The sequence below is a fragment of the Dama dama genome, chromosome 6 (genome assembly GCF_033118175.1).
Source record: "Dama dama isolate Ldn47 chromosome 6, ASM3311817v1, whole genome shotgun sequence".
NCBI lineage: Eukaryota > Metazoa > Chordata > Mammalia > Artiodactyla > Cervidae > Dama > Dama dama.
The window spans coordinates 26,988,468-27,276,825 of NC_083686.1; the positions used below are offsets into that span (position 1 = coordinate 26,988,468).

Consider the following 288,358-nt stretch of genomic DNA (forward strand, 5'->3'; position numbering starts at 1 on the left):
GATCAAGCATGGAAATTTAAAAAAATGAAGCTTAAAAGTATCATGGAAAATAAACCATAAACTAAAAGATGGATGTATTCAATTATGGAAAATATTATAGGCATCAAGAAACACCGTAAATAATTCAAAAGACAACAAATACTTGCAAAACATTTCTGAAGAAAAGAGTATCCTTTTCTTTATATAAATGATGCAAATTTCTAACTAACAGTATGGACACTTGGGTTGATAAAGAAATGGAAATATTAACATTTTAAATACAGGACAGAGATGTATCTATGAACCAGCAACCCACATAAAGGAAACAGCAGTCATATTTTTAAGAACTTACCCTTATAGATATGTTTTCAAATCTGTATCTTGATGTATATGTAAAAGGATATTCTTGACAACCCGTTAGTTGTAGTATGAGACTGGAAGCAATGTAAATATCTGCCAAGTAAAGACCAGTTAATTAATATGGTGCATGAAGCAAGGCAAAACTGTGCACTCTTGAAATAAATGACAGAATTTGGATGCACTTGCATGAAATACTTACAAAGATATTAGGTAAAAAACAAACAACAACAAAAAATTGCATATATAGTATGGTAAAGTTTTGGAGCAAACAAGCTTATAAATGATTATACTAGTTTATGTGTAGAATATCTCTGAAGTGGTACAAAATGATCATTAACTCTGAAAACTATAAGTGTTGGTGATTGAGAAGCAATAATGGAAAAAAAGAATTATTAGTCTCTGAATTTTCTTTTTTAAAATTCTCTATCATGTTTATGTTAAAAGTTGTTTTTTTCAAAAGCTTAATCTGGAAATATAGACAATACAATTTTGAAAAACTGGCTTAATAATGAGGTTCTAACTTTACCTGATTTTTAAGCATATTATGTAGCTATACAGTTATTAAATATATGTGTTGTACTGGTGCTATAAGAATAAAAGAGAGCCACAGAACTGCAGCTTGGAAATATAAATAAATAGTCATTAAATATATGACAATAAATAGAAAAATGACTAAACACTCATCCCAAATTAGAAAAAACAATGAAGATTTTCAGCATTCTGTACAAAGAATCTCTAAAATAAAAAGTTACATTCTTGTGTGAAAACTTACTTTCTTGTCTTTCATTTCTTTCTCAAATGAAAACAACTTTAGTGTAGAAAAGATCTTTGTGAAAATTCCACTTTTTAAGTTCTGTATTTCAAAGAGAAATATAGACAAAATAAAAATGGAAAACGACTTAGAATAAACATTTGCAACACAAATGACAAATGGTTAGTATTTGAAGTGTTTTACATTTTCTATACGTCAATAAGAAACTGAAACAGCCTAATTTTTTTTTAATGGGTTATGAAGGCGAATAGGAATTTCATAAAAGTATATTTACAAATGATCAGTATACATATAAAAATATTCAGTCTTACTTGTAATGAAAAAAATCTAACTGTGTTCCAGCTTAAGATGGCAATTTCGCTTCTTTTTTCCAGTTTGTAGTATTGCAAAACAGATATGAAGAAATCTTTCTCATAAATGTTTCAACTTTATGACCAATGTTTTTCATGGTAAATTAGCTACTTCTCCTGCCCCGTGCGTGCCTTGATATGAATCACTGCCTCTGAATCCAGTTCCTCTTGCTACTGGCAACTCAGGCTCAGGGTTACTCTTGAGATATGAATTTATGTCACATTGATAAGGGACAGTTTAGCATGGGCAGAGAAAGGAACCTGGACACATTTGTGGTCACATAATCTGAGGAGGAAATTACTCAGATGCATCAAGGTTTGCCTGCCCCAGTCCAGTTCCTGGCTTGGGATCATTTATCTCTTTCTAGATCTTGATTCTGGTAATCCAGCATATCACGTATGTAGCCCAGTGTACCTCAAATTTAACCTTTTACACAACCTCAGACTGTAATGTCTTTCACAACTTTTTAACCACTTGAGTAGATTCTCAAGATTCTCTTGAGTAGAGATTCTTGTTGCAAAACCATGTCGCCAGTTTTTCTGGGATTCTGTTCTTCCTGTATGTTTTCTTTTATTACTTGTGAACTTTATCTGTCTATTAGGGAAACTGGCTGCTGACTTTAATGCATTCTTTACATTTACAGTAAAGTTCTCCTGTTATGGAGATTGAAATACTTTGAGTTTGAAAAATAAGTGTCTGAAAGAACTGTGGTATTAATATAAAGAGATTAAGTACCCTGCCTAAGGTTACACAGCTGGTTAGCTAAGAAATCCAGTCTGCCAGGGGTCCACGCTCTTACCCACAAAGCCATATACTTTGTTTCATCCTCAGCTTTTGCTGGTTTTCATTGCTAATTTTTCATTCATTGCTTTTTAATCAGAGAAAAGTGAAAGTGTCAGTCACTCAGTTGTGTCTGACTCTCTGAGACACCATGTTTCCTCCTTCCATGGAATTCTCCAGGCAAGAATACTGGAGTGGACAGCTGTTCCCTTCTCTGGGGGATCTTCCAGACCCAGGGATCCAACCCTGGTCTCCTGCATTGCAGGCAGATTCTTTACCGTCTGAGATGCCAGGGAAGCCCCTTAATCAGAGAACATTTGTATAATTTCCATTTTTAAGATTCTCATTGAGTGATGATCTTGTTGTGGTGGACTCATAAGCGTTCCTCATGTGCTTGAAAAGCATGTCTGGACCTTCTTTAAGGGACAGTGTGTGTATCAGACTGAATTTGTTAATAGTGCTATTCAAATCTTATATTAAGTTTTTGTTTGCTTATTCAATCAGCTCTTGAGAGACATTTTAAATTCTCTGCCTATGATCATATATTTGTCCAATTCTCCAGGTAATTCTGCCAATTTTGTTTTGAAGATTCCAGGTGGTTAAGTAGATACCAGTTCAGAGTTATTATAGTTTTAAATGCATCATTATTTGTATCTGTGGGCTTCCCCGATGGCTCAATGGTAAAGAATCCGCCTGCCATGTAGGAAATGTAGGAGACACAGGTTCGATCCCTGGGTCAGTAAGATCCCCTGGAGAAGGAAATGGTAACAAACTCCAGTATTTTTGCCTGGAAAATCCCATGGACAGAGGAGCCTGGCAGCTACAGTCCATGGGGTCTCAAAGAGTCAGACTTGACTGAGTGGCTATGAACACTTGCATGTATTTGCATCTATATCTCAATTCAAGGTTTTTTTCCTCAAACTCTATTCCAGTTAATATTTTACACCAACTCTCTTTCCATGATAATTTTATGTCTAGGTTTTATACTATCTTTTGTAAATGACTGAGTGCCTGTGTTTAATTTTTTTATCCCAGTTTGGAAATCTCCAACTCTTTACAATTATTATAATTTATAATATATTCCAACTTATCATTACTATTTCATTTGTTTTCTATTTAATATGAGTTTTCTCATCTTTTACTTTTCCCTTTCTGCCTTTTATTGGTGAAAGTTTTCTCTGGTATATTTATATTTATTCTCCTATTTTAAGAGTAATATATAGTATTCATCCTTAAGGCATAAATGTTTAATATTATTAATGGTTTACCATATTCTTTTTCATTCATTCTTAATTTTTATAATTTTATGCCATAGTCACTTTTTAGTCAATATTTCTCTCCTTGTTTATACAGATGAGAGGGCCTCCGAGGTAGCACTAGTAGTCAAGAACCCTCTTGTCAATGCAGGAGATGTGAAAGAAGGGGTTTCATCCCTGGGTTGGGAAGATCCCCTGGAGGAGGGCACAGCAGCCCACTCCAGATTCTTGCCTGGAGAATCCCCATGACAGAGGAGCCTGGCCGGCTAAGTCCATGGCATCACAAAGAGTTGAACACGACTGAAGTGATTTAGCACAGACAGGGACCTTACTACAATTTAACTTCTTTCTAAATTCCTTTTCTCATATTCTTGTTATGATCTAGTGTTTAAGTTTTACATCATTTTCTAAATGTTTCCCCGGGTTAATTTTAACCAGAACTCAACATTTATCTCTGTTTACCAAAATGTATCTCTGATTTCCTTGCTCGTCATTGCTACTTGCATGACATTTTTTCCTCTCGTGATCTTTTTTCGTCTTGTTAAAATATATTCATTGGCAGTTCTTTCAGTGATGATTTAGCGATAGGAAACTAAGTCTTTTTCAGAAATAGAAAATTCTAAGCTCAATATCTTTAATTTAGACTTTCCTAAAAAGAATAGTCAGAGGCGGACAGCCTTTACTGAGTTTAATAAGAAATCTTGAGAATGAGAAGATAGTTACCATGGTCCTTGGAGAGCTAGAGTTCAGATTAAATCATAGGTCATAGCAGGTTGGGCTTCCCCAGTGGCTCAGAGGGTAAAGCGTCTGCCTGCCACGCGGGAGACCTGGGTTCCATCCCTGGGTCGGGAAGATCCCCTGGAGAAGGAAATGGCAACTCACTCCAGTATTCTTGCCTGGAGAATCCCATGGACGGAGAAGTCTGGTAGGCCACAGCCCATGGGGTCGTAAAGAGTTGGACACGACTGAGCGACTTTGCTTTCATAGCAGGTTAGCAAATATTAGCTGTTGAGTTAATTTTTTTGTATTTTTTATCTTATTGTAAAGTTGCATATCTCTTTAAGTCTGTTTGCTAAAAATAAAGAAACATATAAATTTGCTTGATTTGTAAAGAAAATGAAAGTCGCTTGGTCGTGTCTGACTCTTTGCGACCCCATGGACATAGTCCATGGAATTCTCCAGGCCAGAATACTGGAGTGGGCAGCCATTCCCTTCTCCAGGGGATCTTCCCAACCCAGGGATCTAACCCAGGTCTCTCTCATTTTAGGTGGATTCTTTACCAGCTGAGCCACCAGGAAAGTCCAAGAGTCCTGGAGTGAGTAGCCTGTCTCTTCTCCAGTGGATCTTCCCAACCCAGGAATCAAACCGGGGTCTCCTGCATTGCAGGTGGATTCTTTATCATCTGAGCTATGAGGGAAGCCCTAAACTAGAGACTAAAAATGTTTGTTTTCAAAAAGCTATATTTCTTAAAATATTTATTTCATCCAACTGTTCACCTGAAGCTGTAAACTATGTCATAGGAAAGAAAAATGTGAGATGAAACCATTATATATGATTTAACTGAATTTTTATAATCTCAATTATATATCAGTGATTTGAGCACTTTTGAGCACTTTTGTTGGAAAGAATCTTTTTTGGCTGAACGTCTTAATTTTGTTCTTACTATTAAAATGGGGGTAGAATTCTATAGTAACATTGGTTTTACCTAAATATTTTGAAAATCATTCCCTTGTATAATAATAATCTGTTTTTGCTGAGGAAGAATATGCCTTTATTATCAATGACTTATTAAGACAATATATCTTTTTTTCTGACAAATTTTAAGTGTTTTTAGTCCTTCATGTCCTTCAGTATCATTGTGATATGTTTAGGTATAGATTTGTTTTCACTCATCTTTCTCAAGCCTAGGTATATGTCTTCAATTTGATGGTTCATGTCTTACTTCATTTCTGAAAGTTCTTGACCATTATTTGTTAAACATTTCCTCTAAACTATTCTTTACTTCTGGAAATCATCTTGATTTATTTTGGAAGATTCTATACCTTTCTTCTCTCTTTATTTCTCTGAGCTACTAGTCTAGATGATTTCCTCACAACTTTCTTTCATTTCTTATTCTATCTTGTGCCTAAGTTACTAGATTTTATTTTAGTTTATCTAGATTTATTTTACTCTAAAGACTGCATTTAGGATCATCACTTGTCTTTTTCCAGTTCCCTGCTCTTACTTTATGATTTTTTACTCATCTCCCTGAACAGTTTAAGCTACAAATTTTAAAAGATGTTTTAGACTGTAATTCCTTTACTTAGGTGTCAGGTCTATATTTCTTGGATCTGTGGACTCTCTTTTCTGAAATTCTTTTAATGTTTTTTTTAATAATTTTTGCCTTGTGACAAAAACAAAACAAACAAAAAAAGGCAAAATGGTTGTCTGAGGAGGCCTTACAAATAGCTGTGAATAGAAGAGAAGCGAAAGAAAGGAAGAAAAGGAAAGATATTCCCATTCGAATGAAGAGTTCCAAAGAATAGCAAGAAGAGTTAAGAATGCCTTCCTCAGTGATCAATACAAAGAAATAGAGGAAAACAACAGAATGGGAAAGTCTAGAGATCTCTTCTAGAAAATTTGAGATACCAAGGGAATATTTCATGCAAAGATGAGCACAATAAAGGACAGAAATGGCATGAACCTAACAGAAGCAGAAGATATTAAGAAGAGGTGGCAAGAATACACAGAGGAACTGTACAAAAAAGATCTTCATGACCCAAATAACCACGATGATGTGATCATTCACCTAGAGCCAGACATCCTGGAATGTGAAGTCAAGTGGGCCTTAGGGAGCATCACTGTGAACAAAGCTAGTGGAGGTGATGGAATTCCAGTTGAGCTATTTCAAATCCTCAAAGATGATGCTGTGCAAGTGCTGCACTCAGTATGCCAGCAAATTTGGAAAACTCAGCAGTGGCCACAGGACTGGAAAAGGTCAGTTTTCATTCCAATCCCAAAGAAAGGCAAAGCCAAAGAATGCTCAAACTACCACACAATTGCACCCATCTCACACACTAGTAAAATAATGCTTGAAATTCTCCAACAGTACGTGAACTGAGGCGTCAACAGTACATGAACCGAGAACTTCCAGATGTTCCAGCTGGATTTAGAAAAGGCAGAGGAACCAGAGAAATTGCCAACATCTGCTGGATCATCAAAAAAACAAGAGAATTACAGAAAAACATCTACTTCTGCTTTATTAATTATGCCAAAGCCTTTGACTATGTGGATCACAATAAATTGTGGAAAATTGTTCAAGAGATGGGAACAGACCACCTGACCTGCCTTCTGAGAAATCTATGTGCAGGTCAAGAAGCAACAGTTAGAATTGGACATAGAACAACAGACTGGCTCCAAATTAGGAAAGGAGTATGTCAAGACTGTATATTGTCACCCTGCTTATTTAACTTATATGCAGAGTACATTATGAGAAATGCTGGGCTGGATGAAGCACAAGCTGGAATCAAGATTGCTGGGAGAAACATCAATAACCTCGGATATGACACCACCCTTATGGCAGAAAGTGAAGAAGAACTACAGAGCCTCTTGATGAAAGTGAAGGAGGAGAGTGAAAAAGTTGGCTTAAAAGTCAACATTCAGAAAACTAAGATCACTGCATCTGGTCCCATCACCTCATGGGAAATAGATGGGGAAACAATGGAAACAGTGACAGACTTTATTTCTTTGGGCTTCAAAATCACTGCGATGGTGACTGCAGCCATGAAGTTAAAAGACGCTTGCTTCTTGGAAGAAAAGTTATGACCAACCTAGAGAGCATATTAAAAAACAGAGACATTACTTTGCAAACAAAGGTCCATCTAGTCAAAGCTATGGTTTTCCCAGTAGTCATGTATGGATATGAGAGCTGGACTATAAAGAAAGCTGAGCACTGAAGAATTGATGCTTTTGAACTGTGGTGTTGGAGAAGACTCTTGAGAGTCCCTTGGCCTGCAAGGTGATCCAACTAGTCCATCCTGAAGGAAATCAGTCCTGAATATTCATTGGAAGGACTGATGCTGAAGCTTAAACTCCAGTACTTTGGCCACCTGATGCGAAGAGCTGACTCATTTGAAAAGACCCTGATGCTGGGAAAGATTGAAGGCAGGAGGAGAAGGGGATGACAGAGGATGAGATGGTTAGATGGCATCACCGACTCAATGACATGAGTTTGGGTAAACTCCAGGAGTTGGTGATGGACAGGGAGGCCTGGCGTGCTCCAGTCCATGGGATCACAAAGAGTTGGACACGAATGAGCGATGGAACTGAACTGAACTGATAACATGAACTCAATTCACATGCTAGCAAGATTATGTTCAGAATCCTTCAAGCTAGGCATAAGCAGTACTTGAGCAAAGACATTCCAGATGTACGAGCTGGGTTTCAAAGAGGCAGAGAGAAAGAGAGATAAATTGCCATAATTCATTAGATCATGGAGAAATTAAAGGAGTTCCTGAAAAACATCTACTTCTGCTTCATTGACTATGCTAAAGCCTTTGACTGTATGGATCACAAAAATCTTTGGAAAATTCTTAAAATGATGAGAATACCAGACCACCTTACCTTCTTCCTGAGAAACCTGTATGGAGGTCAAGAAGCAACAGTTAGAACTGGACATGGAACATGGACTGGTTCAAAATTGGGAAAGGAGTGCATCAAAGCTGTATATTTTCACCCTGCTTATTTAACTTAATGCACTGTGCATGCTCCTGCTAAGTCGCTTCAGTTGTATCTGACTCTTTGCGACCTATGGAGTGTAGCCCTCTGTCCATGGGTTCTCCAGACTAGAATACTGGAGTAGGTTGCCATACCCTCCTCCAGGGGATCCTCCTGACCCAAGGATCGAACCTGTGTCTCTTATGTTTCCTTCACTGACAGGTGGGTTCTTTACCACTAGCACCACCTAAGAAGCCCAATATGCAGTGCTCATCATGAGAAATGCCAGGCTGGATGAATCACAACTAGAATCAAGATTGCTGCCAGAAATATCAACAACGTCAAATATGCATATCATCACTCTAATGGCAGAAAGTGAAGAGGAACTAAACCTCTTGATGAAGGTCAAAGAAGAGAGTGAAAAAGCAGGCTTGGGGTCTTCTTCCTTCATTCTATTAAGGTGACGTATCACACTGATTAATTTTTGTCTGTTGACCCATTCTCAAATTCCAGGAATAAATCCCACTTGGTCATAGTGTATAAACCTTTTAATGTACTGCTTTGGTTTGCTTGTATTTTGTTCCAGATTTCTATGTCAATATTCATAAAGGATATTTGTAATTTTCTTGTAGTGTCTTTGCCTGTCTTTGGTATCAGTGTAAAAGTTTTCAAATATATGCTGAATGCAAAAAAAAAAAAATGAAATTCAACATTAAATAATTAAGATCATGGCATCTGGTCCCATTGTGCATCTTCATGCTTACTCAGTCATATCTGACTCTTTGCCAACCCCATGGACTGTAGCCCTCTAGGCTCCTCTGTGCATGGAATTTTCCAGGAAGGAATACTGGAGTGGGTATCCATTTCCTGCTGCAAGGGATCTTCCTGACCCAGGGATCAAACCACATCTTCCTTTCTGGCATTGGCAGGCAAATTCTCTACCACTATGGCACCCAGGAAGCCATTTGCATCAATTCATGGCAAATAGAAGGGGAAAAGATTGAAGCACCTTTATTTTCTTGGACTCCAAAATCACTGTGGACAGTGATTGCAGCCATGAAATTAAAAGACACTTGCTCTTTGGAAGAAAAGGTATGACAAACCTAGTATATTGAAAAGAGGCATCACTTGCAACAGAGGTCCATGTAGTCAGAGCTATGGTTTTTCCAGTAGTCATTTACAGATGTAAGAGTTGGACCATAAAGAAGGTTGAGTGCCCAAGAATTGATGCTTTTGAATTGTGGTGCTGGAGAAGACTCTTGAGAGTCCCTTGGACTGCAAGGAGATCAAACCAGTCAATCCTCAAGGAAATCAACCCTGAATATTCATTGGAAGGACTGATGCTGAAGCTGCAGTACTTTGGCCACCTGATGCAGAGAGCCAGCTCATTGTAGAAGGCACTGATGCTGGGGAAGATTGAAGGCAAAAGGATAAAGCGGTGGCAGAGATGGTTAGATAGCATCACTGACTCAGTGGACACAAATTTAAGAAACTCCAGGCGATAGGACAAAGGAGTCTGGCATGCTGCAGTCCATGGGGGTCACAAAGAGCTGGACGTGACTTAGTGACTGAACAGCTGCATCTCAGTATCTACAATAGGGTGATGGAATGCTTTGGTTGCCCTTGGGGATAGAGGTGAGGTGTGTACATCTAACCACGTACAATGAAGGTGAATGAGGATGATATTCCAAAGCAAAATTGGGGTTCTATTTTCGAAAAAGACATGGATGCTGGCCAAATCAGTTCAGTTGCTCAGTTGTGTCTGACTCTTTGCGACCCCATGGACTGTAGCACACCAGGTTTCCCTATCCTTTATTATCTCCCAGAGTTGCTCAAACATCCAACCATGTCATTCTCTGTCGTCCACTTCTCCTCCTGCCTTCAATCTTTCCCAGCATCAGAGTCTTTTCAAATGAGTCAGTTCTTTCCATCAGGTCGCCAAAGTATTGGAGTTTCAGCTTCAGCATCAGTCCTTCCAATGAAGATTCAGGACTGATTTCCTTTAGGATGGACTGGTTGGATCTCCTTTCACTCTCAAGAGTCTTCTCCAACACCACAGTTCAAAAGCATCAATTCTTGACTCTCAGCTTTCTCTATAGTCCAACTAACACATCCATAATGACTATTGGAAAAACCATAGCTTTGACTAGATGGACCTTTGCTGGCAAAGTAATGTCTCTGCTTTTTAATATGCTATCTAGGTTGGTTCATATCTTTTCTTCCAAGGAGTGAGTGTCCTTTAATTTCATGACTGCAGTCACCATCTGCAGTGATTTTGGAGCCCAGGAAAATAAAGTCTGTCATTGTTTCCATTGTTTCTCCATCTATTTCCCATGGAATGATGGGACCAGATGCCATGATCTTAGTTTTTTGAATATTGAGATTTAAGCCAACTTTTTCACTGTCCTCTTTCACTTTCATCAAGAGGCTCTTTAGTTCCTCTTCACTTTCTGCCATAAGGGTGGTGTCATCTGCATATCTGAGGTTATTGGTATTTCTCCCAGCAATCTTGATTCAAGCTTGTGCTTCAACCAGCATTTCTCATAATGTACTCTGCATATAAGTTAAATAAGCAGGGTGACAATATGCAACCTTGACATACTCCTTTCCCAATATGGAACCATTCTGTTCCTTGTCCAGTTCTAACTGTTGCTTCTTGACCTGCATACAGATTTCTCAGAAGGCAGGTCAGGTGCTCTGGTATTCTCATCTCTTAAAGAATTTTCCACAGTTTATTGTGATCTACACAGTCAAAGCCTTTGGCGTAGTCAATAAAACAGAAGTGAATGTTTTTCTGGAATTCTCTTGTTTTTTTTCTATGATCCAATGGATGTTGGCAATTTCATCTCTGGTTCCTCTGCCCTTTCCAAATCCAGCTTGAATATCTGGAAGTTCTCAGTTCATGTACTGTTGAAGCCTTGCTTGGAGAATTTTGAGCATTACTTTACTAGCGTGTGAGATGAGTGCAATTGTGTGGTAGTTTGAACATTCTTTGTCATTGCCCTTCTTCAGAATTGGAATAAAAACTGACCTTTTCTAGTCCTGTGGCCACTGCTGAGTTTTCCAAATTTGCTGGTATATTGAGTGCAGCACTTTCACAACATCATCTTTTAGAATTTGAAATAGCTCAACTGGAATTCCATCACCTCCACTAGCTTTGTTCACAGTGATGCTCCCTAAGGCCCACTTGACTTCACATTCCAGGATGTCTGGCTCTAGGTGAGTGATCACACCATCGTGGTTACCTGGGTCATGAATATCTTTTTTGTATATTTCTTCTTGCTTGCTGGCAAGGGAAGCAAATTAATTGTTACTGCATTTTACTACATGCTATATACTTCCCTAGGCATGCAAACAAAAATCACTGGAACATAAATTAATTTTGATCAGGTATGAGGTGTACCTCAAGGTGTGCTCAGAGAAGGCTCCTAAGTCCCTCAAGCAAATGGACTTCAGTCTGCTCAAGACAGCTGTCTATAGACACACATTTTTGCCTAGCCCACCTAGACAGGCCTGAACCCTGATGGTAACGTGTTAGGCTCAAGCTGGGGACCCTAGTATATACCAAGTTTGACTCTTCTTTTTACTTCCTTTTGCTTAGTGTCCACTTTTTTCTACTAAATGCTTTGATAATTCTTAAGTGAATTCTTGCTGCTTGAAGAAGTTCTGCAGTTTGGCAAAATTTATTGCCTGGTATACGGTACTGAAGGGAGTCAAACTTGACGCTCGGAAAGAAAAGAAAAAAATACAGGAGGGGAATAAGTCACTATGAAAGGAGGAAGAATTAGGATTTTTCACATTAATACTTTAAGTCAATAACATTTGGAAGAAAACCATCTTAGAGTGATTATGAATTTTGGAAGGAAAATATAGTCATGAAGTTTTCTGTCTATTTATAGTGTGATTAAAAAAGAACAAACATAATGATAATGAGTCTGTCTGAGAGAATTCAAAAGCACAGTATCATGGGTCCTTGGAAGTATGTGTTGGCATTCCTGTTAAAATTTATATGGAGAAATGAAGGTTATCATAACCCCCAGTCCTTAAGGTCCTGATATAAATATAATCAGAATATTTCAAGCATCTAAAAATTATAATTAAGTTTTAGGTTGAGATATAAGAGCTAAGATCATTTCAGGATACAGTTTTATTTGAATGCTTGTTTTGAAAGTGAGCATTGCTTCTGACATAAAGGAACAGTTTCAGCATAATAGGAATCTTGTGTTTGTTTACACATAATTTCACCTGAGAGAAGCACTAGATGAATGCACAAAGCTGTTGAGCTGAGATGAGTAGACCACACCAAGCGCATATTTGCCCAAATCACAAATATATGATAGCTACCTTGGTTCAGGTTTGTGTTAGAAATGTTTGCTGTTACAACTTTCTACCCAGTTTCCATAATCCTTCCTCTGTCACTTCCACAAGCACACTTCAGGTGTTTTGTGAAGTAAAGTACAGTATACAGTCAACTATTTATGTATTTTTTATTATTTATTTATATATCTTTAATCATTTAGAATGTATAAGACTATGCTGATTTTATTACTCTTTTTATTGAAGTATATTGACTTACAATATTATATTGACTTCAGGTATATAATACAGTGATTTGTTATTTTTATACATTATGAAATTATCCCTGTGACAAGTCTAGCTACCATTTGTCACCATAAAATATAATTGCAATATCATTAACTAGATTCCCTTTGCTGTACATACATCCCCATGGCTTATTTATTTTGTAACTGGAGGTCTGTACCTTTTATTCCCCTTCTCCCATATGTCCACTGCCCACCCCTCCCTTTTGGGAATCACTCGTTTGTTCTTTGTATCTATGAGTCTGTTTCTGTTGTTATGTTTGTTGGTTTGTTTTAAAGATTCTACATATAAGTGAAATCATATAGTATTTGCCTTTCTCTGTTTCACTTTATCATAATATCCTCTAGGTCTATTCATGTTGTCAAAACTGGCAAAATTTAATTCTTTTTTATGGCTGATTAATATTCCATTGTGGGGCTTCCTTGGTGGCTCAGTGTAAAGAACCCACCTGCCAAACAGAGACACAGGTTCGACCTCTGGGTTGGGAAGATCTCCTGGAGAAGGAAATAGCAACCCACTCCAGTATTCTTGTCTGGGAAATCCCACTGACAGAGGAGCCTGTAGGCTACAGTCCATGGGGCTGTAAAACAGTTGGACATGACTTAGGGACTAAACAACAACAACATTCCACTGTATACATACCACATCTCCTTTATCCGTGAGTATTTAGGTTACTTCCATATCTTGGCTCTTGTATTTACATAATACTGCGGTGAACACTGGAGTTGATGTTTGATTTCCAGTTAGAGTTTTCATTTTCTTTGGGTAAATACCCAGAAATGGAATTGCTGGATCATATGGTAGTTCCACTTTAAAATTTTGAGGAATCTCTATGCTGTTTTCAATAGTGGCTACACCAGTTTACCTTCCCATTAACTGTGTACAAGGGTACCATTTTCTCTGTTTCTTCACTAACACTTGTTATTTTCTTTTTGATAATAGCTATTCTGATGGGTGTTAGGTGATATCTCATTGTGGCTTTGATTTGCTTTTCCCCGAAGATTAATGATGCTGAACATCTTTTCATCTGCCTATGTGGTCATCTGTGTGTCTTCTTTGGAAAAATGCCTGTTTAGGTCTTTTGTTCATTTTTTTTTTTTTTTTTTTTTATTAGTTGGAGGCTAATTACTTCGCAACATTTCAGTGGGTTTAATCTAATTTTTTCCTATTGAGATATGTGTGTTCTTTATATATATTAGATATCAACCCCTTAGCAGGCATATCATTTGCAAATATCTTCTTCCATTCAACAGATTGCCTTTTCACTTTATTGATGGTTTCCTTCTCTGTGCAAAAGTCTTTTAGTTTGATGTAGTCCCATTTGTTTACTTTTTCTTTTGTTGCCTTGCCTGAAGAGACAGATCCCAATAAATAAATGCACGAATAAGTAAATACTGTCAAGATTGATGTCAAAGAGTATGCTGCCTCCATTTTCTCCTAGGAAGTTTATGGTTTGGGGGCCTTGCATTTAAGCCTTTAATTCATTTTTATTTTATTTTGCTTATGGTGTAAGAAAAATAGTTTTGTTCTTTACCAGGTAATGGTCTAGTTTTCCCAACACTGTTTATTGAAGAGACTGTCTTTCCCCTATCATGTATCCTTGCCTCCTTTATCATAGATTAACTGACCATATAAATGTGAGTTTATTTCTGGGTGTTCTATTCTCTTCCATTGATCTATATGTCTGTTTTTGTGCCAGCGATATCTATTTTGATTACTATAGCTTTACAGTATAGTCTGAAACCAGAGAATGTGATATGTCCAGTCTTGTTCTTCTTTTTCAAGAACAATTTGGCTATTTGGGGTCTTTTGTAGTTTGTACAAATTTTAGGATTATTTGTTCTAGTTCTGTGAAAAATTCCATGAATATTCTCATAAGGAATGCATTGAATTTGTGAATTGCTTTGGGTAGTATGGACATTTTAACAATAATTTTTCAGTCAATGAGCAAAGGATATCTTTCTATTTGTTTGTATCTTACTCAATCTTTTCCTTATAGTTTTCAGAGTACAAGTCTTTCATCTTCTGGGTATTTTGTTCTTTTTGAAGTAATTGTAAATTGGATTATTTTCCTAACTTCTTCCCATAGTTTGTTGTTAATGTATAGAAATTAAACAAATGTCTTCAGATTAATTCTGTATCTTTTTGTAAATTTTGTAAAGTTGTAAATTTTGCAATTTTAATGAATTCATTTATTAGTCAAAAGTGTTTATTAGTGGAGTTTTTTAGGTTATTCTATATAATATCACACCATCTGCAAAGAGTCACAGTGTTACTTCTTTGCTTCCATTTTAGATGCCTTTATTTCTTTTTCTTCTCTGATTGCTATGGTTAGGGCTTCTAGTATCATGTGAATAAAGGCGGTGAGAGTGGGCATACTTCACTTGCTCCTGATCTCAGAGGAAAAGCTTTCAGCATTTTACCACTGAGTATGAGTTAGCTGGGGGCTTGTCATATGCAGTTTTTATTATGATTAGGTTTGTACCCTCCATACCCACTTTGTTGAGAGTTTTTATCATATATAGATGTTGACTTTCATCAGATGCTTTTTCTGCATCTGAAAATGATCATTTAAATAAAATGTGCTTTAACTTTCACTTTTGTTAATGTGATGTTTTACAATAATTAATATGTAGGTATTGCATCATCCTTGCATCCCTGGAATAAATTCCACTTGATCATGGTATATGATCCTTTTTATATATTGCTAAATTTGGTTTGCAAATATTCTGTTGAGAATTTTTGTATCTATGTTCATCAGGGCTATTGGCCTGTAATTTTCTTTCTTTTTCTTTTTATAGTGTCTTTGTCTGGTTTTCTTATTGGGATAATGCTGGTCTCATAGATGCTTCCTCTAGTGTTTTGGAATAGTTGTAGAAGGATAAGCATTAACTCTTCTTTAAATACACATTGGAAAGTTCATGTGAATCTACATGGTCCTAGACTTTTGTTTGTTGAGAGATTTTGATTACTTATTCAATTTCATTACTAGAATTGGTCTGCTCATATTTTCTCTTTCTTCTTGACTTAGTCTTTGAAAATTGTATGTTTCTAGGAATCTAATTATTTCTTCTAGGGTGTCCAGTTTGTAGTTGTATAATTGTTTGTAGTAGTCTCTTGTGACTGTTTTTCTTTGGTATATGTTGTAACTTCTCTTTCATTTTTCATTTTATTTGTTTGGGATCTTTTTTTTTCTTGATGAATCTGGCTAAAAGTTTATCAATTTTGTTTACTTTTCAAAAAATAGCCCTTATTTACATTGATCTTTTCTATTGGTTTTTTGGTCTCTATTTCTGTTATTTTTCACTTTAATCTTTATTATTCCATTCCTTTTGCTAACTTTAGGCTTTGCTTTTTCTTCTTTGTCTTGTTCCTTTGGATGTAAAGTTACATTGCTTGCTTGAGATTTTTCTTGTTTCCTGAGTTAACCTGTATTGCTTCGATATTGCCTCATAATTGATTTTGCTGCATCCTATAGATTCTGGAAAGTTGTGTTTCCATTTTCATTTGTCTCAGGGTAGTTTTTAAATTTCTTATTTGGTTTTTTTATTGACTGATTGACTTTTTAGTAGCATGTAGTTTAATCTCCATGTGTCTGTGTTTTTCTAGTTTCTTTTTGTAACTGATTTCTAGTTTCATACTGTTTTGATTGGGAAAAAACTTGACATAATATTAATCTTAAATTTATTTAGATTTGTGTCGTGGACTAATATGTTACCTATCCTGGAGAATGTTCCATGTACACTTGAAAAAGTGTCTTCTTCAGTTTGAGGATGTAATGTTTTATATATATTGGTTGATCTATCCATTGATTTAAGTGGAGGTGTTAAAGTCCTTCCTATCATTGCATTACTTTTGATTTTCCCTTTATATCTGTTAATATTGGCTTTATATATTTAGATGCTTATATGTTGGATGTATACTTACTTACAAATTTTATATCTTCTTCTTAAATTGATCCTTTTATGATTATGTAATGCCCTTTTTTGTCTTTTGTTGCAGTTTTTTTAAACTTTATTTTATCACATATAAGATTGTTACTCTCAGCTTTGTTTTAATTTGCATGGAATATCTTTTTCCATACCTTAACTAACAGTCTGTGTGTGTTTATAGATCTGGAGTGAGTCTCTTACAGGGAGCATATAGATAGATCTTGTCTTTTTATATATTCAGGTACTTTAAGTTTTTTGACTGGAGAATTTAGTACATTTACATTTAAAGTGATCATTAATAGGTATGCTCTAATAAGAGCATTTTGTTACCTAATAATACCTAATAAGAGCATTTTGTTAATTGCTTTTGTATGTTGTATAGTTTTTCCCTATTCTTTTCTTCTTCTCTTTGTCTCTTCCCTTATGGTTTGATGATTTTCTTTAGTGTTTCTTTTTTTTTAATGTCACACAGTTTTCGAGTATTATACCCCTAGCTTTAGTTTTCATATATAACCTGTGGTTTTTATTGCTTAATTCTGCAATGTGATAACTTTTTTAGGAAGGCATACATAGGAGTTTCAAATGTTTAATAATTATAAGTAAAATTTATTGAGTGAGTACTGTGTTCTAAATATTTTACATAGTTAGCTATCTAAGTTAACGTAATCCTAAAATGACCTTCTGGGTTAGGTGTAATTATTATTACCCCCATTTTATAATGGATGCAATTGAGATTTAGAGGGGTTAAATAAGTTACTCCCTATCACAGAGCTAGTAAACAGTTGGGACTCAGAACCCAGCTCTCTGAGATTTCTGATCACAACTGGAACTTAGCCAAAAACAAAAATCATTATAATACAAGGCAGAATGTAAACACTGTTTGAGAGGTTAAACAAAATAATAATCAGGGAACTCAAAGGATGGGAAAGATGATATATGTAAATAATGTAACTCTTCAAAGAGATGGCAGGATTTGAAGGAAAAAAAATTGCATGAAATCTTAACCAACAGAGATGAAGAAGGATAATACATGTGGAGGGAATAGCTGACAACCTAACATACAGATAGAAATTGTGAGATCTCTTCAGAGAGCAAAGGGCAACTGGTGGCTGCTGCTGATGGTCTGAGTTGGAGCCCCTGGGAGGATAGGTAAGAAAGAGACCACCAGAGCCTCCCTTTGGAGGGCCTCACACTACTGGGAGGGGAGCCTTTGTTAAACACGGTGCACAATGGGGAGTCAGTTTAGTTTTTGATCAGGAAGTTAACATAAACAGGGCTGAACAATGAGAAAACAAATCTGACAAAGATTGTAGCAGAGAGTGACTGAGGGTGTGGGCAGGGCAGGGAATCTGAGTCATTGGATGCTTCCAGGTTCTTTCATGGCTGGAGTGTTTTGCAGTACAACAAGGCCCTCTACAGGTTACCCAGATGACTAGATTCAGAGGAATTTAGATGAGGCAGGATCTTAAAATTAATCCAGTCAAACCATCGTGGCACACTTTAAGATCCATAGGAACCCTGAATGAGAAGCATAGTGACAGAAACTGGCTGGGTGTCCAGGGCACACTCCTGATCAAAGCTATGTTAAGAATATAGGGTCAGAGCTGTGTATCTCCTATTATGTATCCTGTCTCTGTGAGATCTCCTTTAACTCCTATTATATATCCTGTATCTCCTTTTTTTCTAGAAGCTAGATTTCTATAGTAAAATATCTTGATTTCTAAATGTGGGCTGGACTTAAAACAGACACCTTGGAAGACAAAGGAAATATACCTGTGGACTGGATCTGCCTTATACGCTGCACATTTTCAACATATAACTTTCAATCAAGAAGGGAATGTGAAGGTCATCTCTAAACAATAACTTCTTCACTTAACAGACAAAAATAGCCAGTGCAAATGGCCCCAGCAAAGTTAGAGAATCACACAGCCAGACTAGATCATAATAGGAATTTTATGGTCCTTTAACTATCCATTCATTTTTAATGTTGCTTCCAATTTTTGCCCCAAGCTGGACCACTACCATTGACTGTTTTTCTCTGAAGAATATATGGCACTAGGGTAGGATTGGGAGTGTTGTGGTTGGAAGGAGGTTGTTGAGATTTTCCTAGAGATGTGAAAACCACTTGCTCCTCATCTCACCACCAAACTGAACCACGATGTCCCTGTTAGGACAATGTTAGTGCCAAAGAACCCTTGTCCACAGGTTGGGATCAAGTGTTCCCAAGTGACCAACTCATTCCCTACATCCTGTGGATAAATCAGGGTTCATTTATAGTCTAAAGTCTCTTCCCAGACTGTACATTCAGTAGGCACTTGAAGCTTGTTCTGGCCCCACCCTAAGGATGGTATTCATATTTTAATAATCTGCAGATGACACCAGGAAATTTTTGTGGTCAATTCATGACAAGGTTATTATTTTATATATTTTAAAGAAAATAACTGTTTTCATTTGCTTGCAAATCTCTTGGGTATACATTCAAGCTCATAAGAAAAAAAGAAAGAAAATCAACCCCCAACACTAATGTTTTTCATAAAATGTTGGCAACTATTTTCATATAGGTTTAAATAAGGGACTTTGGCATTAGATCTATCTAGTTCTGTCTAGATCTATCTAGGCTCTGCCGCTGAAAGACTATGTGACCTTGAAAAAACTGATTTGCCTTCTGTAAGCCTTAATTGCATATAGGTGTGGGTTAATTAAAATAAAGCTAATAATGCTTTTCAAACATTTTAAATGCTCATAAATGGTAGCTACACTACACTATTACTTCAGTTTCATTTGAGAAGAGACTCAATATTGAATCAATAGTTTCGTATAGTTTAAAAAATCTAGATATGCCACTGTTTTTCCAGAAAGATGTGAAGCCTAACTAACATTCTGTTAAAGAAAACTGCTAGTTTGATACCTGCTAGACTGTGGTATTAGCAGAATTTTAATCTAAGTTACTTATGCTCCAATATTATCTGAGACATAGAAATTACAAGGAAAGCCCAGAAAGCATAGGCATAAGAGCTGATTAAACAATTCAATTCTTCTTGTTACTGTCTAATCACATTCTTAATCTTTATGAGATACTTCTCTGGAAGCTGTGGGTATTGCCCACAGTCTATAACAGCTCTCATGTTTCATTTTGGCGGAGGAGTAAAATGTAGTGATGGATCACATTTTTTCACATGGTTATTCTCAAGGAGTCTATACTTTGAATTCTCAAGAAATTAGCTACTTAGGCCTTGTATTCTGAGTTGTGCATTCATTGAACATTTAACAGAAATTTGGGGCTGAATCTGGAAGATATGCTTCTGAATGTGCTACTGAATAGGGCTGTGCCAAAAGTTTGGACAGAAATGTGGACTCACCCAGATTAGCAGTCTCAAGCTCACAAATTAAATTTCAACACTTCCAGTTCATCTTGGCAAATGCTAGTATCCTGATGTCAGACAGTAATGATGTAAGCCAGAAAGAGTGGTGTTTTGCAATAGAGAGATTCTGGTAACCCTTCCCATGAGTGTGGGTTGTAGGATATCAATATTTACATCATATCACAGAGTGTGTTACAGTTTGCAAGGCAGAGAAATTAGATGGTTTTCTTATGGTCTTCGGTGGAGAAGTGTCCTTCTGTTCAACATCAAAAGCTTAAATTGTTCATGTTTGCACTGTTATTTCCTTAAGACATTCTTTTTTCAATTGCATATAATAAACGGACATTTTCTTAACGTCAGCAAAATGGGACGTTTCAAAATTAAAGGGTTGTATTGTGCCAGGAAACATTAAAAGACAAACTATTATAATTTCATCTACTTCCAATATAATTATACAAAAAAATAACTCGGGGAAAGCAGTTATAATTCCTTTTCTGTAAATTTACTCGCTCAAGCATGACTGAAATTATAGTGTTTGCTCCTACTGCCATCATTCTCCAAAGGGCTAATTAATGAAGCACTCATGAATACTGATGACTTAAGAATGTGTTCTCAAGAACTGAAGGGCAGACACAGGAAGGAGACAAAATGGGAAATGAAAGAAGTTGATGAACCCCGTTGGCTGGTTTGATTTAGTCAAAGAAGCCAGAAATATGTTCTCATTTCTTTCTTAAATGACCCACCACACCTAATAGCTGAAAATGTAGTTCTGATACCAGATCTTCACTGGTAGGCTTCTTTTCAGGGAAGGTCTTATTTCATATAGGCAAAAGCAGAAAATGAAAGATTTGCAGAACATCTTATACCTGTTCCTACTGAAGACCTGCTTACAAATGTAAATATTGCCATAAGAATACCAGGGATTCCTTCCTGGAAAATGAACTCTAGGAGTTATATGAGCACAAGATTCCTTTGCATGACAGATCATAAACAGATGGCTTCTCCGGAGCCACTCTCTAAATTTCCATATTTTCTCACTGGGTGGATTTTATAATGTTAATGCATACTCTTCCAGAGGTGAAAAAAAGTGAACCTCTGTTGGTTTTCTGCTTTGATCTACTTTTTGGTTTGGCATCTTGGGAATTTTAATTTCTTGTTCAATATCAATCCAGTTATGTATACATTTTAGAAATACTTATAGACAGCAAATATTTGTAACTTTTTAGTTTATCACCTCTCCAGAGACTTTAGTCTTACTTCCTCTCTCTTTTCATCAGGAGGCAGTCCTTAATTAAGCTTTATTGTTGCTTCCTGGACTCTCCCCAGCTTTTTAACACCTCTTTGAAATGCTCAGGAAGAGTAGTCATTGGGAGGAACCTTTACCTCCCTCCTCCTTGGGGTGACGTAACCTCTGCATACTTTGTGAGATCATGCAGAAAGTGCTGCCCTGCAATCCATCTGCATTAAATTCCTTCTGAAGGAAAAACAAACTGAGCAAGTGAAATGCCTTCCACTCAAAGGAAAGCAGATGGTAGTTTTATTTAGAAGTGAATGAAAAGTCACAACTTGATGTAAGAGAAGCCATTACTACTAGGCTTCCATTGTAAGAAAATTCACCTTTGACCCCCTTTTTAACCCATGCCATGATCAAAATATTTTGCTTATCTATTCCACAATGGAAAAAAAAAAAATGTCCATAGTCTTAGGTCGAATCTAAAAGAAACACGGTAGATAGTATTCTTTAATTTCATGCTTCACTTCCTTTAAGAACAAATTCTTAAATTATTATTTTAACAACCAAACACTAAAATATACACCAAAGATGATAGCCAGTGGTGTATTTCAGGGTGAGGGGTGAGACTAGGGGCAGAGATGGAGTTGAGAATAATCACACTTGCAACACACATGTGGAAAATTTTCTCCCTTCTCTCAGTATCAAATTTTAGTGCTAGAAAGGCCTTGTGGAAAATAACATGAAAGCCCAAAGAAATTAAGGGGCCTAGGATTATTTGAATTAGGTGGAAGAATAATGATTAAACAGGTAGGACCGTAATTCTCAAATTGTTATTTCTACCAATGTTCCATTTTCTCCACGTATAAATCTTCTATCAGGTATCCAGAAATGGTAAAGAAAGTTTCCACATGCTCTTGGTTGGTGAAAATGTCTGGTTCTTCAGTTTCTATTTCAGAGTCAATTGTAGAATTGTATTCATTAGTAGAATTTTAGAATTTCAGTCCAAATAGTCACCAGGTAATTCCACTAACAATAGGAGAAAGTGATGAACATAAGCATTTGAGGACTAGTGAGTCGAGCACAAAATTTTATAATCCATGCAGGAACAAAAATGTCTTGCCTATTCAAGACTCAATATCCAGGTAAGTTTTCAGTCATCAGAAACTCTTTAGCTTATTCCATATTTCACAGTGTTGTCACAAGCTTGGGATGATTTATGTTTGCCTTGGACATTCCATTTTCTTTTCTCTAGCTTAGACTTCAGTCACATGTTTGGGTCACCGGAGGTGCCATAACACTAATCTCATCCGAGTAGTTGACATCACATTCTTTTAGACACCATGAAAGCAGCATGTTTCAGATTTGGTCCATAGAGCTGTGGTCCAGAATCCTGGTAGCAAGCATAGTGAAGAACCCAAGCGTGGCCTTGCTTAGGCTGACTGCACGGTTGATAATTACTGTCCTGAGAATTCACATCTGACATAGTCAGAAGTGTAAAACTCAACATCCCACAGGGAGAGCAAAAACCACACAGAAGCAGCAAACCCAGAGTAGGACTGTGAACTCGACTTCTCTCACTGTAGCTTGTTCCCTTGGCTCACATGGCACTTTAACGATGACAGAGTCTTAAGGACCAACGTTGAAATTTATTCTCTCATTTCACCACGATCCCAACTTTCTAGTCAGCTTGGGAAGTTTTGTTGTTTCGCCTGAAGATTTCCGTTTGGGGCCCACTGATTTACACCAATGCCTCATGAGAACTTCTTACAAAGGCTTCACAGGGGTCTTCCTTCGGAACAGATATTGTAAGGTGATTTCAATTTTAGATACCTAAAACAGAGCATTGGTTTGCATGTGAATTTGACTGCCGTTTGTGTGGCTTATTGAGAATTATGTAAATGCTCTGGTATAACAGTTGCACCTGGTGTCCCACCTGTACCCCCTTTACCATCCCCATCCCCCCCAGCAGCTGTGGGTATTAATAAGGCTCATGTGCTGTGCTTCATCGCTCACTTGTGTCCCATCTCTGTGACCTTATGGACTGTAGCCCGCCAGGGTCCTCTGTCCATGGGGATTCTCCAGGCAAGAATACTAGAGTGGGTTGCCATGCCCTCCTCCAGGAGATCTTCCCAACCCAGGGATCGAACCCAGGTCTCCTGAATTGCAGGAGTATTCTTTACTTTCTGAGCCACCAGGGAAGCCCAAGAATTATGGAGTGGGTAGCCTATCCCTTCTCCAGGGGATCTTCCCGACCCAGGAATTGAACCAGGGTCTTCTGCATTGCAGATGGATTCTTTACCAGCTGAGGCTTCCAAGGAAGCCCATAATAAGGTTCACAGCACCATCCTTCTTTAGAGGACTGTCCTCAGCCGAGAGAGGATTTTGCCTGAAGATTTCTGGGAGATTCCAAGGCCCTGTCCCTTACCCCACCAGGAGCATTCTGACATCCAAACCTGATGACAGTGGGTGCTAAAACCGAGCTCCCTCACCTCCTTGGGTTGGGTCAGAGATACCATTCATGTTCTAGGTCTCCCTGTGGAATCAGGCTGAGGACAGATTTCAGCTAAAGCTGCATCTTTGCTTCCCTTCCCCTCTGCTCTAGCTTTCCTACTTCATTACGAGTTTAAGCTTTGAGCAGTCCCTTGACCAACCACTCACTCAAGAATCTGTTTCATAGTTCTTCTAGGGAACTTGACCTCGGGCAGCTGTCTCATTTACAGTAAAAGGTCTTACTTCCTTTTCTTTGTTTTTTCTTTCTTGATCTCTTATGCAGCTGATTTAACAGATTTTGTATCAATCGATCCACAATTGATCTAACAAATTTCACTCTAAGGTGCGATTATTAAGAAAACATTTTTTTATGTTGTATAATAATTTTTGGTCATTTTAAATATGACAACTTAGTTAACAGAGTACAGAAAAAGAAATGTATTTTTACTTTTCTTTAATGTATGTCATCTCTATTTTTTGGCTTTTCCTTATATGTGGCTTTTAGGTAAAATTACCAGTGTGGAAAGGCCAGAAATAATAATTAATACATGAGTAATTTATACTTAGTGGATCAAACTTGTCTTCTTTAGCTTTTAGCAGTAGGCAGTATCTCCTGAATGTACTCTCAGTTGATGTCTGAGAAGAAAATGGCCCAAGTTTGTTACACACTTTCATTAATTTAATACTTACATTTCGATGTGTCCATTCAACAGATATTTACTGAGCACATATGGTATGCCAAACATGGTACTCAGCACTTCATATAGTTGTGCACAGGACACATTTAATCTTCACCCTTGTGGACTGACTGTCCTACTCATTTATTACTTGATGTAGGCAGACAGAGATGAGGATGAAGGGAAATTGTAAATTAGAGCTATCCTACTGCAACTGCAGGTAAATCTTTACCTCTTGTCTGGGTTTATGAGATGAGGCATCAAAACAAATATGCAGGAACTTGCCAGATTTACAGTCATATTTTCACTAGACAATTATATATGTCAATGCTTGGTACATTGTAGGGGCTCAGTAAATGTTTGTTAAATGAATGAGTATCTAGTAACTTCATAATTTGTTTTTTTTTTCTTACCTCTTTCTTATGTAGCAGTAAAAAATAACAAGAAAACCACTTAATAGTAATCCAACGCCAATCCCAATTGCGATGTATTTTTCATAAGAATCCACAGCATATGAAGTTAAGGTCAAATGCTCACACCTTTCTCCAGTATAACCAGTAAAACACCTTTTAAAAAAAGAAAAAAATGTATAATGTTAAAATTCATGATGATAGAAACCCATATGACTGATTTCAAAGAATGAAAACAATTAAATAAAAATGATTTAAATTAAAGAGGCAAATACCAAATGAAAGTTGATCTATTAAAGAAGAAGCCATGCATTTTGCACTAATTATTTGATTAAAACCCTGTATTAATATAGCTTCCCTCATTGGTAGAAGAGAAAGGTAGGACACCTCCATGAGTTGACCTAGAAAATTGTTAACCTACTTTTTCATAAGAGGATGCTGAGTAAATCAATGGTCATAAACAGTATCTCAGTTGATCTAGAACTTTATATTCCTGAAGTATTTTTGCTATAGTTTCATTTTATCCTATAATCAACTCATAGAAACTTAGAAACGTCTTTGCATGTTGTTGAAAGCTGGTTTGGGATTCCCTGGTGTCTCAGATGGTAAAGAATCTGCCTGTAATGTAGGAGACCCAGGTTCAATCCCTGGGCCAGGAAGATTCCCTGGAGAAGGAAATGGCAACCCACTCCAGTGTTCTAGCCCAGAGAATCTCATGGACAGAGGAGCCTGGTGGGCTATACTCTATGGGGTTGCAAAGAGTTGGACATGACTGAGCAACTAACATTTTCACTTTTCAAAAGTTGTTTTGGAGTCAGTAGTTTTGAGGTGTGGCATGAGCTTCTGCATTTCTAACAAGCTCCCAGGTTACACAGATGCTTCTAATCTAGGAACCATACTTTTAAGTAGTGAGAATTAGGTAGGTTAGAAAAAGACTCCTTCGATATTCAAATACAAAGAGAATTGGTGAATCATGTTCAGATCATGTACCTTTTTTACTGGGTAAGATAGAGGTGTATAGAAGTGTACCATATGAAACACCATGTGAAAGGAGGCATACATTCTCCTTCTCCCATCTCTAGGACTTGGGAAGTTCTTTGCAATTACCTGCAGATGGCTTTCTCCAACTCATGGTGGAATGCACAGACACCATTGATGCAGTAACTATGGTGGTCTTCCAGGCAGGGATGTGAGAACTTCAAGGCTATGGGTACTTCTGTGTAGTCAGCTAGAAAAAGGAGATACTATATTAACAGATGAAGTAGGTCACGCTTTCATAGTAGATTCGTAACACATATACAAAAAGGCCTTTCATTTTAAGAATATTCTTTGAGTGCTCTGCCATTTGAACTATCAATTCATTCCTTTGGCAGGTTATATATACAAAGGTTAGGTTAATATCATCTAGACATATTAATAAGCTAGGTGGTGGAGGTGGACTGATTATCATGCTGTTCTTTAGAAATTTCATTATAAGATATAGATACAAGTCTGCCAAAAGGTGGCAGCATTGATTCTAGTCAGTTTGGTATCTTAAACAAGGCTTCCCAAATGTATCCTGGATGCTAATAAATATAGAAGCTTTCATATACCTGAGAAGTAAGCACTTAGGGAGATGTGGATATATACTTGTGAGATAATGAATTTGATTTCTCTTCACTCCCTAGAGGAGTGAGATGAGAATCTGCTCTTGCTCTTCTGGGGACGTTAAGTAGCTAATGGAAAGGGAATTGTTTCCATAACTGATCTCAGAAGAGGTATTGTTATGACCTGTATATGAAGCCAGAAATAATTTATGACTCAGGCTTAACATAGCTAAGACAATGCCTTTGGATGTTAATTAAAAATTTTACTCAATTAAGAGGCATTATGAGAGTGTAGGAAAAGCCATAGAGTTGGAATTAGAAAACCTGGGTTTTGATTTCTAGCTCTTAGACTATTCAGATGACCACACTTGGTAAAACTTTTGCGGTCAAGTGTCCAGAAGCCTTTTTATGGGAAACTTCCCTTTGGGAAGCTGTACTGTGGCAAAACACATATATTTCAGAATGGTTGGTTATCTTTCATTCCTTGATGTATTAAAGACATACACCTATGCTGTTCTTGAAGTTTATGCAGTGGGAATGACATTTGGGTAAAATGGCATAATTTTAGTGTAGTTTAATATTTGATTCTTAAATTCTTCTCAAGCAGAATTAGTGGCATTTTATTTTTGTCATTGTTGTGAATAAACATCATATGTCCTCAACGTATAACTTCATTTTGGTTGAGAACACACAACAGTACCTTAAAATTCATATTCATTTTGTTAAATGTAGCATAGTAAATCTAATTTCTCACCTTGATCATTAACTCTAAGGCAGTAAGAACTTCCCATTATAAACTGTACTAGGTTTTTCCTACTTCAATATTAACTAAGTTCAATTAACCAAGCCTGAATCAGGACTTACTGGAAAATGTGAGAACTGAAAGAAGACATTTTTAAAGAGAGAGTAGACTAGAGACTTATATCTTTCCCCTAAGGACAAGAATATTCATTATAACTTCACAAAAATTTTCCTGAGGTACTGGATTCAGACTTTTTAGATTAAACAATAAGCAGGAAACTAGAATTCCCCCATCAAGAACGCAAAGGAAGACTACTGAAGTGATATATTCAATCCCTTTTCTTTCCATTATTATTGCCTGTAACTTGGAGACTATTGACTGACAGTTCACTATTAGGGAAGAAAAACAGTGGTGATGGGCAGACTGTTACGACACTGAGAGGAAACTGTACTTCTTTAATTTCAACAGTGTTATCTTCCAACAAGAATGCTTTCTCTTTGTTTAAAGTCTCAGAGGCATGAAGAATTTAGCTAAAAGTTATTCTAAAAGCCACACATTTTGTTTTTCAAATTAATATATGCTCAAAAATTCAAATGGGTAAAGTATTTTAAGGAAGTTTTTTAAAATTTAAAATTATTGGTGAAATGAAGAATACTTAAATATTACTATCTTTCATATTCACAAACAAAGTATCTGACTTCATCTTCTTTTATTTGCCGGGCTCTGAGAGCAAGATATGGTGTTTGTAAATCACAAAGTCCATCTTCCCATCAGGGGGTGATATATGATTTGCCTGAGAATCACAGCCATCTGATACACAGGTCTTGGCAGATAACAAGCTTCCTAAATTCACCTCTAAGAGTTCAAAGAGTTTGGAAACATGCTGATGCTCAACAATGGCCAGAAACTGTTTTAATAACAATAATAAAATATGTCATCACCATCAACAACAAAAATTGGGTCCAAGTGGTTGGGAAATACAGCGTACACTAAAACAACAAAAAACCCCAAAGACACACAAGAGAAAGACGTTTCCAAAGATTAGAGAAAGTGGATTAAGGCTTCATCTGCTTGCCAGAATTTTTTTGGCTGCAAAAGCTCATAATCACAGAGCAAACTATTGTTACTCATCGAGAGTGCCAAAATGGGGACAAATGGCCTTTAGACATGCCTGGGTTACTGGGAACTCGGCAGGAATCAGGTAGAAAGTGTGGCAGGTTTCACATCCAGGACTGTAACTGAAGACAACTTTCTCTCCTCTGCTCCGCTTCCTCCTTTTAAAAAGACGATTCTTTGCGACATATTTAACCTGTCACTTCCATTTCACAATGTCCCAATACAAGATTGTCTAATAATAAGATATATGTTTAAAAATTTCCAATGTTGCTTTTATCACAATCCAAATTTCGCTCAAACATTAAAAGAAAAAGTCACTTGAAATACAAAAGTGGGAAGAAAAATACCTTCTGTTTTGTTAACTGTCCAGTTACTCTGCGGGGTTGTGACTGGGGGGCTGACAGTCCTGGCTGCCTCTCCCATCAGCGCTGTCATTGCTGTGTGAAGGAGGGGAAAGGCATCTTTAGCAGGCGAGCCTCCTTCTACGTACAAGCAACAGATCAAAAGTTATTCTGTCTATTCCCACATCTGTTCTATTTTTAATTCATCTACATTTGAGATCTATAACCTACTAACGGCAGTTTTCTGAGTTTCTCATGCATATCAATTCCATTCACTACATTACAGCTAGAAAATAGAAACCCACTAATTGTTAAAAGAAAATGAACACATTTATAAACTCAATCACAAGGATACTATCATATGGTAGTTAAAGTGTCTCAACTGCTCTTCAGTTGTATAGAACAAACAATATAGAGATCTCAGAAAAAAGGTATCAAAATATATTAAGAGAGGAATGTGTCAAAACATTACATAAGAAACTAAATGAATCCACGGATTCCTTGCTTGGATCTTTGTCATAAAGAACAACTGCTAAAAGCCAACTTCTCACTCATACAGAGAAAGCAAATCCTGTTCACATTTTACAATGACACAACATTAACACAGTAAAAAGAAATGACCTACCATTGATCAAGAGATAGACTGATATTGGAACCCCGAAATCCATTTCCTGCACTTGGTATTAGTATCTTGCTCTTATCCTCCTAGACGGATGGGTGGAAGGTTTTTATTGAGCTCTCTCAGAGGCTTTCTTGCATTTATATTTCATGAAGCGTCATCTGGCAGTTCTTAGCAATCAAAAAAATATGTCCTTCTGGCAGCAGCATGAAGCCTTGGGGCGTTCATGCACTTGTTTAGGATACCTGTGTTATCTGGTAGTGTGATCAAGTTTTTCTTTTGAAACACTGGTTTCCTGTTACCTGTGGGCATAATCATGTTTGTAAATGTACTTAAAACAACAAAAAAGAACTGAATTCGGGTAAAGCTCCCTTGGTGTGAACAGAATTGTTCTAGTTCCTAAGCTGCTAGCAGTCCATGCCGGATTCCAAGAAAGGGGAGTTTTGATGTATCCAAACCAGGAAACAAAGCTCCAGTTATTTACACTACTTTTAAGACAGATTTGGTTGCACTGTAAATCAAGATATTTTGTTATTTAGTGGCAGGAGAGAACAATTAAATGTGCATAAAAGTAAATGTGCATAAAAATAAATGTGCATAATATTCCACTTTAGTTTTTGCTACTTAGTTTTAGTATTTCAAGTTCTGTAAAAATTATTATTTTTAAGAGTATAACATTTACCTTTGTGTCGTTTTTGCCATTTAATATTTTTCTGAGTAAATGGAATGGCTACCAAGTTCTAGGAACTACAGTTCTTAAAAATGTGCCCCAATGATTAGGCTAGAGAGAACTAGTAAAACACCAAAATACTACTAACAACAACAATAATAATATCATCTCCAATAAGATGAAATTAAAATATTTATATTTGGTACATCTAATGAATAGAAAGTTTTAAGTTTAATATAACATTCGCATTTTTTTGCTATTCATCTACTTATGATTATTAAAGTATCATTTTTAAGGCCAAAATATGTAATTATTGCTATTACTTTTTGGGACAATAGGAGCTTCCATAAATTCTCACTTGCCCAATTTACAATAATATAATTTATAAATATGTTTTGCTGAGGTGTTAAAGTTTTCTACCAAGAATTTCAATTGCTCATATTTTCTGTACCTTGAAAACTTGTATAAGTTGAGATAGGTTGTCATTTGCATCACGTCCACCCAGCAAATTCAGTTTACCAGAAAGGATCCCTTTCACTATTCAAATATAAACTTGGCTTTAGAAATCACACAAGAATGAGCTTGTTGAACTCATTATAACTTGGGCAATCGCTTACCACAAGAGTCATCCTTTTAAAGTTAAAGAATGTATAGGACTTGGCTTACTTTAATGTGCCTACACAGTTCATATTTCTACTTTTGTGAAGTTTTCTTTTTAACTGTTATTAAGACAATTTCTGGATATGATTTTTCCTAAGCAAATAATATTTGAATTATGTCATATAATCACCTTCTGTGCCATTGGTAAGAATTTAAGAAGAAATAATTTACAAAGGATTAAATAAACCACAACCAATTGCAGTTTCAGGAGGAAGATGCTAGGAATAATGTTAAATACCCTCATTCCAAAGACTGGGACATAGTACAACGTCTTCGTAGTAACTGTTAACTGGTGTTTAACAGTGCTTTGCATTTTGCAGAAGGTTTTCACACACATCTCAAATTTGTCTTCAGTAATCCTGGCCGGCCCCAACAAATCCAATGCCTAATATATAGTGTATACTCAATCTATCTTGAGTGAAGAAAGCAATAAACAACAGGTCTTGTTTTAATTCCCATATAACAAATAAAGAATGAAGACTCAAAAGAAATTAAATGACTTGCCAGCGGACACACCCTAGAGTTGGGACTTCAATCTGTGTTCAGATTCCAGGTCACGCGTCCTTTCCATTTCCCCAGCTGTGTCCTCTGGTAGGAGTCAGGATAGTGACCTTGGAAGAATCCACATTATCTCCTAAAATCAAGATTTAAGTAAATTGCCTTTGCCATAAGAATCTGAACATTAAATGAACTGTGGCTTCTGCACATGTTTGGACTGAAAGAAGTAGACCGCTGTCTCTCTAGATGTTTCTCCACTCTGGTGAACTAAGCCACATAATATATAAACTCATCTACCACCTGAGCCTATGAAGATAGCTCCAAGTTATCCTTTGTTTCTTTTCCTCTAGGACTCATCCTGATGGATTCCACTTACACTCTAAGTAGGAAATCTTCTATGTTCATGTCTTCAGTCCTCTCATCAGGGAGTCCTTCGGCGATTCTGAAGAATGGGGATGGTGGGTACTGTAAAGTGGCCATATGGATATTTGTATTCTTGATGCATGTTAGAATGAGAAAGAAAGCGAAGAGCTGCAGTGCCCATCTATCATTTTTTCCCTCTGACCAATTTTCCTGTCTTTTTAATTTATTCATCTCTCTCTAGTCATAAGCAACTCTGGAAGTGCCTTCTCTTCCTGCCCCTTCCTCTTAAGTTTATTTTTTCCTTTCCTCTCCCACTTACAGTTTCTTTTCCTTTCCTTTCCTCTCTTCATCTCTTCTCTCCTCTCCTATCCTTCCATTTTTTCTTTCTTTCTTGCTCTTTGACTAAGAGTCACAATTTGTTTTTGGACATTTGCAGGAAATGGTCATCAGCACATTGCTTATCTTTCTCTAAACTTAATCTGTAACTTTCATAAATTCAGCTGTCATCCATTCAATCATAAACTACTTTATGCCTCTAACATCCAACGTTTGTTAAGACAAGTAGACAAATCATACATGGACTCTGACCTCAAAGAACTACAGGGAGTCAAGGAAAGTACATACATAACTACAGGGATAGATGACGGCCGTGAATGTGTACATAAATGAGTATGAGAGTTCGGAGGTGGGACTTGGTTAAAGTCTCACAGCATTTTTCTTGGATGAGTTTCATTTGAAGTGAATCTTAAATAGCAAGTAGAATTTAGAAATATAATGACAAGAGAAAGGATTCTAGGTGGCAGGGAGGTGGGCACTGAGGGGATAGCGTGATAGAAAAGAGAGTGGGTTCTGGCTCATATCACCCAATAGACCTTTCTTTGAATTTCATTTCTACCTTTCCTACCCATTTGGCCTTGGCTGAGACTTTTTCATAACCTCATGGGTTGATTTCCTCATATATCAAATTCAAAATGTCAGTAACAACAACCTCAAAAATGTAAATAAAACATATAGCACATGCTCAATTAAGGATAACAGTTACTATTGAATAAGATTAGAAAGATGCGGGGTGTATACAGTGGTCAAAAAGGTTAGGAATTTAGTGGTTAACACACACACTACTGTGTCTCAAATTTTCACCACTAGCCATAAATTATTTTCAGAGTGATATTTTGTTAGGACTTTGACTTATGTATTATGTCATCACTGCAAACACAACATCTTAAACTGAACATATTATCTCTCCTCCAAAATCAGCTCCTCTTTACAACCTCCTCATGATAATCAGTGATAACATCCTCCAGGCTTCAACTTCCATGTTATATCACTAACTAAATATAGTTTAAATTCTGATTTATCCAGGCTTTTTCTAATCCATTTCTGCTATTATTCAGCTATATTTCAACCACTCTGCAACACACATTTTTCACTTCAGTCTGACTTGCCCTTGCTTTCATATATATTTGCTAAGCTCATTCTCACCTCCATGTCTTCATATTATTATTCAGTCCTCACTAATCCCTCAGGGTCCCTTTTACAGATACTTGTAGGAGAAGGGAACTTTTACAAATCTCCTTCACAAGACAATCATATATCTATCTTTTATAGACCCCAAATAATATCCATAAGTAAAGTTATGATACCAATGAACCAACTTCATGTGTTAACTTTATATGTTGACAAAGGCCTCCTTCTTGACCAAACTTTAGCTAGGCTCCTCTGAGTCCTTTTCTTAACTAGGCATCAACTTAGACTGTTGAGCACAGTTTTAGCAAAGAAATCTGTTAAGTTAGTTTATGGAGAATCCCCCTGCCCTGTTCCTTGTACTCTTGCCATATCTGATTAAGTTCCTCCTCTCCCACCCTTTACTTTAACAAGAATCCTGGTGAGGTAGTTTAACAAAAATCCTTCCAGCCTTGATATCTAATCAAGTTCTCTTAGTAATTTTCCACCTACTGATCCCCTCACTCTTTTCATTGCCTGTAAATCCACTGATGTCTCAGCTATATTTGGAGTTGATTTCAATCTCTTCTATCGTGATAGTCTTGACCCCACTGCAATAGTCACTGTTCGTTTTGGGAATTTGGGGCACTTAAATATTAATGAGGGCCTTTCTAACATGTTTGCTTGGGATCTTAGATTCTAAACTACCATCAAGGGGCTTCCCTGGTGGCTGAGTGGTAAAGAATCTACCTGCCAATGCAGGAGACACAGGTTCAATGCCTGGTCCAGGAAGATCTCACATACTGCGGAGCAACTAAGCCTGTGCACCACAACTACTGAACCCGTCCTGGGAGCTGGAACTACCGAAGCCTGCACGCCCCAGAACCCATGCTCCGCAACAAGAGAAGCCACTGCAATGAGAAGCCCCCGCACCGCAACAAAGAGGAGCTCCCACTTGCCACAACTAGAGAAAAGCCTGTGCAGCAACGAAGATCGAACACAGCCAAAAATAAACAAAAATTAAAAAAAAATAAAAAATAAACTACTATCAAGGTTATCAGACCAAGATTAGTGTGGAATGGGCTACAGAACATTTTCTTTCCTTTTTGAGACATTTGTACATTTCCCCAGTGTGCAGTGAAGAAATAGATAACGAGTATATGAACAAGGAAACCTACAGCTTAGGAAAAAAGAAGACACGTATTTCTTTCCAAACTGATTTTATTATACAGTTGAGATACTATTAATTATAAACATCTAGTCCATTTTCACACAAATGATTAAGAGTACATACTAATAAAGACATGCATTGGGTAAGAATCATTATTGGTACATTAACACACTGAGATTTGGGCATGACAGCAATACAGTTATATGCCCAGGGTAGTCTCAAATAGCCTTCAACTGACAATCACATGTATTTTCTAATTTAAACTGTGTTAAAAACATGGCATCTACTGTGAGAACCAAAGGCCATAAGAACTGTGGGCGACAAGGCAGTAGGCTTTGAGTCACATCCTAAGGATTAGCTGTGGCACATTGTGCCCTATTTTGCTATTAGATTTCTAGGTTTGTGGAACGTATTATCCAAATATGTTTGTAGGAGAACAAAGAAATTACATGTAAGCCTAACATATTCTTATTGCATTTTTACTATGTCAAGTAGTCATTCACAATTTGAAATAATCAATACCTTTCCAACTAGCATGCCATTTTTGGGGTTCCTTGCACATTTTTCTTTCCTCGAATGGAGCATAATTTTTCACTAGTATGCCTTGGGGAGTACATTTGGGAAGTATATGAGATCAAAATTTTATTCTTAATATTTTATCTTTCTTTTAGCAAGTACGTTCTTTTGCTCTTTCTCAGCATGCAATATGGGCTTCCCGCATAGCTCAGTCAGTAAAGCATCTGCCTTCAATGCAGGAGACCTGGGTTCAATTCCTGTGTTGGGAAAGTTCCCCTGGAGAAGGAAATGGCAGCCCACTTCAGTATTCTTGCCTGGAGAATCCCATGGACAGAGGAACATGGCAGGCTACAGTTCCTGGGATCACAAGAGTTGGACACAGCTTACTGCTATTGTTCTTTCAGCATACAATATAGAATATAAAATATATATAAAATTGAGTATGATTATGGCAAAATCTAAATTACATTTTACAAGGGAGCCCATTTGGCTGACAAAACATTTGTTGAAGACACACTGTGATATTTGTGTCAAAAATATATGCATTTGTTATGAGCCCTTTATTGTTTTAACATTATGAACAAATAATATTCACAAAACAAGCAATTGTTACCAAAGTGTCATTGCAGTTGTTTTCTTTTTTCCTAAAACTCAAAATCCATTCAAAATATTCCAGTAAGTATTAGCAGGAAATGCATAAGATTGTGTGAATCATCTGATCCACAATGATTCCACCCATGAAAAAATAAATACAATGTAGAAATAGTTTTGTAGTAAAATATAAAGATTTTTGCCTTTTGTAAAATAAATATATAGCATGACTTCAGTTTGCTTTATTCTTTCATGTGATCTAGTAAATGATTTTTTTAGCTGCCAAAAGGGTGTTCTTGAGAAGCATCGCCACCGTCACGGGTCCCACGCCTCCCGGAACTGGAGTGATAAAGCTAGCCTTCTTCTTAACAGCTGATGGAGGAAACAGAAAAATTTCTTATTTTTTCTCAGAATTTCATATCTTTAAACATATGGAACTGTTAAAACTGTAAAAACTGAAGCGTATATTTTAAAACTTAAGAGTTTATCTGTGCAAAAATGGAGTCAAATCCAGCAGCACCAAACCTGAAGGAGTTGGAAAGCTTTCAGCAACAGGAGCGACTTACAGAGAAAAGGTAGAAACAAAGCAAGAAAACCACTTATTAGTTACAGCGTTAATGCCCGGCTTTATAGCCTAGTTGGCTATTTGTGATAGGTTGTCCTTAGCTTTCCATGTTGTAACCTCAAGGCATTTCCAGACCTAGATTTTGATTTGCTTACGTAGACAGCTGGGGCATTAGAGCCACCTCAGTCCAAGGGTTTCTTTGTTTAATTAACAGAATACACTGAATTTTTCTATATTACATGTATAACTAGCATCCCCAAATAATTTTTACAGTGAAGCAGACTGTAACACACATACACACACTTCTGCATATGATACTGAATGTGTATAGAAAAAACACAAGGCCAGCACTGTAGGATAAAACTTCACACAGCTCAGTGTTACATAATGAAAATCTAACCTACTGTATAGCACAGGGAACTCTGCTCAAAGTTATGTGGCAGCCTGGATGGGACAGGAGTTTGGGGAATAATGGATACATGTAAATGTATGGCTGAGTCCCTTTGCTGTAACCCTGAAACTATCACAACATTGTTAGTTGGCTATTCTCCAATACAAAATAAAAAGTTTAATAAAAGAAAATCTGTAACCCCTGATTGACTCAGTTCAGTTCAGTCGCTCAGTTATGTCTGACTCTTTGAGACCCCATGGACTGCAGCACCCTGTCCATCACCAACTCTCGGAGCTTGCTCAAATTCATGTCTATTAAGTCAGTGATGCCATCTAACCATCTCATCCTTTGTCGTCCCCTTCTCCTTTTGCCTTCAGTCTTTCTCAGCATCAGGGTCTTTTCTATGAGTCACTTCTTTGCATCAGGTGGCCAAAGTATTGGAGCTTCAACTTCAGCATCAGTCCTTCCAATGAATATTCAGGACTGATTTCCTTTAGGATTGACTGGTTTGATTTCCTTGCAGTCCAAGGGACTCTCAAGAGTCTTCTCCAACACCACAGTTCAAAAACATCAATTCTTCGGTGCTCAGCATTCTTTATGGTCCAATTCTCACTTCATGGCAAATAGATGGGGAAACAATGGAAATAGTGAAAGACTTTATTTTGGGGGGCTCCAAAAATTACTGCAGATGGTGACTGTAGCCATGAAATTAAAAGACACTTGCTCCTCAGAAGGAAAGCTGTGACCAACCTAGACATCATATTAAAAAGCAGAGACATTACTTTGCCAAGAAAGGTCCGTCTACTTAAGGCTATGGTTTTTCCAGTAGTCATGTATGGATGTGAGAATTGAACTATAAAGAAAGCCAAGTGCTGAAGAATTGATGCTTTTGAACTGTGGTGTTCAAGACTCTTGAGAGTCCCTTGAACGGCAAGGAGATCAAACCAGTCAATCCTCAAGGAAATCAATCCTGAACATTCATTGGAAGGACTGATGCTGAAGCTGAAACTCTGATACTTTGGCCACCTGGTGGCCACCGACTAATTGGAAAAGACTCTGATGCTGGGAAAGATTGAAGGTGGGAGGAGAAAGGGATGACAGAGGAGAGATGGTTGAATGTTTGAGCAAGCTCTGGGAGATAGTAAAGGATAGAGAAGCCTGGTGTACTGCAGTCCATGGCGTCGCAAAGAGTCGGACACGACTGAATGACTGAACTGAACTGAGCTCACATCCATACATGACTACTGGAAAAACCATAGCTTTGACTAGACAGTGGACCTTTGTTAGTAATGTCTCTGCTTTAATACACTATCTAGGTTTGTCATAGCTTTTCTTCCAAGGAGCAAGCATCTTTTAATTTCATGGCTGCGGTCACCATCTGCAGTGATCTTGGAGCCCAAGAAAATAAGTCTGTCACTATTTCCATTGTTTCACCATCTATTTGTCATGAAGTGATGGGACTGGATGCCATAATCTTCATTTTTTGAATGTTGAGTTTTAAGCCAGCTTTTTCACTCTTCTCTTTCACTTTTCTCAAGAGTCTCTTTAGTTCTTCTTTGCTTTCTGCCATAAGGGTGGTGTCATCTGCATATCTGAAGTTATTGACATTTCTCCTAGCAATCTTTATTCCAGCTTGAGCTTCATTCAGTCCAGCATTTCACATGATATACTCTGCATATAAACTAAATAAACAGGGTGACAACATACAGCCTTGATGTACTCCTTTCCCAACTTGGAACCAGTCTATTGTTCCATGTCCAGTTCTAACGGTTGCTTCTTGACCTGTATACAGATTTCTCAGGAGGCAGGTAAGGTGGTCTGGTATTCCCATCTCTTGAAGGATTTCCCACAGTTTGTCGTGATCTACACAGTCAAAGCCTTTGGTGTAATCGATAAAGCAGAAATAAATGTTTTTCTGGAATTCTCTCGCTTTTTCTACGATCCAACAGATGTTGGCAATTTGATCTCTGGTTCCTCTGCCTTTTCTAAATCCAGTTTGAACATCTGGAAGTTCTTGGTTCATGTACTGTTGAAGCCTGACTTGGAGAATTTTGAGCATTACTTTGCTAGCATGTGAGATGAGTGCAATTGTGTGGTAGTTTGAACATTCTTTGGCATTGCCTTTCTTTGGGATTGGAATGAAAACTGATCTTTTCCAGTGATTGACTCAACTGTGTGTAATTCCAGTTAACTATTTCTAAAATACATGATATTAGTCTCTAAAGGGAAGACAGGATACAAACAGTTTAGCACCATCTGTTAAATTAAAACACTCTTGACAGGCTTCTCTGTCCATGGAATTCTCTAGGCAAGTATACTGTGGTGGTTAATCATTCTCTCCTCCAGGGGATCTTCCTGACTTAGGGATTGAACCCTGGTCTCCTGAATTACAGGCAGGTTCTTTACTGTCTGAGCCATCAGGAAAGCCTTCTTATAACAATAGCATCATGTATATGTGGATCATACATTCCAGTGCAAGTCTAATAAAAACATTAAAGATATTAAAATTAACTGAGCAAATACACATAGTCCTGTTCTAAGGTATGAATAAAGATTTCTTCTTCAGTGAATATACTCAAAGAAAATGACGGAGAATTTTCAGCAAGTTTTATTTAAGAATGTTCTCACACCCACAATATTACAGGTGAGTGGCTTCATGAATTGACCTGCTGGTTCAGTGTTTCACCGTGTGAATAAGAAAAATGAAGTCTTCCCAGGTAACTCTTTTAATACAAGGTTAGCATAGACAATACTTTAATACATACTCTGACCTCATTAATCACATGCTATTTAGATATATTGCCTTTTAGAAGTTTACTCTTAGATGCTTCTACATAAATGAAATCAGTAGATGTTTTCTAAATCTTAATTAAATCTTTTGTACAATTTACATTGCCTTTTTGAAATACGGCTTGTGAAATTTGCATTTACCTTAAGTGTATTAGTATATTGTAATTTTTTACTCATATGTGTGTGTGTGTGCGCTCAGGCATGCCTGACTCTGTGACCCCATGGACTGTAGCCCGTAAGGCCACTCTGTCCATGGGTTTTCCAGGCAAGAATACTGGAGTGTGTTGCTATTTCCTACGCCAGAGGATCTTTCCAACCCAGGGATCCGACTCACTTCTCTTAGGTCTCCTGCATTGGCATGCAGATCCTTTACCACTCGCTCCACCTGGGCCTTTTAATCATAGGAAAAGCAAAGGAATGACATTCTTTTACGTGAAGAAAAGTCCAGATAAGCTTGAAGACATCACACACCAAAAAAGCCAGCTAGTGTATATCATGAATCGTCTCATGATATATAACAAAGAAAGGATAAGAGTATTGTGATTTGGAAGATAATATTTTGTTTTTCCAAAATGTGCCTCTATACAGGAAGCATGTCCTTTCCTGGCCATAATTCAATCCAAAGTACTCTATTCTGCAGAAACACTAGGCTGTGTCAACAGTCGATTCACAAATCAATACGAATTCTCGGTCCTTACTTCCTTTGCTCTTGTTATTCCTTCCACCTGAAATATACTGCTACCTTATCCAAATAAACAATTCCTTATTATTCTTTTAAAGCCAATGAAATGTTACCTGTTCATAATTTTTCTCAAAAATTCTCCCCCCTCAACATTAAATTAAAAGTGCTACCATCTATGTTTCCAGTCACTTTTTACCAAACTCTGTTATGAAATTTAGCACAGTGTGCTATTCCTTTAATTAGACACTGGTCCTTGGAAGGCAGAAACTGTCTTTGGGCTGATTATTGTCATTTTTAATCTTAGAACTTCTCCATGCACAGGTGAGGCATTTAGTAAGTTATGAAAACATGAAGTAAACAGTCGTTGAAATTTAAAATCTAAAATCAATTTGCAGGAAAGTGTCCGTGTTTTTGACTGGATGTAGACAGCATCAAAATAATTTAGTTCTAGTTAATTTACTGAAATTCTCAAGCTACATAAGTTGCTGGAGGGTGACAAACTGCATTTTTCACTTTCCAATAAGCTAACTTGATGGTATGAACAGTGCCTTCCAGGACCTTTTCTATAGGATTAGATAAAAATGTCTTTAAAAATTGAATTAGATCTCTAGAAGAAATGTACTGTACTGCTATTATTTATACTGATAGCATGTAAAATCATATATTTGTAAAGCACTGACTTTGAAATATTAATAGATAAAAATAGAATACTATGGCATAATATGGTATATTAGTAAACTCCGGGAGTTGGTGATGGACAGGGAGGCCTGGCATGCTGCGATTCATGGGGTCACAAAGAGTCGGACACGACTGAGCTACTGAACTGAACTGAAGAATCAAGATCAAAGTAAATATTCAGTGGAAAACAAAATGGTTTATTTCATAGTTAAAAGATAGAAGCAGACAAAATTGGGAATCCATTCTGGGTATACAATCATTTTTTTATATAATTTGGTTTTCAACTTTGACAAGTGAAGTGGCTTGAAATGATCTTTATGTGGAAAAATAGTAATAACCATAGGCAGTATCCATTGAATACTTACTACTTGCCAAGAATTATATACACATCATTTTAATAATTTATATTTAATTATCATTTCAATAGCTGCAGAAAGTGTGGCTCACTGAACTTCAAATGACTTATCATTCTCCAATATGGTAGAGACGTTATTCACAGTCAGGGTTGAATCATTTTGTGGTTCCATAATTCCACCTCATCCCAATGCAACTGTATTACCATGACCTGAACAAGTGGAAAAGCTCCAAGAAAGGCTCATGTGCCCCAAATCAACTCAGTTTTCTCAAAGGGTTAAGAGGATATTAAGAAAAAAGAAACAAAAAGGGGGAAGTTCTAATATAGTAATTTACCTCCAATTTTACTATGAGTACTCAGAGTTCATCATCTTTGAATTATGTCAGCATTTAAATTTCAGCTGGCTTAGCAGTCTGAGTTGCTTTCTTTCTTGGGTGAAATTCAGATCAGATAAACCACTGGTCTGCTCAGGCATTATGACCCTCCTCTTTGAAATTGTTTTTCACAACATGCTTACTATTGCATTCTTTTGCTAAAAAAGTGAGGCTTGAGATGGAGGAATAGGGAATGAGAATAAGCTGTCACATGAAATAATACCTGTCTGAAATGCGTAGCTCTATGTCTGCTGTCCCGCACACTTTACTATGGTAACCAACATATATCTATCCTGTCCTATCACTTCATAGATTCAAGACTATGTGATGGGTCTTCACCTGTCCTGGGTGAGGACTTCTCTGGACTTCCATGAGCATTTAGTTGTATCAACAGAGCCTTGTAAATTATCACTAGGCAGAAGTTTATGATATCACTGTGAACACATGTGGTTTTATTCAAATACTTATTTCAGATATTTTTATCTTTGACATAACTAGGCAGGTATGAAAATGAAATTAGTACAGAGCCATGAGAGGCAGACTGTGTTGAATTTGATTTAAAAAATATAAGATTTCTATTGTTTTTGATTTGATCTTAATTAGGATATATATCTGAGAAAGAACTGCTAAGTTTTGATGCTGCTGGCTAATGTTAATTTATTCTTTTCTATTTACATAAGGACCAGGATATGGAAGTAAGTGATTTCTCAAGAAAGATGAGGAATTATCACTGGCAAATGCCAATGGGTACAGATGTCAATGCTTAAAAGAAATTCTCTTAGTCTAATTACTTTGCATAACTATTTCAAGGCTGTCCTAAGTGACATGTTTGTGAGAAAGAGTTAAGTTCAATACCTGTCTGATGCTCTGAAAAGCATTTTCCCCAATCATGTTTGAGAAAGAGTAAGTTAACAAGCATTACATCACCAGAATAACTTCTCATTGACTGGTCTTTCCCTGAGGGCAAATAGGGTTTGCACCTGTTCGCTGAAGATGATGCTATTTAAGATTAATCCTATTATGTGTGAGAAAAGGTATTCTATGTGCTCCATTGAAAAGAATTACAGAAGAATTTTAAGGCAATAATTTCATTCATAAATCTATTTACTGTGAGGGAGTATGTTTGTATTTAAGGAAGATACTAAAATTCTGTACATAAGGGAATCAGGAATTAGATCTTGATTGATATCGATGCTTTCATGAGAGACTTTTGAACAGATGTCACAAAACCATGATTAGATTAAATTTCATTAGGTCAACATGATTTTAGAGTTACTGAAACTGACAATGGAGGCAAGTAAAATAATCCTCAAATCCTGTTGTTACTTGTATGGAACTTACTTTAGGGAATGAGATTTAGATGGAAATGACTTGATGATTTTAAAGCAGTTTCCTAAAAATAAGAATATTATGAGGAAAGGTGACAATCATCATGATAATTTTATCTGAATGACTTCTTTCTAAACTGTTGACTGCAAAATATATTCTATAATTTCCTTTAAAATAATGCCTATCAGCAAAATTCAGACATTAAAGAGTGTGTTCAGTTGTTTAGAAATAAAAGAGCAAAGAGCTCACGGATTAAAATCAGTCATTCTGGACACAAGATTTGCCTTTGTACACACTATTCTCTTTGACATACCATTCCTGCACTTTTCCATCCAATGAATATTTATTCTTCCTTTTCAAATCTGGCTAAATGCTACTTCCTTTGTGGTGCTTGTTAACTCCCCAGCTACATTAACTATTCATTTATTGATCCATGAAATTTACTAGCATGATTTTCAATTTGTTATCACAGAGTATGTTGGAATCTCCTGAGAACTGTAGTCAAATTAGATATGCCTCCTTCCACCTCATGATTCTAGTACGCACCACTGAGAATCTTTGCTGAAATGAGAGAGGTTTCTAATGAGGGTAGGGAATATTATACATATAAACATAGGTGGAAGAGATTTAAATGTGGTTAAAATCCACTGCTTCAATGAAGGTTACTTCATGTGGTGGCCTCTGACTTTCCAGTCAAGTCCCAGTCACCCCCAGTGTAACACCTGAATGTCTCATTGGTCAAAGCAAGTCACATGGTCAAGCTCAAATTTAAAGGCTTAGACTAGGAAAAATTGCCAAGTCACATTGCCAAGAGGATGTGCCCATAAGGCAAGAAAATATATATAGTCATTTTTTATAATCTACTGTAATAAGTCTCTTGGATTTCAGTCTCTACCTTATTAGCTGTATAACCTGCTGCCAGATTTATTCTTTAAAACATAGATTAGATCATTTCAGCTTATAAACATTTGATGAATTTGACTGTCTTTAGCCACCTGGCTAGCTGAGTTGGTAGACTGCCTTTAGGATAAAATATAAATTCTTTGTCATGTCAGCTAGGATCTTTTATGATCCAGCCCTTCATCCCTGTCTTGCAGTATTTCCAAACCATTGCATGCTTTCTGAATTCCATTATTCACTGTTCCAACACATGCTAAAAACTCCCCAGAGAGATTTACCAAAGAAGTTTCTTGAGAAAGACAGCCATTGTCATTATCCCTTGGAACTTATAGTCTAGTTGGGAGATTTATATTATAAATATAACTACCTACATAATAATTGAGCTCAGGCTATGAAATGTTCTACAAACAAAATGCTTACTGCACTGTGACTGTATTGGGAGGACTTAACTGAGGTTGAGCATATGAGTATCTCTGCCAAGTCCAGAAATCAGAGGATGAACCAAACTTTTCTAGCTGAAATGGAGACGTAGGGAAAAAACAGTGTTCTTGATTGGGGAATGATGTTTATGATGAGGTAGAAATAAGATTTCCCCCAGGCAGAAAATGGCATGAATTCTTTGAAACACTGCAAGAATGTCAGTGGGGCGGACATGTAGAAGTGAAGGGAAGAGTTTCAGGAGGTGACATGGAGGAGTCTAGCTCATATAGAGCCTAGCAGATAATGATACAAATTTGGGGCATTAACCTAAGAGGACTGGTTAAGTATTTTATTTTTATTTATTGACATATAGTTGATTTACAATGTGTTAATCACTTCTGTACAGTGATACATTTATATATACTCTTTTTTATATAGTCTTTTCCATTATGGATTATCATAGGATATTGAATACAGTTCTCTGTGCTATATACCGTAGGACCTTGTTGTTTATAACGTATCTTTAAAACTTTGAAAAAACTATTCTGATGCAGGATAAGTCAAATGGGGAAAACTGCCTATTCTGTGTATATTTTTCTAATGGGATGAGTTTATCATCTGGGTCAGAGAAATGAGAACACCAAAGAAGCAACATAAAGGTAAACTTGCTAAGATGGGAATAAATTCTGGTTCTTGTGAGAGCACTTCAAAAAGGAACAGAAATCAAACTGGGGTCAGAGAATATTTGTAAAGTGACAGAAAGGTCTGAGGGAGTAAGAAAGAAGGAAAGAATGCAGTGCCAATGCCGGGAATAATAAAAGCAAAGGAACTTTGTACCTGACAATGAAGCTGATGCAATGGAGGAGTTCAAAAAAGTGCATTATGACTGAAGCACATGGTGCAAGCGGAGAGGAGACAGAGACGAGGCTAGGAAGGCCATGGGCTGCATGACCAAGAAGTGAAGGGTCAGGACACTTGGACTGGGTGATGACAGCTGTAGTTACTGTGTTCAAGATGAATAAGTTTTGAAAAAAATATCTTTTGTGAATAAGCCTCAGCATTTATGTATATAAGAATAACCAGCTTTTCAAAATGAGAAATTGGAGAGAAAAATGTATGGTGATTTAGTCACTAAGTCGTGTCTGACTCTTGTGACCCCATGGACGGTAGCCCGCCAGGCTCCTCTGTCCATGGGATTTTTCAGGCAAGAATACTAGAGTGGATTGCCATTTCCTTCTTCAGGGGATCTTCTCCATCCAGGGATCGAATCCCAGTCTCCTGCATTGCAGGCAGATTCTTTGTACTGCTAAATAATTTTCAGAACAAAATTAAAATAAAGGAGATATCCAAGTTTTATTTTCATAAAGTTTTAGGTTATGGAATGCTATTCAATTATTTTTCAAGAAATCCCTTTTCAGCATGAAATATTATCTAATCTGCTGTGCTTCCTTTTCTCCAATATGTAGACATCTACTCTTTATCATGTCATTGGTTTCAATTTTCTAAAGGGAAGAATTAACGCAAGTTTACCTGGCTTGACATAATTTCCATCATGTCTTACTTGATGGAAACCATCTTTCACTTTGAAGGTAAAAAGAATAAGTATGGAGCAGAAGTTATTCATATTTAAAATTTGAGGTAATGACAGGGATGATGAAAGAAACCAGGTGTTCAGATTAGGTGTGTGCCTTAAAAAAAATCCAGGGGTGACACATGGTCACAAGGTGTGGAAATATTGCTAATGAAGGACACTTATAGCGACATAAGGGACATTAAAATGCCTTTTAATAATTAAGGTAAGAATAAAGGAAGAAGCTTAAACATTCAGAAAACTAAGATCATGGCATCTGGTCCCATCACTTCATGGGAAATAGATGGGGAGACAGTGGAAACAGTGTCAGACTATATTTTGGGGGGCTCCAAAATCACTGCAGATGGTGACTGCAGCCATGAAATTAAAAGACGCTTACTCCTTGGAAGGAAAGTTATGACCAACCTAGATAGCATATTAAAAAGCAGAGACATTACTTTGCCAACAAAGGTCCGTCTGGTCAAGGCTTTTCCCAGTGGTTTTTCCAGTGGTCATGTATGGATGTGAGAGTTGGACGGTGAAGAAAGCTGAGCGCCGAAAAATTGATGCTTTTGAACTGTGGTGTTGGAGAAGACCCTTGAGAGTCCCTTGGACTGCAAGGAGATCCAACCAGTCCATCCTAAAGGAGATCAGTCCTGGGCATTCATTGGAAGGACTGATGCTGAAGCTGAAACTCTAATACTTTGGCCACCTCATGTGAAGAGTTGACTCATTGGAAAAGACCCTGATGCTGGGAGGGATTGGGGGCAGGAGGAGAAGGGGATGACAGAGGATGAGATGGCTGGATGGCATCACCGATTCAATGGACATGGGTTTGAGTAAACTCTGGGAGTTGGTGATGGACAGGAAGGCCTGACATGCTGCGATGTATCGGGTCGCAAAGAGTCGGACATGACTGAGCGACTGAACTGAACTGAAAGGAAGACGTGTGTGATCGTTAACCTTTTGGCACCAGCAACCCATGCTTCATGACAGGGTGTCTCTGGCTTGTGTGTTGTGTGTCATTATTTGCTCTGGAAACTTTACTTTCCCAGGTTTTCAGGACCTGGGTTTAATAATCCAGACTCTCATCTTAAATACTTTGTTAGGAAGACTCACTAATTATTAAGCAGATAGGGAATTTCTGTTTCTATATGATGTGTGTACTCATTCGCTCAGTTGTGTCCGACTCTTTGTGACTCTTTGCTCGCCAGGCTCCCCTGTCCATGGGACTTTCCAGGTAAGACTACTGGAGAGGGTTGCCATTTCCCACTCCAGGGCATCTTCCCAACTCAGGGATATTGAATCCACATCTCTTGTGTCTCCTGCGTTGGCAGGCAGATTCTTTATCACTGCGCCATCTAGGAAGCACCATAGTATGTGATATACTACTCCAAAGTTCCCGAATAATGGAATTTACATATATACCTAAATAGAATTAATTTTACTAATACAGTTTGGAAATTGTATATTCTAGTTAAGTCAAAGAATATATTTGTGCTTTATAAATCTATTCTTGGGTAGAAGAGAAAGAATTGATATGTTAAATTCCCACAGTACTATTTTATTTCCATCTGCATTTTGTCCATTTCTCTGTCTCTTGCAAAGAAGTACTCTATGGCCCATATCAGATTTCCAGCAATGTTACAACTAACTTTTCAAACCAACTCCCTTCCCTAAAAGGAAAAGGAATGATTCTTTACTTGTGGCAACCAGCAGCAGAAGGAAAATTCCTCGTTCCCTTCATGTGAGTTTCTGCCTCCTCCTATACATGCGTAATTGTCTAAATTAAATGCTTAGAGATTTTCCCTTGCAGACCATTTAGAAGCATGACCTCCCAAACATATCCGCTGTAATGAAGGGAAGACAAGCTTCAGGAAAATGAAGTAGGTAAATAGCAACCAGAAAAACCTGACTTGCATAAGACTGGAGAAATAGTATGACTCAGGAGATAATATGGAAAACACTCCACTTTCTCATATGGTTGATATAAAAAATGAGAGCATGATGAGCCAGAGAGTAAAGGGCTCCTTGACGAGCGAATGGCTCGTCACTGGATTCTTGTGAGGCAACAGGGAATCAGGTGCCCCAAAGACAATTTACCATGCTTTCTCTTGCATTTGTCTAGCTGCCTGACTCCTGGGGTTTCTACAAGTTATTTTTTTCAATATATATTAAGATATTATTATGGCACTCGGTGGAATATTAATGGAACAGACAGGATTAATACCCTACTAGGGACAAGAATATGAGACTTTGGTCATATTTTTATAAGTTTTTTCTTACAAAGACTTCCCTCAACTATTTAACTTAAACTGGGTAAGGTGGATAAGTCTTTTCTTTCTTCTTCTTCTTCTTTTTTTTTTTGCTTTATCTGCTTTTCTCATTATGTTAAATCAAATCTATACTCACACCAGTATTCTTGCCTGGAGAATTCCATGGACAAGGAGCCTGGTGGGCTATAGCCCATGGGATCACAAAGAGTCAAAAACAGCTGACTGACTAGAGAGATGCCAAGAGAAATACAGATGTGAATATCTAAAACTACCACTCACAACTCAGAAGGCCTTCAGTGGAGCCAAATAACAAATTAACCACCTGATCAAAATTTGAAATTGTTTTCAACAAACTCTGTGAACCACCAGAGGAACCTCCTCTCTGACCGTGAATAGTGTCAGCCATAATGCTAGTTTCCATTCTGGTGAGCAGGAGTAAGGATCTCCATTAGGATATTTCTAGTACTCTGTCAACATGACAAAAATATCTTCCTTTCATGACTTCCTTTATAAAAAAAAAAAATCATTTATCCTTGTCATTCTCCCCAATCCTTTTTCTCCGCCACACCCCTCCCCCCCAATCCTTTTTCCTCAAGCCTCTGAACATTTGTACAGCAGAGTGGCAAATCTGTAAACCTAGATAGGCTGTTTGGAGTATCCTCAAAAATCACTGGCACTCTCTTGATCCCAGTAGTCTACCATAAATAACCCGAGACACTAGGACATAAAATTTCCTTCCTATAGATATTTTTATTTTAAAAAGACCCTGAGAAACAACTTCAAAAAACCCTCACACTTAAGTATAAAAGAAGAAGGACTTCAGAGGCATCAAGCATTTCTGTTTTGGTAGAAAACCTTTTATGCTTCAACTTAACTCTTCTCCATATGTGTGTGTGCTCAGTCATGACTTTGTGACCCCATGGACTATAGCCCCACCAGGCTCCTCTGTCCATTAAATTTTCCAGGCAAGAATACTGGAGTGGGTTGCCATTTCTTACTCCAGGGGATCTTCCCTACCCAGAGATGGAACCCTAGTCTCTTGTGTTTCTTGCATTGGCAGGCTCATTATTTACCACTGTTGCCACCTGGAAAGTCCAACTCTTCTCCACATTAAAGCATTTAATGTCAAATATGTTCTACTAAAATGAATGTCTCTAAAGGCTGACCTGATTTCAAAGACCTAGACTTTAAGCATCTTGCCCCATGTTGTAAACAACAGGGTGGCAGTTGGCTCAATGGTAGCGATCTCATTGTGAACATCAGTGGTTCTACCTGTTTTCTGAAATGACAGGTTGGCACGATGACCACTGTGTTAGTAATAGTCTCTCTAACAGAGACTTTTGCCAGTTTCCATCAGCTCTTTCAAAATGACTGGAAGAGATCACCTCTGGCCTACAGTGTTCAGTTCAGTTCACTTCAGTTGCTCAGTCATGTCCAGCTCTTTGCAATCCCATGGACTGCAGCCAGGCCTCATGTCCATCACCAACTCCCGGAGTTGACCCAAACTCATGTCCATTGAGTCGGTGATGCCATCCAACCATTTCATCCTCTGGCATCCCCTTCTCCTCCTGCCTTCAATCTTTCCCAGCATCAGGGTCTTTTCAAATGAGTCAGTTCTTCACCTGAGGTGGCCAAAGAATTGGAGTTTCAGCTTCAGCATCAGTCCTTCCAATGAATATTCAGAACTGATTTCCTTTAGGATGGACTGGTTGGATCTCCTTGCAGTCCAAGGGACTCTCAAGAGTCTTCTCCAACACCACAGTTCAAAAGCATCAGTTCTTCAGTGCTCAGTGTTCTTTATAGTCCAACTCACATCCATACATGACTACTGGAAAAACCATAGCTTTGACTAGATGGACCGTTGTTGACAAAGTAATGTCTCTGCTTTTTAATATGCTGTCTAGGTTGGTCATAACTTTTCTTCCAAGGAGTAAGCATCTTTTAATTTCATGACTGCAGTCACCATCTGCAGTGATGTTGGAGCCCACCAAAATAAAGTCTGTCACTGTTTCCATTGTTTCCCCATCTATCTGCCATCTATCCTAAAAGTGTTAGATCTTCTTTTATACTAAAATTGGAGTTTTGAGCTAACACTATGAAAAGTTTATATTTTGAGTCAGACTGATCAACTGTATTGTTATTGACTGAATATTTGTGTTCCTTAAAATTCATATATTTAAATCCTACCCTCCAGTATGATGATATTAGGAGGTGGGACCTTTTCAGTTCAGTTCAGTTGCTCAGTCATGTCTGACTCTTTGTGACCCCACGGACTGCAGCACACAAGGCTTTCCTGTCCATCACCAACTCCTGAAGCTTACTCCAGCTCAAGTCCATTGAGTCGGTGATGCCATCCAACTATCTCATCCTCTGTTGTCTCCTTCTCCTCCTGTCTTCAATCATTCCCAGCATCAGGGTCATTTCAAATGAGTCAGTTCTTCACATCAGGTGGCCAAAGAACTGGAGTTTCAGCTTCAGCATCAGTCCCTCCAGAGAATATTCAGGACTGATTTCCTTTAGGATGGACTGATTGGATCTCCTTGCAGTCCAAGGGACTCTCAAGAGTCTTCTCCAAAACCACAGTTCAAAAGCATCAATTCTTTGGAGCTCAGCGTTCTTTATAGTCCAACTCTCACATCCATTCATGACAACTGGAAAAACCAAAGCTTTGATTAATGGACCTTTGTTGGCAAAGTAATGTCTCTGCTTTTTAATATGCTGTCTAGGTTGGTCATAACTTTTCTTCCAAGGAGCAAGTGTCTTTTAATCTCATGGCTGCAGTCACCATCTGCAGTGATTTTGGAGCCCCCCAAAATAAAGTCTGCCACTGTTCCCACTGTTTCCCCATCTATTGGCCATGAAGTGATGGGACCAAATGCCATGATCTTAATTTTCTGAATGTCGACTTTTAAACCAACTTTTTCACTCTCCTCTTTCACTTTCGTCACAAGTCTCTTTAGTTCTTCTTCAGTTTCTGCCATGCAGATGGTGTCATCTGCATATCTGAGGTTATTGATATTTCTCCTGGCAATCTTGATTCCAGCTCAATGCTTCATCCAGTCCAGCATTCCTCATTATGTACTCTGCATATAAGTTAAATAAATAGGGTGACAATAAACAGCCTTGATGTACTCCTTTCCCTATTTGAAACCAGTCTGCTGTTCCATGTCCAGTTCTAACTGTTGCTTCTTGACCTGCATCCAGATTTCTCAGGAGGCAGGTCAGGTTGTCTGGTATTCCCATCTCTTGAAGAACTTTCCAGTTAGTTGTGACCCACATAGTCAAAGGTTTTGGCATAGTCAATAAAGTCAAAGTAAATGTTTTTCTGGAACTCTCGCTTTTTTGATGATCCAACGTATGTTGGCAATTTGGTCTCTGGTTCCTCTGCCTTTTCTAAAGGCAGCTTGCACATCTGGAATTTCACGGTTCACGTACTGTTGAAGTCTCACTTGGAAAATTTTGAGCATTACCTTGCTCACCTGTGAGATGAGTGCAATTATGCAGTATACTTTGAACATTCTTTGGCATTGCCTTTCTTTGGGATTGGAATGAAGACTGACCTTTTCCAGTCCTGGGGCTACTGTTGAGTTTTCCAAATTTGCTGGCATATTGAGTGCAGCACTTTCACAGCATCATCTTTCAGGATTTGAAATAGCTCAACTGGAATTCCATCACCTCCACTAGCTTTGTTCATAGTGATCCTTCCTAAGGCCCACTTGACTTCGCATTCCAGGATGTCTGGCTCTAGGTGAGTGATCACACCATTGTAGTTATCTGTGTCATGAAGTTCTTTTTTGTATAGTTCTTCTGTGTATTCTTGCCACCTCTTCTTAATATCTTCTGCTTCTTTAGGTTCATACCATTTCTTTCCTTTATTGTGCCCATCTTTGCATGAAATGTTCTCTTGGTATCTCTAATTTTCTTGAAGAGATCTCTAGTCTTTCCCATTCTATTGTTTTCCTCTGTTTCTTTGCATTGATCACTGAGAAAGGCTTTCTTATCTCTCCTTGCTATTCTTTGGAACTCTGCATTCAAATGGGTATATCTTTCTTTTCCTCCTATGCTTTTTGCTTCTCTTCTTTTCACAGCTATTTGTAAGGCCTCTTCAGACAACCATTTTGCCTTTTTGCACTTATTTTTCTTGAAGATGGTCTTGATCACTGCCTTCTGTACAGTGTCATGAACTTCCATCCATAGTTCATCAGGCACTCTATCAGTTCTAATTCCTTGAATCTATTTGTCACTTCCACTGTATAATTGTAGGGATTTGATTTAGGTTATACCCTAATGGTCTAGTGGTTTTCCCTACTTTCTTCAATTTAAGTCTGAATTTAGCAATAAGGAGCTCAAGATCTGAGCCACCGTCAGCTCCTGGTCTTGTTTTTGCTGACTGTATAGAACTTCTTCATCTTTGGCTGCAAAGAATATAATCAATCTGATTTCAGCATTGACCACCTGGTATGTCCATGTGTAGAGTCTTCTTTTGTTTTGTTGGAAGAGGGTGTTTGCTATGACCAGTGCAATCTCTGCAAAATTCTCAGGACCTTTGAGGAAAAGATTAAGTCATGAGAGTTCCAACTTTCAGTACTCTTAAAAAAAAAAAATTCAGGGAGCTATCATGCTCTTTGTGATGTGTAAAGATACAGTGAAAAATTAGCTGTCTATAACTCAGAATGGGGTTCTCACCAGAACCTGAGTATGATGACACTCTGATCTTTGACTCCCAGTGTCCAGAACTGTAAGAAATACATATTTGTTCTTTATGCCACCTAGCCTTTGATAATTTGTCATAGCAGCCCAAACTGACTAAGACATACATCATCAAATTAAATGATTAACACAAAAAACTCAGATTAATTTTGGTTCTTTATAATATCACCACAGATTAATAGTTCTTCAAAGTGATTCATTCCAAAATAGTTTTATTTCCTTAGAAACTGGTAACATGCTCTTACTCTCCCAGCTTTAGAACATACATTTGAGAGTAAGTAGTACCAAAATCGGCTTCCCAGGTGGCACTAGTGGTAAAGTACCTGCTTGCCAATGCAGGAGACCCTAGAGACACAGGTTCAATCCCTGGAGCGGGACGATCCCCTGAAGGAGTGCATGGCAACCCACTCTAGTATTCTTGCCTGGAGAATCCCATGGACAGAGGAGCCTGGTGAGCTACAGTCCATGGGGTCACAAAGAGTGGGACATGACTGAAGCAACCTAGCACGCACACACAGTACCAAAGCCACTTCCAAAAAGTGGCTACTTTGACATATAGTCTAGAGAATATAGGGCTTCCCTGGTGGTTCAGATGGTAAAGAGTCTGCCTGCAATGCAGGAGACCCAGGTTCAATCCCTAGGTTGGGACGATACCCTGGAGAAGGGCATGGCCACCCACTCCAGTATTCTTACTGGAGAATTCCAGGGACAGAGGAGCCTGGTGGGCTACAGTCCATGAGGGTGCAAAGAGTAGGACATGACTGAGGCTAACACACACTAGAGAATATCTGTGAGAACAGGGACTTGGTCTATCTGTGTGTGCCAAATCCCTGGTACCTTGAAGGTGTGTTGAGTGAGAAGTATGCACTGAGAAAACCAATGTATGATTCAGTGGATGTATCACTACTGAATCTAGATTGCTGTAGATTAATAATGTGTCAGATGCCACCTTCAGTGGGAGCTTTTGTTCCCATTCAGGCAACTATAAGGAATTATTTCTGTAATGTAAGAGTAACACTAGAGATTTCTAAGTTATCCAGGATTATCATGCAAATGACCATTGATATGACTGAGAAGGTTGAGATCTGGTATGGAATGAAGATACAAAAGAAATGGAGGACAGGAAGCTTACATTACAGAGGCATACAATTTAGTAGGGAACAACTAAATAAAAGTGCAAGGCAGTACAGGATTAAGAACAAAAAGAGTCGGGCAGATTGAGATCTCCTATGGGAGTCTGGAGAAGATGGGGACTATTGGGTGACATCAGATCTGACTGGAAGAGAGCTGAGGTCAGAGAAGTAATGAGGAGCTGAGTGGTAATTGAAAGGTGAAATTACATATTTCCAGGTTAGTGTTGTAGTGGGAATGGAGAGAAAGGCTGAATAATGTGCACACTCACAAACACACACATACACTGTTTTCTGCCAGGTATTATGCTCAGGAAGTCTAACACATTAGCTCATGTGAGGTGATTATTTCATTTAATCTTTATAACAACTCTATAAGATAGGTATTATTATCTCAGTTTTTTGGATGATAAAATCAAGTCTCAGAGAGGTGAAGTGATTTGCCAAGATCCTAATTGTTTTAAGCAACAGAGCTTAATTCAAACCTAAATCAGTCTAACTCCAAATCATAGCCTTATATAAAATATTGTACATAATATAAAAACGGCATGGAGTAAAAGGTAACTCTCAGGTTTTGAATGTAGAGTACTGCATAAATAAGACATCTAGGAGCACCTATAGTAAAAGAAGAGAAAATATAGATGAAAAGCTGCTTTAAAAGGCACTTCAGGAGTTTTAATTCCTTTATAGTAGTTTCTTATAAGAACAGTACCTTCTGTGCAATTCTGGACCCTCTTCTGTCCTCATAGTTTGACTACTGTGCTCAAATTTTGAGGAATAATTCTGACCAGATGGAGTCCCAAATTATAGGGTTCTTTTTGCTCTAGTAGAGATTTGTCTAGTGGAGATTCTTTTGAAGAGTGCATGGTAAGGCTATAACTATTTGGACCAAATCACAATTATTTAGAATATCATACTTTCCTTATTCAACAAACAATGTTGGATCGCTTATTGACTACATAAGGCCTTTTGGAATCTTTCCTCCTTCCTTTTGATCTGCTGCTCCCTTCCCATGGAAAGAGCCCCATTTTTTTCTGCCCACTCTCTGCCCTATATATACATAAATAGATGAAATTCACTGATCATTTCAGACTCATCTCAAAAGAAAACCTTCCCTTCTGCCTATTTGAGAACTCTTAGAGTCATAAATAATTCTCCTCTTTCTTTTATATCTAATCACTTAGCCAATCATTCTAACTCTCCTTTTAAATTTTATCTACCATCTAACTACCTCTTAATACTTTCAACCATTACCACCTGGGTCCACACCCCATCTTGGATAATTTCTTACCTGGATAATTACAGTGGGTTCTTAACAGGTACCCTATTTATATCCTCACCTCTCTAAGGCTGATTTGTCATTCAAAAAACCAGGATGATCTTGTTAAATGCAAAAAGTGCATAAGTATCCTGCAATGGCTTTGGCGCAAATCCTCCAGTGGGTTTCCACTGCACTTAGAGTAAAGTTCAAGTTCCTTTCCACGGTCTGTAAGGCCATTCATGATGTGGTACCCCTGCTGCTTCCTCTTTATTTCCCAGCATCCTTCCCCTTTTTTATTTCTTCCCCAGTTACAGTGGCCTTCCTCAGCTCACCAAAACCAGCAAGCACACTGCACCTCAAGGTTTTCACACTGCTCATCCATGTGTCTGGACTGTTCCTGCCCCATATATCCACATGGCTCTCGACTTGACGTTGTTCAGATCAGCAGTTAGCCTGCTGTGACCACTCTTTCTCAACAACCTAAGGCCATACATCTCTAGCCCTGCCCCCATCTTGTTTGATTCTTGTAACATTAAATACTGCCTAATATAGTGTATTATATATTTGTCACCTGTCTTCTCCAACCAGAATGTAAGCTCTTTGTAGGGAAGGACTTTGCCTGTGTCAGTCACTGTGGCATCCCAAGTGCCTATAGCAATGCCTGACACTTAGCATCCCCACCCCGCTGCATCCCACCGCCAGCCCTTCTGTGGCCTCCAGGGATTCCAGAGAGGGCCCTGAGCACCTCTCCCCTTCCTACCATCTTCCTTGGCATTTTTTAGAAAGGGCTGTTGTGAGGAGCCAGAGAAGCACCTAGGCCTCTACTGTGCAGAGAATTATGGGCCAGAGAGAAATCGCTGACAGGGCCTGGACTTGACTGGTGTATCCCCTCCACCGCTGGAGGTGTCCTGTTCCTGGGGTAGGTTAAGAAAAGAGTGAGTTATAGACCTAGGAATGGACAGACAGACTGATCCAGCATCTGACATTCTCTTTCCTCTTACTGTCCCAGGTGGCTGGGCTAGATGCCCCCTTCTCCCTCTCTCTCTAGGACCACCCCACTCCTCACCTACAAATCCCTCCTCAAGTTCACGCACAGACTCCATCATGGAAACTGCTTTCCCTGGTACCTAATGGAGTTGGTGCTGGCCCTGTCTCCCTCTGTGACCTACAGGGCAAGCTAACTCAGCTCCAGAAGGGCACTTGGCCCCATTGCCCTCCGAGATTCTTCATTCATCTATTGAGGGACGCTTAGGTTATTTTCATATCTTGGCTCTTTTGAGTAAAACTACACTAAACAAGACATATCTTTTCTGTCTCCTATTTTTGTCTCCTTTGGATAAGAGAAATGGGATTGATGGATCATAAATCAGTAGTGTTGATTTAGTGTAGTTGATACTATATATAACAATGAAATCTGAAAATGAAATAATGAAAACTACCCTGTTCACTATAGCTTCATAAAACAATAAAATACTTAGGAATAAACTTAACCAAGGAAATGAAAGATCTATATAATGAAAACTGCAAGACTTTGATGAAAGAAATTGAAGAAGACACAAATAATAAATGGAAAGGTATTCCATGTTCATGGATTAGAAGAAATAATATTTTTTAAATGTCTATGAGCTTCTCTTGTGGCTGAGCTGGTAAAGAATCCGCCTGCAATGTGGAAGACCTGGGTTCGATTCCTGGGTTGGGAAGATCCCCTGGAGAAGGGAAAGGCTACCCACTATAGTATTCTGGCCTAGAGAATTCCATGGACTGTATAGTCCATGGGGTCGCAAAGAGTTGGACACGACTAAATGACTTTCACTTCACTTCACGTGCTACCCAAAGCCATCAATATATTTGATTCAATCTCTGTCAAAATTCCAATGGCATTTTTCACAGAAACAGAAAAAAAAAAAAAATCTTAAAATTTGTATGCAAACACAAAGACCCTAAACAGCTAAAGCAGTCCTGAGAACAAAGGTGAAGGACCCATTTCAAACAATATTTTGTGCTTGTGCTGTTGTGTCCAACTCTTTGCAACCCCATGGATTATAGCCCACCAGGCTTCTCTGTCTGTGGAATTTTCCAGGTAAGAATACTGGAGTGGGTTGCCATTTCTTCCTCCAGGGAATATTCTTGACCCAAGGACCGAACCTGTGTCTCTTTCATCTCCTATATTAGCAGGCAGATTCTTTACCACTGAGTCACCTGGGAAGCAAACAATATATAAAGCTATAATAATGAAAGCAGTAAAACAGACACATAGACCAGTGAAAGAGAATTGAGAACTCAGAAATAAATCCCCTACATAGGGTCAGCTAACATTTGACAAGGGTGTCAAGAACACTTCATTAGAAAAGGAAAATCTCTTTAAAAAATGATACTAGGGAAACTGGATAAACACACGAAGAAAAATGAAATTGGGGCTCTAGCTCACAGCACTCTTTTGTGAGTTAATTTTTGTATTAACTTAAAATGGATTAAAGTCTATTTAATACCTCATACCATAGAACTCCTAGAAGAAAACATAGGGAAGAAACTCTTAACACTGGTCTTAGCAGTAGGTTTTTGGCTATGACACCAAAGCACAAGCAACAAAAGTAAAAATCAACAAGTGGGACATCATCAAACTAAAAAGTACCAGCACAGAAAAAGTAACAACAAAATGAAAGGGCAACCTACAGAATGGGGGGAAATACTTGCAAACCACATACCGGATAAGACTTTAATAACCAAAATATATGAAAAACTCATACAACTCAATAGCAAAAAAACCCTCAAACAACCCAATTAGAAAATTGGCCAAGGAACTGAACGGACATGTTTTCCAAAGAAAATGTACAAGTGACCAACAGGTACATAAAATGTTGCTCAATCATCAGAGAAATGCAAATCAAAACCACAGTGAGATATCACCTCACATTTGTCAGAATGGCTACTGTCCAAAAGACAAGAAATAACAAGTGGTAGAGAAGATCTGGAGAAAAAGGGAACACTTTTGCACTGTAAGTGTGAATGTAAATTAGTACAAACACTGCTGAAAACACAGTGGAGTTCCTCAAAAAATTAAAAATAGATCCAGCAATCCCACTCCTGGGTATATATCCACAGGAAGGTTCTAACAGCAGGTAACTCATCTTTCCTGGCTGGACATACACACAAAAATCTTAGTCCTTGAACCAGGGGAAACATGTAGGCTTCTCTTTCTCAATAGTCAGAATAAGTGGTAAGAAAGCCTTCTTGGGTGAACAGTGCAAAGAAACAGAAGAAAACAAGAGAATGGGAAAGACTAGAGATCTCATCAAGAAAATTGGAGATAGCAAGGAACATTTCATGCAAAGATGGGCACAATGAAGGACAGAAACAACAAGGATCTAACAAAAGCAGAAGAGATTAAGAAGAGGTGGCAAGAATACACAGAATAATTATACAAAAAAGGTCTTAATGACCTGGATAACCATGACAGTGTGGTCACTCACCTAGAGCCAGATATCCTGGAGTGTGAAGTCAAGTGGGCCTTAGGAAGAATTACTAAGAACAAAGCTAGTGGAGGAGATGGAATTCCAGCTGAGCTATTTCAAATCCTAAAAGATGACGTTGCAAAAGTGCTGCACTCAATATGCCAGCCAGCAAATTTGGAAAACTCAGCAGTGGCCACAGGACTGGAAAAGGTCAGGTTTCATTCCAATCCCAAAGAAGGGCAATACCAAAGAATGTTCAAACTGCCATACAACTGCACTCACTTCATATGCTCAAAATCCTTCAAGCTATGCTTCAGCAGTACGTGAACCAAGAAATTCCAGATGTATAAGCTGGGTTTTAAAAAGGCAGAGTAACCAGAGGTCAGATTGCCAACATCCACTGATCACAGAAAAAACAGCAGAATTCCAGAAAAACATCTACTTCTGCTTCAGTGACTATGCTAAAACCACTGACTATGTGGATCACAACAAACTGGAAAATTCTTCAAGAGATGGGAATACCAGACCATCTTACCTATCTCCTAAGAAGTCTGTTTGCAGGATAAGAAGCAACAGTTAAAACTGGACAAGGAACAAGTTTTATTAAAGGCAAAATGAGGACTGTAGCCCAAGAGCTATTTCAGATAGCTCTGAGAAACTGCTCCACAGAGTTTGGGGAAAGGTCAGTGATTTTGGTGAAGGGGAAGTACATGTAATCAGGCACATATATTTTGCTGAAAGTTGATGCTAGTCTCCTAAAAATTACTGCTAGTCACGAGGAGCAGATGTCACCATGAAGGGTTTTAGTGCTTTTCTAGACACGAGGAGATGCAAGAATTGGGCTCATAAAATCTTCTGAAAATCTCTATCTGAAGACCTGTTCTGCCAGTTTTTCCCAGATCACACAGTGCCTCATTTCTATCTCCACCCTGAACTCCTTTCAGGGAATGTTGAAGGTCAGCAGCTGCAGCAGCTCATGATTTAATCTTTGTGGAGGCAGATGGCTAGTGCCAGTGTGTAGTTGGCATAACAATACCTACCTTATAGGGTTATCATAATAACTGAATCAAACTTAAACAATACATGCTTATAGGGTTATTCATATGTAAAAGAATGAGAACAATACCTAGTACCCAGTAAGCACTTCACAAACACTGACTATGAAAGCACAGAAATAAGAGCAGGAAAGCCTAGTGGATGAAGGAAGATGCAGTTTAGAGAAAAGTGTATCTAAACCCAAAGAAAAATCTGACCTCAAAGTCAAAAGGAAATATTCAGGGTGTTTTTATGTTCTCTTTTGTCAAGAACTATAGCAAGTGTGATGCAACCTTCATGTTGTATTTGACATAAAGTATCAGTCTTCTTAGAGAGAAGCCTTATTTAAAAATGAAGTCAAAACATCTAATAATGAAGCTGAATACATACAGACGTGTATTTTCTTAGAAAGAAAATAGATTAAATGGCACCTGGTTCTATAAATCATTGAATTTGTAAAATAATCTGCGATTATTTACAGTATTTTTACAGAATTTACATATTTATATTATGTTATATTATAACATATATTATGTTATATATATATAACATATATTATGTTATATTATATTAGTATATTTACAGAAATTTACATATTTCCAGTAATACCTAAAGAGGGTTGTGGATGAAATTATTCTTTAAAAATCATTCCTTAAAAAACTGGAAATAGAACTGCCATATGACCCAGCAATCCCACTTCTGGGCATACACACTGAGGAAACCAGATCTGAAAGAGACACGTGCACCCCAATGTTCATCGCAGCACTGTTTATAATAGCCAGGACATGGAAGCAACCTAGATGCCCATCAGCAGATGAATGGATAAGGAAGCTGTGGTACATATACACCATGGAATATTACTCAGCCATTAAAAAGAATTCATTTGAACCAGTCCTAATGAGATGGATGAAGCTGGAGCCCCTTATACAGAGTGAAGTAAGCCAGAAAGACAAAGAACATTACAGCATACTGACACATGTATATGGAATTTAGAAAGGTGATAACGATAACCCTATATGCAGAACAGAAAAAGAGACACAGAAATACAGAACAGACTTTTGAACTTTGTGGGAGAATGTGAGGGTGGGATATTTCAAAAGAACAGCATGTATACTATCTATGGTGAAACAGATCACCAGCCCAGGTGGGATGCACGAGACAAGTGCTCCGGCCTGGTGCACTGGGAAGACCCAGAGGAATCGGGTGGAGAGGGAGGTGGGAGGGGGGATCGGGATTGGGAATACATGTAAATCCATGGCTGATTCATATCAATGTATGACAAAACCCACTGGAAAAAAAAATAATAATAATAAAAAAAAAAAAAAATCATTCCCACTGAAGTAATCTACTTGAAGTAGGTCATCCTGTTTCCTTTATTAGTGAGCCAAGATTTCTGCAAGGACCATTTACTTCAGCTCTGCATTTTACCTGTATCTGGTTTATCTGTCTTGGCTATAGTTATAGTGAAACTTTCATCGATACTCACAAATCAGCCACAATTTCCCTGTGGCAATTTACAGCTGACTGCTACCTATAAGTTTTGCAGCAGAACCCACGTGAAAGTCCCTCCCTCTCAGCTGCGGGATCATCCCTCACCTCAGGTTAAGTCCTGATGAACAATCTGAAGAGCAGCATGTCAAAACCTATCACTTGCGTGCTCCTCTGGGTGACTGAGTCATGGCCTCACCGGTAAGGCCTTCTTTACCAGGTCCAGGTCTTAGGGCTCTGGCTCCATGAACCAGCAGGGCGACAAGAGCAATATTACAAATCACATAGGCGTGTTTTATGTTAGGATCAGAAAAACCTGACTTTCTGAAAGTTTCTGTGCTTTTACACAGTCTCATGGCAACACTCAGCTGAATGTCCAGGATGCACCAAGTGTTAGAGCTGGAAGGACTGCCATCATTGCTGCAACTGATAACAACATTGCCGGTCAGTTCAGTTCAGTTCAGTTGCTCAGTCGTGTCCGACTCTTTGCGACCCCATGAACTGCAGCACGCCAGGCCTCCCTGCCATCACCAACTCCCGGAGTTTACTCAAACTCATGTCCATTGAGTCGGTGATGCCATCCAGCCATCTCATCCTCTGTCATCCCCTTCTCCTCCTGCCCCCAATCCCTCCCAGCATCAGGGTCTTTTCAAATAAGTCAACTCTTGGCATGAGGTGGCCAAAGTATTGGAGTTTCAGCTTCAGCATCAGTCCTTCCAGTGAACACCCAGGACTGATCTCCTTTAGGATGGACTAGTTGGATCTCCTTGCAGTCCAACGGCCAGAGAGGTTGCTAAGTTAATGGGTTGCAATACTCGGTCTCAGAGCACCTCTTCAGTCTCTCAGCCCAGTGCTCTTCCTTATATCTTAGTCTCTCATGGTTATGTCCTTTTTTGTTTCATTATATAGTTAGATATGCATAACTGTAATTTAATAGATACTACCAAGAGATTGTATATCTATATGTGACAGTGTATGTACCCACCCCAAAATGCTCATTTTTTAAAAAACATTTTTCATAAAGTCTGAATTGAATGAAATATCATATAGGAGAAGGGTCTTATAAAACACTGCCAACTGCCAGCTAGGTAAGCTTGCCCCACAAGCACAGTCAAGGTTGTGAGCTGTGTTTAACACCCTGCTTTCTTGCGTTGATCTGGTTGTCACGTGCTGTCAATGCCATCTGGATGCATCATAAGTTTGTGGTGATTTTGCAATAAACACACAGTAACTATAATGTAACCCAGAAGCAGAATGACTGTAAAAAAAATAAATAAATAAGGTCAACTTTTAAAATGAAATCTATCCTTACTTGAAATTTCAAGTTGAGAAATTCAAATATATTATTGATATCTGACATTAGTGATTGAACATGAAAAATTAAATAAAGAAAAGAGGTCATTTCCTAAAGAGGTCAGTATGGACACACACATGCATACAGACACACATGTTCACTGGAGAGCCACCTTGGTAGGTTGGCAGGGCTCCATGAATGACAGCCTGTGAAGGCAGCAGATGATAAGGTTCATCTGTACTTTGCTCTCTTCATCATCCTGTCTCCAGAGTTTTTGTCTTCATGTTTCCCTTTTCTTTTTAGCACCCGGCTTAGCAACCCTACTTGGATCTGGTCCCTGATGCACCCTGGAATCTCACATTCAAGGGGCCAACACCTTACTCAGAAGGACACTTCTGAGTCTCTGCATAGTCATTTGTAATACATACCACAATAGGACTTGGGCAAACCATCAGCTAATGACCAAATTCCAACAGAACATGTGAAGTTTGAATTATTTTTAGAAAGAGCATGATTTTTCCTTTCAATTTGTCTGTAAAGACACACTTTTAACTTAAGGAAGTTCTTGCATGACCCTGCTTTTTTGGCCAGAATGACCAATCCAATATATCAGTTCAGTTCAGTTCAGTCGCTCAGTCGTGTCAGACTCCTTGTGACCCCATGAATTGCAGCACGCCAGGCCTCCTTGTCCATCACCAACTCCTGGAGTCTACCCAAACCCATGTCCATTGAGTCAGTGATGCCATCCAGCCATCTCATCCTGTCGTCCCCTTCTCCTCCTGCCCCCAATCCTTCTCAGCATTAGGGTCTTTTCCAATGAGTCAACTCTTCACCTGAGGTGGCCAAAGTATTGGAGTTTCAGCTTCAGCATCAGTACTTCCAATGAACACCCAGGTCTGATCTCCTTTAGGATGGACTGGTTGGATCTTCTTGCAGTCCAAGGGACTCTCAAGAGTCTTCTCCAACACCACAGTTCAAAAGCATCAATTCTTTCGTGCTCAGCTTTCTTCACAGTCCAACTCTCACATCCATACATGACTACTGGAAAAACCATAGCCTTGACTAGACGGACCTTTGTTGGCAAAGTAATGTCTCTGCTTTTAAATATGCTATCTAGGTTGGTCATAACTTTCCTTCCAAGGAGTAATCCAATATATAAAATATTTCCTTCCAAGGAGTAATCCAATATATAAAATATTTCTAATATGAAAATACCTCTATTTTATTATATGCATGTATTATTAGCTAAGATTCCTAGATTATACTGAAAAGGCCAGTGCAGGTAAGTATTTGACAAAGATACTGGAAGTAAAATTGGATTAGGGGTCAGGCATCTAAAAATATATCTATCTCAGGGTTAAGTTTCTTCATCTATACAGCAAAGGCATTGGGTTAGAATTTCTTTTGTTTCTACACATTCGCTGCTTTATCTCCTTCATTGGCCATACTAATGTTAACCTAACTCCTCTTTCTCATCCTCTTTATTTTTTTTTTTAACAAGTTCATCATTTAATAAGTCTGAATTAATTTTCACCACATGGTATTGTACATGGTCATCTGTTGAAACAGATTTCTTTTTAACAGATCTTAGTTTTAAAAAGTCATAGATACTGTGAGTTCTGTATAAACTGGTGGATAGTAAGTTAGTTCCTTTGTTTTGACTTATAAGCCTCAACTTCATCGCAGAATAAAGAATGTAGGCCAAAGAATGCATAATCGGTCACTCATATAGACTAGTATTGTTTCTATAATTTCAAGCGTTCTGAATGGATGGGTTCAGGCCTGATGTAACTATAAAAAGATTACTTAATGAATAGACTATATGGAAATCGTACAAAATGTAATTAACTTTAATCATTAATAGCTTAAACAGCACTATGTTACTAACTGCTATTCAAACTCAAAAACCTGTTTTTGAATCCTCATAAAGGTGACAGGAGTACACAACCATGCCACCTTGTACTTACTTAGGGGAGTGTCAATATATATTTCAACAGAAACTTTGGCTTCAGGAAAAGAGTCACAAACACTTAAAATAATGGCTTTAATCGTCATTTTAGGTATACTATAGGGAAAAGTGTGCTTTAATTAAATATACATACCAGTGATGCTGGCAAGGTTGAAAGTTACTCCTAATGTTGATAGCTATAAAAACTAGTTTGTACATAAGAAGACGAGAGGAAAAACAAAAAGCAATCCCTTTGAAACAAAAAAGTTCACAGTGGTTTGTATCCAACAGTATGCATTTTATGACAATAACATGTACAGATTGAGCACCCTAGGGCTCTCTTTATATCCTAAAGAAAATGAGCATTTACATTATTCATGGGCTGTACTGAATTAAAAAAAGATCAGTTGTACACTCACCCCTTAGACAGGGGACACTGTCCTGAGTGTACAGCTTTAAAACCATCATTAATGTTATTTGTAAAAGGAACAGGGAACTAAACAAAACATTTTTCCTTGGGAGTGGAGAATCTATCATTTGCTGTTATAACCAGCAAATACCATTCATTAAGTCAAAAATGGAAGGGGGAGCCCCACAAACACTATTTGAGCGAGCTGACCAATACACATTACAGTTTTAATAATGAAGGTTATGTACTATATGTTACAAGTCCCAACTAGGCAGTATCAAAATGACATCTATTTCTTTGCTTGCTTTGTGATCATACCCCTTGGAGGTGTGATGGGTCTCGTGGCATTCGGCTTCTTTTTCTCTGCAGGCTTTAAAATCTGAAAAGAACACATTAGTGTTTCGTCCACACTCATCATGGCACCTGCATTGTCAAACTCTCCACAATAATTGGGCGCAGAAAACAGAGTGACCAACTGCCTCTTTGCAAAAAATTCATATCCATCTTCAACCACCTGATGGGCTCTACATATAAGATCTAAATCATGCTTATGGAGAAATTTTGCAACCACTTCTGCACCAAATGTGAAGGACACTCCTCTGTCATTTTCACCCCAGCCTAAGACATCTTTATCGGGGTCAGACCACAAAAGATCACAAAGAAGACCTTGATCTGGTACATCAGTTGGTCGCATAATTCGCCGAATCTGCTCCATAGATTGAAGATCTGGCGATAAACCTCAACGACAGCAGAATATTTTCTCATCCACGATGGCTGCTATCGGTAAACAGTTAAAGCAGTCTGTGAAAGTTTTCCATAGTTTAATGTTATATCTTCTTTTACATTCATCATAAAATCCATAAATTCTATTGATGCTGGCACATTCGTGGTTTCCTCTGAGAAGAAAAAAATTCTCGGGATATTTGATTTTGTAAGCCAACAAGAGGCAGATAGTCTCCAGTGATTGTTTTCCCCTGTCCACATAGTCCCCAAGAAACAGGTAATTGCTTTCTGGCGGGAAACCACCTACTCAAAAAGTCGAAGCAAATCATAGTATTGCCCATGGATATCACCACATATCTTGAGTGGTGCTTCAAGTTCTAGCAGGATAGGCTGACTGAGAAAGATCTCTCGGGACTTTAAGCACAGTCCTCTGATTTCATTCTCCTGTAGCTGGACATTTTTACCAGGCTTGGACCCTCTCACTTCCAGCAGCCGTTGGATGATGCTGTCGATGTTGAGTTTATCTATATCCACCATCGCCTTCCCACCGCCGACATTCCCGCAGCAGCGCCGCTGCCGGCTCGCGCCCGGGATTCACACCTCCTTTCCCACGCCACAGCACAGAGATGGTGGCGGCGGCGGTGGCAGAAGCCGCGGTGGGTGCCCCCCAACCGCCCCGCTCCCTGCTTCCTCCTTCTCTCCCCACTGGAACCACGAGAAGAACAAAATGGCCGCCCTCTCATCCTCTTTAAAACACAAGTGAGGGATAACGACTTGAATTATCCAGGGAACTATTTAGATCTGAAATATAGTGAAGGCTAGCAAACATCCCAAGACGCCTTCTGGCTCTGAGAATGAATGGCTGAGTATGAAGCATGGATGATGAAGGACAGAGATACGCTCCCAACAGTCAAAACAATGCTCACTAAGAAAACTGCACTGCAAGGAATTTAATCTTAAAACTAAATATTAATGATGTTATTACATTTTTCTCCCAAGAAGGAAGAGGAGGAAAAGAAGGACAGAAGAAAAGAAAGAAGGAAGGTAGGAAGGAAAGGAGTCAGGCAGAAGGAAGGAAATATGTGAGTGTCATTAAACTCTTTTCCATCAGAGGAAAGATTAATGTAATGATTAATAATAATCTTCAGGGCTTCCCTGATGCTCTAGTGGTTAAGAATCTGCCTGCCAATGCAGGGGACACAGGTTCAAACCCTGGTCTAGGAAGATCCCACGTGCTGTGAAGCAGCTAGGCCCATGTGCCACAACTACTGAGCCAGGGCTCTACAGCCTGTGAGCTGCAACTGCTGAACCCATGAGCTGCAACTACTGAAGCCTGCAAGCCTAGAATCCCTGCTCCACAAGAGAAACCACTGCAATGAGAAGCCTGTGCAACACAATGAAGAGTAGCCCCTGCTCACTGCAACTAGAGAAAAGTCTGTGAAGCAACAAAGATCCAGCACAGCCAAAATAAATAATCTTAAAAAAAATTATAAAAAGTAATGCCCCAATCAAATAGAAAATCTCTCTTTCAACTATCAAAACATGCAAAGTTGAACCTCTGTTTTTTTTCACTCTTCAAAAAAGATGCAGTTTATTACCTTCAAAGTCCACATCTCCAACGAGTTTTGTCTTTCTTGTGATTGGGTCATGGATATAGTTGATACCAACATCAATTACAGCGGCACCTTCCTTGACCATATCAGATGTGATCAACTTTGGGATACCTAGAAGGAAAACAGAGTTGTAAAACACTGGAAAATACTTAAACTCTTACCTTGAGAATAACAAGGATTTATACATCTGGTATTTTTGTTGTCATGGAAAGGTAGCACATGAGGGTATCGCTGGGTGAAATTCTGCTAGGGTTTACCCTTTCACCTTAGAGACTGCTTACAGACTTCAAATGGACCCAGCTTGAGCAGCCTCCTTTTGTATCTCATGTACTATAAATACCATGGGGCGATTATGGAGATAAAATAGGCTTCTGTTGAGGGTGAATGCAGTGGAGTGAAAACAACTTGGAAGATGGAGGCAGAGACAAGGAAGTGAGGGAGGGAAGGAGGATAAAAAAGACAAAAAGTGAAGATGGTACTATTCATATTTCTCAGGGTTGTGGTAAACTGTAAAGTGATGTGCACAAAGTAGTATCTTATCATTTCCAAACATGAAAGACTATCCTGCTTTGATTTTTTCTTGGTTTCTTTGATCATCACATCTGTATATAACATGGAATGGTAAGAAACAGTACATTCTACCTAGTGTTTCTCCATTTGAATTTGAAAGATAGCTCTACAGAAATGTGATGTCACCATCTATTTTTTGTAACTCTTTTCAAATTTTATTTCAGATGCAACAGTGCCAGCTAAAAACGGCTAGTGCTGCCTTTTTTTTTTTGCTATGAGTTAACAAATCATCCCTAAACTCAGTGTCTTAAACCAACAACTTATTTTTATTTTCCACAGTTGTGTGAGTTGACTGAGCTCAGCTGGATGGATCTTCCTGGGGGTCTTTCATATAAATGGAGTCAGTGGCTGCAGTTGGAGGCATCTCAACCTGTGACATTACTGGTTGTCCACGGTGCATTCACAGGCCTGCAGTTGAGCTCGTCTGGGGATGCTGACTGGAGCACATAGATGTGGCCTCTCCACGCAGCTCGGACTTCTCACAGCCCCGCAGCTGGCTTCCAGAAGTGCGTGTTCCAAGCGGCAGGAAATAGAAGGCACCTGTAGCTTGAGGATGGAACCTGGAAACTAGCACAGTGTTGCTTCTGTCATATTCTATTGGTCAGCCAGTGACAGAATCCACTTAGACTGAAAAGGAGGGGTGAAGATGCGACTTCCCAATGGGAGGAGAATCAAAGAATTTGTGTCCATCTTTATTCCATCAGAATGCCTCTGGATGACACTGTGTCTGGAATGTGATTTACTCATTTTCACACTACATCCCTTAACCAGAATAGGGTAATCTGTTTTGCATCATCAGAGGCTTTCTTCTATGATCTGAATATCCAGATGCTTTAAATGTCATCTTGTGACATATGATTTTTAGTGATAGTAAGAATTAAAAGGCTAAAAAGACAGTGCCAAGATAGATGCAGCTAGCTGACAAGGTTCCTCAGCCACACCAACGATACAACGAAGATGGTTATCAATGCTTGAGAGAAATTTTTTCTCTTGCTTTCCTATCCTGTCCCAGAGAACTTCTCCCTTTTTATCAGTTCTAGCATAGATATCAAGTAATGCTCCAAATAAAGTCATAAAATCCTGTATATTCTTGGCAGCCAATAGAAAAAGAAACCATAAGTGATATGACAGCAGGAAATATTTTTAAAATTAAAATGACAATGAAGTAGTTATTAAAATCCAGCTACTATGATTTTGGGAAAGATCCAGATCTCCCTCTCAATTAGGACCATTCAATTCACTATCTCAATGAATATCAATTGGCCGTGGTCAAATACGCAGTTTTCCAAATCGAGGGAAATGTGAGCTTGATTTTAATTCTCAGGAAAATTACAAAATGGAAAACAACTGAATACATGCTTTTTTTTTTTTTTTTTTTTTTGATGATGATGATGTTACATATTTCCATTGCAGAAAATGTCAAAAATATCTAAAAGTTTAAGCTGAAAACAAAAATCACTATAATCTTGCCATCCAAAGATAATAAATGTATTTTTATTGTATTTGTTTCTAGGATTTCAAAATGCTTCTTCATTAGGTATAAAGCCTATAAAAAGATATATAATTTTGTTTGTATTGTGCCTCATTGTTTATCTTTGAATTAAAATTAAACTGTAAGCATTTTCCTATTTCATCAATTATTTAAAATTTAAAAACCACATGAAATAATTTATTATGTAAATTACCATAGTAAGTTATTCATTCCTGCAGTCTTTTCAATACTTTGCTATCATAAATAATGCAGTGATGATCATTTGTGTTCAGGAAACTATGATGATTTCTTATCTGCAGCAGCAAGTTTGACAGTTTTTCACTGAACCCTTATGATGGGATTCAGTGAAACATGATGGAAAAACATGGGTTGAATAAAAGCTCTCAATGGTAGTCATGACTGGTTAAATAATACATTCTGAAACAGTTTATCAATGAATCTATAAGAAGCTCTTCCATGAAAAGTATCTTTCAGTGCCATTTTCAAATTTTGTGAGAACTTGGAAGAACACATTGGCATCACAATAGTTATTTTATCTTTATCCTCCTCCAGGTCCATTTTCCACCCTTCTCTGCTCTACTTTATGGCAGGGATGGGACTGATTCTTATAGAGGTCTTGTGTGTTTCCTCTCTCTCTTGGAACCCTGTCACAGCCATGAGAACAAATACAAGCCTCCCTCCTGGCAGATCCAAATCCTGTGGAAGAGAGCTGAGTTGTTTCAGGGAAGCCATCCTAGACCAGTTATCTAGCCAACCACCAGCTGAAGGCAGATGTTTGAACAAGCCAAGTCATGGTCAGAATATTTGAGCTAAGGTCACTATAATTGACTAGCTGAACCATGCTCATGAGAAATTTATTTTAAAGGATGGTTGTTTAAATTGACTGAGTTTGGGGGTGTTTGGTTGTTTTTTAATACAGCAAAAGTTGCATAATACATATTAGCAAATGACAAAATTGGACAGAATAGCTAGTAGGTAGCTACTTTGGAATAGTGGACTATCAATAGCCATAAGAATTTGAAAGAGGTTCTGTATATCTGATCAGCTGGGTGTACTTGATTAAAAATTCACTAAAAACTCTTAGGTTGTTCCAAGACAAATAATGTCCAGATACAGGGATGTAATGTTTTCCACTGTATTTTCAGCAGAGTTTCTCTGAAAATGTTGGTTGTATTCTGGAGGCTGATCTTAAGAAGAATGATGAGAATGGATCTGGAAATCATGTCATATGGAACAAGTGCTATCAAACTAGTTGGTTCAACTGTTTACCCATCAGGTTGTGACAAGAAGAAAAAGTTTATGCCACAATTTAAATCAACTATATCAGTCAACATGCTTTTAAATTCAGCTAGCTTTAGTTTTTCATAGAAAGAATTTTTCAATGATGATAGCAATATGTTGATTTCTTTTTTTTAATTTTGGCAGTGCTGGGTCTTCTTGCAGTGTGCAGACACTGTGTTGTAGCACGTGGGCTATGTGTTGCAGCATATGCTGCAACTAGTTGTCCCATGACATGTAGGATCTTAGTTCCCTGATCAGGGATTGAACTCTTGTCCTCTGTATTGGCAGGCAGATTCTTAACCACTGGACCATGAGGGAAGTCCCAGTATGCTGATTTATATTCTGCCACTGTTCTTTATGTTGATGTGGATCTATAACTTACAGTTCCCAAAGGGTAAGGAACAGCCATGGGTGAGTATTGGTCCATACATTGAATATCTCTGAAACAGGAATGGTTGAATAAACTCAAGTTGCCTTTCTTAGGGGGGAAAAAAAACACCTAAAAAACTAAAAATAATCAAAACCCAATAATTGTGTCTTCAGTGTGTTAAACTGTATAGGGAGTTGATTTACTTTATATATTTTCAGAAGGAAGAATGAAGGGACAAGGAAGGGAATAGATTTTTAGCTCAATACAGAGGATATTTTAAGAATAATAAGCCACAAAGAGAAATACTGTCCTTATTCCCCATTAGAAATGTTCACAATAGGGCAAAGATGAGATTGAATTGGGAAAGTTAATGATGCTTTCAAATTTTATGATTTAAAGATTCTCTTTTGTCTAATTAAAATAATTTTTTTCTTTCTTCTCTCAAGTAATTCATTTCTGAACCCTTGCAGACTTCTGACCCTGTCATTCTGCTAAACAAAAGAAAGAAATAATACAAATTGTACTTAACAGTTGAAATGATAACAAATAGGCATATATGATACCTACTTCAGATATGTTAAATAAGTTGTCCACTGACATTGTTGTCTTGTAGAAACAAATGACTGGAAGTAAAGTTGTTCATTAATTGTACCTTAAAAGACACTGAAAAGAAATTTCTTAGACATGAGGTATTTGGTTCCCCAAATAAACAAATGCAATGTATTTAAATTAAATTATTATCATTTGATAAAGTGGCATATTAAAAACTAAACATTTGGAAAAGACTTTCAGTTTAGTTCAGTTCAGTCACTCAGTCGTGTCTGACTCTTTGCGACCCCATGGACTGATTTTAGATATTAGTCTAAAAAAAAAGACTTTAGATACTAGTAGAATGTGAAGTCAGAAAAATTTTTTATTTGTTTTTTTGTTAAAGTTGAAAATGAACAGTAGTTTCAAGTGAACACTTCCTATGAGCCTTTTCTTTTTGATGTGATAGTTCCACAGAAACCTATCCTTAATTCTTACATAATTTGAAGACTCAAGCATTATATGTGAGAACCAAAACCATCCACATACACATAACTTACTCTATACATTAACATAACTTTATTATTTCATTGTTTTTATCAATACAACTTTATTACTCTAGGGAACTCTTGCTCAGAAAGATAAAAGTTTTAAGCAATTTTATTGTCTCAAAAACACATCAAAAGACTTATTTTAATTAACATCAAACTGTTTGACATCTCAACAAATAGTATCAAAATTTTCAAGACCCTTGGAAATCCTTGCTTTAAATCCTCTCCTTGTTGTGTCTTCAATCCTAAACTTTTATATTATGATCTTTACCTAATCCTACTGAAAATTTCTGATTAAGAGACTTGCCTTAAACAAACTTCATGTTTAATCTCTTGCAACCTCATGGACTGTAGCCCACCAGGCTCCTCTATCCATGGGATTCTTGAGGCAAGCATTCTGGAATGGGTTGCCATTTCCATCTCCAGGGGATCTTCCCCACCCAAGGATCAAACCCACATCTCCTGCATTGCAGGCAGATTCTTTACTATCTGAACCACCAGGGAAACCCCCAAAACAAACTTCAACATCTCCTAAATAGTCCAACTTTGCTTCTACACCCTAAGATGTTACTAAGGTAAAGTAGCTCACTGGGGCTGGTCGGGGGGGGGCAGTGGGGGGAGAGGCGGGGATTCCTGATTTGTGGAATTTGATGATTTCTGAGGTATAAGTATTCCTATCATGGCTGACTTCAAGTTACCAAGGTGATCCTTCTCAGGCTAACAGGAGTTAGGTTCAGCACACCACTGCCTCTAAGGGACTATCAAGATAGTGTTCTCCCATGCTTCTCTAACCTAAACTCAGATTTGTCTTATTGATGGATTGTTTGGATGCCATCTGAGGGAAACCAGTGTTCAACAATACTGGGGATCTATGAAAATCTAATCAAGAACTTCTCTTGGCCATGGTCCAGGACCTCAAGTTGGAACCATGGTTGCCTCTTTGGCCCTTTGAGCCTCTTGCTGGTACAGGAAGCTGTTGGCCTCTGTGACTGGGATGATGAGGTAAGTCTTGCATTGAGTCCCAACTCTGATTTCTTTTCTTTAAAGGTCCCCAAATGCTGAGTTTATTTTGTCTTCTTTAAATAAGAAACTCATTTTAGAAATCCTTTGATTATATGTTCAGTTAAATAACTTTTATCTTTGGTGGAAGTCAGTGCTATTACTTACAACACAACTTGTCTCTATCGCTGTCATCTTTTGTTGTATATCTACAAAGGAAGAGTTCACAGTGAGGGGATGTGGGTAAGGTAGATAAATCCATTACTCAAACTGACCCTGAGGACTAAAAAGTTCAGAAAGTATCTTTTGAATTTTGGAAAATCCTGCGGATGTTTTGCCTCAGCTCACTTGTTTCCCTGGCTAAGATGGTAAAAAAAATCTGCCTGCAGTGCAGGAGACCTGGGTTTGATCCCTGGGTCAGGAATATCCTCTCGAGAAGGGAAGGGCTACCCACTCCAGTGTTCTTGTCTGGAGAATTCCATAGATAGAGGAGCCTGGCAGGCTTACAGCCCATTGGTCCACAAAAGGTTGGATACAACTGAAGTGATTTAGCACTAGCACAGCATCCCAAATATCCAATGTTCTGCATTTTTTATTTTTTTTATGTTTCTGAGGGAATATCTAAGGCATTTAGATTCCAAAATTGTTCCCTTAAAATGTCTTCACCAAGGCAAACAAAAAGTGAAAAACTAAAAATGGTCTCTTTTAGAGTCTTCCAAGTCTTAGTACAAATCAAATAGCTCTTTTATTATTTATCTTCCCCCAACTTAAGTTTCTCTACTTCCTTTGACTTGTTCCTTTTACCTCCTAACTGTCTAGAAAAATCTCCAAAGTGCAATTACTTCATAAAATTAACCACCCCTCCCCTCACCATCAGAAGCAGGGAAAATTGCATTGTTTTAAGGTCTGGTCTCATACTGAGCCAAAAAGCCAAGTGATAAAATTTGCAGAGGAATTAGAAATAGTTTTAGGAATCAATAATCCAGTAACCCCAAGTGTATATCAAATAGTACATATGTGTTCTGTTATGAAAGAGTCGAATGGAAAGATAGGATTCAAAGACCCCAGTTTGCATAAGAAACCAGAAGAATTTAGAAAAGTTGTGTATATTAGACAAGGTCTTTTGGAAACTATCCCCTCCTGTGAGCAGAGATTGAATGCTAATCCCATTTTATAAGCAAAGAAAGGAACCATCCATTGGAGAATTCAGAGACAAGTTCTTTAATACCTTTAGACAGTTTTCATAAGTAACTCCTGCTGCAAATGTAATGAGCTCTCTACTAACTTTTTGCCAATACCTTTAAGCCTGAAATAGAAAGTTTAATACACTAGAAACATTTAGAATTTAAACATCTATAATTTAAAACATTCTAGAAAAACTAGAATGGAATAATAGACCCATTGCCAGACATTCAGCACTTTACTGAGCATTTTTAAAAGAATATGAGAACAAAGGGAATAAGACTCAGATAAAACAATTAGACATTCCCTATGAGGAGGAAGGGGAGGAGGAAAAGGAATCAAATGCCAAATCTCTTATTTTATCCTTGAAAATTCACAAGGAGAATATCCTCATAATGTTAGAAGGCAACCTTTTGCTTGATCTGGGCACTACTTTATTAGTCTTAAACTGCTATTTAATTCTCTCCCTTGGAGAGATGGTGGTGGGTGTTTAAGAATACACAAACATTCCACATGTCCTGGCTGCGAGCAGAGGTGCAGTCTTGGCTCCTCAGTGACCCCACACGTGCGAATTTGATCGGGACAGATGTATGCTCAAAGTGGAATCATTAACAAATTAAGTGATTTCTTGATAGTCTCTTTCCTGAAAACTCTGAGGACTTCCTATTCGTAATGAGGTCGCAACTAATTGGCATATTAACTTAGACAGATAACAAATTATTGGCAAGGATGTGTAGAAAAGTGAATTTTGTACACTGTTTGTGGGAATGTAATTGATGCAACAACTGGGGAAACAGAATGGAAGTTTTAAAAAAAGATTAAAAATAGAACCAGCAATTATACTCCTGGGTATATATCTGAAAAAAACAAAAACACCAGTTTGAAAGGATAACACACCCCAATGTTTATACCAAAATTATTTACAATTGTCAAGATATGAAAGCAACATAAGTGTCTGCCAACAGGTGAATGGATAAAGAAGCTGTGATACACACACACACACACACACAGAGGAATAATACTTGGCCATAAAAAAGAATGAAATTTTGTCATTTGTAGTAATATGGATGGGTTTGGAGGGTATTATGCTAAGTGAGATACTTCAAAAGGGTAAGACAAATACTGTATGATACTGCATTTTTGTGTGAAATCTAAAAAATACAACAAACTTGTGAATACAACAAAAAGAAAGCAGAAATAAATATAGAGAACAAACTAGTGGTTACCAGTGAGGAGAAGGAAGGGGGAGGGACACTATAGGGGTAGGAGAATAAGAGGTACAAACTGTGATGTAGAAAATAAGCTACAGGGATATATTGTACAGCAGAGAGAAAACAACCAATATTTTATAATAACAATAAATGGGGTGTAACCTTTAAAAATAAATTAATTTTTAAAAAATTCTAAAAGACAGAAATATAGATCAATGGAACAGAATAGAAAGCCCAGAGATAAATCCACATACCTACTGACACCTTATCTTCAACAAAGGAGGCAAGAATATACAATGGAAAAAAGACAGCCTCTTTAACAAGTGGTGCTGGGAAAACTGGTCAACCACTTGTAAAAGAATGAAACTAGAACACTTTCTAACACCATACACAAAAATAAACTCAAAATGGATTAAAGATCTAAATGTAAGACCAGAAACTATAAAACTCCTAGAGGAGAACATAGGCAAAACACTCTCCGACATAAATCACAGCAAGATCCTCTATGACCCACCTCCCGGAATATTGGAAATAAAAGCAAACATGAACAAATGGGACCTAATGAAACTTAAAAGCTTTTGCACAACAAAGAAAACTATAAGCAAGGTGAAAAGACTGCCTTCAGAATGGGAGAAAATAATAAGAAATGAAGAAACAGACAAAGGATTAATCTCAAAAATATACAAGCAACTCCTGCAGCTCAATTCCAGAAAAATAAATGACCCAATCAAAAAATGGGCCAAAGAACTAAACAGACATTTCTCCAAAGACATACAGACGGCTAACAAACACATGAAAAGATGCTCAACATCACTCATTATCAGAGAAATGCAAATCAAAACCTCAATGAGGTCCCATTACATGCCAGTCAGAATGGCTGCTATCCACAAGTCTACAAGCAATAAATGCTGGAGAGGGTGTGGAGAAAAGGGAACCCTCTTACACTGTTGGTGGGAATGCAAACTAGTACAGCCGCTATGGAGAACAGTGTGGAGATTTCTTAAAAAACTGGAAATAGAACTGCCACATGACCCAGCAATCCCACTCCTGGGCATACACACCGAGGAAACCAGATCTGAAAGAGACACATGCACCCCAATGTTCATCGCAGCACTGTTTACAATAGCCAGGACATGGAAGCAACCTAGATGCCTAACAGCAGATGAATGGATAAGGAAGCTGTGGTACATATACACCATGGAATATTACTCAGCCATTAAAAAGAATTCATTTGAATCAGTTCTAATGAGATGGATGAAACTGGAGCCCATTATACAGAGTGAAGTAAGCCAGAAAGATAAAGACCAATACAGTATACTAACGCACATATATGGAATTTAAAAAGATGGTAACGATAACCCTATATGCAAAACAGGAAAAGAGACACAGAAGTACAGAACAGACTTTTAGACTCTGTGGGAGGAGAGGGTGGGATGTTCTGAGAGAATAGCTTTGAAACAAGTATACTATCAAGGGTGAAAGAGATCACCAGCCCAGGTTGGATGCATGAGACAAGTGCTCAGGGCTGGTGCACTGGGATGACCCAGAGGGATGGGATGGGGAGGGAGGCGGGAGGGGGGATCGGGATGGGGAACACATGTAAATCCATGGCTGATTCATGTCAATGTATGGCAAAAACCACTACAATATTGTAAAGTAATTAGCCTCCATCTAATAAAAATAAATGGGGAAAAAATTAAGGAAATATAAAAAAAATTCTAACTTATAAATAAAATTACATACTAAAGACTGAGATAGGTTTATGGAGGTAGGCTTATGATTTTTTTTTACCCCAAGTGAATTAATCCATCTATGAAGTTACTTCTGACAGAAACAAAAGGTCTTTATGAATGCAAATTTCAAAAATAATTGGGATAATTATTTTAGAGTGAACTATTCTCATCAGCGGAGAAGGCAATGGCAACCCACTCCAGTACTTTTGCCTGGAAAATCCCATGGACAGAGGAGCTTGGTGGGCTGCAGCCCATGGGGTCACTAGGAGTTGGACACGACTGAGCAACTTCACTTTCACTTTTCACTTCCATGCATTGGAGAAGGAAATGGCAAGCCGCTGCAGTATTCTTGCCTGGAGAATCCCAGGGACAGGGGAACCTGGTGGTCTGCCATCTATGGGGTCGCACAGAGTCAGACATGACTGAAGCGATTTAGCAGCAGCAGCATTCTCATCAGAAAATTTAGTAAAATTTTGATTCATCTAAGATTTCCCTGTTGTGGGTGAAATCTCTTTTATTGATAGCAGACTAATCAATGGATGGTCTACACAGAATCACACTATTTCAAAGGTTATAAGTTTCTTATTAGGTTATTTCAAATCTGTTATTTTGTGATCCCTTATATGACAAATATGAAATAAACAACCAATGCTGTTTTAGCAAAATATACTGGATAAATATAGCATTTAGAAAAACAACAGCATTATTTAAAGTATAAACAGGACATGATTCTACACCCTAGGAGCTGTTTATTTTTATATGAAGGTAAAACCAACACTTCTTGAGTAAGTGAAGGCCATATCCTAGAACCCTAACTAGGTATTTTCACATGATTTCACATGGTTATTTGATAATCTCAGAATTTAGTTCGCAAGAATTTTTTTTAAAGTAATCTTTTCCCTATGAATCCTCCTATCACAGTCATCTTTCTTTATGAAATGGCTCAGTCAAGGCATCCTGATAAAAGGAAGCACCATATTTACACATCAATTTAATTAGTAGAGTTCAAAGGGCTGTGCGAACATTATCTAATTAAACTTCACAACAATTCAGTGAAGCAAGAGAAGGTTACCCATTATCCTCATTCACAGAAGAGAGATTTTGAGGTGCTGAGAGGCTAATTGATTTCTTGGTTTCACAATGATGAGTCAGAAGTGAGACTGGGAACAAAACCAGAATTCTTATTCAAATATAAAAGTAGCACCGTGGAAATGCTTATTCAGATGCATCACTCCTTCAGCTGGAAGTTGTCCTACTACATAAATAACAAGAGCAATTGCAATGGAATTTGTGTGAATGTATATGGTTCTGTCCAGATTAGAAAAAACTATGTTCAACAGTATTTGCTTTGGAGACAGCAGTATGATGGCTAAATGCATCCTAGCTAAATAGAGACTATATTAGTAGTGAGAGTACTTCAGTGTCTTCCCCAGAGTCCTCCTGTTACTTCTAGGGATCCCCAAGAAGTGGATTATAAACCAGTAAATCAGTGACAATGACCACAGAACATGTCCTCTTTTTTCTCTTTTTCCCTGGCTTCTTTGATTCCTATCTGATACCTGTTTGACTATGATGCCTGTCAGGAGAGTAATGTCTATACCTAGGGCAATCTCTGAAGAAGACAATGGCACCCCACTCCAGGACTCTTGCCTGGAAAATCCCATGGGTGGAGGGGCCTGGTGGGCTGCAGTCCATGGGATCTCAAAGAGCCAGACACGACTGAGTGACTTCACTTTCACTTTTCACTTTCATGCATTGGAGAAGGAAATGGCAACCACTCCAGTGTTCTTGCCTGGAGAATCCCAGGGATGGGGGAGCCTGGTGGGCTGCCGTCTATGGGGTCACACAGAGTCGGACATGACGGAAGTGACTTAGCAGCAGCAGCAGCAGCAGAGCAATCTCTGGATACTTCTAAAGCTTCTAATCCTTGGGGTGCCAGACCAGCCTTGAATTCCTTATAGAGCTGAGGACCAGTAGGATTTTGCTCTGTTCCATACTTGATTCTCCAGGGATATGGAATCCCTTTGTTTTCAGAAACTCATAGAATTGCTCATGAGCAGTTATATCAGCTTTTGTTGTTGTTGTCCAGCTGCTCAGTCATGTCCGACTCTTTGTGACCGTATGGACTGCAGCATGCCAGGCTTCCCTGTCCCTCACAATCTTCTGGAGCTTGCTCAAACTCATGTCTTGAGTTGGGGATGCCATCGAACTATCTGGTCCTCTGTCATCCCCTTTCCTCCTGCCTTCAATCTTTTCCAGAATGATGGTCTTTTCTAAGACCTGATAATTGATATCAGCTTTTACCTTGAACCTTTTTGCTGCAAAGTCCAGTGGACCTCTTGGGGGGTGAGATGCATGTTTCTCTTTTCTCCCTCCCATTAACAAAACCATGTTCCTTTCAAATAGACACTGGTGCACTGGAGGCACGGGTGGAGGCTGGAGGACAATTGGGACAATAGGTTGTTCACTCAGTCGTGTCTGTTTGCGACCCCATGAATTGCAGCACGCCAGGTTTCCCTGTCATCATCATCTCCCAGAATTTACTCAAACTCATGTCCTTTAAGTCAGTGATGCCATCCCACCATCTCATCCTCTTTTGTCCCCTTCTCCTCCTGCCCTTAATCTTTCCCAGCATCAGTCTTTCCCAATGAGTCAGTTCATCACATCAGGTGGCCAAAATATTGGCGCTTCAACTTCAGCGTCAGTCCTTCCAATGAAGATTCAGGGTTGATTTCCTTGAGGATGGACTGGTTGGATCTCTTTGCAGTCCAAGGGACTCTCAAGAGTCTTCTCCAGCACCACAGTTTGAAAGCATCAATTCAAAGGGCCTACATTTCCAATCTCCATGGGGTATACAGAGCACACAAATGGAAAAAGAATAAAACACGTTTTCATCCTTTCTTTACAGGAAAAAATGTTTACCAAGCTCACATGTAAAATGATCAAAGCAAGGATAGATGTACTCACTGAAAAAAAAAAAAGGTAGGATTGGGGGAGCACCAGCTCCTTAGGTTCCCAAGAGTTCAGTTTGAAAGCCAGGGAGTTCAGTTCCTTTTGCCTAAAAACATAGCTCCTGAAAGCCAGATAGTCTGAATAATGTATACACATGGGGCTGATGTTTTGGAAACACAAATTATTTTTTTCATAATTCTGTTATTTCCTTTGTACATAGTCTTAGACCTTCCCTTCTTCCATCTTGTTGCTTGCTGGTCTCAGCCTATTGATAACAATGCTGTGGCTGAACCTGCTCTTTTGGTTCTTAGGATTGTAAGATGCCATCAGCAATAACCATTAAGAAATTTTTTTAAAAAAGCTTATTGACACAGGAGCTGGAAATTACATGGCACACCTGGGGCACACAGTCAGTGAGGTCACAGGTAAGGCGAAAGAGAGTGAGAGAGAATGTAACTGGGGCTCTGCTTTTTATTGGGGCTCCGGGTGGGGGGATAGGATTGCCAAGGCTCACTCTTGTTTGTGAATTTAAAACAAAAATGGGAGTTAACAGCACAGGGCGAGAGAATACATGCAGCTCAAATCATCAGTTAGCAAAATCAACCAATATCTCCAAAACAGAGGAGTCTGGAGGAGATGGGTAGCGTAGGTCGTTGTCTGCTGGCTGGCAATGTGTTTATCCAGTGGCAATTTAGAATAGTTTCATAGGAATAGTACAGCATAATGTGTTGTTGTTGTTGTTTAGTCACTGAGTCACTGCAGACCACAAACTGCAATTCCTTGATCCTGAATATATCCATGTTTGCTGGAGAAATAACTGTCAGTCTCTTTGTTCTAGGTCAACATGACTTTGTGGTTCCTTTATGTAAGAAGTGGAGTCTTTTTTCCATGCTTTGAATCTGAGCCTTGCCATAGAAATCTGATCAATAGAATAAAGGAAAAATGACAGAGCACCAGGAAAAATCAAAGAAATAGTTGTTTTCTGTGTTTCATCCTTAAATGAATGGGAATAATTCTAGTATTTCAAAACTGAGGATTTTTTCTCTATTTATTTTGACTGATAACATTCATTAGATTAAGCAAATTTTCTCCATTCCTAGGTCAGAATGACTGTTTTAAAAACTTGTTTCTTTGTTGTTGATTTATTAAATCACAAATAGGTGTTGACTATTATAAATAGCTTTTTCTACATCTTTTGAGGTTGTAAGAGTAATGGTGCATGTGTGCTAAGTTGCTTCAGTCCTGTCTGACTCTTTGTGACTCTATGGACTGTAGCCCACCAGGCTCCTCTGTCCATGGGATTCTCCAGGCAAGAATACTGGAGTGGGTTGCCATGCCCTCCTCCAGGGATCTTCCCGACCCAGCAATCGAACCCGTGTTGCTTATGCCTCCTGCATTGGCAGGCATTCTCTACCACGAGTGGCACCTGGAAAGCTGGGTAGTAATACAGTTTAAAGAATTCAATTTTTGGTAATATAGTTTTTAAAAAAATCTGAATTCTTGCCTTATATTCTTTTAATGCTGTGGTTTTATTTATTTATTTTTCAACTTAAAAAGGTTTTGTCTTTATTTTCGTGGACATCTATTTTCTCACATGATTATCCAGGCAAGAAATGTGTGTTTTACAATGAATGTTTTAGCTTGCACTCAAAAATCTGACTTTGACAGCAGGCATTTAAAAACTGTGGTGTCAGAGGGTCTTCAGAATATATATATATAAAAAATACTGTGGTTTTAAATTTACTAATATTCATAAGTAAAATTAGACAAAGTTTTTTTTATTCCCCTGTCACCTTTGTCGTGTTTTGGTATCAGTATTATGCGTGCATGCATCTCTCAGTCGTGTCCGACTCTTTGTGACCCCAGGGACCTGCAGCCCACCAGGCTCCTCTGTCCATGGGGATTCTCCAGGCAAGAACATTGGAGTGGGTTGCCATGCCCTCCTCCAAGGGATCTTCCCAACCCAGGGATTGAACCAGGGTCTCCTGCATTGCAGGTGGGTTCTTTACCAGCTGAGCTACCAGGGAAGCCCCATCAGTGATCTTATAAATTAAATTGGGTAAAGTTTCTTCTCCCTCTTTGTCCCCTTCCCCCACCTTCTCCACCTCCTCCTCTTCCTTTCTTCTCTTTCCATACTAAGTTTATATAAGACATAATTATTTATTCTTTAAAGAATTAAAAGTTCTTTCTGAAATTATCTCCAGACCATCTAGTACTTATTATTTTAATGTGAAGAACTGTTTACCAATTCAATTTATTTTATACTTAGTAGCTTTAATCAGATTTTCTCTGTCTTGGGAAAATTTTGGTCATTCCCACTTCCCCTCTCCAGTTTTTTAAATTTTATTTTATTTTACTTATTTATTTCTGGCAGTGCCACAGAGCTAGTAGGATCTTGGTTCCCCAACCAGGGATCAAACCTGGGCCCACAGTAGTGAAAGCACTGAATCTTAACCACTGAATCACCAGGGATTCCATTCTCTGGTTTTAACATGCTATCCAGGTTTTAAGTATCAATCTAGGTTTTAAAATTTAATGGCATAAGATTATATAATTTTAAAATGTCCCACTGTCTCAGTTACATTTTCTGATTTTACTTTTTCTGCCCTCTCTCTTTTTTCTTTCCCTAATTTTGATCCTAATAGCTACTTTACATACACCAATGAAAATTTTGGTGTATTCTAATACAGATTGTAAATTTACCCTATTGAAAATATGAGCTCTATCAAATGATTCATACCATTAATTGAGATATTCCAAATTTTAATTATAGAATTTAAAGATTAGATGTGTATACAGCTTGTGATATTTCATATTTAATTTTTCTTACATAAAGCTACATTTCAGTAAATTATGGTTTATAATAAATGCATGTAAGTGCAATAAAACCTGCAGGGTTTGGTATTCCACTCATTGAATACTTATATTTGAAATTTCCAATTGCTTTTGAATAAAATGCAAACAAAATTTAGATGATTCATCTACAGAATTTCAACTCCAATCTAGTACACTTAGTTTGCTCACTAAAAAATTAAAATTTCAAAATTTATATAATACCTATGATGAGCAAATAGAAATACATAGATAGCTGTACATATGTATATGCATATTTTTAAAACTTGTAAATTTGGACAACCACTGTTCTGCTTCAATTGGCAGAATATCTCATCTTAATTGGAAAAAATTCTGAGTTATGTATGTACCACAATTAACCCCAAGGAATTTCTGTGCATATCATTTTTTTCTTAGACAGTTCAATGATGTATAATTCACCCATTTAAATTCTACAATTCAGTGGTTTTTAGTATTCATCACCAGTCACAAAATTGTGTGTTTATCACCATAATCAATTTTTTACCATTTTCATCATCCTTTTATCCATTAGCAGTCACTCCCCAATTCTCCCTGCCTCCCCAGTCCCAATTACTAATCTGCTTCTATCTCTATGGATTTGTCTATTCAGGTTATTTTATATAAAGGGAATCATACTATGGTGTTATATTTGTGTACTAGTTTTGTGTGGGGTCATGTGTTCTTTTCCTTGGGGTATATATCTAGGAGTGGAATTATGGAGTCATAAGGGAACTCCCTATTTAACATTGTGGACAGCCAGATAATTTCCTAAACCATTTTATACTTAAATGAGAAATGTATGTAGATTCCAATTTTTACTTTCTTGTAAACACTTACTATTATCTGAAATTTTGATAGTGACCTTGGTGGGTATGAAGTGTTATCTCATTTGGTTTTGGTTTGCATTTCCCTAATGATAATGATAGTGAGCATCTTTTCATGTGATTTTATTGACTGTTTATTTAACTTCTTGGAAGCACCTCTGTTCAGATCATTTGTCCATGTTTGAATTAGATTTTTTTTTTTCATTGATGAACTGTAAGAGTTCTTTGTTTATTTTGGGTATAAATCCCTTATCAGATATTTGATTTGCAAATATTTTCTCTCATTCTTTGGGTTGTCTTTTTGTCATCTTGATGATAACCTTTGAGGATTAAAGTTTTTAAAAACATTTTATGAAATTCAATTTATCCTTTTTTTTTCTTTTGTTGATTGTGTTTTTGGTGTAATAGTTAAGAAGAATCTGCCTATCCCAAAGTTATGAAGATTTACTGCAATATTGTCTTCAAAGAGTTTTATAACTTTAGCTCTTATGTTTGGTCTCTGATCCATCTTGAGTCAATTTTATGTATAGTATGAGAAAGCAGTCCAACTTCATTCTTTTGCCCATGTGGACATCCAGTTGTTCTAGAACTATTGGTTTAAAAGACTTAAACCATGGAGATTGCCAATATCCCTTACGTATTCTACAGATTCAGTGAAATTGTCAAAATTCCAACAGACTTTTTTCAGAAGTTGACAACTTAATCCTAAAAATCATATGGAAAATTATGAAGCATGAGATGAATGAATATGGGACCTCTTTCCTTGTATTTATGTGATCTTTCCATTCAGTTCAGTTCAGTTGCTCAGTCGTGTCCGACTCTTTGTGACCCCATGGACTGCAGCACGCCAGGCCTCCCTGTCCATCACCAACTTCCGGAGTTTACTCAAACTCATGTCCGTGGAGTCGGTGATGCCATCCAACCATCTCATCCTCTGTTGTCCCCTTCTCCTCCTGCCTTCAATCTTTCCCAGCATCAGGGTCTTTTCCAAAGAGTCAGCTCTTCGCATCAGGTGGCCAAAGTACTGGAGTTTCAGCTTCAACATCAGTCCTTCCAATGAATATTCAGGACTGATTTCCTTTAGGATGGACTGGTTGGACCTCCTTGCAGTTCAAGGGACTCTCAAGAGTCTTGTCCAACACCACAGTTCAAAAGCATCAATTCTTCGGTGCTCAGCTTTCCTTATAGTTCAACTCTCACATCCATATGTGACTACTGGAAAAACCATAGCTTTGACTGCTGCTGCTGCTGCTAAGTCACTTCAGTCGTGTCCGACTCTGTGCGACCCCATAGATGGCAGCCCATCAGGCTCCCCCGTCCCTGGGATTCTCCAGGCAAGAACACTGGAGTGGGTTGCCATTTCCTTCTCCAGTGCATGAAAGTGAAAAGTGAAAGTGAAGTAGCTCAGTCGTGTCCAACTCTTAGCGACCCCATGGACTGCAGCCAACCAGGCTCCTCTGTCCATGGGATTTTCCAGGCAAGAGTACTAGAGTGGGGTGCCATTGCCTTCTCCATAGCCTTGACTAGACGGACCTTTGTTGGCAAAGTAATGTCTCTGCTTTTTAATGTGATCTTTAATTCTCTTCAAAAATGTTTTGTTGTTTTTCAGGATAGGATATTTTCCATTCTTTTTGTTAAATTTATTCCTGAGTGCTTTAGCCTTTCTGCAATCATTTCTTAATTTTGTTTTCAGTTTATTGATCACTAATGTGTAAAAACAGAATTGATTTTTATATATTGATCTTGTATCCTGAAGCTCTGTTAAACTCATTTATTGGTTCTGATAATTTTTAGTGGATTATTTAGGAATTTATGTATGCAAGATCATGTCATCTGCAAAAAGAGATAATTTTACTTCTTCCTTTCCAACATGAATGCTTTTTATTACTTCTTCTTGAACTGGCTGGAACCTCCAGTACAATGTAGAATAAAAGTGATAAGAATTGTCATATTTGTCTTATTCTTGGCTTTAGGAGGAAGATATTCAGTCTTTCATCAATAGGTATGATTTAAGCATGGAATTTGTTTAAATGCTTATTATCAAATTGAGAATCTTTCCTCTCCCTAGTTTGTTGTGTGTGTTTGTCACTCAGCTGTGATCAATTCTTTGTGACCCCGTGGACTGTAGCCCACCAGGCCCTCTGGCCATGGAATTCTCCAGGAAAGAGTACTGGAGTGGGTTGCTATTTGCTTCTCCAGGGGATCTTCCCGACCCAGGGATCAAACCTGGGTCTCAGGCATTGCAGGCAGATTCTTTACCATCTGAGCCATGAGTGTGTCTTTATCTTGAAAGAATGTTGCATTTTGTTGAATGCTTCTTCTGTGTCTAATGAGATGACCACAAAGCTTTTGTCCTTTATTCTCTAGATGGTGTGCATTACATTAATTGATTTTGTATGTTAAGGTAAAATATATTCCTAGTGTAAACCTCATTTGGTCATAATATGTTACCCTTTTTATTCATAGCTGGATTCAGCTTGCTAGTATTTCACTGAGGGTTATTGGATCTATATAAGGGATGCTTTTTTGTGATGTTTCTATTTCAATATCAGAATAACACTGGATTCACAGAGGAAATATCCCCATCTTGTCTATTTTTAGAAAAGTTTCAGAGGAAGTGGCATTAATTTGCCTCTAAATATTTAGTAGAATTCATTAGTGAAGTTATTTGGACTTGGGCTTTTCTTTGTGGGAGGAAATTTTCAATCTCCTAAATTTTTAAATGTCTACTCAGATTTTCAATTTCTCCTTGTGTTAGTTCTGGTTGTCTGTGCCTTTCTAGGAATTCATCCATTACAGTTTTCCATAGTATTCCCTTACAATTGCTTTTATTTTTATTTATTATTTTTTTTAAAAGCCCTTATAATTTCTTTTAGTTTCTGTAAGGTTGTTAATGATGTCCTCTCTTTCATTCTTGATTTTAGCAATTTGACACTTTTCTCTTTCTTTTTTTTTTCCTGGTCAACCGAGGTAAAGTTTTGACAATTTTTGTTGATCTTTTCAGAAAAATAAATTTTGATGTTGTTTATAATCTCCATTGTTTTGTATTCTCTATTACTTTCATAAATGCTGTAATCTTTATTCTTTTCTTCTTTCTCTTTCCTTTGAGTATAGCCAACTCTTCCGTTTCTAGTGTTCCAAGTTGGAAGAGTAGGATGCCGATTCAATGTATTTCCTCTTTTTAAAACATGTCAATATATGGCAGGAAACACTACAATATTGTAAAGTAATTAGCCTCCAACTAATAAAAATAAATGAAAAAAAATAAATAAAATAAAGACTTTTCCAGCTATAAATTTCTCTCTAAGCACTGCCTTAACTGCATTCCATAAGTTTTGCTATGGAAAAACCTAGTTTTACTAGGTTTTCATTTTCATTCAGTTTAATGTAATTGTGATTTCTTGTTTGATGCTTTAGTCAGTTTGGAGGGTACTACTTAATTTCCACACATATGTAAATTTCCCAAATTCCTTACTGCTTTTTCTCATTTCATTCCATTGTTGTTGGAGAACATACTTTTTGTAATCTCAATCCTTTAAAATGTACTGAGCTTTTCTTGTAATGAAAGTCAGTTAGAAATGAATTCTCTTAGTTTTTATTTATCTGGAAATGTTTTTGCCTTCATTTTTGAGAAAGAATTTTACTAAATGTAAGGTACATGTTTGACAGTTTTGCTTTTAGCACTTTAAATATGTCATCCACTGTCATCTGGCCTCCATTGTTTCTGATGATAAACTTAATTTTATTGAGGTTCCCTTATATGTAATGAGTCATTTTTTGCTTGCTGTTTTGGAGATTTTCTCTTTGCTTTTCAACATTTTAAGTATGATTTCTTGGGGATGTATCTACTTGAGTTTATCTTAGTTGGAGGTTGGTGATTTCCTTGCCTTTGTTCATTAATGCTTTTCATCAAATTTGGGAAGTTTCAGCCATTATTTCTTCAAACATTATTTCTGATCATTTCTTTGTTTTTTTTCATTCTAATAACCCCATCACACATATGTTAGTGTGCTTATGAATTTTCCACATTTCTTGAAGTTTTTTGCACTTTTATTTATTCTTTTTACTATCTGTTCTTCAGATGGCACAAACTTTATTGATCTGTTTCCAAGCTCACTAATTCTTTCTTCTAATAGTTTAAATCTACTATTGAGGCTCTCTAGAATTTTTTTTCATTTTGTTATATTACTTTTCAACTTCGAATTTTACCACTAATTAAAATGATAACACTTTCACTACAAAAGTGTGTCACATTATGATAGATGAGATGATGGTAAAGTCTAGAATTACAAAATAGAAGTCACCACATCCATTCTGGATCTTCAATACAATAATAACAATACTTACTACTATGATTGCAGGCAGATTCTTTACCATCTGACCCACCATCTTATTCTTTTTAAACTTTCATTCTTCTCTCATGGTTGTAATCCCTTCCTTATCTCTCTAATAACATCAAAATAACTTTTTCAAAGTCCTTTCTAGTTGGACTAGTTGCTTATTTTCCTTAGTCAGCTTTTCTGTTTACCAAGTTGGTCATTTGTGCTTTATCATCTTTGTTAAATTCCTGTGTAATCATTTTTCATGGGTTATCTCCTCTAGGGCATCCTGGTCTCTTATAACAAGTTTGTGGTGGCCTCAACATTGGCTCTGTTGGAAGTCTGGCTCCAGAGCAGGCCTGGAACTCAGGACTGCACTCTTCACAGATCCACTTCCAGATTTGCTTCTGTGAAGGCACAGATCCAGACTCTCATAATTCTACAAGCCATGCTGCAGGAGCCCCAAGCTATATGGCAAGAGGTACTGCTGTTCTAAGCTCAGCCAAGAGAGCAGAAAGCAGGCGGCAGCTTTCCCAGAACCCCTTTTCACTAAAGCTGTGCAGATGTGGTCCTGAGCTATGTATACAACTTGTGTGGGCATAAAGATGCCAGTTATTTTTTCCAAGCATTCACCTGAGTCTCCACCCTCTGCTACCTGTGGACTGACTTCACAGCTTCAGAATGTTATGAATTTTATTTGTTCCTCATTGCCATTTTTCTTTTAGGGGAATACTCTTATTTTATTCTATAGAGACTTCTCTTTCTTGTTTTCTAGAATAACTATGTTTATTCATTTTAAAAATGTTTTGCCATATTGTCAAATGATAGGAAAAAAAAACATTTTATTTCCCACTATGCACTTAAGAGAAGAGAAAGGCTGGTTCAGTTTCAATTGGTCAACATTCCAGTTCAGATGTATTCTGAATATTAAGACTTGGTTTCTCCATTGAAAATGTCAAAAACAACTAGTTTTATATTATATTCAATTCTTGGAAAAGCTATGGCTGGATGTACCCAATGATCTGGAGGGATGGGCATGACAGAAGTACCAGTGGGGAGGAAAGATCTTCCAAATGTTGTCACATATTATTTTACAGTATTACAAATCCCATTCATTAATATCCCATTGCTCTCATGAGAAAAAAAAATTAAGTTTTTGGAAACTGTCAAGCTTACAGAGAGGACAATGCTTTTGCAAAATTATCTTTGCTTGAAATCAAGCTATAACCTAATTCAGATGGCCAGTACAAGTTCACCACAACTCACTCCAGGGCCTTTTGTACCCACCACCAGTCTTTACTCTCCTATCTTCCTTTCCACTAACAACAGCAGACCAGTGGGCACTCGGACCCATTTCCATCAAGACCAATAGAAGGATCTATCTTTATAACCAAGTAAAGACCTCCCTACTCCACTCGCCTGTCTGATCTAAGGGTTACGCCACTTTCCAGCACATTGGAAAGACTGTGATGATGAATATAATGAATGATCTCACTCTTCGCTTGAGACCCCACCCCCCCAACAAATAGAGAGTGGCACAACCTTAACATATAATCATCACGTAACAACAGTTGGGACAAATAGTAACAAGAAGATTGCTCTGTCACACCTGTCAACAAACTGAATGGTGTTATTTCTAATCTGGTCTTCCATAAAGTATAACAACAATGTTAGTAAATGATGCTTGGGCCAAACCTTACAGAGTCCACTACCATAGATGGGGTCAGTGTACAAACCAAAGTGAGGAAAGAATGGGCACCTTGTAAGAATGAGAAAAAAAAAAAAAAAGCTCTCTGTTCTCATAGGGATTTAATGGGTGGGTCTGTTACCTTGCCTACAAGCTTTGTTTTGGGAGAATAACTAGCTGATTATAACATCCTCTGTGATGCAAGTACCAAACAAAATTAAGGACGACATATTCACATTCATTTGGAAACACTAAACTCATCCAGAGCATGGAACTCTGAAGAGGCTTGATATGAAAGCAGGGAAATCAAGGGAATGATTTTTTTGAGGTTAAAAAAAGCTTATTAAAAATAAACAAGTGAAACTACATAATAAAACTAAGTACCCCCCAAAAATCCAACACTTGTTTTCAAAAATGAACAAAATCCACACAAATGGATTAGAGAAAGCTTCAAAATTTCTTGATGGCATTTTATCCTACCATAACAACCCCTTCCCATGTAGCCCAGTAGGAGTGTGGTGAGATGCTAGGCTGACATTCAGGAGAGTAAGGGAACCTCACAGAGCCCCTGTCTTCAGGGAACTCAAATGTACTCTGTGGAAGATGACTTCTAAACCTGAGATGCACAGTAATAAAAATATACCAGATGTACATAAAGTGCCTAATTAAAACTGATAAAAGAAAATTGTGACAGTCTTTCTTGCCTAATATTACTAAATCCAGCATATGTCAGACAAACAGCCACTTCCTCTGGGAGGCCTTCTGTGACCACACCAATCCTGGTACCAACCAAGTCCCCTTCCACAGATGTACCCACAGCCCCTGCATTTATTCACACAGTTTACAATTTTGCCATTACATTTGCATATTACATATTTGTTTAGAGTAGATTATAAGCTCCATGAGGGAGAAACTAACCAGCATGAGACACAGCATCTGGCACTAATATGTATGAACTCAATACATATGTCAAGTAAATGAAGGGAGAAATGATGAATGCAGCTAGACTAGCTTCAGGCATCAGTCCTTGGAAAGTGGCATGCTAATTAAAGGAGGAGAAAGGCAAAAGGAATCCCAAAGGAAAATAGGAAAGTCACCAAGGCTCTTGTTCTCTGTACTTTAACTTGATGAAAAGGAGTTAGATTCTTGTTGAAAACTTAATTTGAGAAACTTAAGTGAATAAGTTCAGTAAGCGCCTACTAGACCTCTTGAAGTAACAGATAAATCCTCAGAATTCTGATCAATAAACTCAGAGTATTTTGTGAGATATTTCTTCTTGGTAGTGAGGCAGAAAGAACTTCCAAAAGGAAAGAGAACATTATTTGGAGTAGTTTCTTTCATTTGGGTCTTCTAATTGGCTTGGCTGTCACTGCGGGGCTGTAGAGAAGCAAAAGGAAGGTGAAATAGTTGTGTCTCTACCAGTCTTGGGAGTTTTGAGTGTCTTATCTGGATTGGCAGGATGGGAAAGAGAAGTGAGCAGAAAGTCCAGGATTTTCAAATCACAAATCCAGGGGGAAATGTGGATATGTACTGTTTCTTTGCTCCGTATGGCATAATCAGACAAAGTGTGATCTGAGAAACTCTTTAGGTGGGAAAATGGTATGATAATGACAGCTCTCCATTAGGAACTAGTAATTACCAAGGAGGGTAACCAAGTTTGCCCTTTGGTCTGCACAAGCATGCAGTCTGAGTCATTGGAAAGAACTTGGGCTTTGGAGGCAAACAGATCTCAGCCTTGACAATTATAGATTCTATGTTCCTACACTAATGGTAAGGGTATATCCCACATTTATAAAAATAAACACAATGACATTTCCCAAAACCCTAAATTTCTTGTAAAACTACAATTAAATTAAATTAAGTAGATGAAGCACAGAGCGTGATGCTTGGCATACAGCAGCATTTGATGAATGACAGTTGCCTTTGGTTTATTTCTATTCTAATTGAAAACTTAAACACAATATGAATATTGTCCTGTATGCAACTTTACAGATCAAATCAACACTTTGTGACCCCTTGGACTGCAGCACATCAGGCTTTCCCATCCTTTGCTGTCTCCCAGTTTGCTCAGATTCATGTCCACTGAGTTGATGATGCTATCTAACCATCTCAGCTTTTGCTATCCTCTTCTGTTGCCTTCAGTCTTTCCCAGCATCAGGGTCTTTCCCAATGAGTTGGCTCTTCGCATCAGGTGACCAAAGTATTGGAGCTTCAGCTTCAGCATCCGTCCTTCCAAAGAATATTCTTTTGATATGAGGAAGTTCTTTTCTGCCTCACTACCAAGAAGAAAGAAACATCTCACAAAATACTCTGAGTATATTAGTCAGAATTCCGAGGATTTATCTGTTACTTCAAGAAGTCTAGTAGGTACCCAGGGCTGCAAAGTGTTGGACATGACTTAGCGACTGACAACAACAAGCTTTAGTGATGTTAAGTTACCGTAAGTGACCTTAAATTCCTATGTAACCAAAATGTCTTTCTTTATAAGTTGCTTCAAACTTTTTTTAAAAGTCAAGGTATAATTAAATTTCTTTAAATAAATGTCATGGTTAATCCCCTTTTGACAATTTTAGCAATTCAATTTATTTTGTGTATATCCCTAGTTATTTTTTTTTTTAGGGTAAAAAACAAGTATGACTTAAAGGACCATATATAAATAAATCAAGATTGTCTCAATTTTACCTGTCTAGCTACTATTGTTATGTGGCTATAATCTCCAGCTGATTCTAGGAAAGCAATGACATAATCAGTGAGGCACTGTTTTTCATCTCTTTGGTCAGGGGAGGGGAAGAGAAGCTTTCCCTTACATAATTATTCTAGGATTAGTGGTGTACCAACCAGTTTCTATCTAGAGTTTACAGGTCAAAATCCCTAATGAGGACATTGGATGGTGAGAAAACATTTAAGGAATATATAAGAATAAGAATAAATCATAGGTTAAAAAATTTGATATGGGTTCTAAATTATTTCCTTGGCCATGAAATCACACAAAAAATGTACCAGGAGTTAAAACTTTTCCAGTTGGAGCACATATTTTGCTAAAAACAAATATGAATCTATGACTAAGAGACACAGAGATGAAGGGATAATTTTTGCCCATTTCAACAGATTAAGGAAGGAAGTTGCTAGGTCATGTCCGACTCTTTGCGACCTCATGGACAATAGTCTGCCAGGCTCCTCCATCCATGGAATTTTCCAGGCAAGGATACTGGAGTGGGTTGCCATTTCCTTCTCCAGGTTCCTTCAACAGATTACTGATTCCTAAAGAATGTCAGCATCACTCTGTGAGAGGTGCTCTTAAGCATCACCACACATTATGGAAGGGGCACATATGGCAGGCTGTCTTGTAAGAGCTGAACCGGAATGAAGATGTAACAAATAGACAAGGAAATTGCCAAGTTTTCTTCTATTTGAATATACAAATGTGAAATGTTATTAATTAGGCAGACAGTTATAGAATTGTAGATATAACTCTGCAAGCTTTGAAAATTTAAACTCATGCTTGTTTTTTGTCTTCCTTAAATATGCCCCTTGAGTTCCATTAAAAAATGCTATGAATAAAATGTGGAATGTACCCAACATAGCTATAAATTCTTTTTTTTTTTTTTTTTAATTAGTTGGAGGATAATCACTTTACAACATTGTAGTGGGTTTTGTCATACATTGACATGAATCAGCCATGGATTCACTTGTATTCCCCATCCCGATCCCCCCTCCCACCTCCCTCTCCACCCGCTCCCTCTGGGTCTTCCCAGTGCACCAGGCCCGAGCACTTGTCTCATGCATCCAACCTGGGCTGGTGATCTGTTTCACTATAGATAATATACATGCTGTTCTCTCAAAACATCCCACCCTCGCCTTCTCCCACAGAGTCCAAAAGTTTCTTCTGTAGTCTGTTTTGCATATAGGGTTATCGTTACCATCTTTCTAAATTCCATATATATGTGTTAGTATGCTGTAATGTTCTTTATCTTCCTGGCTTACTTCACTCCGTATAATGGGCTCCAGTTTCATCCATCTCATTAGAACTGATTCAAATGAATTCTTTTTAACGGCTGAGTAATATTCCATGGTGTATATGTACCACAGCTTCCTTATCCATTCATCTGCTGTTAGGCATCTAGGTTGCTTCCATGTCCTGGTTATTATAAACAGTGCTGCGATGAACATTGGGGTGCATGTGTCTCTTTCAGATCTGGTTTCCTCAGTGTGTATGCCCAGGAGTGGGATTGCTGGGCCAACATAGCTATAAATTCTTGAGAAACATTTACGCATGCATGATGCATGCTCCTTCAGTTATTATCACACTTGCAGTTAATATAAAGCAAATAAACACAGAAAATGAAAGCACATCTTGCTTTCCAAAATTATGACAACAATAGCCAAAAGCAGAATGAAAAATCAAGATCAGGGGTTTTAGAAGAATCCGCATCAAGGGCTTTGAAGAATCAAGATCAAGATGGGGTTCCCAGTCCTGGTTCAGGCACTCCATCATACGATCATGGGCAAATCAGTTCACTTTAAACCTCAACTTTTTGCATCATTAAGTGCCAGGAGCCATTATGGGAGGTCCCGCCTGTGACGAGGTCATGAAGAAAATACCGGGCAGGCAAGGCCGTCCGGGACCCCATCCATGACAAGGTCACGAGGAAAAAACCTGACAGGCAAGGCCGTCTAGGATAAGGGACCCTCCAGGTTGGCCTCGGCCTCTACCCCACCCTGTATCCTCCCCCCTTTTTCTGCTATTGTTCTTGTTTGCCCTGTTGCAGATTCTTGTGTTGCCTGCCGAGAGCTCTCCTGCTCCTCTTTCACTGAATGAGGACCAACTTAAAACCCTAACTAATAAATCTCCTGGACGCTGGTACCCTATGAAGGGGCCAGGGATGAAGGAAATGCTTCAGTTCAAACCCTTTTGCTGGCATTCTGGCTTGTTTGATAAATGTGTGCTCTCATTGCACAAAATGCTCATGATTGTTCTAAACATCCTAAGCACAGTGCGCTAACAAAAGAAACTATTAAGCATAGGCCCCTTCGCGGGGTGAGAAAAGTTCCACAAATATAATAGCCACAAATGTGCCTAATAGAAAATATTTTAGATAGAGATTAGCTGGTGACTTCTTGCAGGTAGTTAACTTTTAGACTAAGAGCCTGTTTTGTGCCATATCTGCTGTTTTTGCAGTCCTTCGCATTTCTGTTCTGTAAAAATGTAATCCTATCTAGTTACCATAGAGATGACACCTATTAGAAAGAAAATAGATTAATTATAAGAAAAACAGGGTCGTTTACTGAAGTTGCTTAAGTCACACCAGGTGCAAGCCATAAAATGTTAGCAGGCCTGAAGGCCAAATGATAAGAAAGACTCTTGTGAATGAAAAGTATGTGGGTGACATCCTATTTCTGTTGAAGGTCAAGTTGCTGTAATGCTTTAAGATGACCAGTGTGTAAGCAATATGCACTTCCCCCCAGAAAAAGATGTTGTTAAGGGTATAAAGAGGCCGTGCAAAAATAAACTCCAGACTCAGCCCTGACTGAGCTTTGTCTCTGTCTCTTTCTCATTCGCCGACGCCGTTCATCCTGAGGGTTCCCCTGGACCCCGGCAAATAAGGATATTAAACTTACTGACTTCATAAGGGTGTTATGAGATTTAAATGTGATGATTTTTAGAAATGCTCAATAAATATCAATCCGTATTATAATAGATAAATATTATGAATGCCAATATTTAAATAAAATAGTGAAAATTCTATACTGAAACACTCCACTTAAAGGTTACTTTAAAGTCTATTTGAAGGTGTACAAACCTAGAGCCTATGATACAGAGTGAAGTAAGTCAGAAAGAGAAATATAAATATCGTATACTGACACATATATATGGAATCAAGAAAGAGAGTACTGATGAATTTATTTGCAAGGCAGCAGTGGAGACACAGACGTGGAGAACAGACTTATGGACATGGAGAGGGCAGGGTAGGGAGAGGGTGAGATGTATGGAGAGAGGAACATGGACACTCACAACACCACATATAAAATAGATAGCCAGTGTGAATTTGTTGTATAGGTCAGGGAACTCAAACAGGGGCTCCGTAACAATCTAGAGGGGTGGGATGGAGAAGGAGACGGGAGGGAGGTTTGGGAGGGAGGGGATATGGATGTACCTATGGGTGATTCTTGTTGATGCTTGACAGAAAACAACAAAATTCTGTAAAGCAATTATCCTTCAATTAAAAAATAAATAAAGTGGCCCAAGAAAGTCTGTTTGAAAAAAAAAAATCACTATATTTTAAAAGATAATGTCCATGATACTCAGACATACGAGTAAGTACTAATTATTTAACCATACAGAAAAATCTTAATGTCCCTGTACATGCTTTTTCAGAAATATTAAGGACTAGCTTCTGCTGGAGATGAGTCAGATAAATTGGAAACTAAATAGGTTACTCTAAGGTTTCAACTATTTATACAGGGGCAAAAAAAAAAATGAATGTGCCTCTATTTGTTACAAAGCTTACTTCAGTTAAAATCTGGATTTGTTCTTGACTGACTACAGAAGAACAAGGTATTAATGGCATCTGGAGAGCTCTAGGGCCTTGAGGCAAAAGGATAGAGCATCAGTGGCAAGGAAAGTTCAAAACAGAATGGCAGAGGGAGAAATCAGGGGCTCCAATGAGAGCAAGTAGAGGTTTTCCCTTCCCACTACCTCTTCCCCTCAGATTCTTGCCCTACTCCTTCTTGGTGCTACCTGAGAACTAGATGGCTTCTTTATACGATGAGGAGGCAACAAAACAAAGACAAGTGCACTGGCTTGATCTGGAGTCCCCGTCTTGGCTGCAATTCTGATAATATTCCATGGACTTGAATCAACTTATTTATAATGACCGATTGCTCTTAACAATTATCTTCTGTGTGGTATTTTGCTCTTAACAATTATCTTCTGTGTGGTAATAGAATGCTGTTTGCTTCATTTAAAATGCTGGTACACAGAGACTGTAGTTGTGGGCACTTTAACTCAGGATATTACTGAGAATACAATTCTCAGCAATTGGGTAGAAATGCTTTCAAATTCCATCTTCTTTTTTTTTTTTTAATTTTAATTGGAGGCTAATTACTTTACAATATTGTGGTGGTTTTTGCCATACATTGACATGAATCAGCCATGGGTGTACATGTGTCCCCATCCTGAACCCCTCTCCCACCTCCCTTTCCATCCTATTCCATCTTCTTTCGGCAGTTATACTTCTAAAATAAAACTCTTTGCTGAGCATTTCAGTTTTATTAATGTAATCATGTTACGTTACATGTGGCCTAACATCAAAAGGGTTCACTGCTTAATGACCAAGAACTGAGTATGTCAGGATGTAGGAGTTGGAAATGGTTTTAAATAAAGCAATTTCAAGTGAAAAAACAAACAAGCAAAACACTAAATACTTTTTTCTGAATATTTGATAACCGATTTAAAAACAAAAACCGCCCTCAATTTCAGCATCCCTGGGTCTTTCAGTTTCCCATCAGTTTTTATAAGCTTTATGAAGATATAATTTATATCCCATATGATTTATCCATTTAATTCACTCGTCTTTTCATTTCTTCTTCTTTCAAGAAGTGTCATTTAATTAACATGTTTGGTACTTTGCAGGGGACAGGCCATTTCAGCTTTACACCACTCCATGCTCTTTTTGTTAATTTTTAAAATGTATTTATTTTAATTGGAGGATAATTACTTTACAATATTGTGATGGCTTTTGCCATACATCAACATGAATTGGCCATAAGTATACATAGAGTGCCCCCAACCCTGAACCCCTCTCCCATCTCCTTCCCTATCCTGTCCCTCTAGGTTGTCCCAGAGCACTGGCTTCGGATGCCCTGCTTCATGCACTGAACCTGCACTGGTCATCTATTTTACATATGGTAATGCATACATTTCAGTGCTATTCTCTCAAATCATCCCACCCTCTCATTCTCCCACTGAGTCCAAAAGTCTGTTCTTTACACCTGTGTCTCCTTTGCTGCCCTGCATATAGGATTGTTGGTACCATCTTTCTAAATTCCATAAATATGTGTTAATATACTATATTTGTCTTTCTTTTTTTTTACTTACTTCACTCTGTGTAATAGGCTCTAAGTTCATCCACCTCATTAGAACTGACTCAAATATGTTCCTTTTTATAGTTGATTAATATTCCATTGTGTATATGTACCTCAACTTCCTTATCCATTCACCTGCCAATGGATATCTAGGTTGCTTCCAACAGTCCTAGCTATTGTAAATAGTGCTGCAATGAACAGTGCACTCCCACACTCTTTTATATAAAAAGGTTATCAGCCCCAGAAGACAACATGGACTTCAGGCAGAATCTTGCCACAGACGGGGAATGGATCACCTTAACATTTTTTATTTCATTTTATAATTGTGAAATCAGTACATCTTGAAGAATTTATTTGGAGAATTCAGAGAAAGATAAAGAATCAATATCTATATCTATTACCTATTAACCATTAGCATGAGGTAACAACTCTTCTCAAGTTGAAGTTTTTCATATGTGTGTGTTGTGGGGTTCTATTTAGATTTCTGTATAGAAATCTACATAGACATTAGGTTATGTCTGTAAATAATATAATTGGCTTTCAAAATATAACTGGTAGTAAGAATTCCTTCTTATAGCTATACCATCATTTATTAAATATTCCTGCATTGTTGGATGTTTAGGCGGCTTCAAACTTTTTGCTATCATCAATAAATCTGTGATGGATATCCTTGAATATTTCTCTGAAAAACTCCTTACAATTTTCTTTAAACTCCTGGATGTAGTATTTTGAGACCTTATCTGTTCACAAGCTTATATCTATGACAAGTTTTAAAGTCTATTTATTTGTATTTGGAGAAATTTACTCGTTTACTATCTCATCTAGCGCCCACGATAATTAATTCCATCTTGTAAGTTCTTTTTGAGCCATTCAAATACTCCTTTGCAGAGTTTCCAGTAAAAAAATCAGAAAGTGTATCATAAAGTAGAGGAGAGGGGAAGTCCTTCCAGCACTTTTATTTAATTCAAGAAAAAGTAAATTTGGGGTGATACCTTAGTGACCTAAAAGAACGTATGATACTCAGTATATAAGGAGGGCTTCTCATTCATTCTGATACGACATACCACATTATTTTTAGGACTGTCCTAACTATCCTGTCAAAGATGTATACTATGTGTCCTTTGTTTTGTGTGTGTATGTATGTATGTCAAAGACAAGTTATATGCCTACTTATCTTTAAAATACGTGTAAGTATGAATTATGAAATACATACAACAGAAACATGATTGAAATGTACCTGCCTTTTTTTTGCAATGTAATATGCAGTCCCTGATGTTACTATCTTGATTTAAAGCACACACATTAGTAATATACTAAGAGAAGATTGTCTGTAATCTGCACACTCAGGGAAGAACTATGACATTTATATTTGTTCCATCCACAGTCATAAATATAAAGCCCACACTCGTACACAGTACTCATTAATCTTCAAGTTTTGTAACAAAGGTAAATCATTCTACAATAAGCAATTATTAATTAATCAAATCAGAAATAAATTTGGGAGGAAATGCACTTAGGTGAAGGATGAGGAAACAGGGCTGGAAACACTTCTCTGACTACATAAATGGGCGAGAAGAAAGGAATTGCACAGAAAGCTGCCTGAGGAGATCTGTGGCTGCAGTGACTCCTTCCTTCCCATCCCTCTCCTTTAGAACCAAAGCCACACCTCAAACAGGTAGCTAGGTGCACACTCAGGTTCTCCATAGCCTCCTCTTCAATCACCACCTCTGTACAGATTATTACACAAGTGCTGATATGTGATACTTCATCCCTGAATTAAAAAAAAAACCTGTTTTTGGTTTCCTGTATTTTAATTAGATATTTAATTAGATATGTGGTGTTATCGCAAAGCCACAACTAATGACTGACTATAGATCTATTGAAATCATTTCACTTTCTGCCAGTCAACACACATTTGGAATAAACATTCAGCAATACCACAAATCTGAATATACCACAGGAATGATGACTTCACCAAAGAAGGGCTCATACTTCTACCCACAATAGAGAGCAAACCGATAGTATTTTCTCATTCTTTCACTGAAGACAGTCATCATTTCTCAGATGTTTCTCAGCCTCCTCCCTATCTTACCTTTGAATTCTGCAGGTGTAAGCTCTGAGTCAGCGGTGCTGATGCAATGCCATATTAAGCCTTCATGAAGTGGAACAGCCCCAAACAAGGTTTGAAGAAGAATCAAAGTCTGAATGGATCCTGAAGAGATCATCTGCCCCGATGAAAGCTCTCTTCGTTTTAGGGAAAAAACCCTTAAACCAAGATAAGCACCTGACTTTTAAAGAAGGAAATGTATTCATTTAACATGAGTTTTCTAGTTCCCAATGTAAAGTTCTTCACGAGGTACAAGAAATACAAAGATAAATAAGACATGGACCCAGTTACTGGAGATCACAACATGATATGAATAACATCAGTACTGTCCCACTTGTAATTCATACTGTGTTTTACTCATCACACATCTCATCTAGGTCCTCTGTATTTCCATTCTCCTTCTCCTCTTTTATTATTTTGTTACACTTCAAAATTTGCAATGTGATGCTTGAAAGAGACTTTTCTACTTTAAATAAAGGCACCCACTGTCATCCCATGTTAGTATCATGTGTTTAAAATTTACATAATATTAAGGCTTATTTTATGCCCTATATGGATATTGTTAGATAGCTTTTTTTTACAACTATAAACAATGACTTGATACAGCCTCATATAAAGTTCAGTTCAGTTGCTCAGTCGTGTCCATGCGACCCCATGAATCGCAGCACGCCAGGCCTCCCTGTCCATCACCAACTCCCGGAGTTTAGTCAAACTCATGTCCATCGAGTCGGTGATGCCATCCAGCCATCTCATCCTCTGTCATCCCCTTCTCCTCCTGCCCTCAATCCCTCCCAGCATCAGGGTCTTTTCCAATGAGTTAACTCTTCACATGAGGTGGCCAAAGTATTGGAGTTTCAGCTTCAGCATCAGTCCTTCCAATGAACACCCAGGACTGATCTCCTTTAGGATGGACTGGTTGGATCTCCTCACAGTCCAAGGGACTCTCAAGAGTCTTCTCCAATACCATAGTTCAAAAGCATCAATTTTTCGGCACTCAGCTTTCTTAGGCCTACTAAAAAATTAATAAACTAGAAAGAGATAAGTCCACGGAAGGCATGGTTTTAAAAATTGCCTATATCTCCTCTGTAGTCCAGAGTCAGTTTACTGGAGTCAGTTGTTGAAGTGAGTCATAATATTCAAGGGCCATAATATTCAAGTCATAATATTCAAAATGGCACAGAAGCTGTAGAGTAGATTTTAAACTATCTACTGATATACAAGGAAAATATCATGGCTTTAGGCACCATTTTTTATTAAATATGGATTAGATACCCTAGAATCTATTGTCTTTTAATGCAGAGACAATAATTTGCTAAGAGAGGAATTTGCTGTTGTTTGTTTGTTGTTTAGTCACTGAGTTGTGTCTGACTATTTGCAACCCCATGGACTGTAGTCAGTCAGATTCCTCTATCCACGTGATTTCCCAGGTGGAATATTGGAGTGGGTTGCCATTTCCTATTCCAGGGGATTTTCCCAACCCAGGGATCGAATCCATGTCTCCTGCATTGGCATTGGTAAGTGGATTATTTACCACTGAGCCACCAGGGAACCCAAAAGAGGGATAAAGGGCTTTTAATGGCTACTACCATGGTTATGAATGTCATGACCATGTCTGCCTTAATCACACCCTCCAGAGTTGAATGGACACCATAGGAGTAGAAACATAAATAGAAAAAATATACTGGATGAACAGAAGAATAGCCTAAATGAATAGGAAAAACTACAGAGTATATTTAAAGCATGTAGAATTTTCATTTCCGATCCTACTTTAAAAAAAAAAAAGAATGAATTTAAGTCAATAGATTATTCAAGCAAAAATCAAGCAGATCAGGCTCAGAAAACAGATAATCAGACCATAAAGTACTGAGAAAGTAATTTGTTCCTATTTTTACAAAGCATTTAACCAATAAATAAGCATGAAAAATGCAGGTACTGAAATCAGGCTTTCTCTGATGAAAAAAAATTATTTGACAATAAAATAGGCTGTGAGAATTAAGACTGGAAAAAGCAGGTCAACTGGGGAACCTAACCAAACTATATAATGGAAATCAAATGCATTGCATTATAAAAAATAATTATGACAAATTTACTGTGAACATACCAGAAACACAAGCATGAACAGAAAATATAAGCTGTGAGACATATTTATTAATGATTTTTAAGTTTATATGTGGAAAGATTCAATATTTATGAATTTAAGATAATCATTCTATTTTTAGCGTATAATTTTGTCTCTACTATTATGGGTGTATGGGACTTATGCCAACCAACCAGCATCAGATATGACGTAACTATGCAATCCACACAACTTTGCTATAAAAAAGTTGTTTGATAACACTTGTGTAAAGCATAAAATATGCCTTAATATTATTAATATGTAAAATTTAAATACATCAGGCTAACACGAGATGATATGGAATGTCTTTATCTAAAAACTCCTCTTAAACATCACATTGTGAATTTTGAAGTGTAACAATATAATAAAAGAGGAAGAGAATGGAATTGATTATATAAATACTTGTTTTGTCTAGACAAACTCACTTTAAGTGGTTTTATCCATGCCTCAGTGTCTAGTACCACTGATGCTAATGACTTCCAATGTCAGTCCGGATTAGAGTTCTCTTCCAAACCCCAAACCCACATATCTCAGGCCTCTACTGGTTTTCTCCACCTGAATATACTGTGAGTGTTTCAAACAAGTTCAAATGAGATTCATCATCACCTCCCACCCTCTCATTTCTCCACACAAACCTTGCTTCCCTGCATGCTCTCCCTTGTCAATAGTAACACCATATGCCCAGGATCCAAAGCCAGAAAGTCTAGTGGACTTTTTCTTTCTCTGGCTGATTTTCAACTATTTCTTATATTAGTTTAGAACCACATCAATGCTACTCCCAACCGCATCCCTGCCCATGGGCTACCAGAGTAACCCTTCAAAGATTTAAATATCATCATGTTATTCCAACGCTTACACCTATTTAGAGTTTACCCTTTCCCCAACCCTTCACCCCTGGTAATGGTAAGTTTGTTCTTTAAGTGTGTGAGTCTGTTTCTGTTTTGTAAGTAAGTGTATCTGTATCTTTTTTTTTTTTTTTTATTCTGCATTTAAGTGATATCATGAAATATTTGTCTTTCTCCATCTGAATTAGGGAGTTTGGAATTGACATGCACACATTGCTATATTTAAAATGGATAATCAACAAGGACCTACTGTATAGCACAGGGGACTCTGTTCAATATTATTTAACAATCTAAATGGGAAAAGAATGCAGGAGACACAGGTTCGATCGCTTGGTGGGGAAGATCCCCTGCAGGAGGAAATGGCAACCCACTCCAGTATTCTTGCCTGGAAAATCCCATGGACAGAGGAGCCTGGCAGGCTTCAGTCTGTGGGGTCACAAAGAGTCAGACACAACTGAGTGACTAAGAACACACACTACATGTAAAGTAGATAATCAACCAGGACTTACTGTATAGCACAAGGAACTCTACCCAGTTCTCTGTAATAACCTATACGGAAAAGAGTCTGACTACATACACGTATATTTATAACTGAATCACTTTGCACCTGAAACTACCACAACATTGTTAATCACCTATACTACAATAGAAAATAAAAAGTTAAAAAGAAATAATAAAGGAAGTTCTTCGGGTTAAGAGAAAATGATATGAAAAATGAAAAATATATGCATATTTATGAAATATTTTTCTCATTAAAATTTATTCTAAATATAATTGACTATTTAGCAAATATAACTGCAATGTATCATGGGGTTTACTACTATACACAAGTAAAATGTACAACAGTAGCACAGAGGATGGAAGGGGAAAATGTAAGTATGTTTTTGTAAGTTTCTTACATTAAAAGTGAAGTGGTATGTTACAAAAATAAATAAAGTTTAGTCCATAACTTACGTGATAAAATCCAAATCTCTTCATTTATCTTGCTGTCTGGTTCTTTCTGAATGCTATTTCATCTTTCACCACTCATAGAGAAGCATCATTTTGAAAGAGTTAACATTTTAACATTCAAGAAATCAGTCCTGAATATTCATTGGAAGGACTGATGCTGAAGCTGAAACTCCAATACTTTGGCCACCTGATGCAAAGAACTAACTTACTGGAAGAGACCCTGATTCTGGGAAAGACTGAAGGCAGGAGGAGAAGGGGACGACAGAGGATGAGATGGTTGGATGGCATCACCGACTTGATGGACAGGAGTTTGAGTAAACTCCGGGAGTTGTGATGGACAGGGAAGCCTGGTGTGCTCCAGTCCATGGGGGTCCCGAAGAGTCAGACACAACTGAGCAATTGAACTGAACCAAACATTTTTTTATATATGCACAGTATTTTACTGGAGTGGAAAGTAGCATCCCATTCAAGAATTCTTGCCTGCAAGGTTCAATGGGCAGAGGAGCCAAGTGGGCTACAATCCATGGGGTCACGAAGAGCCACACAAGTCTGAGAAACCACGCATACACACATAGTGGTTTACAGCTTTAAGCTTCTGGAAGTCCCCAGGGGATTTCTGCTCACTCTGTGGGATGGAACCCCACTCAACCATTTCGCCTGCAGGGTCAGTGAGACATAGCTCTCAGTCCTCGGTGGCACATCCTCTGCCTCTCTGTCTGTCTGTCTGTCTGTCTCTGTTTCTCTCTGCTTTTCTCCATCTTTGTCTGTGTGTCTCTGTCCCTCTTGGTCTCTGTCTCTCTATCTCTCTACTCTCTGTCTTTCTGTTTCTCTCTTGGATAGACAACCAGACATAAACATATCTACCCACAAATATTTCTAGTACTGTATCAGCAAACTGTATTATACTAATTTGTACATCTTTCTCCTCTGCTAGGCTCTGAATTTCCCAAGAGCTGAATCTGTAATTTATGTATCTTTGTTTTCCAGCACCTGATGGAGAGCAAAATTAATATCTTTTCAAAGAAAGAATGAGCCTGAGGCTATATGTACAGATTTATTTCTGTACAGCGCTGCAGCACTTTTTATAATCACAGTAAATTGGAAATAACATACTTATCTATCAACAGAAAATGGATACTCAGTCAACGGAGTATTATACAACTAGTGCTGCATGTATTTATTTGGGCAAATCTCCAAAGCATGATGTTAACCAGAACAAAGCAAGCTGCAGAAACATACAGCATGTAGAAATTGAAAATACAATATTTAGATATGACAAACCTGATTGATGCTTGCAACATTGTTCTTTTGCTATATTTAAAAAGCACATTTTAAATATTTCATGATGTAAAATGTTTAAAGACATGCCATAAAAACATAACAAAGCAATAATTCCAACCAGGGATTGAACCCAGGCCCTTGGCAATGCGAGCATGAAGTTCTAACCACTGGACCACCAGGAAATTCCCAAGCCCTGTGCTTTTTACACTACTCTATACCATTGAAAATAATTGAAAAAAATTGAGATAAATGACAAATTTAGGAAAGCAGAAAGGAATTATAAATGGAGAAACAGAGGCCAAAGGGGACAAGATAAAGAATCAGACATAGGATACAGGAAGAACAGTAGCTTCAGTCGGACCGTGAAATGGGTGAGCATCCACTCAGGAAGCAGCCAGGACTGTGAGTGAGCAAGCTCCACTCCCGAGTTGCATGAGCTTCCGATGGTGGAGTAGAGTATTTCCGTGCCCCACCCCTTGGAACTTCCAGTCATCCTGAAATTTACTAACCTGGCTTCAAGGAGGAGGAAACCTACCAGAGGGAAAGCTCTGAGCTTAGGATGTTGTGTAATGGGAGTGTATCTAAAACTTGATAATACGATGGGAGAAGCAGTGGGAAGAAGTTAGTTGGTCAGCTGGCATTTTATGACAAGTAAGTATGAATATTCCAAATTACTGAATTGCCCATTTATCCTGCTTTATATTACAGTGTCTATCATTAAAAGTGTTGCAATAGAGACGCTTCAGTTACGACTGTGAAGGTTCATTCATCACGCTGGCGGAGAGAGCTTAGTGGACAAAACACCAGCTTTCACCGGCTATGACACTCTGCAGCCAGAAGTTAATATGCTAGTGGCATTGACTCAGCAGTTCATCTTCTGAATGAAGCTAATTCCACAGAGTTTACTCAGATGGGTGGAGGGTCCTTTGGATAATATCTGGGAAAAACATTGCCTATCTGGTCTGGATAATCAAGATTCCTACAACTTTTACAAACTAAAGATTTTCCCCAGCTTCCTGTAAGCATGAGATGTGGGTGACCCAAAGGCCTTATCCATATTCTTAAAATTGGTTCCTTAATCTGGCTACTTTCCCCTATTTTATCATTATCTTACACAAAGCCAATTTAGCCTTCCCCTAAACTACTTCTTTTCATTCAACTAATACTTTAATTATATTTTTGTTCTTAAAATTTCTATGTTATATTGGAGTATAGTTGACTTACAATGTTGTATTAGTTTCAGGTGTTCAGCAAGGTGACTCAGTTATGCATATACATATATCTATCCTTTTTCAGAGTCTTTTTCCATATAGGTTATTACAAAGTATTGAGTAGAGTTCCTTGTGCTTTACAGTAAGTCCTGGTTGATAATCTATTTTACATAGAGTGTCTGTGCTTAGTCACTCAGTTGTGTCTAACTCTTGTGACCCCATGGACTGCAGCCTGCCAGGCTCCTCTGTCCATGGATCTCGAGGCAAGAATACTGGAGTGGGTTGCCATTTCCTCCTCCAGAGGATCTTCCTGATTCAGGGATCAAACCTGCATCTCCTATGTCTCCTGCACTGCAGGCAATTTCTTTACCCACTAAGCCATCTTAATCCTAACCTTCTAATTTATACCTCCCCCTTTTCTTTCTCCTTTCTTACTATATTTTAGATGTCTATAACAGTCTCCTTATTTTCTTCAACCCGCTCATAAGTTTTAATCTTAAAAATGTTTTAATCTTTAAAATCAATCCATTCATCCACCTAATGACATGAACTGATTTTTTATAAACATATCTTTCACCTTTATGGCTTTATCAATTTACAGTGACAAAGTAGGAAGTTTCAGTTCAGTCATTTCAGTTCAGTCACTCAGCCATGTCCGACTCTTTGCGACCCCATGAATCGCAGCACACCAGGCCTCCCTGTCCATCACCAACTCCAGGAGTTTGTTCAAACTCATGTCCATCGAGTCGGTGATGCCATCCAACCATCTCATCCTCTGTCATCCCCTTCTCCTCCTGCCCCCAATCCCTCCCGGCATCAGGGTCTTTTCATGTGAGTCAACTCTTCTCATGAGGTGGCCAAAGTATTGGAGTTTCAGCCTCAGCATCAGTCCTTCCAATGAACACCCAGGACTGATCTGCTTTAGGATGGACTGGTTGGATCTCCTCACAGTCCAAGGGACTCTCAAGAGTCTTCTCCAACACCACAGTTCAAAAGCATCAATTCTTCGGCGCTCAGCTTTCTTCATAGTCCAACTCTCACATCCATACATGACCACTGGAAAAACCATAGCCTTGACTAGAGGGACCTTTGTTGGCAAAGCAATGTCTCTGCTTTTTAATATGCTTTCTAGGTTGGTCATAACTTTCCTTCCAAAGAGTAAGCATCTTTTAATTTCATGACTGCAATCACCATCTGCAGTGATTTTAGAACACAAAAAAAGTCTGACACTGTTTCCACTGTTTCCCCATCTATTTCCCATGAAGTGATGGGACCAGATGCCATGATCTTAGTTTTCTGAATGTTGAGCTTTAACCCAACTTTTTCACTCTCCTCTTTCACTTTCATCAAGAGACTTTTTAGTTCCTCTTCACTTTCTGCCATAAGGGTGGTGTCATCTGTATATCTGAGGTTATTGATATTTCTCCCGGCAATCTTGATTCCAGCTTGTGCTTTGTCCAGCCCAGCGTTTCACATGATGTACTCTGCATATAAGTTAAATAAGCAGGGTGACAATATACAGCCTTGACATACTCCTTTTCCTATTTGGAACCAGTCTGTTGGTCCATGTCAAGTTCCAACTGTTCCTTCCTGACCTGCATACAGGTTTCTCAAGAGGCAGGTCAGGTGGTCTGGTATGCCCATCTCTTTCATAATTTTCCACAGTTTATTGTGAGCCACACAGTCAAAGGCTTTGGCATGGTCAATAAAGCAGCAATAGATATTTTTCTGGAACTCTCTTGCTTTTTTGATGATCCAGTGGATGTTGGCAATTTGATCTCTGGTTCCTCTGCCTTTTCTAAAACCAGCTTGAACATCTGGAAGTTCACGGTTCACGTATTGCTGAAGCCTGGCTTGGAGAATTTTGAGCATTACTTTACTAGCGTGTGAGATGAGTGAAATTGTGCAGTAGTTTGAGCATTCTTCAGGATTGCCTTTCTTTGGGATTGGAATGAAAACTGACCTTTTCCAGTCCTGTGGCCACTGCTGAGCTTTCCAAATTTGCTGGCATATTTGAGTGCAACACTTTCACAGCATCATCTTTCAGGATTTGAAATAGCTCAACTGGAATTCCATCACCTCCACTAGCTTTGTTTGTAGTGACGCTTCCTAAGGCCCACTTGACTTCACATTCTAGGATGTCTGGCTCTAGGTGAGTGATCACACCATCATGATTATCTGGGTCGTGAAGATTTTTTTTATACAGTTCTTCTGTGTATTCTTGCCATCTCTTCTTAATATCTTCTGCTTCTGTTAGGTCCAGACCATTTCGTCCTTTATCAAACCCATCTTTCATAAAATGTTCCCTCGGTATCTCTAATGAAGAGATCTCTAGTCTTTCCCATTTTGTTGTTTTCCTCTATTTCTTTGCATTGATCGCTGAGGAAGGCTTTCTTACCTCTCCTGACCATTCTTTGGAACTCTGAATTCAAATGGGAATATCTTTCCTTTTCTCTTTTGCTTTTCACTTTTCTTCTTTTTGCAGCTATTTGTAAGGCCTCCTCAGAGAGTCATTTTGCTTTTTTGCATTTCTTTTCCATGGGGATGGTCTTGATCCCTGTCTCCTGTACAATGTCACGAACCTCCGTCCATAGTTCATCAGGCACTCTGTCTATCAGATCTAGTCCCTTAAATCTATTTCTCACTTCCACTGTATAGTCATAAGGGATTTGATTTAGGTCATCCCTGAATGGTCTAGTGGTTTTCCCTTCTTTCTTCAATTTAAGTCTGAATTTGGCACTAAGGAGTTCATGATCTGAGCCACAGTCAGGTCCAGGTCTTTTTTTTTGCTGACTGTACAGAGCTTCTCCATCTTTGGCTGCAAAGAATACAATCAATCTGATTTTGGTGTTGACCATCTGGTGATGTCCATGTGTAGAGTCTAATCTTGTTTTGTTGGAAGAGGGTGTTTGCTATGACCAGTGAGTTCTCTTGATAAAACTATATTAGCCTTTGCCCTGCTTCATTCTGTACTCCAAGGCCAAATATGCCTGTTACTCCAGGTGTTTCTTGACTTCCTACTTTTGAATTCCAGTCCCCTATAATGAAAAGTACATCTTTTTTGGGTGTTAGTTCTAAAAGGTCTTGTAGGTCTTCATAGAACCATTCAACTTCAGCTTCTTCAGTGTTACTGGTTGGGGCATAGGTTTGGATTACCGTGATACTGAATGGTTTTCTTTGGAAATGAACAGAGATCATTCTGTCATTTTTGAGATTGAATCCAAGTACTGCATTTTGGACCCTTTTGTTGACCATGATGGCTACTCCATTTCTTCCAAGGGATTCCTTAGAATTCCTTAGAATTCTAAGGGATCACATGGACCACAGCCTTGTCTAACTCAATGAAACTAAGCCATGCCATGTGGGGCCACCCAAGACAGACAGGTCATGGTGGAGAGGCCTGACAGAATGTGGTCCACTGGAGAAGGGAATGGCAAACCACTTCAGTATTCTTGCCTTGAGAACCCCATGAACAGTATGAAAAGGCAAAATGATAGGATACTCAAAGAGGAACTCCCCAGGTCAGTAGGTACCCAATATGCTACTGGAGATCAGTGGAGAAATAACTCCAGAAAGAATGAAGGGATGGAGCCAAAGCAAAAACAATACCCATTTGTGGATGTGACTGGTGATAGAAGCAAGGTCCGATGCTGTAAAGAGCAATATTGCATAGGATCCTGGAACGTTAGGTCCATGAATCAAGGCAAATTGGAAGCAGTCAAACAGGAGATGGCAAAAGGAAGTTTAGTAGGCATAAAAATAATGTTATCTCTAAGTGAATCAACCAATATCTTAGACTAACAATTTCATCCTTATAAAAGTATTTTTAAATATTTATCAGTTAAGTTTATATCAACTTGAAGAAATCCTTGCTCCAACTGTAATCTCAAGATGAACTACAGGACACATTTACTGAGTACCCACTATGGGTCAGATACCGTTCTAAGCACTTGGCTAAAAAGAGAGCCAACAACAACAACAAAAGCCAGACCTGTCCCCGCTCTAGTCTAGTGAGGGTGACAGACAACCATACACAGGTGCTAAGTGCTATAAGCACGGTTCAGGATAATACCCTAGAAACAGACTCATGCTTTCTGTGAACTCAGAGGTAGCTATAGAGACTTAAACTTCTTATTTCTAAGTGCAGTTTGACAATCTGATTTTCAGATTTGAGCTTCTGTGTGTTAGTTACTCAGTCATGTCCTGACTCTTTGCGACCCCAGGGATTGTAGCCCGCAAGGCTCCTCTGTCCATGGAATTCTCCAGGCAAGAATACTGGAGTGGGTAGCCATTCCCTTTTCCAGGGAATCTTCCCGATCAAGGGATCGAACCTTTGTCTCATTATGTCTCCTGCATTGGCAGGCGGGTTCTTTACTGCTAGTGCTACTTGGGAAGCAGTCTGACGATCTGATTTTCAAATCTGAGCTTCTAAATTAGTCCAATTCTTGATTTTTGAAAGTATATATTTAAAAAGTAAGTGATGCACAGTTAAACCTATGACAATTTGAGAAACTGGAGGGGTGAGGTTAATATAAGCTAATTTTATTCATGCCCCAGGATCTTCACAAAATGATTTCCTTTTTTACCTTTTTCTTGTTCAAGCCCATTCTGAGATTTCATCATTACATTCTGCACTGTCATTTCTCAAACATTATTAAACTTTCTGGTACATTACACCCTGCTCCTCCTTCTACTGTTCCCGACTTTTAGATGCAACTGCTTCCATATATGCTGACATCTTCATTATGATAATGATCCAGCCCTCCCTGTCCCAGAAACTCTGCTATTAGATCACTATCTCCTTCTTTAATACCCACTGCTAATTGTATTTATTTATTCCCCACACATGATGATGTGGTCATTTCAGAAATATTTCATTCTTATTGTCTGGTTATATGGAATTTCTTTTCTACATTAATTTATACTTTACCGTAATTTACCAATATCTACATATTTTACCCTTAAATTCTCCTGGTGTTTATTAAGGAAGTGGAAATGTAGCAATCTTTAGTTATTTCTTATAATTCTCAATTCTCTTCCCTGAAATTTCCCATTATCCAAATATTTATTTCTTGGGGGTGACGGGAGGGCTTTGTATAGGGCAGTCTTCCAGCTTTCAGAATACTTTAGTATCTGTTAATAGTTGGAGGCATTAGAACCGGAATACAAGGCAGAAGCAAGACCTGACCGCACTGCTCTCATTCAAAATGTCTTCTCCCTCAGGATAGGGATGAAGTGTGCCCAGCCGCTGTTTGCAGGAGGTGCACACCTGACTGGCGCCCTCTGGTGGTAAGTGGCTATCCTGAGCGGGATGGCTGCTGCTTACAGTCTCCACAGAGGCTCTACCGCTAGAAGCCCGAGTACCTCCTGGCTTAGTGGCTCAGATGGTAAGGAATCAGCCTGCAGTGCAGGAGACCTGGGTTAGATCCCTGGGTAGGGAAGATCCTCTGGAGAAAGGAATGGCTGCCCCCTCCAGTATTCTTGCCTGGAGAATTCCAAGGACAGAGAAGCCTAACGGGCTATATATAGTTCAAGCAGTTCAAAAGAGTCGGACATGACCGATGGACTATCACTTTCACTTGTTCATTTTATATACGCTTGGCTCCTCCTTTCCCTTCTCTTATTTTCCTTTGTCTTTTCCTGTCTTATTTTTAATGCCTTGTATTCAGTGCTGATTTGTTGTTTTTGTTCAGTCGTTCAGTCATGTCTGACTCTTTGCGACCCCATGGACCGCAGCATGCCAGGATTCCCCGTCCTTCACCATCTCCCAGAGCTTGTTCAAACCCATATCCATTGAGTCGGTGATGCCATCCAAACATCTCGTCCTCTGTCGTCCCCTTCTCCTCCTGCCCTCAATCTTTCCCAGCATCAGGTACTTTTCCAATGAGTCAGCTCTTCCCAGCAGGTGGCCAAAGTATTGCAGTTTCAGCTTCAGCATCAGTCCTTCCAATGAATATTCAGGATTGATCTCCTTTAGGATGGACTGGTTGGATCTCCTTGCAGTCCAAGGGACCCTCAAGAGTCTTGTCCAACACCACAGTTTGAAAGCATCAATTCTCAGGTGCTCAGCCTTCTTTATAGTACAACTCTCACATCCATACATGACTACTAGAAAAAAGATAGCTTTGACTAGATGGACTTTTGTTGGCAAAGTAATGTCTCTGCTTTTTAATATGCTGTCTAGGTTTGTCATAGCTTTTCTTTCAAGAAGCAAGCTTCTTTTAATTTCATGGCTGCAATCACCATCTGCAGTCCTTTTGGAGCCCCCCAAAATAAATTCTCTCACTGTTTCCACTGTTTTCCCATCTATTTGCCATGAACTAATGGGATGGGATGCCATGATCTTAGTTTTCTGAATGTTGAGTTTTAAGCCAACTTTTTCACTTTCCTCTTTCACCTTCACCAAAAGGCTCTTGAGTTCCCCCTGCCATAAGGATGGTATCATCACATATCTGAGGTTATTGATATTTCTCCCGGCAATCTTGATTCCAGCTTGTGCTTCATCCAGCCCAGCGTTTCTCATGATGTGCTCTGCATATAAGTTAAATAAGCAGGGTGACAACATACAGCCTTGACGTACTCCTTTCCCAGTTTGGAACCAGTCAGTTGTTCCATGTCTGGCTCTATCTGTTGCTTCTCGACCTGAATACGGGTTTTTTGGGAGATAGGCAAGGTGGTCTGGTATTCCCATCTCTTGAAGAATTTTCCACAGTTTGTTGTGATTCACACAGTCAAAGGCTTTAGCATAGTAAATGAAGCAGAAGTAGATGTTTTTCTGGAAATCTCTTGCTTTTTCTATGATCTAACAGATGTTGGCAATTTGATCTCTTGTTCCTTTGCCTTTTACAAAGTGCTGATTTAAGCCTTTACAAAGGAGCATACAGTGAGTCCACAGCAGGAACTCAAGAATGTATACTTGTGACATAAGCTTTGATTTAGTCACAAAGAATGTCAGTGGTTCTGAAAAGAGGATTTTGATCACACATTTGTCATTTTTTTATCAAAATAAAAAAAAAACACCATGAACTGAATGCACACTGAGGGATGTTACTCCACTAGAAGAAAATATGCATTTAATGTCATAATTGATAAATGGGAAATGGGGTCAATGGTGGAACAGTCTTTATAAGTTGGTAATACTGGAGTCAACAGCACTGATAATGTAGATTTCATTCTGTCTAAACTTAGAGATAAACCAGGAAGATCACTCTAATGTCTCTCTGCTCACCAAATCCTGGGACTGGTGTGTGGATCCTAGTACTTCTAAAAAGGAGTCGGCATCCGTCTCCGCTAACATATTGGCCGGTGCACAGCGTTCTACTTAATGAGGGCCTGTGGCGTGAGAACTCGTAGTGCCTCTCTAAACATCTGATGTCTTACTTACGCCAGCTCAGCTCAAAAATCTGCATTTGATATCTCCTGAATATAATTTTTCAGAAAAACAGGAAATGTGATTAGCTTTTCCAGTTTTACTGGTGACTTCATGAAAATGTAATATTTCTATTTTTACTCCACAAAGAGGCAAATTACTCCACCTGGAATCATCACATATATAGTCTGAGCTGCTGAGAAGGGTCTATATTATTTAAAAAGTGAGTTAAACTTGATTGAAACTAATTTAAACTGTTATCATTCTCTTCATCAAACTCAATTTCTTCTGGAACTTTTACCCTCCCTTTGTAGTTTGTAAATATTCAACAACTTAACTGTAAAGACTAGAAATTATCAGTAACATCTAATTGATAAACAAAGTGAAAAATGCCCCCATGCAAGCCTTGGATAAAACAAGAAGAGTCACAGTCGTCTGTAATGCAGAAATACTATGTGGCAAGAGTAAAGCTAGAAGTGAAGGGTAGAATTACTTTGTATGTTTGAATATAAAACAAATTAAGGGAAAAATCAAGATTCATTAAATAGAAGTGCAATAACTATTCTCTCTGTTTCTGCTCTTACTGTTCTAGAATCAATTCTCCTTGACACATATAAGTATTATTTTAAAAACATAAGCCAAACCATATCTATCTTTTGCTCACAGCCATCTTTGGCTTATATGAAAGTCCCTGGAGGGTTTTCAAGATCCTACATGAGCTAGCCCTGACTACCTTTTTGACAGCATTTCCTACCAGTCTCCTTTTAACTTATTCATGTTTGGAACCAATCATGCCAGTCAAAGTAATTGTCAAAGTACACGTTCATTCTTGTGCTTAATCTGTCATTCCAAAGACTGTTTTGGTTTTCCATAATGAAGTAACAAATGCTAACACAGGCATAATGGACCAATATCTTGACTACCAAAAGACAGAACAGAAGTTAGTTGTACATATACCTAATTCTTCCAAGAAGCTGTTCTTATAGACATGTCAGCAATCAGGGAAGGAATTAGTCTGCTGATGTGACATTTCAATAAATAACAGGCACTAAAGACTTACCTGCAGCAACTATGATAACATCTGCCAACAGAGTATGGATCTTCAGTTGCTCTTTGGGGGTATATTTGTGAGCTATTGTCACAGTTGCATCACCTGGAATGCAGAATAACTTCTATTAGTAATTACTGAGTTTTTTTTTTTTTTAAGTGAGGCTTCAATTCTAGAGGAGTTCCAGTAACATTCTAAGAATAGTAAAATTTCTTTGAAATTATCAAAACACTTTGCAAGCAAAAGCTAGATATGGAAATCTAGTGGCTCAAAATATTGCACCCTTCAATTGACCAGTAGAAAGTCAAATGAGACCAAATGAAGGTATGTGCTGTTCATCATAGGAGATTTGCAAGTAGTGTCCTAGAAACCAAGGATTTGAAAGTTTTATATTGACAGGCCAATACATAGATGCAGGGGATACTAACTGGCTTGATAATAAGATATATAAATATTGAAAGCAACAAAGTAAGTGCAGTGAAAATGGGACAGTGTGCTGTGGAAACACAGGTGAGAAATTGATTTGCCTCGCTTCATGGCAAATGAAAGAGGAAAAAGTGGAAGTAATGACAGGTTTTATATTCTTGGGCTCGAAAATCACTGCGGGCAGTGATTGCAGACATTAAATTAAAAGATGCTTGTTCCTTGGAAGGAAAGCTATGACCAACCTAGACAGTATATTAAAAAGCAGAGACATCACCTTGCCTACAAAGGTCCATATGGTCAAAGCTATGGTTTTTCCAGTAGTCACGTATGGATTTGAGAGTTGGACCATAAACAAGGCTGAACGCTGAAGAGCTGAGGCTTTCAAACTGTGGTCCTGGAGAAGACTCTGGAGAGTCCCTTGGATGGCAAGGAGATCAAACTAGTCAATTGTAAGGGAAATCAACTCCGAATACTTGTTGGAAGGATTGATGCTCAAGCTGAAGCTCCTATACTTTGGCCACCTGATGTAAAGAGCTGACTCATTGGAAAAGACCCTGATGCTAGGAAAGATTGAAGGCAAAAAGAGAAGAAGGTAGCAGAGGATGAGATGATTAGATAGTATCACTGACTCAGTGTACATGAATTTGAGCAAACTCCGGGAGAGACTAAAGGACAGGGAAGCCTGGTGTGCTGCAGTCCATGAAGTCACAAAGAGTCAGAAACAACAACAGCTGAGGAGATGCCAAAGAAGGCTTCATAAAGGAGTCAATACACATTTTTAGCTCATGAAATATGAACTGCTGCTGCTGTTAAGTCGCTTCAGTCATGTCCGACTCTGTGTGACCCCATAGACAGCAGCCCACCAGGCTCCCCAGTCCCTGGGATAGTCCAGGCAAGAATACTGGAGTGGGTTGCCATGAAGTATGAACAACAGTATACTAATCAGGGAAAGAATAAAAGGGCATTTCAAATCAAAAGGATAGCAAGAAAAAGTGGACCAACTTTGAAATTATATGTTCAGGAACTGATGACATGGTCTAGGATATAACAGGAAGTACTCCATGCTTTAGCAAAATGATGTAGGAATAAGAGGAGTTGGCAGTGTGAGGGATACCAGAGCTTAATGTGTGAGCCAAAGAAAGGGAATGAGAGAAAGGCAGTGATGAGAGCAGTTAAAGGAAGGACTTCCAGTAAGAACATGGATGTGTTAAACAGGATCTTCTATCTGCTCCTCCCAGATAGCATGCAAAAGTTACCTAGTTAACGACAACAAAAACTGCACAATCCCCCTTTTTAGCAAAACTAGAAGACATAGTTTTCACAGATTCCAAAAATACGTAACAGTTACCCAGGTGCAGCAGAGTTAGTAGATATCACACAGGGAGAAAGGCAGAAAGAAGTTCAACCAATAACAACATGGCCAGTAGTGGCAGATCTCTGAAAAATGATTACAAAAATATGCTTCCTGAAGGTGAAGGAGGTCACAGCAAATTGCAAAATCTCTCTCTCCTATTGCATGTAGGAATAAAGGCAGAAGAAGCCCTCTTGCACCTCGCATAGTTCACAGTGAGTGGTAGCACAAAGACTCAGAGGAGCTGTTTAAGCAGGAAATGGCTTGACTCTGTGAAGGTGCTGAAGAAAAAAATCTAAGGCTGCCCAGAATGTCTTCCCCAAACCCTAGCAGAAGTATCTTGCAAACAGCAGATTCAAGAAAATCCAACTCACTTCATGATAAGTAATCTAAAAAAGGATTTTAAACAGTATCCATAATACTATATAGGGGCTTCCCTGATGGCTCAGATGATAAAGAATCTACCTGCAATGTAGGAGACCCACGTTCGATCCCAGGGTTGGGAAGATTCCCTGGAGAAGGGAATGGCACCCCACTCCAGTATTCTTGTCTGGAGAATTCCATGGACAGAGGAGCCTGGCAGGCCACAGTCCACAGGGTCACAAGGAGTTGGATACAACTGAGCCACTAACACTTTCATAATACTATATAAGGATCAGTCCTGGGGAATTTTTATATTAGTGGTAGTTGAATGACTGTACATTTGTCTAAATTCATGGAACTATACACCAAAAAAGTGAATTTTACTCTATGCAACTGTTTAAATAAATTTTCTTTTATGCAAATGTTTAAGTAAACCAAAGTGCCAGATGCAAGGTCAAAACCCCAAAAAATAATTTTAAGAATTTACCAACAAAGTAATAAAGTCAACAGAAAAAATGTTGTTATGGAAAAGTTGAATTGTATGACCAAACACTTGCTAGAACACATTGCTGCTCATAAGTCACAATTTGAATGATCAGTGCTTGAGTTACCAAGACAAATAAAATTCATATTAATGGGAAGCTGGATGAAAATATAAAACCAATTCTAGTGTCAAAAAATCAACTTAGCAATTTTTATTGCTGATTTTAACACAATTTTCCCTGAATAATGATGATCTTGTTTATGATGTTGTCACTCATTCTTTCTCCAATCATTGCATTGCGAGTAACCCCATGCCTGCTTCCATATTCTGTTCTCCTGACTCCCACAAGACTGAGCTCTTTTTTTCCTCCAAATTCTTTGGCCATTTCTGTCCTCTCCTTGTCACCTATTTCCCAAGGTTCTATGATTTTCCATTCCATACCATTTCCCTGGGAACATCTGAATGGCTCCTATACCTTTAAAAGTGATATTTCCTCATATGACTTCCAAACAGACCCCATTAACTCTATTCTTTTACTCAAGATCTACTTGTCCAAGTGCCACACATAAATATAAATGGATGATATATGAACTAAAACCCAAATTCCTTCACTCATTGTGTCCTCCTTCAGGTCTGCTAGCTGCAAATGCCACTGCAAACCTGCTATCCTCCCTATGTTATCTACTCTTATAATGGCACCACCTTCCTTGTATTTTCTGCCCATAAACTTGGCATCATCTATGAAGTCCCTTCTCCCTTCACCACCACCTGGGGTCTAACATCACAAAGTCTAGTTAGAACAGAAGCCGTGTCCTTTGTATCAGTTTTCCTTTCAAAGTCTTGTTCAGTATCTTGCATATACTGAGAGAACTCTTGGTAGGTATTTATTAAACAAATATTATTATAAATATTTGTTATATATAAATATTATATATTTGTTATATATAAATATTATTAAAGACATGTAGTTACTAAAAGTAAGTACAAGCTGTAAACAATCAACAAATGTAAAGTGTATGTTTAGAACCATCCCAAGGCACCAGAATTATGAAGCATCCTCCCATCTCTATCTTAATACAGTTCTCCTATATTTAGAAAACTTCCCTTAGACATTAACAGCCCACTCAAGCATTCTCTTGTTCCAAATGAGAGACCCCTGGGACTTCCCTTGTGGTCTAGTGGATAAGACTCTATGTTTCCAATGAAGGGGCCCGAGTTTGATCCCTGGTCAGGGAACTAAATCCCACATGCCACAACTAAGCCTGTGTGTTGCAATTGCTGAGCCCACCTGTGGCAAGTAGAGAAGTGCATGCACCACAGTGAATAGCCTGAGTGCCCTGAGTGCCTCAATGAAGACCCGGCACAGCCAAAAAAATAATAATTAAAAAACCACCAAATGAGAGCATCCCAAATCCTTTCAAAAACCAAAATTAAAACCAAAACCAAACCAAAACCTCCCACTTTATCATTCCTGATGATTTCATTAAGGAACTGAGTGATACATAGTTCAGTGAGTTATATACACATATAATTAACAACCTATAAAGCTTCAAGCAAAAGAAAAAAAAACTGAGATGAATTTCAATCAGCATGGAAAGATCTTTTAGATAACTCTACTTCTTAATTAATAACATCTAGTTAATTCTGTTTTTTTTACCCCTGAGTGTGGCTAGGAATACTCATGGCAATATCAACGTCTTTTTTAGACTTGATGGATCAGTTTCTGACTGCTGCACAATCAAACCATGGGAAGGTTTTTAACCTACTATTCATTAGAGTAGATGATGACAGCAAAAGAGAAGTGAACCAAGGGAGTTAAGAATAAACGTATTCAAATAATGCCTCAGACTCTTCCACATTTGCCCCTAGATACCTGTTCCTGGAGGGACTCCCGTGGTGGTCCGGCGGTCCTGTGGTTAAGGCTCCATGCTCCCAATGTGGGGGATCAGGTTTGATCCCTGATAGAGGAACTAGATCCCACATGCCACAACTCAAGATCTTGCATGCTGCAGCTAGAAGATTGAGCACGCCACAACTAAGACAGCACAGCCAAATCAATAAAGAAAAAATAGTTTTGACTTCCCTGGTGGCTCAGCTGGTAACAAACCCGCCTGCCAGTGCAGGTAGATGCAAGAGATGCAGGTTCAATCCCTGAGTCACAAAGATCCCATGGAGAAGGAAATGGCAACCCACTCCAGTATTCTTGCCTGGAGAATCCGATGGACAGAGGAACCTGGCAGGCTATAGTCCATGAGTTCGCAAAAGAGTCTGACACAACTTAGTGACTAAACAACAAAACCCTGTCCCTTTTCCTGTGAGTTAGCTGTCCTAACCCTACTCTTATTTAATATGTCTTACTTGGCATTGTGAAAATTTTGTCATTTCTGTTTTCAATTCTGGTGTTCCATCACTTTTCTTCAGTGAATCCCAGGGCTTGCTGCACCTAGTCATTTCTAGTGCCTTAGCTTTTTCCCTAGGATAATCAGAACCAACAAGTTACCGCAGCCACAGAATGATGCATATCTTTGACCCTCAGATGACTTTTTCTCACACTCAGCTTTATCCTCTTAGTGTGCATATGATAACAGCCTGGGCTCAGGGCTCTTTTTCTCTATCACACAAATCTAGGTAAAAATGTTTTATAAGAAGAGTCTTAAGCAACTTTATTGTGCCCAGTGTTTTACATCATATTTGTAAGATGTAATAAGAACGAAAGACTTAGGACCTATCTCCTAGAATCATAGAGCTCTGTTAGAACTTAATAATTAGCTGCTGGGCAAGAAATGCTTCTGACTATATAAGAGTCTACAGTCAACCAAGAACTGTTCACTGGGAGCCAGCCCCCTGCACAATCTTCTAGGCTATCATTACCTCTGTGATTTATGCAAAATTGCAGATTGTAGCAAAGGGTTGGTGGCCATTAACACAGAGTGCCAACTGAGGAAATTAATTTTTGATGTTAGAAATGCTAAGACAACACAATATGATTATTTTAGAGTATCATTTTTTTTTGTTAAAATTACCTAAATGAGGAATTTACTTTTGTCAGGCATTTCATTTATTCAACAACCAAGAAATAATCCCAGGGCCATGTCAAGTAATGGAGACACACAATTCTCTACTCTCATATAAAAACAGATCTGTAAATTGGAACTGTAATACAGTGTGATAATTCTACATTAAAAGGAGATATAAGTTACAGAACTGGCAGAGAGAACCATGATCTACTCTAGCTAAGAACCACACGGGGGCACTTAAAGCTCGTAGAGACAGATTCTTAATGTGAGCAGGAATTTCGTTTGCTTCTGCTTCAATTCCCTTATGCTTTTCCTATCTTTTCCAACTAATAAATTATTTTCCATAAAAATAATCATGGGTATTTTATTTAGCCCAAACTGTTAGAGAGTCCTTCATATAACAGCAAAACTCTACCTTTTTGCTATGTTCCTAGATCTATCTTCCTCAACAACACAGGGCAAGTCTCATCATCTTTATCCATGAGGCAGATCTTCAAACCTGTATTTGTCCCTGCATCAGCAGATGAAGCAAAATGGCAAAACCAGTAGGAGCTAGAATCTCACATGTAGGGTATTGCTTTGTCAGCTTCTCTGGATAAGGGAAAATTGCATCATTCCTGATACATTTAACTTATACCAGGGTCTGGCTTAAGGGGAAAAAAATCAAGAAAATAGGAAAGAAGGAAAACTTCTTTTTGTCAAGAAGGAAAACTCAGTACTCATCAATAGAACAGTACTAGATAGAAAAATGAAGCCTGAGTTCTGTTTTTGGACAAATGATTCCAGAGGCCTGAAGGTTCTGAATTTAAACATGTATTTCTTTCTCTCTTCATAAGCTGCTATTTTATATCTTTAAGCGTGAAACAGAAAAACAAAACACTTTCTACTAAGAAATGCTCCATGGAAGCTATATGAGCAGAACCAAAGCATATGTGATAAAAACAACCCTTATGTAAGAACTTACCACACAACTAGCACTCTTCTAGTTACACATATTAACTCATAACAATCTTCACCAAACACTGTAAGTGTATTTTTGGGAGGTAGAAACTAACATTACTTACATTATATAAATGAGAAAACACAAAGAACCCATAATTTGTCCAAGGTCATAAATCTATGTAAGAGCCAGAATTCAAACTCATTTAGTCCAGCTCTTGAGGCCAAGCTCCTAGTCACTTCACTGCACAGCCTCCACATGGGACAGAAAGGAAACGTGCTCAGAGCCGTAGAATCAGAGCTGGCACACACTGTGTTTTCACTTTGGTCAGCAGAATAGCATTTCTGGGATTATCATGCTGATACTAAGGAGGCCATGAAGGGATCTCGATGACACTTCTTTTTCCTTAGGCATAAAGTCTGCCTTCAAATCCCACCCAAAATACACTGGTAGTACTGATAACAGCACATCTGATGGAAAACATTATGTGCCTCTAACACAAAAAAAGACAGTTTAGGCTTTAATTTTTGTGCGTGCTCAGTTGATCTATGTCTCTGACTCTTCATGACGCCATGGACTGTGGCCCTACCAGGATCCTCTGTCCATGGCATTTTCCAGGGAGGAATACAGGAGTGAGCTGCCATTTCCTCCTCCAGGGGATCTTCTTGTAAAATAATCACTAGCCAATTTTTCCAAGTGGGAAGCAAGGAGATCAAAACAGTCAGTCCTAAAGGAAATCAATCCTGAATATTCATTGGAAGGACTGATGCTGAAGCTAAAGCTCCAATACTTTGGTCACCTGATGTGAAGAGCTGACTCATTGGAAAAGGAAATCCTGGGAAAGATTGAAGGCAGGAGGAGAAGGGGACGACTGAGGATGAGATGGTTAGAGAGGATCACCGACTCAATGGACATGAGTTTGGGCAGGTTTTGGGAGATGGTGAAGGACAGGGAAGCCTGGTGCACTGCAATCATTGGGTCACAAAGAGTTGGACGTGACTTAGTGACTGAACAACAACAACAATTTTCCCAGATCTTAAAAATAAAATTGTACTCTCTTGGCTCCTGAATTCCATTTATTATAAGTTTTCTGTTTCAATTTCAGCTGCTTTTTCTTTATTTAAATAACTTTAGATGTAGTTACAGTGTACTCAGATGTAAGCCTTCTTTTCATATTTAAAACGGGCCAGACTTTAACCTGGCATCTGGCCAAGACTAGGCTGGTTTGATTTGCTGTTTATCAGTCTGTCAGTTATCTTCCAAACACTTTGGGTTGCTAGGTGGATGCAAACTAAGGAATATGGTTTCACATTTAGTCAAATACCATTTCAATCTCACTCCTTTTACATCTATCTCAAATTTCTTTTGTGAGAAACAGTATTAGGAAAGACTTACTGAATCATAACCACCTATTGCTCTAGATAATTAAAAAGTCTGCCCCTGGTTTCAGCCAGAAATTATTGAATTTAACACATGGATTCATCATCCAACAAAGATAATACATAAATGAGCAAATAAATCTATAATAAAAATTTACATAAGAATAAATGCTATGAGTAAAAAGCACAGAATAAGTGAATAAAGAGCAACAGAATAGGTGCTATTTTGATAAGGTGGTCAGGGACAGCCTGTGGAGATAACATCTGAACAGAAACCAGAAGTAGTGAGGAAATAAATAATGTAAATAACTACAAAAAGAGCATTGTAGGCAAAAGGAAAGCCAAGAGCAAAGATCTGACACATGAGCATGTACTGCGTGTTCCAGGAAAGCAAAAGGCAGGTGAGGCTGGAGGGTAGTGAGGAAGCTAAGAATGGTGGAGTGAAGTGAAAGTCGCTTTGTGACCCCATGGACCATACAGTCCATGGAACTCTCTAGGCCAGAATGCTGGAGTGGGTAGCCTTTCCCTTCTCCAGGGGATCTTCCCAACCCAGGGATTGAACCCAGGTCTCCCACGGAGATAACATTTGAACAGAAACCAGAAGGAGTGAGGAAATAAATTATGCAAATGACTACAAAAAAAAGAGCATTCTAGGCAAAAGGAAAGCCAAGGGCAAAGACCTGACACATGAGCATGTACGGCGTGTTCTAGGAAAGCAAAAGCAGGTGTGGCTGGAGGGTAGTGAGGAAGGTAAGTGGTAGGAAATGAGTAAGGAGACACACGTCGGATCATGTAATATCTTGCATATGACAGCAAGGGATTTGGCTTCTATTCTGGCATTTTGTTGCTGTGAGTATTATGGGAAGCCACCAATGACTGAGACACAACACTTGGAAAATAGACTGGATGTGGGAGATGGGAGAAAGGCAGAAGTAAGTTTTATAAAATGTGTACATTTTATAGTGTGAGATAATGGCTTACTGACCTAGGGTCTTATTAGTGAATGTGATGAGCTCATAGGTATATTTTGCACAGATTGCTAATGGATAAGATAGGGAGTGTGAGAGAGAGAAATCAAGGATGGCCTGAGCAACTAGGTGAACTGATGGTGACATTTACTAAGATGCTGAGGACTATGGGGAGTAAAATTACGAGTGAAGGTTTGTATTTGGCAATTTTGAGATCCCTGTGGACCATCCAAGTGGAGTTGTCAAGTGGACAGTGGTTACATGGCTGTAGAGCATAGGGGTGATACAGGTGGATTTAAAGCTATGAGGGTGGTATTTGCAGAGACATGGATGGACAAAGGCTGTCTCACAGAGTGAAATAAGTCAGAAAAAGAAAAACAAACATCATATATTAACGCATATATGTGGAATCTAGAAGAAAGGTATAGATGAGCTTATTTGCAAAGTATAAATAAAGACACAGATATAGAGAACAAACATATGGACGGCAAAGTAGGAGGAGGGTGGGATGGATTGGGAGACTGGGAGACTGACATATATATATTGATACCATGTATAAAACAGATAACTAATGAGAACCTACTGTATGGCACAAGAAACTTTACCTAGGGCTCTGCGGTAACCTAAGTGGGAAGGAATCCAAAAAAGAGGGGATACATGCAACCATACAGCTGATCCACTTTGCTATACAGCAGAAACTAACACGGCATTGTAAAGCAACTATAAAACAAACTAATTTAAAAAATTAAAAAGTGAAGCTACGAGGCTGGGAGAAAATGCCTACAGAATGACTCTGGAATAGGAAGTGAAGTCCTGGACTCATTCCAATGTTCTGAGCTTCATCCTTAATTGCTATCACTGTGTTAGATTCTTTTATGAAGCGTTATAAAAAATGCTGATATTCAGATCCTCCTCACAAAGACTCTGATATAACTGTTCTGCATTGGGTTCAGGTGACTACATTTTTAAAAGCCCTCAGATGATACTAGTGGACAGCTAGGTTTGAGAACACTGGTTTAGATGGTGGGAAGAAGAGAATGACTCAGAAACAGAATTAGAAGAAATGTGTGAGTGAGATCAGAGAGATACATGCCAATGGTAGCTTTGACCTATGCTAGACAATGAAAGAAATAACTATAAAATATGACCATTTCATTAAATTAAAAAGCATATGAATATTACTCATTCCATTCATAGTTCCCTGCTTATAAGGAATTTAGGAGAAATTACTTTTTGGTTTTAATATCAGAAAATGTTTCACTTATTCTGAGCATGTGTTTATTTTTAATCCTAAAGACACTTAATTGGGTAACTAGTCATTTTGTTTTCCTGCTAAAAAGCTCACAGAATGAAATTACTGACCCTAATACAGAAAGTATAGTTTAGACCCAATTAAATTCACCAAACATATATTTAGTGACAGTATATAAACTGCAGTGTGTTTGGCAAGGGAAAATATCCATGAAGATTTAATGATATGCCTATTTTTAATAGTAGCTTTATTCATAACTCCATTTTAGCTTCAGGTTTTTTGTTTTTTTTTTTAGTTTCAGGTCTTATTTCTGCTTTTTCTTAACTATTTCTCATTTGCATTGTGCTTTGCATAGTTGTTGTGGACCACTTTAAATACTTTTTAGAGCAAGTACACTATAATAGCTAATGTGAACTGAACACTGAGTTTCAGGGAAATACAGGAACACAGGGTGCACTCAGGCAATATGATCAGAGCACCTAGTCTCATTAACACTAGGCTCTCCTGCTCCAGGAGTCCAACTTTACGTGTCAAGACTGCAACTATGGAGAGAACAAGTTGCCACTTATAAATGAAAACATTGGCTTTGGAGTCATATTTTTAGGTTTATTTTCCTATTAATAGGGATAAAATTTGTTAAATCATCCACATGAATAAATTCCCCAGGTGACCAAATTCCTCATGCTACCAAGCTGCCGGGTCAGGATTGATGGTAGTATTCCTGATTGTGAAACAGATTTTAAGCTATATAAAAAAAACAAGAAACAAAGCAATCAGACCAACCCCAACCCTAGCCAAAATGAGGTAGCCAACTCAGTCATGGGACAAAGGCTAAGTGTCAGCAGGAGCCAGAGTGTTGCCCTTTGCTTTCTAGTTGTTTTGGCTGGGAGATGTGTGTATGAGGTCTATTTGCTAAAGTTTTATATAATTTTCGCATTTATTTTCTTTATTCCAAGATTAGCAGATGAAAATTAACTGAGGACTCTTACTACAATGTCTGCTCTTGCAAACTTGCTTATAAGGGCATAATGTTAGTCACTCAGTCGTGTCCAACTTTTTGTGACCCCAAAGACTGTAGCCTGCCAGGCCCCTCTGTCCATGGAAAGCTCTAGGCAAGAATACTGGAGTGAATTGCCATATCCTTCTCCAGGGGATCACCACAACCTAGGGATCTAACCTGGATTTTCTGCCTTGCAGGCAGATTCTTTATCATCTGAGCTACCAGGAAAGCCTTAAAAGACTATAGACTGATGCTAAATAAGTTTTCTCAAGGTCCTGAAATTGAGAGTGAAAAATGCAGACATCTTGAAGAATGACACCCTACTTATTGCCCTATTCATCCTCTGTGTGGAAAAAGGCTAGATCTCTGGTGTATATCAGTACATAAATAGCAAACATATAGATACAAATATGGCAACTATAAATATACATTCAGTTCAGTTCAGTTCAGTCACTCAGTCCTGTCCAACTCTTTGCAACCCCATGGACTGTAGCACGCCAGGCCTCCCTGTCTATCACCAACTCCCAGAGCTTACTCAAATTCATTTCCATCGAGTCAGTGATACCATCCAACCATCTCATCCTCTGACGTCCCCTTCTCCTCCCACCTTCAATCTTTCTCAGCATCAGGGTCTCTTTTCTAGTGAGTCAGTTCTTTGCATTAGGTGGCCAAAGTATTCGAGTTTCACTTCAGCATCAGTCCTTCTGATGAATATTCTGTACTGATCTCTTTGAGGATAGACTAGTTGGATCTCCTTGCAGTCCAAGGGACTCTCAAGAGTCTTCTCCAACACCACAGTTCAAAAGCATCAATTCTTTGGTGCTCAGCTTTCTTTATACTCCAAGTCTCACATCCATACATGACTACTAGAAAAACCCTAACTTTGACTAGATGGACCTTTGTTGGCAAAGTAATATCTCTACTTTTTAATATGCTATCTAGGTTGATCATAGCTTTTCTTCCAAGGAGCAAGCATCTTTTAATTTCATGGCTGCAGTCACCATCTGCAGTGATTTTGGAGCCCTCCAAAATAAAGTCTCTCACTGGGGAAACATCTATTTACCATTAAGTGATTGGACTGGATGCCATGATCTTAGTTTTCTGAATGTTGAATTTTAAGCCAGCTTTTTCATTCTCCTCTTTCATGTTCATCAAGAGGCTCTTTAGCTCTTCTTTGCTTTCTGCCATAAGGGTGGTGTCATCTGCATATCTGAGGTAATTGATATTTCTCCCAGCAATCTTGATTCCAGCTTGTGCTTCATCCAGCCTGGCATTTCCCATGATGTACTCTGCATGTAAGTTAAGCAGGGTGACAATATACAGCCTTGACGTACTCGTTTCCCAATTTGGAACCAATCTGTTGCTCATGTCTAGATGTAACTGTTGCTTCTTGACCTGCATACAGATTTTTCAAGAGGCAGGTCAGGTGGTCTAGTATTCCCATCTCTTGAAGCATTTCCCACAGTTTGTTGTGATTCACACAGTCAAAGGCTTAGCATAGTCAATAAAGCAGAAGTAGATATTTTTCTGGAACTCTCTTGCTTTTTTGATGATCCAACAAATGTTGGCAATTTGACCTCTGGTTCCTCTGCCTTTTCTAAATGCAGGTTGAACATCTGTAAGTTCACAGTTCACATACTGTTGAAGCCTACCTTGGAGAATTCTGAGCGTTACTTTGCTAGTGTGTGAGATGAGTGCAATTGTGCAGTAGTTTGAACATTCTTTGGCATTGCCTTTCTTCGGGATTGAAATGAAACTGACCTTTTCCAGTCCTGTGGCCACTGCTGAGTTTTCCAAAGTTGCTGGCATATTGAGTGCAGCACTTTCACAGCATCATCTTTCAGGATTTGAAATAGCTCAACTGGAATTCCATCACCTCCACTAGCTTTGTTTATAGTGATGTTTCCTAAGGCCCACTTGACTTCACATTCCAGGATGTATATAAATATACATATATAGATTTATATTGTTTTAGAGGGAAAAAACAACTTCCAGGGTCAAATACCAAAGACTTCTACTCTCTCAGAGTTTCACAGTGCTCACTATATTAAAGGCTATATTATATTATTATATTCACAGTCAAGATACATGTTTGATTTTGTTTAACCCAGAATTCCCAGACTTATTTGACTAATTTTTGTCCCTTCAAAAAAAAATTAACCAGCAACCAGTGTCAGTCGCCCACTTGTGTCTGACTCTTTGTGACCCCACAGACTGTAGCCTGCCAGTCTCCTCAGTCCATGGAATTCTCCAGGCAAGAATACTGGAGTGGGTTGCCAGGGGATCTTCCCAATCCAGCGAGCGAAACCAGGTCTCCTGCAAACCCATTAAAAAAGTGTTTTTTTCTTTAGGTAAGAAATGGATTTATTTAGAGAGAAACACTCTCCATAGATAGAGTGTGGGCCATCTCAGAAGGTAAGAGCCTCTAAAATATGGGGTGGCAAGTTTTTATAGGCTGAGTAATTTCATAGGCAAATGCATGGGAAAATTATTCCAACTCATTATTGTTCCAATTATTATTCTAATTATTCCCTGATTATCTCAGTTATTCCCTGATTATTTTGGGGGAAGGGACAGGAATTTCTAAGAATTGGGCCATTGCCCACTTTTTGGCCTTTCATGGTTAGCCTCAGAACCATTTAAAATCTTGTGGTACATCAGGGCTTCTAAGACTACAGTTTATGAATAGCTGTGTTAAAACCTTTGTGATACCCATGTTCTACAAATAAAGTGATCTTTTCATTCATTTATTGAACAAAGAATTTTTGGAGAAATATTGTGCTATTAATAGGTTCTGGAAATAAAATGGGAAGATAAAGAAATCTGGTTTTTGCTTTTGTGGAGTTAACAGTCCAGTAAGTATGATGAACACTAATCAATAATGACACAAATAAATTATAATTACAGACGGATAAACATTGTGACGGAGAAGTTCTTTAGTGTGTCTGTAGAGCTGTGTGTGAGGGAGTGGGATAGATTTTCAGAGAGGCCTGTTTGAGGAAGTTCTATCTGATGTTCTTACTTTATACATATAATAATTGCATGGTATTGACTTGATTTTTTAAAAAATCATCAACTCATCATTTACCATATGGTATGAATTATTTATTTTGTATAGAGTGAACCTTTTCCTCTAGATATTTTAGAAATTTTTAATAACTTTAAGTAGTACATATTTTTGTTTTTGTCCCTGAGGTGGTATTTTCTTTAGTCTGAAATAAATTGTAGTGACAGAAGGTAGACTATTAAAAACATTCCATTGCAATAGTAACAGAAGATAGACATAAATAGGTATAGCCTTCATGCAGAACTACAGTTAGAAATCATCCATTCCTTAAGCTTTTATTACAGAAAGCTCTTCTCTTTTGCAGCATTTTGCACAATTATGATTAATCATTATTACCTGATTGTTTACTGATTGTCTTTCCTACTGAACTGTGAGCTCAAGAATATGATTTATTCACCATCATATTCTGCATACTTCGTGAGAAAGAAATCAGCCCCTTTGTAAGAAGGCAGTATTACATGTCAGCAGCATGAGAAAAAAAAAAGTCTAAACAAAATGATAAATTTTAAATGTTTTACTGGAAAAATGCTGTGATCTCTTTCCATTAATGCTGTCGTTAACAACTCCCTTCCCTTCTCAGTACACTTAGGTCTCCTCCTCCTCCTGATGGTCATGAGGCATTCTCCTCTCCTATGATCTGACTCTTGGGGGAAGAGGAGCCATAAGTTATGCTTATATATAAATGTCTATAATGTCAAAGTATGACAGTGTTAGTGTGTAGTAAGCACCTAGCTACTTCTTTCCCTCTTCCTCCCTTTACAGGGAATTTTTTCCCCTCAATAAATAGCAATATTTGATTTTAAATCCCTAGCCTGCAGTCTTATTTTCTATAATACAGGCTCATGTTGTTGTTCAGTCACTAAGTTGTGTTTGACTGTTTGGGATCCTGTGGACTCCAGCAGGCCAGGCTCTCCTGTCCTTCACTATCTCTCGTAGTTTGCTCAAGTTCATGTCCATTGAGTCGGTGATGCTGTCTAACCACCTCATCCTCTGCTACCTTCTTCTCTTTTTGCCTTCAATCCTTCCCAGCATCAGGGTCCTTTCCAAAGAGTTGTATCTTTTCCAATGATGCAAAGGCATCAGGTGGCCAAAGTACTGGAGCTTTGGCTTCAGCATCAGTCCTTCCAATGAGTATTCAGGGTTGATTTCCTTTAGGATTGACAGGTTTGATCTTCTTGCAGTCCAAGAGACTCTAGAGAATCTTCTCCAGTATCACAATCCAAAAAGCATCAATTCTTCAGTGCTCATAGGAGACATTAATAAACTGTTATTGATCCACTGACTAGTTGCATTATTACATGCCAATCTCGGTGCTAAATTTCAGAGAGAGAAAAAGCCCAAGACAAAATATTTGTCATTAAGCAGGTCATGTTTACTATGCATGTGTAGAAAAGGGGAATAGGTAGACAATCAAGACGTGCAGAATTAGTATTGTGATGGCAGTGTAGATGACGTTTAAGAGTTAGCTTTGGTGCACATCATGAAAGATGGGCGGAAGGTGAGAGGAAAGCAGGTGAGGGTTGAGAAGCAGCGTTCCCTGCATGGGGAACAGGGTATGTAATGGAAAGGCAGCTTGGAAGAGGTGGTGTGTTTGGGGAATAATATGCACTTCTATGAAGCTTCAGCAGAAGGTACCAAAGGGAACCTGATGGGACAAATGGCTGAAAAGGCTGGTGGAGCAGAACACAACATCCTTACAAGTCACGCTTTGAATTATTGGGCTTACAGACATTAGAAAAGGGATGCTTTGTGCTGCTAATTAAACAAATGCCTGGTGCTCTGAGGTCAGGATGAAAGAGAGAAGATGAAAGGGAAAGAAAAGGATTTGAACCTCATCTTATTTTTTATATAGTGTTTAGTGTTAGTTTCAACAGTGTAACTAATAGCTCCAGCTGCCTGATGTGAGGATATGTGGTATTTTTTCAAGTACAGTGCTTTTCAGATACTAGCTGGCTGAATTTCAGATACTCTGAAAATGAAACAGTACTCCTACTATTCAACACAGAAAATGAGACTGCAACAAGCATTTGTTCTTTGCTATTGCTTTCCACTAAACAAACTCAAAGCTATAATTCAGTGAATTTGACTCAACACGGAGGCATCACAAAACATTATATCCCTAATATCTTACCGTGAGCACTTCTACCTTAGGAACAGTGGGATGGGAGGAATAAAGACTATATGCCTGGTGTCCCCCTGCCCCAGGTTGACAATGGTTCATTCCACAGAGGCAGCAAAAGGCCACCTCACTCCCCTAGCAACAAGACCAAGAATCTCAGTCTTGTGACTGAGACTTTGTGATTGCTTTGTGTGACTCCTCTCCCAGGCATTCCTTTTTGGTTCCTCTCTTTGAAACCGGAGGACACCTGGCCCAATCTAGCACTGGGCTGAGCTTAATCACACATGGCACTCATATCACATGCACTGCCTGGAACATCCACTCCTGTATTACCACCTGAAGGCCCCTCTTGTAAGTGAGAGATAATGCTTCCAAGGTGGCAAAAATGTTCATTTTTCACAACTGGAGCCAATTTTCACAAAGGCAAGGCATTCCACTGACAAAATATCTTGAGGTTTTTCCATTTAGATAGGATGTCTCTTTAAAAAAAAAAGTACCTGATATAAAGAAGTTGCAGCAGATGGGCAGCTTGAGTGCAAAAGCTGAGTATCAGTGAGGAAGCCGAGCTCTAAGCAAACATGGTGCCCTGAAGGTGCAGCCCCTCATCTTCTGGAGACAGGGGTGCATGTGCTCAGCTGCTTCCCTCGTGTCCGACTCTTCGCCAGCCCATGGGATGTAGCCCTCCAGGCTCCTCTGTCCATGCGATTCTCCAGGCAAGGATACTAGAATGGGTAGCCATTCTCTTCTCCAGGGGATCTTCCCAATCCAGGGATTGAACCCAGGTTTCTTCTGTCTCCTGCACTGGCAGGCAGGTTCTTTGCCACTAGTGCCACCCAAGTCTTTTTCAACACTCTACCACCCCCCACCCTAGTGTTCAATGAGTATATGTACCGAATGCATATTGCACAAATGAAATCAAGAATACCCCTGGGTCCATAGGACTCTAAGCAAAATCTTCCATAATGCTCTTTTAAAATCTCCTAGCACTAACGCCACTGCAATAGTACCACAGCCTCGCTATATGTCTTCTAGTGTGATTATCTTTGGCTTTAAAACACAAATGAATCATTAGGGCTTTGAATCTTTTCTGGCAAAGAAATATAGCATAAGCTGATGCTCAGCATTGTGAGTGTCATCAGAGCAAGGTCTATAGATAGGAATTTGCCCAGTTAATCCTCCTTCATTATCTCCACTAGCTAACAATGCACATGCAGTCACTCCACATAATCACTGCTCTAACAGACATGGACATTTGAAATATTAACTTTCCCACAGATTCCAGATTTTCAGTGAGCAGCTCTCAACAATTCATACTAATCATATATGTCACCATATTCCTATTAAATGTGCGTGAGATTAAACACCACCCATGTTGTGATGACTAATATCATTTATAATATATTACCTTTTAGATACTGTAATTATAAATGCACCTAGGTGCCACTATAATAAGTGCAAATTTAACCACTTGGCATATAAGTAACCAGAACTATATCTAATTCTGCTTTTATTCACTTTTTAACATGCATTCAAGTGAACATATCCTGCAAAACAAAGCACAGAATATTTATAAAGTTAATGTGTTTTATGATATAGGAAAATCTCCTTTTAAATTGCATAAAGAGGAGGGAAATTGACTTTCTTAGACTTAGGTATTTTATAGACAAATAATTCAAAATTGAAATTTATCAAGAAATTAGCATACAATATGTTAATATGTATAAGAAAAAGTACAATATAAAGTATAATTTGGAATATTATAAGTCATGTTTATAAACTTTATAAATTCTACATTTATGCAAATTATTACAACAAAGATTAGATTTCATCCATAAAAGCAAACAGAAAACCCACCACAAAAAGAAAATAAAATTTCAAATGGAGGTTAAAAATTCATCATTAACCTTGGATTATGTTACTCTAAACTTTTTCATCTGCATGGCCACAGATTATTGCCTTAAGCTTAATAATAGAAATAATAGTAATAGCCATGGTTCACATGTACCAAGGGCTTACTTAACTTACTGTCTCAGGCACTGTGAGTAGTGCTTCACATTCAAATCTAATTCAGTTTTTATGATAACCCAGCAAAAAAGATACAAATGAGGGAAGTGGAGGCTTGCACAGATTAAATGACTTGTCCAAGGATACAGGGCTTGGTGGGAGAGGGGTCTGACTTCAAAACTACCCTCCTAACTGACAGTCAGCCCCCAGCCCCACTCTGTACACTGTTTCCTTGAATGGCCTTGGGTAAGTTACTGCAGTTTCAAAGCTCATTTCCTTTAGCTGCAAAATGTGAATATGAATATATTCCAGAATTATTGAGAACGAAATAGGATAGTTCATGAGAAAGTGCTGTGCAAATAATGAAGTTGCATAATGTTGCTTGATATGCTACTGATGAAATAAGATAACAATATGTTGAAAATGAAGAAAAACCTGCCAAGTGACTCTCGGTCAAAATCTTCCAACAAAAATGGTATACTTAGGTAAATCTTTCTGGTTATTTTACCTTGCTTAACAGAAACTATTAAATAAAGGCAAATATGAATCAATATCATTACCACATCCTAAGAGATACACAGATGAGTACTAACAGACTATGTTAGAAGTGAATAATTAAGCTAGAGATGCATCTACATCATCTCCATCTCTTGGTAGGCTACCATCTACAAAGTTCATACTACCAGATTTGGTCTTCTGAACAGCTCTTCAAAACTAAGACTTTTAAAATAATTAATTAATTAACTTTTGGCTGCACTGGGTCTTCCTTGCTGCACAGGCTTTCTCTAGTTGTGGTAAGCAGGGGCTACTCTTTGTTGTGGTGCACAGGCTTCTCATTCCAGTGGTTTTTCTTTTTGTAGAGCACAGGCTCTAGGCACGCAGGCTCAGTAATTGTGGGGCACAGGTTTAGTTGCTCCAGGGTACGTGGAATCTTCCTAGACCAGGGATCGAACCCATGTCCCCTGCATTGGCAGGCAAATTCTAAACCACTGGACCACCGGAAAATTCCAAAACTGAGACTTTTTAAAATTACTTTGAGTCACTATCAGGCCCAAGATAACTTTGATCCTCATACACATTTTGATCTGGTAATATTTAAGTCCTTAATCCCAGGAAGGAAAAACAATATTTAATTCTCGTAATTCATCACTTTGCATAAGTGATTTGTTATCATTGGGCTTGTTTTTCCATTGAGCTTCATGGTTTAAAAAAATATTTCACATGCATTATGTCAACCAAGGTCATAAAATTAGTATAGTTAACAATATGGAGGTTTAGAACACCCACCGTCTGTGCAGTTGAGAATCCACCTATAACTTTGTAGTCAGCCACTGTATTCATGGTTCCATATTCACTGATTTAACTAGCCACAGATTATATAGTACTGTAGTATGTAAATATTTAGTGAAAAAAATATAAATGGACTTGTGTAGTTCAAACCTGTGCTGTTCAAGAGTCAACTTGAAAGAAAATGTTAGAAAATGTTATAACAGGGAACTGGAATTCACCAAGGTTAATAATGGTAAAAAAAAAAATCTTATATCCATGCATTGGTGGTGTATTTTAGTGAGATGGTGTACATGGGTATACAGATAGCTATCAACTGGTGATATTTATGCATCTAGTAAGTATCTAGCCTTTCTACCTTTCTTTTTTTTAATATTTTAATTTTTAATTGGAGGATAATTGCTTTACAATGTTGTGTAGGTTTCTGTTGTATAGCAGTGTGAACCCCCCATAAGTACACATAGATTTCCTCCTTCTTGAGCCTCTCTAGCACCATCCCCATCTCACCCTCTAGGTCGTCACAGAGCACGAGGTGAGCTCCCTGCGCCACACAGCAACGCCCCACTGATTACCTGTTTCACACACGTAGTGTATATATTGCAATGCTACTCTCTCAACTTGTCCTACTCTTTCCTTCCCCCGCTGTGTCCACAAGTGTCCTCTACATCTGCATCTATATTCCTGCCCTGCCAATAGGTTCATTACTACTATTTTTCAAGATTCCATATATATGTGTTAATGTATGATATGTGTTTTTCTCTTTCTGACTTCACTCTGCATAATGGCCCTAGGTTTATCCACCTCACTAGAACTGACTAACTGCATTCTTTTTTATGGCTAGTAATATTCCATTGTATATATGTACTACAACTTCTTTATCCATTCATCTGTAGATAGACATCTAGGTTGTTTCCATGTCCTAGCTACTGTAAACAGTGTTCCAATGAACATTGGGGTACATGTGTCTTTTTTTAATTGTGGTTTTCTCAGGCTATATGCTCAGGAATGGGATTGCTGGGTCACATGATAGTTTTATTCCTCATTTTTTAAGGACTCTCCATATGATTCTCCATAATCTCTATATGTTTAAGGATATGAAGGAAGTGCATATAGCCAAAAGAAAAAAATAGGAACAAAGGGACCACATATTTCTAGCAATTCTTTTATACATTATCAAGGCACTCATGTCTTTAGATGGAGTAGGAAGTGGCAACCCACTCTAGTATTCTTGCTGGAAAATGCCATGGACAGAGGAGCCCAGCAGGCTACAGTCCATGGGGTCACAAAGAATCAGATATGACTGATCAACTGAGCATGCAAGCACACATATCATTAGATGAAGAATAAGGGAAACCTTTATTTGCATTAAGTCCACAAATATGCTAAACCACATTTCCAAACACATTTTTATTTGAAGAGCTTAGGAAGTAAGAAGATTGTATTAATAAGAGCGCATAGAATCTCCAAGTGGCACCTACCTCCTGGCCGCTCGTGTTCTCCATCTGTGTGTAACAGCATGGCAATGGGCATCCCTACATTCTTGGATCTTCCAGCCACAACAACATTTTTTCCAAATGTTTCAATTCCTTAAAACACAGAGTTTGATTTAAATGAAGAATAAACAACAAGAAGCAAAGTAATCACCTGAACAGCCAACTGAAATATTCTTTAAAAACCTCTAATTAAATTTGAATTATTTTGTAAATTGTTTATAATGTTCTAACATTCATTATTTTAAAATATTTATTTTTATACTTTTTGGTTTTGTCACTTTCCCTCTCGTTATATCCTCATTAAAAGAAAAAAAAACCACAAACATTTTCAAGGTGTCATTAAATTATTTTAAACATGAAAATTCACACGAAGAGGTAGAAGTGTGAAGACTTAAAATTTATTATTAATTATAAAACAGGCAAGGTACAACAATGTCAAGATTAACTGGCAACCAAACTTTGAGCAAATCTAGGACAAAATGAAGTGGGGAAAAAGTATTTTTCATAAAATTTCTGTGGTTTACTTCATAGGAGGGAAGCACTACATGTACGGATTTAGAAAGATCTGAAAGGTAAAGCTTACAGATTTCATACACTTAACCTCTTTGGGGCATAGTTTCTTCATAAGTAAAATGAAAAAATTAGAATTAAAGTTTTATGACTATTAAAATTCTATGAATATATTTCTAGGATCTGCTTTCCCTTGAAAGTTCTCTTTCTCAGTTAGAAAAGAACAGATTGGGATGAGGAGATGCTGCCAGAAATGTAAGTGACAGTGATGGAGGCAGGGGAACTATCACCTGCCTGCTAGAGGGTCTTTGAGAGCATTATTTTATTTAGAGCACAATTCAAAGGCAAGTGTCTACAATGAAAACCTAGGTCATTAAAGATGGCTCAAATGTTCAGCACATTTTGTTTTTAAAGGTAAGGTGAAACATAACACATTTTGAAAAATATATATCAAAATACCTTAAGTTTATAGTTTTAAAGTAGGGAGATAAATCTATTATTTGGAAAATGCACTCCCTGAAAGCTGATACAGCAGTTACTTGTAACCTGGTACCAGTTCTTCTTTTCTCTTATCTCAGATTATTCTTCAATTTCTATAACTTTATATATTCCTGTAGATTGAAGTTTAATGGCTTATGTTCTTTCACCCTTTCCATCAAGGCAATGCACAAATTCTCACGTGGCACTTAGCACCTATGTCCCATAGACCAACCTGTTCTTCTGATAATTTCCCAAACAGCACTAGCAGTGGCAGGTATGAGGGAATGCTGATCAAGACATAGTCTTCCAATGTTAATAATATGAAATCCATCTACATCTTTTTCAGGGGCTATTCCATTGCATACTGTCCGCTCATCCACATGGTCTGGAAGTAAATAAAATTGATTTAATTTTACAATTGTTATTTATTTGGAAGTCTGAAAAATTATATCTGAGGGCCTTCAGCCAGATCACTTATGGTTCAGCTTCAGTTAAGATATACAATCATTACTCTATTCCTTTTCTTGCCATGAAAATATTAAGTCAAAGTGCTCTTGACCAATAGCTGTAATTAACTTCTGTAAGAGTATATGCAGGTACAGAACCAGAAGTGACTAGCCTGGTAAAAAGGAAAATCTGTAAAATAAAATAATACCAATGAGATCTGGGATGGTCAGATGATAAAGCTTTGCCACGTAAGTTTAGATATTTAAATCTATGTTTTTCCTATACAAAATATTTCCATGAATAAGCTTCTATTGAATATCGCTAGCATTATAGGTTAAAAGGGCTATTAGTGTTAAAAATAACCATAACATCATTAATGCCTAGCCTCCTCCCAGATAACATAAAAGAAAAGCATATAAAACACACACACACATACACACACACACACACACATCATTTCCCTGAAGCATTATTGCACTGAAATCCAAAATATTATTATGGTTTTCTTTATGAAGGGAAAAAAATATAACTTGAGTAATAAATTAACCAAATGAGATATCAGATGCCAATCATCTCATTTTGAAAAGTAGGCTCTTAATATTATTCTGTACGGTGTAGCTTAGGTTACCCTAAACCCAACAATTAACCCACATGCCTAAAATACTAAAATAAAGGTGCATTTTCTATATAAAAGTTTATTTATGCATTATACAATGAATGCCATGTCTACATAATTTTTTAAACATTATCAATGCCTAAGTTCTAGCTGTTTTCAGAGAGTCATGCTTTGTGTCTTTTATCTTTTGTATCCTAAAAGGACACTATTGCCATCCTACTTTAAATAGCTCCAATTTGCCATTATTAGACTGCCTAAGTCCTTTATATATGTAAAAGTCACAATGACTCATATTCAAATAGAAATTGGGTCTCAGGAATTCTTTCCAATGACTAGTTTGTCACTTTTGATTATTGTATTCATTCTATAATGTCCTAGCAGAGTAAGTCTCCATATGTTTTCTCTGAAGATAAAAGACTATTATATGGGTTCTAGCAAAACAATTTTTAGAATTAAATATTTGAGGACAATATTTACTGTTTGAGGACAAAAATAGTCGTTCCTTTTAAAATCTGGATGGTAGTGATGATGATGACGATGGAGATGATTCATTTCTAGACACCTACTCATGCAGAAGCTTCACGCCATGAATATTTCTTACAAGAAAATCAAAAGTTTTGTAAATAAAAAAAGAAATAACTGTAATTTAACTCTCCATTATGAGCTATGACTTAAATTAGTTTATTTCTAAATTCAAAATTGGCTACAGTATTTGTGGGCCAATAATATATGAATGGGGGCTTCACTGGGGGCTCAGCGGTAAAGAATCCACCTGCCAATACAAGAGACATGGATTTGATCCCTGGGTGGGGAAGATCGCCTGGAGAAGGAAATGGTAGCTCACTCCAGTATTCTTGCCTGGGAAATCCCCTGGACAGAGGAGCCTGGTGGGCTACAGTCCACGCGGCCACAGAGTCAAACACAACTTCGCAACTAAACTACAACAACAAATGTATACATGATAGAAAGGACTCAACAAAGGCTCTTCGTAGATTTTGAGAGCCATCCTCTTACCAAGTAAGTCTGAACTATACTGAATTTGGCCATCTACTGGTCTGTGCCACTTTATTCACTAAAAATTACATGTTGTAGTGAATAGTACATCTCACACAATAGCTGAAATACTCAGGAAAAATGTAAGCATCTGAAAATTTGGGGACAAGCACTAGAAACTGGCAATCACAGACCTGTTCTCTCATGTGCTTCTTAAACTTTTAACTCAGATCATCATTTCTGAACAATTCTGTCTTAATTAAATTTTGTTTCAAAGACAGGTATGTGGACATATAAAAGGTGTGATGTAGAGAACACATGAAAACTGATTTTTAGTGTGGTTATTATTTAATCTAAAGGGAAAAGCTTATGTGAGTAGATTAAAAAATGTTAAGATCGTAAAAATCAAAAAGAAAAAATTCATGGAGTTTTATGTAACTCTATATGATCTCAGCAGTAAATGAAATCTCACCTACATCCTTTACCAGGAAAGATGTAACTTTTATTATGTAATCTACAGTATATGAAAATAATATGAGTTAATATATCTCATATTCAAATAATGCTTTCTAATGTACATGTTACCATTATACAGAATTCCCCTTTGGTCTTCATAGTTACCAGGAATGAAGGTAGAAAAGATATTATCCTCATTTTAAAGATGAAGCTCAAAATTCTGAGACTTAGCCGATCTCAAACTACTACTGAGAGGAAAGTCTGGAAATCAAATCTCCATCTCTTTGCCCTAAAACAAGCTTTTCTTTCAGTGTTAGATACAAATCATAAATATTAATCATCTTAAATAACAGTGATAAATTAATAGGAGAAAGGGTCCCTATCCCTTCTAATCAAGACATTTGATAATTCTAAAATATCCCAAGGAAGGCAGTGTTTCTTCTTATTTTGGTTGTTCAGTCATTCAGTCAGGAGACTGTGACTCCAAGGACTGTAGCACGTTAGGCTTCCCTGTCCGTCACCAACTCCTGGAGCCTGCTCAAACTCATGTCCATTGAGTTGGTGATGCCATGCAACCATCTCACCCTCTGTTGTCCCCTTCTCCTCCTGCCCTCAATCCTTCCCAGCATCAGATATTTTCTAATAAGTCGGCTCTTTGAATCAGGTGACCAAAGTACTAGAGCTTCAGCTTCAGCAACAGTCCTTCCAATGAATATTTAGGACTGATTTCTTTTAGGATTAACTGGTGTGATATCCTTGCAGTCCAAGGGACTCTCAAGAGTCTTCTCCAACACCACAGTTCAAAAGCATCAATTCTTCAGCGCTCAGCCTTCTTTATGGTCCAACTCTCACAACCATATATGACTATTGGAAAAACCACAGCTTTTACCATATGGACCTTTGTTGGCAAAGTAGTGTCTCTGCTTTTTAATATGCTGTCTAGGTTTTTCATTGCTTTTCTTCCAAGGAGCAAGCATCTTTTAATTTCAAGGCTACAGTCACCAACTGCAGTGATTTTGGAGCCCAAGAAAATAGTCTGTCACTGTTTCCATTGTTTCCCCATCTATTTCCCATGAAGAGATGGGACCAGATGCCATGATCTTAGTTTTCAGAATGTTGAATTTCATGCCAGCTTTTTCACTCTCCTCTTTCACCTTCATCAACAGGCTCTTTAGTTCCTCTTTGCTTTGTTTCTTCTAGACCTCCACAGACAACAGTACTCTTGAATTAACTAACATCTTCCTGGAGGCTCAGACAGTAAAGAATCTGCCTGCAATGCAGGAGACCCAGGTTCAGTCCCTGGGTCAGGAGGATGCCATGGAGAAGGAAATGGCAACTCACTCCCGTCTTCTTGCCCAGAGAATCCCATGGACAGAGGATCCTGGTGGGTTACAGTCCATGGGGTTGCAGAGTCAGACATGACTGAGCAATTAATGTGTATCTTAACACACTCACAAAAGCATCAAACATTTTACAGCAAATACTACCTTTTGTTAAATGAATAATAGAAATAAATATATTTCATGATTTTGAATGACTGCTACTGAAGTCCCCTGTCTCATCCCTGTGGCCCATGACTTGAAAAGAATAAACAATCACAAGTTTCAGTAGCATTAATTTTTTTCCTAATGGTTATAAAACAATTTTGATTCATAGAATACACTGGCAAACAACTAACCAGTTAATATCTTATACAAATGAATGGGAAACTGGCATTATTCACTTTGTATGTTTTTTTCCCATATTTAATAATATGACAAATCATTAAATCATGCCAGGAAAAAAAGTCTTCAATTAAATTCATAATACCACAATAGAACAGTTCAGGGAATGTCCTTGTGGACCATGCTTTAGAACTACAACACTGAATATATATTTCTGTGATTTATTTATAATATGTTTAACTGCCTTTGGACAAAGAACAACAACAAAAAGAAAACAAACAAATTACTGGCTTATTTTCCATCCAAGGATTTTCACCTTACTGTTTAAAAGTACTTTTTTCCACTTTCCCAATGCCTGTTGGATAAGGATAAGCTCATTAGTACAGTAAATATATTCTTTAGCTTGATTATGTCTTTTGTCCTATATTTTCCTCCCTCCATATACTCCATCCCTTTTCCTACCATCATTACCATACATCTTTACCTCAGATCATACCAATTTGTGTCCCACTGCCAAGCACTCAACATTAAGGTTTGCATTTCTGTATTACTGTGCAGGATTATTCTTCCATTAGTAATTTCTTACTCCCTATTCTTTCACATCCTATTTATTCTTCAACATATTGATCCGTTACTACCTACTTCCTCATCACAAAGTGAAATGAGACTTTTTTCTCCTCTGGTCTCCACAGAAACATACTACCAAAAGTTCAGTTAGACGATCATGTTAGTTATTTAAGTATCTCTCTTAGTTAGGACTTTGTCTTGGAGGGCACAGTTCAGGCATCAGTTCAGTCACTCAGTTATATCTGACTCTTTGTGACCCCATGGACTGCAGCATGCCAGGCCTCCCTGTCCATCACCAACTACTGGAGTTTATTCAAACTCATATCCATGAGTTGGTGATGGCATCCAACTATTTCATCCTCTGTCGTCCCCTTCTCCTGCCTTCAGTCTTTCTCAGCATCAGGGTTTTGTCCAATGAGTCAGTTCTTTGCATCAGGTGGCCAAAGTATTGGAGTTTCAGCTTCAGCATCAGTCCTTCCAATGAATATTCAGGACTGATTTCCTTTAGGATGGACTGGCTGGATCTCCTTGCAGTCCAAGGGACTCTCAAGAGTCTTCTCCAACACCACAGCTCAAAAGCATCAATTCTTCAGCACTAAACTTTCTTTATAGACCAACTCTCACATCCACACATGACTACTGGAAAAACCATAGCTTGGAGTAGATGGACTTTTGTTGGCAAAGTAACGTCTCTGTTTTTTAATATGCTGTCCAGGTTGGTCATAACTTTTCTTCCAAGAAGCAAGCATCTTTTAATTTCATGGCTACAGTCACCATCTGCAGTGATTTTGGAGCCCAAGAAAATAAAGTCTGTCACTGTTTCCACATCTATTTGCCATGAAGTGATGGAACCAGATGCCATGATCTTAGTTTTCTGAATGTTGAATTTTAAACCAACTTTTTCACTCTTCTCTTTCACTTTCATCAAGAGGCTGTTTAGTTCTTTGCTTTCTGCCATAAGAGTGGTGTCATCTGCATATCTGAGGTTATTGATATTTCTCCCAGCAATCTTGATTCCAGCTTGCGCTTCATCCAGCCTGGCATTTCACATGATGTATTCTGCACATAAGTTAAATAAGCATGATGACAAAATACAGCCTTGATGTACTCCTTTCCCGATTTGGAACCAGTCTCTTGTTCCATGTCCAGTTCTAACTGTTGCTTCTTGACCTGTATACAGATTTCTCAGGAGGCAGGTCAGGTGGTCTGGTATTCCCATCTCTTTTAGAATTTTCCACAGTTTGTTGCGATCCACACAGTCAAAGGCTTTGGCATAGTTAATAAAGCTGAAGAAGATGTTTTTCTGGAATTCTCTTGCTTTTTCGGTGATCCAATGAATGTTGGCAATTTGATCTCTGGTTCCACTGCCTTTTCTAAATCCAGCTTGAACACCTGGAAGTTCAAGGTTCATGTACTGTTGAAGCCTGGCTTGGAGAATTTTGAGCATTATTTTGGTAGCCTGTGAGGTGAGTGCAATTGTGCAGTAGTTTGAACATTCTTTGGCATTGCCTATCTTTGGGATTGGAATGAAAGCTGACCTCCTCCAGTCCTGTGGTCACTGCTGAGTTTTTCAAATTTGCTGGCATATTGAGTGCATCACTTGCACAGCATCATCTTTTAGGTCTTGAAATAGCTCAACTGGAATTCCCTCACCTCCACTAACTTTGTTCGTAGTGATGTTTCCTAAGGCTCACTTGACTTCACATTCCAGGATGTCTGGCTCTAGGTGAGTGATCACACCACCTGATTATCTGGGTCATTAAGATCTCTTTTGTATAGTTCTTCTGTGTATTCTTGCCACCTCTTCTTAATATCTTCTGCTTCTGTTAGGTCCATACCGTTTCTGTTCTTTATTGTGCCCATCTTTGCATGAAATGTTCTCTTGGTATCTCTAATTTTCTTGAAGAGATCTCTAGTCATTTCCATTCTATTATTTTCCTCTATTTCTTTGCACTGATCCCTGAGGAAGGCTTTCTTATCTCTCCTTGCTATTCTTTAGAACTCTGCATTCAAATGGGTATAACTTTCCTTTTCTCCTTTGTTTTTCCCTTCTCTTCTTTTCACAGCTATTAGTAAGGCCTCCTCAGACAACCATTTTGCCTTTTTGCATTTCTTTTTCTTGGGGATGGTCTTGATCCCTGTCTCCTGTACAATGTCACAAACCTCCATCCATAGTTCTTCAGGCACTCTATCTATCGGATCTGATCCCTTGAATCTATTTCTCACTTCCACTGTATAATCATAAGGGATTTGATTTAGGTCATACCTGAATGGTATCAAATTGATTTACTCATAGCTTTCTCAGTTGATGGCAATTCCATCCTTCTGTGTTATACAGAAATCATGCTTACTTGCTAGAAAAAAATCTGAAGTCATTCTGAACACTTTCTTTCACATGGAATATCTAATCAGCTGAAAAATCTATTGGTTCTTCCTTCACATCACATATAGCACTTCACTGGTCTCACCGTGTCTACTCTGTTTCGAGAAGCCATTATTTCTCCTGTGAATTCTTGTTAACAGCTCATTCTCTAGCTAACTGTTTCTATATTTGCATCCATATAATCTGTTCTCAAAATAGCAGAGGTTTTATTTTTGAAACGCACGTCTGATTACACCACTCTCCTCAAAACCCCGCTCTTCTTGCTAGCCCTCTAACATATCAGGCATCTCCTAGCTTGCTTATCGCTCCTCTGTCTGCCTGGAGGCTTTACCAAAAAACTGTCAATTTGGCTAAATTCTTCTCTTTTTTCAAATCTTTGTTTAAATTCCACATTCTCTGTAAGAGTATTCTGACCACATTATTTCAGCATGAGGTTCCATGTCTAATAATGTTGAAGTTGTTTATATTGGACCAAATTTCTCAGGGAAAACAACTACAGACACTGGAAAAAATATATTAAAAAAGAACTACCAAAGATGTATTGTACAGTACAGAAAATAAAGTCAACATTTTATAATAACTGTAAATGAAACATAAAATTTTTAAACATTTTAAAAAAACAACTCTCTGAAAGCACTGGAGAGTTACTTGAAACAGATTTGGAAGAGAATGGACATCTGAAAGAAATGTCACTGGAAGAGTTTCCTATTTGGGAGGTTTTTCTAGGCAGAATTTGGATAAAAATCTGTGGTCTTCTTTGCTTAAGGAATTAAAGGACAAAGTTTGGGGCTACTACGGAAGCTGGAAATTGAAGGGATATATCCAGGCAAAGAGAAAACCACAGAGGGGAGAGTCAAATTGTGTCTGTAATTTCTTCCCAAAACTCTGACTGTCCCATGAACAATACCCACAAGAGGCAAACCCCCAGAAGCCCATCTAATGCTAAGAGAACTAAACAGAATGTATCTGTGGCTCAGCAAGGGCAAAGCAAAGCCTGAAGTTCTCAATGTGACGGGCATTCACACACACACAGACTCTTACATCTAACATTATACTTAATAATGAAATATAGACTCTTTCCCCAAGATCAGAAGGTGGCAGAAGTGTCCACACCCACCATTTCTAATTCAGTATTTTATTGGAGATCCTAGCTAGTGTAATAAGAGAAGGAAAATTAAAAAAAGAAGTCTAAAGATCAGAAAGGATGATGTAAAACTCTCTCACCACAGATGGCTGTTTATATAGAATACTGTAAAGAATATACATGACAACAAAAGAACAAATAAAGTGAATTTAGCAAGATCACAGAATATAAAGTCAATATCCAGAAAAAGAAACAACTAAAATATGAAATTAAAAAAAATTATTTATAATAACTCAGATCAGAAAATACTTAGGAATAAATTTTACAATTTAGGGCATGATTTTTATAATGAAAACTACACAATTTTGCTGACGGATGACCTAAATAAATGGAAGGTGTACTGTACTTGGGAGTCCTGGTGGCTCAGATGGTAAAGAATCTGCCTGCAATGCAGGAGACTCAGGTTCCATTCCTGGGTCAGCAAGATCCCCTGGAGAGGGAATGGCTAGTCACTTATAGGTTGGAAGACTCAATAATATTAAGATGTCAGTTCTTCCAATTTGATCTATTGATTCAATGTAATCTCAAACACAATCCTGTAAGGTTTTTTTGTAGAAGTTGACAAACTGATTCTAAAATTTATATGGCTATGCAAAGGACTTAGAACATCCAAAGAAATCCTAAAAATGAACAAAAAGGACTTAGGATACCTGACTTTAAGACTTGCTACAAAGCTACAATAATAAGCACACAGTGGGGCTGGTATGAGAGTGGAAGTGTTAGTTGCTCAGTCGTGTCCAGCTCTCTGACCTCATGAACTGTAGCCCACCAGGCTCCTCTGTCCATGGGATTTTCCAGGCAAGAATACTGGAGTGGGTAGCTGGTGCAGGGAGGGACAAATAAATCAATGGAATAGAATAGAGAGCCCAACTTTAGATAAACACTTACACAGTCATTTGACCATTTACAAAGCTGCCAAAAGCAATTTAATGGGAGAAGGAAAGCATTTTCAACAAATAACACTTGAATAACTTGACAGTCATATAGGAAAAAAAAACGACTTCCCTAATGGTTCAGACAGTAAAGCATCTGCCTACAATGCGGGAGACCCAGGTTCAATCCCTGGATTGGGAAGATCCCCTAGAGAACAGGCAATGGCAACCCACTCCAGTATTCTTGCCTGGAAAATCCCATAGATGGAGAATCCTGGTAGGCTACAGTCCATGGGGTCGCAAAGAGTCGGACATGACTGAGTGACTTCACTTTCTTAGGGAAAAAACCAACAACAACAACAAAGAGACACAATCCTTACTTCATTCTGTGGAGGAGAAAATTTGCCATATCAAAATGTGTCTCTTTGACATGAGGATTACATTTTATCTCCCCCTTTAAATTCTTTAGCTGCCTAAAGAATTTAGATAAAGGACTTGTTCCCAGAACAGAAGTACAGAGGTATCACCAGAAATATCTGCAAAGAATATGGCTTAGGAGTGCTGGGGGAACTCTAGGCAGGGCCTAGAAATCAGAGTCCACTGTGTGTCCCACTGTCTCTGCATAGCCCAGCAAACATTTGCTTACTAAACATTTGCTTTTCTCTCTTCAGGTGAATTGCCTTCCTCTCCTTTGAAGTCCCAAACCTAACTGCCAAAAGAAACTGGGGAATGTAAGGAAACAAGCATGCTTGGAGTAGTTTATTTGTCTGCCACAGAAAAAAAGACAGATCTAAACTAGGGGCTGACAGAATTAAAATAATGTCAGAAGACATGGGTTGGGAAAGACTCTCTGGGCCAGTGGCATTTAAGCTAAGACCTGAAAGCTGGAAAAGAAATCAGCCCTGGTAAGTTTGATAACCAATGTAGTTAAGAGATCAGTGGCTCAATAAAGTCCAATTCAAGTAATAAAATGTGCATTATCCTAACATGTCCTCTGTATAATAAATACTCCAAAATAAAAATATAAGATTCCAAATAGCCCCTGGACATCCTGATCCTCTTTATCATGCTCTACTTTTTCTTTTTTCCCATAGCATATCAACTTCTAAAAAATATACAGCAATTACTTATTATGTTTATTTTTTTATTGTCTATCTCCCCTTCTACTCCACAAAGGTAGCAACTTCTGTCCTTTTTTTTCACTGATGTATTCCTAGCACGAATAACAGTGCCTGGAAATTTGTTAAATAAATAACTACAATTACCTTTGATTTATAAATGAAGATACTGAGAAAAATGAATGGTAAACTGGAAACAATTGGAATAGACTATCACAAGGAGAAGGTGCCTGATTCCCCTGCAATCTCTGACATTCATCTTTTTCAAGTACAGTGAAAAAAATCAAAAGTAGCTTTCAATAAAATCTTGATTTGTCAATAGCTATGTTATTAGATATTTGGCATTTTTACACCCTCCAATATAAATTTAATGTGTAAAAGATTCATGTTTCTTTGTTTCTCATTTATTTCTTCCTTCAGGACTTGAAGAATAAGAAATCTCAGGTAATGCCTTATGCAGATATGTTAAAGTCCACACTGAACAAGTGTGGAAATTTCCCTGGAACTTCCCTGGAAATTCACTTATTTATTCGCTCAACAAATACTTATAGATTTACAATACTGAAATGATTATTGAGTGTCTACCATATGCCTACCATTGTTCTAAAGTGAAAAGTGAAAGTGTTAGTCTTTCAGTCATGTCCAACTCTTTGTGACCCCATGGACTGTAGCCTGCCAGACTCCTCCGTCCATGGGATTCTCCAGGCAAGAATGCTGGAGTGGGTTGCCATGCCCTTCTCCAGGGGATCTTCCCAGCCGAGGGATCAAATTGGGTCTCCTGCATTGTGGGCAGATTCCTTACCAACTGAGCTGCCAGGGAAGCTCAGTACTGTTCTAAGGGTTTAGAATATATAAGGGAATCAAACAAACAAAACTCTTACCCTCTGGAGCTCACATTTTAGTCAATCATTTAGCTGTAGTCTCTTGATGAGCTGGGCTTCCCTAGTGGTGGCTCAGATGGTAAAGAATCTGCCTGCAATGCGGGAGATCCAGGTTTGATCCCTGGGTCAGGAAGATCCCCTGGAGAAGGAAATGGCAACCTACTCCAGTATTCTGGCCTGGAGATTCCATGGACAGAGAAGCCTGGTGGGGTTACAGTCCATGGGATCACAAAGGGTCTGACATGACAGAGTGACTATTACACTTTCACATTCTTGATGAGTTAATTATTTTCTCGGAGTAAATACAGTTTTGGAAGCTATGTTCACAGTTCTCAAACCAATACATAATATTATTTAAGTTACACCCTCTGGGTTCTACATCAATGTTTCAAGACATAGACTACGTATCAGGTGCTTACCTCTTGCCCAATATCATTTAAGAATCATCAAGCAGTGACAAGACAAAAAGGCAATGGGAAGTGACTCGAGTCTCACTGTATTACTCCACCCCTAAATCTGAGAAGACAGTAGAACTCGGAGGTGGAGTGTATGCCCAGAAAGGGGTGGATCTGGCTCTCCACCCTTTCTTAGCCTCTTTCTCCTATAGCTACAGAAACTACGCAGACATTCCTAGGCAGGCTGACTTCACAGGCTCTTTAAAAAGTTAATGAAGTGGGAACCTACACATCACACAAAGGTTTGACCTTTATAAGTTTCTTGAGTGATGTGAAGAGTAGATGGAGATCCAAAGATTGCATTATTCTTCATAAGTGTTGAAGACACCCTGGTTTTCTAAACCCTTGGATTTCTAGACACTATACACTTCTGTCAAATACATGGTACTGAACTTGAAGCTATGTCTTTTCCATAGAGGAAACAGTCTGATAACCAAGCATATCTAGCCTAATGAACTCCTTTAACACAAAAGGGAAAAGAAGAGATACTGTGTTTCAGGGACTTCCTTGCAAAGTTTTCAAGGACAGTGTGTCTCAAATTGTTTTCTAACCACCCCTTTTCCCTAGTGACTATCACAGAATCATATATAGATTGGATTCTAGGTAAATATTTTTTTGAACTGGAAAAAGAACAAAGAGGGTCTGAGAGCAATCATTTAAACACTTCTCTTTAAAGAATTCTACAAAGAAATATCCAGACATTTCAAAGGGTCTTTTGATTTTGGTAAATTCCTTATCAAAGCTGAAAGCACTCAAAAATAGTTAAGGACATCATGACAGAGGAAAGAGAAAAATATGAAAAAAGAAGCAACGATTGTTGTTCTAAGAAACTCCAGATTGTGAAGATACTTTGAGAAGTAAATAATCTCAAGTTACATGATATAGTCTGTTTATGATAGCAACTGTTCAAAAAGACATAATTATATAGATCTAAGGGACTGAAATAACTCTTGGGATGGTTTCCCTTTGGAAATAAATAGGAAGAAACACATATGGCTACAGGGACCAACCAATCCCACTGATATATAAAGCATATCAAAGTGATTTACTCATCTTTCTCTATAAACCATTAAACAAAACACACACACACAAAACACTGCTTGCTCAATGCTGCCGTCATGCGGTCGTCATGAGCCAGAGCAGGAGAATTTTCCACTTGGTTCCCCTGTGCTGTGCGGTGCCATGCTTAGCTGTTGAGTCGTATCCGACTCTGCAACCCCATGGACTGCAGTCCGTTAGGCTCCTCTGTCCGTGGGGATTCTCCAGGCAAGAATACTGAACTGGGTTGCCATGCCTTCCTCCAGGGGATCTTTCCAACCCAGGGATCGAACCCAGGTCTCCCTTATTGCAGGCAGATTCTTTATCAGCTGAGCTATCAGGGAAGCCCTTTGTTCCCCTACCTGCCCCTCATACAAATTCTCTGAAAAAAGTCTTACCTATAAGAACAAAATTTTTAAGTAGATGAGTGATTTGCAGCGATGACTTTGTTTCTTGGGCTTCCCTTGTGACTCAGCTGGTAAAGAATCCACCTGCAATTCAAGAGACCTGGGTTTGATCCCTGGGTTGGGAAGATCCCCTGGAGAAGGGAAAGGTTACCCACTCTGGTATTCTGGCCTGGAGAATTCCATAGACTGTATAGTCCCTGGGGGTCGCAAAGAGTCGGACACGAATGAGTGACTTTCACTGGTTTCTATGTTAACACTACGTCATGTCAGAAAGGATTTGAACAAACTGTTGTTTGAAATCTGGTCCTTTTTCTTTGCATAAACCTTAAATGCATTTATTTTTGAATGACTTGTGACACAATATCAATATTGGTCCAAGCATAATCCAGTTTTAAATAATTAACTAGTTATTTTCATAGTAAGCTAGGCATTTACAAATTTGCCACCCCAAACAAAAGTTACGGACTTGACAAAATCTATATTTAATCATATATTTCATCCATTAACCCACCCCATTTCCTGCTCCAACCTTAGGTAAACTTCATCCCACATCCTGTTCTTATCCCTTGACTTCCTTTCCATAGAGTTCTATTGTATCCATTTGTATTCCTAATAGATTTGTTTTTTTAAATAATTTTATTTAAGAATATCTGAATATAGTAGACTGCATATATTTAAAGTACACAATTTGATAGGCTTTCACATACGCATATACTTGTAAAACCATTACCACAATCAAGATGATGAACATGTACACCACTCTGGAAAGTTTCTTCAGGCCCCTTTTCCGCATCTTGTTCTCTCCCCCTTTCCTGTCCCCTAACCTCCAACTACTTTGAAAACACTTGCCATGGGCTGAATTGTGTCCCCTCAAAATTCATGTGTTGAATCCCTGACCCTTAATGTAAATTATATGTAATTAGGTTTATATGAAGTCATCAGAGTGGGGCCCTCATGATGGGATTAATGACCTTACAAGAAGAGATGTCAGTTTCTGATTCAAGATGGTAGAGTAGAATAGAAGGATGTGCGCTCATCTCCTCCTGCAAGAGCACCAAAATCCTAACTAGCTGCTGAACAACCATCAACAGGAGGACGCTGGAACCCACCAAAAAAAAAAAGATGTCCCACATCCAAAGACAAAGAAGCCACAGTAAGACAGTAGGAGAGGCATAATCACGATAAAAAAATATTCCCACATCCGCTGGCGGGGGGATGACCCACAAACTGAAGAACAATAACACCAAAGAAGCTCACCCACTGTTGCGAAGGTTATGAACCCCACATCAGGCTTCCCAGCCTGAGGATCCAACAAAGGGACTGGGAATCCCCAGGGATCTGAATCTGATCTTCCTGACCCAGGGATCAAATCTGTGTCTCTTGTGCTTTCTGCATTGAAAGGCAGATATTAACATAACCACTCTAGCTTTCTTTTGATCTACCGTAGTATAGTGTATCTTTTCCATCTTTTTTTCTTTTAATCTCTCTAGGCTTTTATATGCAAACTATATTCCTTGTAGGTACCATATAGTTGGACCTTGTTTTTTATTCAATCTGACAGCCTCTGACATTTAATTGGATTATTTACAACATTACATTTATGTGATTAAACCTATCATCTAGCTATGTGTTTTCATTGTTCTCCCATTTTCTTCCTTCCTTTAGAATAACTTGAATATTTTAATGATTGGATAGTATCTCTTTTACTGGTTTTATTAGCCCTCTTTGTTTTGTTTTGTTTCAGCAGTTGCTTATGGCTTTATAGTAAACAACTTTTTAGTATAGTAACAACTATAACTTATTTCAGTCTACTCCCAAGTGACATTTTATCACTTTACATATAGCATCAGAATCTAACAATAATGTTTTATCATTTCTTCCTTTCTGACTTTTGTACTATTGCTGTTATACAAGTTACAAACCACACATTACATTGTTTTTATTTTGGGATAAATGCCAATTATATTCTAAAATGATTTGAAAAATAATTTAAGAAAAATACCATAAATACTTACTCATGTGGCTACCAATTCCAGTGCTCTTCATTCCTTTGATAATATACATATTGTATCATTTCTTTCTGCCTGAAGGACTCCCTTTAATAAGTTTTACAGTTTGGGTATGCACGTGATTGTTTACACCTCTATCTGGACTCTACTCTCTCTACATTTCTAAAAATGCTTTTTTGCCTTTAGTTTTTAAAGATGTTTTCACTGAGCATAGATCTCATGATTGATAGTTATTTCTTTCTTTCAGTACTTTAAAGATTAAGATGTTCCATTGTCTTCTTGCTTACATTATTTATGAGAAGTCTGCTATTTCCTTCTTTTTGTTCCTCTGTACGTAATGTGACTCCCCATCCCCTTGCCACTTTCAACATTATTTTTATTTTTAATCACACTGGATTTGAAGAATTTCACTTTGGTGTTTCTGGTATAGTTGTCTTCCTATTTCATGGGCTGAAAGTTTGTTGAGCTTCTTAGATCTGTGTATATATAGTTTTTATCATATTTGTGTTTCTGTGTGTGTGTGTGCTTTAATCTGAAACTCCAATCCATTATGAAAGAATACCTATTTCTTATTCATGTAAGCCTCTGCCAAGAATCCCACCCTCTGAGACTTCCCTGGTGGTTCAGTGGTTAAGACTTCCAATGCAGGGGGTGCAAGTTCAATCCCTGTTTGAGGAGCTAAGATCCCACATGTCTTGTGACCAAAAAACCAAAACATAAAACAGAAGCAACACTGTAACAAATTCAATAAAGACTTTAAAAAAACGGCCCACATTAAAAAAAAAATCTTAAAAAAAAAAGAATCCCACTTCCTTTCTTCTCATAATTAGCAATCATCTATAACACCTAGATTTCATGATAACTGCAACAAAAATGGCTGTGGGTATGGGAGGCTACATAGCTTTTAACTATCTCAGTCCAGAAGTGACTCAGAAAAGTCACTTATCCTCACAGTCCAGTAACCAAAATTCACATGCCCCCAATCTAATTGCTAGGAGAAGCTGGGAAATAAGGAAACATGTGGCTGTTTGGCATACTTGAAAAGCAGATCTAAAACAGGAATTGATAGAACTAAAGTAATTTCAGAAGGTGTAGGCTGAGAAAGGCTCTCTGAACCAGTGGAATTTAAGCTAAGACTTGAAAGTCAGAAAGTCAGCCCTGGTATGTTTGAAAGATAACCAATGTAGTTAAGAAGTCAGAGGCTAAAGCCCTATTCAAGAAATAAAATGTACATTATCCTAGCATGTCTTTTGTATAAGAAATACTATCGCTATAGGAAGCTTTCAAGGATATGGGGTATAAGAGCCTCACCAAATACTGATTGGTGACAGAAATTAATAAATACACTACTCAGATGTAGAAGAATATGCAGAAGGATGAAACTTCAATGACACACATAAACTAAAAACAGTAGCTGTGAAGCTATAGGGTTCATTTATTTCAGCAATAACATTCACTAAGAGTCTACCATGAGGCAAGGTGGAATAATACTGTTGACTGCAATTTCCCCTACTTTGGTGGAACTGATAACTAATAATCTAGTAGAAGAAACATATTACTAAAAAGCAATGAAATATTCTATGTGGAATTGTTTTTCCCCATAAAGAAAAGGAGAGAAAGCTACAACAAAGGTGATTTATAATATAGAAACTATTTAGAAATAAGCAGGAAAGAGCTCTACAAAAATGGAGAAGTTCAGAGTAATAAAAATTTCCCACTGTGGTCAAGAACATTAAAAATAGAGCAGTAAGTATTCTGCATACATAAATTCCATAATCTCTCAAGAAAAACAACTATAGTAAGACTGTTTCTTTTTTTTTTTTCCTTCCAAATGAAGAATCAAGGTTTAGACAAATACACATATCTACATTCACTAATTAGGTCAACATCCACATTTATATGCCTACTAATTACTAGAAAAATTTATCTTTGTTAAATCTACACTGTGAATTCTAACTCTTCTTACTCACCCTCTCCATATTCAATCCTTTAATACTGTATTTCATTCCAATTTCTCTATTTAATCCTTTTACATAAATTGGAAGATGTTAATCCTCAAAGGCATCAAACTAGATAACTGAAGGGAAATATCTGAAAAACTGTTTTAGAAAAAGATAAATAAGATAAAAAAACTTTCCCACTCTACTTATGATTTTTTAACCAGAAATAGTTGAGAAGTAGATTTCCTAGAAAGCAAGAAAATACAAGAAGGTGAGTAAGCATCTCCTTTGGTGCTTGACTTAATTCAGTTATAAGACTGTGATTATGACTGAAAGAATGCTATAACTGGGTATCTAATACTTCTCTGCTACTCATATGCTGTGACCTTAACAAGTTTCGTTTCCTTAACTAGAAACCATGGATCAAAAAAATGTACTTACTGGTTAAGGTTCTTGTGAACGTTAAATGATTTATGTATACAAGGCATTTACTAACAATGCCTGGCAATAATAAATGGCAAAAATTTGCCATTACTAATACTAGTAATAGTTGTTGTCATGGAACAATAGTTGTAAAATAACACATTAAAATTTAATTGAGTTATTGCTGTTTTCTGGGCTTCCCAGGTGGCTCAGTAGTAAAGAATCTGCCTGGCAATGCAGGATATGCAAAAGATGCAGGTTTGATCCCTGGGTCGGGAAGATCTCCTGGAGTAGGAAATGGCAACCAACTCCAGTATGCTCACCTGGAAAATTCCATGGGCAGAGGAGCCTGGCAGGCTATAGTCCATGGGGCCACAAAGAGTCAGACACAACTGACTCAGGACACACACTCACTGTTTTCTAGACTATAGCTGAATTGTTTTTGTTGTTCAGTCACTCAGTTGGGTTTGACTCTTTGCGACCCCACAGACTGCAGCACACCAAGCTTTCTTGTCCTTCACTATCTCTCGAAGTTTGCTCAAATTCATGTCCACTGAGTCAGTGATGCCATTCAACTGTCTCATCCTCTGTCACCTCCTTCTTATGCCTTCAATCTTTCCCAGCATCAGGGTCTTTTCCAATGAGTCAGCTCTTCACATCAGGCAACCAAAGTATTGGAGCTTCAGCTTTAGCATCAGTCTTTCCAATGAATATTCAGGGTTGATTTCTTTGAGGATTGGCTGGTTTGATCTCCTTGCTGTCCAAGAGATGCTCAAGAGTCTTTTCCAGCACCACAGTTCAAAAGCATCAATTCTTCGGCGCTCAGCCTTCTTTATGGCCAATTCTCACATCCCTACATGACCACTGGAAAAAGCTTTGACTATACGGGCCTTTGTCAGTAAAGTGATATCCCTGCTTTTTAATACATTGTCTAGGTTTGTCACAGCTTTTCTTCCCAGGAGCAAGCATCTTTTATTTCATGACTGTAGTCACCATCCGCAGTGATTTTGGAGCACAAGAAAATAAAATTCTGTCACTGTTTCCACCTTTTCCCCTTCTGTTTGCCATGAAGCGATGGGACTGGATGCCTTAATTTTTTGAATGTTGAATTTTAAGACTGCTTTTTCACTCTCCTCTTCCAACCTAATCAAGAGGTTCTTGAGTTTCTATTCACTTTCTGCCATTAGCATGGTAGTATTTGCTTATCTGAGGTTATTGATATATCTCCTGGAAATCTTGATTCCAGCTTGTGATTCATTCAACCAAGCAGTTTGCATGATGTACTCTGCATATAAATTAAAAAACTAGAGTGAAAATATACAGCCTTGTCATACTCCTTTCCCAATTTTGAACCAATCAGTTGTTCCATGTCTGGTCCTAACTGCTGCTCCTCGACCCACACACAGGTTTCTCAGGCGACAAGTTGGTCTGGTATTCCCATCTCTTTAAGAATTTTCCAGTTTGTTGTGCTCCACATAATCAAGGGCTTTAGTATAGTCAGTAAAGTAGAAGTAGATGTTTTTTTTGGAACTCCCTTCCTTTCTCCATGTCCAACAGTATTTAAGGTGAGAGCTAAAACCATTTTGGAGAGTCACTCAGTTTTCCTGAGTCTCTCCCAAGTACACAAGTTACTAAACTTTTGTTTGTTTTTCTCTTGTTAATCTATCTCAGGTCAACTTAATTCCTAGACCAGACAGAAGAACCAAGAAGGGAAAATGTCATCCTCCCTGAAAACTTACATCACAAGATTGATGAATTAATTTAAATACTTTATGTTATAACACATTGTTTAAGGTAACTGCATTGTGTTATGGTTTCCTGGGCTTGCCTTGTGGCTCAGCTGGTAAAGAATCAGCCTGCAATGCAGGAGACCTGGGTTGGATCCCTGGGTTGGGAAGATCCCCTGGAGAAGGGAACAGCTACCCACTCCAATATTCTTGCCTGGAGAATTCCAGCTTATTCTGGTAAGCAACAAATTTTATGTACCAGTATAATGTACTTTAAGTCGATAAGTAATATAGCTTAGTCTTCTCACCTGCAATATGAAGAAGATAATGCCTACCCATAAGGCTGTTTTGAGGATTAAGTAAAATCATCCCTATAAAAGAATAGTTGCCACACAGTAAGCACACGTTACTCACGAGCTAACACTGACAAGTTGGTGAGGGTGGTAACATAATGGTAAAGGCATGAGGGACCTGCCAGCCTGGGTTCACATCCCAGCACAATTGCCAGCTCTGTGACCTTAGAGGAAGTTACATAACTACTCTGTACTTCAAATTCATCATTAGTAAAATGTACATAATAATAGCTCCCCATCTGCATTGGGAAATTGTGAGGATCCAGTGAATCAGTAAATGCAAAGAGTATAAGACATAATAAATGCTTAATTTTAATCAGTGTTATTTTGTATGCTATTGGCTCTTCAGCTAGGTAGAAGACTGCCCTTTCTCAGAGCATCCAGATAAGTGTTATCACCATATCCCTTTGGCTCTTGCTTCTCAGTTTCTTTTTTTTTTTAATTAATTAATTTATTTTAATTGGAGGCTAATTACTTTACAATACTGTAGTGGTTTTTGCCATACATTGACATGAATCAGCCATGGGTGTACATGTGTCCCCCATCCTGAACCCCCCTCCAACCTCTCTCCTCATCCCATTCTTCAGGGTCGTCCCAGTGCACGGGCTTTGAGTGCCCCGTTTCATGCATCGAACTTGGACTGGTGATCTATTTCACATATGGTAATATACATGTTTCAATGCTATTCTCTCAAACCATTCCACTCTCACCTTCTCCCATAGAGTCCACAAGTGTGACCTTTATATCTGTGTCTCTTTTGCTGTCTTGCATATAGGGTCATCGTTAACCACCTTTCTAAATTCCACTTATATGCATTAATATACTGTATTGGTGTTTTTCTTTCTGTCTTACTTCACTCTGTATAATAGGCTGCAGTTTAATCCACCTCATTAGAACTGCTTTAAATGTGTTCTTTTTAATAGCAATATTTAATAGTAATATTCCATTGTGTATATGTACCACAGTTTTCTTATCCATTCATCTGCCGATGGACGTCTAGGTTGCTTCCATATCCTGGCTACTGTAAACAGTGCTGCGATGAACAGTGGGGCACACATGTCTTTCAATTCTGGTTTTCTGGGTGTGTATGCCCAGCAGTGGGTCATATGGGAGTTCTATTTCCAGTTTTTTAAGGAATCTCTACACTGTATCTTCTCCATAGTGGCTGTACTAGTTTGCATTCCCACCAACAGTGTGAGAGGGTTCCCTTTTCTCTGCACCCTCTCCAGCATTTATTGTTTGTAGACTTTTTGATAGCAGCCATTCTGACCAGCATGAGATGGTACCTCAGTGTGGTTTTGATTTCGATTTTTCTAATAATGAGTGATGTTGAGCATCTTTTCATGTGTTCGTTAGCCATCTGTATGTCTTCTTTGGAGAAATGTCTGTTTAGTTCTTTGGCCCATTTTTTGATTGGGTCATTTATTTTTCTGGTATTGAGCTGCATGAGCTGCTTGTATATTTCTAAAATGAACACAGGACTCAAGCAATTTATTTTAGTACAAGCAGATCACCATTGCCATCTAGTGGCAAATTGCTAGCAAACTCAATAAGGAGGAATATTGCCCATAAAGGGGTACATTTTCTACAGATGTGAATTTAATTCTTTAAGACAAACTAGATATTTGGAAAACTGTGATACGTTTTCTATAGCAATTTGAATTGGATACAAATATAAGTGGGGGAAATTTAAAAACTGAAAACCACAGAAACATTGCTTGGCAAATACAGCAGTACCAAAAAAAAAAAAAAAAGATTTTTATTTTGCATGAGCCAAACAATTGGGTTTAAACTCAACGCCAAAAATATTTTGGACAGACTTGTGATGTTCATATATCCCTGATATTTTCTAGGGCCTAATATTCTATGATATCAAATGAGTGTGCTATATGTGTTGAATTCCTTTTGTAGTTATAAAAGTATGGGATAAATCACTATGCTAATTTTAGCATGATGAATCTATACTATTATCTGTCAGAAGCATTTTTCTTAAGGGCAAACCTTAATAACTTCTAAGATTCGTTCCAACTTTTTGATATTTTAAATGCAGCAATATAAGAGGAAAAGAATTAGAAATGTGAATTTGGAGTGTAATTTAAACAGCACAAATGTTATAACATATACTAGGATATTAAGTTATATTATTAGATAAGTTAAAATATTAGTACCATACAAAGAACACAGACAATTGCATCATTCAGCTTTACTTTCTGCAAGTCAAAACTTATAAAAGAATTAAAAACTGCACAAAACTACTATAATCTATAATATTTAGGCTACTCCTTGCTTTGCTCATTGAAATATGCATGAACTTCAGAGCTATAATTTAGTCAAATGACACCTGTCTTCCAACAACACAGTTCAAATGTTAGTTATCAAGGCGTCTTATATAAGAGCTGCCAACTCTCAGACAGTAAAGAAACTGCCTGCAAAGCAGGAGACCCAGGTTCAAACCCTGGGTCGGAAAGATTCCCTGGAGAAGGCAATGGCAACCCACTCCAGTATGATGGGTTTCTTAGGTGGCACTAGTGATAAAGAACCCGTCTGCCAAAGCAGGAAACATTAAGAGATGCAGATTTGATCCCTGGGTTAGGAGGATCCTCTGGAGGAGGGAATGACAACCCACTCCAGTATTCTTGCCTGGAGGGTCCTGTGGACAGGGGAGCCTGGAGGGCTACAGTCCACAGGACTGAAAAGAGTCAGACACGACTGAAGTGACTGCATGCTGACTCTTTGGTCCAAATATCACCATGTGAGTAACAGATGAGCCTCGTAATCAGTGACTAACAAGTCAGTCTTTTCAAAGTCTGTCAGTGCTTGGTCACTGTACATCTGTTACTCAATTCAAAGATAAATAGCAAATTATATTGCCTCCTTGGGTTTCAGGGATAAATTCACTGACATTTCCAAAAAGTACATAATCAAAAGAGGGAATTAGCCCATAAAGATGAAAGTTCAACAAAGAAATAAATGTGATGATGCTGGAAGTGAAAATTGGATGTGAATAGAAGATCTGAAGACGGCAACAGTAAAGCAAAGATAGAAGAGACCTAGGCTAGCAAGAAGGCAAGGGCCTTGAATGTAAAAGACAAGGTAAAGTCGCTTCAATAGGATTCTAATGGACTGTAAATGGGTTGGTTGTACAAGAAACAGGAAAAGACCCTAGAATGCTGATACCATGTCCTTTGGAGTGATGCAGCTATGAAGCCAAAGGAACTTAGTCATCACAAATGGATCAAAATAAATGAGGAACAAAAAGGATGACAACGCCCAGAGGAAGTGACACCAGAATCAAACCTCACACTAAAGAAACTCTCAGAGATATTTCAAGACTTTGAAAGGACAAAGGACAAAATGGAAGTTAATCCAAACTTAAAAAGAATTTGACAATTCAATTCACCAAGGCATAGAAAAAATGCTTGCTCCATATAAGTTATATGATGAGAAGAAGGCAAGTAACTGTTCAAACTCCTCTTGATAAGATTTTGACAATGAAATAAACTACTTTAATGCTCGATGTTTCCAATGTTTTAAATTACAGTGTACTGGATAAATATTAGTTTCACTATTTTTTTCATCTCCTTCAGTTCAGTTCAGTTACTCAGCCATGTCCAACTCTTTGTGACCCCATGGATTGCAGCATGCCAGGCTTCCCTGTCCATCACTAATTCCCAGAGTTTACTCAAATTCATCTCCATTGAGTTGGTGATGCCATCCAACCATCTCATCCTCTGTCGTCCGCTTCTCCTCCCGCCCTCAATCTTTCCCAGCATCAGGGTCTTTTCCACTGAAGTCAGATCTTCACATCAGGTGGCCAAAGTAATGGAGTTTCAGTTTCAACATCAGTCCTTCCAATGAACACTCAGAACTGACTTCATTTAGGATGGACTGGTTGGATCTCCTTGCAATCCAAGGGACTCTCAAGAGTCTTCTCCAACACCACAGTTCAAAAGTATCAATTCTTTGGCACTCAGCTTTTCTTTATAGTCCAACTCTCACATCCATACATGACTACTGGAAAAACCATAGCTTTCATCTCCTTACACATTTATAAACCATGGTAAGAGAGTTTTTAATGTTTTGAGAAAACATTTTAAAGGTCACAGAACAATTGTTATTTTCCTATTGATTTGTTAAGATCCTTTGCCCAATTTCAACTTAGTCATTTTCATGGTCTTGCACTATTGTGCAAAACAAGAACTGCATGTATTATTGCCAAAGCCTAAAGTTTTCTTTCACAATTTTCAGTCACTATAAACATGTCATTCAGAAATTGCCACCTTGAATATGACTATAATAGCTAGTCCCCTTCTAAACCTACTTTATAAATGACTTGTGGTGTCATGACGTAATGTTGAAAGATGTCCTTGCCCCTAACCGAATTAGACACACAGAAGAGCATTGTATACCTGGCAGTGGCAACTGAACTAATATACCACTGACTCTTGGGTCCGCGTTCAAGTGATCAGTTATATCCAACAGTTCTTCCTGAGAAACATCCTTAGGTTTTAGAATGATCTCACTACAGATACCTGAAAGAAAAACAAGAACAGAAAGTCACTTGACTAACAAAGATGTGTTTTTTCATTAATGGTGTCTTACACGGTGTTTGATTGGTTCCCTCTGTTCTTGTCCCACTGAAAGAAAAGACCCTTCTACAAACGTGATGTTCAAAGCACCATCAGGAGGGAACTTTTAAATGGTACAGATCTTTTCTTATGATTCACATGCATTCTTTGGCCCAGTATTCTATGCGACAAATTGCACTTATTTGTGATGAGCTACTGTTAATGGATTTGAGGAGAGTAAAAAAACCAGTACCACCACTACCACCACCACCATGAACTAGGCAGGTTAATGTGATTTAAAGAAAAAAAAAAAAAAGCCCTTAAAATGTAACAAGTTGCTCTCATGTTTTCCAATAGGACAAGAAATCACACCAAGTTGATTTAAAGCAATTTGAAGAAAAAAAAGAGTAAGAAATGAATGTGAATGTTGGGAACTAAATAATCAACAGAATGGCAATAAATAATAATAACACATGTTATTCAAATAGCATTTAGTTGACAGCTATCATTCATAATTATCACACTTTGAAGTAAAACCAGGAAACGTTATCTAGTAACAAGTACAGCTAAAATGCTCCCCACCTACAGCAGCAGCGGCTTTGATCTTCCTCCTGACATACGTGTGGCTTGCTGGGTTATCACCCACTAATATGATACTGAGATGAGGCCTTCTGTTTCCAAGGGAAACCCAAGAGTCCACGCCATGCTGGATTTCTTTCTGGATTTGTTTGGCCATTTCAGTTCCTGAGATAATAATTGCATCATATCTGTGGAAAACAAAGAAACAAACAAAAAATATACTACTAATAAGGCAGTAAGGACTATCCAGCCACATCAATTTAAAGTATGAGAGTGAACAAAACATCTATGATCCCCTAAGCAAGCAACCAAACTTTGATTTGTTTCAGATATATTTGACACTCATTCTCAGGTTCAGAAATGCATGCATAACTTTTTAAAAGTAGTCCAACTCTGCTTTTCAGTTCTGCATTATGATCTGTCTACAGTATACATTTCTTCATCACTTTCACATATATGTTTTTTAATGATCAAATCACATACTCAAGACCTAGAATACTGGTTCTATTAAAAGCTCTGCCTTTTTTTTTTTTCCAGAAGAGACAGATCAGCACAGTTGAGTTAAAACTGGCCCCTATCTTCAAAGCCCCAGACACGTTGTATATACCTGGCCCCATAGCCTTTTGACCCAAAGGCAAAGTCAGTTCACTCTTAATAGTACATCCAGTACAAAATCCTGAAGTCATGAGCTCTATACTACACAGCTGCTCTCATTTACTGCAAGAAAAATTGTATCCCACAGCTCTAGGACTCCGTGACAGCAGCTGCCCGTACTGCCATGCTCGTCATTGATGGGGATCAGGCCAGGAAGCAAATGGCTGTCTTTCCTTCTCCCCACCCCACCACCCCCACCACCCTGATCACACCAAGGCATTATTTCTAACAAAAAAAATGACACAAAACATTACTTCATGGCAGTTTATAAGTGCTTAAGAAGGTAAAACATGCTATACTTTGATAGATGACATAAATTTATCTCTGGAAAGGCACAAAAATGAATGCATTATGGGAAGGCTTTACTGCTCTCCATGATCTCAAATTTAAAAGTGGTGAATTAATATTGCTTCTACTACATGCAGGAGACATAAGAGAAGCGGGTTCAAACCCTGGGTCAGGAAGATCTCCTGGAGGAGGGCATGGCAATCCACTCCAGTGGAAAATCCCACGGACAGAGGAGCCTGATGGGCTACGGTCCCTAGGGTCACAAGGAGTCGGACACAACTGAAGCTACTTAGCATGCATGCATGCACTACTGCATGTTTAGTTTTTAAAGTTATCAGGTAAAATAAAAGATAGTTCCATCTGGTGCCCCCGTCCTTTCACTATTGAAAGGTCTGGTGAAAGCATGATCTATAGTGCATGAATATTATACAAAACACTAAATGTAGGTCAATGAATAATATGCAGGAGAAGAAACGGAGGAAAGAGAAACCTTTACCAACTTAATTTTCTCAATCACCTGTACAACTTTTATGTTCTAATGAGAGCAGGCATCATGAATATCAGCCAGCACAAACAAAATGAAAATGTGTCACCCCTTCCAAATAAGTCAGCTCCCCTTTCTGACAGGTTGGTGTACACACATGTAGAACCAGATCAAGAATACTATTTCAACCTGGCACCAGTGGTCCACAGGGCTCATCCAGGTTCATGCAATTTTGATGTCAACAATGTTCTGCTAAGAAGTGATCCTGAAATATAGTCTATGTATACATACATCAAAATTGCCTGGGAAGCTTACTGAACTTGCAATTTCTGGATGCCCCCTCCACCAGCACCACACCCATGATTCAGGACACCTGGGGAAGAAGAGACAGCCTGGCAATCTGCACATCTAACAGGCTCCCACAGTATTCTTATGCATGTTTGAAAACCACTTCTTCAGTTCAACACAAAAGTGTATTTTAATAATCATGTGTCTGCTAAGTCACTTCAGTCGTGTCCGAGTCTTTGCAACCCTATGGAGCCCTCCAGGCTCCTCTGTCCATGTGATTCTCCCGGCAACAATACAGGAGAGGGTTGCCATGCCCTCCTCCAGGGGATCTTCCTGACCCAGGGATCTTATATCTCCTGCATTGGCAGGTGGGTTCTTAACCACTAGTGCCAAGTTCTTAACCTGGAAAGCCCCAATAATAAACATAAGCATGGGTAAACAAGTAACTGGTTTTGGTATCAGGGTGAAACTGCCCTCATAGAATGAATTAGGAAGTATCCATCCCTCTTCACATTTCCAGAAGAGTTTGTGCAGAATCGGTTTTATTTCTCCCTTAAATGTTTGGTGGAATTCACTTGTGAAGCTCTCTGGCCCTGGGCTTTCTTTGTGGTAAGATTTAAGACTACAAATTTAAATTATTTAATACAAAGAGCTCTTTAGGTTATCTATCATTTCTTGAGTGACCTTTTGTAATTTGTATCTTTGTACATTCTAATAATTGGTATGAATACATAATTATTAGACTAAATAAAGATAAAATACATTCACTTTTGAGTTCAATTTTATTCTCCAGGATTAAGAAACAAACCTTTTTCACTATTTACTTTGAATTCCTGATGCTCATTTGTTATTGATTCATTTAAGTGGACTTTTAATACTAAGGGCCTTCCCAGGTAGCACAATGGTAAAGAATCTGCCTGATAATGCAGGAAACACAAGAGATGTGGATTTGATCTCTGGGTTGAGAAGATCCCCTGGAAAAGAAAACAGCAACCCAGTCCAGTATTCTTGCCTGGAAAATTCCATGGGCAGAGGAACCTGGTGTGCTACAGTCCATGGGATTGCAAAGAGTCAGATATGACTGAGCACACACATACACACACACACATACACACACATTAATACTGAGAGAACAAGGACCTCCTATATTAACACGTACTAAGGGCCTGCAGATACGGCAAACAATTTCAGCATGATTTGTTTATAAGAGGTAGCAAAAAATATAATAAAATAAATAAATAATAAAATGAGTAGTAAAAAAAAACTTTCCAAAAATTAAGTTGTGTCAACAATATTCAGATAGGCAAAATACTCTACTTTAGAGGCGAGTTTATCTGCTAACATAACACTTCTTTAAAGTGACTTCAGATGTAAAGAACACACATTTATATTTTAAAATATAAAACCATCTGTTACATTTTAACAGCATATGACTAGCAATGCAGCTGCTTACATGTTTTATTAGCCAATTCTCTATTAAATACAGTGATTTATACATAGATTATTGTGAAACTGGCAACACTGGACATAATTCAGGATAATTACGGCCTAGAAACTACAAAACTGTGTAACCTTGAGGATGTCAGATATGATAATGGCATAAACTGATTCCTGACTTCCAAAAAGACAATCTATTTGCAGATTAAACTTGATTGCACCTTTTCTGTTGGAGGCTGAAGTGACAGGGCTTATTTTACATGATAGCACTGATGTGCTAAATTGGCTTCCTAATTACAGCTGACATGGCATAGCCTGGTCTAGCTGGTGTTTATGGGTAAACACCCATTTGATTGCTACCCAATTATAAAGAGGAACTTAGAGCATTTTCAGCCACAGCTGGTCCATCCCACCGATTTCCCCAGTCACTGGAGAGGCTAAGCAAGTCTGGTTCTGTTGGAGACACACTTTAGGGATAAATGAAGCAACGCCAAATTAGTGGAGGGCCAATGCAAGATGTCTGCATCACTCTACCTGCTACAAGTACTGGTAAACACACACAGTAAGAGCTCACATAAACCTCAGTGAATAAAGAAATGAGATTTTTTTCAACATGCATATTGTTGAAAAATGTTAAATATCAGCAACAACTCAAATGTTCAGCCACGGAAGCACACAGCTCCTAAGAATTCACCTTCAGATCTCGATCCCTGCCAGTCCATTCTCCACTCTGCAGTCAGAGAAATTTTCCATGGAAAATTTTCCATGGAAACACGCCAGCTCCCTGCACTATATACCCATTTTTTAAATTAACTTAATAAATAAATATGGAAAACTGCTTCGAGGCACCAGGAATACAAATAATAGTGCACAAAACAAATTATTCACTTCCACAGAAACTAAATTTGTAGTTGAAAAAGACATAAGCAAAGTTTTAAAGCAAATATTTAATGTATTATGTGTGAGAAATAGAAAGAAAAGGCATATGCAGAGGCCAGAGTTACCATTTTCCATAAGAAGGTTCAAGTGTCACTTCTCTGATTAATAGGGTAACACCTGAGTATAAATAAAGAAGTGAAGGCATAAGTTTTGTGGTTACCTGGAGAAAAGAATTTAGGCTACGGGAAGTACACAGCGAGTACAAAGGACTTTAAGCTGGAGCAAGCCTGGTATGTTTGAGGAATAGCAACGAGCCAGTGGCTGCAGTGGAAAGAACAAATAGGTCAGAACAGGATGTAAAGTCAGAGAAGGAGTGTGACTTCAGATCACATTGTACTCCAGGCCTTTGGAAAGACACTGGCTTTTACTGTGAGAAAGCAAGCATTTGAAGATTTGAGGAGTGCCATGACCTGATTTTCATTATTCAGTGATAACTGGTTAAAATGTGGAGACTCTATAGGAGGAAGCAGGGAGGTGAGGACACCAGTGAAGAGACTAGTGTGGAATCTCAGACAAGAGATGATGGTGGCTTGGACATGGTGGGTGGAGCAGACAGTCAAGGTGCTGAGAGTAGTCTGATTCTGAATCTATTTTGAGGGTGTAGCCACTGGGATTTACTGAGATAGAGTATAGGGTGTAAAGAAAACAGAACAAGTCAAACATGGCTTTCTTCAGCTTCATGGTGCTGATCAAGTCCCACAATACACACAGCTGAATTTCAATTTATCACTTGTGCTAGTTTCTCATTTCTGGGCCTTCACATACACTATTCCTTTGACCTAAAACACTCTTCATCCTCCTTCTTACTTCTCTAACATCCCTGCCAAATCTGCTCCTCATTCATTCCCACACAGTCCTCAAGTCTCAGCTTGGAAGGCAATCTGGGAAATGTCCTCTGACACTTTCAACCTAGGGATCTGCCTCTGTTAAGAGTGCCCACAGCACCCAGCTCTTACCCTCATGTAGAGTCTAAAGTCCTTATTAAAATTATTGTCTCCCTCACAACACTCTAAGCTGTGTAGGACAGGAAGCTTATATTTACTATGATATCCTTAATACTTAAGAGTATTTTTCACACTGCATTTACCAAATATTTGTGGGATTATCAAAGCTGTTTATTGTACTACAGTTTGCTGGGGTTAACGTGTAGCCACTGAAAATAACTATAAAAACAACAACACGTTAAAATGTTTGCATAAAATTAAGTGAAGAAATTAAATGAAAAACTATAGGTACATAATAAAATGGTGAGATAGGTAGTATTCTGGATATTTATCTATCTTAAAATGGTATCAAAATAGATCCTGAATTAAATTAAAAGTGAGTAAATGCAAAATATGTATGAAACATATGAAAAGAAAAAAGAGTAAAATTAACAACCTTAGTACCCAGTTTAAGAAAAATACTATCATCATCATTGAAATTGTATGCATTGAAACCCTCCCCTATCAAAACCTTATCTCCTCCTAGAGAGTTAAACACAATCCTGAAATTGGAGTTTATAATTCCATTTCTTTCCTTTATCATTTAAACTAATGTTTGTATCTCTAAACATTAGAAATATAATCATATACATTATATGCCATATAATGTAACATAATAACATATAGCACATATACTATAATGTACATCAATATATGAGCTACATTATATATCTCACATTTATATATGATATAAATATAAAACATAATATCTCTCTAAGGTTTACACCCAGGAATGGGATTGCTAGATTATAGGACACATTTATATGTGTTCAGTTTATGTCACCTTATTTTCAAAGTGGTTGCACTAGTTCATACATCCACCAGTAGTGTCTAAGAATTTCTACTTCCTTGAGATTGCCAAGTTTTTACATAACACATTAGTTTAATGGCATTTTGCTGTAGTTTAAATATGTGTTTCCCTAATTACTAGAGGTTGAATTTCTTATAGGTTTATTAGCCATCTGGAGTTCCTCTTTTACTGGATGCCTGTTCATCTCTACTGACCATTTTTCTAATGGATTATTAGCTGTGCCTAATCCGTAGCAGCTGTTTATACATTCTGAACACTAATCTCATAACAGTGAGGAATGGAGTGTTTCCTGCCATATCAGTAAACAAGGAGGTCACAGTCATCAGGGATTCCAGCCCTCCAGGGCACTCAGGAGGGAGGAGAAGACCTGTGCATTCTGGCAGCCATCAGACTGCAATGCAGCCACTCTCTATGGTGAGCACCAAGGAACGAGGATGTGAAGACTCACAGGAGGCTGGCCCCAGATAGCTGAGCTGCATTTGAAAGGAGTGATTTCAGTGAACCCAGATTCTTGCATCTTCCCATACACAAGAAAAGTGCTAAATTCCTTAACTTGAGATATCTGGTTTTCTTTAATTCAAAAAAATACTTTTGATGTTCAGACTACTTGTTCTTTGTTTCAAACTTCTATATAACCAGACTCCTATCTCCACCTCCTTGGAGCAGTTCTCTCAGGGACACTTAAGATGCTGCCTCCTGGGATTAAGTACTAAAAATTTCTGCCAAATAAAACATAACTCTCAACTTTTAGGATATGTCTGTTTTTTAAGTCTACATCAGTAACATCTGTGTATCAAGTATCACCAGTATATGGTTTGACTTTTCACTTATTTTACAGTTACTTTTGATGGAAAATTTGTAATTCTAACGTGAAAACCATCTTTGCCTCTAGAGCTTGCACTTCTTGTCTTTTAAGAAAACCTTCATCATCTCTGACAAAATGTGTTTTACAGAACACAACAGGACTCACAGTTGATGAGACAGATTGGCTAAGGAATTGCCAGGAACTTTCTGAGACGCTATAGGCTAGATCTAAAAATTTTACTGGGCTTAACTAAAACCTCTAAAAAGTGGTTCTGCCAAGCTTCAGTTAAGAACCACTGATTTACACCCCCATCATTCTCATAGTAAAAATCCCCATTCTAGTATTCCTGATAGGTGGTCAACTACCTTTGTAACCAAGCAGGACCCCATGAGGCCTTCCCAGGACAGGCTTTCCCCCATATCTTTTGCATTAGCTCCTCTCTGAAGTACCTATATAATAATATTTGAACCACATTTCCTGAGCTGTTTTGCAGATGTAAAAAAACCTCCCTCATACTAACAAATGAAAGATGTTAACTATTTGACAATGATGAACACATAGTCCCAGGCCACCAAGAACCTAAGGACCGATCATGCTAACCCCTGGGATACCACCCTCCTACCTCATGACCAGCCAATCAGAAAATTGTGCATGAGCTGATCACAGACCCTGAGACACTCCACCTCCCTCACTTGGCTTTTAAAAGTGCTCTGCTGAAACTCTTCGGGGAACTTGCTGCTTTTTAGGGCATGAACCACCCATCTCCTTGCATTGCCTTGCTATAAACCTTTCTCTGCTCCCAAATCCTATGTTACAGTTAGTTTGACATCATTATGCATCAGGCATGTGAACTTGCATTAACACTTTCAATATAAAGAAACCTATGAAGCACGTGTATATGCTTGAAACTGGTCATGGGGCATGTATCAATAAGTATGCAAACAAGCATACAATCTACCAACTAGGGCTCTTTGCGACCCCGTAGACTGTAGCCTGCCAAGAGTAAGAATATTGGAGTGGGTTGCCATTTCCTCCTCCAGGGAATCTTCCTGACCCAGGGATGGAACCCATATCTCCTCTATTTCCTGCATTTCAGGCAGATTCTTTAGCTGCTGAGCCATGGAGAAAGCCCAAAAGTATAAATTGATAACAAATTAACAAATATTGTACACACAAGCTCAGTTATTATAACTAAATTACAAAGCTATTGTGAAGAAGTTTGTATTGAATACAAAAAATTATTTCATCACAGCAGAATGTACTCTCTTCACTGCCTATATGATTTTAAAAACAAGTGTTTAAAAATATATTTTGTAAAGGAGCCAATCTACTGGAAATTATTAACATATTCAAAAAAATAGGCCAGACAAGGGTGGAAGGAGGACTTCAGATTTGAAACATCTAGTGAACTGCAAATACTGAAACCAAAGCTTACAATAGAAACGTATCACTTCCCTCCAAAAGGAGGTACTGAGCTAATTAAACAATGATTCCTCAAGCATTATACAAGCAATTTTTAAATTCTATTGCTGAGGGTTGAATTTTGTCCCCAAAAAGATATGTTCAAACCCTAATCCCTGGAACCCATGGCTGTGATCGTATATGTAAATAAGGAATCTGCAGATATAACTAAGATACAGGATGAAGTCACACTGGAGTTCAGTGACCATAAATATGACTTTTGTCCTTATAAAAAGACAGAGAAAACTCCACATGAAGACAGAGGCAAGATGGCCACATGGCTACAGACACAAAGTTGGAGTCATAGAGCCCTAAGCCAAAGAAAACCAAGGATTGCCAGCAACGACAGGTTAAGAGAATGTGGTTCTGTGGGTTCTCTTGATTTCAGACTCCTGGCCTCTATAAGTGTGAGGACAAGTTGCTTCTGTTTTAAACTGATGGGGTTCAGGGCAGGATGCCCCAAAATGTGACACTCTAACATGGAGATTATTCCCAGCTGAAGACAACCAAGGCCCAAAAGATTTGGGAGGAAAGCTTTGAACTTCTCCCAAATGCCTAAGAGAACTTTAAGAATTGGAATTCCAGTTCCAAGAAGGAGCTGTCACCACAGATAACCATACTAAAGTATGAACTAGGTGTGGTGGGCAGGGAGGAACCTAGCAAGGCCAGTTTGATCAAAGTTCCCTCTGCGTCCCTCTGTCTCTAGATGGCCCGGCAAACATTTGTTCACCAAACATTAACTCTTTTCATCTTCCTGTGAATTATCTTACTTCTCTTCAAAGTCCTAGACACTTATCTTCTTCTCCTTAGTCCAGAATAATATATATACCTCATCTTGCCTGCCTTCGGAATTCTTCATGTTTATGTAAATTCCTCATATATAGTTTAAAAATTTGATTTTTTTTTCTGGTTAATCTGCCTTCTCTCATTTCAACGGTCAGCTGAAAGAATTGAGAGGAAAAAGAGGAGAGTATCCCCTCCTCTACAAATCCATCTAGTTTGTGGTACTTTGTTTATGGCAGCCTTACTAAACAAATACATCTTTAATCCCAATTTAAAGTATCTCAATTTAAAGGGATGTAGCCAAAGTAAAAACAACACCCAGTTGTGGATGTGACTGGTGTTAGAAGCAAGGTCCAATTCTGTAAAGAGAAATATTGCATAGAAATCTGGAATGTTAGGTCCACGAATCAAGGCAAAGTGGAAGTGGTCAAACAGGAGATGGCAAGAGTGAACATCGACATTCTAGGAATCAGTGAACTAAGATGGACTGGAATGGGTGAATTTAACTCAGATGACCATTATATCTACTATTGTGGGCAGGAATCCCTTAGAAGAAATGGAGCAGCCATCATAGTCAACAAGAGTCTGAAATGCAATATTTGGATGCAATCTCAAAAAAGACAGTATGATCTCTGTTCGTTTCCAAGGCAAACCATTCAATATCACGGTAATCCAAACCTATGCCCTGACCAGTAATGCTGAAGAAGCTGAAGTTGAACAGTTCTATGAAGACCTACAAGACCTTCTAGAACTAACACCCAAAAAAGATGTACTTTTCATTATAGGGGACTGGAATTCAAAAGTAGGAAGTCAAGAAACACCTGGAGTAACAGGCAAATTTGGCCTTGGAGTACAGAATGAAGCAGAGCAAAGGATAATAGAGTTTTGCCAAGAGAATGCACTGGTCATAGCAAACACCCTTTCCAACAACACAAGAGAAGTCTCTACACATTGACATCACCAGATGGTCAACACCAAAATCAGATTGATTATATTCTTTGCAGCCAAAGATGGAGAAGCTCTATACAGTAAGCAAAAACAAGACCAGGAGTTGACTGTGGCTCAGATCGTGAACTCCTTATTGCTAAATTCAGACTTAAATTGAAGAAAGTGGGGAAAACCACTAGACCATTCAGGTATGACCTAAATCAAATCCCTTATGATTATACAAGGGAGTGAGAAATAGATTTAAGGGACTAGATCTGATAGACAGAGTACCTGATGAACTATGGATGGAGGTTCGTGACATTGTACAGGAGACAGGGATCAAGACCATCCCCAAGAAAAAGAAATGTAAAAAAGCAAAATGGTTGTCTGAGGAGACCTTACAAGTAGCTGTGAAAAGAAGAGAAGCGAAAAGCAAAAGAGAAAAGGAAAGATAAACTCATTTGAATGCAGAGTTCCAAAGAATAGCTAGGAGAGATAAGAAAGCCTTCCTCAGTAATCAATGCAAGGAAATAGAGGAAAACAATAGAACAGGAAAGATTAGAGATCTCTTCAAGAAAATTAGAGATACCAAAGGAACATTTCATGCAATGATGGGCACAATAAAGGACAGAAACGGTATGGACCTAACAGAAGCAGAAGATATGAAGAAGAGGTGGCAAGAATACACAGAAGAACTATACAAAAGAGATCTTCATGACCCAGATAATCATGATGGTGTGATCACTCCACTAGAGTCAGACATCCTGGAATGTGAAGTCAAGTGGGCCTTAGGAAGCATCACTACAAAGCTAGTGGAGGTGATGGAATTCCATCTGAACTATTTCAAATTCTAAAAGATGATGCTATGAAAGTGCTGCACTCAATATGCCAGCATATTTGGAAAACTCAGCAGTGGCCACAGGACTGGAAAGGGTCAGTTTTCATTCCAATCCCAAAGAAAGGCAATGCCAAAGAAGGCTCAAACTACTGCACAACTGCACTCATCTCACAAGCTAGTAAAGTAATGCTCAAAATTCTCCAAGCCAGGCTTCAGCAGTACGTGAATCATGAACTTCCAGGTGTTCAAGCTGGTTTTAGAAAAGGCAGAGGAACCAGAGATCAAATTTCCAACATTTGTTGGATCATTCAAAAAGCAAGAGAGTTCCAAAAAAGCATCTATTTCTGCTTTATTGATATGATATGCCAAAGCCTTTGACTGTGTGGATCACAATAAACTGTGGAAAATTCTGAAAGAGATGGGAATACCAGACCACCTGATCTGTCTCTTAAGAAACCTGTATGCAGGTCAGGAAGCAACAGTTAGAACTGGACATGGAACAACAGACTGGTTCCAAATAGGAAAAGGAGTATGTCAAGGCTGTATATTGTCACCCTGCTTATTTAACTTATATGCAGAGTACATCATGAGAAACACTGGACTGGATGAAGCACAAGCTGGAATCAAGATTGCTGGGAGAAATATCAATAACCTCAGATATGCAGATGACACCACCCTTACGGCAGAAAGTGAAGAAGAGCTAAAGAGCCTCTTGATGAACATGAAAGAGGAGAGCGAAAAAGCTGGCTTAAAGCTCAACATTCAGAAAACTAACATCATGGCATCTGGTCCCATCACTTCATGGCAAATAGGTGGGGAAACAGTGGAACAGTGGCTGACTTTATTTTTGGGGGCTCCAAAATCACTGCAGATGGTGACTGCAGCCATGAAATTAAAAAATACTCTTTGGGAGTAAAGTTATGACTAACCTGGACAGCATATTAAAAAGCAGAGACATTACTTTGTCAACAAAAGTCCATGTAGTCAAGGCTATGGTTTTTCCAGTAGTCATGTATGGATGTGAGTTGGACTACAAAGAAAGCTGAGCACCAAAGAAGTGATGCTTTTGAACTGTGGTGTTGGAGAAGACTCTTGAGAGTCCCTTGGACTGCAAGGAGATCCAACCAGTCCATCCTAAAGGAAATCAGTCCTGGGAGTTCATTCGAAGGACTGATGTTGAAGCTGAAACTCCAATATTTGGGCCACCTGATACGAAGAGCTGACTCATTTGAAAAGACCCTGATGTTGGGAAAGATTGAAGGCAGGAGGAGAAGGAGACGACAGAGAATGAGATGATTGAATGGGATCACCGACTCAACTGACATGAGTTTGCGTAAACTTGGGGAGTTGGTGATGGACATGGAGACCTGGAGTGTTGCGGTTCATGGGGTTGCAAAGAGTCAGCCACAACTGAGTGACTGAACTGAACTGAATTTGTAGGAAGAACTTTTGATGAATCTCCTGTTTTTCACTGAGTAACTGTCAGTGAAGAGTTACAACAAAACTTGGCCTCCTTGAGGAGTGAATGGCAAACCATTCCAGTATTCTTGCCACAAGAACCCCACGAACAGTATGAAAAGACAAAGAATGTGACATCAGAAGATGAGCCCCGCAGGTCAGAAGGTGTTCAATATGCTACTAGGGTAGAGCAGAGGACAATTACTAGTAGCTCCAGAAATAATGAAGCAGCTGGGCCAAAGCCAAAATGATGTTCAGTTGTGGATGCGTCTGGTGGTGAAAGTAAAGTCTGAGGCTAAAGGACAATACTGCATAGGAACGAGGACTGTGAGGTCCATGAATCAAGGTAAATTGGGTGTGGTCAACCAGGAGATGGCAAGAGTAAACATCAACATCTTAGGAATCAGTGAACTAAAATGAATGAAAATAGGCAAATTTAATTGAGATGACCATCTACTACTGTGGGCAAGAATCCCTTAGAAGAAATGGAGTAGCCCTCATTTAACAAGAATCTGAAATGCAGTATTGGAGTGTGATCGTACTTTTTTAACTCTTAAAAATGTGGTTTCATCAAAAAATTATACAGTGAGAAAGCCATTAATACAAATCAAAAGTGAAGTCAATTCGACCCTTAGATATCTTTCATACAATGCACCCTGTCATTACTTGCTCAGGTGACATCTCCTGCAAAGGCAGGAACTTTGCAAGTCACCCCCAAAGAAGGCAAGACAAGGAGCTCTCCTTTTCAGCAGTTTTTTCTCCCCCTGTTGCTGAGCTAGCACTGAAATCCCTTCATTAGGAAAGAATATGTCACAATGGAGTGGCCAGGGAGGAGAGTTAGCAGTCAGGCAGCACAACACACTACAAATTACTCACCCAAACCAGAAGTCCTGAGAGGCAGCCCTGTTCACCCTTAAAAGCTGGCCAAGTTACTTTACTGCTTTCAAAGGCATGCAATTTCCTCATGTATATAATGGGAATAGTCCCTGTTGACCTTATATAAGCAGCTTTGACTAAGAGTTGATTGGCTCATTTGTAAAAATGGCTTTCCTAGCTTCTGTTAAGTAATAGACGGAGAAATGTTCAGAGAACCAGAAGTGATATGGGACTGAAAAGCCCTCAGGGCTTCCCCGGTGGCTCAGTGGTAAAGAATCCACCCGCTAATGCAAGAGACGTGGCTTCTATCCCTGGGTCAGGAAGATCCCCTGGAGAAGGAATTGGCAACCCACTTCAATATTTTTGCCTGGGAAATCCCATGGACAGAGGAGCCTGGTGGGCTACAGTCCATCGGGTCACAAAGAGTCAGACACAACTTAGCAACTAAACACCAACAAAAAGTCATCAACATTTAGTGTTGTTTCTGTGAACTTGTCCACTTACCTATTCACTTTCCAGAAAACATACTACAACCATCCTAATATATGGTTCCTAGCACTAAATTAAGTGTTTAATTAGCTAAAACAAAGTAACAAATAGGAGGGGGAAAAAATCACCTATTTTCTTGTGTATCAAAATACTCATTCACAAAATAGTAAAACAAAGCCCACTCACAAACAACAGTGTATTTAATTTGTATACTTGACATCTTGCTTCTGCATCTATAATCTCATTTTCAACCACAACTTTAATTAGAGCTGTAATAAACTGTTTTATGATCTATAAAGATGAAAAAGCCTAATACAGTCATTAGCAATTAAAGTATCTCTGCAGGTCCTAGGGCAAAATTTGAAGATTCTTGGGTTCAAATTAACAACAGTAACAAAACAAACTCAAGGGAACCAGGGCAAAATTACATATGGAATAAAACCAATCACTAACTAGTACAAGGGAGCCTTTCAAAGCAAGTGAATTTTTTTTAAGTAAATTAATATTTAAAAATGTTAAGTTTATGGTTTTTTAAAAAAACATTTCATTTCACATCTCAAATGCTATGTTACACTATGAAGTAAAGAAATTATACTTTCATAACTCAATAAAAAGTAAAGCAAATTCTTTCCATTATGTACGATTCTTTCATTCAATTTTGTAACTTAACACTTTCAGAACTCTAACCTGTAACTTAAAACATCAGTAACAACCTAAACCCCCGGAGAAGGAAATGGCAAACCACTCCAGTATTCTGGCCTGGAGAATCCCATGGACAGATGAGCCTGGGGGGCTACAGTCCACGGGGTTGCAAAAGAGTCAGACATGACTTAGTGACTCAACAACAACCTAAACATCCATAATTTCTGCAGAAAAAAATCTTATATGCTAAGCTTTGTACCAGGAGAACACTTGGGCAGATTGTTAAATCCCATGTACATCTTCTCAGAACAATTTTTTTTAAATGTTTAACATAAAATACACAGGTTTACAGAAAACCAGTTTTATTGAAATACTGTTATCAAATACTTTTTTTAAAAAAGCATTAAATAAAACACCTAGTGGCAAGTCTAATTACTACCATAATATCAAAGAGTATTAGTGAGTGTATATGTTTTGAGATCTCTGCATCAACTGTGTTATTAATATGCCTATACTTTTGCTGGCAATATTATAAATTGTATTCCTATTACTGTGGTTTGAGGCAAACATTCACTATTGAAGAAAATGCTAAATTTAGTAGAGACTAGTGACCTCCCATCTAAGTTTGGGGATCCTTAAATTCTATCCATGAAGTCCCAAGTATTAAAGAAATATTATTATTTGTATTATTAATATATTAATTAATATATTATTAATATCTGTATTAAAGAAATCTGACAACACAATTTTTAAGATTTATATGCAAAATCAGAAGTCCTGATTCACAAAAGTTCTGCACTTTAATAAGAATTTTCAGAATGACGATAAGCAATAGGGAAATTTATAAATTGCTTGTAGAGAAAAGCACTGGATAGATCATATAGGTTCCAAGTCTGTTTTCACCATTTATTTACTGTGTTATCATGGACAAATTCTTTAATTTCTCTAAGTCTCAATCTCCTAATCTGTTAACTGGGAATAGTAATAGTGTCTACTTCATTCAGTTGTTATGAGGATTGAAGGACAAACTATACACAAAAAATCTCAGCAAAATGTTTAACACAGATTAAGGAAAAATTAAATATTAATAAGAATTTATTTTTCAACAGTACAACTGGATTGCTTAAAGCAAGATGATATTCATTGCAGAGTTAATAAATAGCCAAAGTGGAAAAGGAAACATCTATTTTTAAATTATAATATGCCCTCATTTTAGAATGACAAATCTTTGAATAGTCTCTTGGCTCGAGGCATACTCTTTAATGAGAGTAATTCTAGAAACCTAAGTAGAGTTCAGATCATTAAGTGAATAAACCTGCTTGGTATGATGTTGACAGGAATATGACCTGCATCTGAGAGTGAATTATTTCATATTTCAAGGACTAGACGTTAATCAACAGCAAAATGGTTACGTAAATTAAGGCCACTTGACTTAATGTAATATTATGCAGCCAATAAAATGTTAACAAAAACAATGGCAACACAGAAAATACCTATGACATAATATTAACAGGAGCAGCTGGATAAAACTTCTTGGTTACTATTAACCCTGAGGTCTTCTTTGAAACTAATTTAGGTTTGTGTTATATCCCATTCTGAACACAAATTAGTTGATTTTTTTTTCTGGTCCATACTGCACTTCTTAATAGTAAATCTCACTAATTACTAATCATTACTTTATCCCACTCATTGGACAGTTCAGATTTCACCCAAGCTCCTACATCTTTAAGCATCCTTCTACAACTTAATCACCCCTAAACCAAACTATTTTTAACAATCTTCACTGAGCTCCAGGGAATTCGATGAAGAGTATGCGAGTACTTCTATGGAGTATTATCTCCACAGAAGGTAATCTGCTGGGTTTCTTTGTTGCTACTTTTATCATCTAATTAGGGTATTAACATGAAAGAATAATATAACTACAAAGCATCTGAAAAACAAAGATTTGGGTCATTAAAGAAATTGCTAGATTATTACTAAAATAATGACTAACAAGGTCTGAGATTAGTATTAATTTTCTCTGTTCACTTGTTGATCCATTTTAATCAGAAAACTTGATTTTGGAGACATTACACTAGAACATATTATCTCTTAACAGCTGAAGCACAGATATAAAACTAAGATATAAGATAATAAATGGTGAAACATTTAGGTTCTAAATTTAAAATGACATAACTGCTACAGTCCATGGATTCATGGATTCAAGAGCAGGACACGACTTAGTGACCAAACCACCACCAATAACTGCTTAGAAATAAAAACTGTAACCAGATAGCTATCATAGCTCATTGTCATTAGAAGACGTAAGGCATTAAGACTCAAAAATCACAATTTGCCAGCAAAATAAAATGTGATCTTGAGAAATTGCCCTTGCTAGCCATTGGCACAAACTCTATCTTGGTTGAAATAATTACATGGAAAATCAGCTTCAGTAATGGTACAAACTGGAGTCTGGGTCCTTTAAGCTTCACACAAGGATAAAATGATCTTTAAATAAATTCTATAGCAGACAAAGAAACTGAGTAAATACTATAGGAGAGGGTCTCAAGAAAAACTAACAGCCGTACATGTACAATTTGTCTTTTAAAAATTATATTTGTCTTTTAAACTACCCATTCTATGAAAGAAGGTGTTAGTTGCTCAGTCGTGGCTGACTCTTTGCAACCCCATGGACTGTAGCCTGCCAGGTTTCTTTGTCCATAGGATTCTTCAGACAAGAATACTGGAGTGGGTAGCCATTTACTTCTCCAGGGGATTTTCCCCACCCAGGGATTGAACCTGGGTCTCCTGCATTGCAGGCAGATTCTTTACCATCTGAGCCACCAGGGAAGTCCTATAAGACATGATTATTTACATAACATAAACCAGTACCTCTTACTAGCTCCAAAAACATAGGTTTTTTTATTTTAAAAAACCCTTGGGATACCCATTTAATTACTAAAAATGAGTTGATATAGTAAAGCATGGTTTGGGGAAGCCTCTGTTGGAGGATACCCGAAAATCTGCCTCAAGAATGGCATTTAACATAAAAGTCTGTAACCTTGCCTCCAGATGGGATAGACTGCTGCCCAGTTCCATACACTTAAAAACACTGTGCCAGACTCATGTGATATTTTACAACGCAAGCACATTTTGATACGTAAACTTCTCACACAGCAAGGCAAAACTGGGAAAATTCAATCACCAAGAATTTTTTATTTGTAACTTTTTGGCTTTTTAGATAACTCATTTCAAGAAACAATAAGCTGCAACAAATAGAATGGACTTATTCATTTATTTCCTTGACATTTAAATATATTTTCTTTCAATTAATAAATACATTTTATCATGAGTAAATGGGGGAAAAACTCACTGCAAATTTTAAAGGGAAACCATTCTGAGATTAAATATTAAACAATAAATAATAATTTTGTAATTTTCAAATTCTGTTAAACACTATTTCTTGAAATTCTCTACTAAAAAAGTATTTATATGTTCCATTATAAGTATCTAATTAGCCAAAGATATGAAAGACAATCAAAAATACTTTTTTTCATTTGCGGCTCTATACCAGAAATTGGTAATAAATCTGTTAATTTAAAACAGTCAATATCATTAGAGAAAGAGTTCATCAAACTCAAAGATTCACTGCAGTAAGAAAAACACTAAGGCTCAAATTTCAAATCAAGAGGATAATGTAGGATTTAAACCACATTCACTATGAATAACTACACAACTAACATGTCACTACATATTAACTCATTATTGACCGGGGGATTTTTGCAGAGACTAACACCTGTGGCCAGCAATTTGTTATCAAGTGATATTGATATATCTCCAGTCAATAACATTTGGGTAACAAAAGACATATTAATACATCTCTGGTCAATAATGTGTTAAAAGAGATGACCGAGGATGGGGACAAGTGGGGAGGCAGACAGTGGCGACCTCTGGAAGATGGAATCTCTTCTCTCTGCTGGTCCTAGAAGAGAAAAGAGACACCAGTGAACATCAACACACTGTCCGGATTTCTCCCCACCCGAGACCCATCAGTCCACAGGTGTTTCTCAACCTTACAGGCAACTTCATCTTCATATATGGTACTTAGTGACAAGGGGATGTCAGAATGTCACCTATCCTAACCTAACTAGTGCTGCCTTGAAAAAATAAAAACCTATCAAAGGTATTACTATTTCTATACAGCTATAATCTGAACGTAGTTGGGTTGAAAGTTACACTTCTTTATTTACATTAAAAATAGCTTTCCAAAATTATTCCACTCGATTATTTCAAATTATAAAAGACCATAAATTCAATTTAAAAAGCTCTGAATTATCCATGTGTGTATGTGCATGTGTGTGTGACAACAAGTGGCTTCAACGGGACAGTTAGGTTTTTAGCTGTCATGATTCTCATTCGGTGTATTGATACCTGGAGAAGACAGGATGATGGGATTGTCTATTTACACCATCTGACAAAGGGAAATGAACCAACTCATACAACCTTTGAAAAAGGTTATCTTCACTCTGGGAAGAAGCCCTAAAATAACTCAAATTCAACAAATAATTATCTAAATAGTGTGACTGTGGTACATAATTCCTTCAATTCTGTAATGCAAAGAGAATTCTACAGAATCTGCTTTTCCTAGTTTGCAGAGTTTGTATCCAAACCAACTGGCAATTTTTTTCAGACACCATGAAAGCTTCCGCAATCAGAACTGTGGGTCATTGTTATCTTCTCACATATTCTCTGGAAGACAAACAGCAGTCACTACAAACCAAATCCAAAGTAAACCCTATAGGACTTTTTTTTTTTTACTTCAGTCACGCAAGACTAAGATCCAAATATATACAATGAAGAGTTAGTCAATTTAAGTTAAACAAGCCGTCACTATGTTTTCTCATTACTGATCTTTCCTTTCTTCCCGGCATTGTGCTGGGCACTGGGGCTACAAAAAGACGAGTAAGGCACAATCTCTGGCCACGTAAAACTGCAGTTATAGCACGTTATTGAAATCCCTGTAAGTCTGAAAACAAATGGACTCACTGGCTCTGGGTCAAAAGAAATTATTCTTAGCTTCTTGGTCCTGAGTTTGTATAATAGCTACAAGTAACGGGTGGGCGGACAGCGTACCATTTGTACATAACAGTTAAAACCTACTCGCAATCTGCAGGCCAGCAACAAGGTCCAAGGAGATGCAGTGAATCTAAGATTGATCATGTCAGTCTAAGACTGCAGACATTTGGGAAGCGCCATACAGAAAAACACCGAAAAGTCAAGATTAAAGTCTGATTTTGTGAAATCATTAAGAATTGTAGAGCTCGAAAAGACCTCAGTATTACCACCAACAAAGAAATTCAGAAACTCTAAACCATATGGCCATCGCCCACTCCTTTGTTTACGAAACACAGCCAGAACCAAAACCAAACAAATGCTTCAAGCAGACCACGTGTTTTTAAGGCCCCTTTTCTCTGGTCTCAACGATCTTCCTCAGTCACTCAACTGCACCTGCTGCAAAGATGGCACGTTCCAGTGAGCGCAGAGAACATCCAAGTTGCCTGACTTGAGGCGGATGAGACCAGCCGGCCTGGCCTGCAAGGCCAAGTTCCGAGCGAAGACAGGCCTCGCCCCCGCCCCGCCGCGCGGCTGCCCCGGAGCTCCGGCTCACACGCGCGAGGCCTGGCCCGCGCCAGCCGCAGGCGCCCGGCCGCCCCTCCCACAGCCAGTGGCTTCGCACCCGGGAGCGCCCGGGCCCGAGGAGGTCGAGCGTCCGGGAGCGCTCGTACCTCACGCCGCTGCTCCGAAAGCCCCGGAACGCCTGCCCCGCCGCTCCTGGCGCCGCGAAGGGCGACACCGCGCTCCGGCTCAGCGCCGACACTCGGGCCAGGCGGCCGCGGAGCAGCCAGAAGCCGCGGGCCACCACTGTCATGGCCGCGAATGCCGGCTCCCTGACAGAGGCGCCACCTCCGCCGCTCCGGTCCTCACAGCGCCAGCCCGGACTCCGCCCCCACCCGGCTCGGCGGGAGAGCGAGTCCCACCAGCCGAAGGTTCCCGGGGGCACCTTTCAGGGGCGGGGCTACAAGCCGAGTTCGGGGCCGGGGGCGGGGCTGAAGGACCTGAGCCCTGTCCCGTCAGGGGGCGGGGCCGGGACCCGAGCCCCGGGCTGGACTAGCACGTGCGTCGGAAGGCTGGAGTTTGAGGGATGGCCTGGCGGCGACATGGCCTCCCTTGCACTGGTAACGCTGCTGATGTGCCCATAGTGAGGACACAGGGAAAGCGTCTAAACTAATCAGTCCAAGCAGCACGCTCCCTTTCTCCCAAACCATTGCTCTGCCCCGCAGCTGCCCAGGCTACTGGTGATTTCATTTAAAGCAGGAAGGATATTACAGATTCTGTCTCCCTTAGTGAGACCCTGGGATACCTTTCTCCTGAGAGCAGGAGAAAGAAAGACAAGTGTGAGTGTGTGGAGGGAGGAGGGAGACCTGGATGAACAAGGCTTGGACCTAAGAATTTCTATTACTCTACCTTATCATTTCCACTTTGGAGAGGAAAAACCTGTCATTCATTTTCTGGAGTCTATGATCAAACTTACACTACCTAGGAACCTGTGTTATGTGGTGAATTTGTAGTGAGAAAAAAAATAGAAGCTTCCTTTAAAAAGTAAAAATCAGACTGACCATTTTTTAATGCTGAGATGTAGAAGACGAAATGAGTTATGCTTTTATTTGAGCAAAAATCAACTTGAATCAGGCAGCATCCAACCTAGCAGAAAGTTCTAAGGAGCATGTCTGTCACAAAATGAAAGACTTGTAGGCAGAAGGGGGCAGAAGTTATACTAGACAAATAAATGGTTTTGTTCAGCTATTGAAAGGTTACTTTCCTTTAAAACTGCAGAGGTCTATCAGACCTAACTAGTGATAATATGAAGAAAGAAACAGAACTACCTTCATCCCCTTAAATTAAGTATTGTTTTTAAAATTTTTCTTGTAGTCCAGCTTAAGGATAATGCAAAATATAGGAAAAGTGCACAAAATGAAAAATACATAACTGGGAAGATTAAATATATTTTCTGTATTAAAAATACAGGATTATTTCTATGAATTGTTACATTCATTAAATTAAAAGTAATAAAAATTATCAATAATAATAGCTAACAGTTTCTGTAGATTTACTCTGTTCCAGGCATTTGTCCTTTACGTGGATTGCTTCATTTAATCTTGACAATAATTCTCTGAGAAAAATCCTCTTGTAATTCTCATTTTACATATGATAAATCTGATCTATGAAGAAATTAAGAAACTTGCCCAAGCTACAAGTCTAGGAAGTGGTACATTCAAAATGCAAAGAAAGGCACTTTGATTCTGTAGGTTAAAAAAATAATAATAATCCATGGAACTAAGAAGACATGAGAAGGGAAAATGAACAGAGAATATATCAAAATTTGAGGAAAGCAGCTAAAGAAGTACTTCTGGAGAAATCAGTAGCCTTAAATGCTTATTTTGGAGAAGAGTAAAGGTCTAAAATCAATGGTCTGATAATCTCTAGGGCTATCCATGTTGCTACAAATGGCATGGTTTTATTTTTTTTATGGCTGGGTAATATCCCATTTTATATATGTACGTACCACATCTTATTTATCCATTCCTCTGTTGATGGACATTTAGGTTGCTTTCCTTGTTGGCTATTGTAAATAGCACTGCAATGAACATTGGGTGCATGTTTCTTTTTGATTTATAGTTTTTTATGGATATGGGGTTTCCCAGGTGATACAGTGGTAAAAGAACCCACCTGCTAAAGCAGGAGACACAGGAGAAGAAAGTTTGATCCTGAAGTCAGGAAGATCCCCTGGAGTGGGAAATGGCAACCTATCCCAGTATTCTTGCCTGGAAAATTCCATGGACAGAGGAGCCTGGTCGGCTACAGTCCATGGGATTTCAAGAGTCAGACACAACTGAGCAACTAAGAACACAAGCGCAGATATATGCCCAGGAGTGTGATTGCTGGATCATATGGTAGTTCTATTTTTAGTTTTTTGAGGACTGTCCATACTGTTCTCCATAGTGGCTATTCCAGTTTACATTCCCACCAACAGTGTAGGAGGGTTCCCTTTTCTCCACACTCTCTTCAGCACTTACTGTTTGCAAACTTTTTGATGATGGCCCTTCTGAGCCATATGAAATGCTACCTAGACTCATAGACTTTGAAAATAAACTTATGGTTACTAAAGGAGAAATGTGGCAGGGAGGGATAAACTACAAGTTTGGGATTAACATATATCCACTACCCTATATAAAAGAGATAATCAACAAGGACCTACTGTATAACACAGGGGACTCTAATCAATGGTCTATAGTGATATATATGGGAACAGATATAGGTAAAACTTAATTACTTTGCTGTACACCTAAAACTAGCACAATATTGAAAGCCAACTATACTCCAATATGAAATAAAAATAAAAAATTTAATAATATCAATGGTCTGTTGCTGCTGCTGCTGCTAAGTCACTTCAGTCGTGTCCGACTCTGTGCGACCCCATAGATGGCAGCCCATCAGGCTCCCCCATCCCTGGGATTCTCTAGGCAAGAACACTGGAGTGGGTTGCCATTTCCTTCTCCAAAGCATGAAAGTGAAAAGTGAAAGTGAAGTCACTCAGTTGTGTCCGACTCTTTGCGACACCATGGACTGCAGCCTACCAGGCTCCTCTGTCCATGAGATTTCCCAGGCTTCTACAAATTAGAAAAATAAAAACAGTTGAGCTAGAGAGCTAAATTAAATAGAAAACAGAAAAACAGCAGATGAAATTAATGTTATCAAAAGCAAATTTTGAGAATTAATCAATACAGTTAACAAAATTGTAAGACTAATTAAAGGAAAAGAGCATTATAAGGAGAAATGCATTCCTATTCTCATTCCTACATGTTTTGCTGAGTGTCAAGACTAGACCCTGACCACTTTTTACCTGGACCACTTCTCAGGAGTCTTTTTTCTTTTAATTTAAAGAAACTAGTATTTATTTATTTAAAATATTTATTTATTTATCTGCACCAGCTCTAGTTGCAGCATGCTAACAAACTCAGGCCCCCTGAATTGGGAGCATGGAGTGTCAGCCACTGGACCACCAGGCAGGTCCCCATCTCTCATGAGTTTTCATGCAGCTGGTAATTCTGAGCAATGAGGTAATGATTCCCTGTGTACAAAGAGAATGCTTGCTTACTGCTTGCCTTAAAGTGATGCGATCCTTAAGCTCAGAGCTCCTCGTCTGTGGTACAACAGCCGACTACACATGCAGGCTTCATCTGGTCTTCCGTGTCATCCTGCGGTATGTGGGGCTCAGGAAAATGGAGCAATGATGCTAATGCTCCAGTACTTTTTTGGTTGATATCATTTACTTAGCTATTGCAAGGTTTATTTCTGAGCTCTCTATTCTCTTCCATTGTTGTGTGTGCCTGCTTTATGCCAGCATCACATATTTTGATAACTGTGGCTTTGTAATAAGTGTTTAAATCAGAGAGTATAAGACCTCCAACTTTATTCTTCCTTTTCAAGATTGTTTTGGTTACTCAAGGCCCCTTAAGATTCCATACGAATTTTAGAATAGGTTTTTCTGCTTACTCTAAAAATGGCATTGGGACTTTGATAGACATTGCATTAATCTGCAGATTGTCATGAGTAATGTTGGCATTTTGACAATAATAAGTCTTCCAATCCATGAACACATGATATTGTTTGATCTATTTATGTCTTCTCTGATTTCCTTCAGCAATGTTTTGCAATTTTCAGTGTAAAGTCCTTCTTGGTTGGGTTTATTTGTAAGTATTTTATACTTTTTGGTGTTATTGTAGATGGAAATATTTTCTTCATTTCCTTTTTGGATAGGTCATTTTTGATAACTACTTTTGCTGTAACAAATTTCTTGTCTCTCTTCAGGAGTCTCATGTCTTCCATAAGTTTTCATGAAACTGTAGAAGACTAATTTATTATATTACAGATAGGACTCAACTAAATATGTATATGGCCACCTAAATAAAATAGGCGAATTTCTTTTTTTTTTTTTTTAATTATTTTTTTTTTTTCCAGTGGGTTTTGTCATACATTGATATGAATCAGCCATGGATTTACATGTATTCCCAATCCCGATCCCCCCTCCCACCTCCCTCTCCACCCGATTCCTCTGGGTCTTCCCAGTGCACCAGGCCGGAGCACTTGTCTCATGCATCCCACCTGGGCTGGTGATCTGTTTCACCATAGATAGTATACATGCTGTTCTTTTGAAATATCCCACCCTCACATTCTCCCACAAAGTTCAAAAGTCTGTTCTGCATTTCTGTGTCTCTTTTTCTGTTCTGCATATAGGGTTATCGTTATCACCTTTCTAAATTCCATATACATGTGTCAGTATGCTGTAATGTTCTTTGTCTTTCTGGCTTACTTCACTCTGTATAAGGGGCTCCAGCTTCATCCATCTCATTAGGACTGGTTCAAATGAATTCTTTTTAATGGCTGAGTAATATTCCATGGTGTATATGTACCACAGCTTCCTTATCCATTCATCTGCTGATGGGCATCTAGGTTGCTTCCATGTCCTGGCTATTATAAACAGTGCTGCGATGAACATTGGGGTGCACGTGTCTCTTTCAGATCTGGTTTCCTCAGTGTGTATGCCCAGAAGTGGGATTGCTGGGTCATATGGCAGTTCTATTTCCAGTTTTTTAAGAAATCTCCACACTGTTTTCCATAGCGGCTGTACTAGTTTGCATTCCCACCAACAGTGTAAGAGGGTTCCCTTTTCTCCACACCCTCTCCAGCATTTACTGCTTGTAGACTTTTGGATAGCAGCCATCCTGACTGGTGTGTAATGGTACCTCATTGTGGTTTTGATTTGCATTTCTCTAATAATGAGTGATGTTGAGCATCTTTTCATGTGTTTGTTAGCCATCTGTATGTCTTCTTTGGAGAAATGTCTGTTTAGTTCTTTGGCCCATTTTTTGATTGGGTCATTTATTTTTCTGGAATTGAGCTGCAGGAGTTGCTTGTATATTTTTGAGATTAATCCTTTGTTTCTTCATTTGCTATTATTTTCTCCCAATCTGAGGGCTGTCTTTTCACCTTACTTATAGTTTCCTTTGTAGTGCAAAAGCTTTTGAGCGAATTTCTTTAAAAACACAAATCATCAAAAATTGACCCCAAAAGAAATTTAAAAATTGAATAATTGCATGAAAAAATCAAGTTACTAATTGTCTTCTGACAAAGAATCTTTAGTCTTCAGTGGACTTCACTGATAATTTCTCTCAAATGTTTAAGAAATCAATAGTAACAATATTATGCAAGTCTCTCAGAAAACAGAAGAGGAAGGAAACTTCCCATCTCATTTATTAGGCCACTAGTATCCTGGTATCAAAACATTACAGGAAAAGACACTACAGACCAATATCCCTCAACAACACAGTAACAGAAATTTTCAAATACAGTAGCAAATTTAATAAAACAATATACAAAAAGGCAATCTATCATGACCAAGTGAGGTTTATCCTGGGGATGTAAATATGGTTCAACACTCAGAACCAATCCATTCAATTTACTATAGCAACAGATTGAAAAAAACAAAACAAAACAGTAATGAGCTCAATAGATATAGAAAAATTATTTGACAGAATTCAACATTCATCCATGAAAAAAAATTTTTAAACTCACATAAAATTGTAAATAGAGGGATATTCATCAAGCTTATAAGGAATGTCTATGAAAACCCACAGATAATGATTATTTCATGGTGAGAGATGCATAAGTTTAACACAAGGCAATAATGTCTATTTCCACAGTTTCTATTTTTTACTACTTGTCTGTGACTGACTCCAAAAGGGTACAAAAGAACTTTTGAAGGTGACAAAAATGTTCTATATTTTGATTGTGGTATGGTACACAGTCTATTAATTTGTCAAAACTCATTAAATTACACACTTAAAATGGGAACATTTTATTGTATGTAAATTTTTCAATTAAAATTGATTAAATATAGGACTTAAGCATTTGCTGATTCTCCTTAGAATTAATCCACATTCCTCAATAAGAAGCACTTTAGATATATATATATATATGTAGATAGATATGAATAGATCAATAGATCTACTAGATAGATCTGTAGCATAGTGAGCTTATCAATATCTATCTACCCATCCACCTCTCACGTTAGTGGTCCATAATTAATTTGGCCACTAGAGGGAGCCAATATTTCATGAATACAAAAGTTTGGCACTGCTTTTAGTGACCCTATGGTCTATAGCCCGCCAGTGGGATTCTCTGGGCAGAAATACTGGAGTGGGTTGCCATGCCCTCCTCCAGGGGTTTTCTCAACTTGGGAATCAAACCCGCGTCTCCTAAGTCTCCTGCATTGGCAGACATATTCTATACCACTAGCACCTTCTGGGAAGCCCTTATTAAAAAGCACTGAATGTAAATTCATAGAAAATAATGAATATGAAAAGTTTTTATAAGATGTATAAGAAATTTTAATAAGATTTGGTAAAATCTTTTCTGACCATCATAATACAGGAAATATCTTACTTGTGAAAGAGATGAAACTTCTTTCATGTATTTAAATAGTAAACATGATTTTGCTCTCATCTAGATGTTGTGGGTTATTTAAACATAACCTGAGATTAGTTTTTTAAAAAACAAAGGTTATAAAGTTATACACGTTCATTACAGAAAACTTGAAGGTTACAGAAAATCTGAATGAAAGAAAAGAACAAAGAACAGAATAAGAATCAAAAGTATTATTGTCATCATTCTCACAGTGTGCAAATACAAATGCTATAAAAATTTGGGTGTTTTGTCCCAGAGATTTTATTGTACATCTTATTTTTACTTGATTGTAACCACAAATAACACAAAGTTAAAATGTAACCATTATTTGCTATCTTAACCATAAAAGTGAAGTATAAATCGAATATTTTTACATAATATAAAAAGCTCATAACTACATTAACTATGTTCTTTGACATGCTTTTAAACAGTAATCAATTTTAAAAATTACAATAAAGGTTATAGTATTTAGTAGTCACATTAAATGATCCTTTTGTGGTTCTAACTTTCTTAAGCAGAAAATATGAGTCATTACAACTGGAAATGGGACAGGCAGTGGATGGCAAAATCCTTTTTCCTTATCCTTAATGATCTCCATTTAATTTGTTAGAGGGGAAAAAGTATAATTTATGAACAGGAAAGTCTCAGATGAGAAGCACATTTTAAATTTATTTACATATTGGAGATCCAACCAGTCCATCCTAAAGGAGATCAGTCCTGGGTGTTCATTGGAAGGACTGATGTTGAAGCTGAAACTCCAATACTTTGGCCACCTGATGCGAAGAATTGACTCATTTGAAAAGACCCTGATGCTGGGAAATATTGAGGGCAGGAGGAGAAGGGGACGACAGAGGATGAGATGGCTGGATGGCATCACCGACTCAATGGACATGAGTTTGGGTAAACTCCGGGAGTTGGTGATAGACAGGGGGGCCTGGCGTGCTGCGGTTCATGGGGTCAGAAAGAGTCGGACACAACTGAACTGAACTGAATATATTGGGCATATGGTGTATTTCCAAAGAAATAGTACATGCATTTCCACTCAGCTTTTCCTTGCCGTATACCAATAATGTATTCATGATTAAGTGGAGGGCACAATGAAATGGATGATAAACAGTAAGTTTTGAGCTTTGTTGGAATTATGTATCTTTTATTAAGATCCATTTGGCATGAATAAGTTATATGTAGATTTTAACTGATGGAGGGGATAAAGGGGACAGAGTTACTGTGAATATTAGTGATTACATGAAAATAAATTATGTCCACTAATGTTTACTGAAAGCTTAGTATCTTCTAGGTATGTTCTGCTGCTGCTGCTGCTGCTAAGTCGCTTCAGTCATCTCCGACTGTGTGTGACCCTATGGATAGCACCCACCAGGCTCCTCCATCCACAGGATTCTCTAGGCAAGAATACTGGAGTGGGTTGCCATTTGCTTCTCCACCAGGTATGTTCAGTACTGTGTTATTTTTATTAGCTTTTTAAATTTAATATATACAACAGCTTTATAAGGGTTTAAGCAGAACTACTGTTTTCCTTCTCATTTTATAAATATAGAATCTGAGGCTCTTAACTTTTTCAAAGTCAGAACTGTTAGGTTGGTGCAAAGTAATTACAGTTTTTGCATTGTTGAAATTTGCCATTTGATATTGGAATACAATCTTAACTGACTGTGGTTATGTTATACATTAACTTAATGCACAATTTCTCACTTCATGTTTTTCTGCTAATGACATTGCTTGCTGTTTATTTTATATTTATAGTTTATATTTATTTTATATTTATATTTAGACTGTGGAAATGATGTTAGACAAAAAGTAAATTCAAGAAATTTTCTTATTTGAGTTTGAAAGAGGTCATAAACAGTGGTGACAACTGGCAACATCAACAATACACTTGACCCAGGAGCTGCTAACAGATTTACAGTGGAGTGGTGGTTCAGCAAGCTTTGCAAAGGAGACAAGAGCCTTGAAGATGAGGAGCAGAGTGGCTGGCCATTGGAGATTGACAACAATCGACTGAGAACTCTCTATCACTGAAACTGATTCTCTTACAGTTACACGAGAAGTCGCTGAGGAACTCAACATTGACCATTCTAAGGTTGTTTGGCATTTGAAGCAAATTGGAATGGCAAAAATCTTAATAGCTGGGTGCCTCATGAGCTGACCGCAAATTAAAAAAAAAATCATCATTTCGAAGTGTCTGCTCTTATTCCATGCAACAGCAATGAACCATTTCTTGATTGGATTGTGACATGTGATGAAAAGTGGATTTTGTACCACAGCCTTCGATGACTAGGTCAGTGGCTGGACCAAGAAGTTCCAAAGCACTTCCCCAAGCCAGACTTGCACCAAAAGAAGGTCATGGTCACTGTTTGGTGGTCTGTTGCCAGTCTGATCCACAACAGCTTTCTGAATCCTGGCAAAATCACTGTGCCTGAGAAGCACGCTCAGCAAATCGATGAGATGCACTGAAATCTACCGTGCATGCAGCTGGTCTTGGTCAACAGAAAGGGCCCAATTCTTCTCCACAACAAAGCCTGACCGCACATTGCAAAGCCAGCAGGACAACTTTTTGCAGGGAAAATGCTTCCGCAACCAGCAGGATGTAGGACACGCTTTTCAAGAATCTGTCATATCTCGAAGCATGTGTTTTTATGCTACAGGAATAAATAAGCTGTTCTCATTGGTAAAAATATGTTGGTTGTAATGGTTCCTATTTGGATTAGTAAAAATGTGTTTGAGCCTAGTTATAATGATTTAAAATTCACAGTCCGAAATCAGTTTCATTTGTACCAACCTAATAGAATGTTTCTAAAGTTGAGGTTCACACATAAGCCTGGTCTGGCTATAACAGAAATGCCTTTAACCTACACATTCCTATTTCCAGTAACTACACATAAAAAACTCTCTTAAAGCAGTTTTGTCCCTTTAAGATGCATCACTAGCACCATGTTGTATTCAAAGAAATTTAAAGAAATGATTTAAAATAATTGATAGTTACTTCAGTCCCTGAAAGCAACTCCAAAATATAAAATCTTTCCTAACATAAACCAAAGATGAATGTCTTAGTTTAAATCTACTACTTTATCAAATAACAATAAAGGGAGTGGTTTACTCTTATAAACCATTATTTATATTTTTGAACCTGTATCATTATTTGTATACATAGATAATATTAGTATATTAATTGATTCTATAAGACACCTTTCTGGTACCATAGGATAGAAAACTCTTAACCTCTAAAATTAGAAGAGAGTAAAACACATCCCCATGGTGTTCTTTATTAATGGTTTTTAACTGGTATGGTGCAGAAAGAAGCAAATTTAGGAATCATGCCTTAAAGCACAGAATGGCAAACACTGTGTTGCATTTACTTATGAATATACAAATACAGTGATTTAAAATTTTTATTTAATAACTATTCAGCACATACCATCTGCCTATATTAAACTGACAATAGATTAAATTATCTGTGTAAGTGAAGTCACTTAGTTGTTTCTGACTCTCTGTGACGCCATGGACTGTAGCCCACCAGGCTCCTCCGTCCATGGACTTTTCCAGGCAAGAATACTGCAGTAGGTTGCCATTTCCTTCTCCAGGAGATCTTCCCCACCCAGGGATCGAACCGAGATCTCCCGCATTGTAGACAGACGCTTTACCGTCTGAGCCACCAGGGAAGTTAAATTATCTGTAGTTATTGCTAAAGATGGATTAAGCACTTATTCTAGATTTTTAAAGCTCTTATTACAGTAAGATTGTACTTTTACTGTTGGTGGAGCTAAAGAGCTCAAGAAACCACTTCAACACTAAAAATATGCAAAAAATCAAATGATTGGCAAATGGAATAAAAAATGGCTTTTAATACTGATTAAAAGAAAACACTGGAAGACAGCTTAAATAAGACAGTGTCAAAAATGCTGCCAACTGAATACTACAAACAAGCGGTAGTCACGAAGTCACTGCAAATGCTGAACCAGATAGATTTCATCCACGTCAAGGGGTCTGCTTCCAAGAGTAAAATGAGAGAATTGAGTATGCCCGATTCATTTTTTTCCAAATAAGGCAAGATATTTCTACACTGAACAGAATCAAAAGGGATGGGAGAGACTAGGAATGTTGTGCAAATTGAACTAGTTCCATTTAAAAAGAAACGAGAAGGGTGGAAAAGTATTCTCCCAATAGATATTTCTAAAATAGTAAAAATAGCAACAATAATAACCTATATGCATAATAGGAGTCAAAAGTCAACATAATGCCTAATGGTAGAAAAATAGAAGGAATAGATAGAAAGGCTGAACTTGAGACAAGGATGTCTGGAACCACTATTATTATATAACAGAATTTGGGATATAGACAATGCAATTAGACAAGGGAAAGAAATTACGTACAGTAATTAGAGCAAAAGAAGCAAAAGATGAGAAGAACCTTGACTATATCTATATAGAACTGTATAGAACTTGACTTTATATAGAATTAATAATGATCCATTCCAACAATAAAGTAGTATAGCACACATCTTTCTGCATGTGTATTAAGTCGCTTCAGTCGTGTTTGACTCTTTGCAACCGTATGACATGGGATTCTGCAGGCAAGAATACTGGAGTGGGTTGCCATGCCCTCCTCCAAGAGATCTTTCCAACCCAGGGATCAAATCCCCATCTCTTATGTCTCCTGCATTGGCAGGCAGGTTCATTCCCACTAGTGCCACCTAGGAAGCCCTCACATCTCTCTCCCTCTAGGGAAACATTTAAAAATACTTGCTGAAATTGAATAGTCACCGAAATATACTTTTACACAAAGCAAGCAAAGTGCATAACAGCATGCGTGGTATGTTTACTGCCGGGAGCTGTCATGGGAGGTCCCGCCTGTGACGAGGTCATGAAGAAAATACCAGGCAGGCAAGGCCATCCGGGACCCCATCCATGACGAGGTCATGAGGAAAATACCTGACAGGCAAGGCTGTCTAGGATAAGGGACCCTCCAGGTTGGCCTCGGCCTCTACCCCACCCTGTATCCTCCCCCCTTTTTCTGCTATTGTTCTTGTTTGCCCTGCTGCTGATTCTTGTGTTGCCTGCCGAGAGCTCTCCTGCTCCTCTTTCACTGAATGAGGACCAACTTAAAACCCTAACTAATAAATCTCCTGGACGCTGGTACCCTATGAAGGGGCCAGGGATGAAGGAAATGCTTCAGTTCAAACCCTTTTGCTGACATTCTGGCTTGTGTGATAAATGTGTGCTCTCATTGCACAAAATGCTCATGATTGTTCTAAACATCCTAAGCACAGTGCGCTAACAAAAGAAACTATTAAGCATAGGCCCCTTCACGGGGTGAGAAAAGCTCCACAAATATGATAGCCACAAAATGTGCCTAATAGAAAATACTTTAGATAGAGATTAGCTGGCGACTTCTTGCAGGTAGTTAACTTTTAGACTAAGCCTGTTTTGTGCCATATCTGCTGTTTTTGCAGTCCTTCGCATTTCTGTTCTGTAAAAATGTAATCCTATCTAGTTCCCATAGAGATGACGCTTATTAGAAAGAAAATAGATTAATTATAAGAAAAACAGGGTCGGCTACTGAAGTTGCTTAAGTCACACCAGGTGCAAGCCATAAAATGTTAGCAGGCCTGAAGGCCAAATGATAAGAGACTCTTGTGAACGGAAAGTATGTGGGTGACATCCTGTTTCTGTTGAAGGTCAAGTTGCTGTAATGTTTTGAGATGCCCTGTGTGTAAGCAATATGCACTTCCCCCAAAAGATGTTGTTAAGGGTATAAAGGGGCCATGTGAAAATAAACTCCAGACTCAGCCCCGAGCTTTGTCTCACTCTCTCTCTTATTTGCCGACGCCATTCATCCTGAGGGTTCCCCTGGATCCTGCTGGGGCTGGACCCCGGCAGTTTACCGTAAAAAAAGAAACATGAACAGACATAGTGCATAGTGCTGATTTAGCTATAGAATATTTTTTCCAAGACGTCTACACACAGAAAATTGATAATCTCAGTATTTTCTGGGAAAGAGAAACAAAGATCTTGAATGAGAGGGAGAGATTCAGGTGTCTTTTATTAACTGCATAACCCTTTCTTACCATTTGAATTTTTATGATGTACACATATGTTTTTCTTCAATGACTAAATATAACCAGTTTACCTACTCAATAGTACAAGTTTTAACCTGTTTACCTACTCAGTGGTACAAGTTTAACCAGTTTACCTACTTGATGGTACAAGTTATAGATTCTGAATGATCAACAGCAGAATGAGTAAGTATGATAGAATGATCATAAGGGAATTTGGATCTCTTTCTGTTAGAGAGATATTAAATTTTGCAAGGCTCAAGGAAGACTGAGACCATTCCTGGGCCAACTATAGAGTTTTGTAAGTTTTGAGGCTTATCATGTGTACAAATAATAAGAATTTTTGGAAAGAATAAGATGAGTAATCCACTTGTTTATATGCTAAATTTGCCCCCCCTAAAATCCAGATGTTGAAGTCCTAATCCTCATTTCTCAGAATGACTTTATTTGGAAATAGGCCATTTTAAAAGGTAATTAAGGCAAAAATAAGCTCATCGAGGGTGGTCCTTAATCCATTATGACTGGGCTCTTGTAAGAAAAGGAGTTTAGGACACTGATGATACAGACAGAAGACCACACGAACATACATGGAAAAGATGGACCACTACAAGCCAAGGAGAAAGGCTGAAGAGGAAACCTATTGTAAGGACCCTTTGATCTTGGATTCTAGCCTCCAGAACTCTGAGAAAATACAGTTATGCTGTATAAGCCATACAGTCTATGGTACAGTACTTTGTTATGGTGGCCAGAGCAAATTAATACACAGCTAAGCCCAGTAATACTGGCTACAGGTGGTAAACTGCTATTGAAGGTTTCAAGTAAAAGGATGACCAGACAAGATGAGCTCTTTTGAACAATCACTTTGCAGTGAATAAGACTGACTGGAGAGGCTAATCTGGGCGACTACTTAGGAAGTTATGTCAATGGTCGAGTGGAAGCCAATGAAAGGCATGATTAAGACAATTTCATAAGGAAGGGAGAGAAAGAGTTTAACATGAGAGTTGTTAACAGAATGAAAACGGCAGGACGAGAGCCCAGTTGGATGTAAAGCAAAACGAGTCAGTCTGCGGTGAAAGCAGGGTCCCTGGTTTTGACAACAGAGTGAATTGTTCATAAAGAAAAATGGGAAAATAGAGGAGCATGTGAAATCTCAGGAGAGCTAAGTAGATTACAGTGGTTACTTGTTAACACTGGCAGCAAGGAGAAAATGCGGAGATAGACATCAGTCAAGGTAAAGATCGTAGCACCTGATGATCCGGTGAAGGGAAACTGGTGGAGCTGGCAAGGAGCAGCAGTCAGGATGTCTTAGACGACCTGATGACTTACCATGTCATTGGGAAGAAATGTGCCTCACCCAGAAATACACAGAGGGACTCTTTCTGGAGATTTTATGTCTCAGCATACCACAGAATCTGAGTGCAACCAGGGTGGAGCTGGCCTCACTAAGGCAGATGTAGTGAAAGAAAAGGAAGAGGATGCTCCTGGCATGATGTTTTTGCTCTGCCCTTAACAGGCTTTGTAACCTTGGGCAAGTCAATTGATTTCCCTTTTCATCACTTCCTATCGCTAGCAAACCAGTGTGAAAATAAAATGATAGGCATTGGAACATTTCATTAGCTCATTAACACTTGGAAGCCTCAGGAGGAGCCTCCTGCAGGAGGTGATTGATACACCAAGAGCTGAAAAACAAGTAAAAATTAAGCAGCTGAATGAGTGAGGAGGTGGGGAGAAGCTGAAAGATGTTCCAAGTAGAGAGAACAGTATTTGTAAGACCCTGAGCCAAAACAGAAATGGTGTTTTCAGAGAAAACACCAAGAAGTGATCTGATACGTGAGAGCACAGAGTTTCATAGAGATGAAGTGAGAAAACCTAAACTCGAAGCAGTTAAGTGATGTGCTCAAGGTCACGTAGCTAGTCAGAGTCTGATCTCTGAATTGAGCGTGTTTGCACCAGGACTTATATTTATACTACAAATTGTGTGCAGGCTCCCTATAGCACCATGCAAACAGAAGACCACGATCGATGGTAATACAAGTCTAACATTTCCCGGTGTGTCTAGGAGGTGATAAAGTGAATACTCACATCTGCTTAGGTAGAAAAATAAAAGATGAGAATGTTAAAATGAGAGTCATTAAGTGTATAAAATTTAGGTCACAAAAGTAAGGAAGTAAAATTTAGTCAAATAATTCAACAGATAATCTACTAATCTTGGTTTCCACTCTAGTCCCCTGAAAATAAAGAAAGCATCTCAAAGCAAATTTTGTAACTAGCACAAAACAAAATTTTATTTTTATATTTTAAATTTTATTTATTTTTAATTTTAATGTGTTAAGTTCTGCTATACAGCAAAGTGATTCAGTTATACATACATATACATTCTTTCTAAAATTCTTTTCTGTTATGGTTTAACACACAATATTGAATATAGTTCCCTGCACTATACAGTAGGACTTTGTTGTTTATCCATTCTACTATAACGGTTTGCATCTGCTAACTCCAAACTTCCAATCCATCCTTCTCTACAACAAAATGTTGATAGTTTTTTTTTTTTTTCATTGTAAATTTGCTTACTACTCACTAAATTTTCACTAAACTCTGAAAATCCATGGTAAGTGTATCTATTTTACAAACAAAACACAACCCAGATCCAGATCAGTTCAGTTTCATAAGGACTTAGCAGCAGGGTGAACTGTGGTATAATCTACCCAGAAACTGGATGAACTGGTCTGTCCATGTCTCTTAGCTGGAGCACTGACCCATGGAAGAGTAAACTGATTTATTATAAGGTCTTCTATTAACTGTGCCCCTTTACTGGTGGTGTTTCCATTCCAACACTGTTTCTGTACATTTCCCTGCATCTCCCCAGTGCCTACTTGCTCTTCAATCCTTACCTGAGACTCTGCTCTCACTAGCCAATTCCTACCCAATGGTTTGTCAACTGTGCTGGAAGTTGAACCTTTAGCAACACTGTGTTGGAATTCAAAGATTTCCATCTAAGGTGGAACAGGAGAGAGGAAATTTTGCTGAAAATTTTTCCTAGTTAACATACCTATGGTTTTTTCAAATTTATTTGTTTGTAGTTGGAGCATAATTGCTTTACAATATTGTGTTGGTTTCTGCCATACATCAACACTAATCAGCCATAGGTATACATATGTCCCCTCATTCTTAAAGCTCCCTCCCATTTCCCACCCCACCCCTCTAGGTTGTCACAGAACATCTAGTTTGCAAATTCCCATTGGGTATCATTGGAAAGACTGAAGCTGAAACTCCAATACTTTGGCCACCTGATGCGAAGAACTGACTCGTTGGAAAGGACCCTGTTGCTGGGAAAGATTGAAGGCAGGAAGAAAAGGGGATGACAGAGGATGAGATGGTTGGATGGCATCACTGACTTGATGGACAGGAGTATGAGCAAGCTCCGGGAGTTGGTGATGGACAGGGAAGCCTGGCAGCTGCAGTCCATGGGGTCACAAAGAGTCGGACAAGACTGAGCGACTGAACTGAAATGATCTATTTTACATATGGTAATGTATATGTTTTAATGATACTCTCTCAATGCGTCCCACTCTCTCCTTCCCCCACTGTATAAGGAGGTGGATGAACCTGAAGCCTGTTATACAGATTGAGGTCAGTCAGAAAGAGAAAAACTAATGTAGTATATTAACATATATATATATATATGGAATCTATAAAGATGGTACTGATGAACCTATTTGAGGGCAGCAATGGAGATGCAGACATAGAGAACATACTTATGTTATGATCTGCATAAAGCAACTTATAGCCATTGTAATCATTTACATGTTTAGTAGGCACAACAGACCCCAGACTACATAAAAAGTATAGCAGAGCTTTTGTTGAAATGTCAATCTGTTTAAGAAGAAAAAAACTTTGCTTCAAGACACCTTGGCATGTACTGTACCTCTCTTTTTGATAAAAATCATCACCCATACATTCTCAGGAGCCAAGCAAATTTTCTATCTTTCACTGTGACCCTAAAAGGAGACTATCTGGAGCTAAACACGGAAGCAACAGTATATGTAGGGCTTCCCAGGTGGCACAAGTGCTAAAGAATCCCCTTGCAATGCAGGAGACCCGGGTTCGATCCCTGGGTCGGGAAGATCCCCTGGAGAAGGAAATGGCAACCCACTCCAGGATTCTTGCCTGGGAAATTCCATGAACAGAGGAGCCTGGCATGCTCCATGGGGTCACAAAAGTCAGACATGACTTAGTAACTAAACCACCGCCACTACCAAAGATATTCTTGTACTACCAGAACCTGTGAGTATGTTACCTTACATTGCAAAAGGAACTTTGCAGATGGGATTAAGGGTCTTTCAAGGAAAGATTATCTTGCTTTATCCTGGGTGGCCTGATATAATCACAAAGATGCTCATAAAAAAGGAAGTAGGAGAAGTCAGAATCAGACAGAAAGTAATGTGGCAGAGCAGAAGGACCAAAAGAAAACATCACAGAGAAAGAAATGTTCCTCTAAGTTTTTCTGACTGGTTTAATAGTTAAATTGACATGAGACGGATTAGCAGGAGTAAATCAAACAAAAGTTTAATAATATATCTACACAGGAGAGACCCAGGAAAACTGAGTAACTCACCAAAATAGCCAAAGCCCTCACTTTAAATACCATCCTAAGCTAAAGATAAAAGATGTTGGGAGTAATGGCTATGGGACTTTTGGGGAGAGAAGCAATTTACCTGGGGATAGAAAAGCTAATGTTTGATAAACAATATTTGCTGCACCATGCAGAGATAATGGGGCACGAAGTGGGCGCTGATTTTTAGATCCTGCTTAGAGTTTGCCTCATCACCCCTGGCCCATATTCTTTGCAGAGATCTCTTCTAAGTCTATTCTGAAAACAGGTTTTTTAATCTAAATTCTTTTAGGCATCTAAGATGGAGGTTACAAAAAACAAAAACACCTTTCTGAATCTTCTGCTTATTAAAAATAACCAACAAAGAGACACATTTGGTGGGAGGCAAATTTTGGTGCCCTAGAGAAAGAGATTTGAAGAGGCCGTGTTGATGGCTTGAAGATACAGGAAGATGATCATAAGCTATAAAACATAGATGACCTCTGGAAGCTAAAAAGATCAAGGCGATGATGGATTTTCCCCTAGTGCCTCCAGAATGAGGCAGCAATGCAGACACCTTGACCTTAGTCCAGTGGAACTAATTTTGGTCTTCTGACTTCCAGAATTGTAAAAGAATAATTATATTCTTTTAAACTACTGAATTTGTAATAATTTGTTACAATAGCAACAGAAAACCCAAGTGCTGGGTATTCAAGAGGGAGGATAAAAGAGGTCAAGAAGTAAAAAAGAAACCTAAGCAAGAAATTTGTGTAAAAAGCTTTATTTTCATGTTATTTATAAAAATACATCAATAAATACTTAAACTTCTCTATTCCAAGACATAGAGAAACATTTAGATAACTCACACTAAACAAGGCATTATGCCTTACAAGGAAGACATAAAATGTCCAAGGGATATTTAGATCATTGTCATTTGTAAAGGTTCAACATCAGAAATGTTGACTACAGTCAGAAATGTTGACTGTGAAACGTTTCAATAAATAACAACTGACAATCTTCTCTACAAAAAGGAAACATACACATACAATTCCTACATTAACAGTGATCGTGATCTATCTGTTTTCTTGAACCCTCCACTATTGTCTCTAGTCTTTACTATAGTGGATAGTACAGTGTGGAATACCCCCTCCCCAAAAATAGTTTATAAGTGAAGAACACTTAAAACACATCATCTTCAAATTAAATAACAGTCAGGATCAAACTAACTTTGAGTTAACATAAAAATAAACTTTGAAACTAACAGTCCGGAGAACTGCCAAATACATTCACACCTTTAAATATTAGAATATCAATACACAGGCTTTGAAAAATAAATAAATAAATACAGATGTAAATAAATAGAACTCTCATAAGAAACAGCCAAATACATTAAACACAGTCCAGATGGCCCTGGGAGCCATTTGTTTCTCTTCTTTTACTTCGATTCCACGGAGGCTGCTGCAGTAGCCAAGAAGCTCCTTCCATCTCTCTAGATCAGTTGGCACTAGCCCTGCGATGAGAAAATCATTCCTGTTAGTAGGACCCCAAAAACTGGACTCACAGCCCTGCACTATGTGGTTGCTACCTAGACCATTGCTGCACTGTATGGCAGAAAACACCAGGCTCCTAAATGCTATTTAATTAGGAACATGGAGTCTGTGGAAGCAATCTTAATATTTTCAAAAAGCGAGAACATAATGCCACCTTGAGCTAAAAAAAAAGTACATGCATGACATCACTTAAGCCTCATGGCAAACTCCATTAAATACCTATTACTATTATTCCCCATGTTATTGAGACTTAAAGAGATTAAGTACTTTCCCTGGGGTTACGGGAATAATAAAGGGTGGAACCTAGACTTGCACTGTGTTGGCAGAGGCCAGGGGGAGGGGCGCTCCCTGAAAAGTCCCCAGCTTCACCACCAAGCCTCAGTTCCATACAACCCAAACCCAAGAGTTTTACCTCTCAGGTCTGAAGCCCACGAAAGACTTAAGGTAAACGATATTTGTTCCTTAACAGATAGGAAGCATTTTAGCATCACTGGCTAACTCTGCTTCACCTTTTGGGCTTCCTTGGTGGCTCAGATGGTAAACAATCTGCCTACAATACAGGAGATGGGGATCCAATCCCTGGGGCTTCATCTTTTAGAAACATACATTTACCTACACTCATGAAAGATCGAGGAGGCCAGGAGGCACTGGAAGTGTCCTTCTGACACCAGAGCAGATTAATGACCTTAATGGCAAATTTAATTCTGAAATAATTATTTTTTTTCATTCTTTCAGCTAAATCCTAGGTTTCTCTGATATAACTTTCAGCAGGCAGAACGACTATAGTCACACGATGAATAAAAACTACAACTCACTTGTTTAGCATCTTATCGATGATTTTCTTAACCATGGGGGCGGCGGGGTTGAGACACACTTCCTGACCAGTCTTGAGAGTGGCTCTGCAGAGAGAAGGGAGAATCCACGTGAGATGGGAGGTCCATTTGGGGGACGGGGTGAGGGCATCGGGACGGTGGGTGGTGATAAGGAGGACAGCAGCAGAAGTGACACTTACATGACTTCGGTTTGGTCGCAGTGGGGGCCGGGGGGCGTCACCTTCACGCTCTGGATGTTCTTGAAGTGAATCCCCTGCAAGGTCTGCAGGCACTGGCATCGCAGTTCGTTGACCACGGGCGCCCCTGCGGGAAGGACAGGGTGTGTTAGGGGCTGTCCTCACGGGCACCCACCCACCCCCGTCCCGCCCTGGGGATCCGGGTCTCACCTGCCGCGCGCCGGCAGGCGGCCACCAGGAGCAGGAGCAGCATCGCGGCGCGGAGGAGCCGGGGGGCGGCGGCGGTCGCGGCTCGGGCCATGGGTCTCAGCTCGGAGGGTCTGTGTCTGTTGCGGGAAGGCTGGAGGGAGCGCTGGCTGAGCGGGCTCTGTGGCTCCCCGAGCCGGGTGAACCCCTTTTATCCTGATCGGATGGGAGTTGGCAGCCCCGGGCCAGGGAAATTCCCGGTCCGGAAGGAAGGCGCGGCCCCGCCCGCCTCACGCGTAATCTGCGCACTTGGGGTGTCATCCCCGTACCCAAATCCCCACGGTGGGGTGAGTAGCCTTGCAAGAAGTGGTTTCACATCTTAGAGGAGACAAGCATCGTGACAAACGTTAGTTACTAAGATTGAGGGAATTAAGGCCAGGGAGGAGGGACGCAGAGAGAACTGATTTTCCGTGTGTGTTACTTACACTTAAGTATCTTGGGACTTGATGATTTTATCCACGTCTGCATAAATACACTCTTAGAGCACATGTCATCTCAAATTATGCATGAGAATGTTCTCTTACTTCCTGGTATTTTTCGAGCACAATAAATCACACTTCATGTCATATTATCCCCGCAGTAGTGAGGGGATGACCAGTATCAAAAGTTTAATGCTGTGTTTACATTGCAACCAAGTGTTGCAATCCTACAAATGCCTTCCCCGGTGAAATTCTGGAACTTCCAGAGCTCGAGTAGATTCACAAATACCAGCTTTTTGTGTGGAGAGTGTGTTGATTAATCCATGATCTAAGGGACGAGTGGTCATTTGGACCTGTTCGAGGGAGGGAAAGGTGTGTCCCGGCCCAGTTTCTAGTTTTGTTCAAGAACAAAATAGGTCACAGGAATTGGGGTGTGGGTTTGGGGGGCGAGGAATACCTAGGGCCAGTAGTGAGAGTGGCACCCTTTGCTCTTCTAACCAAAAAAAAAACAAAACAGAACAAAAACAAACAAAAAAACAAACAAAAAAAAAACCAGGTGTTCCTGTGAAGTATCTAAGAGCTAAAATCATGAATTTCATACCATTTACTTGTTTGATGGTCACAAATCTCACTTTATCTTCATCTCATATGGACTTTTCTCTTTCCAGTGATTTGATTTCTTTCCAGAGAAATAGTTGTTGTCATATTTTACTTGTACTGATTTCTAAAAAGACACTTCAAGCATTTGATTGAAGACTTCATAATTGTGTAGCTTATTTTTCACCCTTAGTTTTAATGTCCTTTGTTGGATTATGCTCAGGTAGGTTTCAGATGGTTTAAGTGTGATTCTGGATGCAGATCTGTTAAAAGTGTGGGGATACCCAGTGGTAAGCAAGAGAAGGGAGGGGAGGTTGGAAGGGTGGGTAAAGACATAGAGCAAGTCTCTGTTCAAGGTTGCAAAGTAGGAATTTCAGCTCTCGGAAATATTGGTCCATGGCATTTAATTGTCTGTGCCTTAGTTTCTCATCTGTAAAATGGAGATGAACTGTAATATTTACTTCAACTGGCTGTTACCATGAATAAATGTATTAGCTTTCGAAAACACCTGTATATATTAAATGCTATAAATAATTTTTAAAAAACTAAAATAGAAATTGCTTTTTCCATATTACTAAACTGAAACTAATCTGAGGATAAAATCTTTGCACAGAGAGAAAAGAATTATTGAAAAACAAGCCAAAATAAAAACAAAAACTCTTCCAACATAAAATGTTTGCATATTTTTTCTTAAGAAAAAACAGTACATTTTTGTTATCTAGTTTGTTGAGTAATCTTATAATTCTAGTTTTAGTCATTTCAACTACAAAATGTGAATAAAAGCAAAGATCTCTCATCTTGATTATTAGAAAAGATTATGAATAACTATACTATAATAAAGATTTGTCTTTACATTTTTTTGTCAGTACAGTCCTGAGAAAAAGAATGGGAAGTTTAATTTTTATAAAAAGAGTAGGGAATGAAAGATGACCTAAAGCTTATAAAATGTGAGTAACAGCAATAATTGAGAATTTGTTTAGATACTGTTGTTATTTTTATTTTTCTGGGATTCTTAATTGGAAATATACTTGACACTTAACTCAATGAACGTAAGTTTGAGCAAACTCTGAGAGATAGTGAAGGACAGGGAAGAGTGGCATGCTGCCATCCACGGGGTTGCAAAGAGTCAGACATGACAGCAACTGAGCAACAACAATACTTAACACTTGGACATCATGGGCTCAAACTGCGTAGGTCCACTTATACACAGATCTGTTTCAATAAACATATTGGAAAAAATTTTGGAGATTTGTGGCAATTTGAAAAAAAACTTGCAGACTAACCATGTAGCCTAGAAATGTCAAAAAAACTAGGAAAAAGTTGCTATGTCATGAATGGATAGAACCCATGTAAATACTAGTCTGTTCTTACATAGGCATAAGGTGAGTGATATTTAATATAAAATTAATGTGTTAGCTTTCTTCCTGTTTTATAACTTTGCTTTTACTATATTACCATACAGCATGCCTCTCTCTCTCACAATTGGAGAAACTATCATCACAGGTAAATTTTTTTTTAAATGTAACAGTGTTTCTAATACCATGTTATGAATATGACTGTAATACTGTTGGCCATAAGGTTTTCATAATGGTTCATTCATTAGAATATAGGCTAAGTTACTGGGAAGCAATTTATCAATTACACTAAGCTACCACAAAGCAATCATATTGCTTCCTTGTTATCAATGCATTAATCATTATATCTATAATTAAACATGAATTTTTACATTATCTTTCATTTTTGATGAGTCATGTTATTAATACATATAACATCTACAGTGTTTTGTATTAAATAAGACAATATTGATGGAGATACTGACAGATGATTCATCTTATAAACATATGACAAACTTACAGTATCAATAAATACAGTATAGTAATATAAATGTATTTTCTCTTTGTTAAAACTTTCCTAATAAAGGAGCCCTAATTTTCTTTACTGTAGCTTACTTTATTTTAAGAATAAAGTATATAATACATATGAGCTTCTCTGATGACTCCGCGGTATAAAGAGTCCTCCTGACAACACAGCAGACTCGGGTTCTCTCCCTGGGTTGGGAAGATCCGCTGGAGAAGGAAATGGCCACTCACTCCAGTATTCTTGCCTGGAAAATCCACGGACAGAGGAGCCTGGTGGGCTACAGCCCATGAGGTCATCGCAAGAGTCAGGCACAACGTAGTGACTAAATGAAATATGTATTAGTTGACTGTTTATGCCGTTGGTAAAGCTTCCAGTCAACAGTAGGTGATTAGTAGTTAAATTTCTGAAAAGTCAAAACTTATACTTGGATTTTCAACTGCACCCCTAACCTCCATGTTTTCAATGGTCAACTGTATTATGTTTTCTTGAGATAATCAGTGGATCAGAGACATAATAACTATTCTTTAAAAGTTTAAAAATTTGATTTTATTTTTCTGATTAAAGTGTATATATGCTTATTATAGAAATATAGAAATAGTATAAAAGACAGAAAACATGAAGAGATTGTTATTAAGACTTTTAAACTTTTGTTCAAGAAACAAACTTTTGCAGATCTTTCCTTTTTTCTTCAACATCCCTAGTAACTGATATGTTTTATGTGTTTATGAGTTGCTAAGTAAACATGAAGTGCTATCATAAATAACATTTTGATGTAATAGGCAATATTCTAAATCTTTTACATATATATAAAACCCACTTAGTATTAACTGCCTCATTAAATAGTCACCAGTTTATTTACTTCACAATTTTTCCCCCACAGGGAAGCTATTAATGAGTTGCCAAGATCTCAGAGTTAAGATAATTCAGAATTTGAGCTTCAGGTAGTGTAGTTCCACAGTAAAAAATTACTTATTTTTTCTGAAACAAATGACAGTTAACTTCAGAAGAGCAGTCTTGTTTTGTTATCCTCATGGTTGAATAGTTCAACTTCACCTTTCCTAAAACCTGAAAATAGCCAACTGCTCAAGAGTCTCTAGTGTTTTATTTCACTAACAACAAGAATTTTCTTTTGTGTCATGAATATTATATACTTGAATTTAATAAAATCCATATCTATTCATCTAGCGATCTGATTTTCTGAATCAGTGGACTTCAGCTCAAAAATCAGGTCAGGAATAATGACTTGAGTTTCCCAGAAGGGAAATGAGCACTACCGTCAGCTCTTATTTGCTGAAATAAGGATCACAGTTTTCTACTGACTTTGTTTGAGCACTTTGTCATATTTTAGATATTTTGCCTTCAGCATTAATTGGAGACTACCCAGACATTTATTCTCTTTATAACTTAAGAAACCAGAGAACGTTTGCTCTAATGCTTTCCAGATCCAAACCAAAGTATTGGCATAAGCCAATACTCAGGGTGAATGAATAGAAAATCAAAACACTGTAGTAGCCAAAAGGATAAACCATATCAAGAAGCAGCATCGTATTTGTTGAATTATCTTCAGCTTTATGCCTAAGACTTTGTATATTGTCTTAATAAACATTGCTTAAGGAACATTGATTTCTTACAAAATAAAGTACAAAAGATTTTTTCTACTTTAATATATCAATTCTCAAAATTTAATCCTTAATGGCACTGTTATTTTTCAGATCATTTAAAATGCAATAATGTGGGAATTCCCTGATGGTCTAGTGGTCCACACTTTCACCATGGAGGGTCTGAGTTCCATCACTGGTTGGGGAAAAAAGATTCTGCAAGCCTCACAACATGGCCAAAAACAAAAGAAAAAAATTTAAAAATAAAAAGCAATAGTATTCTGAAACCTACTAAAGTAACCCAGTTCTTCCCTTCTTGTTTTAAAAAACATCTTCCCTAACTAGTTACTCATTTTATAAGCTGAATGGCAAATGTATATACCCAAACTTTCAACTAAGGCAGTCACCAGTTTTAAAAGTATAGAGCCAACCCTATCTTAAAAGAATTAGTAGCTAAATTTCATTTTGAGCTACCATATTTACAGCATTATGCAGACTTGATTAACATTATCTAATCTGCCTTTAAAACCCAGAATTGTGGGACTTCCCTAGTGGTCCAGTGGTTGACACTCCGGGCTCCCAATGCAGGGGGCCTGGATTCAGTACCTGGTCAGGGAACTAGATCCCACATGCAGCAACTTAAGCCTGGTGCAGCCAAATAAATAAATATTAAAAAAATAAAGTCCAGAGTTGGCGCTGTATCCCCGGATGATGGAGCTTCAGGAATGGTCTGTGCCCTGCCCCTCTCCCCATGCTGGCCTTGGGGAGTTGCACCCACACTTGCCAACCCTGTCTTGCTGCGATGATTACTTTGGGTAGAATGATTCTGGCACAGAGAGGAGAAGAATGAAGATGTTGGAAGCAATAAATCCCTGGATCCATCTGCTTCTTCAGTCCTGAGCATTCATCCAGTGTCCGTGTCACACCCCTGGTCCAGTCTCTAGTTTATTTGTCATTTCTGCCTGCCTTGAGCCCTTTCCTCCTGCTTCTGGTTACAACACCCTGGTTTTCCTATGGGGACCATCTTTTCTTTCTCCCAATCCAGGAGTGAACTGATGACTGAAGGGGATATTGGTCAGTCCTTCCAGCCTGGATCCAACCACAAGCCATTCTATAGGTGCAAGAGTGAATGAGTGACCTAAGCCTAGCCAAGTCAGAAAATTCCCTGGAGTCCTTTTTGTCAGGAAATGGTCAGAAAAACAAATTTAAAAAGCCCTTGCTTCCTGTTGGGTTATATCTAGTAGAACAGAAATTTAAAACTTCGCCCGTGCTTGAGAAGAGCTTGCCTAAAATGAAGCCAGCACAGAGAAAAGTAGCCTGATCCAGAGTGAGACTGTTATGAAGTTTTGAACTGCATCACTGAGCTTTATTGTGTCCACTCATCAGTCTTTTAGTTTCATAGGTCAAATGAATTCCTCTTCATTAACCCAATTCGAATTAGGTTTTTTGTTACTGACTCTACTTACTGCTAGAATTGTCTTATTAAAAAGGAGGGTATTTCAACACAAATTTAATGCCTTTCTTTCTCCATTTGTTTCTTCATTTTCAATGGTTATTTTTTTTTTTCAGCTTTTATAAGGTGGGAATGAAGTTTGGTGCTGGGGATATAAAGAGGAATAAGAGACTCTGCTACCATCTAACTCTCAATGCAGTAGGAAATGAATGTAAAAAGGAAAAGTTTCGGAAAAGCTCCCATGGCAAGCCATTCCCAAGGTATTGGGTGTGAGAAGGGAGAACTAATGCCACTCTTACAGAGGGTTGATGAGCGTTGTCAAACAAGTTTTCCTGAAAGAAGTGCTCACTCATGTGAATCTTGAGTATAAGGAGCTTTCCAGGTAAATGGGGAACTCCAGAGGGGTGGAAAACATTCCAGGAGAGGATCAATGGGCAAAGGCATGGTTATTGAAAAGAGCATGTGGGTACTGAGCGAGCAAGTGTCTTGCATCTAGAGCTCACTCTATGAGCAGGAAGAGGGGGAAAGAGGCTGGAGGAGGTGGCAGGGGCTGAGACACTGGATGCCATGTGCTCATAGGATCCTGCTTCTCCATCAAGACCCAGTTTGGATGTTACCTCCATTGGGAAGTCTCTCCACGCACCTCAAGGTATCTCTATAGCCTTCTTGCACAGACTACATTGTGACCTTTATTGGCTGTCTACCATGCGGAGGAAGAAAGGCTAGGGTGACCTAAGATTCACAGTGTGTGCAGAAAAGGAGGGGTGGTAGGTATTGTAAAAATAATAATAATAAATAATAATAAGCAGAAACTGCAAAGAAACCTAAATAGAACAGAATGACCAGAAGGGGGACCTCTCACATTCCGGGACAAGAACTGAGCCCAACAGGAAGAAAATAAGACTCGTTTCCTTGCAAAGACTCAGTCAATGAAAATCCATGGACTTTTTGTTTACTGTAGCCCTCTCAACTTCTTGTTCCTTTCTATAAAAATGTTCTTCCCTTACCGCATGGGGACTTGCATGGAGCTTGCCATGGTTGCAGACTTCAAATTGCAATTCTTTGCTGGTCTTGAATAAACCCATCTTTACTGGAGAAATATTTGACAGTCTATTGATTTTAGGTCAGAAATATTAAGTCAAAGGGCATTTATAAAGCACATACAATGTATTGATGCAAGAGATTGTGGTCAGTTTTGCAAAAGATATTTAGTGGAATAAGCTGAAACATGAAGTTCTTCTTCATGCGTACTTTCTTCTGCAATAGAGCTTGTCTTACCTTCTGTTCCTGTCATAAAGACAGCCTGACAATTTCAAAATCTCTGAATATTTCAATTTAGTTCAATTAGCTCTGAATACCAAGTAATATATAAGTTTGGTTATTATTCCAAGTCTTCTAAAGAATCAATTTCAGTTTAAACTTTGATTTTCCATTTTCTTAAGATTGTTTTTTAACTTTTACAGAGGTAATTTAAGTACGTTACATATGTATAAGCCAAAGAAATACAGAAATGCCAAAATTACCAAAGAATATGTCAAGAAATAGATACAGGAAGTGAAGAAATGTCTCTGTGGAAATATTTTTTTTATCACACTTGGCTATAATGGGCATGAAAGAGCATGATGACCCTATTTTGATGCTTTCTGTATTGTGGAAGCAAAATTTAGGAAGTTGAGAGATGAGTTATAAACCACAGCAAACATATCATGTACAGTGGTATGTTATTACATATTTCAGCTAGGAAAGTGACAATCATCATAAAAATCTTGCTGATCAGAGAATATCCTCTGTAATTTTTCAAGGTTTTAAAATTTGTTGATGCATTCTTTATGGCTCATACATGATCTGTTTTAGAAAATGTTATCTGAGTGCTGGAAAAAAAATGTGATTTATACGGTTGTTAGGTGAAGCATGCCCATGTGTTTTTTTCAGGCCAGATTGGTTGGTCGTGTTGTTTAACTCTTCTATACTGTTACTGATTCTTTACTGCTTTGTCTTTTAAGTATTGAGAGAAGTTTGTTAGAATCTTTAACTGTGACTCTGGTTTCATATATTGTGCCTTTTAGTTTCTCTCCATTTTGCTTTATATATTTTGATAATGTTATTAAGTTTGCTAAGTATTTTTGTCCCTTGTAAAATTGCCACCTTTTTATTTTAAATCAGCCTTCTTTATCTCATAAGTCTTAACATATTATTTGGTTATAATTAACATATCAATCAGGGGCTTCCCAGTGGTGCTAGTGGTAAAGAACCCACCTGCCAATGCAAGAGAAATAAGAGATACAAGTTCAGTCCCTGGGTCAGGAAGATTCCTTGGAGAAGGGCCTGGCAACCCACTTCAGTATTCTTGCCTGGAGAATCCCAGAGTAGCCTGGAGGGCTAAAGTCCACAGGGTTGCAAAGAGATGACTAAAGTAATTTAGTCATGCACAGTATCAGTTCAGTCACTCAGTCGTGTCCGACTCTCTGTGACCCCATGATCCGCAGCACGCCAGACCTCCCTGTCTATCACCAATTCCCAGAGTCCACCCAAACCCATGTCCATCGAGTTGATGATGCCATCCAACCATCTCATCCTCTGTCGTCCCCTTCTCCTCCTGCCCTCAATCCTTCCCAGCATCAGGGTCTTTTCCAATGGGTCAGCTCTTCGCATCAGGTGGCCAAAGTATTGGAGTTTCAGCTTCAACATCAGTCCTTCCAATGAACACCCAGCACTGATCTCCTTTAGGATGGACTGGTTGGATCTCCTTGCAGTCCAAGGGACTCTCAAGAGTCTTCTCCAAAACCACAGTTCAAAAGCATCAATTCTTTGGCACTCAGCTTTCTTTACAGTCCAACTCTCATATCCATACATGACTACTGGGAAAACCATAGCCTTGACTAGATGGACCTTTGTTGGCAAAGTAATGTCTCTGCTTTTTAATATGCTGTCTAGGTTGGTCATAACTTTCCTTCCAAGAAGTAAGCATCTTTTAATTTCATGGCTGCAATCACCATCTGCAGTGATTTTGGAGCCCAGAAAAATAAAGTCAGCCACTGTTTCCACTGTTTCCCCATCTATCTGCCATGAACTGATGGGACTGGATGCCATGATCTTAGTTTTCTGAATGTTGAGCTTTAAGCCAACTTTTTCACTCTCCTCTTTCACTTTCATCAAGAGGCTCTTTAGTTCTTCTTCACTTTCTGCCATAAGGGTAGTATCATCTGCATATCTGAGGTTATTGATATCAACCATTAACAAATATATCAATAATTTACACTAATAACAAATTAATAAGTAATTAATACATCAATATATCCATGCCAGTTTTCTTTCAATTGGTTTTTTTGCATGATATAGTGCTTTCAATTCTTTTCATTTCAAACAATCTGGATCCTAATGTTTAAAGTATGCCTTTTTTAAGCAACTTTGATTCTTTTAGTCTTAATTACACAGCCTGATGATCTTTGACTTTTGAGTGTTTATCCCATTTTGATTTACTATAATTTCTAATATATTTGGATTTAATGTCTTATCTTTTTAAAAGTAGACTTTCAATTTGGAATAATTTTCAAAATTAATTAATTTACTTATTTTTTTTATTTTTGGCTGTGTCTTCATTTCTTTCTCTAGTTGCAGTGAGCAGGGTTGTTCTCTAATTGTGGTGCATGGGCTTTTCTTTGCAGTGGCTTCTCTTGTTGAGGAGCACAGGCCCTAGGGTGAGGGATTTCAGAAGTTGCAGCACGTGGGTTCAGTGATTGTGGCTCCCAGGCTGGAGAGCACAGACTCAGTAATTGTTGCACATGGGTTTACTTGCTCTGCCGCATGTGGGATCTTCCTGGACCAGGGATCCAATGTCTCCTACATTGGCAACCGTGTTCTTTACCACTGAGCCACCAGGAAAGCCCCAGAATAATTTTAGATTTACTAAACACTTGTATAGATAGCACAAGGAGTTCCTGTGGACCTCGTATCTCCTCTTGTTGATATCTTACATAATCACTTGTCAAAACTAAGAAATCAGCTTTGGCACATTGCTGTTAAGTAAATTCCGGCCTCCATTTGGGTCTCACCACTTTCCATTAATGTCTTTTTTCTATTCTTGTATCCAGTCCAGCACACCACACAGCATTAATTCATGTCTCTTTTGTCTCTTTAGAGCTGTGACAGATTCTCAGTTTTGTCTTTCATGAATTTGATGGTTTTAAAGCATACTCATGAGTTATTTTGTAGAATGTTCCTCCATTTGGATTTTTAGGATGATTTTCTGATGATAACGCTGGGATTATTGATTTGGGGTAAGAATCGTGAAGATGAAGTGTCCTTCTCATCACATCATATGAGTACATGATATTCAGGTGATATCAAGTGGTGATAATAACCTTAATCACTTGGTTAAGTGACGGATTCTCTACTGGAAGTTTGTTGTTTTTCCTTTTTCCTTACCTATTTTTTGGAAGTAAGTCACTAAGTCCAGCCCAAACTCAGGTGTGTGTGAGGGGGTTGGAATTAAACCCCACCTTCAAGAGGCTCCACTTAAATTATTAGGAATCCTTCTGAAAGGAAGCCATTTCTCCCTGTGGCATCTGTTGTTTTGTTCCTTTAGTCCTTAATTTTTGTCTACTTTTGTATTATACAGGTATTTTCTTTTATTCCATTTTCTCCCCTTTTCAGATTTTTAAATCTAAAATTTTGCATTTTCTTTTTATTGGTTGCCCTAAAAATTACTATATTCTTGCCACATTGCAATTTTCTTTAAAGCTTTCTCTAACAATGTATTGTATTTTGTCATATATTTTACTGTACAGTATGTATTTATTTCTACTGACCATTATTATTGTCATTTTTAAACAACACAAACTGCTCCTGTTCTTAGGAATAATCTACTTCTCTATCTTTTTCTCCCAGCTTCATTAAAGGAAAAGAATTGCATAGCTGTTTGAAAAACCATTGTCAAAACAATTAATAGGAGCCCTTGTTGAAATATTGATAAAAGTTCAACAGTTTATAAAGAACTAATTTTGAATAACAAATTGGTCAGTGTGAAAAAAACAGCAATATTTTTTCATAAAACTAGAATTCTCAAAGAGGTTGAGGAGGGTAGTGTATCAAATATTCCTTCTCAAGTTAGAGAAAAATAAGGGAATAACAGCCAGGAGTTGGCATCAAGTTAGGCACAACCTAAGCCTAAGAGTATAATATCTTGAGCACCCAGTAGGAACTAAAGATCAAGAAGAATAAAACAAAGCCTAGTCATGTTATTTTTTTTGCATAACTTTTATTTTCATGCCATTTAAAAAATGTAACAGTAGTTTTAACTTCTTTGTTCCAAAACAAAGAGAAACACCACATAGTAAACATTAAACAAGGCATTATGCCTTACAAGCAAGACATAAAATGTCCAAGGGAAATTTCAACATAAAAATGTTGACCACATAATATGAAATCATTTCAATAAATAACAACTGACATTCTTTTAAAAAAAAAAGTACAGAAATAGAAATGCACATACTTTCCCTGATTCTAATAGTGATTTCACTGTCTAATTGTATGAACTCCCCCCTCCCACTCACCGCCTCCACCTCTCTCATAGTGTCTGGCATATTATGGTCTTCCAATAAATATCAGTTGAATAAAACATTTAAAATTCATCATCTTCATATTAAATAACAATCAGGACTGGGTTATGTTTGATTTAACATAATCACATCTTTAAACGCTAACATGTAAAAGACTAAAATACCAGCTTTGAAAAATAAATACATATATAAATAAATAGAACTCATATAAAATAGTCCAGCACATCAAGTTCTTTCCAGTTGTCCCTGGAAACCAGCCGTTCTCTTCTTCATTTTCAGTTCCTATAAGAGCATAGATCACTTTTCAGGAACTGTCACCAATGAACTTCTTACTTCCTTCTAGGTCAGTTGGTGCTGCCCCTGCAATGAGAAAAGGGTTAGGGTTACAGGTGCTGAGGAAAGCTAATCTTCTTGTACAAGCCCCAAGGCTGGAGGGACTTCTGCATGCAGACCCTGGCCCAGCTCTGCACTCAGAAAAGGTTTCAGCTCGAAGGGATTAAAAAACTTTAACAGGCATTCTAGAACTCAGGAAGCTTTCACTGCAAAGTCCTGCTCTTCACTGCTAAGTTTCTGAGGTCCCTGTTGCCCAAAACCCAGGTCTCCACTTTTCAGGTAGAAAACATTGAGAAATGGAGGTAAACAACATCTGTTCTTTAATGGGTTGGAAGCTTTTTACCATTTCTGGTTAAATTTCCTTATCTTTTGAAATCGCTCAGTTGTGTCTGATTCTTTGTGACCCTATGGACTGTAGGCCACCAGGCTGCTCTGTCCATGGAATTCTCCAGTCAAGAACATTGGAGTGGGTAGTCATTCCCTTCTCCAGGGGATCTTCCTGACTCAAGGGTTGAACATGGGTCACCTGCATTGCAAGTGAATTCTTTACCTTCTGAGCCACCAGGAAAGCCCTACTTAATCTTTTAGGAACATACAGACTCATTTGAATGGGGATGGAGAGCAGGATCAGGACAGAGGGAGCTGGAAACAGCCTTCTGACACTACAGCAGATCAAATTTAATGGGGAAATAATGGTTTTTAGTCCTACAACTAAACTGTGGGTTTCTCAAATAATATTTTCAGGAGGTAGATGCCAGTATTTGAGACCAATGGCTCTAGTTGCAAGTAGGCATAAAATCCATGACTTACTTGTTCAGCATCTTATTGATGATTTTCTTAACCATGGGAGCTTCAGGGTTGAGACAAGCTTCCTGACCATTCTTGAGAGTGGCTCTGCAGAGAGAAGGGAGAATCGACGTGAGGCAGGAGGTCGGGCTGCAAGTCTAGGCTGGGGCATCCGGACGGCGGGGGTGATAAGGACAACAAACAGTGGCTCTACTTACATGACTTCGGTTTGGCCGCAGTGGGGGCCCGGGGGCGTCACCTTCACGCTCTGGATGTTCTTGAGGTGAATCCCCTGCAAGGTCTGCAGACAATGGCATCGCAGCTCATTGACCACGGGCGCCCCTGCGGGAAGGACAGAGTGGGTTAGAGGCTGTCTTCACGGGTACCCACCCGTCCCCGTTCCGCCCTGGGGATCCCGGGCGCCGGGTCTCACCTGCTGCGCGCCGGCCGGAGGCCACCAGGAGCAGGAGCAGCATCGCGGCGCGGAGGAGCCGGGGGGCGGCGGCGGTCGCGGCTCGGGCCATGGGTGTCAGTTCGGAGGGTCTGTGTCTGCGGCGGGAAGGCTGGCGGGAGCGCTGGCTGAGCGGGCTCTGTGGCTCCCGGAGCCGAGCGAACCTCTTTTATCCATGGTTGGGGCGGGAGTTGGCAGCCCCGGGCCCGGGAAATTCCCGGACGCGCGGGTCATTCCCGGGTCCGGAAGGAAGGCTTGGCCCCGCCTGCCTCCCGGGGAGTCCACGCACGCGGGGTGTCCTCTGTGCCCAAATCCCCACGGGGGGAGTGAGTCGCCGCCAGGCTGGGGCTGCCTACGTTCGAGAGGGGTGTCGTGGGCGCCCGGACACCCCTGGTTGTCAGCGGGCGTTGTCAGGCTGATTAGACCAGCATAGGGATGCACCGCAGCTTAGGGGGGTGTTAATTTCTTTCAAAGACACTTCTATTTTGGAGATTGAAAGAGTTGAGGCTAGAATGGCAGCCTTTGTTTGTTTGTTTTGTCTGTCTTTCCTCTTTCTCTTTAATTTGCGTTTTGTAGATTTTGTGAATCCCTGAAATACACGCACTGTTTAAAATAACATCTGTCATCTCAGTTTATATGTAAGAACCTTTGTCTAATTCCTGATGTTCTAGGATCAAAAATAAATCACGCTAGTGCCATTGATTTGTTTTGTTTTGAGATAGGGACTCCCGGGGAGGGCCAGGGACCTGACTATTAAACGGGTTGATCCCCTGTTTATTTTAGGATACTGTGTTGTAATCTCTTATCTGTCCTTTCTTTGAAATTCTGGAACTTAGTGACTTCAAGAGCACCACTTTTTGCTATATCAAGGCTGTGTTTTCACTCACCACAGATATCAGGTATTATAAAGGGTCATGTTTGGCTCAGGAGGTCCCTTCACCTTTCCTAGGCCTGTCTGTGGGCAGAAAAGATCTTAAGATCAGAAAGTGAGTGCCTAAGGTTCCTGACTTTAAGCAGCAGACAGATATGGCTTTGGACACATACTAGATCTCTAGTACGTTTCACTCCACGTTTTTTGAATTTCCCTATTTCTTTGGACTGATTCCCTCTTGGGAATCAACTATCAATGTACTTACATTTCAAATTCTATGTAACTGAGGCCTTCTCACTTTCAGCATCAGTTTCAATATCCCTTTTTGGATTAAACTGTAGTTGGTCTAAGTTGACCCTCCAGAGTAGGTAAGGACCTCGGGGATGTGTGTGATGTTCTGTGGATGCTGTGAGAAGGACTGGGGAGCCGAGGAAGAGGGTCTGCCTCAGGAACAGAGGGAGTTTGTCAATCAGGCTATCAAGGCTGAAATCTCAACTGCACATTTACCTGCCACATGACCATGGGATCATGGGCAATTATTTAATCTGTCCCTGCTCTTGCTCTTCCTCTGTTAAAGGGAGCTAATGATAGTGCCTGCCTCACAGAGTTGTTATGAATATGAAATGTCTTAACATTTCTAGAAGAGTGTATGCTCAGTAGTGTCCAAAGAGTAGCACATATTAAGTGCTATATAAATATTTGCTAAATAAAATAGAAGTATTTACAACCTTTCTGTTATGCACAAAATGTTAGTGCCCTCCAAAAATTCCTATGTCGAAGCCCTATACCTCACTGAAATGGTATATGACTGTGGAGCCTTTTGGTGATTAGGTTAATTTGAGGTCATCAGGATGGGGTCATCACAGTAGGATTAGTGCCTTTATAGCAAAAGATACCTGAAGAGCTGGTTGTCTCTCTCAGTGATGCTAGAATAAAGCAAGGTGATTTCACTACCTGCAAACCAGAAGAAGATTCTCACCAGATATCAAATCTGCAGACACTTTGATCTCCAGAAATGTGAGAAATTTGTTGTTCTTCAGTCCCTAAGTTGTGGCTGACTCTTTGCGACCCCATGGACTGCAGCATGCCAGGCTTTCCTGCCCTTCACTATCTCCTGGAGTTTGCTCAAACTTCTGTCCATTGAATCAATGATGCTATTCAACGATCTCATCCTCTGTCATCCCCTTCTCCTCCTGCCTTCAGTCTTTCCCAGCATCAGGATCTTTCCCAATGAGTCAGCTCTTTCCATCAGGTGGCCAAAATATTGGAGCTTCAGCTTCAGCATCAGTCCTTCCAATGAACACTGAGGACTGATCTCCTTTAGGATGGACTGGTTGGATCTCCTTGCAGTCCAAGGGACTCTCAAGAGTCTTTTCCAACACCACAGTTTGAAAGTATCAATTCTTCAGTGCTCAGTCTTCACTTATGGTCCAACTCTCACATCTGTACATGACTCCTGGAAAAATCATAGCTTTGACTATACAGACCATTGTCAGCAAAGTGATGTCTCTGCTTTTTAATATGCTGTCTAGATTTGTCATAGCTTTTCTTCCAAGGAGCAAGTGTCTTTTAACTTCATGGTTGCAGTAACCATCCACAGTGATTTTGGAGCCCAAGAAAATAAAGCCTGCTATTGTTTCCATTTTTTCCCCATTTATTCAACATGAATTGATGGGACTGGATGCCATGATCTTAGTTTTTTGATTGTTGAGTTTTAAACCCCCTTTTTCACTCTCCTCCTTTACCTTCATCAAGAGGGTCATGCTTGTTATTTAAGCCTAGTCAACCCAGGAGAAGGGAAAGGGTACCCACTTCAGTATTCTGGCCTGGAGAATTCAGTCCATGGACTATACAGTCCATGAGGTCACAAAGAGTCGAACATGACTGAGCGACTTTCACTCACTCCCTCAGCGTATGATATTTTGTTATAGCAGCCTGACCTGATTAAGTTACTTGCATAAACACAACATGGCAATCCACTCCAGTATTCTTGCCTGGAGAATCCCATGGACAGAAGAGGCTAGTGGGCTATAGTCCATGAGGTTGCAAAGAGTCAGACATGACTGAGCAACTAAACAACAGCCACTATAAACACAACCTATGTTGTAAACAGAATATATATATACATATATATATATGTATATTTCAGAGGAACATATCTTAATTTATCTTTAATTTTTTTCAGCATTAAAAATTTTGTAAGGGGGAATGCATCCATGTTCTTTGAGAATCTTGAAATAGATTTTTAAAATCCACTATTGTTTTCAATTACTTCTCATATAAAATAGGAATAAGAGTAAAAAAATTTCCCAATTCATTTATGAGAAAATATTTAAGAAATGACTGTCTATCTGCCTTGGGCATTAACAGTTAGTTGCTCAAACAGTGAAAAGTATTAGCTATAATGATTCCCAGACCCAACCCAAAGTAGTGACGTGAATAAATACCAAGGAAGAATAGAATTTCAGCTTACTTACAACAGCAGCCAAAAGGATGAGACATGTCTAGAATCAACTCTTTATCTGTAGAATTATCTATAACATAACCTCTGAAACTTGTTAAATTAAAATCATTTACTTTCAGGAAGGGATAAAAAATAATTTTTTTTCCTTTAATAATGTACTGCTTTCCATTATTTAATTCATGTCAGCCCCACAGTAAGTTTCAGAAAATTTTAAGAACATCAGTGATATGAAACTCATCAGGATAAGCAAATTATTTCTTGTTTTTAATGTGTCCTGAATGCCACTTTTATATGCACAAACCATAAATCAATGCAATCATAAGAACTGAGTGGAGTCATCTCTAAAATAGAAGCTCAATTTCCTAAATTCCATTCTATTCTGTAATTGTAAGGGTATCTTTGAGATTTGACTAATACAAGGTAACATGCCCGCAGAATCTAACGTCGCTGTTCCATGCTGAGCACTGACCTTGCTCATTGGCCAGCCTGAATGAGTGGTGAGGCTCTGCTGTGTCCTCACCCACCTAGAGAGCTCTGTTGACATAACCCCACTGCTACCATTCCCATTTCCTCATGGCTATGGTTTGTGTAGAACAGTTCTACTCTTAAGGGAGAAAATGAAGACGACTGAACAAGTTACTAGATCCCAAGATCTCCCGTCCTTCTAAGAACGCTCAGTTGAGCAACAGTGTTAACCTCACCTTCCAAGCTCTACCATCAGTACGTCTGCTGCTTTCTCTACCTGTCTCCTGACTGGCACCCACCTTTCTTCTTTCCTTCTGAGCGGGGGGTTCACACAGGTGCAGTGGGGATCTTACTTCTCTATTGATCTGATACTCTCGACCGTGAAAGTGTGTAGTCCTAATCACTGGATCAGCAGAGAATTCACCTTCTTTCTTCTTGAAACAGAACCTTGGTTTTCCTTTGGAAATCCCCGCCTCTGCCCTTGGCAGTCCGTGTGATTAAAGTGACTTCAGTTCTGAGCTCAAGACTGAGAATTTGTGACCCAAGGACACTGTTGCTTCCTGCTTCCTACCTATGTCCTCGCCCACATCAACACAGGTTCACGATGGAGCCATGAGCTAAGGTTGGCCAATGAGACAATGCCAATTGTGTGGGAGCGTAAGGGAATTAAGAGGCTCTGAGAGGCTCTTGCTTCTAGCTGGGGTTGCCTAAACTGGTAAGATGGAAATCTGCAGTCTTGCCATGACTTAGGGAAAGCTTGCCTGAGAATATAATGCCACAGAGGAAAGCACAGACATAGCCTACACAGACAAGATTGTTGGAGATGCTGTTTGTGAACTTGAGTCTAGCATTGTCCTACCTAATCCTTTATGGGCATGAGTTTGAGCAAACTCAGGGAGATAGTGATGGACAGAGAAGCCTGGCGTGCTGCAGTTAATGGGGTCACAAAGAGTCAGACATGACTGAGCAACTGAAAACAACAAATCCTTTGACTTTCACTGTCATATACAATAGATTCTCTTCCCTTGTTTAGCCAATTTGGGTTGTGATTACACCACATGCAGATAAAGAGTCCTGAAAAATACCTCCATCTTTCATACTGCTTCTAAAGTTATTTTTTTAACAGACTGAATTCCTCACTATTTAATCCTTCCTTCCCTTTTTCTCTCCATCTATTCACTTTGAACTTAACATTTATGAGTTTGGAAACATGTTAGCTTCAAGGAATATAAAAAAAATAAGATTGAGTCCATTATCACAAAACTTTCAGTCTAATAAGAGAAGCAGACTTATATACAGACAATTATGAAGTGGCCTAGAGCATCACACGAAAAGTATGCCTAGAATATGGTAGGTGCCTAGAGGTGGGATACCTAGCCTTGTTTCTGAAGAGGGTGGGCCAAACTCTCAGAGAGCTTCAGAGCAGCTTCTCTGAAGGAAAGGTACCTATTGAGTTGAGTCATAAATGATGGATGAAATTTTCCCATGTGAACCAGGAGATCAAAGGATAGGGGAAGCATTCCAGAAGGTGATGCCAAATGTACAGAAACATTGAGGTTAGAATGTGTATCGTGTCTGCTTGGGACAGACAGCAATTCATATATCTGGAGCTTAACCTGTGAGGCAGAGAGAAAGGAGAGATGGAGGCAAAATCTAGTCACTGAAGGCTTTGTGTAGCCCCCACCTGTTAACTCAGAAACCAGTGCAGGTGTTAGTTCTAATTCCATTAGAATGCTCTTGAGTCCATCTCAAAGTGTTTCCTTGACCTATGTACACAAATTTTCCAAGTATGAAGTATGTGAGGGAGGGTCAGATTAAATAAAAGGCTCAGGATAAGACAAAAAAAAAAGGAGACCTTTATTAACTCCTTACTGTGTATAGCATGTTAGGACATGATTTATAAGAGATGCAAAACTGGATGGACTCCAAACTCTTAACCTGACATTCTCAACTCTTAACTTGACATTCATTAATATCTATCCAGTATACTCTCTTCTGTATATTTGGTAACTTCTGTTGTTGTATCTATAGTAAAGATTTGGATGAGTTGAGCAATTTGCAATGATTTCAAATCATTTCAAATTACACTAGAAAGTTAAAAGTTAAGTCGCTCAGTCGTGTCCAACTCTTTGCGACCCCGTGGACTGTAGCCCACCAGTCTCCTTCATCTATGGGATTCTCCAGGCAAGAATACTGGAGTGGGTTGCCATTTCCTTCTCCAGGGGATCTTCCCAACCCAGGGATCGAACCCAGGTCTCCCACATTGCAGGCAGACGCTTTAACCTCTGAGCCACCAGGGAAGCCCCAAGTTACACTAAGTCACCTTTAAAAAATATTGGCTTTGGGCAATTTTTAAAAGATTTTAAGAAATTGCTTCAAGTTAGTTTTTCATCTTTATTTTCTTAAAATTGTTTATAATGTTTATGGAAGAAGCTTCAATTAAATAAATGCTACCATGATCATATAAAGTAATATGAAGAAATGGTGCTATGACAAGTTTTAAAAAGGGAACTCAACATAGGGAAAGGGGAAACATCTCCATGGAAATGCATAGATTATGCTATAAAATTGTTTTTGGAGAATAAAACCATGATGACGGTGGTTTCGTGGAAGCAAAATTTAGGAAGTCAATAGATGAGTGTTGTTGCTCCATCACTAAGTCACGTGCAACTCTTTGTGACCTCATGGGCTGCAGCACACCAGGTTCTATTGTCTTCCAGTGTTTCCTGGAGTTTGCACAAATTCATGTCCATTTAGTCAGTGATACACTATATATATATATATATATATATATATATATGCCATGTATATGCATATATATGTATATGCATATGTATATATGTATACATACATATGTATATGCATAAGTATATATGCATATATATATATATGCCATGTGTGTGTATATGTATTAAAGATGAGTATACATACATATATATATATGATTGTGTGTGCTAAGTCACTTGAGCCGTGTCTGATTCTGTGCGACCCTATGGACTGCAGCCTGCCAGGCTCCTCTGTCCATGGGATTCTCCAGGCCAGAATACTGGAGTAGGTTGCCATGCCCTTCTCCAGAGGATCTTCTTGACCCAGGGATGAAATCTGCATCCCCTACGTCTACCTGCATTGGCAAGTGGGTTCTTTACCACTAGTGCCACCTGGGAAGCCCACATATATATACATATGAGTGTACATAGATGAGTGTATAAACCACAGATGAAAGTGTCACACACATGGTGTCACAAGTTTTAGCTAGAAGAATTAGAATAAAGAATCAAAAACTTGATTTTTGAATGTTGTCCATAGTGTATTTTCCAGTGTTTTTTTTCTACTACATTTCACATATTTTGCACCAGAAATACTTTTATTTTTGTTTTTATTCCTCTTGACTCTGTCTATTTGTACATACATTTTTTTTAAATAGAGACACACACAGCATGTTTTACAAGTAATCGAAGTCTTATCAAACAAACAAAGCAAGATAAAAGCTCTGCGTAAGGAGATAGTAATGGCATTAGCATTTATCTGGTACTTACAGAAGGCTAGTAAGGAAGTCAGTAGATGTTCAGGACAGGAAATAGCAAGATTTATTATTTGGGGCTGGAATGTAGTTTATCCTCTGTTTTTCCTATATCATGTGATCTCTCATTGCAGCCTTGTTTGTTTTTTTTTTGTATCTGCTTTATTTTTTGTCCATTCTGCATTCCACCAGCTTTTAGCCAACCTAAACATTTTTACTTCTTTTAAAGTGCTGAAAGTAGTTCATAGGATTATTATGAAAATCAATGAAGTTCACATTTGCAAAATGTGCTTGAAAGTAAAATAAAATATAGTTAAATAAAGAAAAATAATAAAATAGCTTAAATTAAGAATAGCTTTTAAAAGCCAAAAGAAAATATCATGCATGAATTTGTACTTAATTGAGATTAAGCAATCAGTTCTATTGACTGTTTGTATTTAGCAAATGGGTTCAGGGTGGGGTAATTATTTCTCAATATCAAGAAAGTAGAAGGAGAAAAGTTGAAGGCACAGAGAGATTTTGAGGATGAAGGGAGATGAGTTTAGGGGTCATCACAATGAAGTGGGACAAATCAGGGACTGAGCAGTCAGGGTTAAAGACAGGCTGGGTGTTTGAGGGAAACAGTGAGGATTTGGAACAACAGCTGCTAAAAGTACAGAAGGAGTTGATCTTAATGAACAAAAGGACTGTAAAATATCAGGGAAAGATCACTCAGTACTAAAAAGCATTGAAGTACACTGATACCAACACACATGATGTCATTTCTTCATGTAACTCAGGGACAAAGACAAAGAGTAAAACTGAGCAAGACCACGGGGTTAGCCCAGTGTAAACCAAGAAGAACTTAATTTCAGAAAGGACTACCCACAGAGTCCAGGCTGAGATGGAAGGTGCAGGGAGCAGGATAAGGTATGATAGGCTGAAAAATGGTGGTGGTGAGGGATAGTCTTTGAGGGACTTTCAGGTCCCTGGGGGATGTTGGGTATGTTCAGTGTATGTTTGGAAGTAGGAGAGTTTGGACAAAAAGTTAGCCTTGGAAAGTGTCTATAATCTCGTTGCTCCATGCTAAAGAGAATAATGTCAAAGGTGAGGTTCTGCTTGGGGGTGACCAAGATACTGTGTCATTTGAGGTTCTGACATAGAGGAGATTAAAGAACCAGGAGACTGATTTAGGACAGGTGGGTGGGAAATACGGAATAAAAGGGAGACAGGATGCCTTGGTTATGTATCTCATGTGATACACTCTACCTAAATATGTATCTATGCAATTAAATATTCTTTCTTGAGCACATTTTGTGATACTTTGTGATTGCAATTGAGGGTGTAGATGGATAGATGAGGGGAAACGTTGGCATGACCCTGAAAGTTCTTGGGTATACTTCAAACTGAAAAAAAAAAACAAAAAACTACAGACATTGTTGATGGTAATGACCTGGTAGGGGATTATCATATCTGTAAATTATTTTAGTAGAGTTGAAAACCATGTTAGGTATTGACTGGCATTACTTTTCTTAATTAATTTTTGGTTGGTTGAGTTGCTTATGCCAGTAACTTACAAAAAACATTAACCACATTGTTTAGCATTTACTGTGGCTAGCGTTTTCTTGGAATGTAGCTATACTAGGAAGGACAAAGTTTTCTTCTCTAGAGGAAGAGATGAGAAGGACAAAGAAATAATGACAATAGATTTTAGAATAGCAGCCAATGGAGGTTGGGAAACTGTCCTTTAGAATTATAGAGTAGAAATTAGATTAGGGATTCTCAGGTGGTGCAGTGGTAAAGAATCTGCCTGCCAATGCAGGAGACGCGGGTTAGATCCCTAAGATGGGAAGTCACCCTGGAGAAGGAAATGGTGACCTGCTCCAGTATTCTTGCCTGGAGAATTCCATGGACAGAGGAGCCTGTTCGGCCACAGTCCATGGAGTTGCAAAGAGCCAGGAGTGACTAAACAGCTGAGCACAGTACAAGGGATCTTAAAGGCAGAGTTAAAATTCAAATGGAAGACTATCTAATTCAGAAGCCCATTGGCTCAAAGTCAAGTAGATTAGCTGAGGCTGTTGATAATTAAGACTTGATAGTTCTCACTCTGTGGTTGGTGACCCCTTTGGCTTCTAGCTTTCCTGTCCTCTATAAAAACTGGACACAGGTGCAATCTCTTTGTTGACTCAGTGAACTAATAAATAATTGATATGGTTCCATATTATGCTTATGTCTTATTTTTTTTTCCACTGAAGAAAAAAGGTGAAAAAAGGTTAAGATAGCCTCTCAATTACCAGATATACTTTATAGTCTTATAAACTTGGTGGTTGGCAGACTTAATAGACTTTTCCATTTCATTTGGGGGCAAATGCAGCTTATATTCAGTGTGCTAAACTTTTCTTTATTGACTGTAACACCCAATCTTTAGGATGCAGTTCTACCAAAGAAAAATTCTTGCTTATCTGTGGTATGCTTACTGGGTTGCATGTTAGCTCAGGGATTGTGCTGTTTGGAAATAATACATGTTCTAGACATAAGGAACTAAAGGAAGAGGAGAAGAGTAAAATTTATTAGGTCCCAACTCTATGTCAGATGCAGTACCTGAGCTTTACATAATATCATTTTCATAATCTCAGGAATGCTATGAAGTTGATATCATTATTCTCATTTTATCGATAAGGAAATTGGCATAAAGCATCTTAAAGGCAGAGTTAAAATTCAAACGGAAGACTATCTAATTCAGAAGCGCATTGGCTCAAAGTCAAGTCTTTCTCTGGATAAGGAAAGGAAGACAGGGAAGAAAGATACCATATAAATCTTAAGTCTACTAAGTGCACTTCATTTTTTAAGCCCTCCTAGGAAATAATGCATTTTAAAAATCTTCAATTTAGTTTGTCCTAGGAATCAAATGAAAATGTGTGAGCAATGACAGCTTCTAGGCCCCAGAGTGTCGATAGCCCAGAGATCCTCTGGCTTGTGCCAACTCAGCTCTGAACACTTCATTCCAAGGAAATCTCAGACACCTCCTACACTGATAATCAGATTAAAGGATCTGATAATTAGACTGAAGGTGATGAGCGGCAGGGTGTGTGAAGGGCCTAAGCAAACTAAGGTCTAAGCAAACTATCTCTACTAACTCTCCAAGTATCTTGGAAGGTGTTAATAAGGATTAGACTCTATCACAGACTATCTAAGCATGGTTCTGTCATAGGAGACTAAAACAACGCTATTAAACTACAGGTTGTGATGCATTAGTAGGTCATAAAATCAAGTTTGTGGGTTGTAACTGTTATTTTAATATACAATAGATAGAATACAACAGGATAGAATAAAAAGAAAATATACTGTAATATATCACAAATAAAATATTATCTTGTGAAAACTTTTTTCGTATGTACACGGGGAACTACGTGAAATTAAACCCTTGAATGTAGAAAAAGAACTTCCACAAGCAAAAATACTCTTTTGATGATTTTGTTTTATTGATAAAAGTTGTGACTGTGTTATAAGTTCCTAGATTGTAGACATTATTTGCTGAGAATCTCCAGGAAGGCAGAAAAAAAAAAAATTGAAGTCATGCCATTTAGATTTCATCACTCCCTGCAAGTTTGCACAATGGGTATCTGCATTAAATTACCGTACGAACTGTGCTTTTCCTGACAGGAATGCCTGCTTCTGATGCCTTTACAGATAAGGGTGACAGCTTCACAATGTTCTCAGTGCAGTTAATCTAAAATAAAGGTTAACATGGAGCAAAATTTATTTTGGTTCTTCGGGCTGTTGGGTCAAACTAGGGAAATTGTTTGTAGCAAGCATAAGAAAGGAAATAAAAGAAGCCAAACCAGAAGATCCTACCACATGCACTCCACTTTCTAACGTGTTAAGTTAAAAAAAAATTAGTTGAAGTACTTGTATTTCAACTTTGATATTCTTTATTCTTATCAAAACATCTCTGCTAAATGTCTGATTCAGCCCATTATACTATGATAGCACAAAGAATAGCAATAATAATAATAGCTATTGTTCCTAATCACTAATATTTAGTAAAAACATGCCATTTTTTATGTTGTTATAAAAAACAGGACTGAGACTCGAGTGTGTGTGTGTGTGTGTGTGTGTGTGTGTGTGTGTGTATAAAATCTCCTTATAATAACCAAGGAAATAGATATTCAAAATACACCCATTTCAGAGATTGGAAAAACAAGACACATGTGCTGTGAATGCTAAAAAGTTAGACCTTACACTGGGGGACACAAGAGAAACCTTGGATGTTTGTACATAAATGAGTGACATGGTTATATTTTAACAGGATAATTCTTGTGGCATTGAAGGTTAAATGTGAGGGGAAAATTCAGAAAGGGAGCAAAACTCTCAGTGAAATCATTATCTACTCTCTCTTTAATGCATATCTGCTCCATCCCTCACATATATTCTGCTTTTACAGAATAAACCCTTCTCTAAACATGCAATGATCATTCAGATTTTGATGTGTTTGCACTCATTTCTCCTTTTTTTTTCAGTTTAGTTCTTTGCTTGACTGTAAGTCTCTCTCTGTATTTTTTTTTTTTTTTTAAGATCAAACTCATCTATTGGTACCTCCAGGAAGTAATTACTTACATGTCATTTTCCTTTACAAGAAGCATGCTATGGTAAAAAGATAGAATTGGGAATCAAGCAGCTTAAGGTTGCCTCTTTGAGCAAGTTTCTTAAAGTTTTTGAAATTGCTTCCTTAAGTATAAAGTGGGGATATTACCTGCCTTGAAGTGTTACTGGGAGGGTTAGAAATGATTCTTTTTTTTTTTTCATTTATTTTTATTAGTTGGAGGCGAATTACTTTAAAATATTGTAGTGGTTTTTGCCATACATTGACATGAATCAGCCATAGATTTACATGTATTCCCCATCCCGATCCCCCCTTCCACCTCCATCTCCACCCAATCTCTCTGGGTCTTCCCAGTGCACCAGCCCCGAGCACTTGTCTCATGCATCCAACCTGGGCTGGTGATCTGTTTCACCCTAGATAATATACATGTTTCGATGCTGTTCTCTCTAAACATGATTCTTGACATCTAATAGGAACCTATGAGATGATACCATTTGTAATTGTGTTTTTCCACAGCCCCCCAGACATTCTTGTCTCTATCTTCTTAGGGCACTTTATCTCATCTATGCAAACATTTGCTGCATTAGATTGGAATTATCTTAGCTAGTGAGCAAGGGCAGAGACTTCTGTTTGAATCCCAATAAATAGCACAATTTCTGGCCCAGAGCAAGATGCCCTTCATAGAATAATTGTTGAAATGAATGATGTGAGCTTATCCTGGGGGTAATGAGAGAGAGAGAACAGATAAATATCTGAAAGTTATATAGGGGGAACTATGGGAGTTGATGACTGCAACACCATTATCTAATTAGCAGCAGTGATCTGATGCTCAGAATGAAAATCAAACTGATGAGACACAATAGAGAGGTGAAATATCTTGTATATTTTTGTATCACTTCAAATATTTTTTCCATTTTGTTCTGGAATGCAGTTAGGTTATTTGGAATCAATTTGACTTTCAAGGCTTGATTTTAAACTTCTTAAAGTATGGGTTCAAAATACCCTTTAGGGATATTTCCTGGCTGCGCAGTGGTTAGGACTCTGCACTTTCATTGCCAGGGACCCGGGTTCAGTCCCTGGTCTGGGAACTAAGATCTGGCAAGCTGCCCAGTGAGGCCAAAAACAAAACAAAACAAAACAAAATGCCCTTTCAGTTCAGTTCAGTCACTCAGTTGTGTCTGACTCTTTGTGACCCCATGGACAGCAGCATACCAGGCTTCCCTGTCTATCACCAACTCCTGGAGCTTGCTCAAACTCATCTCCATTGAGTCGGTGATGCCATCCAACCATCTCAATCCTCTGTCGCCCTCTTCTGCCCCTGCCTTCAATCTTTCCCAGCATCAGGGTCTTTCCAAAGAGTCAGTTATTCGAATCAGGTGGCCAAATACTGTTTAGGCAAGGATTAATTTGACCCCACTACTGAGGCAATACCTTTCTGAGAACACTACTATTGAGCTTGAAGTGCGCTTTGAATCAGGAGATTTTCAATTTCATAAGATAACAGATTGATGATATTCTCTATTTTTGTACCAAAATTTTGTTAAATTCAATATAATTATACATTAGCTGGTTATTAAACAAATTAAAAAATTTTTAATTACAAAGGAATTTATATAGTAATATGTTTATACAGGGTATAATCTTTTCCCCAAATCTTTATAGCCTTTTTTTTCTCTATCTTGCATAAAAGTCCAGTTTAAAAAATAGATAAAAATAGGCAAACTTTATGAAAGAGGCAGTCAGATCGTTCTATGCCTTGTAATAGTTACAGTTAAAACAAAATCAATGTCAGTGGCTATGTTTTAAATTCTGAGCTTTCAACCTGCCCTTATAAAAATTCATTCTCTTAAAAAAAAAGTTCATTCTCTACTGTGATCACTTTTTTGAGTTTTCAAATACTGAGTTGTGAGTCTGAATTTTGCTCCATAAATCTGAGCCTGCAGGAAAATTTAAATTACTTTATTTTCTTTAAAACGGATTAAAATTTGATTCTATTCCACCAAAAGGAAAATTATGCAATTTCAATAATTATTGTGGTTCCCTGACCACACCCCTTGGTAGAGCAAAGGTCCTGAGGGACTTTTGCAGAGCGAAACATCCAGGAATATCCCTCTGAACTTTGGCTTAAACCTGTTTTCTGTAAAAAGGATAAACATTGGCATGGTCATTTGAAGCACACCACTGTGCAGCTTTTCCCTATTCTGGAACACAGAAATTGTTGCTGTGGCTCGTAATGCCCATGTATGAGTGTCTTCGAAGTACTGAATGCAGGCTTTCTTTCACAGTCTTGTTACTTCCCTGGGAGGAGGGAACTGAGGAAAAAAATCAAAATTGTTCGTCTTGGCAGCGTGGGCAGTGTATGTAACTCTGGGATAGCCATCTTTCCATTTCCACTCTTCCATTTCTGTGGTATCCAGCAGGGAACTAGGTGACAATAAAGGGTTGATCATGAGTTCAAAAAGAAGGGGAGACCTAGATAGCCATGAGAAAAATGGCCTAAAAGAATGAAAGATCCTTGAAAGAGGGAAAAGAGAAGTAAAGCCAAGGGATATGAAGTTTTTTTTTTTTTTCTTTTTAACTTAATTGTTTTATTTTTGGCTGTCCTGGGTCTTCATTGCTGCACGGGCTTTTCTCTAGTTGTGGTCAGCAGGGGCTACTCTCTAGTTGCAGTGCTCAGGCTTCTCATTGCGCTGGCTTCTCTTGCTGAGGAGCATGGGCTCTAGGCACACGGGCTTCAGTAGTTGTGGCTCCCAGGTTCTAGAGCACAGGCTCAATAGTTATGGCATGCAGGCTTAGTTGCTCCGGGTCACGTGGGATCTTCCCAGACCAAGGATCGAACCCATGTCTTCTGCATCAGCAGGTGGATTCTTTACCACTGAGCCACCAGGGAAGCCTGGATATGAAGTTCTTCAGTCAGCTTTGAGGCTTTGGCCAACTGGTGGTCCGAACTTCGTGAATGGAGGCTTTGAAACAGGAAGTAAAATTAGGGGGAGGCATAAGGGCACAGTGGAGACAGGAGCCACTTCTGTGTTTTAATGCCCTTCCTTTTTTATACACTGGGCTTCTCTTGTAGCTCAGTCAGTAAAGCAACTGCCTGCAATGTGGGAGAGACCTCGGTTCAATTCCTGGGTTGGGAAGTTCCCCTGGAGAAGGAAATGGCAACCTAGTCCAGTGTTGTTGCCTGGAGAATCCCGTGGACAGAGGAGCCTGGTAGGCTATAGTTCATGGGATCGCAAGAGTCAGACATGACTTAGCGCTATCTTTCTTTCCTTTTTTATATTTTCTTCTTGCTCCTTTCTGATGTTTACCAAACTAACATTAGGATGGTGTGGGACATGGACTATACTGTTTCTTCTTTTCCATAGTAAGAGTAGAGTTCTAAGGATGTTGTTGCTATTGTTGTTCAAGTGCCCTTTAATATTCTAAAAATCCTGAAACTTAACTGTCTATTTTCTTGTCTAACAAAGTCCAGTCCCAAGGCTGAGTTGCCCCCAAATCACACAGTGGTGGGGGGAGTGTTAATGAATAATAAAGGTGGCATTTTCTTCTGCTTTGGAATGCCCATGAAGAGCTGGAGGTGTGTGTTTTTACAAAAAAAAACCAGAATTTTCACAGAAGATGACCTAAAAAGCTTGGGGGAACTCAAAAGGGTTATGCACCCTTATGACCAACAATTTCCCCAACCTCTCAATAAACACAGCCTGAAGGCATCTGTCCACTGTGTGTTCTCTCATTTATTCTGGAAGCTCAGTGTCTTGCTAATGTATTGTAAGCAACCCATTATAATGTAATATCAACATGATGTAAAATTCATGGTTCATTTTTGAATCTAACTAGAGCTTTAGAAATCTAATTGAAAATTCACTTTGTAGAGTAAAACTTCTAATTAAAATTAATAGTGCAGTTATCTAAGGATTAATAATTCAAGTAGCATCTAATCTGGCATGACTGTCTGAGAACACAAACCAGGTGAAAATTTCAATTACAAAATCTTTAACAGGGACTTTCCTGGTGATCCAGAGGCTAAGAGTCCAAGTTTTTAATGCAAGGAGGCCCAGGTTCAATACCTGGTCAGGGAACTAGAACCCACATGCCAAAACTAAGAGTTTGCATGCCACAACCTAAAGATCCAGCATGCCGCAACAAAGATCGAAGATCCAGCATGCTGCAACTAACAAATAAATATTTTTTAAAAACTTAAGAATAAATTCTGCTGAAATGTAGCCAAAAATAAATAAATAAATAAATTTTAAGCCATTAATATAGCATAACTCATAAATTACATATCTTTATTTTGTATGCATGCTAACATGATTGGTACAATTACAGAACACCCAGGTTTGTGAAATAATAAAATTCAGTTATCTTTGCTATTTTACCGACTCTCATCAAGTAAAATCAATAAGTTTTATTTACTTTTAAAATGCTTTTGGTATATATTTGCCAAGGTATATTTGTCAAGGTAGGAGGATAGAGCTTATTTTATTTAACATTCTGTTAACTTCTTTAGAAAGCTTCAAATATTTAGGCAGGGGAATGTGGGGCCTCCCTTGAACCTTCCTCTAAGACCCCACAATTATTAGACATGGGCCGGAGTGTATAGATAACTTGGGGAAAGATTTCGAAAGCATCCTAGAGCAGATAACTGAGGAAATGAATTTTGGAAAAAAAGTTGAATAATATAATAAGTATTTAAATTTGTGCTCATGTTGATGCCCCCTTAGAGGACTTATTGCTCTTTGGAAACAATAATTGCTCATTTTCTCTTTACATTTTTATTGACACAGAGTTCATTTTATAGTGCTTGGACTGCAACAGTTCTTAATGACTTGAAGTAGGACATTCTTGGGAAGGAAGAGGAATGGAAATAGATAAGTTTTATTGGCTAAGACTTCAGATGAGAAAGTTATACTGAGGGATGTAATAAGTATCTGTCTTTAAATATAATTTCTTGGTCAATTATTAAGTACTATTTTAACTATAATCAACTATTGATAATACAATACCATAAAGCATTGTTAGGAAAAGCAGAATTGCTATCTTACTTTCAGTTATTCCTCAAAGTATCCTTAAAAACTTGTGCCATGGGAGACGGACTTACTGTTTAGCTTTTTAAGAATCTAACCAACACTGTTACACTTATCCTATTTTAATTTGCCTCGTTTTAAGCATATCTCTTCCATAATTAAATTTAAAATGCTAGTTTGTTCCATTTATTGAAGTACTGCAAGTTGTAGAAATCTCAACAGCAGGAAGGAAGTTTATTTCCCAATTTGCTCTTGTTACTCAAGAGACATCAAATTGCTCATAAATAAATAGCAGGACAGCAATTGTCATTTCCTGATGTGGGACTATCACAGTTAGGGCAGAATGTCTTGGGAATATGTTCTCAGACAGCTGCGCCTCATGTTCAGTTTATAGAAGCAATGTGACTCTATTAAATAGAGGGGAATCCAGATCTTAGAAGAAGGATGTGAAGTCAGAGAGTCTTGTCAAGTACGTCTTTGGTGCTTAACTTTGGCGACAGCTTCTCACTGACTGGCATTGCCACAGGAAATGCTGTTTTGTGGTTTATGTAACTTCTTGGACTCATGGCTCAACAATCTAAAAGATCAGCAAAATGAAATAGTACTGCGCAATGTGCTTCACTTTGAACACACAATATTGGGGGGGGGGGGGGGGAAATCAGCAGGACTCAGCCTGCAGCCTCATATTTGCTAACATAGAGTCCACTAAAAGGAACGGAAATGAAATAAGAGGAGGAACAGTCTGATCTTGGCAGGAAAGGCATCAAGATGCCTGCAGACTCAGGGTGATGTTGTTTACCTTCTTCTATTGTAACGATGAAACCAAACAGGACTCTGTGGAGCTCCTGGGCTCAGAAGCCTTTCTGTGTCCTCCATTTCTTGTTTGTAAGAAATAGGCTTCAGCCTCCATGACCTTCAGTCAGTTCCAAAGGGCAGGTTCAAACAGCTGCTAATCAGGGAAGGACAGGGGTGCAGAGACAAGGGAGGAGCAGTCAAGAAACAATAGTGCAGAATTCCCTGGCTGGTTACAACTTCCTGCTTTCACTGCCCAGGGCCTGGGTTCAATCCCTAGTTGAGAAACTAAGATCCTACAAGTGGTGCAGTGTGGCCAAAAAAGAAAAAAGCAACAACAGTGTAGCCTTGGGACAGGATCCTGGTTCTATCTCAAAGAATACACATAACAATATCTCTGAGCTCTTCTGTAAAACGAAAACATCCAACAAATGGAAGATGTTAATTGCTTGATGGTTTTCACTCTGTCTGTCTGCTGATTATCTACCCTCTGAATTCTTAAAGAGATGGGAATACCAGACCACCTGACCTACCTTCTGAGAAATCTATATGCAGGTCAAAGAAGGAACAGTTAGAACCAGACATGGAACAACAGACTGGTTCCAAATCAGGAAAGGAGTATGTCAAGGCTGTATATTGTCACCCTGCTTATTTAACTTATATGCAGAGTACATCATGAGAAATGCTGGGCTGCAGGAAGCACAAGCTGGAATCAAGATTGCCAGGAGAAATATCAATAACCTCAGATATGCAGATGACACTACACTTATGGCAGAAAGAGAAGAACTAAAGAGCCTCTTGATGAAAGTGAAAGAGGAGAGTGAAAAAGTTGGCTTAAAACTCCACATTCACAAAACTAAGATCATGGCATCTGTTCCCATCACTTCATGGCAAATAGATGGGAAAACAGTGGAAACAGTAACAGATTTTAGTTTCTTGGGCTCCAAAATCACTGCACATGATGACTGCAGCCATGAAATTAAAAGATGCTTACTTCTTGGAAGAAAAGTTATGACCAACCTAGAAAGCATATTAAAAAGCAGAGACATTACTTTGTCAACAAAGGTCCGTCTAGTCAAGGCTATGGTTTTTCCAGTAGTCATGTGTGGATGTGAGAGTTGGACTTTCTTTAGAAAGTAGAGTGCAGAAGAATTGATGCTTTTGAATTGTGGTGTTGGAGAAGACTCTTGAGAGTCCCTTGGACTGCAAGGAGATCCAACCAGTCCATCCTAAAGGAAATCAGTCCTGGGTGTTCGTTGGAAGGACTGATGCTAAAGCTGAAACTCCAATATTTTGGCCACCTGATATGAAGAACTGACTCATTTGAAAAGACCCCGATGCTGGGAAAGATTGAAGGCAGGAGAAGGGGATGACAGAGGATGAGATGGTTGGATGGCATCATCAACTCAATGGACATGAGTTTGAGTAAACCCCAGGAGTTGGTAATAGACAGGGAGGCCTGGTGTGATGCAGTTCACGGTCTCACAGAGTCGGACATGACTGAGTGACTGAACTGAGCTGAACTGAACTGAATTGCTTGATGAAGCATTCTTCATTCCACAGAGAGATCAGGATTTGGTAACCTCAAGAACCATAGGAAACTGCCTGAGGCCAGATTAAATGAATGTAGGCCCTGTGCACACCCTAATCTGATCAGCAGCCCCACCCTTGAATCATTATTACATACCTCTTCCCCAGCTCCTCTGGGTTGGGACACACAGTTTTGAGGGTGTTAGCCCTCTGCATTCTGCTTTGCCTGACAAAGCAATAAACCTATTCTTTTCTACCTCACCCAAGACTCTGTTCCCAAGATTCAACTTGGTACCAGGGCCCAGAGGCTGAATTTTGGCATCAATGGCAGGCCCATGACAAATGTACACAAAAATAGCATGGAAAACAATGTCGCCAAGACAACTTTGTGGCAACTATTTCCTTGATTTTCTTTGGCCTAGACTATGGATAATAGTTAACTTATTTTAGAGTCTAGCTCTTCCAGTTTTCTTCCAAGCTAGGGCATTCCATGAAGGACTGGGAGTGAGAGAGGCCAGAGGGCAGGGTGAGAATACAGAACAGTGACCCTAATACTCCATTCCTTTCTCCCTTCCTCCTACTAGAAAGTCAACTGGAGGAATAGTGATTCTCATCTGAACCAAGGAAGAGAGATGCCTGTCATGTGAGGTGTACAACCACTTCACTTTACACAAGCCCCTATTCAACAATCTCCTCTTGAAGAATGGGATGTGTGCACTGACACCCTAGAGTAAAACATAGTCATAGTTTCATTAAAAGAAAAACACAGAAGAAGTAGATTTTCTGTCATTGAAAAGTTATCATCCCAAGGGGATTATTTCCTGGCATTGCTTAGGATCATTGCTGAGCTCAACTCAGCTCATCCCATTACAAGAACTGAGTGCTAAGTTAGTGATTCTGTTGTTTAGTCACTAAGTTGTGACTGACACTTTTGAGACCCCGTGGACTGTACCCTGCCAGGCTCCTCTGTCCATGGGATTTTCCAGCTAGAATATTGCTTGCAGTTGGTTGCCGTTTCCTTCCCCAAGGGATCTTCTCCACCCAGGGAAGGTGGATTTTTAACCTCTGAACCATCAGGGAAGCAGCAGTAATTCTGTTATCAATTATTAATTCTTCATAGAATAAATTGGCCCATGGAGGAAGGCTTATACCATGAAAATCAGCAAATGCTATAAATCTTGGCTTTTTTTTTTTGAAACTTACTTTACCAACGTGCTACTACATACATATATTCACTCTCAGATCTGCATGAACATAATCCCCTATACATCCCCCTTCTATAGCCTCTGTCTTTTGCTCTAGGTCTTCTATTCAGGTCCTTTGGATGTTTCTTATTTTCCTTAGCTCTCATTTCCTCTTTCATTTTTGATTTTTTCCTAGGTTTTATCATCCAGATGACTTTCATGCACAGATGCTTGGAAGTTTGTTCTGGACTGATTGGAGAAACCACTTTTTGTTATTGGCACAGGCAAAAAACTCAGGAATGAAATGCTAGAAGATGAAGGATTTATTTCCCTGGGATCATAAACCTGTGCACCCTGCTTTCATGTCCTGTGGATGTTGAGTTCTGTTAGCCCCAAATTACTATTAATATGAATAGACATGGAACAACAAACTGGTTCAAAATTGGGAAAGGAGTATGTCAAGACTGTACACTGTCTCCCTGCTTATTTGCAGGGTATATCAGGGTACTTATATGCAGAGTACATTATGCAAAATGTTGGACTGGATGAAGCAAGCTGGAGTCAAGATTGCTGGGAGAAATATAAATAACCTCAGATATGCAGGTGATACCACCCTTATAGAAGAAAGTGAAGAGGAACTAAGGAGTCTTTTGATGAAAGTGAAAGAGGAGAGTGAAAAAGTTGGCTTAATACTCAACCTCACAAAACTAAGATCATGGCATCTGGTCCCATCACTTCAAGGCAAATAAATGGGAAAATAATGGAAACAGTGACAAACTTTATTTCCTTGGGTCCCCAAATCACTGCAGATGGTGACTGCAGCCATGAAATTAAAAGACACTTGCTCCTTGGAAGAAAAGTTATGACCAACCTAGATAGCATATTAAAAAGCAGAGACATTACTTTGCCAACAAAGGTCCATCTAGTCAAAGCTATGGTTTTTCCAGTAGTCATGTATGGAAGTGAGAGCTGGACCATAAAGAAAGCTGAGTATTGAAGAATTGATGCTTTTGAACTATGGTGTTGGAGAAGACTCTTGAGAGTCCCTTGGACTGCAGGGAGATCCAATGAGTCCATCCTAAAGGAAATCAGTCCTGAATATTCACTGGAAGGATTGATACTGAAGCTGAAGCTCCAATACTTTGTATACCTGATGGGAAGAACTGACTCATTGGAAAAGACCTTGATGCTAGGAAAGATTGAAGGCAGGAGAAGGGGATGACAGAGGATGAGATGGTTGGATGGTATCACTGACTCGATGGACATGAGTTTGAGCAAGCTCTGGGAGTTGGTGATGGACAGGAAAGACTGGTCTGCTTCAGTCCATGGGGTTGCAAAGAGTCAGACGTGACTGAGCATCTGAACTGAGACACTAAGTTTGAATTCTCAATGACTAGCTATCCCAATCAGCCTCAGTGCCAGAACATAATCATTTTTTCTAAGTAACAGCTGAAGTCTGTATGCCCTGGGTTGTGGGGGGTGGGGGAGTATATATTTGTGGATGACTTAAGTATTCCTAAGTGAATGTGGAGAGATAGTGTGTTTCAGAATTGAAGGAACCTTAGACATAATCTTGTCTAACTTGCTTTTTAATGTGGTGAATAAACAGAGGCACAGAGAGATAGTGGTAGAACCAGGACTGGGATTCAGAACCCTAACTCCCGCTTCTGGGAACTTTCAAATCTACAACAATGTCTATTTTTTTTTTTAATGTTATAATTAGCACCAAGATAATGTTAGGGAAACCACTGACCAACACTTTCCACCTTGGTCAGGCAAGATAGTAACCGCTTGCACAAATTATCTTACATCAGGAGATCCTGGTAAGGAATGTGGAACTAACAAGCTACCATCAATCTGATGAATTTATGAAAGGTCAAAAGGAAAGAGGAAGCTCCAGTCCATATGTCCTACCAATCTCCCAGAATCCTTCTCACAGGAACCCATCTTGGCTGAGTCACGTGCACAACCAGGAAGGACCTTGAGTTAGAGTGATCGACCAGAAACAGCCCAGAAACTAACCCCCTCACCTCAAAACCTAAGACTTTGAGTCACATGCCAGAGCAGTTCTCCTGGGTTCCCTTACTCTGTTTTCTCTGCCCAGGCACCTATTCCCAATAAAGTCTCTTGCTTTGTCAGCATGTGTGTCTCCTTACATAATTTATTTCCAAGTGTTAGACAACAGTTGACTCTTTGGCCTGGAAGGGATCCCCCTTCATGCAGCAGTAATGTTCATTCTATTCAAGAAATGCTTTTTTGAACTACTAGATGTATATCCACGTGCACTTACTTATCCTAGGCATTGTACCAGGAGTTGGGGCTATAGACCAGTTCCCTACTTTCTTCTGAGAGCCAAGATTATTTGTGTTAGCATGATTTAGTAATCTTGTGTTCCAGGAAATTCTTAACTGAGAAGAGAAAACTGCCATCTGATGGAGAACTTTATTGTTTGCTTCAGGAAATTCTTGTAAATTAGTTTATCCGGGTCAGTAATCTGCTCATCTCAGCTATTAGCTCTTGAATTAGAAAATAGGCTGTTTATCAAGATTCCCGTCCAGACTCTCATCTCATTTGTCCACCAATCCAAAATTATTATTTCAGCAAAGTTTGCCCAGTTCCAGGCAATTCCCTGCCATGAATAACACGTTTTAAACTTTTTTATCCAGTCCACCTAATATCCTCCTTCTGAGACACTGTGATTCTGTCAAAATACTTTTTGCCATGTTGAATAAATCTAATACTTACCTTTTTCTGGTCAAAACATTTTTTGTTGTTGGTATTTCTGAGGAGGTAACTGTGGATACATTCTACAGGAGGACAGGATGTAAGAATGAGGAATATATATTTATCATGATCTGTTTGGGTATAGCAGATCACTTCACTTGCCACATTCTTTAGCAAGGTATTTGCCCTGGAAATGTCTGGCTGCCTATTGCTTTACAAACTTGTTAAGCATACACAGGTTTTTAGTTGGATATCCCTTTTTTTTTAATCTACTCTTCAGTGCATACTTAGTATTGGATATTCTGCTCTCTGATTCTGAAAGTTTGGTGCCAAAATTCATAGACGAATATAGAAATGGATGACTCTGAACACAAGTGAAAGAAAGTCAGTGATTGGAGGAACAACTCCAGGAGGCCGCAGGACATTATGTCAAAGCCTTGATAGATGTGAAGGTTTGTGACTTTATGTGATTCTAAAAATTATTGTTTTTTTTTAATTTTGCTTAGAGTTTACATCACTGTTTTCTCTAAATAGCCTTTTGTGTAAAATTCTGCCTCCTCTGACCACCCTATTGAAAATACTATCTACAGCATGATATATAGTAACCACAAGCAGTAAAATAGCAAGGGCAGGATTTACAGGACCCGAAGTTGGTCACAAGGAGATGATCTCTGAGAGACCTCATCATGGCCTGGATGGCATAGCCCTCAAAGCTTTCCACCTCCTTTGATTTTAAATGCCATCTTATCTTTGATTATTCAGGTATTTAGCAGAAAGAACCTTCTGGTTAGAGGATAGTAACATAGTGGTTAGATTAAGGTTACAATGAGTAGAAATATCAGTTTCCCAGAGAGGAATTATTTATGTTTGTTTATTATGCACTTCCTGGGGTTTAGCATTGTGCTATGTACACTTGCCTTCAAAAACAAGGTCCAGCTTTTGTTCCAGAGTTTAAATGTAGGTAGGAAACCTACATTTGACAAGTGACACCTCACCTGACACCTGACAAATTCCAGACAGAATGTCCTAAGTGCTGCAAGAATTCAGACTAAGGGTTTACCACACAGCTGCCCATAATTTCCTTGTGAGGCCAGAAGTCAGAATTTCATTCTTATTAAGCAGAATTCACTCATTCAACAAGTATATATTGAGCATCTACTATGTCCCAGGTAGTATTATAGGAACTTTGGACGGAAGAGTGAATAAAACAGACAGCAATCCCTGTCCTCATGGAGCTTACATTCTGGGAGGAGTTGGGTTTATCTGCTTTGGTATTGGGTTTGAGTTCCCCACACATGGCTATGTCCCATGATGCTTTGCAGCACTCAAGATAAGCAGAATGGCTGAAGCAAGCAGGATGAGTCACCAGAACCCATACCGAGGAAAGTAAGGAACCAAACAAGGAAGCAGAAATTATTTCCGCTTTTAACTTTACATCTTGCCTCAAGCATGTCCTTGAAAATTTCCAGTCCGAAGTAATAATTCATGGACCCAGGACACTTTCCATTTCTATAAAAAGTCCTGCTTGTTGGATGTACCAGCTGAAAGCTATATGACAGGATCTGCGGGGAGGGTGGAGAATGAGGGCCTCTGCCTCATGGACCAGGGTGGGTCCATGGTCTCCACCCTGTAATGAATTGAGCTGTGTAATGAATTGACCACAGGAAATGGGTTAGCATCTCTGTTACCCATGACAGATCATTCTGAAAACTCCTAAGTGTTTCACAAATGTGTGAGATCATTGATATACATATTAATGTCTAGATTGACGGATCCTGAGGCCATAGCAGAGGTCACAATAAAGAACAACAGCTTGGCTGCCAATAGAGAGGGGATTAACAGGTAAAATTAAGTATCTTCCTCAGTGTGCTTCAGGGACCTGGATTTTTCCTGTGGATTGGTTTGTTTCTCACCCCAGCCTTGAAGCTGAAAACGGCTTTTGTATTCCCAACACAGAATTAAATCTAGGAGTCAGAGTTTTGGGTGAAGTGGAAAAGAATAGTTTTACAGCTTTGCCGGGCAAATTGGGCCACAGTGAGCTATTGCCTTCACAATTGTGTGTCCCAGACTGGAGGGGTTAGTGAAGAGTTTCAGAAAGAGTGTGATCAGTTCATGGACACTCTTCTGATTGGTTGGTGGTTAGGTAAATGGGGGTCTTCTGATTCCAACCAGTCTAGGGTCTACAACTGTGGGCAGCATACAGTTCTCCTGACTGGTGGGGGTTTCAGTATCTGCAATACAGCTCAAAGATTTTAGTCCTTGATGGGGAACCAGAATCTTGCCCCAAGGCTGCACGATTGCTTTTCTTTTTTTTGGCCACACCGCAACAGAAGTGTGCTAAACTTTCCCATCTGGGGATTGAACCGGCATCCCAGCAGTGGAAGCAGTGGAGTCTTAACCACTGGACCACCAGGAAAGCCCTATTGTTTCTCTTGGCTGTTCCTCCCTTATTTCCGCATTCCCTCCCGTCCCTAAATAGCAACTGTTTGAACCTACTCATTGGAACTCGGGAAAGGTCAGAGAGGCTGAATGAAGCTTATCTCTTGTAATTTCCTATAATCAAGAAGTGGGGGACACCTTGAGACCCATTCTGATCTCTGCATCAGGAAAGTGGATGTGTAGGCACAGTAAGTACAGGGATATTTCTAGAAGCTTGTCTTACAACAGGATAGTAAAAACAGAACCATTCATAATGTAACTGTGAACCAGTAAAATATATATCACTAAATCTAAACTTAGCCATCCTTGGCTCAGCTTCTTCTCAGCCACATCTCAAAAGCACAGCTATATCAACAGCATCCAGTATAAGCAGAAGTGTAAAGAAGGAAAGTGGGAATGAAAAAAATAAGAATCATAACCAATTTGGTTAAAATACATGACTCCAGCAAATTTTATAAAAATACATGACTCTTATTAGCCCCCATCACCTAAGCACTGAAAAAAGACTAAACTAGTTAGGGTCCTAGAACTTCAACTAATTAGCTTTGTAATACATCTGCCTAAGGCTGTGATGAATTTCTCATCTATCTGAATGGCATCATTGCTTAAAACATGTAAAATGTTCATTCTTATATTTAGGTTAGTAAATATGACCCTAGTAACTAGTAACAGTGATAAATACATGAGGATTCTGTTGTATGGTCAAAATGGTGAATCAGATCCAAGTCGCTGAAATATTTTTATGAAAAATATTTTCATAAATATTTCATAAACTTATATAAGGGTAGGATTAAAGAGATCTTCTTTTTTCATGGTTAGGATTTTGAATTAGTCACAAAGATTTCTATATTTCTGAATGTCCACCCAAACCACTCACATCCATTATATTAAAATTTGTATATTAAATTTTAACTTATCAAATTCACAAACTAACTCTCACTTGGTTTCCTCTTTTGTAATTCCTAATAGCAAAGTTAACGTAAGAGATTTTTTCAGTGGCTGATTTACCCTCAGGGTAACAATGGCCCATTACTGTTTTTCTGGAGGTGCTTATGATAGAAATGTGGGGGGAAAGGGATTTTAAAGGGAGATTCTGAACTTGTTGGGAAATTCCACAACTGTTCTTTGTAGCCATGTCAACAAATAATATTGTCCAGGATCCATGATTCATGTGTCAGGCATGCTGATGTTGGAATGGAGTCAACAGAAGGAAGTTGGCCTCAGACACAGAGATTCTCAGCTGCTGAGCTAGAATGGCTATGAAAGATTTCTATTTTCATCAGGCTTTTCTTGAATCTTCACTGTGTGTGAGGTGGTTGGGATTCAAATTCAGCTCCCATGGTTAAGAGGAAAGAAACCAGAAAGTCACTTAGGAAGAGGTACAATTTGGACTATAGGAAGGCTCAGAGATAGGAGAGGATAAACCTTGAGATCTTAACTCATATGGTGAGGTGGAGATTGAAAGAATGAGCTCTTAGGAAGTGCACAAACAGTGGTGCGACCTGGCCTGAATTGCAAAGGTTGCGTTGATTTTGTCACGTAAAAAGGGGAAAGACACTCCAGACAGAGAAAATAATATGGGCAAAAGGTACAGGGTACAAGAATTTAAAAGACTGAAGCTAAAGATGGGAGGAGAGAGAAATCTAGAGAGGAGACTGGGGAGAGTCAAGCAGAGAAAAACTTCTATCAGGTCAAGAATGTGAACCATCCTGAAGACCATGGCAAGTGGTAGACACTGATGATTAAGCCTGAGAAAAGATATGGCCAGATTCATGTTCTTGAATGTTCTCTTGGTAGAAGCAAGTGAATGGTGAGGGAGAAGGCTTGGGTTAGACCATATAGAAGATTTCTATGGAATCTGGGGAAGAGAAAGGAGGACCAGTCTATTGTAGTGGAAATAGGAAGAGGGAAGAAATTTACTAAGAAATTATTTGAAAATTTTAAAAGACTAGGTACCATTACATGTTGGAATACTTCAGAGATGCAAGTAGAACTAATGGCCAGACAATTGTGAAATAGAAGTACTGACTGATATAAAGAAATGCTGACAACACAAGAGAAGGTGAAATAACCAAGACATAAAGTCATGGCATACACAACACACAAGATTAAAATGAAATATATCAAAACCATAAAAGCCATAGTCTCTGGATAGTGAGATGATAGATAATTCTTCTCTTCTGTTTTATATTTTCATATGCTCAAAGTGAATCATATTTGTAATGTAGAGCTATGAAAAAAGTTAAGGAGAAAATAAGGATGAAAGGAAGTAAGTTAAAAAGGGAAAAGGATGAAAGGAGAAAGATTTTTTGTTAAATAGATACAACCAGTGGTGTATGGGAAGTAAAAATGGCTCAATAGAGATATAGCTGTGATTTCTACCTGGGTATCTTTAATGTAAACTATCTAGAAGTTTCTACAAAGCAAGCATTATAGGCTAAAGGACTATAGTCTCTTTAAGAGGTGATTATGTCATGAAGGTGGAGCCTTCACAAATGGAATTATAAGCATACCTTGGAGATATGTGGATTCTGTTCTAGAAAATCCCAATAAAGTGACTATTTCAATAAAATGAGTCACACAATTTTTTTGGTTTCCTAGTGCATATAAAAATTATGTTCCCAATTTGCTACAGTATACTAAGTGTGCCACAGCATTATGTCTTTAAAAATGTACATAACTTATATTAAAAAACACTTTATTGCTAAAAAATGCTAACTAACATCTGAACCTTTGCAAATCCTAAACTTTTGGCTGGTAGAAGGTCTTGCCTCAATGTTGATGGCTGCTGACTAAATAGGGTTGAGGTTGCTGAAGGTTTGGCTCTAGCAATTTCATAAAATAACTATGAAGTTTGCATCATCATTTGACTCTTCCTTTCACAAACAATTTCTCTGCAGCTTACAATACTGTTTGACAACATTTTACTCACAGTAGAACTTCTCTTCAAAACTGAAGTCAATCTTTTCAAATCCTGCCACTTCTTTATTAACTGAGTTTACATATATTCTAAATCCTTAGTTGTCATTTCAACACTCCTCAAAGCATCTTCACCAGGAGTAGATTGCTTCTCAAGAAGCCACTTTCTTTGTTCACCATAAGAAGCAAGTCCTCATCCATTAAAGTTTTATCATGAGATAGTTGAAATTTTGTCACAACTCCTGGCTTCACTTTTAATTCTAGTTCTCTTGCTATTTCTAACACATCTGCAGTTACTTCCTCCGCTGAAGTAATGAGCCTTCAAAGTCACCCATGAAGGTTGGAATCAACTTCTTTCAAACTCCTGTTAATGCTGATAGTTTGATCACTTCCCCTGAGTCATAGAAGTTCTTAATGGTATCTAGAATGGTGAATTTTTTCCAGAAGCTTTTCAATTGGCTTTGCCCAAATCTACCAGAAGAATCACTATCTATGAATAAAGATAAAGCCTTATGAAATATATTTCTTACAGAATAAGACTTGAAAGTTGAAATTACTCCTTGATCTATGGGCCGCAGAATGGATGTTCTGTTAGCAGGCACAAAAAAACAACATTAATTCCATCATACATGTCATCAGATGTCCAAGTGCATTGTTGATGAGCATTAACCTTTGAAAAGATTCTTTTTTCCTGAGCAGTGGATCTCAAGGTGTTTTTTTAACATATTCAGTAAACCGTGTTGTAAACAAATATGCTGTCATCCATACTTTGTTATTCTATTTATAGAGCTCAGGCAGAGTAGATTTAGCATAATTCTTAAGGGCCCTAGGATTTTCAGAATGGTAAATGAGCATTGGCTTAGAGTCATTAGCTGCATTAACCATTAGACTCAACAGTCAGTCTGTCCTTTGAAACTTTGAAGCCAGGCATTGACTTCTTTCTAGCAGTGACGATCTGAGATGGCATCTTCTTCCAATAGAAGCCTGTCTCATCTACACTGAAAATCTGTGAAGATGGTGTTAGCATGCATGCATGCATGCTCAGTCGATTCAGTCGTGTCCGATTCTTTTCGACCCTATGGACTGTAGCCCACAAGGCTCCTCTGTCCATGGAAATCTCCAGGCAAGAATACTGGAGCGGGTTGCCATACCCTTCTCCAGGGGATCTTCCTGACCCAGGGATCAAACCCGGGTCTCCTGCACTGCAGGCAGATTCTTAACCACTAAGCCATCAGGGAAGTCTGGTGTTAGTGTAACCACCATTAGTTATCTTAGCTAGATCTTCTCGATAAGTTACTGCAGCTTCTACATCAGCACATGCTACTTTATTTGCACTTTTATGTTATGGAGACAGCTGCTTCCATTAAACCTCACGAGACAACCTCTGCTAGCTTCACCTCTCCTCTGCAGCTTCTTCACCTCTCTCAGCCTTTAGAGAACGAGGAGAGTTGGGGCTTTGCTCTGGATAGGCTTCAGCTTAAGGGAATATTGTGGCTGGTTTAATCACCTATCTAGACTCTATTACTTTCTCCATATCAGTAATAAGACTGTTTCACTTTCTTATCGTTTGTGTGTTCACTGGAGTAGCACTTTTAATTTCCTTCTCTTCTTCTTTGCATTCACAATTTGGCCAAGTGTTTGGCACAAGAAGCTCAGCTTTCAACCTACCTTAGCTTTCAACATGCCTTCTTCCCTGAACTGAACTTCCTTGAACTGAAACTTAATCATTTCTGGTTTATGATTTAAAGTGAGAGATGAACACTTGGGGTTATTGTAAGGTTATTAATTGACCTAATTTCAATGTTGTTGTGCCTCAGGGAATAGGGAGGCCCAAAGAGAGGGAGAGAGATGGGGGAATAGTGTTTGGTGAAGCAATTAGAACACATATATTTATTGATTAAACTCAATTTTTTATGGACAGAGTTCATGATGTCCCAAAAACTTACAATAATTACATCAAAGATCACTGACCACAGATCACCATAGCAAATCAACATGCACACTTTGCTATATTTAAAATGGATAACCAGCAAGGACCTACTGTATAGCACATGGAACTCTGCTCAATGTTATGTGGCAGCCTGGATGGGAAAGGAGCTTGCGGGAGGATGGACAGATGTATATGTATGACTGAGTCCCTTCCGCTGTTCACCTAAAATGATCACAATATTGTTAACTGGCTATACCCCAGTACAAAACAAAATTTTTAAAGCAATTGAATAATAATGAAAAAGTTGGAAATATTACCAAAATATGATACAGAGATGCAAATCAAGCAAATGCTATTGGAAAAATGATACCAATAGAATTGCTTGATGTAGGGTTGCCACAAAATTTCAATTTATTAAAAAAAAATGCAATGTCTGCAAATAAGCAAAGCACAATAAAATGAGGTATGCCTGTAGAATTCTTATAAAAGAGATCCTAGATACCTCCATCACCCCTCCTGCCTTAGGAAGACACAGTGAGAAGAAGGCTGCTTATAACTAGGAAATGGGTTCTCACCAGACACCTAATCTGCTGGCTCCTTGCTCCTGGAATTCTTTGTCTCCAGAACTCTGAGAAGTAAGTGATTCTTGTTTAAGCCACAAGCTTATATGGTATTTTTGCTACAGCAGCCCTAAAAGAGGAAGACCTGGACATTAAACAAAACAGTTCTTATACCAAATCAGTTAAACTTTAAGCATGTTGAAAATTTGTGGAGGCCTACCAGTGTTTGCCTCTCTCAGAGTTAGTTTCAAAGTGCAGGGGGACAGACTGGATTTTGTGTAATTTCCAGTAATGTAGTACAGGATGAGAACCCACGTACCTTTAGTGTTGCAATAATATAAAAAGCCTCAGGAACACCCCGGCCAACACAAGTCCTCAGAGGCAGTCAAGCAAACAGTGTCTGGGGCTGCAGAAACCTGGAAAGAGAGAATCCAGGGTAAACATGACTTCCACGCGGACCATTGCTCTTTTGCTTTCTTGGCAGTTTCATGCTCCCTGTAGCATCGTGCAAAGGTAGGTACATACTTCTGATTACTAGAGTTTTCTTTTATCTAATTATGATCCTCAGAAAGTAAGGCTTTAAGAACAAAATGCTTTAAGAACAAACATTTATTTTCGAAACAAAAAAAATTTCATTTAATGTGAACAGGGATGCAAAATGACTTCCATAGTCCTTGGACAACTTTACCTTTACTACCAGTTTCTTTGGCTCTAAAGATTTATGTTTTCTTTTGATTTTAAAAGAAATTGAAATATTTTCACAGGCCCCTAAAATTATTGTGGTCCCTAGGCACTGCACCTGTTTTGCCTCAGGCATAAGTCAGCTTTGATTGAATCAGAATTTGAATTATTTAGGCTCTATCTCTATTCCTCTAAGGAAGTTGTGATATTTGGATTGGTATAAACATTTGGTTGCTAAAAGTCAGATCTTGTTTTATAACACATTTATTTACATATCTGGATATGAGTTGAATTTTATAGACCAGTGTATGGAACTTTCCTATAGCTCAGATGGTAAAGAATCTGCCTGCAATGCAGAGTACCTGGGTTCAATCCCTGGGTCAGGAAGATCCTCTGGAGAAAGGAATGGCAACCTACCCCAGTATTCTTGCCTGGAGAAGCCCATGGACAGAGGAGCCTTGTGGGCTACAGTACATAGCATCGCAAAGAGTTGGACACAACTGAGGACTAACAGTGCTACTACTGTTACTATATATAAATACATATATACCCAAACCCAGTTACAATTTATATTATATTCCTTGGGATCCACAGTTGATAAATATTGTTCATTAACACTGAACTAGGTAACCCATATGTTTTAATTATCATTCTGTTGATGAAGATTCAGACAATAATCATTTCTTCTCTGTTTTGAAGACCCCATGAGGGATCCTAGACCCTCCTGAGAATCTGTTCTACAACAAGTAACATCTTGTTTTCAACATAGGGTTTCTGCACTTGAATTTTTTCTTTCATCTTTCATTAGCATTAAAGAATTGTTTTTAAAACACATCTCTGTGAAATAGACATAAGTTTCTATTAATTCTTTCTAAAGATGGTTTCTTTGCCAATGCTGTTATAGCTGACCTCTTGCAAATACCATTATGGTTTCACAGAGGATTCTGCAAAATCAAGTGGAAGAAAAAATGTCATAGGGAGGTTCAACATTAATTTTAAAAACTATAAATATTAGTCTTCACATAGAAAGTTACTGAAAGTAATCAGCAAAAACATTTTCAGTTCAGTTCAGTTGCTCAGTTGTGTCCGGCTCTTTGCAACCCCATGAACTGCAGCACGCCAGGCCTCCCTGAAAGAAAGCAAATGGAAGTCAAAGCCTGGCCAAAAAGTAGTCTTGTTTGCAGTAATCGTCTTCTTAAAATTAAAACTTTTGTGTGTGTGTGTGTGATCCTTAACTCAACATGTTAGAGTTTAAAGAGTATGCAGCAGAGTTGTGCCTTTTAGTGAAACCAGTGCCTATTCCTGTATTGTTTTCACTGCTTTCATTGGGCCAAGTCTGAGTGCACTGCCTCAGTGCCAATGGATGATAGCATGTTCCATTCCTTTCCATTCAAAATGTGTCAAATAATGAAGAATGGTTCAGAATAGATCACACTGTAAAAGTTTAGAAATCATGTAATTGCTTTTAAAAGTGCCGAGTTATTTTGCATCTGCCAATGAAAAATAATGAGGTTCTGGGTGTTCAGTGGTAAACAAAAATAAGAAATATCTCTGTCTTTATGAAACTTAATGTGGTGCAGATGTCTGTTTAGTTTTGGCTCGTGTTCCCTAGCTTCTGAATCCTAGAGCAGTAGTTTCACTTACTTGATATAAACAGATTCTAAATCACTGCCTGGGGATCTGGTTAACCTCCATCCTTTAGAGTTAAAGTAATTGGAGAAGCACGACAGAGTTTCTGAAATAATACGTTTGAAGTGGGAATGATTATGGCTTCCCTGGTTACTCAGCAGTAAAGAATCCACCTGCAATGCAGGAGACTTGCTGAAGACACGGGTTCAATCCCTGAGTTGGGAAGATCTTCTGGAGAAGCAAATGGCAATTCACTTCAGTATTCTTGCCTGGAAGTCCCCATGGACAGAGGAGCCTAGCAGGCTACAGTCCATGGGGTCACAAAGAGTGGAACGTGAAACAACTGATTAACAGTGACTGAAGCAACTCTAGGTTTGTCCTGGTTAACTTTAGTAATCTGCATCCAAATTACCCGGGAAACCCCTTTACTGTGACTGCTGGGTCCAGTGGCCTTTGGCAACGTAAGTAAGTGAAGTGCTGCCGTGGCTACTGGAAAATTGTGAAGAAATCCTGTTGGCCCCATTTCAGTTAACCACTGAACTCAAAGGACCATGATTTCAATGGCAAAAGAATACCTAAAAACAGGTGAATAAAGCTTCCCGCAATCTTTTTTTTTTTTAGCTCATTCACAAAGAGACCTCCACTGGACTTTAGAAAAAGTGGGTGCAGACAGTAGTTGTACAGATCGTTTTGAGAAGAGTTGGTTTGATTTTTCACAATTAAAATTTTCATTTATCATGGAACTACTAAGGAAAACTCAGAAAACTCAGCTCCTCAATTACCTGATGGAATCTTACTAACTCCAACCCGCCACCTTTTCTGTTGCTGCTGCTTAAATGGTTACTTTCATTTATGCCTCTTCAGTGAAAGGAAAAAACAGCAAAAGCAATTTTGCTTTTTTAATTACTGAAAATGTAGAGTAAAACAGTAAACTTAATACTATTAATTTCTCAAAAAAAAAGGACAACGAAAAAGTTCCTTTGCTTTTACCTAATTCAATGTTATCAACAGCTTTGAAGGATGAGAAAAATAAATGATAAAAAAGGATAATTTTTCCATTATTTCCAACAACTTCTCAGTAGATGTGCTAACTTCAACTAAATAAAATCACAGTTCTAGCCAATTCTGTTGGATTGGCACCCATACAACCCTATCCTTACTGTATTTAGTCTTTCAGGGCTCTCTGGCCACCAATCCACTACACCAGCAGAGCTGAAGACTGGAAATACTGGGAAATTAATGGCTTTGGAAGCAGCCTTTAATGACTCACCAGAGTAGTATGTAAATAGCTCAACTCCCTTGCCCCTCAGGTGGATAAGTCCAAAACATGTTTTATTTGGTTTCCAGTGAAGCTCTGGGCTTCCCAGGTGGCTCAGTGGTAAAAAATCTGCCTGCCAGTGCAGGAGACACAGGAGACGCAGGTTCAATTCCTGGGTTGAGAAGATCCTCTGGAAGAGGGCACGGAAACCCACTTCTTGCCTAGAAAATCCCATGGACGGAGGAGTCAGGTGGGCTGCAGTTCATGGGGTCACAAAGAGTCGGACTGAAGCGATTTAGCACACACGCAGGCAGTGAAGCTCCAATTAACCCATAACTATAAACTAAACTTCATTGATTGCCTTTTTTAATTCACTATTGTCTCCACTTCACCCACTTTGTTCACTGGGATCACTTCCAAAATAAACTACTGAAACTTGAATTCACAACTGAGTGATAGCTTTTGGGACAACCACTCTGAGACAGTAGATTTGAATGCTATGCAAGGCTGGAAACTAACCACTGTGTTTACTTTTCTTCTTAATTTCTAAAGTGGGTAAAGTTACGGCATTTCCTATCACCAAGAGAATTTAAGGACATGTAAAATTCCTATAACTTTTTAAATAGTCAAATAAAATAATATTTTCAAATGTAATCTAGTTCAAATATAATAAAACATATGAACATAGATAGATTAACCAAATGTTAACGCAATTATAAAGCAAAAATATTAAGAGAATAATATAATGGCCTGTGCGTGCTAAGTCACTTCAGTCGTCTCTGACTCTGTGAGACCCCATGGACTATAGCCTGCCAGGCTCCTCTCTCCATGAGATTCTCCAGACAAGAACACTGGAATGGGTTGCCACTCCCTTCTCCAGGGGATCTTTCCGATGCAGGGATTGAACTCTGGCCTAGCAAAACATTTATATTTGTTTTAGATTCTTAATGATGTTCCATTAGAGAGCATTTGATGCTCCCACTCTCATCTTTTCTCTGCTGGCAGCACCCTGCTTATATTGCTTTCATGTTTACTCATTATGCTTGAACCGTGAGACTTGTGTTAGGACAAAATTGCTATAATTTCATTATATTGAACAACAAAATAGCAAGAATTTACCTGATTATGTTCAGTGTCATTGTTTATTGGTCAGAATGATTTACTTTGTATCATAGGTTGTCATTGTACAGTAGACCAGAATCAAGACCATGTTTTATTTGGTTTCCAAGAAAACCAAATTTTTTTTCCAAGAAAAAAAAAATGCAAAAAAGCAAAATGACTGCCTGAGAAGGGCTTACAAATAAATAGCTGTGAGAAGAAGAGAAGCGAAAAGCAAAGGAGGAAAGGAACGATATACCCATTTGAATGCAGAGTTCCAAAGAATCTCAAGGAGAGATAAGAGAGCCTTCCACAGTAATCAATGCAAAGAAATAGGAGAAAACAATAGACTGGGAAAGACTAGAGATCTTTTCAAGAAAATTAGGGATACCAAAGGAAATTTTCATGCAAAGATGGGCTCAATAAAGGACAGAGATGGTATGGATCTAACAGAAGCAGAAGAAATTAAGAAGAGGTGGCAAGTATACACAGAACTATACAAAAAAGATCTTCACGACCCAGATAATCATGATGGTGTGATCACTCATCTAGAGCCAGACATCCTGGAATGTGAAGTCAAGTGGGCCTTAGGAAGCATCACTAGGAACAAAGCTAGTGGAGGTGAAGGAAATTCAATTGAGCTATTTCAAATCCTAAAAGATGATGCTGTGAAAGTGCTGCACTCAATATGCCAGCAAATTTGGAAAAGTCAGCAATGACCACAGAACTGGAAAAGGTCAGTTTTCATTCCAATCCCAAAGAAAGGCAGTGCCAAAGAATGCTTAAACTACCACACAATTGCTCTCATCTCACACGCTGGTAAAGTAATGCTCAAAATTCTCCAAGCCAGTCTTCAGCCATATGTAAACCTCGAACTTTCAGATGTTCAAGCTGGATTTATAAAAGGCAGAGGAACCAGAGATCAAATTGCCAACATCCGTTCGATCAACAAAAAAGCAAGAGAGTTCCAGAAAAACATCTATTTCTGCTTTATTGACTATGCCAAAGCCTTTGACTGTGTGGATCACAATAAACTGTGGAAAATTCTGAAAGAGATGTGAATACAAGACCCCTAGACCTGCCTCTTGAGAAATCTGTATGCAGTTCAGGAAGCAACAGTTAGAACAGGATATGGAATGACAGAGTGGTCCCAAATCGGGAACGAAGTACATCAAGGCTGTATATTGTCACCTTGCTTATTTAACTTATATGCAGAGTGCATCATGAGAAATGCTGGACTGGATGAAGCACAAGCTAGAATCAAGATTGGCAGGAGAAATATCGATGATCTCAGCTATGCAGATGACACCACCCTTATGGCAGAAAGAGAAGAAGAACTAAAGAGCCTCTTGATGAAAGTGAAAGAGGAGAATGAAAAAGTTGGCTTAAAGCTCAGCATTCAGAAAATTAAGATCATGGCATCTGGTCCTATCACTTTATGACAGATAGATGGGGAAACAGTGAAAACAGTGGCTGACTTTATTTTTGGGGGGCTCCAAAATCACTGCAGATGGTGATTGAAGCCATAAATTAAAGGTTGCTTACTCCTTGGAAGGAAAGTTATGACCAACCTAGACAGCATATTAAAAAGCAGAGACATTACTTTGCCAACAAAGGTCTGTCTAGTCAAGGCTATGGCTTTTCCAGTAGTCATGTATGGATGTGAGAGTTGAACTGTAAAGAAAGCTGAACACCGAAGAATTGATGCTTTTGAACTGTGGTGTTGGAGAAGACTCTGGATTGTCCCTTGGACTGCAAGGAGATCCAACCAGTCCATCCTAAAGGAGATCCGTGCTGGGTGTTCCTTGGAAGGACTGATGTTGAAGCTGAAACTCCAATACTTTGGCCACCTGATGCAAAGAGCTGATTCATTTGAAAAGACCCTGATGCTGGGAAAGATTGAGGACAGGAGGAGAAGGGGACGACAGAGGATGAGATGGTTGGATGGCATCATCGACTCGATGGATATGGGTTTGAGTAAACTCCAGGGATTGGTGATGGACAGGGAGTTCTGGCGTGCTGTGGTCCATGGGGTCGTGAAGAATCGAACATGACTGAACTTAACTGAACTGATTGTCATTATTTTATTCAAATAAATGTTTTTGTCATTACTATTTTATTTATTAAACTTTAAAAAATATGTTTATTCATATGCTCCCCAAAAGTTTCTTTTATTCCCACCATTTTGGTAGTTGGTAATATACCTTTTTACTCCATTCTCTCTACTTCCTTCTTTTCTTTTTTCCCCTCTCCCCTCTTTCCTTCTCTTTTCTTCCCTCCCTTTTTTTTCTTGTAAATGTAAAATTTTTAGAAAGTTTTTGTTTATTTTATGAATCACATTTTGACTTAGAAAATCTAAAATCTCTTTTGGAAACTGTTATACTTTTATTTTCAAAATGTAGAGCTAGTTCCACAGAGGATTTATACACTTGAATCTCTTAGTTTGGGAAGTTTGTCTTAAGTCCCCATAAGGAGTTATTTGGAAAAATCCTTAGAGTTTAGATACTTGTTCCCAAGGCTGACTTCAGACTATCCGTCAACCAATGACTACCCTTTCCAAGGCACTACACTTCTTAGGCTTTCAGCCGAAGGGGAGAGGAAATAGAATTGATGATGAGATTATCAGTCAGCCAAGGAAATGAAATTTGCACATATGAAGGAAAAAGAAACCCTCTGATTATATGATCCTGGGCATAAATTTACTAGCTTTTATTGTGTATCTAGTTTGTGCCATATTGTTGCTTTTCAGTCACCAATCATGTCTGATTCTCTACTACCCCATGAACTGCAGCATGCCAGGCTTCACTGTCCTTCACTATTTCTCTGAGTTTTCTCATCACAAACTCATGTCCATTGAGTCAGTGGTGCCATCCAATCATCTTTTCCTCTGTCACCCCCTTCTCCTCTTGCCCTCAATCTATTTCAGCTTCATGGTCTTTTTCAGTCAATCAGCTGTTCGAATCAGGTGGCCAAAGTATTGGAGCTTCAGCTTCAGTCCTTCCAATGAATATTCAGGGTTGATATCCTTTAGGATTGACTGGGTTGATCTTATTAACTGTCCACAATAATTCCATAAAGTGGATGAAATCTCTATTAATGAGAAAATTGAGGCTCAAAGAGGTTTAATAGCTTGTAGAATTTATCTAAGTAGCAACAGGATAATAAAGCCAGGAAGATGGTCAAATGAATGACAACCTGGTTGGATCTAGTCAGGATGTTTAGTTCCAACTACTATGCTGTTATCATTCTATCTTCAGGATACTCAGACTAAATTATAATATGTTTTACAGATCATAAGGCATAATGTAGATATTATAAGGTTTGAATTAGCCAGGGTATTGTTTGTGTCAGAAGTTCTAATTATCTTGGATACATAGCACTTGAAGAGTTTGTTTTCACCTTTGCTGATTCTTGCTTGTTGTTTGTTTCAAGACAGCTTTGTGAAATTACATCTATAGTTAACTGCGGTTTGAAAATTTAACCATGTGACTTCTGCTAACAACCAGGCTTCAAACAGATGGCTTCTTCTTCCTTAGGTCCAGTTTTTCTTAATTTTGAATCTACAGTGCATCCAAAGCATACTGTCCAACTGGAGTGATTATTAGCATTAGGAGATGGTCTGATTATTATCCATTTTCTCCCAGATAAAAGACTGGCTTGAAAAGTGAGTTGGCAGTAGACAATAAGAGGAATATCTATTTTAATAATGGCTTTCAGAAGCCAAAATGCTTTTCTTCATAAACGCTTTCCATATCCTGATGAGAAATGAACTTTTTTCAAGGGTTATGAGAGTGAATAAAGTCATACTGTGAGGAAATAAGGCACACAACTATGGGCTTGAAACATAAATCTATAGACTTCTGTTTCCATCAAATGGAACAGGTAGCTAGATTGACTCTTAAAGATAATTTTCAGAGCTATATTAAATATTATTTTAAACCACCTTTGAATCTGTCAATAAGTGATAAAACCATAAGGCAAACAAGCAAGAGAATGAGTGGAAGTTGGAATGCTCATTGTGTGTTGTGTACATTTGTCTAATTATCATTGTTCTATATCTTGTCTGCGTATATGCAATCCTCATAATAACTCAAAATAGGTAGTGTCATTTTAAGATTTAACAGATGAAGGAACCAAGGCACAGAGAAGTTAAGTGATATGCTTGTGGTTACATAGCTAGGAGGCTCAAGGCTGGATAAAAATTTAGGTATTCTTGTATGTCTACAGACTTACAGGTACATTAGAGTTGATGAGAGTAGTCTGGTGCAATAGTTAGGAGAAAGAGTGAAAACTCTGAATAAAGGTAGAGCAGATTGAAAATTAATCCTATTAAGACCTAGTAAAGTCAGAGATAATTTAGGTGCATCTGAAATGTGTCACCAACATCAGTTTAAAACATGATAAAATTTCATTTTTCCACAATAAGTTTTCAGCTTATTCAATTAATTAAAGCAAGAAGAAAACGACAATCTATTACAAAATGTGGGAGAACAAATTTAAGTGAGAAGATGCTAATGCTTTCTGCCTAACAAAAATGCAAATTAAACCACAATGAGGTACTAAGAAACAATGTATCAAACAACTCTGAGCATTAGTATATGGAAAAAGACGAACACACATATTGCCCAAAGAGAAATGTAAATTCATATAACCACTTTGCAGATGATTAAGTAGCTTTCTAAATTACTTTCTACCAGCAACAGACCATCTGGATACATAGACAAGATATATTTGATAGAGAATGAGGGGTACTGAGCTTCATGGGAACTGTCTAAGGTGGTCAGAAGTTGGCATCTATGAATGCCTACTTTCAAAGTACTTTTAAAAAGATGGTATTACCCTGAATCTAGAAGCTAGAATTTGCAGCTGTGTGATAATGTACGTGTTATAACTTTTGAGGTCCCCAAAGCAAGGTATATTATTGAGAAGATAAAATTCCTTGAATAATCTATAGAATTAAAGAAAGAGATCTGGTGACTCTGGTCATACAGATCTAAAATTTATAGTAGGAAGAAGGTACATTGACAAGACTATTTTTATTCTCTTTAAAGTACAGGTATATTACTGCCACAGCATGCTAATGAAAACTATCTCAATAGAAGGGAGAGATGGGGGAAAAAGAAAACATACTTCTTTTCTCTCCTGGGCGTCATTATAGAAAACCCCATGAGTTGGATCTAAAAAGCTTTTACTTAGGAGAAGCTCAAGTAATCAGCAAATAGAAGGATATGCTAGAGGGGAAGATTTGTGCTGGGAGTGAGGTATACTCTGTAGATGAAAAGTATACTGGGTTTATGAAAGGGAAGCAAGTAATGGTAATGTTGAATAACTGAAGTCTATTAAACAATTTTGGATAATTGTTTTTGGTAGAGACCAAGGGTATAAGAACCTCTATTAAAGAAAAGTTGACCAACACAATTACTTTGAAATCTCATCATATATACATTTTGAGTTGTCCTAGTGAAAAAGAGTCCCAGGAAAAACTTGACTGACAGTGAGTTTCTGTACTTTTATTGGTCAGCAAAGGTTGGCTGTTAAGTATTTATTTGCCAAACCCTAATATGAACTGTTCAGCTTGTTGTGAAGCCCTGGTTTCATAGTGAGATTATGAGATGGTAATTCTAGGTACCAAAACCAGTTGAAAGGAAGAAGAAAACCACATTTTCCTCCTCAAAAAGATTTTTAATGAACTTTAATAGATGCTTCTGGGCTAATCTGAGTACTCCCAATAGGATTTAGTACCTAAGAAGATGATCTGTGCTGAAACTCACCCGGAAGAGCTCTGGCAATGGGTGGTAGCAGAAGAAGCGGGTGCCTCTCTTTTCAGATGCAGCACCAGAAACAAATACTTTCGTTAGAGCAATCAGTTTTTTAGGAGTTGAGGGGATCGATGAAGCAATCTGTGGTATTCCTATCCAGTGAGGAATAGCTATGTTGCCTTTGCCAGCTTCATTCTATTGTGAAATTCAGTTGACATTTTTTCCCAGCTATGAGTCCTCTGGGCCAGACTTTCTGGCACCTGAGGAAATTCTTTGAGATAACCAATTTCCATCTCTCTCTGCAACTTTAATGAAGCATACTTTTCCTACAAAACCTGTATGCATTTAAAATGAACAATTTTATGGTCTTTGGTATACATGTATGTTTATGAAATCATCACCAGATTGTTCCATCATCAAAAACATTCACCTTGGTAATTAAAATATCCATCACCTTCAAAAGTTTCCTCATTCCCCTTTGTCATCTGTCCCTCTAACCCTACCTCTCAAGTCCTGAGGAAAACACTAGTCTACTCAGAGACTCCCAAGAAGAGTGGTTCTACGGATTAAGGTGAAGCTGCAAGAGCTAGCTCAAAAGTTATGCCCTATCACTTGTTTCACATCCTATTTGTCAAGGAAGTCACTGATGTCAACTCAGATTCAGAGAAGGGTAATTAGATTCTGCCTCTCAATGGAAGGAGTAGCAAAAAAAAATTCTTAGCCCTTTTAAAATTACTGCAACAGGACTGAAAACCACTACAATAGGCTAACCTCCCCATTTTGTAGGTAGACTTACCGAAGTACAAAGTTTTGATGTGACAACAACTTTGAGTAAACACAATTAACTCTAAAATCCCAAATAGGATGCTCAGGACTGAAAACTTTGAGTCAAAAACTTTGTTAGATACCTGCCACATTGTTTTGGCCTCTCAATAAAAAAAATTACCTTTCGCTGTCTTCTTAAAGCTTCCAAGGAGAAAGTATTCCAATTTTTATCCACTTCCTATGCAGGCTAGAAAAAGGAAAAACATAATCTTCAAGGTGCATGGGAAACATTCACAGACCCCATTTTAAAAAGGGATGTGATCATTGCAGATCTTCTGCATTCTGTGGGTTCTGCCATCCTTCAGTCTCACAATTTCATATTGCAAACCTGTTTAGGATATCACCAAGAAAGAAGAACTGCACTTCAAGACATCCTGGAAAGATTTAGATCATTAGAGAAAGTGTGGTCACAGATTGACTTTTCAGGAATCAGGTATTTATGAAAAAGTTCTCTATATCTATTGAACAACAAAGTGCACGTAGCCAACATTACTGCACTATACGCTTAAGCATGGTTAAAGGAGTAAAATTGATGGCATGTGCTCTTTATCACAATTTAAAAAAACAGGAGGCAAATTCCAAGATGATTTTGGAGTCTAAGACATACATTAAGGATCAAAACCTAAGAAAAAAGGGGGAGGGAGCAGAACTGGACAGAAAAAACAGTTAAACTGTTCTGCAAGCCCTACATAGACTTAGCCCAGAGAACAAGCCCCAGAGCAAATAATGTCACCCCACCTGGAGCTGAGATGACCCACCTTTGTACTCTCACTGAATCACTGAACGCAGGCTGACCCAGGAAGGCCATGACCTTGGTCAAAGCAGCTCCCTGCCCCCAGACAGCAAAGTTCTTCCATGAAGTGGGGATCAGGCCATGGAACCCCATGTCTACGCCAACACTGGAAATAGGAAATTCAAACAATATAGGGAGAAAGTAGCGTTTCTGCTTCTGAGGTTGTTGTCTGTGATCCCTGAAAGAAAAATATAGGATGCATAATTCAGTGAAAATTCCAGCACACTAAATAGAATTCAAGAGTATTTAGCATTAATTTTAGCTTGAAAAATATGTGCTCCTTAGTTTCACACACACACATACACACACACAAATTATCTTTTAGCATGACTGAAAGGTCAAAAATAGATCATAGGGGAATAAGTACCAGGTATGTCATTATTTATGCTTTGTAATTTCTCTATTGTTGAATTTGTTCATAATATTATCAGTTCTTAGGTTTTCTTCCAGGATTATTGCCTTTTTCCATTATTTTGTGCATTTATATACAGAGTCCCCAATCCAAAATATGCTAATAACATACAATTTGAAGCTTTTAAACGTTCCTAAACGGTTATACATTGATTTACTTCGTGTCATTTTTCACGTTCACACAGAACAGCTTTTTTTCATATCTTCAACCAGAATATTTTGAGACTTCCTAAGATCTCACTTGCTCTCTGCAGGAACTTAGACAAATTATTTATTCCTGCGAAACATCGGCTGCCTCATCTGTAAAATGGCGATATGATGGCATTTACTTCACAGGATTTTTGTGAGCATAAAATGATTTACTATATTAATATATAGATGTTTATGTCAGTGGCTGGGACATAAAAACAAGTCAACTTAGTGTAACACTGGTAATCATTCTTTCATTAGTAAAAATCGGCCATTGCCATATGGAACCCTTTTGCAAAATATATTTGTTGAAAGGTAGCAATTTAGTAATTGAAATAAAATTTCTGACCCCAGGGTTCAGCCTCCAGGACTTTTCTAAATCCGTCACAAGGTGGCCCCAAATCCATATCCCTTCAGGGATCTGTATTCATGGAAAATGAATCAAACAGTAAGAATTTACTACTGCAAAAAGTTGTGGTAATAATAATAATTGAAAGTGTAGGTGGTTTACTTAATAATCAATTGTCCACAGGTTGGAAGAAGATAGAAAAGCAAGTCTCATATGTTTGAAATGGGCAAAAAGGCTGTTAAATTTGTCTATATATTTTTCTTCAAGGCTAGTCTCAATAAAAGTGGTTAATGAATTACACTTGATATTGAACACTTCAAATAGTGCATGTCCTAGCCTGCTTGGATGAGAAAAATCTCTAATCTTTACTTTTTCCCTCTTTTATAAGTTGGTTAGTTAGCAATTATTTATTTTTTGGTTTTTACCCAAAATATTTGCAAAGCAGTTTCAGAACACTTTCCTCTTTATTTTCTTCTACCTGAAACACAGAGAAAAGCTACAAATTATAAATTATGTAAGATCCTGTCAGGAAAACCACAGATTAAAGGTTTTATAAGATCATGACTAATTCATTATTTCTTCCTCTTATTTCCTTGAGGTCTTAAGATGGAGCCTCAAAGACTTCCTTCAAGACAGTGAAAAATGCTTTCCACACTAGATAATGTAATTCTAGGAGAAATACTTGGCAATTCATTGCAACTGGTAGATAAATAAATCATAAAATAATTAATACAGTGACCATTTAAGAACTATCTTGGGCTTCCTTGGCAGCTCAGACAGTAAAGCGTCTGCCTGCAATGCGGGAGACCTAGGTTTGATCCCTGGAGAAGGAAATGGCTACCCACTTTAGTACTCTTGCCAGGAAAATTCCATGGATGGAGGAGGCTGGTAGGTTACAGTCCATGGGATCACAAAGACTTGGACACGACTGAGCAACTTCACTGGTTCACTGGTTACTGTGGTATAGAGGTTAGAAATATCCATCACCCTCAAAAGTTATAGATAAGAATCAAAAGTTTGGTATTCTAGTTAATTCAATAGTGTCATAGCTTTAGATAAAAATACAGAAAACTATATTTTCTTGAGTGAGCTTATAGGCTTTTCAGAATAATTGAAAAAGAGTTCATGTGCATGCTCTATTACATATTTGATTTTTGTCTCAGGAAAATAAGCAGAAACAAAATGAAACTGTTGAACTTACTAATGTACAGAAGTTTTTTCCTGCATCCTGTAAGAGGGTAATTTAGACAGTCTAGTTGTAGTGTAGATAAATAACAATTAATAATTAAATGTGACTCACCATATGCCCAGGATTTCCAACTAAATGTTTTATGTGGGTTTAATAAAATTCTATTCATAATTGCTTTATGGCTAGTGCTTGCAGGCAGTCATCAAGATAAAGACATTAAACAGCATTTGCAATACTAGATGGAGGACACATGTTTCATACTCTCTCTACACTTTAGAGAAAGCTGTTCAGTTAAGACATGGTCACTTTCATCAAAAATGTACTTGTACACCTAAAACATTTCAAGATGAACTCAAATGCAATATTCAAACATAATCTTTTGAAACTTACCAAAACTAAAGTGCACTTTCAAAGACCAATTTTACAATTGGAACAAAGATTAGCATAAATGGTTATATATGTTGCACACATATACCAAGCATTCTGTTGCATATTTCATCTAATTGAAATGATAATTTTATAAGTATTATCCCCATTTAACATATAGGTAGCCAAGAGCTTGATATGCTAGATTAATAGTTTCCAAAATGTTGACTATATGCAATTTTATTATGCAACAATTGATAAATAAAAAGAAATATTTACAAAAGATGAAAAATATAAAGCATTATGAAAAGCGTAACAAAAAGGCTCATGAATGCACACTGTGAGCAGCAAAGCTAGAACCTTATCACTCCTGTTAAATCTATGTGCTTCTTCACTGATCTGTCCCTCTGTTTCCCATCAAAGTCAATTATAATACTAAACTTTGACTCATTCTTACAGCTAGAAGTGTAACTATTTTCTGAAACTAGTCTAGGCATTATTTTATTTATAGATTCTTTTGGTTTCCATAAAACTGCAGCAGTGTTCAGGCAGTTATAGATTTATTGTAAACATGGTAACCATAATTTTCAGATTTTGTACTTTCTACTTAGGATTCATCTGTTGTTTTTGTGGTTTCAACTTAGTACTTACACATGCTTTCTGGACAATCACTTACTTTACAATGATTTGATCAGAAAACTCAATTTACCATTGTCCTTTAAAATAGCTTTCTTAAAACTGTCCAAAATTTAAGGCTGAACAAGAATAGCATCAAATGCACATTTTCATAATTTCTTTTACTTGTTTATTATGTTGTCAAAGGGAATGTTGAGAATGCAGTAAACCAAAATAATTATTTCCTGCTGTTTATGTGCCAGAACCATCAGATTACAGAAATAGCTCAACTTTTACTTTGGTTACTCTCATAGTGTACCTTCTATTTGCCAGGCATTGGCTATAGGCCTTATGCATAATATAGCATTTAATATTTCTATATGAATTGTTAATAATATTGATAAGATGGACCTTCCTTCCTCTGATCAAATATTTATTAAGAATCTACCAAGTGGTGAAAGCTATACTGAAATCTGGAGATTCAAAGATGAAAGGATATCATCCAGGATGTAAGAGACTACACAATACTAAGAGGATATGAATATGTTTATTTTTAAATCCATTTAATAAATCATTTACAAAAACCAATGGAATCTGGAATATAATGGAGTCCTAAATAAATGTATGCAGGCACTATTGGTGTCTGGAATTCTGGATTGTGACCTTTGGTGATAGGCAGCTGCTGCTTTGAGCAAGTGTCAGCGAAGGGGAGGATGGTAGACACCTCCTCTATCCCATGTCATCACCAACAATACTCACACACTGAATTATAAGGGGGTAGTTGCGGAGCACTTTAACGAAGGCTTGAGAGCAACCGAAGGGAAAGTATGAGATAAGCCTGAAACAGCCTCTCAAACTAGACAGTAAGGAGATGTTCGGAAACTGAAAGGGATATGTCACAAGAATCATTTCTTCATGTGCTGTATGATAATTATAAAGGATCAATATTTTAGGATTTGAATCCTAATATTTTTAATATACTGGTAATTAAGTATGGAGGGGGGATGTCTTCAAACATTCATGTATGTGTTTGAGTATGTAGTAATATAGAGAGTTTTCGTTTTTTACAGCTTTTTAAATTAACCTTTTTCTCTTTTTTTCTAGGCGGGGACCAGAGTCTACTGGGAAAACTGGGATGAGCTGATGGGAGGAACTTTGTCATCTTTCTGCTAACCTAGACATATCACTGTGAGTTCATCAGGGAAAATTGCAAAGTCATGATTGTTAAGCAGTTTTTCTTTTTGGTAACATCCCACCTTCCTTCCCAAGCTTCTTTGCTTCTCCCTTGTTCTTGCATCTTGGCACCTACAGCTTTATCAGTGCTCTCTGGCAAACCAGAGCCTGCTCTCTAGAGCCTCCTGTCTCTCCTTCCAAATAAAAATTACTTCCACTCCTCCTCCATATCCACTCCTACTTCAGTGTTGCAGATAAAATAGTCATTGATCTGGTTACGGTGCTTGATGATAAGATAAATGAATGGGCCATAGCTTTTATCAATGAACATTAAAGAGAAGTTGCAGAACTATAAGCCATCTCTATTAGAAAAATGTGCTCAATCATTGAGTCATGTCTGACTCTTATGACCCCATGGACTGTAGCCCACCAGGCTTCTCTGTCCATGGGATTCTCCAGGCAAAAATCCTGGAGTGGGTTGCCATTTCCTTCTCTAGGGGCTCTCCCCACCCACTCCTCCCCCAGCCACCAGGGATGGAACCCATGTCTCCCCACCCTCCACACATACACTCCCCTGCTGAAAGTAAAATGAAAGAAAGGAGCTTTTCCATCACATACAATTCCTTGCTTCCACTCGTCTCCTCCCTTCCCCAACCTATATTTTCACACACACAGAGTTTTACTGTGGGAGAGGTTTGTGTGTATGTTCTAACAGAATACTCTTAAATGCCAAGCTCCACTTCCCAGAAGTGTCCTGTAGATTGACCCATGGATTTATGCAAAGGAATGAAACCTTGCTATTAGAAGGGAGTATGATATGGACTTGGCCAGGATGAAGTTTAGAAAATGATGTAAAAAACTAATATGTCATTCAATATTTTAAATGATTTTGTTTCTCTCAGTTATAAATAATTTAATCACCCTGCATCAGAATTCAACTATTAAACAGAAGGATGAAACATCACTCTTACTTCTATTGTAGTCAAAGCATATTTCCAACCACATCAAAATAACACAACTCACAGAAATACTTCTGATTTTAAACACAGGACGGTGCAGTTGAATTAGCTTAATTCTAATTTAAGCTTCTAAAAGGCTCCTAGAACTAACTCTGTCACTCTTAGTCTGGCATATAGTTGGGTGGCTCCATTACAGACAGAAAAACTGCCCAGAGAGGGTAGGAGGTTACTCAACGTAATAAGTAGAATCATAAAAAGAAACCAAGGGTCTCTGACTCACAGTCCAGTATTTTCTAAAGGCAGACCACACTTAGATCTTTAGATTCATTGCCAACAAACACAACTGACCATAGGGACTGAGATCAGGCCACTTGGGAAAAATATACAAGAGCTGTAACCTCTTGAGCAAGCGTAAAGCATATCCCAGAAATATGGTGACTAATTTTGTTTGGCTTCCCAGGTGGCTCAGTGGTAAACAATCTGCCTACCGATGCAGAAGATGAAAGAGAATCCATCTGCCAATGCAGGAGATACAGGAGACGTGGGTTCGATCCCTAGATCAAGAAGATCCCCTGGAGTAAGAAATGGCAACCCACTCCTATATTTTTGCCTGGGAAATCCCATGGACAGAGGGGACTGGTGGGCTATAGTCCATGGTGTCTGACAAAAGAGTCAGACACTGTTGAGTGACTGAGCATGCACACACACAAATTTGTTCATTGCCACGTAACCCTAAGGGGAGGTGAGGGGCAGAGCATCAGGGGTTGCATTGTCACCATCCTGCAACCAAACTAGGATGCAGGATGCTGATGGTTGTGTCCAAAAAGAGAAAACAATATAAGACCAAAGGAATGCAAACCAAGGAACTTTGATGTGGACAACTGGGTTATGGAAAGATAGTCTTCCAGTCTATGGAACTCCCAGAGTGTTTTTTCTTTATTTATGTATTTTTTTAAAACTTTTTATTTAATATTGGAGTATAGTCAATTTGCAATGTTTTGATAGTTTCAAGTGCAGAGAAGAGCAGCTGAACTGTACACGTGTTCATTCTGCCCCAAACTCGCTTCCCATCCAGGCTGCAACATAACACTGGGCAGAGTTCCACGTGCTACACAGTAGGTCCTTGTTGGTTATCCATTGTAAGTATAACAGTGTGTACATGTGGATGAAAGAGATGTATTTTTGTAGACAAAATAATTAAAAAAAATTTTTTTCTCTCTCTCTTTTTAAAAGAATTGCCATAGATTTTGCTTTCCTAAGATCAGAATCTAAACAAGGCTTTGGGTCCTGGTAGTTCATCTGTGAAGAGATGCAGGACACTAGAGAAAAGAAACAGAGACGTGGAACAGGGAAGTGTGTAAAGTCAGTGTGACCTAGCATGCCTCATTGAGTTGCTACTCTAGACAACAGGGTCTCCATTTCCCTGGAGCTTCCAGGAAGCAGACAGTGTTGGGGAATTGAGAATCTTCTCCTTGAAAGGTCTGGAGTCTGGAGTAGATAACCATCAGTTCTCCTCATCCAGCCAGTGGTTGAGGATGGCTCCCAGGGGCACAGGGGCATTAATCCTCCCTTCCTCACCCCCGCTCCCCCACACCCCAACTCCAGGCCAGCTGTTTCTGCATGCTAGTCAGGCACACGCCTACTACCTTAGTGAAAGCTGTGAAAGTGGAATGCAGAAAGATGCCTCTCTTGATGTGGGAAGTTCCCAGTGCAAGGTGCTGCTGGGATTATTGTCTGGAGCTCTTCCCCACTGCAGTGACCGAAATCAGAGGAGCCCTGAGGGGTATGTGATACAGACAACAATAGAGGTACATGCCTCCCAGCTCAGCTCTCAACCTAAGATGTTTTCTTCCTTTGGGGGGTAACTGGAATAATAGGGTTGTAAAGAAGATTAGGAGAATGGGATGGAGACTGGCTTGATCTCAAAGAAGCGTCTAGCGATTTGAACTAAATTATTTTTGAGTGGCTATTCTCTGTTATTTTGAGTTGCTATTCTCTGTTTTATCAGAACACTAGCAAATTTTCACTTTGAATAAGTCAAAGCTCATTATCCTAATTCTCTCTGAACATTTTTTACTTTGAAAATTTCTACTGCCAATAGCCAGATCCAAAGCATTGACTATTAGAGTAGCTCTCCCTGGTGGCTCAGAGGGTAAAGCGTCTGCCTGCAATGCAGGATACCCGGGTTCAATCCCTGGGTTGGGAAGATCCCCTGGCAAAGGAAATGGCAACCCATTCCAGTATTCTTGCCTGGGGAATCCCATGGACAGAAGAGCCTGGCGGGCTACAGTCCACAGGGTCGCAAAGAGTTGGACACAACTGAGCGACTTCACTTTCTGTAGGTCATCAGGGTGTCCCTGATAGCTCAGTTAGTAAAGAATCCACTTGCAATGCAGGAAACCCTGTTTCGATTCCTGGGTCAGGAAGATATTCTGGAGAAGGGACAGTATTCTTGGGTTTTCCTTGTGGCTCAGCTGGTAAAGAATCCACCTGCATTGTGGGAGACCTGGGTTCAATCCCTGGGTTGGGAAGATCCCCTGGAGAAGGGAAAGGCCACCTATTTTGTATTCTAGCCTGGAGAATTCCATGGACTCTATAGTCCATGGGGTTATAAAGGATTGGACACCACTGAAAGACTTTCACTTACTTACTGACTTTATAGGTCATCATGGTTGCCTAACAGAAAGAACTTCCAGGTGATTCTGCACATTTCATCATCAAATTCAAAATAGGGGAAACTCCTAGAGATGCATTCAAGGAGCATCTACAGGGACTTCAACTGTGGTATAATTTTTTATTTCCTAAAGCGGAACGACCATTTACTAGATTATTTTTACACCATTCTTAACCTCTAAAATAGTTTATAATAATTTTTAAGCTACTCAGTTGAAAAGAAAGAAAGGATTATACCCTTCTTTATGATTATTTACCTGTCAAGACTGAGAATGTCTTATTAGCTCTACAGCCACCTATGAATGGTAATCAGTAAAACAATAGAATAGATCACGCAGAGATTTCATGCAAGTTCTTTTGTTCATTTACTTTACAGGAGAGAATTATTACATGATTGAGAAGCGGTGATGAATATTCTTCCAAAAGAAGTCTCTTTAAACTTCTGCCTGGCTGAGACCTTACACCATACTTTTCTTCACAAAGTAGATGCACACATCTCTCCTTCCAGAGTAGGTCATCAACCTACCTTTGACTTTCCCGTGGTATTTTCCTTTTTCCTGCTCCTTACTTACTAATCAGTTCAATTCAGTCGCTCAGTCATGTCTGACACTTTGTGACCCCACGGACTGCAGCACATCAGGCTTCCCTGTCCATCACTATTTACTAATAGTCGAACCTTTTTTTTCCTTTTTAACATATTTTAAAATGTATTGTATTTTTGGCTGAGCTGGGTCTTCAGTGCTGTGAGGGCTTTGCTCTAGTTGCAGTGAGCAGGGATTCCTCTTGATTGCAGTGTACTGACTCTTCAATGGGGTGGCTTCTCTTGTTTCAGAGCACCGGCTGTAGGTGCGTGGGCTTCAGCAGTTGTGGTGCACGGACCTAATTGCTCTGCAGCATGTGGAATCCTCCCAGACCAGAGATCGAACCTGGGTCCCCTGCATTGGCAGGTGGGTTCTTATCCACTGTACCACCAGAGCATTCTGAACTTGTATTTTTAGATTGCCAGGAGATGGGTGCTTATATTCAATATGATATTGTCTTTGTTAATATACTCATAACCTTACCAGTCAACTTGACTTGCCTCCAGTTATGTCCTATAAATCATAATCTTTTGCTCACATGTTCAGCACTGTCTAATTTCTGAGCATTCACTAATTCACTAATCTCTGAGAATTCACTTTAGAAGGTGGAATTGATGCTCTAGAATTTGCAATACTGCTGCCTACATAGCTTCTTTTGAAATTTTCAGGAGGGTGATGCATTAATTTTGAAGCATTCTGACATGACATAGATATTTTATATTATAGATGTAAATAAATATAATAGATATTTTGTATCATCTCACTCACTGTGTCCTCAACATTTCTATTATAGTGTTGGAATCAATATTTGACTAACATTTATTTCAAAGTTATGTAAGACTCTTGAAACAACTCTGCAGGAAGAAAGATATAAAAACATTAACAGGTCCCACAAATCAATATTGCTCTTTTAAAAAAACTGCATGCTAATTTCCAAGGAAATGGCAACCATTAGTATAGGTAGTTGCATCTTTTAATAAGTTTCATCTTGTTTACTGGTGAGTAAAATTTAAAGAAAATTATGGGCTTTTCAAACTTCTCCATGTCCCTATTGGAATACAAAAACACATTCCTGAACAACTGTAGGATTTCCATAAGCCAATGAAAAGATTACTCAGGAGGTGAAATACTCTAGGCCACAAACCACTTACATATGACTGCCTTAAAATTATGTAAATGTCCTATTTTAAAAGCACTCATATCATCAAGAAAATAAATTTATTGTGCAAAAGTCATTTAATCCCTGACTCTTCCCTGAAATGTCTGCAGGCAATTCACTGAATTCAATTTCATGAAACACTGTTCTGAAGGAGATTTGTAGATTTCAAACAGATTTATTATAATGACTGTAAACATTCTTTTGGATTCATTTTCTTTGATGTCCTCATGCAGAAAAGAATTATACATCAATATAAGGACTTTTTACTAGTGTGCATTCTATTGATTGCTTGCAGTTCTCTGATGAGCAAATCCCAGTGTATCTGACTCCAGCCATGTTTGTGGCCACTTAACCAGACTCTGTAGATTGCGACCTGATCCCCAGTTATTTCTATGGTCTAAAGACTGGTCCAAATTTTCACACACATGGTTTTATTAATTATGTGGACACAGGCCTTGAGCAAAGAGTATCACCCGATGAAATGAATGGACTATGTTGTGGTTGAATTGGTGAGCCCAGCAGAAGGTGATGAAAACACTGAACTGGCAACAGATCTTAAAAGCAGCAACATACAGCACTCCATCCTGGATAACATCTCTATTGAGTTGTTACTCAACACAAACTGATGAATGATCTTGACAATTACTGTAAAATTCTGATCTTTAAATGTGCAAATATGTATTGTGAATGACAAAGATGCAATCAGTCCATTCCTTTGTGAAAGTGAAAGTCGTTCAGTCTGTGTCTGACTCTTTGCAACTGTATAGTCCATGGAATTCTCCGAGCCAGGATACTGGAGTGGGTAGACTTTCCTTTCTCCAGGGATTCTTCCCTGGAAAAACCCAGGGATGGAACCCAAGTCTCCTGCATTGCAGGCGGATTCTCTACCAGCTGAGCCAGGAGTGAAGCCCAAGAATACTGGAGTGGGTAGCCTTTCCCTTCTCCAGTATATCTTCCTGACCCAGGAATTGAACCAGGGTCTCCTGCATTGCAGGAGGATTCTTGACCAACTGAGCTATCAGGGGAGCCCATTCATTCCTTTGGAGCTCCTAAAATCTTAAATGAAATTAATTTCTGTGCTGAACACCATACTTAGTGCTTAGTTCCCAACCTCAGAGGCAAACAGCTTAAGCTTAGAATACTATAAATCAGGAAAAAACTGAGAATACAAAAATCTAGTTTTTGTCATTGAGGAGTTCATAACCTAGGGCAAGAGATATACTTTATAATATAGATGTTAATAGAGTTGCAAGGAGCTTCAAAGTGCATTTCATGCTCACCGTCTAAAAACAGAGAAAAGTTCATATTATATAAATTAATATTGGGTAAATTGATAATATTATCCAACTCTAAAGGCTGTTATGAGGACTAACTGCAGAGGACTGTTATAGGAACAGTGTTCAAAATAATTCTTTATACATGTTAAATGTCAGTAATTATTTGCACTTGTTATCATTATGGAAATTCCACACGTCCTTGTGTTTAGTTCCTGTATGGTAGCAGCTATCATTCAATGGATGCCTACTACATACCATATATCTTATTCCAAATATTAATTGTTAATCCTTTTAATAACTCTTTGAAGTATCTGTTATAGATCCTGATTTATAAATGGAAAATTCAACATTCTGAAATTAAATAATTTTCCCAATTTTAGCTGCAGTAAATCTAGATTGAAAATTCAGTCTATACTTTTCTACTAAACTACACAGTCCCATGGATAGAGATCACTAATGGAGAATTGGGATTAAACTGCTTAGTTCTCCAGCAGTTCTGTTCTCTGAGGGACTGGCTTTCTTTAAGCATTATTTATTTACTGTATTTGTTTTTGGCCATGCTGGGTCTTCGTTGCTGCCTACCAGCTTTCTCTAGATGCGATGAGCAGGGGCAACACTCTACTGTGGAGCACCGGCTTCTCATGGCTGTGGTTTCTCTCGTTATGGAGCATAGGGAAGCTCTGGGTTCATGGGCTTCAGTAATTGCAGCGTGAAGGCTCAGTAGTTGCAGTTTGTGCGTTTAGTTACTCTGCAGCATGTGGGGTCTTCCTGGACTGGGGATCAAAACTATGTCCACTGCGTTGGCAGATGGAGTCTTAACCACTGAACCACTGGGAAGTCTGGGATTGGCTCTTTCAATCCACCCTTTGATCCTTTTTGAAGCAAAGACTGACACTTGAGATAGAGAACTATTGTAACTTACAGAGAACTGGAAAATACATACAAAGTAAACTCAGTACATTTTTCTGACACTTCCTCTCTTTTTACAGGTAAAGAAGATGGAGTCTGTAATCCTCCATGAGTGGGAAAAAAGCATTTGAACATTACATCTCCACATCCAACAGTTTGTAGGAAAATCTATATTTCTAGGTGTGTTATGTCATGTTCATAAGACATTATTAATAATCTCAATTCATCCCAAAGCACTGAGCAATCAGGAGAGAACTGGATAAACATGATCCACGAGGAATAGGGCTGAATGAAGCCACAGGGGAGAGGCATGCTTTTCTTTGGCAGGACTTGCACTGGTGACCTGACCAGCCTATTCTTTGTCTGTTTCCTTGCTATGTCCTTCTCAAAGTAAACTAAGTGGGCAAAATAAACTGTGATCAAACTGGGTTTTTAACAATACTCAACTGTCTTTTAGAATGGGCAGCTATGTTTATTTTCAAGTTTTAAAACTTAGATATGTGTGTGTGTGTGTGCATATGCACATTTTCCTTTTTTTAAAATGTAATAAATAAAAAATAAAAACAAGAAAAAATAAAAAATAAAAACAATAAAAACAAGTAATAAATGGTTAAAATTTATTAAAATGGTAACTGTGTGTCAGGATTGTCTATTGCTTTACTTTATTTCATTTAATCTTTTAACAGCTCTATGAATTAGGTATTATTATCCCATTTTCACAGATGAGGAAACTGAGGCCCAAAATAACAAGGCCTGGTAGTGTATATGAGATCATAAAGCTAGTAAAAATGACAAGCTAGACAGCCAAATGCACACCTTGAGTTTTTATGTGTGATGTTAGACCACTTTCTATGTTCCTTAGAATATTTGAAAAATAATTGAGAAATAAATGTCACATAATTGCACAGCTAAGAGATAGTTAAGTCTGTATTTTGAAACTTTTGTGTACATAGTGAATACTTTGCCAATGCAAAGTTTTCACATTTTTCACTTCATGTATCATAATGCACAATTTAAGATATTTTAAATTGTTTGAACATGATGACCTCTTCATTTTCCATGAAGAAAATCATTTATTTAACAATTTCCATGTTTTAAAAATGTTATGGTACCTTCATTTTTATCATAAAAATCTTACATTGATATCTTTGTGTTTAAAGTTTCTAATGCAGTTATGTAAGACTAATTTTTAGGATATATTCTTAGAAGTCTAATTCGTACCCCAAAAACATGATTTTGTTTTAATGCTCCAGATTTTTTTTAATAAAAAATACTTTAGAACTTCCCATGAGACTTTCTGTCTAAACTTTTTGTTGACCCCTTGTTTTCCCTTTTGCAAGGGCTTTACCTCCCAAAGAATTTCAAATTTCTAATCATTTAGAGTTAGAAGACAAGTTCATTTCGAAATAAAGGCCCCTGTTTACTTTAGCTGATGTTAATTTAACAAGTTAGAGTTTGCAATTCCTGAAATGTATTTTCTCCCAAGTCATTTTACTCAATAAATTCAGGCTTTGTTTTCTTGAGTACTTCTGGATCGAGCGCTGACTATGCTGCCACTTACCCCAGAAAGTCTGACTTCCCAGTCTCTCTTTCCCAGGCTTTCACATTCTGTCTGTCTCACAATATTACTCAACCGTGACTTCTATCTCTTGGCTCAAGCTAGATCTACTGCTTTCTTAGCTTTTCTGGTGGCTGAAGCCTTGCTTTCGGTGGGGACAGAGGTCTGGACAGACAGGCTTTGCATTTGAGGATGCCTGCTTGTCCTCCCAAGTCCTCTGACTTCCCCTGGGGGCTGTGCTGTATGGTCAGACTTTTACTTGGAGTTCTTGTGTAACATATCATGTCTGGGCAGGTGAGAAAGGAAAAATCTTCCAACCCACAAAATGTCTCATAAGCATGACCAGAGCATAATTCAAAAGCCTGGAGATAAGTACAACTATGATTATTCTCAATACCATAATTCATCACCTAACAAATTCACCATGAAGAGATAAGCTCCACTCAAACCCAGGTCTCTGCAACTGCAGGTGGATTCTTTACCGTCTCAGCCACCAGGGAAGCCCTTTCAATTGCACACTTGGTGCTAAATCCACATTGCCAACAAAAGATAGAATAACACAAGTTAACTGGCAAATAAGTCTAAACCTTTTAATGAAAGGACCAGGAAGAGCTCAAAACGTTGCAAAGATGATAGCCATGGGAGTTTGCAGAACATCATTAGAGACCAACTGTACTGTCCATGACAGTTTCCTGTTTAGATATTGGTATCAGCCTTATAGAAATAGAGATTAGAAGGAGTAGAATCCTGTGAATCAAGCTCAGGACTAGAAGATAAGAATCAGGAAACCTGGGGTCTAATTCTAGCCTTAACAATTACTTTATATATTTGAACAAATTATTTAACTTTTGTTTCTCAATAGCAAGTGCTAACTATGAGGAAAATTACATTACAATAACAAGTACTAACTACAAGAAAAATGACAAAGCAATCCTTTCAGGTAAAATTCTTCATCTGAAGAAGATGTAGGAATAGAAGTCACTATTCAACTTTCAGTCCATATCATCTTTTAAATGTGTGTACATGTTTTAATGTCAGTATTTACAAAGTTTTATGAAAAAATGGAAATGGTTGCCACTTTCCAGCATTTAATAGTTTAAATCATTCTAAAATGTTGGCCAACTGGTGGAGGTACTAACAGAGATCAAATCCTCATGAAGATACTAACTGAGCATCACATGTCTTCGATTATTCACTTCCCAAAAGAAGGAAAATACAGACTCATTTTGTTAAACGTATGTTGACAGATTTTTGGAACCATAGAAAAGGGAATAGACAATCTTTTTCAAAACACTTTTAGATATTTATCTCTAATTCTTAGTGAAATTTCTTAGCCAAAAAAGTATCCTGGCTGAGGCATGGGAGGTCAGGGAACATAGTAGAGAGGTAATGGGATAATCTAGGGATAGACAGCCAAGAGTTTGGAAGACTTACAAATTCACTGGAACAAATACGGTTTGAGTGTCTTTGACCAAAATCTTGATCTTAGATAGGAAAAACTAGAAAATAAAATGGAATATGGTGCAGAATGCATTTTCATTTAAAGCCAAACAGTCTAAGTAAAATAAAAGCCCCATTTTGTAATGGGATATGTAGCAAAAAGTTCCTTGGAAACTACTGTTATACACCTTACCAAAGAAGCATGTTATTATTATTTTTTGTTTTGTTTTTTGGCCACATAGTGTAGCCATGGCCCATATGGTATCCTAGTTCCCCAATCAGCATTTGAACCATGCCCCCTGAAGTGGAAATGCAGAGTCTTAACCGATAGACCTCCAGGAAAGTCTCAGAAGTCTGTTATTATTGATAAAGGGGATCCTTTCATTTCTAGCATGATTATTTATTCTAATGCTAGAGAGAAAAATAGACCTATATTGGTAGATCTCCAAGGATCTAGTCAATCAGTACTTGGAAAACTATGCTGAAAAGGAAATCCACATCTTTTTGCTTGACAGAAAAATAAGATAGTAAAATGCTAGGTTGGAGGCCCACATTTATATTTTCTGTCTTCAGTTTGCAATTTATAAGTGGGCTATATTCTAAAATTTTTAATCCAAGTTGGGTTGTTAGTATTTGACAAGTTTTCCCTCTAGAAATAATGTGCTGAGTGCTGGATTGCTTCACAGAATAATCCCTTTTCTGACACAGCGTCAACACACACACACACACACACACACACACACACACATGCATATACACATAAATCCATAACCTTTCTAATCTCAAATATGATATAGCACAGATTTTAGTGATGGAACACAATAATACCCACCAGTAATCATTTGGGGCTAAAGTAGTGGCTTTAAGAAATATGTTTAATTTCTGTCAATTTTATTTTACTCATTTTGAAAATGGAAATCATAACTTCCCCATAGAGTGGTTAGTTGTCAGACTTGAGTAACGCAAGGTAAGCAAAAGTTCTTTTTACATTGCAGTATCCTCCAAAGTGTTAATTATTAATGTTCTCTAGTACTCTATGGTTTAGCTCCTCTTTGGATTGAATCACTCTTTGTAAGCAAAGTTGATAACTAAGCACTATTTATAATGTCTCCGTAGAGAAAAGTGCATTGTGTGCCTAGAATAGGCCACAGCAGGTTAAGAAGTATGGTGTCCCCAGCTGTGGTTCTGCCAGTCAGCCATCTGGCCTGTAGAGATATTTTTTCACTGAACCCTCTCCTTTTCCTGGCTCTAATGATCACTGTTTCCCAGAAAGCAATGCATGTCTATTCTCATCCCTCTGGTGGGCCCATATCCTGTGTTTACCATATTATCATTTTTTTTTTTTCATAGCTGCCTTGGCTCTGTTCTCTAGCTGTTCCATGCATCTGAGATTTATTTCTTTTGTTAGATTCTAAACTGTTAGGAGGCAAGACCCATATTTTGCGCCTGTACACTCAGGGTACCTAGCAAAACTTTAGGAACAAAATTGGCACTTGACCAATGCTAAGTAGAGACCAGAAGGGCACTTTCTAGGTAAAGTTAATGCTATCATAGAGCGAGAAGGTGAAAATAACCCTGTTGTCTCCAAGAAGTATTGGGTTGGCCAAAAATTTGTTTGGGTTTTTCTGTAAGATGGTATGGAAAAACCCAAATGAAAATTTTGGCCAACCCAATATTATACAGATTGAAGGAAAGGCAATAAATCCAAACCACATGGCAGAGTGGTAGTGACGCATAAAAGATTTATGAGCCATGGCCAAGCCTGAAGACATTTGAGAAGCAAATCACTTGATAAAAATGCTTAGTAAGAGTATTTACTCAAGAAACAGACAAGTTCCTCGGATCCAGAAGTTTTGAAAGATAATTTTTTAATGGGAAAAAAAAAAAGGAATTTATTAGGAAGTCCTTTTCAGGGGAATCAATTTAGGTTCATTCTATACTGACTAAATCTAAGAAATTATATCATTCAGGCTGCAAAGTAGATATCTAACTCTGACTTGTCATCTGCACCACCTACAGCAGATAGTTAATTACCTCTCCTTTACGTATTTTGAGTTGTGTTGACTTGACTAAAAGCTTAAATCATAAACACAATAGTTAATATTTTAAACACATGCTGCTTTGTACCAAGACTATCTCACTCGCTTTGTATGGATTATGATATTTAATCATTGCACTAATTTAATGATTCAGGCACCACTGAGGAAACTGTTGCAGGTTTGATCCCTGGGTCGGGAAGATCTCTTGGAAAAGAAAATGGTCACCCACTCCAGGATTCTTGCCTGGAGAATCCCATGGACAGAGGAGCCTGGTGGGCTACAGTCCACGGGGTCACAAGGAGTTGGACACGACTGAAGTGACTTAGCGCGGCATGAGGAAACTGTAGCTGAGAAATTTTAAATATCTTGCCAAGGCTGAACAAGTGGTGAAGCCAGGGTTGAACTCAACAATCCGTATTTCCAAACCACCTTTCTCAACCACTATGACATAACACCATCCAAATATGAACACTTATTTACTTGGGTGTGCTAATTCTGTGTTTTGATGGGGAAAAAAATCTCACCTCCCTCTATGTTAATGCATATGTTGTCCTCTGCTCCAGATGCATTACAATCATCCTTTATATTGGCTTGGCCTGTAAGTTTGTTCAGATTTTTCCATAAGATGTAACTGAAAAACCCAAACGAAATTTTTGGCCAATCCAATACTTTCAACTCCCAACTGCCCTGTCTGTCGGTCTTTCCTTCTTGCCTCATTTTCCACACTTTATCCAGTTGAAAACATTGCACAAGGGCTCATCTGCCCATGGGTGGTCTGTGGCTAATCCGGATTATGTGTTAGTGGGAGACAGAGAGCAAGCGGTCTGGCAAGTAAAGGCATTGGTTTAGTTTCATTCTACTCTTGTCCTTTTCTAAAACCCTTAAGTCATGATCCAAAACAGTGCCTAATCTTCTGCCTGGCTTCTCACCAGGACTGTCTTTGAGGCTAGACATACCGAGGCTGAGGTCAGGGTGTGTGACTTTTCATCTCTCACAGCAGATGTAAGGAGGAGCTCAAAATTGATGGGAAGGCAACTCCTACTGTGTGCTCACTTTGTACCAGTCTAGCTACTCTATATAAACTGTTTCCTGTGATCTTCACAACAGCCTTTGGAAGTGAGAAATACTCTAATTATCTCAGAGGGGAACGAGGTGTCCTAGTTCTAGAAAAATGTCCACATTCACACCACTTGCTTAAATATTTATTTATCAGCTGCACTGGGTCTTCACTGCGGCACACAGGCTTTCTCTACTTGTGGTGCATGGGAGCTTCTCTCTAGTTGCAGCAGGTGGGCTTATTGCTGTAGAGTGCATACTTCCCTTGGTGCAGAGCATGATCTCTTTAGCCATGGTGTATGCGGGTTTAGTTGTTCCCGGGCATGTGGGATCTTATTTCCCCAACCAGGAATCAAACTCAGATCCCCTGTATTGAAAATCAGATTCTCAGCCACTGGACCACCAGGGAAGTCCCTCACACCACTTTAAATGACAGAACAAGCATCAGGTTTACTTGATTCCAAAGCCTGTGCTCTTTTTTGCTATGTCCGTTACATGCCCAGAGCTGGGAGTTATCCAAGGGTAAAGAGTTGTGGGATTTCAAGCTCCCTGCATGAGTACCTTTTGATAATAAAACCTATTCTTTTGTGAGCAATTGCTAAGTGCCTGCATGCTCAGGCACTTCAGTCGTGTCCAACTCTTTTGTGACCCCGTGGACTATGGCCTGCCAGGCTCCTCTGTCCATGGGATTATCCTGGCAAGAATATCAGAGTGGGTTGCCATTTCCTCCTCCAGGGGATCTTCCTGACCCAGGGATCGAATGCAGTCTCCTGCTTTGGCAGGCAGATTCTTTACGACTAAGTCATCTGGGAAGCCCACAATTGCTAAGCACCAGGCTCTTTGCTGAGAGCTTTGCATGTGTCTGCTTAGTTTAATCCCTCACAACTCTATGAAATAGGTACTGTCATGCTTATTAAGTATCAGGCACTGTTCTAAAATCTTGACAGGAATTGCTTCATTTAATCTTCATAACAACCCTATAAAGTAGCCATCATTCTCATCCTGTTTTACAGATGAGGAAAATAAGGCACTGAGTGGGTGAATCATTTGCTCAGTATCACATAGTGATCAAAAGGCAGGCCGCACTGCGGAGATCATACTTCTGGGCTCACCGAGCTAAGTTGCCTCTTACCATTTGTGTTGTCACTGGAGCTCTCTTCCTAAAATGTGGATCCAGTCATATCTATCCTCCTCCTAAAGATCTGCAGTAATTTCCCATTATTTCTGAAATAAATTTCAAAAATATTTGCTCAACATTCAAGGCTCTTAACACTTTGACTAGCTATATTCAATTCTATTTCTCCTTCTTTTGATTAGCTGTTCCATCTACTCTAGACTAACTGCCACTCCTAAACTAGCCAACCATACTCAGAAATTTGTGATTTTTTTTCCCCACAGACTGGAAGACTCTTCTCCAGGTTTCAGAATCCAAATCAATGTTCAAGCTTCCCACAACGCCTTCCTTGTTTCTCTTCATAGAGCAACCCTCACCTTCTTCTGCACTTATGTGTAAGTACATAGTATCATGTCTTTGACCCTGCTCTGCATTATATTGTAATGTTTGTTCCTCTCCCATTCTTATGAGATCCTGTTATCTCTTGAGGTCAAGGACTGTGTCTCATTCCTATCCCAGTGTCTAGCATTTATATAGATTGTTGACATTCATGAACATTCTTGAATGAACAAGTGTATGTGCAAGTGAATGAGTTTTTCCTTAGTTGGAGAGATGAGTAAAGCGGGCCCTCTGATATTAGATGAAGACAGAGAGCACTGTTTTCTCAAACGTTTTTGAATATAACTCAAGAAACTGATATTACATCTTGACTCCAAGATTTTTTTTGGTGGTTGTTGTTACAATACTTCCTATCTGTATTATTGAGCTTCCCTGGTGGCTCAGATGGTAAAGAATCTGCCTGTGATGCAGGAGACCTGAGTTTGATCCCTGGGTTGGGACGATCCCCTGGAGGAGGAAATGGCAACCCACTCCAGTGTTCTTTCCTGGAGAATTCCCATCGACAGAGGAGCCTGGTGGGCGATAGTCCATGCGGTTGCAGAGTCTGACGTGACTGAGCAACTAAACACAGCATGCAGCTGAGTTCATAACAGTGCAGAATTTCTCCTTAGGGGCTAGGCAAATTCTCTTTCTGACCATGTTTTAAACCGCAGTCCTTGCACTCTTAGAATTTACCTTGAAATTTCCTGGCTTTTTGTCTTTGCTTTTGCTCTGTACAAATGCCCGTCTTCCTTCCCATGACTCCACCTGTCACCTTGCACCCAAATTCTTAGCCACAGAGGTCCATCTAAAACGTCCCGTTCTCCACAAACGCCTGAGGAAAAACAATGTCCTCATTCTCTGCTACCAATGCATGGTGTTTGTTTGTGTTTATAATAGCATTAATCATGTTTGCTTATTTCTGTCTCTCCTGAAAGAAAATGAAAGTCGCTCAATCATGCCTGACTCTTTTCAACCCCATGGAATGTGGCCCGCCAGGCTCTTCTGCCCATGGAATTCTCCACGTAAAATACTAGAGTGGGTAGCCATTCCCTTCTCCAGGGGATCTTCCCAACCCAGGTCAAACCTGGGTCTCCTTCATTGAGGGAGAAATTTTTTACTGCCTGAGCCACCAAGGAAGTCATAGTCTGTGTCTCCTAGTGGATTATAAATTGATTGCAGGAGGGCATTTAGCCTCATGTTCACACCACTTTCCCCAATCCACCCTAGTCTCCACTCGGTTCCTTTAGTGTGACAAGCTCTTTCCAATATTACAGCTTTTGGTTTCCTCTGCCTGTGTGGTAGACATAAATTGTAGAAACCACAATCAATTTTTCCTTTTACTCAAAATATGACTGTCTTGTGAGAAACTACATTTCCTACTTGCCCTTTCATGTAGCTGTAGCCTTATAACAAGCCATCTGACATCAGTAGCATGTGAGTGCAAGGGATTATCTCATTTAACTCTCTCAACAACATGTAGACAAGGCAGTAATATTATCATTATGCGACTTCACAAGGAAGAAACAGGCTTAGAAAGTTTCAGTAACTCGGTCAATTAAAAACTTATACTTCTAAGGATGCTCTTGTATGCTCATAGATCTCTTGTGAGTTGGTTTGCAAGAATCGGGTGCACAAAATCCACACTGTTCTAGAATTTCTCTAATTGGGATCCAGGTCCTAGTGAATGACAATGATCACACTGAGGCAGGTTAGTTCAGTAACAGCCTATCTGAACATCCAGATGACCTTCTTTTAAGTGCAATGTTCAGGTCATTTGTTTAAAGTTCTTCCTATATATCCATCTCCTTTCCCTTCCCACTGGCTGGAAGTGATAATGGGGAGCAACTCTGAACATCACGGTGGAGAAGACAGAGTTGCCTCTCTCGCCTGGATCCCCAGGTTACTTTAAGAGCAGAGTCTGACGACCCATCCTGTACTAAAATGTGAAGGAGAAATGAGCTTCTGTCTTCTTTAGTCATTGAATTTAAGCCTATTTATTAACCATTACTCTGAACTGACACGCCTTGAAACATCTTTCAACCAGTAAATCCTACTGGTATCTCAGATCTCAGTTTAAATATAGTTTACGTCGAGAGGTCTTTCTGGGCCTCTCCATCCAAATGGTTTTCTCTTATACATCCTATTGATGACTCAGTTATTCTCTTAGAAAGTTCAGCACCAGCTAGAACTCCTTTTTATTTATGTAATTGTTCATCCTTCTCCCTTCCTAGATGTAAACTCCATGACGCTGACACGCTGACCCAGCATATCATTGGCTCTCAATGAAGATGGGCTATGTAAATACAGCTAATAGTCAGAATTTGGGCAACAACTGCCACTTGTTGAACATTTACCAGTTTTAGGAGTTGTATGAAGTATTTTATATACATTATCTCATTTAATTCTCTCAATTAATATTATTACTACCTAATGTCCCTTGGGAAAAAAATAGATTTAGAGAGATTTAGTACCTTATACAGTCACACAATTCAAAGTTTATATTATCAAGCTAACTCTGTGATTAGTAAGAGTCAAGTGCACAGTATCCAGACAGTTCTACTAATTGAGAAATCCAGGATTTCTGCGAATTGAGATCCAGATGCTAAGTGAATGATGCCAATCATTCATCACACCAAAGCAGGCCAATTTAACAATAACATGTCTGGACTCTCAGCTAACCTTATGTAACCAAGCATGGACATTCCCGTGTCTGTGCAACTGCAATGGAAACAAAGCCCCAAACACTGTTTATAATTTAAAAACTATTATCTGAAGCCTACGTAGTTAATTCAAGATGCGGCATGAACAAACATTATTTTGAACTCTGTGTAACTCAAAGGGGCAACTACAAGCTTTTATACATTTTTATTTATTTTTTAGAGTCAAAGATTTGAGTTGGAATTTATTCATAGTTCAAAGGTACACAGGATAATTCTGTTATTGCATGTTTGTTGTTAAATATTCCTTTACATACCAGATAAACCAAGCCAAGAGTTTGATAGTTAGCAGAAGGAAAAACTGTAAAAATATTTGTATAAAAGACTCATAAGTAAGTAAGTAAGTGTTAGTCATTTCAGTTATGTCTGACTCTTTGTGACCCCCTGGACCATAGCCTACCAGGCTCCTCTGTCCATGGGATTCTCCAGGCAAGACTACTGGAATGGGTTGTCATTTCCTTCTCCAGGGGATCCTCTCAATCAGAGGTCAAACCTGGGTCACTGCATTGCAGATTCTTTACCATCTGAGGCACCAGGGAAGCCAAATCAGGAGTCAGGGAACTAATGGTATAGGTCTGTACTGCCCAATATGGTAGCCATCACTCACAGTGGCAATTTACATTTAAATTTAAACTCAAAAAATTTAAAACTCAGTTCTTCTGTTGCACCAGCCACCAGCCACATCTAAGGTGTCATCAGTCTCATAAGTCTAATGGCCATTACCTGAGACGGTGCAGTTTGATAGAATATTTCCATTGTGTTGTGCTATCTGCTACGCTAAGTTGCTTCAGTCATGTCCAACTCCTTGTGACCTTTTGGACTGTAGACTGCCAGGCGCTTCTGTCCATGGGATTCTCCAGGCAAGAATACTGGAATGGGTTGCCATACCCTCCCCCAGGAGACCTTCCTGACTCAGAGACTGAACTCACATCTCTTACATCTCCTGCACTGGTGGGCGGGTTCTTTACCACTAGTGCCACCTATGGAAGTTCTAAATATTTCCATTATGGCAATAAATTCAACTGGACGGCGTTGTTCCAGAACTGTAAATTTTTGGTCTCAAGATACTTTTAAACTGTTAAAGTTATTGAGGGTCCTAAAAAGTTTTCTTTAAGATACGGATTATAACCATTGATATTTACTGTATTAGAAATTAAAACAAAGTTTAAAATACCAACTCATATTCCATTAGCCACCAGAGCAATGATAACATCATGTATCACGCAGTCACTGAAACTTCCACTGAACACTCAGAATTGGTGGGAGGATGGTGAGGCATACACATTCTAATGTTATGAAGTCTTTTGACCTCACAGACACCCTGGCATTGTCTCAAGATCTCCTAAGTGTCCCCAGACCACATGAGGAAAACCACCGGTCTAGACCCCACTCTAGTGACCCTACTTTGTCACTACCTAGTTTCTTATTATGTCCAGTCAATGGTCAGGGTTGCGCCAAATGTTAAGTGTTTGGCCGGCAAAGGTCTGTATAGTCAAAGCTATGGTTTTTCCAGTAGTCATGTATGGATGTGGGAGTTGGACCACAAACAAGGCTGAGGGTCAAAGAATTGATACTTTCGAATTGTGGTGCTGGAGAAGACTCTTAAGAGTCCCTTGAACTGCACCAAGATCAAACCAGACAATCTTAAAGGAAATCAACCCTGAATATTCATTGGAAGTACTGATGTTGAAGCTCAAACTAATACTTTTGCCACCTGAGGTAAAGAACCAACTCATTGGAAAAGACCCTGATGTTGGGAAAGATTGAGGGCAAGAGGAGAAGGGGGTGACAGAGGTTGAGATGGTTGGATGGCATCATAGACTCAATGGACATGAGTTTGAGCAAACTCCAGGAGACAGTGAAGGACAGGGAAGCCTGGTGTGCTGCAGTCCATGGGGTTGCAAACAGTGGGACATGACTGAGTGACTGAAGAATAACAAAAAAGTAAAATAAAACTAACCTGAATTTTTTGTCAAACTAGGCTTTTTTGAGGGGAAGAAAATGAAGACACTCTCATCCAAAGACTATTTCTGGCTGAATCGAGGCCTAATTGTCCCCTCTGATGAGTACATTAGGGTCTGAAGTGATTTTTCTGCTTTGGTTCCAGTAGGTTTTCCATTGTGGTAAGAAGTCACAGTGGTTCAGGTTACACAGCCTCAGTCACAACTTGATATTTACACTTCCAATTCTCCCAATACCTTTTGTGTTCATCATAATGTCACCATGTTAGAAAGGATCTCTTAAGAGATCAGTATTATGTTGCAAATGTGTACAATTATGGAATTATTATGCTGAGCACCTGAAAAAATATAATGTTATATGTCAATTATTCAATTTAAAAAGATCAGCATGCAGTACAAATGATAAGTTCAAAAAGTATCAAAGTCCTGAATCTGACCTAAGCACTATTGAAATTATTTCAGAGTATTTGGTTTTAGACTAAGTAGTCATGGGTCCTTCCTACCCGGTCCTAAAGTGTGAAAGTGTTCCACATTGCTACTCCACATCTTGAACTTCAGAGCTGATGCTTTCTCTGCAAAGGCACTATTTCTAAAAGCAAAAATTGATTTGCTGATAAAACACATTGTATTTGGTTAACCATAATAGAATTTTCAAAAATGCATCTAGTGAAAATATGGCTCTTTGCTGAGAATTCATAAATGTCCTGTCTGGTAACTATCTGAATTTGAATGATTTTAATGACAAACACTCAAGAAAGATTCCATAGATTTTATTACTATCAACATCCAATTTACCCCTTTCTAGAGTGTCTTTTTAGAAGGAACATGATGTTTGAAATACGTAGTGAATGAGACAGGAATGAAAGAATTCCCATTGAAATAGACCCAGCTTGGTGAAACATTTCACCAAAGGAAATTGTTGTCTCTTCTCTTCTGAAGAGTCTTTGCTAGTCATTGACAACAGAAGTAACTCACAAATAATCTCTTTATCCTGTGAGTGACAAAGTCCTATTTCTTCTTTCTAGGTCATATTCATCCTTCAAACTTTCAAAAAAATTAAAAAAAATTTTTTTTTCTTCAGTGAATCCATTGTATACCTTAAGCAAACATGACCCCTGAGGCCACCAAAGCAAAGATTCTGAGTGATTCTATTTGGCTGGGACACTAGATTGATCCAACTTCTTTCAGTATTTGAGCCAGGTATACAACTGAAGGCAGTGATTGATATAAGGAGGATCTTTGTCATATAAAACCCAAACAAAAAGAAGTTACCTCTGCAGACTCAGAACAGCCTGACTCCTTCTCCACTGTAAGCCTGAACTTAGAAAGAAAGGAAAAAAAAAAAAAAAAAACCAGGAATGGGCACAGTTCCATTATTGTTTTTGTTCTGTACTCATTGAGTTGCTTCTCCAGCTTTGCTTTGGAAATGTCTCACTTATAAATATCTGACAAGTACATAATCTGTAATTGTGTTGGAAACGCATTGGGCTTGGCATCATGTGCTAGTTTGATCATCTTGATTTGAAAAAAGAGAAGAGGCTTTGTAAAATAAGTTCTCTCTCTAGTCGCTAAGCCATGTCTTGACTCTTGTGAACCCATGGACTGTGGCCTGCCAGGCTCCTCTCTCCATGGGATTCTCCAGGCAAGAATACTGGAGTGGGTTGCCATTTCCTTCTCCAGAGGATCTTCCTGACCCAGGAATTGAACCCAGGTCTCCTGCATTGCAGGCAGATTCTTTACCAACTGAGCTATGAGGGAACCCCAAGTTACCAAATTGTAATGTCTATGTAGCCTGTTGTAAAGGATTAGATCTATCCAAAATACTGTAAGTCTTTCAAAGAACTCTAAAATAGTATTTTTTAAATCATTATGAGTAACATTGGCCTTAAGGTTAAAATTTGTGTTCACTGAGCACCGAGTCTCACTTTTGCTTCTTAACTTCATTCTTGCTCTCTTTCTAATGGGTGATCATAACCTCTCTTTCTGTTAAGAGAGCATTATCAATTTCTTCCTTTAGGACCAGTGCCTTTCTCTTGCAAGGGTGTAAGGTCAAGGTATAGTACAAACTTGTTTGACCATTGCCCTCTGCATTGCTCCAAACTCACTAGCTCAAAATTATCCTTTTGAGGAAGTTCATGTTGTATCGTACATCTGAGCTTTAGGGATGGAAACTCTACAATTCACTGCAGGTGCAGAGACAGCGATCATACCCAAAGTAGCTGTGCCTCAGTATTATCTGCCTTAGGGATAAAAGGGGGGAGAGCTTACTCTCCAGTATTGCCCAATATCCACCAAGAGGGTCAACTGCCTTTCACTTCTAGATGCTCCTGTGTCAGAGAAGTTCCAGGATACAAATTGAGAGACACAGGAAATAGCCAAAGCCAAGTGCTATCAGGTTATACCTGTGTAGAGCTGTCTGCTGCATAAATGGCTGGGTAGAGGGTGGGCCAGGGGCAATGAGGCAGGACACAACTGAATAAAATAATTACAAATTGTTATAAGTAACATGAAAGTCTGTGGAATGTATGGGGATGGTTTCCTTTGATGCAAAAAACCAAATGCAAGCATTGTGGCTGAATTTTCTTGGAATACAAATATAATTTACTTGCTTGGTACAGAATCTATACAAGGAAGTAAGATGAGCATGGAGCTGGGCAACATTGTGCCCATCCAGTGTCCTGGCTGTCCTCAGATCTTAACTTCTTAATGTTCCTGCATAGCTACATTTAGTCCTAGCTTGTTGGGCTCTGAGAATGTTACCAAGCAAAGTAGGTTGTGGTTTTATCGGTAGAGTTCCTTATGCTCCTAATTTGATGGCTCACAGTGAGTCAATATGTGGTCTTTGCAGTCAACTCAATGGACTGCAGCTGCCTGCCCTTTAGTTGGTTTGGATCAGTGCCTGGGTTGCTTCTGTCAAAGAGAGGACAGCCAAGTTCATCACAGGCCAGAGATAAAGCTTTAGATAGCGCTGATGATGGGAGGAGGCTAAGAGAAGTCAGAGAAGAGGGAGAATAAAGGAGTGGCCCCTCTCTTCAGCAGATAAGAAATAGCACTCTCAGATGTGGGCTGGGGTTGTATTCATGACTATGTCAACAGGGTGAGGAAGGGAAGGCTACATAATGAACTGAATCTCCCAATGACATCTTTTTTTAAAAGTATTTATTTTTATTTGTTGGGCTCTACCAGGTCTTAGGTGCTGCACATGGGATCTTTAGTTGCAGCATGCAGGGTCTAGTTTCCTGACCAGGGATCAAATCCAAGACCTGCATTGGGAGCACTGAGTCTTAGCCACTGGACCCCCAGGGAAGCCCCTCCCAATGACATCTTGAACAGGCAGCCTTTATCATCGTTTCTGTATTCTAATACAGGGGCATGCCTGCTCATCAGAGCCAAGAGCATGTATGATAAGTCCCCTTTTAGGGACTTAAAAAATAAATACCTCATTAAAACTTCCTGAATTATGAGTCTTGATCCAATTGAGAAAATGGACGTTAGATAAGAGACCAAAATATCACCTTTACTATGAATAAAACTGGTATTAGAGATAACAGGTAGGTGAGCTGGTCCCCAGAACTAGGCAGATGTACCTACCCGGTCACAAACTGGGATAGAAAATCTCAGCCATCCCCCATGGGGTGACGTTCACCCATGGCAGAGACAGGGCAGATCCTTTCTTGTAGGTGCCTCCCCTGAGAAAGGTGAGAGGGAGATGTTATGTCATCTCTCTCTCTCTTTCTTTCTCTCTCTCTCTCTCTTTAGTCACTAAGTCGTGTCCAACTCTTGTGACCCCATGGACTGTAGCCCACCAGGCTCCTCTGTCCATGGGATTCTCCAGGCAAGAATACTGGAGTGGGTTGCCATTTCCTTCTCCAGGGGATCTTCCCGACCCAGGAATCGAACCCAGCTCTCCTGCATTGCAGGCAGATTCTTTACCAGCTGAGCTATGAGGGAAGCCCTTATGTCATATAAACCCTGTTAATTTATTACAAACTCATCCATTTAAATAAGTCAATTTTCCTCTCAGAAGCAGAGAGGTCAGATTAGCTAGCTTTCCAATACCCCTTCTTCTCCACAGGTAGATACATGATGAGAGGGGTAATCGAGTTTACGGGTAAAATGCCTGCTTTTCCTGAGCTGTACAACCTACAAACTCAAGTGGCAAACCTCTGGTCATCTGCTCTTTGTGAGTAGGTTTAGTGCCAGATTTTTTATCTTTATGCTATGACTCATTCTATTGCTATAGGTTCTGACTCTCTTGGGTCAGTATTGAGATTAATAAAGAAAACATAACAAGGAAAGTATTATTTACATAGAAAATATTTTTTAGAATATAATATAAACTTGGTTGATAAAATGGCAGAAGGATTTTTTAACTGGAGTATAGTTGATTTGAAGAAAGCATTTTTATACCTATTTGCTCACTGAATTTAAAAAATGGAGCTTTAAAGATGTTAAGGTCTGTGTGTGTGTGTGGATGTGCTCAGTTGTGTCCAACTCTTTGTGATCCCATGAACTGTAGCCCACCAGACTCCTTTGTCTATGGGATTTTCCAGGCAAGAATATTTGACTGGGTTGCCATGCCCTCCTCCAGGGGATCTTCCTGACCCAGGGATCGAACCTGTGTCTCTTGCATCTCCTGCATTGGCAGGTGGGTTCTTTATCACTAGCACCACCTGCGAAGCCACTTTAAAATCTATACTATACTCCAATGATTCTAAGATGCCTCTTTTACCATCCCTGAAATCACAATATGCTTACCACTAATTGGAAACATAGATTATTATTTGACTGATTTTTCCCTTTCTAAATGATTTCTATATAATGATTTCTTGTTGTTTCATGGTATCTCAGATTCAACAGGTAACAAATACATGACAAGCTTAGAATTTGTCCCCTGGGTTGTGTGATTTCAAATTTTATTTTCTGGCAACAACAGTTTTCTCCTAAAATACACAAGCAATTAAGATAACATATGTTTCATGTTCTTGCCCACAAAATTTCATGTGTTGTCATGCAGTTTGGCACTCAGTCTTACTTGACCCCATCTGTATAGAATTATGCTCTTTGGGAGTCAAATTCCTTCTTTCTCTGTGAACTGAGGCTACTTATTAAGTTCTGTGAAGTAGACTGATGAAACATGTTTGTTATCACAAGTTCAACTAATAGTGGTTGAATGTTCTAGCAGCTGGGTCTTGTTAGAAGATGAATAAACGTGGGCTGTCACATTACTTTATGTAAACTCTCTTAAGTGGAATGTGAGGGAAAAGACTTGGGAACTTTTTTTATTGCTCAAGACTATTCCTCGTTGCAATTGAGAAATGTGGGAAATAACTGAAGTGATTGTATTATGGCTGTTTTCTCAAGCAATTCTTTGCAATCTTTTTCAGTTAAATAAATCTAAGTGTCTACTTTGTGCAAAGCATGAACTGGCGGCTTCAGGAGATAAGATACACCACTTGCCATTAAGAATGTACATGAAATACAAAGGGAACCGCTGAATGCACTTATGACTAATAGATAAGGAGAGTTAAGAGAAGGTCAGAGATCTGATATGTGGTTTTGAAGAAGGAAGGAATCACATGTGTATGAAAAAGTCAAGAAGAGCTTTGTGGAAGCAATGGAGGAGCTTTGAAAACTTGGGTCAAATTTTCTCAAGTAGATATGGGAGTGAGACTTCTGTTTTCCAAGAAGAGCAGGCTAGGTTATTTAGGTTAGCAGGAAGACAATCCCCAATAGCTCAGCAGGTAAAGAATCCAGCTGCCAATGCAGGAGACACAGGAGATGCTGGTTCGATCCCTGGGTTGGAAAAATAACCTGGGGAAGGAAATGGCAACCTGTTCCCGGTATTCTTGCCTGAGAAATCCCATGGACAGAAGAGCCTGGCAGGCTACAGCTGAAAGGCTTGCAAAACATCGGATACAACTGAGAGACTAAGCAAGTACACACCCACAGAAAAAGCAAATAAAAATAGTAGATAAAGCATTTGAAAAAACCTTTTAAAAGTTGAATAGTCAAAAAAAGAAAAGAATTAATAGACCAAAATTTGAAGAGCATTAGGAACTCAAATAAATAAATAGAGCATGAAAGACCTCTTTGTCCCTAAGGAGATTTGTTAATTTCCATATATCTGAACTTAATTTTACGTACCTACCAGTATAATAAAAGACTGCCTTCAGTAAGTTCATAACCTTGGAGACGGCATAGATACGATAAAGAAGAACCAGATGTAAGCTAGCCTTTGACCATATTTCATATCGGATGATGAAGCCTAGGTGATATCAAACCTCAAACTTTAAGATTTAAGGTGGTCCTGGACAGGTAGCAACTTGAAGCACAAATCAATTTTCAGAAAGGCAATGAGCATCATATGGGCATGCACCATAAAGTTCAGTACTTTATTTGCTGCTGGTAAGAATAAGGCCACATCAATGCAAAAACTGAGAGCATGTAAGGGTGTGTATATGAGTTTGTGTGTGCATGTCTGTGTGTGTCTGTTTGTGACACTGTAGATTGACCCTTTACCTGTAGTTATTACTTCTTTCTTTTTCCAAGCTGGTACCTTTAATGATGAGGAATCTGCCTGCATTTGTAGTTTTCTCAAACTAAGATACTGTGTGAATATTTAAATAACCATACCTAGTTTAAGGTTTTATCGCTATCACACATCTTTCTTGACACAAAGAGTTTCTCTTATTCTAATAGTGGGGCTTCCTTGATAGCTCAGTTGGTAAAGAATCCGCCTGTAATGCAGGAGGCCCCAGTTTGATTTCTGGGTTGGGAAGATCCGCTGGAGATGGGATAGGCTACCCACTCCAGTATTCTTGGGTGTCCCTTGTGGCTCAGCTGGTAAAGAATCTGCCTGAAATGTGGGAGACCTGGGTTCGATCCCTGGGTTGGGAAGATTCCCTGGAGAAGGGAAAGGCTACCCATTCCACTATTCTGGCCTGGAGAATTCCAGGGACTGTACAGTCCATGGGATCGAACAGAGTC

General features: G+C 38.5%; 4 protein-coding genes, 1 long non-coding RNA gene and 1 pseudogene across 13 annotated transcripts; 1 reads left to right on the forward strand and 5 right to left on the reverse strand.

The window, feature by feature from the left end:
* Window positions 1-23,098: 23,098 nt before the first annotated feature.
* On the reverse strand, window positions 23,099-29,391 carry EPGN (epithelial mitogen). 6 transcript variants are annotated; one of them, XM_061145210.1, is made up of 5 exons: window positions 29,311-29,391; window positions 28,719-28,781; window positions 26,008-26,128; window positions 25,030-25,056; window positions 23,099-23,153 (listed from the first exon to the last, which is right to left on the reverse strand). In XM_061145210.1, the coding sequence occupies exons 1-5, from the start codon at window positions 29,351-29,353 to the stop codon at window positions 23,099-23,101; spliced, it is 309 nt and encodes a 102-aa protein (XP_061001193.1). In that variant the 5' UTR covers window positions 29,354-29,391. The 6 variants fall into 6 exon arrangements, with proteins under 6 accessions (XP_061001193.1, XP_061001190.1, XP_061001188.1 ...); XM_061145207.1 differs by having other exon boundaries at window positions 28,692-28,781; XM_061145205.1 differs by having other exon boundaries at window positions 24,904-25,056; window positions 28,692-28,781.
* Window positions 29,392-34,114: 4,723 nt separating this feature from the next.
* Window positions 34,115-181,133, reverse strand: MTHFD2L (methylenetetrahydrofolate dehydrogenase (NADP+ dependent) 2 like). 4 transcript variants are annotated; one of them, XM_061145788.1, is made up of 9 exons: window positions 180,883-180,970; window positions 179,045-179,078; window positions 160,958-161,142; window positions 160,217-160,339; window positions 136,547-136,699; window positions 135,310-135,417; window positions 114,187-114,279; window positions 66,595-66,720; window positions 34,115-35,588 (listed from the first exon to the last, which is right to left on the reverse strand). In XM_061145788.1, the coding sequence occupies exons 3-9, from the start codon at window positions 161,109-161,111 to the stop codon at window positions 35,476-35,478; spliced, it is 870 nt and encodes a 289-aa protein (XP_061001771.1). In that variant the 5' UTR covers window positions 161,112-161,142; window positions 179,045-179,078; window positions 180,883-180,970; the 3' UTR covers window positions 34,115-35,475. The 4 variants fall into 4 exon arrangements, with proteins under 4 accessions (XP_061001771.1, XP_061001774.1, XP_061001772.1 ...); XM_061145791.1 differs by lacking the exon at window positions 179,045-179,078 and having other exon boundaries at window positions 180,883-181,133; XM_061145789.1 differs by lacking the exons at window positions 34,115-35,588; window positions 66,595-66,720 and adding an exon at window positions 90,781-91,437.
* On the reverse strand, window positions 63,397-65,704 carry LOC133058807 (serine/threonine-protein phosphatase PP1-gamma catalytic subunit-like; annotated as a pseudogene).
* LOC133058810 (uncharacterized) lies at window positions 70,266-99,416 on the forward strand. Its single transcript, XR_009693389.1, has 3 exons — window positions 70,266-70,346; window positions 72,313-72,403; window positions 99,354-99,416. It is a non-coding gene; the product is annotated as an uncharacterized LOC133058810 (long non-coding RNA).
* Window positions 181,134-199,107: 17,974 nt separating the features above from the next.
* Window positions 199,108-201,277, reverse strand: LOC133058513 (growth-regulated protein homolog beta). The gene is made up of 4 exons (XM_061145212.1): window positions 201,112-201,277; window positions 200,905-201,028; window positions 200,708-200,791; window positions 199,108-199,852 (listed from the first exon to the last, which is right to left on the reverse strand). The coding sequence occupies exons 1-4, from the start codon at window positions 201,200-201,202 to the stop codon at window positions 199,837-199,839; spliced, it is 315 nt and encodes a 104-aa protein (XP_061001195.1). The 5' UTR covers window positions 201,203-201,277; the 3' UTR covers window positions 199,108-199,836.
* Window positions 201,278-212,298: 11,021 nt separating this feature from the next.
* LOC133058811 (growth-regulated protein homolog beta-like) lies at window positions 212,299-214,332 on the reverse strand. The gene is made up of 4 exons (XM_061145792.1): window positions 214,185-214,332; window positions 213,970-214,093; window positions 213,776-213,859; window positions 212,299-212,992 (listed from the first exon to the last, which is right to left on the reverse strand). Exons 1-4 carry the CDS (start codon window positions 214,273-214,275, stop codon window positions 212,977-212,979), a joined length of 315 nt encoding a protein of 104 aa, XP_061001775.1. The 5' UTR covers window positions 214,276-214,332; the 3' UTR covers window positions 212,299-212,976.
* Between the last annotated feature and the right edge of the window lie 74,026 nt (window positions 214,333-288,358).

Excerpts from the sequence above, each read along its gene's own strand:
- EPGN (XM_061145205.1), bottom strand. The coding sequence starts at position 29,353 with ATGGATTTCGGGGTTCCAATATCAGTCTATCTCTTGATCAATG. Across the intron at positions 28,782-29,310 it reads AGTCTATCTCTTGATCAATG|CAATGACAGCGCTGATGGGA; the intron begins GTAGGTCATTTC and ends TCCTTCACACAG. Across the intron at positions 26,129-28,691 it reads GACAGTTAACAAAACAGAAG|CTGACTACACAGAAGTACCC; the intron begins GTATTTTTCTTC and ends TCCTTTTTCTAG.
- MTHFD2L (XM_061145791.1), bottom strand. The coding sequence starts at position 181,025 with ATGACAGTGGTGGCCCGCGGCTTCTGGCTGCTCCGCGGCCGCCTGGCC. Across the intron at positions 114,280-135,309 it reads AGAACACGAGCGGCCAGGAG|GTGATGCAACTGTGACAATA; the intron begins GTAGGTGCCACT and ends TCTGCATTCCAG. Across the intron at positions 66,721-114,186 it reads TGTTATCATAGTTGCTGCAG|GTATCCCAAAGTTGATCACA; the intron begins GTAAGTCTTTAG and ends TTTTCCTTCTAG.
- LOC133058513 (XM_061145212.1), bottom strand. The coding sequence starts at position 201,202 with ATGGCCCGAGCCGCGACCGCCGCCGCCCCCCGGCTCCTCCGCGCCGCG. Across the intron at positions 201,029-201,111 it reads CGCCTGCCGGCGCGCGGCAG|GGGCGCCCGTGGTCAACGAA; the intron begins GTGAGACCCGGA and ends TCCTTCCCGCAG. Across the intron at positions 200,792-200,904 it reads TGCGACCAAACCGAAGTCAT|AGCCACTCTCAAGACTGGTC; the intron begins GTAAGTGTCACT and ends TTCTCTCTGCAG.
- LOC133058811 (XM_061145792.1), bottom strand. The coding sequence starts at position 214,275 with ATGGCCCGAGCCGCGACCGCCGCCGCCCCCCGGCTCCTCCGCGCCGCG. Across the intron at positions 214,094-214,184 it reads CTCCGGCCGGCGCGCAGCAG|GGGCGCCCGTGGTCAATGAG; the intron begins GTGAGACCCGGC and ends TCCTTCCCGCAG. Across the intron at positions 213,860-213,969 it reads TGCGGCCAAACCGAAGTCAT|AGCCACTCTCAAGAATGGTC; the intron begins GTAAGTAGAGCC and ends TTCTCTCTGCAG.